At 40.1% G+C, this 267,952-nt stretch overlaps 1 protein-coding gene and 2 pseudogenes across 5 annotated transcripts; 2 read left to right on the forward strand and 1 right to left on the reverse strand.

Annotated features, from left to right (window-relative positions):
* Window positions 1-51,494: 51,494 nt before the first annotated feature.
* Window positions 51,495-52,498, forward strand: LOC138839751 (DNA-directed RNA polymerases I, II, and III subunit RPABC1 pseudogene; annotated as a pseudogene).
* A 39,903-nt stretch (window positions 52,499-92,401) lies between these two features.
* On the forward strand, window positions 92,402-214,198 carry Thoc2 (THO complex subunit 2). Of its 5 annotated transcripts, none has more exons than XM_070039779.1 (40): window positions 92,408-92,502; window positions 110,144-110,202; window positions 115,768-115,859; window positions 119,819-119,870; window positions 125,212-125,282; window positions 126,325-126,446; window positions 126,856-126,989; window positions 136,097-136,263; window positions 144,777-144,869; window positions 146,277-146,432; window positions 148,333-148,505; window positions 150,125-150,320; window positions 152,916-152,957; window positions 153,329-153,459; window positions 153,560-153,661; window positions 162,456-162,540; window positions 163,585-163,678; window positions 164,288-164,368; window positions 166,707-166,803; window positions 169,996-170,113; window positions 171,182-171,361; window positions 175,014-175,178; window positions 177,643-177,714; window positions 178,884-179,159; window positions 180,968-181,109; window positions 181,817-181,974; window positions 183,141-183,269; window positions 184,334-184,465; window positions 184,550-184,734; window positions 185,221-185,399; window positions 185,627-185,729; window positions 186,576-187,006; window positions 187,608-187,666; window positions 189,159-189,194; window positions 198,971-199,108; window positions 199,447-199,516; window positions 199,599-199,756; window positions 203,239-203,315; window positions 204,043-204,088; window positions 211,221-214,198. In XM_070039779.1, exons 1-39 carry the CDS (start codon window positions 92,432-92,434, stop codon window positions 204,068-204,070), a joined length of 4,854 nt encoding a protein of 1,617 aa, XP_069895880.1. In that variant the 5' UTR covers window positions 92,408-92,431; the 3' UTR covers window positions 204,071-204,088; window positions 211,221-214,198. The 5 variants fall into 5 exon arrangements, with proteins under 5 accessions (XP_069895883.1, XP_069895880.1, XP_069895882.1 ...); XM_070039781.1 differs by having other exon boundaries at window positions 203,239-203,314; window positions 204,048-204,088; XM_070039780.1 differs by having other exon boundaries at window positions 186,579-187,006.
* Window positions 211,423-218,012, reverse strand: LOC138839753 (nucleophosmin pseudogene; annotated as a pseudogene).
* Between the last annotated feature and the right edge of the window lie 49,940 nt (window positions 218,013-267,952).

Below are 267,952 nucleotides of genomic sequence, written 5' to 3' on the forward strand. Positions count from 1 at the left end.
ACCTCCTTCAAGGATGCGCTGTCCCTTCCTCAGGTCTGCAGAGTGCTTCTGACCTCACCCCTTTATGAACACTTCCTCAGGCCCTAGAGATCTGGGCTCTCCAAGATAACCTGAAAACCCCGGTACTCTACACACCTTGCAGTGGGCCAAGCCTCTGCTCAGATGCCCCATCACCAAGAAGGAAAGCCGGTTGATCTCTCCTGCAACACCTCTATCTGCCTCTGTGCCACAAGGAAGCCAGGTGTTCCTACACCCCAATCTCTCCCTATGTAGATTTTAGGTTCTAAGAGACAGGAACCTCTTCTTCTTCACCCTTAGGTTCTCAGGATATACAAAGTTTTGGGCTCTGAACCCTGGCAGTCCAGTCCTAGACATGTGTCTCTGGAAGGGCCAGTAGCAGAGGCCACACCACCTGCAAGGCACGAGACCCTAATCCCCAGCCACAGGCTGGACACGTGCTGGTCTACACGTGATCAGCTGAGCACCAGCTGTGGCTCAAGGCAAGAGAGCCTGTCAAATGAGGCCTGCTCTGAGCAAGTGGCAGCCAGGGCCACCTCTAGTCACCCCAGAAGGGCTCAGGAAATATGTGTTGGCTCAGCTCAGCTGCGCGGCTGCACACTTTTTCATCACGAGAGGCTTGTGAAGGGCCCTTCAAGTCCTGCCTGCCATTGCCGAGGTTAATTGCGCAGGCAGGAAGAGGAGAGCGAGGTGGGCTCTGGGTCCTGGACAGGAGCACGTGGAGGCGGCAGCACTACTGGCACGCATGGCGCTCCAATGTCAGGCCAAGGGGTGGCTCTCACATCCAGGGCAGCCAGGCCCCTGCTGCATGTGGACCCGGAGCCCTCTCCACAAGGGCTGGGGATACCTACTTCGATGTGCACTTGGGTGAGGGGCGATGCCATGTGATCAGTTCCCCCTCCAGCTTTCTTGGGCTGCTGGGTTTTTCAGAGGGCCAGAATTTCCATCTAAAAGTCAGGGTGGTCCCACATGCATGGGGACCGTTGGCCCCTGGAGGTGACATTGGAACAGTGTCAGTCCCAAGCAGGACTTCCTCCCTTCTGTCCTGCTGTAGATCAGAGGCAACTCAGGGGTCAGGAGGCCTTCGTGTGAGTTGTAGCCCACCAGGATGTGTCCAGGGGGACAATAGGCCTTACACTGGTGTGAGATGTGGCTGCCTGGAGGTAGCAGGCATTGGGCCTTCACTAAAAGGGGCTTCCTGTCAGCTCCAGTCTGGTTGGGATGCTGAGCAGGTATACTATGTGGGTTAATTTCGGTATCAAACCCCTGGAATTAGGCTTTGAGGAATGACTAAGTTTTCTATTTTTTATTTTTATTTTGCCAGTCCTGGGACTTGAACTCAGGGCCTGGGCACTGTCCCTGAGCTTCTTTTGCTCAAGGCTAGCACTCTACCACTTGAGCCACAGCACCACTTCCAGCTTTATATGGTTTGTATGGTACTGAGGAATCAAACCCAGAACTTCATGCATGCTAGGCAAGCATTCTACCTCTAAGCCACATTCCAAGCCTTCTCACCTTTCTGTTTTAAAGTGCAGTCTAGCACCTGGGCCACACCTCCAGTACCATACAAACTCCTTTTTTTTTGGGGGGGGGGTCCGGTCATGGGGCCTGAACTCTGGGCCTGGGCGCTGTCCCTCAGCTCTTCAGCTCAAGACTAGCACTCTACCACTTGAGCCACAGTGCCACTTCCGGCTTTTTTCTTTTTGCTTATGTGGTGCTGAGGAATCAAACCCAGGGCCTCAGGCATGCAAGGCAAGCACTCTACCACTGAGCCATCTTCCCAGCCCCACAAACTCCTTTCTTATTGGCTTTGAGCTGGATTTGGACAGTGGCACTGCCATAAGGTTAAAGAGAAGTCAGAGTATTTCTCCCTTTTTTCCCAGCCTTACTTGTGGAAGGGGCATGTCTCCTTAATTGCCACATTGGTTCCTAAGTATCTTTCTTCTACAACCCCAACTCCACCAAGTTTTACCAGTACTTTCCTCCCCTTCAGGAGCAATGGTAATGACTTCCTTCCTTTTGTTTCTAATTCCTAAGGACTTTACCATCCCTTGCTTCGCTTCTTCCTCATTCCCTTCATTCTCATTCTCACTTCAGATTGAGCCTTTGTTTGCCATCTAGTTCCCACCAGGCTTCTACATCATACACAAAGGTTCTGTACACCTGGTACCAAAACATTGCAGTAGGTGTTTCCACATCACTAAGTAAGCCCTGGCCTTGAGTCCTGGAAAAATAGGCAAATACAAATCTGAAGTAAAGGGGCTGGCTTAGTGGTAGAGAGATTGCCTAGCATGCATGAAGTCCGGGGTTCGATTCCTCAGTACCACATAAACAGAAAAAGCTGGAAGTGGCACCATAGCTCAAGGGGTAGAGCACTTGCCTTGAGCACAAAGAAGCTCAAGGACAGTGCCCAGGCCCTGAGTTCAAACAACAGGACTGGCAAAAAACAAAAACAAAAACAAAAAACACCAAAACCCCAAGAAGTAAAGAGGTGGGAAACAAGGATTTCTTCTCTGAAGGCTCTGGGGTATTTTGCTAAGTGTGCCACACCCTAAACAAATAGGATGATACAGGATCCTTAGCGGATTTTGTTGTTGTTTGTTTGTTTTTGTTTTTGGTCGAGGGGCCTGAACTCTGGGCCAGGGCGTTGTCCATCAGCAATTTAGCTGAAGGCTAACAACCTACCACTTGAGCCACAGCACCATTTCTGGCTTTTTTCTGCTTATGTGGTACTGAGGAATTGAACCCAGGGCTCCATGTATGCGAGGCAAGCACTCTACCACTGAGCCAACTTCCCAGCCCGATCCCTAGTGTTTTATGCCTAACTGGTTCACTGGCTTGTCTCTGGGAAGTTCAGGCCCTCTGAAATGCAGATTTCTTTCTTTTCTTTTTTTTTTTTTTGCCAGTCATGGGGCCTGAACTCTGGGCCTGGGCACTGTCCCTCAGCTCTTCAGCTCAAGGCTAGCGCTCTACCACTTGAGCCACAGTGCCACTTCTGGCTTTTTCTGCTTATGTGGTGCTGAGGAATCGAACCCAGGGCCTCACGCATGCAAGGCAAGCACACTACCACTGAGCTACCTTCCCAGCCCTGAAATGCAGATTTCTTGAAGGTGAGAAATCTTATCAGAACCAGATAGAGTGACAAATCAAGATGAGATTTTATTTAGTAGGCTCAGGGAATCCTGGGTACTGCTTTTGAACCTGACATTCACACTGCATTGTTCCCAAACCAGCTGTATAATATTCTCCATAACCTCTGAAAATGACAGTAATCATCTAAGAAGATGACTGCTCTGAATGTACTGGTTTGTGTTCATTGTTCCCATGGCTGAAATTCAACCATGTCTAGGCATGTCCTAGGACTTCAAGGGTCAGGCAACTAAAAGATATGTATTTGCATCAGTATCAAATTGCACAGGGCACCTGATTTTTTTTGTTGCCAGTCCTGGGGCTTGAACTCAGGCCCTGAGCAGTGACCCTGACTTTTTTACTCAAGGCTAGCTAGCACTCTACCTACTTGAGCCACAGTACCACTTATGGCTTTTTCTTTCTTTCTTTTTTTTTTTTTTTTGGGTCCGGTTGTGGGGCCTGAACTCTGGGCCTGGGCGCTGTCCCTCAGTTATTCAGCTCAAGGCTAGCACTCTACCACTTGAGCCACAGCGCCACTTCCGGCTTTTTTCTTATGTGGTGCTGAGGAATTGAACCCAGGGCCTCAGGCATGCAAGGCAAGCACTCTACCACTAAGCCAACTTCCCAGCCCCACTTCTGGCTTTTTCTGTGTATGTGGTACTGAGGAATTGAACCCAGGGCTTCATGAATGCTAGGCAAGCACTCTAGTACTGAGCTATATTCCCAGCCCAGGGCACCTGTTTAAAGGAGGTTTGAATGGACACCTGGAAGAGATGAAAAAGAGAGTATGGTACCTTATTTTTCATGAGTACTGATTTCTCTGCCAAGCCTCAGAAATACATGGTTGAGCTTTATTGAGAGACGGATGGCAAAAGCTGTTGGATTTGGTTCCCAGGAAAAGTGTGGGAGCAGAGCATGCCCTGACACCTCAAAATATGCAATGTCAGCACTATAAAATGAGTATACTCTAGGCATAGACATTTGTGAAGGCAAAAAAAAGTATTCAATCTTTTTTTTTTTTCACTTTTTTTTTTTTTTGGTCCGGTTATGGGTCCTGAACTCTGGGCCTGGGCTCTGTCCCTCAGCTCTTCAGCTCAAGGCTAGCGCTCTACCACTTGAGCCACAGCGCCACTTCTGGCTTTTTTCTTTTAGCTTATGTGGTGCTGAGGAATCGAACCCAGGGCCTCATGCATGCAAGGCAAGTGCTCTACCACTGAGCCACCTTCCCAGCCCCAGTATTCAATCTTATAAAGGAAAAGGATGTTTTCCCCATGCCGGAGTAGAGCGTTATCTAAAGGCTTGTGTAAAATTGGTCTAATTCTTGAGGGAAATATATTTTATTTGATTTATCATCTACTATTGAATAGGACCAAGTGAGTATGAACTTTCATGATACCATGTTGACGTTTTTGTTGGGTGCAAATATTTCTGTTCGGACAAAAGCATGTAACAAGTTGTGTTTATTAATCTTCAGAAATTCTTTATTTCATTATCTATACACATTGCATTTTTTTTTTTGAGGTCGTAGGGCTTGAACTCTGAGCATGGGAACTGTCCTTTAGCTCTTCATCTCATGGCAAGCACTCTACCATTTGAGCTACAACACCACTTCCAGTTTTCTGGTGGTTAATTGGAGATAAGAGTTTCAGACTTTCCTGCCAGGGCTGGCTTTGAACGGGGATCCTCAGATCTCAGTATCCTGAGCTAGGATTGTAAGCCTGAGCTCATATTGCATTTTTAGAATATTTTTTTCCTAGTCCTAGAGTTTGAACTCAGGGCCTGGGCTCTGTCTGTGAGCCACTCTATGCTTAAGGCCAGCTCTCTACTACTTGAGCCACAGCACCACTTCTGGCCTTTTCTGTTTATGTGGTACTGAGGAATCAAACTCAGGACTTCATACATGCTAGGCAAGCACTCTGCCACTAAGCCACATTCCCAGCCCTAGAATACTCTTGTATAAGAGAGAGAGACAGAGAGACAGAGACAGAGATGGAGACAGAGTCAGAAGAGTCAGACAGACAGAAGGAGAGAGAGAAGGAGGAAGGGAGGCACTGTACTAGAAATGAAATGGTTGTAACCTGATGATTAAGGCAAATAATGCAATCAGGATATTAAAAAAAAATACCTTCAAGGGGCTCTTACGGCCCATAGGAGGATAAAGTTCACACTTTTAGCTCCTAAGGCAATTTAGACTTGTTCTCAACTCACTTTTTATCTACCACATCTCCAGGCCCTCCCTAACATCCTTTCTCTGAGTTACATTGCAATCCACACAGGGCTCTTTCATGCTTCCCTATCCTTGCACACACTCCTCCCTTTGTCCCAAATGACTTCATTTCTCTTCTCTGTCATCCCAGACTCCTCTAAGCAAAGTTCACTAGGGTCTCTTTAAAATATGTTTCCAAGATGCCTTGCTCATCTTAGGCTTGAGTTTAACACACTTTGAAATACCCCTATTACATAGTGATAAGCAAAATAAGCAAAATGAAAAGGAGTATATGTAGTAACTTCCTTTTTGTTCAAGAATGAAGGAAATATAAGGAATCAGTCATGTTTGCTTATCTTCAGAAAAGAAACACTGGGCAAATAAATTGGAAAACAACAAAATTGACCACTACAGAAGGCTGGAGAAAGGACATGATGAGTGACACTTCTGAGTGCTAGTACCTGATTTTGACTTTTTTGTGGTGCTAAGGATGGAACCCAGGACTTTGAACATGACAGGCAAGCATTCTACTACTAAGCTACATCCCCAATCTCTGGGGAAAAGAAATAAAAGGGAAGGGAGAGAAGGGAAGGGAAAGGGGAAGGGTGGAGGGGTAGGGAAAGGGAAAGGGAGGGGAAGGTGAATGGAAAAATTTAAAAAGAATTGAGGGGCCACCTTAAGGGAGCCTACAATTGGTTGATCAACAAAATAATTGTGCCAGGTGACAGTGGCTCACACTTTTAACCCTATCTATTCAGGAAGTTGATATCTGAAGATGGCAGTTCAAAGCTACTTTGGACAGGAAAGTTTCTAAGACTATTAACTCCAATAAAATGACAAAAAAAAACAGAAATGGAGTTGTGTCTCAAGTGGTAGAGCACTAGCCTTGAGTAAAAGAAGCTCAGGGACAGTGCTCAGGCTGTGCCCAGGACTGGCACAAAAGAAATAATTGGCTAGGAATTGGCTTAGTGGTAGAGTGCTTGCCTAGCATGCATGAAGCCCTGGGTTCAATTTCTCAGTACCACATGAACAGAAAAAGCCAGAATTGGTGCTGTGGCTTAAGGACTAGAGTGCTAGCCTTGAGCAAAAGAAGCTCAGGGACAGTGCTCAGGCCCTGAGTTCAAGCCCCAGGACTGGCACAATAGAAATAATTGGCTAGGTATGTGGCTTGGTGGTAGGGTGCTTGTCTAGCATGCGTGAAGCCCTGGGTTCAATTCCTCAGTACCACATGAACAGAAAAAGCCAGAATTGGTGCTGTGGTTCAAGTACTAGAGTGGTAGCCTTGAGAAAAAGAAACTCAGGGACAGTGCCCAGGCCCTGAGTTCAAGCCCCAGGACTGGCAAAAAAGCAAGAATTGCACTGATAAATACAAAATAATGAAAAATAGAAGTTCATAAGTATATACTGACAATTAGTCAATAGGCGTGGAGGAAGGATTCTTTAAGAAGAAGTATCAGATGACTGATGTAGAAAAGCATGGGGCTGGGAAGGTGGCTCAGTGGTAGAGTGCTTGCCTTGCATGCCTGAGGCCCTGGGTTTGATCCCTCAGCACCACATAAGAAAAAAGAAAAAAGCTGAAAGTGGCGCTGTGGTTCAAGTGGTAGAGCGCTAGCCTTGAGCTGAAGAGCTGAGGGACAGTGCCCAGGCCCAGAGTTCAGGCCCCACAACCAGACCCCCCCCCCCAAAAAAAAGAAAAGCATATGTAGAAAAACTGCCTGAATGAAGATTAGAGTACATAAGAATTATCAAAGGATACTAAATCCATAATGAAATGGGGGTTTTTGTTTGTTTTTTGGGTCCGGTCACTGGGCCTGGGCGCTGTCCCTCAGCTCTTCAGCTCAAGGCTAGCGCTCTACCACTTGAGCCACAGCGCCACTTCCGGCTTTTTTCTTTTTGCTTATGTGGTGCTGAGGAATCGAACCCAGGGCCTCAGGCATGCAAGGCAAGTGCTATACCACTGAGCCACCTTCCCAGCCCCCACAATGAAGTTTTTTAAATGAGGAGATGAATATTTGCATTGTTTCAAGTTGTCTCATCTGTGGGCTTATTACTTTTTTCTCCCAGTCCTAGGGCTTGAACTTAGGGCCTGGACAGCCCTAGGCTTCTTTTGCTCAAGGCTAGTACTCTACCATTTGAGCCACAGTACTACTTCTGATTTTTTCTGTTTGTGTGGTACTGAGAAATAGAACCCAAAGCCTCATGCATGTGTGGCAAGCACTCTACACTGAGCCACCTTCCCAGCGACCCCACCCCCACCCCGGCTTATTACTTTCAAGGGAGAGAAGAATAGTAATTTGACCAGGTGATCAATGTTAACATTGTTAATGAAGGACAGATGAATATCATGCCTCCAGCTACATGCTGGTGGCTTACGCCTGCAATATTAGCCACGATCTGAGGATCAGGGCTCCAAGCAGCCAGACTAAGAAAGTCTGTGAGACTCTTCTCTCCAATTAACTACCAAAAAAAGCTAGAAGTGGTAGAGCACTAACCTTGAGCACAAAAGCTCAGAGACAGAGCACAGGCTCTGAATTCAGGCCCCAGGACCAACACACATACAAAAGTAAAACATACATCTAAAAGTGATTCAAAGCTGGAGGTATAACTTGGTGGTACCACACTTACCTAGTATGTGAAAGGCCCTTGGTTCAATCACCAGCAACACACACACACACACACACACACACACACACACACTCACACAGATTAAAATGATAAATTTCATGCTGTACATATTTTATTTTAAAGAATACATAACCTAATCTGGTGCTAGTAGCTCACGCCTGTTATCCTAGCTACTCAGGAGGCTGAGATCTGAGGATTGCAGTTCAAAGCCAGCCCAGGCAGTAAAGTCCGTGAGACTCTTATCTCCAGTTAACCACCAGAAAACCGGATGTGTTGCTGTGACTCAAGTGGTAAAGCACTAGCCTTGAACTGAAGAGCTGAGGGATAGAGCCTAGGCCCAGAGCTCTAGTCCCACCAATGAAAAAGAAAAAAATAAAAAAGAATATATAACCTCTAAAGAGACAAATGCCACTTGTTACACAAAAGTGTAAGCTTTTCTTTCTTTTCTTTTTCTTTTTTTGGGGGGGTCAATTAAGGGGCGCTGTCCCTCAGCTTTTCAGTTCAAGGCAAGCGCTTTACCACTTGAGCCACAGTGCCACTTCCAGTTTTCTGAGTAGTTTATTGGGGTTAGAGTCTCATGGACTTTCCTGACTGGGCTGGATTTGAACCTTGATCCTCAGATCTCAGCCTCCTGAGTAGCTAGGATTACAGGCATTAGCCACCAGGGCCTGGATAAGTATCTTTTCTAATCATTTAAAATACTATTTATTGAAATGAACTCCAGGAAATGAAAACAGTTTTTTGTTGTTGTTAAAAAATAATACACAACAATCTACTAGTGAAGAAATCTTAGACAAACACACTATGAGAAAAACTCAGACAAGATCTTTCTATATAATGCAGGCTTGCCTGGAATTTATAATCTTCCTGTCTCAGCATTTTGTGCTCTGATTATAGGCCTGTTCCTCTAAGATCAAGAGAGATTTTTTTTGGGGGGGGGTCCAGTCGTGGGGCCTGAACTCTGGGCCTGGGCGCTGTCCCTCAGCTCTTCAGCTCAAGGCTAGTGCTCTACCAGTTGAGCCACAGCGCCATTTCCGGCTTTTTCCTTTTTGCTTATGTGGTGCTGAGGAATCCAACCCAGGGCCTCAGGCATGCAAGGCAAGCGCCCTACCACTGAGCCACCTTCCCAGCCTCGAGAGATTTTTAGGGAAAGTGTTGTTGGTTTTTTTTGTTTTGTTTTGTTTTTACAAGTCCTGGGGCTTGACCTCTGGGCCTAGGTGCAGTCCCTGAGCTCCTTTTGCTCAAGGCTAGCCTTCTGGTACCAGAGTCACAACTTCACTTCCGGCTTTTTCTGTGATAAATTGGAGATAAGAGCTCAGGGGACTTCCTTGCCTAGAGTGGCTTCAAATGCAATCCTCAGATCTCAGCTTCTTGAGTAGCTAGGATTACCGGTTTGAGCCACAGGCACCCTGCTGAGCAGAAAGTGTCTTTGCAAATGTATCACAGATGATAAAGGAAATCTATAGAAACATTCCAGATTAAAGGAGGATTCATTGAGTTCTAGCTCACTGCTAGAACGTGTGATTAGTAAGCACAAGGCCCTAGGTCCAACACCCAGCACTAAAAACTAAATAGAGGTGCTGGGAATGTGGCTTAGTGGTATAGTGCTTGCCTAGTAGGCATGAAGCCCTGGGTTCCATTCCTCAGTACCACATACACAGAAAAAGCCAGAAGTGGTGCTGTGGCTCAAGTGATAGAATGCTAGCCTCTAGCAAAAGAAGCCCAGGGACAGTACCCAGGCCCTGAGTTCAAGCCCTGGGACTAGCAAAAACAAACAAAAGACCCCCAAAAATACATAAATAAAGGCAGCTCAGTTAGAGTTTGGGCCATAACCCCAGTTATTGAAGTTTGAAAATATCAAATCCCCGAAGTCTAAAAACTTGAAAAATCAAAATTCCCAAAATATTGTTCTAGGAAAGAAATTCCAGGCATAGCATTTGAAACAATGCATCACTACATACTCTAACATGGCCTAGAACTCAAGATCCTTTTAGTCGGCCACCATACGCTAGGTAGTAAAATCTATTTTTTTTTTTGTTGGTACAGGGGATTGAATCTAAGTACCCACAAACACTAAGCAAGCACTCTACCACTGAGTTACAACTTCAGCCCAGAAAAATACTTTAATACACATTTATGTTTGTATTTAATTTTACAGAATCGGGGATATAACCCACAGACTAGACAAGTGCTCTACCATTACACTATACTCCCCAGCCCTATTTTAAAAAGGGCTTTATTGGAGTTGGGAAGGTGGCTCAGTGGTAGAGTGCTTACCTTGCATGCATGAGGCCCTGGGTTCGATTCCTCAGCACCATACAAGCAGAAAAAGCCGAGGTAGCACTGTGGCTCAAGTGGTAAAGCACTATCCTTGAGCTGAAGAGCTGAGGGACAGTGCCCAGACTCAGAGTTCAGGCCCCACAACTGAAAATAAATAAATAAATAAATGAATGAACGAATGGGATTTATATAAAGATGTGACAAGCTGGGCGTCTGTAATCCTATCTACTCAGGAGGCTGAGTTCTGAGGATTGAGGGCCAAAGCCAGCCTAGGCAGGAAAGTGCCTGAGACTCTTTTTTTTGTTTGTTTTTGGGTCCGGTCATGGGGCCTGAACTCTGGGCCTGGGCGCTGTCCCTCAGCTCTTCAGTTCAAGGCTAGCACTCTACCACTTGTGTCACAGCACCACTTCCAGCTTTTTTCTTTTTGCTTACGTGGTGCTGAGGAATTGAACCCAGAGCCTCAGACGCAAGGCAAGCGCTCTACCACTAATCCACCTTCCAAGCCCCGTGCCTGAGACTCTTATCTCTAATAAACCACCAGAAAACCGTAAGTGGCACTGAGGCTCAAGTGGTAGGGCACGTGCCCTGAGCTGAAGAGCTCAGGGACAGAGCCCAGGCAGAAAGTTCAAGACCCATCACTGACAAAAAAAATGTGACAGATGAATGAACATTTAATGGAACATTTTACACAACAAAATAAACAATAATATATGTAGTTTTAAAAGTACAAACACTGATGTTCCAGTTACATTCACATGGATTTAGTAAGAATAATAATAATAAGCAGAGGGTCTGGCACAGGTAGTGCATGCCTGTATTCCTAGCTACTCAAGAGGCTCAGAGGGCTAGGAATGGGACTTAGTGGTAGAGTGCTTACCTTGCAGGCATAGGTTCCATTCCTCAGTACCACATAAACAGAAAAAGCTGGAAGTGGTGCTGTGGATTAAGTGGTACAGCACTAGTCTTGAGCATACAGAGGCTCAGAGCAGAGCCCAGGCCCTGATTTCAAGCCCCAGGACTGGCAAAAATAGAGTCTCAGAGCTGGTTTGAAGAATTTGGTTTGAAGCCATCCCAGGCAAGCGGAGCTGTGGCTAAAGTGGTAGAATACTAGCCTTAAGCAAAACAAAAAAAACCTCAGGGATAGAGCTCAGGCTCAGAGTTCAAGTCACAGGAGCAACGCGCATACGCACACATGCACACACAAATAATAATCATAAGCAGAAATCTTTATAAAGAAATAAGTAGGGCTGGGAACATGGCTTAGTGTTAGAGTGCTTGCCTACCATTCATGAAGCCCTGGGTTTGATTCCTCAGAACCACATACACAGAAGTGGTGCTGTGGCTCAAGTGGTAGTGCTAGTCTTGAGCAAAAGAAGCTAAGAGAGGGCTGGGAAGGTGGCTCAGTGGTAGAGTGCTTGTCTTGCATGCATGGGGTCCTGGGTTCGATTCCTTAGCACCATATAAACAGAAAAAGTTGGAAGTGGCACTGTGGCTCTAGTGGTAGAGTGCTAGCCTTGAGCTGAAGAGCTGAGGGACAGCGCCCAGGCCCAGAGTTCAAGCCCCACAATCGACCAATGGAAGGAAGGAAGGAAGGGAAGGAAGGAAGGAAGGAAGGAAGGAAGGAAGAAGGGAGAGAGGGTGGGAGGAAGGAAGAAAGAAAGAGAGGAGAGGGAGGGAGGGAAGGAGGGAGGGAGGGATGTTGGAAGGGAGGAAGGAAAGGAAGGAAGGAAAGAAGAAAGAAAAAGAAAGGAAAAAAGAAATTAAAAATAGTGAAATGCCTAAATGCACATCACTACAAAAGTAATCATGTCCCCTGAGCTGTGTAAATGAAGTCATTGGAAATACTGTGACAGACAATGTAATCTTTTTTTTTATTTTAATTTTTTTTGTTCCGGTCGTGGGCCTGAACTCTGGGCCTAGGGCGCTGTCTTTCAGCTCTTCAGCTCAAGGATAGTGCTCTACCACTTGAGCCACAGTGCCACCTCCAGCTTTTTTCTTTTTGCTTATGTGGTGCTGAGGAATCGAACCCAGGGCCTCAGGCATGCAAGGCAAGCGCTATACCACTGAGCCACTTTCCCAGCCCGACAATGTAATCCTTTAGACAGACGGATCCAAAACTACAGTGACTTACAACTGCATATGCAGTGTGGTACATTTGCAACCAGCAAGCCTGGAGTTCTGTTGTCCAAGGAAGTAGAAGATTGTCACCGGTCTCAAAGAGACCAATTTGTCTTCCATATTTCTTTCATACCTCTTGCTGATTGGATGGTTCACCCTCACTGAGAGCAGATCTTTCCCACCTAGTCCTCTTAGACTCTCACCCTAATATCCCCCTGGAAACAAATACTCCACAGATACATCCCAGTAACATTTTACCGGTTTCTAGCAAATCTATTCCCTCTTAAAATGAGCCCTCATACCACCAAAAATGTATGAATCCTTCTACAGAATATGGCTTTCTACCCCTCTTCAATTTCCTTGTCTTTTTCTTGGCCAATCCTGGTACTTGAACTCCGGACCTGGGCACTGTCCCTGAGCTTCTTTTCCTCAAGGCTAGTGTTATGCTCGTTCCGGAGACCTCAAAGACCACCAGAGACCAAAGTTGATGTAATAGCAAAAGAGTCATTTATTGCAAGCTCCAGCCTGGACTCACAACCTTCACCGACGATGCAGCGGCTCAGAGTTGAGAGGCCTGACCTTCAATCTATCAGGGTTTTTTATGGTGATTACAACAAGGGTAAGGGGTTTAGCAAGCAACACTTGTAACAATCTTATTGGCTCTGGGCCCGGGCCTAGCTGCAACCTATTGTTTTAGGAACAGTTGGGACTTTGGGAACTTTCTACCTGACTTACCCCGGGGTAGAACATTCTGTGGTTTTTCCAGGAACTCACACACAGGGTCACTCTCCGGTCATGCCCACAGAATGGTGCCTAAATTTTAAGATGGAGTCCATTTGGCTCTTCAGCTAGCACTCTACCACTTGAGAGCCACATTGCCACTTCCAGTTGTTTTGGTTTATGTGGTACTGATGAATCGAACCCAGGGCTTCATGCATGCCAGGCAAGCACTCTATCACTAACACAAAGCAACATTCACAGCCCTTCCTTGGTTTTTTTTTTTTTTTGTCTTTTTAATAGAAATCCTACTTTTCAAAATTTCTATATTTGAGAGTTTTAGATCTTGGGGGATTTTTTTTTTGTAAATAGAAAAAAATGTTATTTATTGAATGAATCCCTATGTCACCAGCCTCCTATTCCACCAGTGCGCCCTGACTCATTTAGTTGGACATCCTACTATTGTGCTTGGCCTGTGACTCTTTATACCTGTTTGCCCTTCTGCAGAGACCCCCATCTCACCCTTCTGGGATCTACCATGACAAGGCAGGCTGTTTGGGGGATTTTTTTTTAATCTTTTGGGCCTTTATCATGCAGGATTATGACATTTGGAATTATGTTTTTCAGGATTTTGATTGGTCCTGCCTAAAGAGACCTCACTAAATAAAATGCCTCACCAGAGACTGGAACCTGTAACTGATATGGAAAAGGCTCTAAAAGGCATTATTACATCAAATACAAAAACTGAGTATAGAACGGAGGATTGGATTAGATGAAAGTATTGTAACCATGTAAATTTCTTAAGTTGATAATTATCATTACCATACTTTGTAAGAAATATGTTGGGGGCTTGGAAGGTGGCTCAATCGTAGAGTGCTTGTCTTACATGCATGAAGCCCTGGGTTTGATTCCTCCGCACCACAGACGCAGAAAAACCCGGAAGTGGCTCAAGTGGTAGAGCACTAGCCTTGAGCTGAAGAGCTGAGGACAGTGCTCAGGCCCGGAGTTCAGGCCCCACGACCGAGTAAAAATAAAAATAAATAAATAAATAAATATGTTGGGGAGTGTTTTAGGAGGAAAGACTGTGATATAGAATACACACAGAATTTAGGGGATGATGGACGGACATAATATGAATAGCTGGATGAATGGATAATAGATGACAGTTGCTATACAGCTAAGTAGGTAGAGAAGTAAGGTAGGTAGATAGATACATGGACTAAAAAAATCAAACAAATGATAAAGCAAAGGGATAAAGATTTACAGTAAGTGTATGCAGGGTCTTACTTTTTTTGTCAGTCATGGGGCTTGAACTAAGGACCTGGGCACTGTCCCCCACTCTTCAGCTCTAGGTGAGCACTCTACCACTTGAGCCACAGCGCCACTTCCGATTTTCTGGTGGTCCATTGGAGATAAGAGTCTCATGGACTTCCTGCCCAGGCTGGCTTTGAACCATGATCCTCAGATCTCAGCCTCCTGAGTAGCTAGGATTACAGGCGTGAGCCACCGGCACCCAGCTGGTCTTTTCTTATGTGCCACATTTTTGTAAGTTTTAATGTTATTTCCAACTAAAAAAAAGCAAAACAATGTCTTCATTAAAGTATTTATCATATTTTGATTATGATTCCACCCATCTGTCAGCAATTCCAGTCAGACTATTTACTGCCACCATTATCAAGGCCAGGGCATGGGTAGGGCCCACAGGAGAGGTATGTTAAGAATGTTTGCTATTGGGCCAGAAGCTTAGGAAAATTCATCACTCTTGGAGGTTACTTCAGAGATTTATTTCCTGAGCCAGGTGTTAGATAAGGGCACCAAATTAAGGAACCTCTCTGCTGCTGCTCCAACTAAAGCTGTTTTGGTGTTACAGCTTCTTCCCTTCAGGGCTTCATTTGATATTACAGGCACACCCCTGCAAAGCTTGTCTTGTGGATTCCTCACCTCTGAGTATGTTAAGCCTTTCCTCAAGTCCAATCAATTTTTGCTTGCTGTGTTGAAATTTACCATCTCCTGTTATCTCTGTAATTGAGCAGACACCCTGAAATACCTGACAACACTCCCACAGAGCATTTACAAAACCATGATTGTAAGCCACAAAAAGGTTACAGGATCATCTCAGGAAGATAACCAAATTAAGTGTCTGTCTCTAATGAAGAATGACTCATCAGTAATACATGACAGTTAATTGTTGTTACTACTGCTTTAACTTTTTCCCATTTAATCATTATGATTAAATGGCATATATATATATATATATATACATGTAAAATTACATACTCACATATATGTATATATATTTGAATTTGGGGAACTAGCTGGTAGAACATTTTCCTACTATGCTTAAGACCCTGTATTCAGTCTCCAGTACTATAGAAAATAAATAAAATGTTGAGCATCTATTGTTAGAGATACTCCGCTGGTTTCTAAGAATAAATACACCAGTAAATAAAGCAGGTAAATCTCATAGTTGGTTATGGTGGTACAAACCTGTAATTCCAGCTACTCTGGAGGTGGAGATCAAGAGTATCAAGATTTGAGCCCAGCACTGTGGCTCTCGCCTATAATCCTAGCTACTCAGGAGGCTGAGATCTAAGGATCCAGATTTAAAGCCAGCTTGGGCAGGAAAAGTCATGAGACCTTTTTGTTTTGGTTGGTCAGGAGGCCTGAGCGCTGTCCCTCAGCTCTACAGCTCAAGGCTAGCACTCTACCACATAAGCCACAGTGCCACTTCCGTTTTTTTTTTCTTTTTTGCTTATGTGGTGCTGAGGAATCAAACCCAGGTCCTCATGCATGCAAGGCAAGCACTCTACCACTGAGCCACCTTCCCAGCCCCACTACCCCATCTTTGTTAAAGATAACAGAATTAAATTATTAGGAATTTTCTTAGCAAATAGACATAGGAACATTGTATCCATTAATACCCAGCACAAACAGCAAATTCAATTGTTTTGAAAGAAACATTTAAAACAACTCTTTACAATGTTTGGATATGATTTAGAGAAGGGCTCTGGTCTTTTTGTAGGGCCTGGAGCTAAGAAAGTAGGAGGCTGTCTTGTGTATACATTTTTATAATTTGGGAGGGGAAGAGACATAACAAAATGCTTAAATAAGAATACAGGTTGACCCACTGTAACAATGAGATGTACAAGACACTGTGTTGAAAATGAACTTTACAGCTTTGGGGGGAGGGAGGAGTTGGGGAGGTGGGGAGGGAAGGGATGGTAGGGGAAAAACAAAGGAGGAAGTAACAATGCTCGACAGGAAATGTACTCATTACCCTACTAACAACTCTGTACAGTATTTTTACAATAAAAATATATATGGAAAAAAGAAAGTAGGGGGCTGTAAAAGCCTCTCAACCTAAATCAGCAAAGAAAGAAGTAATTCCTTTTCTTTCTTTCTTTCTTTCTTTTTTCTTTTCTTTTGCAAGTTTGAACTCAGGGCCTGGGTGCTGTCCCTGAGCCTCTGTGCTCAAGGTATGGAGCTCTACCATTTGAGCCACAGCAGCACTTCTGGCTTTTTCTGAGTAGTTTACTGGGGATAAGAGTCCCATTAGGGCTGGGAAGGTGGCTCAGTGGTAGAGTACTTGCCTCGTATGTATGAGGCCCTGGGTTCGATTCCTTAGCACCATATAAACAGAAAAAGCCAGAAGTGGCGCTGTGCCTCAAGTGGTAGAGTGCTAACCTTGAGCTGAAGAGCTGAGGGACAGCGCCCAGGCCCAGAGTTCAAGCCCCATGACTGGCAAAAAAAAAAAAAAAGAGTCCCACTGATTTTCCTGCCAGGCTGGCTTGGAACTGCAATCCTTAGTTCTCAGCTTCCTGAGTAGCTAGCATTATAGGCATGAGCTGCTAGGCCCTGGCCCCTGGCTCTTTTTGTTCTCTCTCTTCCCCTCTGCTCCCCTCCCCTCCCCTCCCCTTTCCATTTGTGTGTGTGTGTGTGTGTATGTGTGTGCGCGCGCGCGTGCACTACACTAGGCCCTGAACTCAGAGCCTGGGTTCTGTCCCTGAGCTTTTTTGCTCAATGCTAGTGCTCTACCACTTGAGCCAAAGTTCCACTGTGGCCTTTTGGTGGTTAATTGGAGATAAGAGTCTCACAGACTTCCTGCCTAAGCTAGCTTGAAACAATGATCCTCAGATCTTGGCCTAAGAAACTAGGATTACAGGTATGAACCACCAACACCCAGTCATAGGAAGTAGTTTCTGGTACCTGGGCTGGGGGACAGCAAGTACCCCAGAACCTGGGCTGCCTGACAGGAGGAGCTGGGACTTTCAGATAAGGAAAACTGCTAGCCACTGACCTTTCAGGGAAAAAAGGCACACGCATGTGCGCGCACACACACACGCACACTCCAGCTGCATGTTGCTAGCTTACAGCTATAATCCTAGCTACTCAGGAGGCTGAGATCTGAGAAGGATCACAGTTCTCACAGTTCAAAGCTAGCCTGGGCAGGGCAGGAAAGTCCATGAGAATCTTATCTCCAGTTAACCTCCAGAAATAGGAAAGTGAAGCTGTGGCTCAAAGTAATAGAGATTTGAGGAAATGACTTGAGGAAATGAGCTCAGGGACAGCACCCAGGCCCAACAAAAACAAGAAAAATAAAAAAATCCACCACACTCTGACTTCATTCTCTCCCACGCCCATAAACATAGTCTGTTTTATCCATGGTCAAGTCAGACTGAGAATCTGAGGCTGTGGAGCTCTCGGAAGTGGCATTTGCCTCCCCTGAGTACAGAGCACCCTGGATCTAGAAGGCAAATAAATAAAAGATATGAATTGCAAGCTGAATGAACACCTGTAATCCTAGCTACTCTTATCCCCTGACTTCAAGCCCCAGGACTGGCACACACACAAAAATATATCCTAGGCCAGGCGCCGGTGGTTCACGCCTGTAATCCTAGCTACTCAGGAGGCTGAGATCTGAGGATCATGGTTCAAAGCCAGCCCGGGCAGGAAAGTCCATGAGACTCTTATCTCCAATAAACCACCAGAAGTGGCACTATGGCTCAAGCGGTAGAGCTCTGGCCTTGAGCTGAAGAGAGCAGGGACAGTGCCCAGGCCCAGAGTTCAAGCCCCACAACCGACCAAAAAAAAAATATACACACACACAAATATATATATATATATATATATATATCTTAGACTGTTAATCTTTCTTCTTCACTTTTTTTGGCCAGTCCCAGGGCTTGAACTCAGGGCCTGGGCACTGTCCTTCAGCACTTTAGCTCAAGGAAAATGCTGTACCACTTGAGCCACAGTGCCAATTCTGGTTTTCTGGTGCTTAATTGGAGATAAGAGTCTCACGAGGGCTGGGAAGGTGGCTCAGTGGTAGAGCGCTTGCCTTGCATGCATGAGGCCCTGGGTTCGATTCCTCAGCACCACATAAGCAAAAAGAAAAAAGCCAGAAGTGGCACTGTGGCTCAAGTGGTAGAGTGCTAGCCTTGAGCTGAAGAGCTGAGGGAAAGCGCCCAGGCCCAGAGTTCAGGCCCCATGACCGGAAAAAAAAAAAAAAAGAGTCTCACGAGCCGGACGCTGATGGCTCATGCCTGTAATCCTAGCTACTCAGGAGGCTGAGATCTGAGGATCATGGTTCAAAGCCAGCCCCGGCAAGAAAGTCCGTGAAACTCTTATCTCCAATAAACCACTAGAAAACCAGAAGTGGCGCTGTAGTTCAAGTGGTAGAACGCTCACCTTTAGCTGAAGAGCTGAGGGACAGTGCTCAGGCCCAGAGTTCAAGCCCCACGACCAACAACAACAACAAAAAGTCTCATGGATGTTCTTGTGTGCACTGGCTTTGAACATCGATCTTGAGATCTCAGCCTCCTTAGTAACTAGGATTACAGGTGTGAGCCACCATCGCCCAGCCTCCTTAAGCTTCTTTTGCTCAAGGCTAGCACTCTACCATTTGAGACATAGCACTACTTCTGGCTCTTTTTGTTTATGTGGTACTGAGGGATCGAACCTAGGGCTTCATTCATGCGAGGGAAGCATTCTACCACTAAGCTATATTCTCAGTCTGTAACCTTTCTTCTTTTTCCACATTGGATAAGCTCTTGAACTTTTAACTCAATAGTGGATTTTCTCAATAGTTTCTGCCCTTGTCATCCCATAACTCCTTAACTAATTTCTATGTAAAACCAAAGATCATCCTTGGAAGCTAATGCTTGTCATTGCTTTTTACTTGTGATCTCTGCCTTCCTTGTTCATCTCCTTGACTAAGATAATTTCCTCTGCTCTGGGTAACCACACCCAGTTCAGTACATACCTGGAACATGTTATGAACAAAGGACCTAATAACAAATGACCCTGCTATATCTATATTTGCTTTGGTTCTGTGAATGACAATTGAATGTCATAGAGTGAGGTGGGAAGCAGTTATTTGTGGCAGATTAGACTAATGGCTCACACTTTTTTTTGTGGGTCATGGGGCTTGAACTTTGGGCCTGGGCACTGTCCCTCAGCTTTCAGCTCAAGACTAGTGCTCTACTACTTGAGCCACAGAACCACTTCAGGTTTTCTGAGTGGATTATTGGAGATAAGAGCTCCTGGCCTTTCCTGCCCAGGCTGGCTTTTAACTGGGATCTTCAGATTTTAGCCTCCAGGATTACAGATGTGAGCCACCTTGTCTAGCATACTTCCTGTTTTTGAGTGCTTAATTAGAGATAAGACTCTCGTGGGGAATTTTCTGCTCAGATTGGCTTTGAACCCGATTCTCAGATCTCAGCTTCCTGAGTAGTTAGGATTACAGGTGTGAGCCACCGGCCCTTGGCTTTAATGGCTCCCTTTTTGTTTGCTTCCAGTCTCTTCTCTTGTCTGGCATTCACACTCATGAATAGATTGAGATCATCAAGAATAAAGACACTGGACTTCAAACAACCAGGTTCAAAGTACAGCTCATCAGAAGAAGGATGACAATGATTGGAGAGACTAGGTGAACTTGAAAATCTAGTATTTCTTAACCTTGCTAGATGTTGAAACTTTAAAATGAAAAGGTAGGCTAGTTGAACTAGTTCTGTCATGCATGGGAAAGACAAATTGCAGTTTCAGAATAATGGTTACCTCTGGAGGGAAGAAAAGTGTTCTAAAATCAAGAACAGAGGGAGCTGCAACTGAAGCTACATTTTCTTTCTTTTTTTTTTTATCAGTCCTGGGGCTTGTACTCAGGACCTGAGCACTGTCCCTGAGCAGCTTTTTTGCTCAAGGCTAGCACTCTACCACTTGAGCGACAACACCACTTCCAGTTTTTCCTGTTGATGTGGTAGTGAGGAATACAACCTAGGTCTTCATGCATGCTAGGCAAGCACTCTACCACTAAGCCATATTCACAGCCTGTTTTTTTTTTAACTTCCTTCCTTCCTTCCTTCCTTCCTTTTCTTTCTTTTCTTTTCTTTTCCTTCCTTCCTTCCTTTCTTCCTCCCTTGCTCCCTCCCTCCCTTCCTCCTTTCTTTCTCTTTCTTTCTTTCTTTCTTTCTTTCTTTCTTTCTTTCTTTCTTTCTTTCTTCCTTCCTTCCTTCCTTCCTTCCTTCCTTCCTTTCTTTCTTTCTTCCTGCCACTTGAGCCACAGTACCATCTCTGGTTTTTGTGTTTTTTTTGAGTGGTTAATTGGAGATAAGAGTCTCAAAGCCAGCTGGCTGGCTTTGAACCAGATCCTCAGATTTTAGTCTCCTGAGTAGCTAGGATTACAGGCACGAGCCACCAGTGCCTGTGCTCTTTTTTGTGTGCTGGTACTGGGGCTTGAATTCAGGTCCCAGATGCTGTCTCTTAGTTTTTCCTGCTCAAGGCTGGAAAATGCTCTACTTTTGGCATTTTGATGATTAATTAGAGATAGGCATCTCATTTTCCTGCTCAAGCTGGCTTTGAACTACAATTCTCAGATATTTGCCTCCTGAGTATCTAAGATTACAGGTGTGAGCCACCATGCCTGGCTCTTCACTGACTGTTATTTCACCTCTCTGGAACTTAATTTCCTCTTGTGGAAAATGTGATGACAATATCAGCCTGTATCACAGGTATTTTAACACAGAGATTGGCAAACCTTTTCCTACAAAAGATCACATTTGGCCTGGTGCTGGTAGCTCACACCTGTAAACCCTAGCTACTCAGGAGGCTGAGATCTGAGGATTGCAGTTCAAAGCCAGCCTGGGGAAGAAAAGTCCCCATGAGACTCATCTCCAATTGACTTCTCAAAAACCAAAAGTGATGCTATGGCTCATGTGGTAGAGGGCTACCCTTAAGCACAAAGAGGCTGTTCTGGCTTGTTTCTTTAGATTTTTAAATTTCTTTTGGGCTTTCTTCCCTCACCATTCAATCTTTCTGTATTCAACATAGAGTTGTTGAGTAGATGTTTGTGATAAGAAATGTGCACAGGGGCTGGGAATGTGGCTTAGTGGTAGAGTGCTTGCCTAGCATGCATGAAGTCCTGGGTTCGATTCTTCAGTACAACATACACACAAAAAAGCTGGAAATGGTGCTGTGGCTCAAATGGTAGAATGCTAGCCTTGAGCACAGAGAGGCTCAGGGACAGAGCCCAGGCCCTGAATCCTGAGTTCAAGCCCCAAGACCAGTAAGAAAGGAAGAAAGGAAAGAAAGAAAGAAAGAAAAAAAGAAAGAAAGAAAAAAAGAAAATAAAAAAAAATAACGAAAACACGCTGCAAACTCAAAGATTTTACTGTGTCAAACATTTTTTCCAGTATTTCAAACTCTTGGATGTTTTGCTTATATTTTAGGATAGTAGAGGCCTAGATTACTTGGAGCAGGCTTCTTATGAAAACACATGTTGTATATCCTTTCAAAACCGAGAAAATTTGAGTTGGACATGGTGGCATTTGCCTATAATCGTAGCCACTTGGGAGGCAGAATCAGGAGGATGGCTTGAATCCAAGACTTGAAGGCCAGCCTGGGCTGAAAGCCCTCATCACTAATAAATAAACAAACTAACTAACTAACTAACTAACTAACTAAAAAATAGATTTTTTTTCCCTAACACAGCTAGGGACCCCATGTTTACCACTGCTACCCAGCTTAAGCAGAGACCCTCCAGCTGTGTTACCCCAAGAGCTTCTTGTCAAGCTATTGTCTTCAATTACAACTTGACAACATTTTCTAACCTTGTTGAGGAAACCTTGGGAACCTCTAACTAGGGCACTAAAACTGTCCAGAATTCTGGATGAACAATCCCTACGAATTCACAATCATCCAATTAGGGGCCAGACATTCACCACTGCCTAACCTCTGTCTAGAAAGGACAAGATCAGGGCTGGGAATGTGGCTTAGTGGTAGAGTGCTTGCCTAGCATGTATGAAGCCCTGGGTTCGATTCCTCAATACCATATAAACAGAAAAGGCCAGAAGTGGTGCTGTAGCTCAAGTGGTAACAGTGCCCAGTCAGCATCATGAGACATTACAGTGAAAGACATGATCTACATATACACATACAGAAAGTACTTCCTAAACCAGCTCATGGTGAGACTAGGACTGCTGAGTAAAACTCTTTTCTATCAAAGTAGTTTGTTTCCTTTCTGTTAATCTTGTGATAACTTTTTCTAAAAAATTACTGCTTTGGCCAGGTGGGTTGGTCCCTGTTGATTACATTTTAGTTACATACATCCTTTTCCTACTGCATATCTGTTAGAAGCTCCTTGATTTACACCTTGTTAATTAACCCACATCCTTTTGCAGATTGTGAACCTGAGCTCAGCCAATGTGAGCAGAGGGGTGGGGCCTGCTGTGTTAGGGTTAAAAAGGGAGCTGCCTGACTGCTCTGTGTGCTTGCTTGCCAGATTTTTGGCTGATGGTATGCCCTTCTGCAGAACTAAACTTTGTCTTATCAAGTTCCTTTTCAGTTGGTGTGCTGATTAGTATGTGACACCTCAACATCCTGGGTCATTTCTATCAGAACTTAGGGTCAGGCCTCAGCTGGGCATGTTGAAACACCTGTGCTGGCATAGCTTTTCATGCCTGCACTGCAGTGGCAAACTGTTCTGAGACTGAGATGTATATAACACCTTCTTCAACACACCATGACCCTAGCTTGACATAGACCTAACCAGAAACCCATCCCTTACTCAGTTCCCTGTTTATAACTATACCAAGATTGGGATAACACCCACACTCCATATCAGGACCACCAAGTTCTCAGCTGAGTCTCAAGCTCCTATGGGAACACCTGCCGAGTATTATCCCCAAACTAGAGCTGACAGGAAGCCACTTTTAGTGAGGGCCCAATGCCTGCCACCTTCAGGTAGCCCCATCTCACACCAATGTATTGTTCCCCTGGACACATCCTGATGAGATACAACTCACACGAAGGCGTCCTGACTCCTGAGCTGGCTCTGCTCTATAGCAGGACAGAAGGGAGGAAGTCCTGTTTGGGATTGACACTGTTCCAATGTCACCTCCAGGGGCCAACCATCCCCATGCACATGGGACCACCCTGACTTTTAGATGGAAATTCTGGCCCTCTGAAAAACCCAGCAGCCCAAGAAAGCTGGAGGGGGAACTGATCACATGGCATCGCCCCTCACCCAAGTGCACATCGAAGTAGGTATCCCCAGCCCTTGTGGAGAGGGCTCTGGGTCCACATGCAGCAGGGGCCTGGCTGCCCTGGATGTGAGAGCCACCCCTTGGCCTGACATTGGAGCGCCATGCGTGCCAGTAGTGCTGCCGCCTCCACGTGCTCCTGTCCAGGACCCAGAGCCCACCTCGCTCTCCTCTTCCTGCCTGCGCAATTAACCTCGGCAACGGCAGGCAGGACTTGAAGGGCCCTTCACAAGCCTCTCGTGATGAAAAAGTGTGCAGCCGCGCAGCTGAGCTGAGCCAACACATATTTCCTGAGCCCTTCTGGGGTGACTAGAGGTGGCCCTGGCTGCCACTTGCTCAGAGCAGGCCTCATTTGACAGGCTCTCTTGCCTTGAGCCACAGCTGGTACTCAGCTGATCACGTGTAGACCAGCACGTGTCCAGCCTGTGGCTGGGGATTAGGGTCTCGTGCCTTGCAGGTGGTGTGGCTTCTGCTACTGGCCCTTCCAGAGACACACGTCTAAGACTGGACTGCCTTTCATCACTATGTTCCAGGATGTGTGTAAGTGTGTCTATATAAGCTTCTCCCCAAAGTTAGAGTTGTTAAGGTAGATGTGGTGCATGCCTGTAATCTCAACACATGGGAGCCTTTGGTAGAAGGATGATTGGTAGGAGGACAGCAAATTCAAGTCTAAGTTATACTACAAAATGATTTCTCACAGGGCACAGGTGGCTCACGTGTGCACTCCTAGCTACTCAGGAAGCTGAGATCTGAGGATTACAGTTTGAAGCCAGCCTGGGCTGGCAAGTGCATGAGACCCTTATCCCCAATTAACCACCAGATAATCAGAAGTGGATCTGTTAAAAGTGGTAGCATGTTAGCCTTTTTTTTGGGGGGGGGGTCTGGTCATGGGCCTGAACTCTGGGCCTGGGCGCTGTCCCTCAGCTCTTCAGCTCAAGGCTAGTGCTCTACCATTTGAGCCACAGCGCCACTTCAGGCTTTTTTCTTTTTGCTTATGTGGTACTGAGGAATTGAACCCAGGGCCTCAGGCATGCAAGGCAAGTGCTCTACCACTGAGCCACCTTCCCAGCCCAGCATGCTAGCCTTGACCAAAAAAGTTCAGGAACATCGCCCAGGCCCTGAGTTCAAGCCCCACAACTGACATAAAAGGGGGGAGAGACATTACTATAGGACATAATCCCCTTTCAGTGTACAGAAACTACATGCAAACTATAACCCTGTGTATCATTTATCACAAAACAAAGGTTTGGAACAGGATGTATATGACTATCACCACTTAGTCTACCAAAGATGACTGATGGATTTAGGCTGTAACCCATCTTATTGCATCTCTTATTTTAGTGTGAACTATCCATACCATATTTTAGTCAACCATAGCAAGATACAATTCTGGGTTTCTCTATTGAACTATGAAAATACTAGCTTCACAATATGAGAATGAACTGTCCAGTGAAGCCTTTATTATACCAGTATTTGTGGAGTGAACATAGGTTTTGTTTTTCAAGTATTATCTTCTGCCTTGCCCAATCTTGACATGTTTCTATTTCATAGTATCTTACATCTTTTTGTATTACTATAGTAAAATGCCTGAGTCAGGCAACTTTTTTTTTTTGGTCGGTCGTGGGGCTTGAATTCAGGACCTGGGCACTGTCCCTCGGCTCTTCAGCTCAAGGCTAGCACTCTACCACTTGAGCTACAGCGCCACTTCCGGTTTTCTGATGGTTTATTGGAGATAAAAGTCCCAGGGTCTTTCCTGCCTGGGCTGGCTTTGAACTGCAATCCTCAGATCTCAACCTCCTGAGTAGCTAGGATTACAGGCATGAGCCATCGGTGCCCAGCCCATAGCTTTATTTTATTTTATTTTTCATCGGTTGTGGGGCTTTAAATCAGACCCAGGGCCTTGTCCCTGAGCCTCTCTGTGCTCAAGGCTAGTGCTCTACCACTTGTGCCACAGTACCACTTCCGGTTTTTGACTGGTTAATTGTAGATAAATGTCGCATGGGGACTTTTCTGCCCCAGCTGGCTTTGAACTGTGATCCTCAGATCTCAGCCTCCTGAGTAGCTAGGATTAATGGCTTGAGCCACTGGCGCTCAGATAGCTCTTAGTTTTTGTTTTTGTTGTTGTTGTTGGCTGTGAAGCTTGAACTCTGGGCCTGGGCACTGTCCATCAGCTCTTCAGTTCAAGGTTAGCGCTCTACCACTTGAGCCACAGCACCACTTCTGATTTTTTGGTGCTTAATTGGAGATAAGAGTCTCACACTTTCCTGCCTGGGCTGGCTTTGAACTACCATTCTCAGATCTCACCCTCCTGAGTAGCTAGGATTACAGACATGAGCCCTGTAATCCTATCCTAACCCAGCTAGTTCATAATTTTAAAAGTCCAACAACTTGGCACGAACATCTATGAAACTCCAGCAAGGACCATCTGGTTACATCACTGCATGGCAGGTGGTATCATAGAATAAGTGCAGTCCAGATGCACAAATCACATCATGAGGCAAGAAGCCAGAGAGAGAGCTGAGAAACTCAGTCATTTTTTAATAACCTAATCTCATAAGCACTAAAGTACTTCTGTACGCCAGCATTCATCTCTTTTGAGAGTGCTGCCTCCATTACCTAAGTACCACCTCTTAAAGGTTCTACTACCTCTCATTCCTGGGGTACTGGCACTGGAGATGTGTCTTGAGTAGAAGAGGACTTGGCTATCAAGGGCAAGGCCCTGAGTTCAGACTCCAGTATCTCCAAAAAATTCTGCCACACTGGGGACCAAGATTATAGCAATGAACATTTAAAGGATACACTCAAATTATATGAGTTATATAGTCTATGACATTCCTATTTCAGAGTTGGGGATATCTGTATGTTCATAATTTGTATGCATACTGTATTTATTTTGAATGAATATAGACTCAGGACCAGGCATATTTGTCTAGACAGACATGGGTATATTCTTGGAGCAGACTGTCTCATATTTGCTGAGCAATGGGAATCACTAACCCAGATGCTTGCAGGTCAATGAATGAATATATAGGCTTGATTTTTACACATTTAACTCGACACAAATATTAATAATTTCTAGAAAGAAATAAGCTTTCTCATTTTTCTTTTTTCCTTTTTTGCCAGTCCTGGGGCTTGAACTCTGGGCCTGGGTGATTTCCCTGAGCTCCTTTTGCTAAAGGCTAGCACTCTACCACTTTAACCACAGTGCCACTTCCAGCTTTTTCTGTTTATGTGTTACTGAGGAATCAAACTCGGGGCTTCATGTATTCCCAGCCTGTTTTTTGTTGTTGTTTTTGTTGTTGTCGTTGTTTGCCAGTCCTGGGGATGGAACTCAGGGCTGGGCACTTTCCCTGAGCTTCTGTTTTTGCTCAAGCCTAGCACTCTACCACGTGACCCAGCATCACTTCTGGCCTATTTTGTTTATGTGGTATTGAGGAATCAAACCCAGGGCTTCATGCATACAGGCAAGCACTCTACCACTAAGCCACATTCCCAGCCTTCATTTTATTTCAAACACCACTCATAGATTCAGAAAAATGTTTCCTAATGAAAGAAAAAAGAGCCATAAGCAAAATTACAAAAGGTAGCTAATCCCAGAGCTTTGTTGTGACTGCAAGGGAGTAAAGGCAGATGCAACTCTAATATAGCTGGATAGAACTATACAACTAGTAGGTGATATGGGAGTGAAAAACTGAGAGTGAGGGAAGCATTGACATTGTCCAAGAAGAAATGTACTCAGCCAGACGCCAGTGGCTGCTCGCACCTGTAATCCTAGCTACTCAGGAATCTGAGATCTGAGGTTTGACGAAGCCAGCTAAGGCAGAAAAGTCTGTGAGACTCTTAACTCCAAAAAACTACTCTGAAAAAGCTGAAAGTGGTGCTGTGGTGCAAGTGGTAGAGTCCTTACTTTGAGCAAAAGAAGCTCAGGGACAGTGCCCAGGCCCTGAGTTCAAGCTCTAGCATTGGCAAAAAAAAAAAAAAAAAGAAAAGAAAAAGAAACGTACTCTTTACCTGCCTTATGTAACTCTAACCCCTCTGTACATAACTTTTTTTGTTGTTGTTGTTGGTCATGGGGCTTGAACTCTGGATCTGGGCACTGTCCCTCAGCTCTCCAGCTTAAGGCTAGCACTTTACCTCTTGAGACACAGTGCTACTTCCGGTTTTTCTGGTGGTTTAAGTCCATGAGATAAGAATCTCATGGACTTTCCTGCCCAGGCTGGTTTTGAAGTATGGTGCTCAGATATCAGCCTCCTGAGTAGCTAGGATTATAGGAGTGAGCCACTGCCACCTGGTTTGAACAATTCTTGAACTGAGTAGGATTCAGGTTTGATGTGATGGATTATAATATTAATATGAACTGAATATTTTATTTTATTTTTATTTTTATTTTTTTTTTGTCGGTCGTGGGGCTTGAACTCTGGGCCTGGGCGCTGTCCCTCAGCTCTTCAACTCAAGGCAAGCGCTCTACCACTTGAGCTACAGCGCCACTTCTGGTTTTCTGGTGGTTTATTGGAGATAGGAGTCTCACGGTCTCTCCTGCCTGGGCTGGCTTTGAACCGCAATCCTCAGATCTCAGCCTCCTGAGTAGCTAGGATTACAGGTGTGAGCCACCAGCGCCCAGCTCTGAATATTTTATTTTTATTTTTGGTGCTGGTCCTGAGGGCTTGAACTCAGGGTTTGGGAGCTGTCCCTGAGATAGTTTGCTTAAGGCTAGTGCTCTACCACTCGAGCCACAGCTCTACTTCTGGCTTTTTTGTTTTTTTAATTGGAGATACGAATCATATGGACTTACCTTCTTGGGTTGGCTTTGAATCACAGTCCTCAGATCTCAGCCTACTGAATAGCTAGGATTACAGATAAGAGCCACCAGACTCAGAAAGCTGAGTCTTTAATAGAAATCAATCAAGAAAAAAGGATTTTTCAAAAAACTTGATGAAATGTCACTTTACAATATCGCTGCAAAATTCTAGAAAGGTATTGAACATAAAGAATGTAGTAACACGTAAGCTATGGCTAAATGGGATTCATTCAATTAATCTGAGCCCCAGTATATTACTATTTCTGCTATTTATCTCTATTTTTGGTAACAAAGACTAAACCCAGGGCCTTAGTTTAAAATATAAACTCTGTGACTGTACCACACTCCATTCCCTATAATACTAATAAAATTAACAGATGAAAGGTAGAGAATCATGTGATCTTCTTAATAGATGCCTAATAAAGGCATCTGGAAGAATTCGATATTTACTATTTACTTTATAATATTTACTATTTTTTAAAGTCTTAGGAAAACAGGGCCAGAAAGGCATCACCTTAACATGATAAGAATAAATAGGCCTCAAACAAAAACCTAGCATCATCTTTTGTACTGTTGTTTTTTCTGATCTATTTCTTGTGTGCTCTTATATGGCTTGAGCAGCAAGCAATTGAATAAAACACTAAAGCAAGGTGTTATTATTTAGAAGTGTTTTTTTTAATTTAACAATCTACTTCCATAGAGAAAAGCATTTCAATGTCTGTCTTTGACCCAAGGCAGGGATGGTGCCCTAGGAGACAAATATATTGTGCAAATCTGTGTAAATAAATCTGCTCTGCTAGCCCTTTGGCAAACTGAAGAGGAGCTGGTGTCCCTGAGTAGAACTGGGACAGCTTGCCCAGCAGGAAGGTAAAGGATTTTTGTGTGGGCTGAGAATATGAGTGTTGCCATCAGATTACAAAACAGAATCAAGAGGTGTTATGTAATGAATAGCCTGAGCTGAGGAAGAAATGGAAAGACACAGAGATAAACCCAGCGAAGCAGAGACAGACAGGTCTAACATGAAGCCTGATACATAAAATATTTCAAAGACATCACAAGGGTCAGAGCACAAGAAGGCAAAACTAACAAGGCTAGGTGAAGTGATCTACCTTACACAGTTAAGTCTTAACTCTCATTCCACACTTTACCTAGCTTTCTACAATTTGACGAAGGCAAAACTAACAAGGCTAGGTGAAGTGATCTACCTTACACAGTTAAGTCTTAACTCTCATTCCACACTTTACCTAGCTTTCTACAATTTGACTTACCAGTGTTTTGTTTAAAGAGAGAGAGAGATTGTGACTTTTTTTGTGGTGCTGAGGATAAAACTCAGGACCCTTAGCCAAGCACTGGTAGCTAACACCTATACTCCTAGCTACTCAGGAGGCTGAGATCTGAGGATTGCAGTTCAAAGCCAGCCTGGGGAAAAGTCATGACATTATTATTTCCAATTAACCACTCAAAAACTGGAAATGGAGCTGTGGCTCAAAATTGTAGAGCGCTAGCCTTGAGCAAAAGAGCTCAGAGTCAGCGCCCAGGCCCTGAGTTCAAACCCCATAACTGCAAAACAAAAAACAAAACAAACAACAAAAAAAACAGGGCCCTGTACGTGTGATCTAGGACTGATGCCTGATCTATGCCCCAACTTCACCCTGTTGTTTTATTTGCTAGTTTAAATGCTGCCCTTTGACCTATGCTGCAATCACTGAGCTTATTCTACATGGTTTCTTTGATCCTGTTTTCACCTGTAGTTAGGGTTTATGTTTCCTACATTCTTCAACTCTTACATTTATTTTTTCTTTTAAAATAAATACATTATTGTATTTAGATCTACAGTAAAATATATTCACAATTTTTAGATAGCTATTATTTCACCAGGGTTTCCAGTCATCTCTTTGCTGTATGAAAATGGAACTCCAGTAGTATCTTCCTAAAAAGTTATTAAATAAGGAACAGCCAGTTTCTCCTGAGTGGTCATTTTTTCTTTGTTAAATAAACTTTTCAAAACTGTGAAAAGGGCTGGGAAGGTGGCTCAGTGGTAGAGCGCTTGCCTTGCATGCCTGAAGCCATGGGTTCGATTCCTCAGCACCACATAAGCAAAAAGAAAAAAGCCGGAAGTGGTGCTGTGGCTCAAGTGGTAGAGCGCTAGCCTTGAGCTGAAGAGCAGACAGTGCCCAGGCCCAGAGTTCAGGCCCGACAACCAGACCACCCCCCCAAAAAAAAGAAAGTGTTAGGGCTGGGAAGGTGGCTCAGTGGTAGAGTGTTTGTCTTGCATGCATGAGGCCCTGGGTTTGATTCCCCAGCACCACATAAGCAAAAAGAAAAAAAAGCCGGAAGTGGCGCTGTGGCTCAAGTGGTAGAGCACTCACCTTGAGCTGAAGAGCTGAGGGACAGTGCCCAGGTCCAGAGTTCAGGCCCCACAACCGGACCCAAAAAACAAAACAAAAACAAAAAAAAACTGTGAAAAAAAAGAGATATTAAATGAAAAATTTCCTAGGTCTTGAAAGAATAAAATGGAAGTTCTGAGCTCACTTTTTCTTGGTAGTTCAGTTTCTTTAAAATGTTTCTCTACTGTTAACTTACTTTCTGTAATTCTACCAAGTAATTTGATGCCATATATTTCTCTTTCTGTGGATCATTTAGGATTTTTTGTGGGGTACATATCCAATTATTTTTTCTTTTTTGAGATACAGCCTCAAACTGCTTAGGCAGGCCTCAAACATGTCATCCTCCTACTTCAGTCTCCATAGTAGTTGGAATATTATCATCAGTGTCTGAGTAAGCATGTCTCTGAGCCGACTTGTTAACGTGTTATTGAATCCAGTACATTACTCACCACTCATAAAGGCTAATGCCTTGTGAACAAATTTGAGGAAGCAAGGAAAACAAATCATTTCGAAAACTAGCAAATAAAAAAAGATGCAACACCTTGACAATAAAATTAAATCTAAGTTTTTTTAAAAACTCTAAAAAAAGATACAAGGTACAGCCAGGCACTGAAGTCTCATACCTATATTTCTAGCTATCCAGGAGACTGAGATCTGAGGACTGTGGTTCAAAGCTGACCTGGGCAGAAATGTTTGTAAGACTCTTATCTCGGGCTGGGAAGGTGGCTCAGTGGTAGAGCGCTTGCTTGCCTTGCATGCTCGAGGCCCTGGGTTCGATTCCTTAGCACCACATAAGCAAAAAGAAAAAAAGCCGGAATTGGTGCTGTGGCTCAAGTGGTAGAGCACTAGCCTTGAGCTGAAGAGCTGAGGGACAGCGCCCAGGCCCAGAGTTCAGGCCCCACGACTGGACCCAAAAAAAAAAAACTCTTATCTCCAGTTGATCACCAAAAATCTGGAAGTGGCACTGGGAGTCAAAATGGTAGATTACTAGCCTTGAACAAAAAGAACTCAGAAGAGTGCCCAGGCCCTGAGTTCAAACCTCAGGACTAGTGCACACACATTCACACACACACACACACACACACACACACACACACACACACACACACACACACACACACACACACACACAGAGACATATTAATGATTCCTAAAGCCAACTAAAAGCAAGTAACTCTAGAGAGCTCTTTACATTTTCCTCAGTTGCAAATATTCTCAAGTACATCATGGGATCTTTATGTACAATTAGGTGTCCTTTTATTTCCAAAAAAGTTTTGCTTCAATTGTAACGTTCAACATTATATTTCACTATTTGATTTAAAAAATTTCAGATGTACTGTAACTACTATATAGTAGTATCAATTATTATACTATATCATCTATCAGTTTCTTCTCTGTCCCTATATCTTGTTTTGGTTTTTCATTCCCACACTGTGTGTGTATGTGTGTCGCTGGTGACTGATCCTATAGCCGTAGGTTTGCTAAACAAGTGGTTTTTACCAGTGTGCCCTTTTATTTATTTATTTGCTGTCATGGGGCTTGAACTCAGGGCCTAGGCACTCTCCCCGAGCTTCTTTTGTTCAAGGCTAGCGCTCTACTACTTAAGCCACAGCACCACTTTCAGCCTTTTCTGTTTAAGTGGTTCGGATGAATCGAAGCCAGAGCTTCATGCATGCTAAGCAAGCACTCTACCACTGAGTCATATTCCCAGCACCCTTTCTAAATTTTTATTCTGAGACAAGTTCTTACTAAGTTGTTAATGCTGGCCTCAGACTTGTGAGCCTCCTGCCTCCGCTTCCCTGAGAAGTTGGTAGTGCTGGTGTGCAACCTTATATCTGGTTTCTTTTTTTTTGTCGGTTGTGGGGCTTGAACTCTGGGCCTGGGCACTGTCCCTCAGCTCTTCAGCTCAAGGCGAGTGCTCTACCACTTGAACTACAGCGCCACTTCCGGTTTTCTGGTAGTTTATTGGAGATAGGAGTCTCATGGTCTCTCCTGCCCAGGCTGGCTTTGAACCGCGATCCTCAGATCTCAGCCTCCTGAGTAGCTAGGATTACAGGTGTGAGCCACCAGCGCCCGGCTATATCTGGTTTCTTATACTGTTTTCAATCACATCAATCTTATCCCCGTTAGGTATCTTGTAATTAGTCTTCTAAGATGACCTTATCTTTTTTATTTCCATTTCTTTCCTGGGCTCAGTCAGCACTCACTTCACATTTTCCTGTTTATTTCTACTGTGAATTTTTGGATTCATGGTCTGCTTTATCCTTTCATACATGTAACTCATTTAATTCTACTTAGAGCTTTGTGTTTTTCTCTGCTACTTGTGGTTCATTTTATTGGAGGGTGATTTTTCTCATGAACTGTATCTTTCCTCGTATCTTATAACAGATGTTGGGGTGTTTTTCTTTTTACTATTATGAAGCATACTGAATTTTCCTAGTTAACACAGGAATAGTTGGTGCTATGGAAGAAAGGGGTTTGGATGCGTTATTTGGTTTACTGATTGAAGAGCACCCTCTTCTGTTGATACAATAAAGTACAATTTCTTTAGTAAATGGTGCTTTGGAGAAGGAGGTGTCATATGATCTTCTGATTCTGTCATTTTCCTCTAGGGGATTATATCTTCGTATCTTCTTGACTTCATGAGAAGTCAAGGTTATTGCCTTTTTCCAAATGTTGGTGGCTCATGTCTATAATCCTAGCAACTCATGAGGCTGAGATCTGAGGATCACAGTTCAAAGCCAGCACAGGAAAGTCTCTAAGACTTTTATCTCAAATTAATGATCCACTAGCCAGAAACAGAGACGCAGCTCAATTAGTAGAGTGCCCCCCTTGAGCAAAAAAGCTCAAGGACACTGCCCAAGCCTTTAGTTCAAACTCCAGGTCTGGTTAGCCCCTTCAACTGTATTCTTAGTGTTATAATAATCCCCAAGAGTGAAAAAATCTCCTCCTCCTCCTCCTCCTCCTCCTCCTCCTCCTCCTCCTCCTCCTCCTCCTCCTCCTCCTCCTCCTCCTCCTCCTCCTCCTCCTCCTCCTCCCTCGTTCTAATTCTGTAAATTTTTTTTGCCAGTAGTGGGATTTGAACTCAGGGCCTGGGCACTGTCCCTGAGCTGCTTTTACTCAAGGCTAGTGCTCTACCACTTGAGCCACTTCTGGCTTTTTATGTTTTCGTGGTACTGAGGAATGGAACCCAGGGCTTCACGCATGCTAGACAAGCTTTCTACGCCTAAGCCACCACATTCCCAGCCACAAGAGTGAAAATTCTCCTGGCGCTAGTGACTCTAGTTTATAATCATAGCTACTCAAAAGGCTGGAATCTGAGGATCATGGTTCAAAGCCAACCTGGGTAGGAATGCCCATGAAATTCTTATCTCCAATTAACCACCAGAAAACCTGAAGTAGAGCTGTGGCTCAAAGTGAAAAAGCACTAGCCTTGAGCAAAAGGTCAGGGACAGTGGCCAAGCCCAGAGTTAAAGCCTAATGACCACAAAAAAAGGAGTAAAAATCCTAGGAGGTATTATCATGATTTGCCTGTAGCCTGAAGAAGTCCCTTACCTGACAGTAATAGAGGTTGATATTGAGTGGAATACATTGTAAACATGTGTGAGAATGTACTAATGAAATCCTCCCTTAGGTAACTAATGAAAGTTAATAATTATGAAAAAGAAGTCTCTTATCTTCCTCACTCTTCCTGCCTAATATTTCATAGAAGTGGAATTATATATAGTCTTTTGTGACTGTCTTCTCTCACTTAGCATAATTTCTGCAAGGTTTAACCATGGTGCAGTACATATCAACATTTTACTTATTTAAGGCTGAATAAAATTCCAGTAGGAATATATCACATTTTCCTTATGCTTTCATCAGCTGATAGAAATGTGAGTTGTTTCTACTTTGTGTCTATCATAGGGGGGGTTCTTTCGGTGCAAGAGACTGAACCCAAAGCCTTGTGTGTATGAACTGTACCACTGAGCTACACCTGCGGCCTCATTTTTAGATTCTGACTAATGCTGCTGTGAACATTTTAATTTCAGGTTTTTGTGTAAATATGCTTTTTCATTTTTCCTAGCTATAAAGCTGAGAGCGAGACTGCTGAGTCATATGAGAACTCTATGTTTAGTGTTTTGAGCACTGGTCCAACTGTTTTTCAGAGTAATTGTACCATTTTACTTTCCTGACATAAATGAATAAGGATAACTGCTTCTTCTCATGGTCAACAACATTTACTACTTATTGTAATTTTTTAAAATAAAATACTTATCGTAGGGGTGTGCAATGGTATTTCATTATGGCTTTCATTTCTCAGTTGCTTAACAATTAGTGATGTTGAACCTCTTCATATCCTTATTGGCCATTTGTACTTTTTATTTTTGCCAGTCCTGGGGCTTGAACTCGGGGTCTGGGCACCCAGAGCTTCTTTTACTCAAGGCTAGCACTCTACCACTTGAGCTGCAGCACCATGTCTGGCTTTTTCTGTGTATGTGGTACTGAGTAATGGAACCCAGGGCTTCATGCATGCTAGGCAAGCATTCTACCACTAAACTACTTTCCCAGCCCTCTAGGTTGTTCTTTTTTTTTTTTTGGTCCAGTTGTGGGGCCTGAACTCTGGGCCTGGATGCTGTCCCTCAGCTCTACAGCTCAAGGCTAGCACTCTACCACATAAGCCACAGCGCCACTTCTGTTTTTTTTTTCTTTTTTGCTTATGTGGTGCTGAGGAATGGAACCCAGGGCCTCATGTATGCAAGGCAAACTCTCTCCCACTGAGACACCTTCCCAGCCCTCTAGATTGTTCTTACAACTAGATTATAAACATTGAGTTCTCAATAGTTTACTTCAGATTCCAAAAAGGGGTTTTTTTTTGCCAGTCCTGGGGCTTGTACTCAGGGCCTAGGCTGTCCCTGAGCTGCTTTTGCTCAAGGTTAGTGCTCTACCACTTGAGTCACAGCACCATTCTGGCTTTTTCTGTTTATGTGGTACTGAGGAATTGAACCCAGGACTTCATGCATGCTAGGCAAGCACTCTACAGCACTAAGCCACATTCCCAGCCCCCCAGAAGAGGTTTTGTCATAAATCTTGGTCATCTGCAAGAGTAAGGTTGGCAAAAAGATCTCTTGCCACTAAAAATTATTCACAAGTATGTGTACATGCTCAAGATAAAAACTGTCTGCATGTAAGAAGAGAGGGAGTCCAACCAGCTGTGATAAAGAAATGTAAACCAAGAGGAAAGTTAGTAAAAAAAAAAAAAAGTCCTTGGAAAAGGAAGTTGGGAAAACACCTTTGGATAAGAAAACCCAGGCACCAGTGGCTCACGCCTGTAATCCTAAATTCTCAGGGGACTGAGATCTGGGCATCACAGTTCAAAGCAAGCCCACGCAGGAAAGTCTGTGAGACTCTTATCTCTAATAAACCACCAGAAAACTGGAAGTGGAGCTGTGGCTTAAGAGGTAGAGCAGTAGCCTTGAGCTGAGTTATAGCACCCAGTCCCAGAGTTCAAGCCCCATGACTGACAAAAAAAGAAAAGAAGGAAGGAAGCGAATGAAGAGAAATGAAGGAATGAAGAGAAAGAAAGGAAGGAAGGAAGGAAAGAAGAAAGAAAGAAAGAAAGAAAGAAAGAAAGAAAGAAAGAAAGAAAGAAAGAAAGAAAGAAAGAACTTGGAAAGTAAGAATTGTCTTAAGAGTTTGTTCCAAAATAGAAAAGGTAAGAAATTAAGACAAACTCCAGAAGGTTCGAGTACATGGCAGATGGTATGAGTATGTCATAAATTCTTATAAGATAAACCTTATTAAAATTGGTATGTAATTAAGTTAGCTGTAATTTAAATACTGATGCAAAATCAGCATGTCATTCTTTTTTTTTTTTTTGTTGGTTGTGGGGCCTGAACTCTAGGCCTGGGCGCTGTCCCTCAGCTCTTCAGCTCAAGTCTAGCGCTCTACCACTTGAGCCACAGCACCATTTCTGACTTTTTCTGCTTATGTGGTGCTGAGGAATCAAACCCAGGGCTTCATGCATGGAAGGCAAGTGCTCTACCACTGAGCCACCTTCCCAGCCCCAGCATGTCATTCTTTATTTCCATCTAAAGTCAAGTGTCTTTAACCAGTCTGTGTATAAATTTGTAAGCAACTGAGCAGGAGATCTGACAATCGGATGCAATCTCGCCCAGATCCTGCCTGGACCATCCTGACTACCTCCACCATGGTAGACTGGACTCCCGCCTGACTCCATCACATGCAGCTGATTCTTGGTGAAAGAACTGCTTTAGATTTACAAAAACTAAGACTCTTGTGGGACACTCTGCAAACCATACCCATCCTGACCTGAAAACGCTGGCTATGATGTTGTGCTATTGAACCAGGTGTAGGCCAGGAGAGCCTCTTGTGAACTTTGGTTATCAGGTTTTCCAGGCAGCCAAGCTTTACTGTATCTATGCTAAAAGTCTCATCCCATCTGTTGAGTTTTGTCATTGCAGAGTTCTGGCAGGTATTTGTTGGTCAATTCTGGACAGAGTACAGGTAAGCTCTACTTGTTCCCATTGATCTCCTGTTGCTTTAATTGGAAATAATAAAAGGGTTTTTGTGAAGATTGCCATTAAAAACAAGCCTAGGCAGAAAAATCCCTCTGAAATTCCATCTCCCAACTAACCAGCAAAGACCCACGTGGGAAACATGGCTCAAGAATTAACCAGCCAAATACTAAAAGTGGCACTGTAACTCAAAGTGGTAGGGTGCTAGCCTCAAACAGAAGTGCTTAGGCACAGGCCTTGAGTTCAAAGTCCATGCCAACTGCGATGAGTTAGCCCAGCAATGAGCAAACCCCAGTGTTGGATCTTCGTCCGTCCCACAAAAGACAGACGGGGTCCGAGTAAAGGTAAGTGCGGCGCTCGCCCGTTCCCTAGCCTCCCTCAGCCCAGGAGACAATCAGATCCAGCAGGGAGCCAAATCCAGCAGGTAGAAAAACTCATTTATTAACAGAGAGCAGCCCCTTTTAAAGACAAAAAGGATGGGTGGTATGGTAAGGGAGGAAGAGGAACCAATCACTGTCAAGGTCACACCCTATCATTCACCTGAGCCTTCACGGGCTGGTTAGGTACTGATCAGAAGATCAATTGGGGTCTGCCCGCTCAACCCCCTCCCAGCGCCATCTTTGCTGCCCATGTGCTCCAGATTCCCCCCTTTTTTTGTTTTAATGGCAGACCCACCTAGCACAGTAATAAACATCAGTCCCACCACAGTTAGAAATGTCCGAAGCAGTTCAATTAATTCCTGGGCACCTGGTGTCTTTTAAGTAAGCCAGTTCCTTGTACGTGCCTTTAAGCTAGCACAGGAGTCAAGATGACCTTTGAGCTTTACTGTCAGCTTCCAATTGCTCCCAACATCATCCCCCCCCTCCCGTATTTGCTTAAAGAAGCGAACCCGCCTGTCTTAGGTTGGGTGGATCGCCTTGTCTGCCTTACCCGTCATCGGGAACGTCTTCAGAGTGAAGCTGAAGGCCCTGTCTTAGGTTGGTCAGACTGACACCCCCTCTTACCCGTCTCTGGCTGCGATTCCTCTGGGGGGGGGGAATTCACTTATTTGGAGCTTGATAACTGGCTGGCTAAGCTCATAATGCAAGGAAGGCATAGAAAAACCATCAGCAAAAGCATTCCCAGGCCAGGAAATGTCACCACTAGTCCTTTAACCTTAGTGAAGGATGGGATAGCAGTCTTTGCCACTTTAGAGTCCAGAGGTGGGGATTGTTCTAATCCAGCTATTTGCCTGTGGGGTTGGACAAGAACTAAGCTGGAAGCATAACAAAAGGTGGTTGTTTAACAATAAGTATGGATTCAATAATGCTGCTATACAAGCAATTAGTAAAAGAACAATTAGAGCAGGTAATATTAAAATAATTAGCTCCTACAAAAATATTAAACAGTCCATAGGGTAGTGGTCAAAATGAAGGTCAGGCCACCAGGTCGAAGGGACAGCTTCTCTTGTGGTGCTCCTGACGATTTCTGCATTGCCAGCGTTGATCCATAGGGCCGTTCACAGGATTGGGAGAGTCAGGACAGCCAACAGCTGGAGTATCACCATCTGCAATTGTTAGAGAACACAAGAGTTTCTCAAGGGCTGGTTGCCCTTGGGGATGGTTAATAATTGTCTTTCTGGCTTTTGTCTTTAAAACTCTTAGCCTCGGCCATGGCCTTTTTTCTTTCCTTGTTGGTTAGTTTATTCTTGGGCATCCTCCTGTATAGAGCAAATGGTAAAAACTTAAGATTCCTGGCAGGGATCCAAATGGGAGCGGACTCCCCTATGGGGAAAACGCATCCAAATCCCCTGATCATAGTAACTAGGGGGTCAGGTCCTCTCCATTGTTGTGTCAGGGGGTCCTTCCACCTGACTTTCACTTGGGGCTTAGGGTTTAGTTGTCCCCAGTGCTTCTGAAATCTGGATTCAGTTGCCCCTTTTGACAAATTTAAAAACAAAGCTATCTGTAACTGTGTATGGGAGCTAACTCCCCCTTTTTTAATAATTGCTCTTTAAGACATTGATGATTTCTTTTTATAATTGCTTGGCCTTGGAGATTATAGGGAATTTCTGTAGTATGATTAATATGCCATTTGTCAAAAAACTCTGACATTGCTTTGCTAACAAAACAGGGTCCATTATCGGTTTTAACTTGTGCTGGTAGACCCAAGGTGGCAAAGCATTGAAGAAAATGTGCTTGTGAATGTTTAGTTCTTTCTCCTGTATGTGCTGTGGCCCAGCATGCTCCTGAGTAGGTATCTGTAGAGACAAAGTTATATTTAAACTTACCAAAGGCCAGGAAATGAGTGACATCCGTTTGCCAGAGGACATTAGGTTTAAGGCCTCTGGGATTTACCCCCAGGGGTTGTAACGGGGTACTTTTAAGAAAGGCTGGCATGTTTTACAGGTATGTACTATCCTTTTAAGGTCCTTTACAGGAATCTGAGGAAATCTATGCTGAAGACCTCTCCAATTAATATGGGTTAAATCATGCAAACAGGTAGCCTCTTGTAATGTTAATGCTTGTGGGCCAGTAGCTAACTGGTCCACCCACTTATTGCCTAGGGAAAAAAAACTCAGGAAGTTTTGAATGCCCTCTCAAATGTTGAATATGAATAGGGGCTCCCCGCCCTTCTAATAGGCCCTTAAGGGTAACCATAAGAGGGGAAATAGGGTTTTCATCCAGCTTAATATGTGCCTGGGGAATATGAGGGAGCAAATTAATCATATATAGGCTATCAGAATACAAATTAAAGGGTTTTTGAATGTCCTGAAGAGCCATAATTACAGCCAGCATTTCCTTTATATTGTGCTGACCCTTGACAAGGTTGAAATCTTTGTTGGCTCGGGGTCTTTTGTTGCTCCTCAAAGGCTGCATATGCAGAGCCCGCTTTACCTCCATCAGTAAAAACATGAAGGGCGCCAGGAATAGGCGTAGGAGAAAATAGAGATGGTATTTTGAGGGGAAGTCGCCATAACATGACAGTCCATTTGGATGGCCCATAATGGCAGTCAGTTTGGCCTAGAAATCCCTCCAAGGAGAGAGCAAGACGAGCATTGGCTTGAGTGAGCCACTCAACGTCTGCCATCCGAAAAGGAAAAACAATGGACAATGGAGTAAGGGTCGAGGTCATAATGCCTTTGGGCTTGCGTCCTTCCCTTCACAATAGCATCTGCAAGTTGGTCTGCTTGAGTACACCCGAGGCCTGCTCCCCAGGGGAGTGTGAACCCACTCTAATGGCTCCCCACTTTGAGTTAAAACTGCAGATATTAATGCGACCCCTGCAAACAACCAAAGGGAAATGGGCTTACTAATAGAATACCTCTTTAGAGAAACTTTATCCAGGGCTTTTTGGAACTGAAAAATATTGCCCTATGGCTGTCTGTAATTGTAATAACTTCTTGCGGGGTCCTGTCTTTTAGCAGGGCAAATAAGGGCACAAGACTATCTTTAGGGACAGAAACCCATGGCAACAGCCAATTGATTTCCCCTAAAAGACTCTGAAGTTGGGTTAAGGTTAGAGTGACCGGAATATCCAGCAAAGGCTTAAGGGGCTGGCCTGAGTCAAGGTAAGGTGGGTCCCGAGCACCTTAAAAGGAGCTACCTTTTGAATTTTATTAAGGGCTATGGTAACCCCCCCCCTTTTTAATATGTCCAGAACCTGGGCCAGAAGGCCCTCCAGGCAGCTTGGGTCTCGGTGCCCCAGAATTATATCGTCCATGTAGGCATAGGCAAGGGAGGTATCTGAACCCAGCACAGGCCCTAAAAGTGTAGCCAAGTATTGTTGGCAGAAGGCCGGGCTATTGGCCATACCCTGTGGCAGCACTGTCCATTCAAACCTCTGATCAGGCTGGGAAAAATTAAGAGAAGGTATAGAGAAAGCAAACTTCTCGCAGTCATCTGGATGCAGAGGGATAGAATATCAATCACAACCAAGGTATATTCTGAAGGTATAGCAGGAGTCCAGGGCATGCCTCTTAGGGGCATTCCTACTAGCTCCATCCTTTCATTTACCTTCCGTAGATCTTGGAGCATCCGCCAAGCCCCGGAGGCTTTTTGAATAACATACGAGTGTGTTCCAAGGACTTATAGAAGGGCGGATATGCCCGAGGCTTATCTGTTGCTCCACCAGAAGGTGGAGGGCTTCAAGTTTAGCTTTGGTCAATGGCCACTGCTCCACCCAGATTGGGCTTCCTGGCTTCCACCTAATGGGAGGTCTTTGGGGGGCAGTGGCCTTTAGGATTGGGGATGCACCCGAGCGGGTCCCCTATGTTCTCTGTAATTATGAAAGTTAAAAAAATCCCCTTCCTTAACTCTCTCTAGATCCTGTTTAAGCCTTTGTGCTTCTTCCCCATCCAGGATATCATCATAGGATGCTTGATGGTCTGTAGTGACCAAGGCATCCATTTGTCTTAGCATATCTTGCCCTAGTAAATTGGCAGTGAGGTTCTTTGCCACTAAAGGGCGTATCTTTCCCTGTTCTCCATCTGGGCTAGTCCATGTCATAAGGGCAACCGTTTCTTTGGTCTGGGAGTTGCCCCCTACCCCCAATATCGGGGGCCCAGGTGCAAGCTTCCAGTCCAAGGGCACTTCCTCCTCCCTGAGTATGGTTCCGTCTGCCCCAGTGTCAATTAAGCAGTGAAACCTTTTTGCCTATGAGAATACTCACTTTAGGGCGGAGTCCCTCTACCAGGGGGATGGTCCAATGGGCCTGGGCTGCCCTGCCACGAGGCTGCCTGGGCCTCACAGCAGAGGGAGTTCCTCCTTGAATTAACGGGGCTAGAGGATGCCCCTCCCCAAGTTTAAAGACTTCCCCTCTAAATCAAACTTGTATCCCTCCATGCCCCTGGGGCAGGATGTAGGGGGCGGTTTGCCCTCAGGCCGGTTGGCGGGTGATTGTTGTAAACAGTCCCTCTTAAAGTGCCCCTCCTGCCTGCATTTAAAACAAGTCCCTCTTCCCAATAGTCTTGGGGATCCTTGGCCCTGGGCTTCCAGTGCCTGAGTAATAGCCTCAGTCATTGTAGATACCTGAGCCTGTAAAGCTAAAGCTAGTGATTGGGACTGGCGCTGTTGCATTCCCACATCCTGTGAGGCCACCACCCATCTGCTCTGGGAACTCTCTCTCAATCCCGCGCAGGCCATGCGGTGGTCTGCATTCATCCCTTCCCAGACCAGCAGCTTTACAAACTGATCTCGGAGGTTCCCTGCCGGTAGCTTGCGGTGAATGCTCTGTTGGACTCGGTCTATGAAATCAGGTAGAGATTCACCCGGTTTTTGTCTCACTCCTGCTATGGGGGACTCAGTAGGCCCTTCATCCAGTTTGTACCACGGGGCAAGTCCTGCCTGCCACATCTGGTCACGGTACGGGCCAGGTATTGCGGCCTGTTGGACGCCGGTGGAGTACCCTTCCCCCGTCCCTGCTAGCATGGCATAGGTTAATAGGTATCGCTGGTTGAGCCTGCCTGTTACTCTCTGCTCGCACCCTGCATTCCTCCTTAAAGAAAGCACACCATTTAATAAACTGAGAACTAGTAAGAACGGCTTTGGCCACATCCATCTAGTCCTTAGGAACACACGGGTGATAGGCAATGTCTTGTAATAGGGTCTGGGCCCAGGGAGAGTTTGGGCCATCCTCCGCCACTGCCTTGTGGAGCTCTAAGATCCTTAGCTTCCCATGGATACCATTCCAGGGGCATGTTAGCCCCTGATGCCACATTGACCGGATATGCTTGGGGAAGCGAATCCTGTGGCCGAGAGTCTGAGCTCTTGGGTGGCCCTTCCTTTCCAGGGCTCTTTGGTGGCCCTTCCTTTCCAGAGGAGGTCTCTGAGTAGGTTACTTTCCCGGCCCTCGGCCCCTCCAATGAAGGTTGGTAGGGGTCTGGGTCTTGCAAGTCCCTCTTGCAGGTCTCGTAGGGCGCCGTACCTCCCCTCCAATCGGGGGAATAGGGAGGGGGCCTAGGACCGTCAGTATCAGCTGGGTCAGAGGGGGTAATTTTTACCCCCATTTTGACTTCTACTGTGCACGTCTCAGTGCGTTCTCCATCTGATTTGACCCTTTCTTTTTCCTTCTCATTTCCCAAGTCCTCCTGTATTCCTTTTAGGCCTAATGTTGCCTCTTCCTCCTCCTTCTGTGATATAGCATTACCCATATTTAGGTTTTCACTTACCCCAAGAGACCGCTTAGCCTCGACCGGTATCTTTTCCTTTCGTGCCCCACGTTGGGCGCCAGATGTTGGGTCTTCGTCCATCCCACGAAAGACGGACAGGGTCCGAGGAAAGGTAAGCGCGGCGCTAGCCCGTTCCCCAGCCTCCCTCAGCCCAGGAGACAATCGGACCCAGCAGGGAGCCAAATCCAGCAGGTAGAAAAACTCATTTATTAACAGAGAGCAGCCCCTTTTAAAGACAAAAAGGATGGGTGGTATGGTAAGGGAGGAAGAGGAACCAATCACTGTCAAGGTCACACCCTATCATTCACCTGAGCCTTCACGGGCTGGTTAGGTACTGATCAGAAGATCAACTGGGGTCTGCCCACTCAACCCCCTCCCAGCGCCATCTTTGCTGCCCATGTGCTCCACACCCCAGGAAGAGACTAGTCCTGACAACAAGGAACTGTGGGCAGGAGTAAGAGGAGATGATGTCATAGCAGCCACTTTGTGCCTGCCTTTTCAAATTTAACCAGAGCTCAGAAGTCGATGGAAATAAGTTAAGAAGTTTGTCTATCTAATGTCCATACCTGTCTGCCATTTAATATTGGACAGAAATTTACATTCTTGATATTGCTACCTATTTGTATTTATGGTGAGTCGTAGACTCAGGGTTATTCACCTTGGCAGCATCCTGGGTCTCCCATACATACCCTGTAATACAGACATCTACCAAGGCCTCCTGACCAGTCTATCATGCTCTCCCTATCTAGTCATCAGGAGTCCGAAGTAGCAAAGGACATTTTCCACTAACTGCAAGACTACCTGGTACGCAGGAGATAAGAATTAGCCAATCTAGCCAAGTCATCCAATTTTTAATTTTCTGCCCCAAATCCTTCCTTTTGCTGTTTGTGTGTTCCTTAATATTTTTATTACTGCCCAGCCCCTGCCACATGAGATTTCTTCTAGACTTCATTCAAGGACTCACATTTACCACCAAGGGACAGGCTGCTGCTTGCTGCCTTCTCCCAGAGGGGACCACATCTCCTCATCTCCACCTTTACCCCTAATGTCAATGCCCTTTGCCAGCAGAAAGCTGTGTCCTCTTCCATATCAAAGGGCTGGAGATGTTAGATCCACCTGGGAAGGGCCCTGTGCGAGTCCCTGTCTGTTGGTCCAAGGCTGCCCCCCTACAGGATTCATCTTGGCACATAGAGTGCTGCCAGCCTAACCAGCTTTCTGACTCCTGCATCTACCAGACTGGACAATCCAACTTGGAGCCATCCAGTCACCCTCACATCACAGAAATGCCAGGCACTAAGAATACCAAGGGTAGAAACAACATCATCAGCCATCCTATCCACCCCAAACAAGTAATATCTAACCCATTTCCTCTTGGGATGGGTTTAGGAACAGCAGCCCTGCCAGACTGGCCCCTGTCAGATATTGGTAACATAAATATCAATATGGAGAATCCTTCTCCTTAGAGTCCTTGCAGGACCACATGCATTATTACATCTGATTTCACCTGTCCCAAACTTTTGTCTGATGCAGAACTGGAGATGGGACATGTGCTCAGGCCTTGCCTGGTTCTGGTGTGCAAACCTGCGGCAGATATAAATACCATCTATGCTGGCTCCTATAATTGGGGAAAGCCTTCACATGAAGGACTAGCTTTTGCTTTTGATATGCACCCCTGGGGTTATAATGTCAGAAAATAACACTTGTGCCCAGGTTCAGAATTGCATCTGTGACTGTATAGAACTAAAGAGGGGCAACTCTTAATTATATCCCTGCTAATCTGCTTCATAATTCCCAAAGCTGCCTTAGCCAGCTAGCTGTTGTACCACCCCACAAGGAGCTCTTCCAGCCTCAACAACAAGAGGTCTAGTGCTGAATGAAAACTGTACATTGCCTTCACTTTTTCCTTGCTTGGGATACCAAGGCTGCTGGTAGGAGCCTGTAAGTGTGTCATATATTTGGCATTTATAGTGGCAAAAAGTATTAACTACACTGCCATGCCACCTCCTGCAGAGTCTGCGTGAGAGATCGCATTGGACAAAGAGCTTCAAGGAAGCATGCCTGCAGGAAGGGGGTGTTGGTTCAAGGCTTCCCATACACTTGACTGCACCTTTATAGCCTTTACCTTTATTCTTACTATATTCTTCTTGGCTGTACATTCGTTGCCTTTATTCTCGTTTTGGCTATTTTTCTATTGATCCGCGAACAGAGCATGTTGTTTCTTTCCAGTCCAATAGAGATGGCTTCTCTGAATAATAAAGACTAGGACCAAAGATTAAATGTGGGCAATGCCCCAATCGATCTATCATCTGATGTGACGCTGCCTCCAGAAACTCCTACTTCACAAGCAGTTTTGCAGCTCATACATAGTAAATATAGAAACTTAAAATTTCCAGATATATTACAACAAGCAGAATTAATGAATTAAACTAAGCTAGAAGGAGTTATCCCAGAAGCTCAGAGAGTTCTAGAAAAAGGGACCCCTGATAATAAAAAAAAGATTCCCCCAACAGTTATGACTAAGTTTAGTCCAGCTTACGTTATAGGGAATAGATGGTGGCTTCCCACAAAATATAAAGTTAGTGACATCACATTTCCTGAGCCGACCGATGAACCATTGCCTTATACAGGAGTTTATAAAGATGAAAATAGATGGATTAATGTAAAAGGAGAAAGGGTATTTTGGAACTCATTAGATTTTATGAAAAGATTAGGTAGATCTAGACCATTATGGTGTTTATTATTAAAACAACAATAAGATAGTTTAAAATAATAATTAGAAATTTATGTGAACAAATATTGGGATTAAAATGATAGAAAATGGAGAATGCCTGACAACCTGGAAGTGGTTTTTAGGATGGTTTCAAAGGGACTTGAAAATATATGGAAAAAATAAAAAGAGTACAATATAAGTACAGCCATCTTAGGTTTGTTAATTATTAAACATAAAAAGGCTGAATAGAGGGGCTGGGAAGGTGGCTCAGTGGTAGAGTGCTTGCCTTGCATGCCTGAGGCTCTGGGTTTGATTCCTCAGCACCACATAAGAAAAAAGAAAAAAGCCAGAAGTGGCACTGTGGCTCAAGAGGTAGAGCACTACCCTTGAGCTGTAGAGCTGAGGGACAGCGCCCAGGCCCAGAGTTCAGGCCCCATGACCAATCCAAAAAAAAAAAAAAAAAAAGGCTGAATAGATGACGCATTTTTTTTGGTTTTTTGGGTTTTTTGGGTCCAGTTGTGGGGCCTGAACTCTGGGCCTGGGCACTGTCCCTCAGCTCTTCAGCTCAAGGCTAGCGCTCTACCACTTGAGTCACAGCACCACTTCTGGCTTTTTTCTTTTTGCTTATGTGGTACTGAGGAATCGAACCCAGGGCCTCATGCATGCAAGGCAAGCACTCTACCACTGAGCCACCTTCCCAGCCCCTGAATAGATGACGCATTGTATTAAACAATATGCACCACTTAGCTCAAACAGTTGGTGGGATAGTCATCAATTTTCATGTAATCCATCAATGCTTTGCTTTTCTTAAAAATTGATTACGTGCTTAATTAAACAATCTGTGTCACAATCACACCCTGTATAAAAATATTAATTCTCCTCAATAAAGATACACTCAGATGCAACTCTTTTGAGTCTGTGTCTGTTTGTCACTTCACTGACTCCTTGCCCACCTATCCTGAGATCCCTGTCCCATAGGTCCCAGTGCTCCGGCCGAGCTTGTCCATCGCACTACACCTCCTCTGCCATTGCACTGCTATCCTTTTTTTGGGGCGGGGGGCCTGGGCGCTGTCCCTCAGCTCTTCAGCTCAAGGCTAGCATGCTACCACTTGAGCCACAGCGCCACTTCCAGCTTTTTTTTCTTTTTGCTTATGTGGTGCTAAGGAATCAAACCCAGAGCCTCAGGCATGCAAGGCAAACGCTCTACCACTAAGCTACCTCCCCAGCCCCTGCACTCCTATCCTTGACAATCACACTACCTTGGTTACTCTTACTCCATCATCAAGTGAGCAAGGAGATTAAAACATGTGCTGCTGTGACCTAACTGATAGCAGCTATGCCATCAAGGAACCAGTCAAACATCTCAGAAAACTTGAGAAAAATATCCAACAGAATGAAGGGGGATGGGACCTATTCCAGTGGCTTACTCCCTGGCTCATGCCTATCTTGGGTCCCTTAATTGCAATTTTTGTCTCATACTAATTGTGCCTGGCCATTCAGGTGCATGAAGAACATCCTTATGGATGTATGAGAGTTTTCACCAACCAGTCAATCAACCAGATGCTCCTAGGAGGGTACCCAGTGGAGTGTCCCAGGTTGACCACTTTGCCCCTTTCTCAGCAGGAAGCAGCTCCAGAAGAAATGACCTTGGCCCTGCTCCCAACTAAGTGCCACTCTCATCCAATTACTAAACCAAAGAGTGGGGAATGTTAGCCCAGAAGCCTCCTCCCTCACAGCTTAACATGCTCTTTCCCTAGGCAATACTAGGCCCATGTAGTAAAGGCAGCGAATGACTAGCCCCTACCACCTTTCCCTGAGAGATCACCCCTTTGGGATAGCTATATCCATATATGGCAGCGATATTGCCCAAATCCCAGAGGTATGAAAGGTCACCTGAGACAATACCCAGCACTTCTCACTTCCTCTCACCTGGTGAGAAGGGATCTTGCTGGTCCCTTTACTGTCAATAAACCTTTCCTTTGTTCTTTGTACCTCAATGTCCATGTGGTTTTCTGGCAGTGTCTAATTTACTCTAACACTCCAATTAACCACCAGAAAACTGGAAGTGGCACTGTGGTTCAAAGTGGTAGAGCCTTGAAAAAAAAGAGCCCAGGTCCCTAGTTCAAGCCCTAAATCGGACCAAAAAAATTATATTTGCACTAAAAACATGTCCCAAAGAAATCTTAATCTTAGTATACTTGGATATCCAAAGTCTAATGGATCATATACTAAAATTTACATGTGAAAAATTAAAAAGAAAATTTACACTAATCTTTTAAAAGATCTTTCATATTACATGCCATTTCTTTATTGAAAACCTCCCAGTGGCTTTTAAGCCTACTCAGAATAAAATTCAAAATCTCTTCCATGATCCACACTGACTTATATAACCAGGCTCCTAATTACCATTCAGATCTTATCAAACACACATAAGTCACATTGTACCTCAAATGAATCAATCTTGTGTGAGCCTTAGGGCTTTGTACCTACTTAGTAGAATGCTTTATCCTGATAAACGCATGGCTGCTCCATTCACCTCATTTAAGGCTCTGCTCTAGTTTTATCTATCAGAACAGCCTTCTCTGACTGTCCAATAAAAATACCATTTTTGCCCCTTTTTTAATGCTGATTCTGGAGCTTGATCCTCTTGCTCCCTGCTTAAACATATTAACACTCTACAACTTGAGCCACACCACCAGTACAGCTTTTTTTGCTATTTAATTGACCACATTTTTACCTTTTACTCTTCATGCTCTTATCTAGTTTATTTCTTTATTCATTGTGCCAGTCCTGAGGCTTGAACTCAGGGCTTAGGTGTTTTCCCTGAGCTTCTTTATGCTCAAGGCTAGTGCTCTACCAGCTCTACCACTTGAGCAGCACTTAAGGCTTTTTCTCAGTTGTTTATTGGAAATAAGAGTCTCTGAGGGCCGGGTGCCAGTGGCTCATGCCTGTAATCCTAGCTACTCAGGAGGCTGCAAATTGAGGATCACAATTCAAAGCCAGCCCATCCAGGAAAATCCGTGAGATACTTATCTCTGATAAACCACTAAGAAAACCGGAAGTAGCTCAGTGGCTTAAATGGGAGAGCACTAGGCTTGAGCTGAAGAGCTGAGGGATTGTGTTTAGTCCTAGAGTTCAAGCCCCATGACTGACAAAAAAAGGGGAAAAAAATGAGTCTCTGGAGGAGGGACTGGGAATGTGTCTTAGTGGTAGAGTGCTTGCCTAGCATTCATGAAGCCTTGGGTTTGATTCCGCATACACAAAAGAAACCAGAAGTAGCACTGTGGCTCAAGTGGTAAAGTGCCAGCCTTGAGCAAAAGAAGCTCAGGGACAGTGCCCATGCCCTGAATTCAAGCCCCAGAACTGGCAAAAAAAAAAAAAAAGATTTAATCAATGAATGTCAAGTATGAGCACAAAAAGACACATCACAGTAAAAATGCTAAACATAAAAGGCAAAAGGATAATCCCTTTTTTGTGCCTACTGGTTCTGGTGCTTGAATTCAAGTCCTAGATGGTGTGCAGTTTTTGTGCCTCAGGGCTAATGCTCTGCCACTTGAGCCACAGACCCACTTCCAGCTTTTTCGTGGTTAATTGGAGATAACAGTCTCCAGGCTGGCTTCAAACTATGATACTCAGACCTCAGCCTCCTGTGTAGCTAGGATTACAGGTGCTCAAGGAGACAATCTTGAAAATAGAAGGAAAAATGGATTTGTTTACTACCAGAAATTCAATAAGGCTTTTCACTAGAAATAATAAAGTCCAGAAAGTAGTGAAACTGTCACTGAATGCAGGTGAAGTTTTGTGAAATTTCTTTTTAAAAGTCGGAACTTTACTTAGGATCCTTGACTTCAATCACTTAAAAATTTCTGGACAAGTCAGTTGGTTAAGAAAACCTGGCAGAGCTGTTTCCTGAGATCCCAACTCCAGGTGCGGTCCTGGTGCATCAGCACTTTTCGCTCAATAAAATCTTTTACATTTTCTCTGCAAAAAAAAAAAAGAAAAAGAAAAAGAAAACCTGGCAGAGCTTTATTGAGTAAGTAAAGTGGCAAGCAGACAGAAAAGCAGGTAAACAGGCAAGTAGAAAGGAGAAGGCACACTATAACAAAGTATGTTCTCTCAAAGGGAGGGAGAGAGACACAACTCCTATGGTAAATGCAGGGGGTCTGACTTCAAAGTTATGCAAAGATGAGTGTTTTATCCTTACTGTACTTATTCCTGGGGTTAACTTTTTTTGAGTTCATGGATGTTTGGGGCATTTCTTCCAGGTAAGAATGCCATAAAACAGATCCTTATCATTGAGATAAGGAAGGCAGCCTGTTGTCTGCCCTTCCCATAGGAGGTTGCTCATGTTTTAGGGCAGCATTTTTTTCAGGAAGGCATGCATCCTGCCAAACAAATGTTAATTTTGGGGGTTAGCAATGCCTCTCTCAGGAAGGAATGTATCCTGTTGCTTTTCTTTAAAACATAGACAGTGCTTCTATGTTTTTAAATACCATATTTCTGAGTTGCCTTCACCAAGCCTCATTTTCCCCTAAATGACTTTGTTCTCTTAATATTAAGGGATGTGCCTCCTCCTTTGTTTCCCCTTCCCATCCCCACCCCCCCTCCCGCCAAAGTTGTAAAGTTCGTTGTTTCGACATAACATCTTGTACATCTCATTATTGCAATGGGTCCACCTGTATCCCTATTTAAGCAATTTGTTTTTTTTCCTTCCCCTCCACAAAGTATACCAACATCAGATACAGTGAAAACAGGGGTTATACTGTGGGGGAGGGACATACAAAGCAACAAAGAAATCATCTTATAAATATGTTAGAAACAATCTCAAGAAAGAAAAACCATTTGAATCTTTATCTTGGGGTTCAAAAGACTCCATATAGAGCTCCCCTGTGACCCAGCAATCCCACTTTTGGGCATTTGCCCAAATGATCACAAACAAGACCATAATAAAGCTACCAGCACAACTATGTTTATTGCAGCATTATTTACCATAGCTAAGATATGGAACCAACCCAGATGCCCCTCAGTTGATGAATGGATCAAGAAAATGGAATTCTATGCCTCCATCAGAAAGAATGGCATTGCCCCATTTGTTAGGAAATGGAAAGACTTGGGAAAAATTATATTAAGTGAAGTAAGCCAGGCCCAAAGAAACCTAGGTCCCATGGTTTCCCTTATTTGCAATAACTAATATATGTCTGAGACAAGCAGAAACAGATTAGTTGATGTCAACCAAGATTCTTATGTCCAGTAAAACAATCTTTAAACTACGAAGACTTTAAAAAATAAACTAGGGGCTAAACATGGCAGCAACATGGACGACGAGGAGGAAACCTATCGGCTGTGGAAGATCCGCAAGACTATCATGCAGCTGTGCCACGATCGAGGCTACCTATGACCCAGGATGAACTGGTCCAGACACTGGAGGAGTTCAAAGCCCAGTTTGGGGACAAACCAAGCGAAGGGCGGCCACGGTGCACTGACCTTACTGTGATGGTAGCCCACAATGATGACCCTACTGACCAGATGTTTTTCTTCTTCCCAGAGGAGCCCAAGGTCGGGATCAAGACCATCAAGGTGTACTGCCAGCGCATGCAGGAGAACATCACACGGGTGCTCATCGAGGTGCAGCAGGGGATGACGCCCTCTGCCAAGCAGTCTCTGGTGGACATGGCTCCTAAGTACATCCTGGAGCAGTTCTTACAGCAGGAGCTTCTCACCAACATCACGGAGCATGAGCTGGCCCCGGAGCACGTGGTCATGACCATGTAGGAGGTGACAGAACTTCTGGCTCGATATAAACTTAGAGAAAACCAGCTGCCCAGGATCCAGGCTGGGGACCCTGTGGCCCACTACTTTGGGATAAAGCAAGGGCAGGTGGTGAGCTCGCAGGTACGTCACTTACCGCCTGGTGCAGTAGTGGCGCCCCATCAGCCTCCAAAATGGATGGGACAGATGGATGTGAGCTCTGCCTCCTCCAAGATGGATGCCCCCACCTGCTCTGGAGGGATCTGCCTGTACCTCCCTCCCATCGTGGCTACCACCTCCTTTTACGTGTCCTACGGTGAGGGTGTCTGTGGCCCACTGGGGCCAGGGGCCAGCTGGTGTTCAATAATAGCTCCAGGACCATGTACAGGCCAGCGCTGGCTCCACAGGCTGAACCCACAGGGAAGCTCCCTGACCCGGGTGGCCTTGGATCATAGTGAATCAGCCTCCATGTGTGCCTGGGCTGGGGTATACACCTCCCTTGGAGTTCAACCACCAGAGAATGTTTCATGTTTGAAAAATGAAAACTATTTTGTGTAAATAAAAGTTTGAAAAGCAAAAAAACAAAACAAAACTAGGAAGTGGTGTTGTGGCTCAAAGTGGTAAAGTGCTAGCCTTGAACAAAAGAGCTCAAGGATGTGCCCAAGCCCTGAGTTCAAGCCCCACGACTGACAAAAAAAAAAAAAAAAGGCTTGTTAGCCAGGTGCTTGGTGGCTCACACCTGTAATATTAATTACTCAGGAGGCTGAGATCTAAGTATCATGGTTCAAAGCCAGCCTGGGCAGGAAAGTCCCTGAGACTTTTTTTTTTTGCCAGTCCTGGGGCTTGAATTCAGGGCCTGGGCACTGTCACTGAGCTTCTTTTGCTCAAGGCTAGCACTCTACCACTTGAGCCACAGTGCCACTTCTGGCTTTTTCTGTTTATGTGGTACTGAGGAATTGAACCTAGGGTTTCATGCATGCTAGGCAAGCACTCTACCACTAAGCCACATTCCCAGACCCCCCCCCCCCCCCGTCCTATTTTTTTTTGGCTAGTCCTGGGACTTGAACTCAAGGCTGGGCACTGTCCCTGAGCTTTTTTTGCTCAAGGCTAGCACTCTACCACTTGAGCCACAGTGCCACTTCTGGCTTTTTTGGTGTGTGTGTGTGTGTGTGTGTGTGTGTGTGTGTGTGTGTGTGTTTTGTTCTTTGGGTTATTTTTGGTTGGTCATGGGGCTTGAACTCTGGGCCTGGGCACTGTCCCTCAGCATTTCAGCTCAAAGCAAGTGCTCTACCACTTGAGCCACAGCGCCACTTCCAGTTTTCTTTTTTTGGGGGGTCTGGTTGTGGGGCCTGAACTCTGGGCCTCTTCAGCTCAAGGCTAGTGCTCTACCACTTGAGCCAGAGCACTACTTCCGGCTTTTTTCTTTTTGTTTATGTGGTGCTGAGGAATCCAACCCAAGGCCTCAGGCATATAAGGCAAGCGCTCTACCACTGAGCCACCTTCTCAGCCCCGCAACACCCCCCCCCCGAGATTCTTATCTCCAATAAACCACTGGGAAATGAGAAGTGGAACTGTAGCTTTAAGTGGTAGAGCACTAGCCTTTGAGCAAAACGAGCTCAGAGACAGGGCCTAGGGTAGGCCCTGAGTTCAACCTCACAACTGACTTTAAAAAATTGTGGCATGTTCACAAATAAAATTAAATTAAATTAAAAAAAATTGTGGCAAATTGGGCTGGGAAGGTGGCTCAGTGGTAGAGCACTTGCCTTGCATGCATGAGGCCCTGGGTTCAATTCCTCAGCACCACATAAGCAAAAAGAAAAAAGCCAGAAGTGGCACTGTGGCTCATGTGGTAGAGAGCTAACCTTGAGCTGAAGAGCTGAGGGACAGTGCCCAGGCCCAGAGTTCAGGCCCCATGACTGGACCCCCCCCAAAAAAAATGTCGCAAGTATTAGTCTTACCAGATGGTTTTAATTGTGACATTTCCATACCTACATTATACTCCATCACACTCACCCTCATCCCTTCTTCTCACTTTTTAAAACCATTTCAACAATTTTCATTGCTCTATTTTTGTACACAAATTTTTCTTTTTTAACTGAACTTTTAAAATTTTTTTAAAAAAATTGCACTTCAGCTGTGCACTGGTGGCTCACACCTGTAATCCTAGCTACTCAGGAGGCTGAGTTCTGAGGATCCCAGTTTAAAGCTAGCCAGGGCAGGAAAGTCTATGAGACTCTTATCTCCAATAAACCACCAGAAAACCGGAAGTGGTGCTGTGACTCAAGTAATAGAGCACTCGCCTTGAGCTGGAGAGCTGAGGGACAGTGCCCAGGCCCAGAATTCAAGCCCCATGACCAAAAAAAAAAGTACTTTATAAAATACAGGTCATGATTGTATCAGAGATCAGATCCTAGTAGATTAAGTGATGAAATGATGATGACTTGGTTTGACAGATACCATTTTTTTGATATCGTGAAAATAGAGAGTGATGGTATCATTTCTGCCTTATTGTAATCTTTTTTTGCTGTTTGATGAATGGTGGGTTAGACACACAAGTGTAAATGTTAGCTGCATGGCTTGGTGATTAAGATGGAGACTCTGGGTCAGGCTGTATTTCACTATTGCAATGTATGTGGGAGCTTAGTAGCTCACTTTCTGGATTTCGTCCCAGTCCTCAGCACTCATTTTGTGAATGTTTATGTGCTCATTTCTGGCTCTTTCTTCAAGTACTTACTTGCCTGGCCCTCGTCTTTCAGTTTGCCCCCATTGCCTCAAGGAATTCAGCTTAGTCATTAGGATGTTGATCATTTCAAAAGAATCAGAAAATTATTAATGTAATGCTGCTTCTATTTTCTTGTCCTCTTCAAAATCCTCTATGTTGCAATATTTCTATATATACAAAGTAAGAAGAAAGAATATATATTATCTTCCAATTTGGGGAAGATGGCAGTTTGGATGAATATCTTTGACACACTCTTTATTCTAGATTTTGTTTTGAGGGGAACACAGCAGCTAGGATAGGTAAGGCAATGGAGCTTGGAAGTGGCATTTAATGTATTTCTCTTAAGATCTTATACTTGAGGATGGAATCCAGATCTGAACGCTGTCCAGCTATCATTGCACATGGCAGTGATGCCAGCACATGACAATTCCTTCTTAGTGCCAATTAAGACTCGAGGGACTGTATTAAAGGGCAGGGCATATCTCTTGAAATTTGGGACAAAGGTGGTGATTCTGTTGTTCTCAGAGTTAGTTCTCTTTTGTGGAGCTCTTTCTGTGGAGCTTGGGACCACCCCCGCCATCATATTTCCTGAGGTGCTAGAGAGTTTGTCTGATTCAATAACTACTACAGGACTTGAGGAAAACTATTTTGCTGGTCTGTGTTGTTTTCTGCCACTATGATTGGGAGAGATTAACACCTAAGATCTGGGAAGATTGGGGCAAAGAAGCTTCCTCCTTGTGCTTCAGCAAAGGTATAATGACTTTTCATGTACTTTGCTTTTGACACATGAAACAAAAACTATGGTCTGGAAATGTGGCTCAATGGTGGAGCACTTGCCTCCACATGTATGAGGCCCTAAGATCGATTCTCAACACCACATGCACAAAAAAAGCCAGAAGTGTCCCTGTGGCTCAAGTGGTACAGTTCTAGCCTTGAGCAAGACAGCTCAGGGACAGTGCCTAGGCCCTGAGTTCAAGCTTCAGACCTGGGGGGAAAAAAACTAGTCTTTCAGGGCTGGGAAGGTGGCTCAGTGGTAGAATTCTTGCCTTGCATGCATGAGGTCCTGGGTTTGATTACTCAGCACCCACATAAGCAGAAAAAGCCAGAAGTGGCACTGTGGCTGAAGTTGTGGAGCGCTAGCCTTGAGCTGAAGAGCTGAGGGACAGTGTCCACAACTGGCCAAAAAAACAAAACAAAACAAAACAAAACAAACTAGTTTTTAACTATTTACTGGTTTAGCACTGCTCTAGAGACCCGAAGCATCTCATCTATCTGTTGCAAAGTCAAAATCATGAGCAGGCAAAGAAAATGATGTATTTGTGGAAATTTACTAACTAGAAAAAGGAAGACTAGTTGGGGACTGGTGGCTAATGCTTGTAATCCTGAGGATGCCAAGATCTGAGGATCACAGTTCAAAGCCAGCAACATGGGAAGGAAAGTATGTGTGTCTCTTATCTCCAATTAACCACCAGAAAATTGGAAGTGGTACTGTGGCTCAAAATACTAGAGCTCTAGCCTTGAGCAAAGAGAGTTTAAGGACAGACCCAAGCCCCAAGTTCAAGCTCCATGACTGGCAAAAAAATGGAAGGGTAACTTATACAACTTGAAAGTTAGCTTCCACTGATGTGTGTAGCTACAAGACAAATCCAAGAGAATTCTTAAATTATTAAAACAAGTGAATATTTTGCAAAATGTTTACAACAGAGCCTGCCACATACTATGTATTTTACACATTTGTCAAATAACATATAACAAAAAATGATAGTTCTCCAGGCTATACTATTAGAGCAAAAAAACATTGTAGTACTAGAAAATATGGTTTAGAATTTAAAAATTGAATACAATGATAAACTGAAAAGAGATATGATCACTAGCCGAGGACCAAATCAATAATCTGAAAGATCAAATGGAAAAGCTATCTTCCAATATACCTTTGAAAATATAAAGAGAAATAATGAGAGTTGAGAGACTTAGAGAACAAGTCAGAATAACAAAGTGAACATAAAAAATAAATTTTTCCTTGGCCAGGAACCTGTAGTTCAAGCCTGTAACCCTAGCTACTCAAAGAGATAGCTGAGGATGGTGGAGGTAGGAAGCCAGCCTAGGCAGAAAGTCCCAGTGAGACTCTTATCTCCAATTAACCACTCAAAAACAGGAAAGAGAACTGTGGCTCAAAGTAGCTGTATGCTAGGCTTGTGCACAAAGAGGCTCAAGGACAGCACTCAGGCCCTGAGTTCAAGCCCAACAACAGAGAAAGAAAGAAAGACAAAAGAAAGAAAGAAAGAAAGAGCCGGGCGCTGGTGGCTCACGCCTGTAATCCTAGCTACTCAGGAGGCTGAGATCTGAGGATCGCGGTTCAAAGCCAGCCCGGGCAGGAGAGACCGTGAGACTCCTATCTCCAATAAACCACCAGAAAACCGGAAGTGGCGCTGTAGCTCAAGTGGTAGAGCGCTCGCCTTGAGCTGAAGAGCTGAGGGACAGCGCCCAGGCCCAGAGTTCAAGCCCCACGGCCGACAAAAAAAAAAAAAAAAAAAAAAAAAGAAAGAAAGAAAGAAAGAAAGAAAATTTGCCTAAATTGAAGAATATAGGATTGAAACTTGAATGTGCTCACTGAAACCTAGGCATGGTGATACAAAATTGTAATCGCAACAACGTCAGATTCAGGGCTAGGAGGATAAAGATTCAAGTCTCACAAGGGCAAAGTTAATTGAAAATTTTATCAAAAAACAAAAGCACTTGAAACATGGGTCAAATGTCCTGAGTTCAATCCCTAGAAGTAAAACACCAATCAAAAATTCATCAAGCCTCATGAATGATAATTGAAAATGATACACACTAAAACCTATTGTGAGATTGTTGACTTGGAAGGAAAAAGAAGTTTCTTTTTGTAATCTTTGTTTTTTATTGTTTCATGCTTACATCCACTAATTTTTTAATTTTGTTATCACAACATTTTTGGCTTTTTTTTGGTTGGTTGTAGGACTTGAACTCTGGGCCTGGACACTGTCCCTGAACTCTTCAGCTCAAGGTGAGCACTCTACCACCTGAGCCACAGTTCCACTTCTGGTTTTCTGGAGGTTAATTGAAGATCAGAGTTTCAGTGGATATTCATGCTTGGGCTGGTTTTTTTTTTTTTTTTTGTCGGTTGTGGGGCTTGAACTCGGGGCCTGGGCACTGTCCCTGAGCTCTTCAGCTCAAGGTGAGTGCTCTATCACTTGAGCCACAGTGCCACTTCTGCTTTTCTGAGTGGTTTATTGGAGATAAGAGTCTCAGCCTTTCCTGCCAGGGCTGGCTTTTAACTGGGATCTTCAGATTTCAGCCTCCTGGGTAGCTAGGATTACAGGCGTGAGCCACTGGGGCCCAGCAGTACTTATTTTTGTTAGTCCTAAGACTTGAACTCAGGGCCTGGGGGTTTTCCCTGAGCTCTTTTGCTCAAGTGTTCTACACCTTGAATCACAGCTCCACGCCGAAAGAAAAGTTCTTAAAGGCTTACAGAAAAAAAAGCTTACAGGGTGGGAGTGTGGCTTAGTGGTAGAGTGCTTGCCTAGCATGCATGAAGTCCTGGGTCCTAGTTCTCACTACCACATAAACTGAAAAAGCCAGACGTGGCACTGTGACTCAAGTGGTATAGTGCTAGCTTTGAGCAAAGAGAAGCTCAGAGACAGTGCCCAGGCCTTGAGTTCAAGTCCCAGGACTGTCAGAAAAAAAAAGTTCTTAAAGGCTTACAAAAAAATAGCTTACAGGGCTGGGAGTGTGGCTTAGTGGTAGAGTGCTTGCCTAGCATTCATGAAGCCCTGGGTTCAATTCCTCATACACAGAAAAAGCTGGAAGTGGCACTGTGGCTCAAGTGGTAGAGTGCTAGACTTAAGCAAAAAGAAACTCCGGGGCAGGGCTGGGAAGTTGGCTCAGTGGTAGAGCACTTGCCTTGCATGCCTGAGGCCCTGGGTTCGATTCCTCAGCACCATATAAGAAAAAAGCCGGAAGTGGCGCTGTGGCTCAAGTGGGAGAGCGCTAGCCTTGAGCTGAAGAGCTGAGGGACAGCGCCCAGGCCCAGAGTTCAGGTCCCACGACAGGATCCAAAAAAAAAAAAAAGAAAAGAAAAGAAAAGAAAGAAACTCCAGGGCAGTGCCTATGCCCTAAGTTCAAGTCCCAGGACTGGCAAAAAAAAAAAAAAAAAAGCTTACAAACAAGGTGTCCACCAGTGGCTCATACCTATAATCCTAGTTACTCAGGAGACTGAGATCTGAGGATTGAGATTTAAAGCCAACCCAGGCAGGAAAATCCATGAGACACTTATCTACAATTAACTACTCAAAAAGCTGGAAGTAGAGCTGTGGCTCAAGTGGTGGAGCAATAGTGTTGAACAAAAGAGCTGAGGGACAGCCCTGAGTTCAAGCCCCAGCACCAGCACGTGCATGCACGCACATCCACACACAAATAGAAACAATACATTCTATCTTCTAGCTGGCTTTGGTCTGTAGGAGGCACTGTAGAAGGTTGGAGGCAGACAACAGAAAAAAAGGGAAGCTATTTCTCTATCTTCCTCTCTGCCTCAATATCATGAGGTAATGGTTGCAGTAACCTTGTTTCCTTCCTTCGATCTTCCAGTTTAGGTAGAGTAGTAGCTTCCAGCTAATCATCCATTGTGTAATTGATTCCTTTGATATTATAGTCTAATTTATTATGCTTTTTGTTTTTAAATACAATTTACGTGTTATGAAGGTGTTTTACCAAGAGGTTACCATTTCATAAGTCAAGTAATGAGCACAAGTCTTTTTTGGACAATGTCATCTCTTCCTTCACTCTCCCTTTCTTCATCTCTTCCTTCTGTTTCCCTCTCCCATCCCTGACCAACAAGTTGCATAGTTCATTTTCCACATAGTATATACTGACTACCATGGCTGAATTTGTTCAACCTTTCTCCCTCCATTTCTGTGCCCTTTGTCTATTTTTTGGTTGGTTGTGGGGCCTGAACTCTGGGCCTGGGTGCTGTCCTTCAGCTTTTCAACTCAAGGCTCGCACTCTACTACTTGAGCCACAGAGCCACTTCTAGCTTTTTCTGCTTATGTGGTGCTGAGGACTCAAACCCAGGGCCTCATGCATGCAAGGCAAGCACTCTACCACTGAGCCACCTTCCCAGCCCCCTGACCCCTCCCCCCTTTTTTTGGAAATAAAGTCTCCCTGAAATCCATGCTGAGGTGGCACTTTGAATCATCCTGTCTCTGAAGTGCTGAGATTATAGTTATTTGCCCCCATACTTGGCCAATTCACTCTGTTTTAAATACACAGAATAGTTTTTACCTTCTGATCACACTGTGACTGAAAACATACGAAGGAAAACAAATTGGGATTCGACTTTTCACCCACAACACGAAAGCTCCAGAACGGTGGGAGAAAATAACTAAAATCCCATACCTAGTAATAGAAAGCTGCTTCTATAGTGAATCCCAATGATTCCCACCTCCTGGTGTTAAATCTGTCCCCTTCTGTGTATGTGCTGATACTAATGACATGAACTGTGGGAAAAGTGATAGGATGCCACTTTCATAATTAGATTATGGAAGATGATTGCTTCTGTGTCTTGCTCACATTTTCTCTGTATCTGGCCCTTTCTGTGTGATTAGTCTGTTATAGGGTATAACCTGGCAAGGAACCAAATCCTGCCAGCAACAACGTAAGTGAGGTTGGAAGTAAAGTACATCTTGTCCCAGCTGAACCTTGATATGAGGCCGAAGTCCCAGCTAACATTGTGGTTGCAGCTTGAGAAAGTTCCTGAGTGGGGACTTTGGTTGAAATATTAAGAGATTTTAGAAGAACAGAGTTACACTAGTCCATATTTCTGAAATATTGAAGCTATGAGATGATATTCATGTTGCTTAAGTGGAATTCAAGATCAAAACCTCCAATAAGATAAAAAGGAGGGGACATTAATGGTTAAACCCTTGATGAAGAGATGAATTATACATGTTTGTGTACTAAATTATTAGTGTTGCTTAATATTTAAAATAAAACTCTCAGAAATGCAAAAGATTTTCAGTAAGATCACTACCACAGTTGGAGATTATAGCACACCTCTTTCAGAATGCACGTGATAAATTGACAAAAAATAAGTTAGCAAACATTTTTTGAATACAATAACCAACTATTTTCAATGTATAACCCTACATATACATATATAAACATATTTCAAATATAAATAATTTCCTGATGTTCATCAGTTATATTCTTCATGGAGGAAAACTTCATAAATTGAAAGATGGAGATTTTTTTTTTCTTGGGTCCGGTTGTGGGGCCATAACTCTGGGCCTGGGCACTGTCCCTCAGCTCTTCAGCTCAAGGCACAGAGCCACTTCTGGCTTTTTTCTTTTTGCTTATGTGGTGCTGAGGAATCGAACCCAGGGCCTCATGCATGCAAGGCAAGTACTCTACCACTGAGCCACCTTCCCAGCCCGAAAGATGGAGATTTTTTTAGGTGATTCTTTCTCAGTATAATAAAGCAAAATTAGTGGTTAAATTCTAACTGCCTTATACAACATTTGAAGCTGAGAAAAAAAAGTTAATTTAAATAAATAAAAACTAGCTTTAGATAAGAAATCTACTCATTACCTTGCCCATGTAATTGTAACCCCTCTGTACGGTATTTTCACACACACACACACACACACACACACACACACACACACACACACACACACACACACATAAAACAGCTTTACAGACTTATGTTCTACTATTTTTTTTCCCTGAGACTTTAGCAATTGGCATCAGGTGTTGAAAGCTATGCTATTCGTGGATGGGAAGTACTGTCACCAAAAGGCAATTCAATAAAAATGACCTGTTTCATAATGATAACAATGATATTATTTGCAACTATGAAAATGAATTAAGTAGGGCTGGGAATGTGGCTTAGTGGTAGAGTGCTTGCCTAGCACTCATGAAGCCCTGGGTTCGATTCCTCAGTACCACATAAACAGAAAAAATCAGAAGTAGCACTGTGGCTCAAGTGCCTTGAGTAAAAGAAGCTCAGGAACAGTCCCCAGGCCCTGAGTTCAAGCCCCAGGACTGTCAAAAATTCAAGAAAAATTAGAAATAATAAAAGTTAGTCAAATATCTTTATAAAAGTATGGCAAGGGGGCTGGAAATGTGGCTTAGTGGTAGAGTACTTGCCTAGCACGCATGAAGCCCTGGGTTCAATTACTCCATACCACATAAACAGAAAAAGTTGGAAGTGGAACTCTGTCTCCAGTGTTAGAGTGCTAGCCTTGAGCAAAAGAAGCTCAGGAACAGTACACAGACCCTGAGTTCAATCCCTAAAACTGGTTAAAAAAAAAAAAAAAAAAAAAAAAGTATGTTATATGTGCAGGATTTAGTTTCATTCAGTAATAAAGAACTAGGTGCCAGTGGCTCACATCTCTAATCCTAGCTACTCAGAAGACTGAAATCTAATTATCGTGGTTAAAAGCCAGCATGGTCAAGAAAGTCAGTGACACTCCAATTAACCACCAAAAAGCCAGAAGTGGAGCTGTAACTGAAGCTCAAAGACAGCATCTAGGCCCTGAGTTCAAGCCCCAGGCCAGTATTTTAAGAAGAAAGAAAGAAATTACATCATTTGCAGAAAAATGGATGGAATTGGATATTATCATGTAATCTGAAATGTCAGACCACAGAAATATTAATTATTTTCTTTTCTACCGCTTGAGCCACAGTTCCACTTCCTGTTTTCTAGTGGTTTATTGGAGATAAGAGTCTCACGGACTTTCCTTGCCCTGGCTGGCTTTGAACCGTGATCCTCAGATCTCAGCCTCCTGAGTAGCTAGGATTACAGGCGTAAGCCACAGGCGCCCGGCTTGACTATTTTCTTTCTTGCATAAACCAGACTTTTTTTTTTTTTTTGGTCGGTCATGGGGCCTGAACTCTGGGCCTGGGCACTGTCCCTAAGCTCTTCAGTTCAAGGCCAGCTATCTATCACTTGAGCCACAGTGCCATTTCCAGTTTTCTGGTTGTTAACTAGAGATAAGAGTCTCCAATTAACCACCAGAAAATTGGAAGTGGCACTGTGACTCAAAGTGGTAAAGCAGGGGCTGGGAAGGTGGCTTAGTGGTAGAGTGCTTGCCTTGCATGCCTGAGGCCCTGGGTTCCATTCCTCAGCACCACATAAGCAAAAAGAAAAAAGCCAGATGTGGCGCTATAGCTCAAGTGGTAGAGTGCTAGCCTTGAGCTGAAGAGCTGAGGGACAGCGCCCAGGCCCAGAGTTCAGGCCCCAGGACCGAACCCCCCCCCCAAAAAAAGTGGTAAAGCACCCACCTTCAGCTGAACAGCTTAGGGACAGTGCCCAGGCCCAGAGTTCAAGCCCCATGACCACCACCATCACCACCACCACCAAAACACACACACACACACACACACACACACACACACACACACACGACTTACATCAGTGAAAAACTGTGGTGGGGAGTTTTGTGGGGCTGCAGACCTTATAATCTTGGCTAACCCACTAGGGAATTCTGGAGTAAGGATTGCCCATCAAAAGAGCCTTACAGGGGGCTGGGAAGATGGCTCAGTGGTAGAGTGCTTGCCTTGCATGCATGAGGCCCTGGGTTCAATTCCTCAGCACCACGTAAGCAGAAAAAGCTGGAAGTAGCTTTGTGGCTCAAGTGATAGAGTGCTAGCCTTGAGCTAAAGAGCTGAGGGACAGCACCCAGGCCCAGAGTTCAGATCCCACGACCGACCAAAAAAAAAAAAAAGAGTCTTATAGGACTGGGAATGTGGCTTAGTGGTAAAGTGAGTTAAGATTTTAAAAGAACTAATCTTTGGAATCCAAGAGGACATTTTATTAGCTTGAAATTTCTTTTTTTGGGTGTGTGGTTTTTGTTTTTTTTTGTCGGTCGTGGGGCCTGAACTCTGCCTGGGCCCTGTCCCTCAGCTCTTCAGCTCAAGGCTAGCCCTCTACCACTTGAGCCACAGCGCCACTTCCGGCTTTTTTCTTTTTGCTTATGTAGTGCTGAGGAATCGAACTCAGGGCCTCAGGCATGCAAGGCAAGCGTTCTACCACTGAGCCACCTTCCCAGCCCTAGCTTGAAATTTCTATGTCTCCTTCCCAAATCAGAAACATTATTGGGTTTCTGTTTGTTTTTGGTGCTGGTCCTGGGGCTTGAACTCATGGCCTGGGCACATGGCAAAAATGCATTTTTGTTGCTTAATTGGAGATAATTCTCACAGACTTTCCTGCCCAGTCTGTCTTCAAACTTGGATCCTCAGATCTTAGCCTCCTTAGTTAGCTAGGATTACAGGTGTGAGCCAGAAACAGTATTTTGGGAAATTGTAGTCTGGCCTGGGCCCATGGACAGAGGAGGAGGATACATCCTTTATACTGAGTGGGTCCCTGAGGACTGAAAACTTCAGTGGGCTAGAAGTGCTCCTGCTATGTACACATTGGACCTTCCTGTCAGGTTCAACAATGGCTTGACTGGGTATTAATGAAACAGGAAAAGCTTGTATCCTTCTACTACTCTGGGGTTCTGTGACAGTATTTAATAACATTCAGTGGGATATATCTTGCATATATCATGGTTTTTCCTGAAAATAATTGCAGAAATATTTGTGGTTCATGTGCTCCCCTGGGCTTTGTCTAGATTAGATTCTAATCACTAGATTTATACATCTGGTGTGGAGATCCAGCAGAATAATTCTTCCACCTTAGGACCTCAGTGAGTGAAGAAAACATGATGTTCCAGATAGTAACAATTATTCTGCACTTCAAGTGCAGTTCTTCTGATGGGAAATGTACTGCAACTGTAAATATACAGATTTCAAAGATTTAGAATGCAAAAAATATTTAATAGAGCTGGTGAAGGAAGAGCATGGTGCAAATGGTAAGAGTGCTTGAATAATGAGCTTGATATCCTGAGTTCAAACTCCAGTGTTTTCAAAACAAAAGGAAAAAGGCAATAATTTTGCATTTAATATTTACAAAATGCCTATAATTTTATATGGAGTAATTAATATATTTGGGGTAATATGCATTTGTTGCTTGGGGTTGAATCCAGGCTGACCCAGCTAAGGGGATATATTGCAATGAAGTTACACGTCAGGGCTGTAGCCAGTGGAGGCTGATATTCAAGGACTAGTGGTCAAAGCCAGAGGGGCAGATAGGACTGATTTTAAACCCAGTCGCTGGTGGTAGGAGTGGGGAGAAGTAATTTACATTTATGGCTCCCATATTTCTATTTGATGGTGCTGCACGCGCCCCTCAGTTTTGTTCTGTGGCTAGCCTTCCAAACAATACAGGAGTAAACTCCTCCTTATGGCTGGCATGACGTCAACCGTATGAGAGCAAACGTTTAATCCAGACTGTCCGAGTCTCTCAAAACCCTTAGATCGAAAGGAGGTCACGGAGAATTATCCCACTTCTATTCACTCAGGAAAGTGTCCATTGACGAAGGCACACGATAGAAAGGCTGTACACATACCAATAAAGGACCTACAGTCATGGAGACGCCATGACGGGCATGGGGCATAATGGCTCTAGCTTTTAGCCACTCTTTGTTATATGGATCTTGTGAAAGTCATCCTTCTGGTTGAGCAGCATCTGAGGATTCTGTGTCACTGGTACCACCTGATCGCTTGGTCGGGTCCGACAACTGCAGAAAGGAGACAAACCACGTGGCCAGTGCGGCGGCTGAGAGGAGGGGCATCACCGCAGCGAGCCAGAGCCTAAGGCGGGGGGGGGGGGGGGGGGAGGGGGGAGGGGCCGTGGGGAGGGAAGGGGGAGAGACAGCAACAAAGGAGGAGGAGACGGCTTCCGGGTAGGTGATGCCGGAAGATGGGGCCCGCTACAGCTTTAAAGCCCGGAAAACCTTAGTTCCGCCATCGAATTTAGTAGCCTGGCTTTGCTGCTGCCCCTCCCCCTTCGCTCTCAGTGACCCTCAAATCTGGGAATCCATGCCGGCTCTGCTCCAGCCTGGGCTAAACTTCCCTCTCCTCCAAGCTCGTGTGTTTTGTTTTGTTTAACATGGAGTCTCTCCTAGCGCTGAGACAAAAACACAGGAACAGTGCTCAGACCCTGAGTTCAACCCCAGGACCAACATTAAAAAAAAAAAGGGAGGAGGATCTCTCTAGCCAAGTGCCCCAGGCTCACGCTTGTAATCGTATCTATTCAAGAGGCTAGGATCTGGTCATCACGGTTCAAAGCCAGTCCTGGCAGGAAAATCTATGAGTCTTATTTCCAACTAAGCACCAAAGAAGCCAGAAGTAGCTGTTGCTCAATAAACGTAGGGTGCTAATCTTTTTTTCTTTTTTTGTCGGTCACCGGGCTTGAACTCTGGGTCAGGGCACTGCCCCTGAGCTCTTCAGCTCAAGGCAAGCGCTCTACCACTTTACAACAACTCCACTTCTGGTGCCTTTTTTTTTTTTTTTGGTAATTTATTGTCGATAAGAGGTTCATGAACTTTTCTGCCCGAGGAGGCTTTGAACCGCAATCCTCAGATCTCAGCCTCCTGCATAGCTAGAATTACAGGCCTGAGCCACCAGTGCCCTGCTAGAATGGGAATCATGAGCAAAGAAAGCTGAAGGACAGTGCCCAGGACCCAAGTTCAAGCCCATGGCCACCCCGAAAAGAAAACACATATTTGAATTAATAATCCTTCATATTGGAGTCTAATCTTATTCAAATGGAAGTACTAGTTTACAAACTGATGTGTTCAAGAATTTATTTTATTTTTTGCCTCTCCTGGGGCTTGAGCTCAGGACCTGGGCACTGTCCCTGAGCTGATTTTTGCTCAAGGTGAGCACTCTACCACTTGAGCTACAGGGCCATTTCTGGATTTTCTGTTTATCAGGTGCTGAGGAATCGAATCCAGGGCCTCATGCATGCAAGGCAAGCACTCTACCATTGAGCCATCTTCCCAGCCAAGATTCTTTTTTTTTTTTTTGCCAGCCCTGGGGCTTGAACTCAGGGCCTAGGCACTGTCCCTGCACTTCTTTTGCTCAAAGCTAGAAGAATTTTTTTTGTAGAATTGTTTGTAGAGGTGAAAACTATCTGAATTTTTAGGAACAAGAGAATGATATATCTGGGCTGGGGATGTGGCTCTGAGTTCAAGCCCCAAGACTGGCATAAAAGAAAGAAAGAAAGAAACATGAAAGAAAAAGACATGAAGCCAGTGTCAAATGCAATAGTACACAATTGATTGTTATGTTCAGCTGAGATTCAGTCCTACTTGACTTTTAGACAATGATGAGATACACCTGTCTCAATATTCTAATGGATTTGCCATGACTTTGCTATCTCAGTCAGGATACAATATTGCTTCTTATTTTAGCTAAATTCAAGGAATTTCAGAAGATTTCACTTAGTCACTTCTATCATACTGAGTTCTCCATTGGTGAAGGAACAATTTGAAGGTTGTTCAGCTACTCAGTATGTCCATTGTACACTCAAGCCAGAGAAACGACTACAGAGTAAATCTGTGGATCAACTGGAGGCATAGTAACACAAGGAACCAGCACTCTAATTCTTACTCAACACCTCTCACTTTAGCAAAGTCCTGTGATAGTGCTTTGGCTTTCCTGATATCAGCCTCCCAAAATATGGCTACTCATCTTTCCCCCAATATATAGTCACACTGATAAAAGGTCTTTGTTCTCTTGAGGAAGAATTGTTGGAATGATAACTTTATATGTTTGCTGAGACATTTCAGGGTCTTTTGTTGAGGGGACCTGGTTTTCTCTTTACCCAATTAGCTCTGGATCTCACACTTTGGTCAGCTACGAGACCAGAGACACAGAAAGAGCATTTTTAAAAAATTTTTTCCAACAGAGCTTAGTCTACCTCTCACCTATTCATGTCTTTATTTTTTCTTGTCAGTTTTGTGGAGTGCCTGAGATTTAATCCAAGACCCTGCACATGCCAGGCATTCAGTGTACCATTGAACTACAGCCCCCAGCCCAGAGTTTTTTAGTTTTATAAGCTATATCTTTGCTTCTGCTGTGAGCTAAGTTGTGTCTCTACTCCTCTTCATTCATATATCTAATTCCCAATAGTTCAGAATGTGACCCTATTTAGACATAGAGTCTTTAAGAGATAAGGTAAAATGATGTCAAATAATTTGGTCCTAATCCAGCATAACTGGTACAGAAAGAGGAGACTAGGGCACAGATAACACATAAATAAAGAGGCAACTATGGGAAAACTCAGCAAAGAGGAGGCCAAGGGGAGAGGCACAAGAAGAAATTGTTCCTACTGATATCTTGACCTAGGACTTCTAGTCCTAGAGCTGAGAAAATAAATATCTATTAAACTATTTTGTTATGGAAGCCTAGTAAATTAATGCAGCATCTGTTTTATATCTTGTCCTATCTTGTCATAGTTTGTTAGCAGTCTCTAAAGACTTCTATAGGTCAAAGTTCCATCTTTGCCATTCCAGACTTTCTGGCCATTATAATTCTTCTACTTGCCTTGACTCTGACAGCTAACTGCTGCTACTACCTGTCATCTGCTACTTTAGCATCCTATCACCCACATTAACACTAAGGAATCTAATTACATAGATGTATCTTCTATTATGAACCCTATGTCATAGTGACAGCCACCACAGGAATCTTTAACATTACTGGTAATACATTCCTTATTACCTAAACAAATGTCCTCTGAACACTTCTAGAGGACATCCTCAACTGCTATGCCCTCTGCTTTCACAGAAGTAAGCCATATCTAAGTTGCTACCATTTTAGAGCCTTTTGACATTTTTCTCTGATGAAGTAGTTCCAAACAAGTTCACTTCATTTACTCTATAGGCATGATTGGTTTCAAGTTTCATGGAGCTTTTACAGCACTATACCAGGCCTGGCTCCAGGTGTCTTTGCCAGAATGTTAGATCCTAAGTGATGAGGGAATGTTCCATTATCTCTGAACATTCTCATATCTAGCTTTACATTATTCTCTGGTGTGGTACCTAAAGATCCCATTACCAGTTTATTCTCCTCAGGCCTGCAGAAATAGTTTCACCAAATGCTACAACTGGTGAATAGTCTCTTTTTTCTGATAGTAGACATGGTATTTCCCTTCCTAAGTAGGATAAGTAATCTTGACTGTCACCCCAAGAATTGCCAGGGAGGCCCCTGGGTGTGTCTGTGAGGGTGTTGTCAGAGTGGGCTAACTAAGGTGGGGAAGCCCCACCCTGAATGTGGGAACACTAGCCCACAAGCTGGAGACCTAGATAGAAGAAAGGGAGGTAGGGAGGATACTTTCAAGGGAAGGACACAAAAGTGTAACTTCTCTGAACATTTAAAATACTATCTATTGAGATGAACTTGATGAAATGGAAACATTGTTGTTTTTGTTGTTATTGTAAAAAGTGGCTTGGGAGAAAGTTAATAGCATAGACAGATGCCAAAAGAACTGCTATGCCCTTCCTTGCCCTCCCTGCTGTGATGGACTGAAGCATCTAAAAACATGAGCTAAAATAAGTATCTCCCCCTTTTAAATGAGCTCTCAAGTATGTGTCACAGCAATGGAAAGGTTAACCAACACACACACAAAAATGGTACCATAGAAATGAAGTTGTTAAGCCAGGAACCTATGATTCAACCCTGTGATCTTAGCTACTCAGGAGGCTGAGATCTGAGGTTTGTGATTCAAAGCCATCCTGGGCAAGAAAGTTGGCAAGTCTCTTACCTCCACTAAACTACCAAAAGAGACCAAAGTGAAGCTGTGGCTCAAGTGGCAGAGTGTTAGCCTTAAGGGCAAAAATTCACAGACAGGGCTGGGAAGGTGGCTCAGTGGTAGAGCGCTTGCCTTGCATGCATGAGGCCCTGAGTTCGATTCCTCAGCACCACATAAGCAAAAAAGAAAAAAGCCAGAAATGGTGCTGTGGCTCAAGTGGTAGAGCACTAGCCTTGAGCTGAAGAGCTGAGGTACAGTGCCCAGGCCCAGAGTTCAGACCCCATGTCCGGACCCCAAAAAAAAAAATTCACAGACAATGTCCAGGACCTAGATAGAGTTCAAGCTTCAGGACCAGAAAAGAGAAAAAGGTAGGGTTTTTTCCTGTAATGAGACCTGATAATGTGGTTCATAAGAATTTGGAAAGCAAGGCAATGGTGGCTCACACCTATAATTCTAGCTACTTATGAGGGTGAGATCTGAGAAGCTTGAGGAAAGTCCACAGACTCTTATCTCCAATAAATTACCAAAAAAAAAAAAAAAAAAAAAAAAAAAGCCAGAAGAGGAGCTGTGGTAAAGTGGTAGAGCACTTACTTGCCTTGAGCTGAAGAGCTCAGGGGCAGTGCCCTGACCCAGAGTTCAAACCCCATGACCAACAAAAAATAAAGAAAAAAGAATTTGGAAAAGTTTAGATATACAGGTCAGAAAAGGCATAGAGTGCCTTACTGGCAGCTGGTGGTAGTACAGAAGACCAAAATGCAAATAGACATGCACACACAATACTTTGGCATAGACATGGATAGTGTGTGTGTGTGTGTGTGTGTGTGTGTGTGTGTCTGTGTGTCTGTGTGTCTGTGTGTCTGTGTTTATGTGTCTGTCTGTCTGTCTGTTTGGTCCTGGGGCTTGAACTCAGAGCCTGGGAACTGTCCCTCAGCTTTTTTGCTCCCAGGCACTGGACTGATAGGTTCAGCCACCTATCAGCCAAGTGCCCGCCCCTGTCTCCAGGGATCCAGGTATGCCCATCACCTGAAGGGGTTAGGGAAGCCTTACCTTCCAGCACCATGACAGCAAGATGACATCTGCATTTCTCCAAAACAGAGTCCTCCTAGCTCACCCCATTGAGCCAGGCATCTACATTTCAAAGGATGGCTTGTCTCCCCTGCAGGCCTCCAAGCTGTGTGGACAGCCCCCTCATCTCCTTCCTAGGCACCAGGATGACTGCGAGTAGTACCCTACTTCAATTATTACTTGAGCCACACCTCCCCTTCCAACTTCTTGGTGGTTAATTGGATGAAGAGTCCCAAGGACTTCTCTGCACAAGCTGGCTTCAAACAATGGTCTTCAAATCTCATCAAACAATGGCCTTCAAATCTCAACTTCCTGAGTAGTTAGGATTACAGGTGTGAGCCACTGGCATTTGGATGGTATAAATGTTTTAAATCATTTGAAACACTTTGTTTTTTATTTATTTTCATTTTTTTCTATTTTATGAACTTTATTTGTAACAAACACATAAAAAAAAATGTTAAAAAGAATCAAGGTTTGAAATAAGAGGTCAGTCTTTACACAGTGAAACACTTCGTTTTGAGCAGGGAGCTCTGGGGCTCTCCCTACATGTACAAGGAAGTATTCCCCATGTTTAGCCATATAGACACTCAGAGGCCACTACAGCCATGGTCCAAGGAGGGCTGGCTACTGTGAACTGAGTGGCAGGCCTTGGAGTCATCCATGAGATGCTGGTTTGGATGTGTTCACCGTGGAAATGTATTGGGTCACAAGAAGTCTCTACCCAGATTTCAAAGGAAGGTCTGAGAGACTAGGCAATATGTGACAGGTCAGGCTCACTGACTATGTGGATGAAGCTATAACAGTGAAGCCTAAGCCGGGTGCGGTGGCTCATACCTATAATCCTAGCTACTCAGGAGGCTGAGATCTGAGGATCCTGGTTCAAACCAGCCCTGGCAGGAAAGTCTGGGAGACTTTTACCTCCAATAAACCACCAGAAAGTGTGGCTATGTCTCAAGTGGTAGAGTACTAGCTGAAATGCTGAGGGACAGCACCCAGTCCAGAGTTCAAGCCCCACAACCCACACACACACAAAAAGTGAAGCCTAAGTTGGAATAGATACTGAAGAAAGTTTAGGGTACAAGGAACTTGGAGCATCTGAGGAAAATCCAAGGCAGTGAATAGAGGAACCCCCAAGGGAAGGGAGAAGCAGTGAACTGTAAACAACAAGACCATAGAGCAGGGCTGCCTAAGTCTTCTGGCATGTTACTGGTTGTGCAGACTGGGGAGGTCTCAGAGGCAGAGAGATAAGACCTCTTCTCATTGTTTCCAGGTCCCTTCCTTCTTTCTTTCCTTTCTTTCTTGGCCATAGGGGTTGAACTCCAGACTTGGGTGCTATCCCTGAGCTTTTCTCTCCAAGGCTAGTGCTCTACCACTTTGAGCCACAGTTCTAGTGGCCACTTCTAGTTTTCTGGTGGTTAATTGTAGATAAGGGTCTCATGGGGACTTTCCTGAGTGGGTTGGATTTGAACCCAGATTCTCAGATCTCAGGATCCTGAGTAGCTAGGATTGCAGGCATGAGCCACCAGTGCCTGGCTTGTTTCCAGTTCTTATTTGGTGGAGGAGGTATTGGGATTTGAACTCAGGAACTAATTTGAATTCAAGGCCTCATTTTTTTTTCTGGGCAGGTCCTCTACCACTTGAGCCATACCCCTAGCCCTAATTTTTTACTTTAGCTATGCTTTGGATAACATCTTATATTTCTGCCTGAGGCCAGCCTAGAACAGTGATCATCCTACCTATGCCTCCCATGTAGCTGAGATCTCAGGAATGTAGCACCATTTTCTGTTTGTTGGTTGAAATGTGGTCTCATTAACTTTAGGATTGCCCTCAAACTATGATCCTCCTGATCACCAACCACCTCCTGAGTACCTTTGATTACAGTATGAGTCACCATATCTGGCCCTGCTTCCAAGTTCTTGTCACTGTCAGAGAGAGAAGTCAGAGATGAGACAAAGTAAAGAATTGAAAGAACATTGCATTATAGAATAAAAATACACACTCAAGGGGTGAGTTAAGGTTTCTCAAGAGTTACACTTTATAGTTTTTCTTTGGTGGGCTTTATACTAAATCTGGGGAATGTTGTACTATGTTACATAGGTTGTACCTCATCCCAAACCCAGCACTTTTGATGCAACAGAATGACAGATATACCCTCACTCTACTTACAATTGCTAATGAAGTCCTTGTTTGTTTTTTTTTGTTTTGTTTTGTGAGTTGTGGGGCTTGAACTTGAGGCCTGGGCACTGTCCCTGAGCCTCATTGTGCTCAAGGTGGGTGCTCTACCACTTGAGCCACAGCACCACTTCTGGTTTTTGAGTTATTAATTGGAAATAAGAGTCTCACAGGGACTTTTCTGCTTGGGCTAGCTTTGAACATTGGTACTCAGATCTCAGCCTCCTGACTTGCTATAGGATTATAGGTATGAGACACCAGCACGTGGCTTGAGGTTCTTGTTTTCAGACCTTCTTCAAGTGATCCAATTTCCAAATTATATCATGAAAATTTGCTTTAAAGGACCGTTTCTGTTATCAGCTGGCTTACTTTGAATAAAACAGACCCAGGGATGAGTATTAGAGAATACACGGTTAATCTAGGAGGTAATTCTAGGTATTAGTAATGTAAGGAAATGAGAAAAGGAAGAAGAGGAAAACAATAAAAAGTCTGTTAATGAGCTGGTTAATGCTTTGGGCAACTGGGACTCAATTATGTTGGGATCCCAGGAGGAGTAAGTAGAATATGGCCTCCGATTTTTCCAGCTAAGGAACAAGAAAGCTGAAATAATACATTTTCCTTCCATTCATATTGCTATGTTTTGAATGTGAAGTGCCTCCACAGGCTTAAATTTTCAATACTTGGTTCCCAGCTAGTGGCACTATTTTGGAGTTTCTGGAAACTTTCGGTGGTGAGGGCCAGTTGAAGTAAATGAATCACTCGAGGTATGCTCTTGGAAGCTTTGTCTTCTTGGAGGCCTTTTCCTCTTCTTTTCTCTCTTATTGCTGGCCACCATGAGGTACTTTACTTTTTCCCACCTTCCCTGCTATAAAGCTTTTCCACACCATGGCCCAGCCAACCAACCACAGACTGAAATCTCTGAAACAAGGAGCCAAAAATGCATCTTTCCTTTAAGTTGACCTGTCAGGTATTTTACCACAGTAACAAAACATCAGACTAACAACACATATTTATCATGGATTGAGAGTTGTTCCTTTATTTTGCCAGTCCTGTGGCTTGAACTCAGGGCCTGAGCACTGTCCCTGAGCTTCTCTGTGCTCAAGGCTAGCACGCTACAACTTGAGCCACGGTGCCACTTCTAACCTTTTCTCTTTATGTGGTACTGAACAAATGTCAGCAATCCTTAACTCCCAGCCTTCTACTTCTCATATAACCTCATATTTTTTGTCTGTTACCTACAAACAAAGGCATCTGTTGGATACATTCATGCTCATGCACATATACATAAGTACATATGTCCATATACATAATTACTTAGATAATTAAACAGAATATAACACTAGACTATTCAGGAGGAGAGGCGAAATAAAAAAGAAAGAGGGGAGCTGGGAAGGTGGCTCAGTGGTAGAGCACTTGCCTTGCATGCCTGAGGCCCTGGGTTCAATTCCTTAGCATCATATAAGCAAAAAGAAAAAAGCCGGAAGTGGCGCTGTGGCTCAAGTGGTAGAGCACTAGCCTTGAGCTGAAGAGCTGAGGGACAGCACCCAGGCCCAGAGTTCAGGCCCCAAGACCGGACCCAAAAAAAAAAATTAAAAAAATAAATATCAGGGTGCTGCTGGCTCGTGCCTGTAATCCTAGCTACTCAGAAGGCTGAGATCTGAGAATTGAGGTTCAAAGCCAGCCAGTGCAGGAAAGTTCCCGTGACAGAAGTGGCACTGAGGCTCAAAGTTGTAGAGGGCTAGCCTTGAGCACAAAAGAGCTCAGGGATAGTTCCCAGGCCAAGTTCAAGCTTCACTACTGACAAATAAATAAATAAAAATTAAAATAATAAAATAACACACAACATCTCTTTGATAAGAAGGCAAAAGTACAAATTTGACCTACCTATGAAAAGTCTATGCAAAGCTGGCAAGTTTTTTTGTTTAGTTTTTTTTTTTTTTTTTTTTTTTTTGTCAGTCGTGGGGCTTGAACTCTGGACCTGGGCACTCTCCCTGTGCACTTCAGCTCAAGGCAAGAGCTCTACCACTTGAGCCACAGAGCCACTTCCGAAAAGTATATGCATATGTGATGGATTTTTTTCTTTTTTCTTTTTCTCTTCCTTCTCTTCCTCTTCTTCCCCTCCCCACTCCTCTTCCCCTTCCTCCTTCATCATTTGGTGGTGTTAGGGATCAGACTCAGGGCTTCATTTATATTAGGCAAATGTTCTACCACTGAGGATGTGTATGTGTACCCATTTGTGCTTGCTCATATAGCTCATATAGCATTTTTGGAGTCGTAGAAACTGTTCATCTACAAGAAATGGGTTAAGAGAAATCTCGGGGCTGGGAAGGTGGCTCAGTGGTAGAATGCTTGCCTTGCATGCATGAGGCCCTGGGTTCGATTCCTCAGCACCACATAAGCAGAAAAAGCCGGAAGTGGTGCTGTGGTTCAAATGCTAGAGTGCTAGCCTTGAACTGAAGAGCTGAGGGACTATGTCCAGGCCCAGCGTTCAGGCTAAAGACCAGTAAAAAAAAAAAAAAAAAAAAAAAAAGAAAGAAAGAAAAAGAAAGAAAGAAATCTCTTTATACAATGAGATAACACAGAGACTATAAACAATGAGATAGATCTTAAATGTAGTAACATGAAGTAATATTTATGATTCATCAGTAAGGGAAAATGCAGTTTGCAGAAGGACATGTTTCATATGACCCAGTTTATGTGTTAGAAAATAAATTGAAGCTTAGTGTCCTAGGGACGGTAGAACACAAGGAATTGAATTATTTGTTCGATAGTTCCAGAACATATTTCTCTCTCATGGTCTTTTATATATACATATATATATATATAATATATATATAATATATAATATAATATATATAATATATATAATATATATATTAAAGATATTTTCTTATACACTAATATATTAGTATGAATTATTATAATCAGTAACTATACCTTCAATCTGGCTATCCTTTCTAAAATAACATATGCTTTATTCCTCTTATCATCTTCCACTTTATCCTTATGACATTACATGTTTGTTGTATCTATTCTTTCAAATATTCTTTCATCCCATGAAACCACAAATCTAGGTGGTTATAATCTGGCCTGTTAAAATGTCTTTGTTTAGGAACCACTTTTAATATTTAGGGCAGTATGGTCTCTAGGCCAACATAGAACCTGTTAGAAATGCCAATTATAAAGCTCCACTCCAGGACTGAATCAGAAACCCTGGGAGCAGGTTCAGCAGTCTGTGTTTTAACAAGACCTCTGGGGAATTGTGGTGCATGCCCAAATCTGAGAACCACTGAGTTTAAGGTAGGAATGGAGACCATCTGTGGAACCAGCAGCACTTTTCCATGGCTTATTTAGCTATGTTAAATGCTGAGTGCTAAAGAAGTCAACAGCAGATACCAATGCCAAGTCCTTAATAAAATATCAGTGACATACTCTATATCTAGTCAGGCTACTTTGTGCCAAGCTAATGGCATTGACCCTGTCTACCTTGGAGGAGATAGTAGCTTGTCCTGGATGGAATCAGTACATAATTTTGGATTTGGGTTTGCCTTGCCTGTTTATACTGCTTCTGTCCAATTCTACTTCTTTTCTGTCACATGTTTCACTCTCTAGTAAACCCTTTTCACCCTCAGATCCAGCTTCTTATTCCCCAAAGAGCACAATCTGCAACAACTGCTTTGTTAGGGGGATGTGCTGAACGATGTTTTCTCAAATTAATACCCATGGTGATTTGAAATGGAATGCAATTGGATGGCAAAGCTTTGGGAAATCATAGGGCAAAAGCATTTAGTCCCTATGGTGACAACAATGATGACTGCAAAAGATATGGCTAGGCCTAACTGTTTCTGATAACTTAGGAAATTCACACAGAAAAGAGGACATATTAAGAGTCTTGAATGCACAGCACAGATCACAGTCCAAAAGCAAAGGGCACTGATGCCAGTATTAATGCAGTCTTGGGCTACGAATGTGGCTTAGTGGTAGAGTGCTTGCCTAGCATGCATGAAGCCAAGGATTCAATTCCTCAGTACCATATATAGAAAAATCTCGAAGTGTCACTGTGGCTCAAGTAGTAGAGTGCTAGCTTTGAGCAAAAGAAGCTCAGGGACAGCACCCAGACCCTGAGTTCAAGCCTGAGGACTGGCAAAAAAAAAAAAAAAAAAAAAAAAAGAAAAAAGAAAAAAAAAGCGGTCTCTATTTTCCTGGAGCTACCGAGAATTAACACCTGGAGATCACACTCAGGGACTGATTATAGATGTTACAGAGGTATACTATCAATTAAAAGAATAACCTTGCCAAGACTCTTAGGCCAAGTTAAGGGCACTCCTGGGGAAAGAATAGGACCCTATGACATTAGGTAGAAATATTTTTGGCATAAATAGATGAAGCTGAAAACATTTTAGTCCCCAAACCTCCTCATGTAAATGTCTTCCACTGCATAAAACCCTTTTAGTGACATCTCCTAAGTGCTTGCCTCACAATACTGATGCTCTTTAGAACCAGCCAACACCTCATTGTCTTTACTCTCATAAGAATTATTAGCTCTCCATATAGCTCAGGTGCATAAATGCCCAAGGGAAAGGGGAACTTGAAGTGGATTTATTATGTACTATCTGTTTTGTCCCCCTTCTTTCAATTCTACTTAGAAGGATTGTGTAGTGACATGACCCACTGCCTTGCTTTGTCAAGGTTTGGGTCTTTTTTTCCCCCCTCTTCCACCTCCTCCTCCTCCTCCTCTTCTTCATCTTCTTCTTTTTGCCAGTCCTGGGGCTTGAATTCAGGGCCTGGGCCCTGTCCCTGAGCTTCTTTTTTCTTTATTTTTTTCTGGTCCTGGGGCTTGAACTCAGGGTGTGGGTTCTGTCCCTGAGCCTCCTTGTGCTCAAGGCTAGTGCTCTACCACTTGAGCCACAGTTCCACTTCCTGCTTTTTTTTTTTTTTTTGTCGGTCGTGGGGCTTGAACTCTGGGCCTGGGAGCTGTCCCTCAGCTCTTCAGCTCAAGGCCAGCGCTCTACCACTTGAGCTACAGCGCCACTTCCGGTTTTCTGGTGGTTTATTGGAGATAGGAGTCTCACGGTCTCTCCTGCCCGGGCTGGCTTTGAACCGCGATACTCAGATCTCAGCCTCCTGAGTAGCTAGGATTACAGGCGTGAGCCACCAGCGCCCGGCTCTGCTTTTTATTTTTATGTGATACTGAGAAGTTGAACTCAGGAATTCATGCATTCTAGGTAAACACTCTACCACTAAGCCACATTCCCAGCCCAGTTTTTGTGTTGTTGTTTTTGGTGGTGGTGGTCATGGGGCTTGAAGTCTGGGCCTGGGCCCTGTCCTTCAACTCCTCCTGCGTAGGATTACAGGCATGAGTCACAAGTGCCTGGCTTCAGTTTTGGTATTTTTAACTTTAAACTCAGTATACTCATAGGAAAATTGAGTTGTCTACTTACTAAGAGGGTCTGGCTGTCAGGCACCAGTGGCTCACCCCTGTAGTCCTAGTTACTCAGGAGGCTGAGATCTGAGGATCACAGTTCAAAGCCAGCCCAGGCAGGAAAGTCTGTGAGACTCTTATCTCCAATTAACCACCAGAAAACCGAAAGTGGTGCTGTGGCTCAAGTGGTAGAGTGCTCACATTGAGCTGAAGAGTTCAGGGACAGTACCCAGGCCCAGAATTCAAACCTCAGGACCAACAAGAAAAAAAAAGAAAAAGGAGGGTACTGCTTTCACTAAGAAAAATACATTTTTAAAGAACTGGGAATATAGCATAATTATAGAGTTCTTGTCCAGAATGCTTAAGGCCCTGGGTTACTACTACAAAAATACAACCAACCTATTGAGATGAACTCCAGGGCATGGAAACAAGAGGTTTTTTTTTTTTTCTTTATTGCTGTTTTTGTTTTTTTGTCTTGTTTGTTCAGTTCTGTCTTTGGAAGGGTAAGGGAAAGCACAGAAATGGAGAGACAAAGAGTAACAAATGCAGCAGTGGTACTCACTAGACACTATGTTGAAAATGAACTGTATAACTTGTGGGTGAGGATGGGAGAGAAAAACTAGGAGACAGCTAGGGAAGGGGTGACATTATCTAAAAAGGATGTCCTCCTAAGCTGGGTGCTGGTGGTTCATGCCTGCAATTCTAGCTACTCAGAAGGCAGAGATCTGAGGATGGTTTTTTGAACCACCCTGGACAGAAAAGTATGAGAGATTCTTATCTCCAGTTAATCACCAGAAAACCAGAAAAGTGGTGCTGTGGCTCAAATAGTAGAGTGCTAGCCTTGAGTAAAAAAGGGGAGGGACAGTCCCCATGTCCTGAGTTCAAGCTCTATGACCAACAAAGAACAAAGAAACAAAAAAAAATGAATATACTCTTAGGCTAGGAATGTGGTTTTGCTGTAGAGTGTTTGCCTAGCATGCATGAAGCCCTGGGTTCAATTCCTCAGTACCACATCAACAGAAAACGCTGGAAGTGGTGATGTGACTCAAGAGGTAGAGTGCTATCCTTGAGCATAAAGAAGCTCAGGGACAGTGCCCAGGCCCTGAGTTCAAGCCCCAGGACTGGCCAAAAAAATACACACACACACACACACACTCTCTCTCTCTCTCTCTCTCTCTCTCTCTCTCTCTCTCTCTCTCTCTCTCTCTCTCTCTCTCTCTCTCTCTCTCTCTCTCTCTCTCTCTCTCTCTCTCTCTCTCTCTCTCTCTCTCTCTCCTTACCTAACTTATGTAACTCTGTACATCACCTTTATAATAACAACAAGAAAAAAATTTTTAATTAAAAATACAACCAACCAACTTAAAAAAAATCTTGGTGAGTGGTCTGGGAAGGTGGCTCAGTGGTAGAGCACTTGCCTTGCATGCCTAAGGCCCTGGGTTCCATTCCTCAGCACCACATAAGCAAAAAGAAAAAAGCCAGAAGTGGCGTGTGGCTCAAGTGGTACAGTGTTAGCCTTGAGCTGAAGAGCTGAGGGACAGCGCCCAGGCCCAGAGTTCAGGCCCCACGACCAGATCAAAAAAAAAAAATCTTGGTGGGAGTAAAAGTATTTTTATTTATATATATTTATTCATCTATTTATAATCAGTGTTATATTCAGACACATACAAATATATATTCATATAATTATAATCAACATTATATCACCAGTTTCCCCAATAATGTTTTTCACTAATGTTTTGTGTAAAATACTCTTAATACTAAAAATGTTAAATGCCCTTGTAGTTTGAAAATAATCATATTATAATGATTATAATCATATTATAATCATAATAATCTTATATATTATATAATATACTACATAGAATATATTATAAAGAGTATAACATGTATTATTATTATTATTATTATTATTATTTAGCTACAAGGGTTTGAACTCAGGGCTTTATGCTTGTTAGGCAAGTGTTCTACCTTCAGTCCTGGCTTTAGCATTTTTTAGATAGAATCTTTTACTTTGTGCTTGAGATGGCCTGGTACTGTAATCCTCCTACTTCAACCTCCTGTGTAGCTAAGGTAAGATCACAGGTGTATACTAATTTGATTGTTTAGATAGGGTCTTGGTAACTTTTTTTTTGACTGGGATTTCTTCCTGTGGTTCTCATCTCTGCCTCTGAAGGAGCTGGGATTATAGGCATGAGCCATTGCACCTAGCATGTATCAATATTATTTAAAAGCTCTGTGAATATCATTTGTGGGACTGAGATGAAAGTGGGAGTTGCGAGTTGGGAAGGTGGCTCAGTGGTAGAGCGCTTGCCTTGCATGCATGAGGCCCTGGGTTCGATTCCTCAGCACCACATAAGCAGAAAAAAAAGGTGGAAGTGGTGCTGTGGCTCAAGTGGTAGAGCGCCAGTCTTGAGCTGAAGAGCTGAGGGACAGCGCCCACGACAGGACCAAAAAAAAGAAAAGAAAAGAAAAAAGTGTGAGTTGCTTAAGTGGAAATAGGCTCTGGGTTTCAACAGGAACAATGGCATTCTGAAAGGGACTCTCCAGGTGACTGCACTTAACTACCAGATCTAAAGTGGGTGAATTAACATAATAAAGCATTTGGGATGATGGTAATCAAAGTGTTTTCAGTTTCATAGATTGCGCTGGGGTATTATTTGTTGAATTCTCCAAAAATGAAATAGATATCATATAGAAGCAGAAAAATTCTAGGTTCAGGAAGCAGAAACTTGGCAGACTTACCAGACCCACTAAGACAGTTCATAGATCTGCAGTTCCTCCACTAAGAGGGAGACTAGATATATCTCAAAGAGAGTCTAACTGCAGGGTCTGGGAATGTAGGTTAGTGGTAGGGTGCTTGCCTAGCATGTATGAAGCCTTGGGTTAGATTCCTCAGTACCACATAAACAAAAAAGCCAGAAGCGGTGCTGTGCTGTGGCTCAAGTGGTAAAGTGATAGCCTTGAGCGAAAGAAGCTCAAGGACAGTGCCCAGGCCCTGAGTTCAAGCCCCAGGTGAAGGGAAAATATACCTAGAGCCTTTTGAGAGTTATCAGATCCTGGCTCTGAATTAATGTTAATACTCTGACACCCAATATACCACAATGATTTGTCAACAGAATAGGGACTTATGCAGTAAGGTTATACGTAAAATCATGCTCCAAATCCATTCCACTTGCAACTTCCAACTTGACAGAATCACCACACAGTATTATTTCCCACAGATCCATGGAGGAAGGGGCCTTATAGGAAGGAATAACTCCTAAAACAATAAACTAAAGTAATACAGAATACCTAGAACAATGAGGATTAAAACAAACATGAAGAACTTAAAAAAGTGAAGCGGAGCGCTGGTCGCTCACACCTGTAATCCTAGGTACTCAGGAGATCTGAGGATCGTGGTAAAAAGCCAGTTGGGGTAGGAAAGTCCATGAGACACTTATCTCCAATTAACCATCAGAACACTGGTAGTGGTGCTGTGGCTCAATGGTAGAGCACTAGCCTTGAACTGAAGAGCTGAGAGACAGCGCCCAGGCCCAGAGTTCAAGCCCCAGGACAGACAAAAAAAAGTGAAATGGAGCTGGGAATGTGGCTTAGAGGTAGAGGGCTTGTCTAGTGTGAATGAAGCCCTGGGTTCAATTCCTCAGTACCACATAAACAAAAAAAGCTGAAAGTGTTGCTGTGGCTCAAGTGGTAGAGTGCTAGCCTTGAGCAAAAGAAGCAGGGAATGTACATAGGCCCTGAGTTCAAGGCCCAAGACTAGCAAAAAAAAAAAAAGTGAAATGACTTCACCATACATCCTTCTTTATCTTGTGTGTTAAGTCAATGGGAAAGGTCACGTGGATTTTGGAGGATTGTGGTCTTATTAATTAATGTGGCTTAGTGGTAGAGTGCTTGTCTAGCATGTAGGAAGCCCTGGGTTCAATTACTCAGTACAAAAAAAAAAAGCTGGAAGTGGTGCTGTGGCTCAAGTGGTAGGCGGCTAGCCTTGAGCACAAAGAGGCTCAGGGACAATGCTCAGGCCCTGAGATCAAGCCCCAAGACTAGCAAAAAGAGAGAGAGAGAGAGAGAGAGAGAGAGAGAGAGAGAGAGAGAGAGAGAGAGAGAGAGAGAGAGAGAGAGAGAGAGAGAGAGAGAGAGAGAGAGAGAGAGAGAGAGAGAGAGAGAGAGAGAGAGAGAGGAGGGGGGGGGCTGGGAAGGTGGCTCAGTGGTAGAGCACTTGCCTTGCATGCCTGAGGCCCTGGGTAGGATTCCTCAGCACCACATAAGCAGGGGAAAAAAAGCCAGAAGTGGAGCTGTGGCTCAAGTGGTAGAGTGCTAGCCTTGAGCTGAAGAGCTGAGGGACAGTGCCCAGACACAGAGTTCAGGCCCCATGACTGGACCCAAAAAAAAATTTTAAAGAAAACAAAAAGAGAGAGAGAAAAATTCCTGAGACAGTTTTGTCAGTTTGAGGGAGCACCTGTTTAGCATGCCAGAGACTCTGGGTCCAATTGTCCTTACTGTTTTACCTCTGGCTCTCTTATATTCTGCTGATTTTTTTAGGGGGGGGGGGTTGTCGTGGGGATTGAACTCAGGCCCTGAGTGCCATTTCTGTGCTTTTTCGCTCAAGGTGAGCACTCTACCACTTTGAGCCCCAGTACCACTTCTGGTTTTCTGGTGGTTAATTGGAGATAAGAGAATCACAGACTTTCCTGCCCAGGCTGGCTTTGACCATGATCCTCAAATCTTAGCCTCCTGAGTAGCTAGGATTACGGCCATGAATAACTGGAGACTGGCTTATTTTTTTTTTTTTGTTTTTTTTTGCCAGACTTGGGACTTGAACTCAGGGCATGGGTGTTATGAAAATGAAGGAGAATAGAAAAGCAATAGGCCGGACTCAATCTTCAACATGTGAGGACTGTTTATTGCTAGCAATGTGAACAGACCTTTCCATGATTTGAAGGTTGTACAAGGGACTGGATTTTGGGGCCGGGTTTATATGGGTCTTAACAAGGAAACAAAGGAGTAAAAATCAGCCTGTAATTACTGGGGGACTAGGACCAGGTACTTTCTCTTAGGTCCAGAGTGGAATGTCCCTCCTGGAGGGAGGGGGACTTCCAACCAGGCCTAGGTTGGAATAACTCAAGCCTGTTCGTGTGTACCTGTTTGCTTGCTTTCTTTCCTTTTCCTTCCTTCCTTCCTTCCTTCCTTTCTCTTTCTTTCTTTTCTTTCTTCCTTCCTTCCTTCCTTCCTTCCTTCCTTTCTTTCTTTCTTTCTTTCTTTCTTCCTTTCTTTCTTTCTTTCTTTCTTTCTTTTTTCTTTCCCTTCCTTCTTTCCGTTAGTCCATTGCGGGGCTTGAACTCTTGGGCCTGGGCACTGTCCCTCAGCTCTTCAGCTCAAGGCGAGTGCTCTACCACTTGAGCCTCAGTGCCACTTCCAGTTTTCTGGTGGTTAATTGGAGATAAGAGTCTCATGGATATTCCTGTCTGGGCTGGCTTTGAACCATAATCCTCAGATCTCAGCCTTCTGAGTACCCAGGATTACAATACAAGCATGAGTCAATGGCGGTGCTCAGCACCCTGTTGTCTTCCTTGACCTGAGGAATAAGGCAGGAGTCAATCCTTCACTGGGCATTGTCCCTGAGCTTCTTTTGCTCAGGGCTGATGCTCCATCACTTAAGCCACAGCACCACTTCTGGCTTTTTCTGTTTATGTGGTACTAAGGAATTGAACCCAGGGCTTCCTGCATGCTACCACTGGGCCACATTCCAAGCCCATTTTTTTGTTTTGGTTGTGGGGCTTGAACTTTGGGCCTGAGTGCTGTACCTCAGCTGTTCAGCTCAAGGCCAGCACTCTACCACTTGAGCTACAGCGCCACTTCCGGTTTTCTAGTGGTTTATTGGAGATAAGAGTTTCTCAGAATTTCTTGCCCGGGCTGGCTTTGAACCGTGATCCTCAGATCTCAGCCTCCTGAGTAGCTAGGATTACAGGCGTGAGCCACTGGCTCAAGCCCATTTTTTTTTTCCAGCCCGGGGCAGGAAAGACCATGAGACTCCTATCTCCAATAAACCACCAGAAAACCGGAAGTGGCGCTGTAGCTCAAGTGGTAGAGCGCTCGTCTTGAGCTGAAGAGCTTGAGGGACAGCGCCCAGGCCCAGAGTTCAAGCCCCATGACCGACAAAAAAAAAAATCAAAATAACTAGAGCAAAGCCTATTTTTTTTAAGCCATGCCTATTCCAGGAGAAAAATTGTTGTCTTTTAATCTGTTTATACTTAAGTCTGGCCCATTGCATTGATGACATTTTAATGATTCTGATGATTATGAAAAATTGAGCATCATAGATCTATTATAGCTAAAGGATTGGAGAAAAACCTCATGAAAGTTCAGGTTCTTCTTAAATGGATGAACCATCTAGGGGTCTGTGGTGTAGAGAATGTCAACATATCTCCTTTAAAGAGTGAACTGGGCACTGGTGGCTCATGCCTATAATCCTGGTCACTCAGAGTGTCAAGATTTGAGGATCACAGGTTGTTTTTTTTTTTTTTTTTTCACCAGTCCAGGACCTGGGCACTGTCCTTGAGCTTCTTTTGCTCAAGGCAAGCACTCTACTGCTTGAACCACAGTACCACTTCTGGCTTTTTCTATTTATGTGGTACTGAGGAATCAAACCCATGCTTGCTAGGCAAGCACTCTACCACTAAGCCACATTCCCAGCTGAGGATCACAGTTTAAGCTAGACTGGGCCAGAAAGTCCATGAGCCTCTTATCTCCAATTGACCACCAATCTTTACCCTCCCCCTCCCTCCCCCTCCCCTGCCAGCAAAAAAAGCCCATCACCACCAACAAAACCCAAAAAAAACTGGAAGTAAAGCTAAGGCTCAAATGGGAGAGCACTAGTCTACAGCAAATAAACCTTGGGGCCAGGCAGTGGTGGCTCACACTTGTAATCCTAGCTACTCAGGAGGCTGAGACCTGAGGATTGTGGTTCAAAGACAGCCTGGGCAGGAAAGTGTGTGAGACTTTTTTTGTCCATTATGGGGCCTGAACTCTGGGCATGGGCGCTGTCCCTCAGCTCTTCAGCTCAAGGCTAATGCCCTACCACTTGAGCCACAGCGCCACTTCTGGATTTTTTCTGCTTATGTGGTGCTGAGGAATTGAACCCAGGGCCTCATGCATGCAAGGCAAGCACTCTACCACTGAGCCACCTTCCCAGTCCCATGAGACTCTTATCTCTAATAAACTGTTCAGAAAAGTCTGAAATGTGCTGTGGCTCAAGTGGTAGAGTGCTAGCCAAAATGAAGCTAAGGGATAGTGCCCAGGCATTGAGTTCAAGTCTCACAACATGCGTGCACACACGCTCACACTCACACACACACATACACAAAGTGCTGGTCACCAGTTTCTCATGCCTGTAATCCCTGGTACACAGGTGGCTGAGACCTGAGGATCATCATGGTTCAAAGACAGCCCAGGCAGGAAAGTTTGTTGAGATTGTAATATCTAACCACCAAAAAGTCAGAATTGGAACTGTGGCTCAAGTGTTAGAGTGCTATCCTTGAGAGAAAAAAAAGTGAAGTTGCTTTTCTTGCATTATCTACCACAAAGACACCCATCTTCGGTGGGCCTCTTTGGATTTAGGAGACAATATATACCATATTTGGGTAGACTGCTCTGACCTATTTACTTAGTAACCTGTAAAGCTGCCAGTTTTGAGTGGAATCTAGACAAATAGCTAGGCAGTAAATATGGACTTCAGTGCATGCTGTCCTGTTACTTGGGCTTTATGACTCAGCATACTTGTTTTGGAAGAGGCTGTGGCAGAGTCATTCTGCAAAGCTTAACAGAAACCATACAGCTCTGACTCTTAAGGAATTGAAGGAAGTCCATTCTATCCTTGCTGAACAATTATTCTCCTTTGAACGGCAGCACCTGCTTTGCTCCTAGACCTAGGAGTTGATCAATTCAATACTCAGAAACTACAAAAATAAAGGGAAGCTGGGCGCTGGTGGCTCACGCCTGTAATCCTAGCTACTCAGGAGGCTGAGATCTGAGGATCTCGGTTCAAAGCCAGCCCGGGCAGGAGAGACCGTGAGACTCCTATCTCCAATAAACCACCAGAAAACCGGAAGTGGCGCTGTAGCTCAAGTGGTAGAGCGCTGGCCTTGAGCTGAAGAGCTGAGGGACAGCGCCCAGGCCCAGAGTTCAAGCCCCAGGGCCGACAAAAAAAAAATAAATAAAAAAAAAATAAAGGGAATTTATTTGGATTCTTTTTCTTTTTTTGGTCAGTTGTGGGGCTTGAACTCTGGGCATGGACGCATGTCCCTGCACTCTTCAGCTCCAGGAGAGTACTCTACCACTTGAGCCACAGCACCATTTCCGGTTTTCTAGTGGTTTATTGGAGATAAGAATCTCACAGACTTTCCTGCCAGGGCTGGCTTTGAACCGCGATTCACAGATCTCAGCCTACTTAGTAGCTAGGATTATAGGCGTGAGCCACTGGCGCTCGGCTATTTGAGTTCTTAGGCATTGCAATTCAGAGGACAGGTTCTGGTAGCTCTTGCTCTGAAGAAGGTAGGACAGGTGAAAAACGTGTACTTTGAAAAGGAACTGGAGCTTTGTGACTGATAAAAGGAAAAGAATGTATAAACAGAACAACAGATAACCTCTTGATAGACATCTTGAGCTTCTTGGATCAACATAATTGTCCAAACCTTAAAATCATTCCAGATATCAGAGGTCAAATTGTGGTTGTGACTGAAGTTCACTTTCCCAGCAGCAAGTAAAATGAAGTTTCCATAATTGACTTACAACTCCATTGGTTTCATTGAGACCCTCCCCAGTGCTGAGGGCCATAATGACTGAATTTCTCACCATGAGAAGATATGACCTGATCTGCCAAATGTAAACTGGATATTAGCAGATAGAACCCATCACCAAATGATCATATGTAGCAGCAATCTATTGTTAAATAGACAATGCAGAGCTGGGAAGGTGACTTAGCGGTAGAGTGCTTGCCTAGCATGTATGAAGTCCTGGGTTCCATTCCTCAGTGCCACATAAACAGAAAAAGCCAGAAGGGGCACTGTGGCTCAAATGGTAGAGTGCTAGCCTTGAGCAAAAGCCCAGGGACAGTGCCCAGGCTATGAGTTCAAGCCCTAGCACTGGAAAAAAATATGTTCTCTTTACTTGGCTTTTGTAACTGTAAACCCTGTGACCTTCTGTACATCACCATTATAATAACAACAGAAAATAAAAAATAACTTTAGCCTAAAACACAAAAGTTATCAGGAAGCTTATTTCAACTTTGCTTTATTGTGGATCTTAGAAAAAGTCTTGCATCATTCTTTAATGTTTCTAATTTGTCTTGTTTTATATTCTTGCTCTTTTACTGGATCATCTGTTTTCAATGAAATAGTACCAAGACTGACCTTACAATGACCTTAAATCAGTGTGTCACTTCATGTACAAAATTGTCACCATTGAAACTATTCAATTCTCAGCTTTCAGTACAGATCTCAGTCCCTGACAAGTAACACTGATACTCATGAGCTAGTAAAATCACCAGGGAACATTACGCTTATCTACTGGCAAAATACTAGACATAGAAAACAAAGAACAGGCAAGCCAATAACAAGGATGCAAAAGACATGATAATTTTGTAACTTACTTTTGTTGGTCTTGGACTTGAGCTCAGGGTCTGGGCACTGACTCTGAGATTCTGAGCTTAAAGCTAGCATTCTACCAGTTTAAGCCACAGCCCCACTTCTGTCTTTGTTTTTGTTTTTGGTGGTTAATTGGAGATAAGTGTCTCACAGACTTTTCTGCCCTGGCTGGTTTTGAACCATGGTCTTCAGATGTCAGCATCCTGGTAGCTAGGATTGCAGGTATGAGCCACCAGTGCCTTGCTGATAGTTTTGCAATTTTTTTCGGGGTGGGGTGGGGGTAGGTCGTGGGGCTTGAACTCTGGGCATGGGTGCTGTTCCTCAGCTCTTCAGCTCAAGGAGAGCACTCTACCAAATTGAGCCACAGTGCCACTTCCGGCTTTCTGAGTGGTTTATTGGAGACGAGTCTCTCTGAATTCCTGCGTGGGATGGTTTTGAACCTTGATCCTCAGATCTCAGTCTCCTGAGTAGCTAGGATTACAGGAATGAACCACCAGCACCTGGCTAGTTTTGCAATCTTATCGAGCCAAAAGCCAAGTAGCTCTGAGTAATTCCCAAAGGAACCATCATAGCATGTAAAAATAGTCCTGCAAGCTCTGTGAAAAGGGAAAACCAAGGTCCCAAATGACATCACTGTATGCCATTCGTATCATACTTGTAGCACACTGAATATGCATACTGCATACAACTCAGTGTTTGAAAAGAGAAATCTCTGGGTTGTTTGGCAATGTGAGCCACCATACAACAGAATATAGTAGCACACTGCCTCTAAACAGGGCCTAGTTTTGCCCTCCAGGAGATATTTAATAATGCCTGAAGACACTGTTAGTTGTAATAACTTGTATATTTGTATATGTTGAGGAGTTGCTATTGATTTCTAGTGGTTGAGGCTAGGAATGTTACTGAATATCCTACAATGCAGAAGATTCCCTCTCAAACATCTACACAGAGAATTATTCTTGCCTACAATATAGAAAGAGATCAAGTTAGAGGAATCCTTGCGGTAGGTTTTACACAGCAATATACATAAAAAGCAAGTTATGGTTTATATGGTTTATATAAATAGTAAGTTAGGGGCTGGGATGTAGCTTAGTGCCAAAGTACTTGCCTATCAAGTGAAAAGTCCTGGATTCAATCCTTAGTACCAAAAAAGAAAACACAACAAAAGAGACAAAATCTGGGCAGGAAAGTCCATGAGACCCTTACCGCCTATAAACTACTCAAAAAAGCTAGAAGTAGTGCTGGGGCTCAAGTGGTAGAGTGCTCACTGAGCAAAAGAAGCGGGGGAAAGCACTCAGGCCCCGAGTTCAAGCACCAGGACTAGTAATAATAATAACAATAATAATAATATTTCAAGTAAAGACTTATTTGTTATGCAAAAGAAACAAATTTGAGGGGATGGGAAGTTAGCTCAGTGGTAGAGTGCTTGCCTTGCATGCATGAGGCCCTGGGTTTGATTCCTCAGCACCACATACACAGAAAAAGCTGAAAGTAGAGCTGTGGTTCAAGTGGTAGAGTGCTAGACTTGAGCTGAAGAGCTGAGGGACAGCGCCTGGGCTCACAGTTCAGGCCTCATGACTGACAAAAAATAATAGTAACAACAACAAATAGCAAGTTAGAGGTTTTTTTGTATTATAGAAACTACCCTGCAATATTTATTTCAATTTTTCCACGAAGCATGATGGGACAAGAAGGCTCACAATGATATTTTTTTAGTTTGTATATGTTTAAATTTGTCCATAATAATGAATTATGAAAGGATCAGAGAACATTTTTTTTTGTTGTTGGTGGTCGTGGGGCTTGAACTCCAGGCCTGGATGCTGTCCTTGAACTCTTCAGCTCAAGGCGAGCACTCTACCACTTACGCCATGGCACCACTTCTAGTTTTCTTGTACTTAATTGGAGATAAGAGTCTCATAGAGGGCTGGGAAGATGGTTCAGTGGTGGAGAACTTGCCTTGCATGCATGAGGCCCTGGGTTCGATTCCTCAGCACCACATAAGAAGAAAAAGCTGGAAGTGGGGCTGAGGCTCAAGTGGTAGAGCGCTAGTCTACAGCTGAAGAGCTGAGGGACAGCGCCCATGCCCAGAGTTCAGGCCCCACGACCAACAAACAAACAAACAAAAGATATTAGATATAGCTGGTGGGAAACAATAATAAATAATTACTTATTTACTATTGGATCAACCTTTCTCTGCTGGTAGTTGGGCCTAACCTCAAGGCCCGTGTTCTGGCCTTTACTTTTTCCACTCTACCACTTGAGCCACATCTCCATTTCCTCTGAATCTACTTATTCTGATTAGTTAGGATTATAGGCATGAACCAGCGGTGCCTGGAAATATTTCTTTAATTTTGTTTTCTTGTTTTTTGTTTTGGTCCATCATGGGGCTTGAACTCTGGGCTTGGGCGCTGTCTGTCCATGTGCTCTTCAGCTCAAGGGTAGCATTCTACTGCTTGAGCCACAGTGCCACTTCCGGTGTTCTAGTAGTTTTTTGGAGATAAGAGTTTCACGGATTTTCCTGTCCAGGTCGTCTTTGAACCGAGCCACTGGTGCCAGCTTTGTTTAATTTTGCATTAGCTTACATTAGTTATATGGAATGGGATTTTATGGTTATACTTCTTCACATTTCACTGATACAGCATTGTTACTTTACAGATATTGAAGTTTAGTCAAGTGTGGTAGTAATTTTCTTTATAGTAAAAGCAAAACAATCTGGTTGGGATCAGTTATGTTCTTGTCTCCTAGAAGAAGTAATATTTGTGGTGCATGACTCTGACAAGTTTGAAGAGTGAAAGCCAGATTTTTCTTTTTTATTGGTTGTGGGGTTTTAACTCTGGGCCTGGGTGCTGTCCCTCAGATCTTCAGCTCAAGACTAGTGCTCTCCCACTTGAGTCACAGCACCACTTCCAGCTTTTTCTGCTTATGTGGTGCTGAGGAATTGAACCCAGGGCCTCAAGCATGCAAGGCAAGCACTGTACCACCGAGCCACCTTCCCAAGCCCCAGAAACTTTTTAGATGGCTCCTAAGCATGGATTTGTTCAAAGTTCTTTCAGGGTTGAATTCAGGTTATACAAATTTTGCAGTGATTTGTAAGTAAAAAAAAAAAAAAAAAGCCTGGCATCAGGGTGGCTCACAGCAGGGTGGCTAACACCTGTAATCCTATAGTATAAGAAAGAAAAGAAAAGGAAAAAATAAAAAAGAAGTCTGGCGCCATTGTGGCTCACACCTGTAATCCTAACTAATCAGGAGGCTGAGATCTGAGTCTCTTGGTTCAAAGCCAGCCCAGGCAGGAAAGTCTGATTAAACATATATACAATTATAACAGTGATGTTTAGAGGGGTTACAACTAGCTAAATCAGGTGAAGAACATGAGACTCTTATTTTCAATTAACCACCAGAAAACCAGAAGAGGAGCTCTGGCTCAAGGTGGTCCAGCACAGTTTTGAATATGTTTTTTTTTGGGGGGGGTTCCGGTCATGGGACCTGAACTCTGGGCCTGGGCACTGTACCTCAGCTCTTCAGCTCAAGGCTAGTGTTCTACCACTGGAGCCACAGCACCACTTCCGGCTTTTTGCTTTTTGCTTATGTGGTGCTGGGGAATCGAACCCAGGGCCTCAGGCATGCAAGGCAAGCCCTCTACCACTGAGCCACCTTCCCAGCCCCGGTGGAGCACAGTTTTGAGGGAAAAAAAAAATCTCAAGGTTGCAGTACCCAGGCCATGAGTTCGAGGTATGAAACGAAAACAATACAAAACAAAGCTAATTTTTTATTATTATTTTTCCTAACATCCCATCAGGAGACACATGAAGTTCTTTTGCATTTCTGGAGGCATTTATTTTAATTTTTGGAGTACTTGGGAGTATTAAAATCAGGGCATGCCGCATACCAGTCATGCGGTTTACCTGCAGAGAACTTAACTTCCTGTTTTGTATTAGTTTCTCCTGAAAAAATACTTTAGGATCCAAAAGTAACATTGTTTCTTTATGCTTTGCTGAGCCTTCTACTTTGGCTGGTCCTGTCAGTACTCAGAGATAAAGTTTTTCAAGACTACATTGTCTGACATAAGTTAAATAGTAAGTTTCTCCATTTGTGTCAGGGTCATTACTGAGATATTTTTGTTGTTGTTGTTGATGATGATCCTGGGGCTTGAACTCTGGGCCTGGGCACTGTCCCTCAGCTCTTCAGCTCAAGGATAGCACTCTACCACTTGAGCCACAGCGCCACTTACAGTTTTATGGTAGTTAAGTTGGAGATAAGAATCTCACGGACTTTCCTGCCTGGGGCTGGCTTTGAACCGTGATCTTTAGATCTCAGCCTCCTGAACAGCTACGTATTACAAGTGTGAGACACCAGCGCCTGGCTCTGAGATACTTTTTAATCTCATTTTTGTATATTTGCTACAGACCCTGTGCAGCTTGAGGACAGGTGTCAGAGGATACTGTTTCTTCAGTCGAAGTGGTTACTGACCATTTCAGTGCTAGAAAAATACAAAGTTGAACGAGTGCTTTAGGGTAGATACTGTGGAAGAAAAGGGTAGCTGAGTCAGTGAGTCTGCCATTTATTTGTCCTGTTCTAACGAGAAACAAGGGCGAGGACCAGGGAGGGCGCGGCCAGCTTAGTCACGCCGAGAAACGGGCCACAGATGTTGCGTAGGCGGCCCAGCCTTGGCCTTCGGTCGGGTGATGCGGAAGGTGGGGCGGGAAACTGAAAAGAGAACTCCCAGCTCCCGGCATTCCCCGTGGGCGGTGCTCCCCTTTGACCCTGCGCTCGCGTGCTACACATCCGGGCTTCTGTTACTAGTGAGGGGAAGATGGCGGACGCAACCGTGGTGCTTCCCGCAGAGTGGATAAAGAACTGGGAGAAAACAGGGAGATGCGAATTGTGAGTGTCGCTGCCACAGGCAGCTCAACGGCCTGGCCGGGTCAAGGCGTCGGCAGTACCCTTAAATGTGGTGGTAGGTTGGGAGTGAGGAAGGGGACAATGTACCCCCTCCCCCACTGGGGCGGCGGTTGTTGGGTTGGCTAGGAGTTTCGAACTCCAGAAGGAGAGGTGTTGGTAACTGTCGCCGTTCTCCTTTTTCCCTTCCGGTGTTGTTAAATCCCCTGCTTGCACCCAGTGGCTCAGCTCCGTTGATCTCAGCCGATTTGTCGTTTTGCCCCTGTGGGTCTCCGCGCTCCCGATCGCTGCTGTGGTGTCTTTTTGTCCCCGTCTGCCTGAGCTCACTTGGCTCCTTTCTTTATGGACCTGAGCCGGAGCGATTCGGACTTCCCATTTCTTTCGGTGCCATTTCTTCACTCTGCACCCATTCGACTCCTCAGTTTGAAGCCTGGCATCCTCCTTTTGCCCGAAGTCTGAGGAGGGCGAACTGTCCTGGACACTCTCCCCCCTCTGCGCTGCCCAGAAGCCTGGGGTGTCGTGAAGAGCCCCGTTTGGCATCTCTCGTCCTCCCGGGGAGAGAGATCTTGGACTGTCCTGGCCTTGCGCAGCGCCGCGGGCCGTGGGGAAGTGTGGCTGGGATGCCATTCTCCCCGAAGACCTACAGCACTTCTTTGCTCCGTCTTTTCACCTTTAGAGCGATTTCGGGTTGGATTCAACTTTCACTGCAAATGCTTCCTATACCCCACTATGTCCTGCTACTGTAACTAATTGTGGCTACTCTCCAAGCTTGACTACCTACAATAACACGTTTCCCTTGGTCCTAAAACTTAATTTTTGCCCCCTCCCGGTAATACAGAAAACGGTAATTTGCCATACTTGTGGTTTCCTCGCCTAAAATAGCGCTCCACCCCCCCTTCCGGGAGTGGGGGGAGGAATTGTTTAAGCAGCAAAGTCAACCACATATTTAAAAACGAATAATGTTCTAATTTCATTTTCTTAAATCGCCTTGGAAGATTAAAGCTCAATCCGGTGTGAGATTAAAATTTGTTAGTGATTTGGGTCGTCTGCCTGCACCCCACCCCAGTAGCTAGTTTATTGTGGCTAATGGGAAGACTTGAATCCTTGGAACTTTGTTATTTGGAGCGCCGTGCCGTGTTGTGCCGCGAACGCGTTGCCCGATCTTGTTCTTGTAACATTGCCAGCCTATAAGGCATACTCTTCCCCCGCAGCCTCCCTTCCCCCTCGCACTGTTGTATGAAACTTAACATTACGAGCTTGAGATTGAATTGCCTGAATAAGTGGCCGTCTTATCCACTTAACTAGCTGAGTGACCTTGGGTAAGTTCCTTAACCACTTTGTTTCCCCTTGAATAAATTGGAAATAATAAGTACTCTACTCAAAGGATTGTTGTGAAGACTAAATAATGCCTGTAAAGCACTTGGCTCATACTAAGTGCCCAAGTGATAGCTATTAAAAGTACTATTATTTCAGCCTTTCGATATTTAAACTTTTCTGGACAACTCTTAAACAGTTGAGTTTACCAATTAGTTGTTCTCATTCCTTCATGTGTATATACCCATACCCAAATAAGAGGCACTTGAAGGAACGGGATGATGTCTCATATTTCTTTTTATTTGACATCTCTTTCAACATACTTATTGGTTTAATACCATATGCATTTGATAAACATTCATTTTTGTAATTGCTAGGAACATTTTCCAGATTATTGTCTGTGTTAGTTAACAAGTAACTAGTAAGTTACAAATATCCTATTAGGCCCCTTATTTTGTAGAGAAGGTGGGATAGCCCAACAAAACCATCTTCATATGTCTGTAGGGTAATTTCCCCAAATGAATAAGCCACTTTATTGTTTATGCCTTTAAAACCATTTATTTAGAGGCTGTCACATTTGTACATTGCATAGCTTCCCCTTAGTTTATTTTTTTGTGGTAGTGGTACCCGACATAGGTTCTTACCAGTGTGCTACATCCATATATCCACAGTCCCTCACTTACTGTTTTTGACAGATTTACTGTTATTCTATCTTAGAATGACTGGTGAAATTCTCTGCTTGGCTTCTGAACAGCAGTGAGAAAAAAAAACTGATATATTTGGTCAAAATACCAGGTTAAACCAGAATTTTGTGTTCACTTTATGTATATATGAATTCACTTTGTATATTTATGTGATCCACAGTACATGTTACATTTCCTGTGTTAAAATTGTGGCTTAAAAAACTGTCAGCAGATTTATATGTATTGATTGTATTTATGGCTTGTGGAATGTGGTTTGAATTATAGTAGATCCAAATCAATATACTCAGTTTTATAATTATGTTATTTTTAACGTTCTTTTCATGACTCTAAATATTTCTTTGAGATAAAGTTTCATTGCATAGCCCAGATTGGACTTGAATCTGAGGGAATACAGGGATTACAGATGTGATCACCATGCTCAGCATAGATCTTAAAGTTATAGAAAAAATGAACTTTTTAAAGCACATCACAGTTGGGTACTTGGCTTTCATTTATATGACTTCTTTGATATATGAAACTATTGTTCCATATAGCTTAAGTTGGGAGTTTTTATATCTTATAAAGATGCTACAATTTTCCTTTTGTTACAGGGGAAATGATATTGGAATTACAAAAACAGAGGCTTATGCCTGTAATCCTAGCCACTCAGAAGTCTGAGACCTAAGGATCAGGGTTTGAAACCAGCCCGAGAATGAAAGTCTATGAGACTCTTGTCTCCAATTAACCACCAAAAAAGTGGAAGTGGCGCTGTGTCTCAAAGTAGCACTAGCAAAAAAAAAAAAAAAAAGTTTAGAGGCAGTGCCTAGGACCCTGAGTTCAAGCCCCACAATGGACAAAAAAAAGTGAAGGTAGAGTGAATCTATAGATTTCACTTTTAGAGCATGACCTATATGTAGAATTCTTATCAGGTAGATTTTTTTTTTTAGTTATTGACTTTTTTTCTGTCATCTTTATTGATCAGTTAAAAAAATCTAGTCCATTACATTCAACAAACATTTACATTTTTTCCCTGTAGAGCTTAGTACAAATATAACATACTCATCCGGGTGCACATGGGCTCACACCTGTAATCCTAGGTACTCAGGAGGCTGAGATCTGAGGATCTCGGTTCAAAGCCAGCCAGGGCAGGAAAGTCCGTGAGACTCTTATCTCCAGTAAACCACCAGAAAACCAGAAGTGGTGCTGTAGCTCAAGTGGTAGAGTGCTAGCCTTGAGCTGAAGAGCCAAGGGACAGCGCTCAGGCCCAGAGTTCAAGCCCTACTACTGACCCCCCCCCAAAAAATATATATATATATATAACATTCTCATTAGAAATTACTGGGGTTTGAGGTTCATTTATTCCCACACCCAAACTTGGAGTCTGTTCCTTGTTTGTTTTTGATCGTTGTGGGGTTTGAAGTCGGGGCTTCATGTTTACTAGACAGGTGTTCTACCATGGAGCCACAGCTCCAGCTCTTTTCTTTCCCCCAGTTATTTTTCTTTTCCTTTTTTTTCAGGTCATGGGGCCTGAACTCTGGGCCTGGGCGCTGCCTCTCAGCTCTTCAGCTCAAGGCTAGTGCTCTACCACTTGAGCCACAGGGCCACTTCCGGCTTTTTTTTCTTTTTTTTTGCTTATGTGGTGGTGAGGAATCGAACCCAGGGCCTCAGGCATGCAAGGCAAGCGCTCTACCACTGAGGCACCTTCCCGGCCCTCTTTTTTTTTTTTTTTTTGGTCAGTCATGGGTCTTATACTCTGAGCTGTTTAGCTCAAAGCTAGTGCTCTACCACTTGAGCCACAGTACCATTTCCTAATTTTTCTTTTCCAGTAGAGGGTATCTTTTTGTCCAGGCTGGCCTGGAACTATGACTCTACTGACCTTGGCTTTCTGAGTAGCTATGATTACAGAGCACTATACCTCTTCCCCTTCCCTTTCCCCTCCTCTCCCCCCCCTCCTTTCTCTTTCTCTTTCTCTTTCTTTCTCTTCCTCTTTCTCTTTCCCTCCCTCCCTCCCTTCTTTTCTTTTCCTTTCGTTTCTTACTTTGTTTTTTTTTTTTTTCCAGTCCAGGGGCTTAAACCCAGGGCCTTGAACTCAGAGCCTAGGCACTGTCCCTGAGCTTCTTTTGCCCAAGTCTAGCACTCTACCATTTGAGCCAGAGCATCACTTTGGCTTTTTCTGTTTATGTGGTACTGAGGAATGGAACCCCAGGGCTTCTTGCATGCTAGGCAAATGCACTCTATACCACTAAGGCACACATTCCCAGCCTGTGCGCCCCCCCCCCCCCCATTTTCTTCCTTTCTAGATTCATTCTCCACTGAAGCCAGTGAAAGGTCCTTATAAAGTCTGTGTCAACTAGGAAATACAGTGATAATTGCTTGCCCTGGTAACTGTGAGGCAGTGTAACTGAGAACTTTTAAAGTGTTAAGAGCACTTTACAATATGACACGTGGAGTAAGATGTGGTTTTCATCTCTAAATCTTTAAATGTACATAGATTCGTGAGCACAATGTTGGGATTGTCTGTAACTCTTTGCCAATCATGAGTGATAATGGACTTTAATGCATAAGTTCTGTCTTTTAGCTTTTAGTCATTTTTATGGGGGTGGTGGTGGTGGTGAATTTTCTCCTTCCCTTGGGCTGCCAGATGGCAGCATTTGAAAATGGCTAGGCAAGGTGCATCCAGCTCTGAAAGGTTCCTCAGGCTAGCACCACAAAAGGGTCTGGACTTGGGTACACCTTAGACTAAGCTTACCTTTGGCATGAGTTTTAGTAGCTTTTTTGTTTTTGCCAGTCCTGGGGATTGAACTCAGGGCCTGGACACTGTCCCTGAGGTTCTTTTTTTTGGGGGGGGGTCCGGTTGTGGGGCCTGAACTATGGGCCTGGATGCTGGCCCTCAGCTCTTTAGCTCAAGGCTAGCGCTCTACCACTTGAGCCACAGTGCCACTTCCGGCTTTTTTCTTTTTGCTTATGTGGTGCTGAGGAATTGAACCCAGGGCCTCAGGCATGCAAGGCAAGCGCTCTACGACTGAGCCACCTTCCCAGCCCCTCCCTGAGGTTCTTTTACTCAAGGCTCTACCACTTGAGCCATAACACCAATTCTTCCTTTTTTTGTGTATGTTGCATTGAGGAATTGAACCCAAGGCTTCATGTATGCTAGGCAAGCACTCTATCACTAAGCCACATTTCCAGCCCTTTTTATTTTTTTGTTGGACATGGGGCTTGAATTCTGGGCCTGGGCACTGTCCTGAGCTCTTCAGCTCAAGGCTAGCACTCTACCACTTGAGTCACAGCACCACTTCCAGTTTTCTGGTGATTAATTGGAGATAAGAGTCTCATGGTCTTTCCTTGCCCCGGCTGGCTTTGAACTGTGATCCTCAGATCTCAGCCTCCTTGAGTAGCTAGGATTACAGACCGGTGCCCAGCTCATTTTTTGAGACAGGATCTTACTTTGTAGCTCAAGCTAGCCTTTTGAAGTCTGTCATTCTATAGCCTCATACTAGTGCTGTAAACATACCCTACCCTACAGGGCTAATTTTTCCTGTTTAATGAGATATATTAGCAGATGAGTTTTAACTTGGCTTTAACTAGTCTGAAAACCATCTTTGAAAAATGTGTGATTGTTGGGCGTAGGTGGTTCAAGCCTGTAATCCTATAATCTTAGCTTCTCTGGAGGCTGAGGTGGGGAGATTACAGTTTGAACCCACCCTAGAAGGAAATGTCCTTGTGACTCTTCAATTAACCACCACCCTCCGCCCTTAAAAAAAACCTGGAAGTAGAGATGTAGCTCAAGAGGTAGAGCATGCTAGACTTCAGCAAAAATGCTCAGGGATAGAACTTACGCCCTGAGTTCAAGCCCCAGGACGGGCACCAAAAAATGTGTGATCTATTTCATGAGACCTCTACCACTTGAGCCACAGGGCCACTTCCAACTTTTTCTGCTTATGTGTTGCTGAGGAATCGAACCCAGGGCCTCATACATGCAAGGCAAGCACTCTACCACTGAGCCACCTTCCCAGTCCTCAAGGACAAATTCTTAATTGTGCCCTACTAAAAGTAATTATTATTAGTTTTTGGGTCCGGTCGTGGGGCCTGAACTCTGGGCCTGGGCGCTGTCCCTCAGCTCTTCGGCTCAAGGCTAGCGCTCTACCACTTGAGCCACAGTGCCACTTCTGGCTTTTTCTTTTTGCTTATGTGGTGCTGAGGAATTGAACCCAGGGCCTCATGCATGCAAGGCAAGCGCTCTACCACTGAGCCACCTTCCCAGCCCTAAAAGTAATTATTATACAGGTAAATCTTTTTTTTTTTTTTTTTTTGCCAGTCCTGGGGTTTTAACTCAGGGTCTGGGCACTGTTACTGAGCTGCTTCTGCTCAAGGCTAGCACTCTTATCACTTAAGCCATAGCGCCACTTTTAGCTCTTTGTGTATATGTGGCATTGATTTGAACCCAGGGCTTCTTCCATGCTAGGAAAGCACTCTACCACTAAACCACATACCCAGCCCCTCTTCTCTCTCTCTCTCCCTCTCTCTCTCTCTTGCTGGACAAGTACTCTTACCACTTCAATCTAAGCTCCTGACCAAAGAACAATTTTTTTTTGCTAGTCCTGGGGCTTGAACTCAGGGCCTGGGCATTGTCCCTGAGCTAATTTTGCCCAAGGCTAGCACTCTACCACTTGACCCATAATGCCCCTTCCAGATTTTTCTGTTTATGTGGTAATGAGGAAACAAACTCAGGGCTTCATGCATGCTAGGCAAGCACTCTACCACTAAGTCACCTTCCCAGCCCAAAGAACAAACTTTGTTAAGTAATTAAGTAGAAAAGTAAAATACTTTTCCTCTCAGAATAGTCCATCTGTCACATACTTGTGCCCTATTATGTTTCCAGATATACAAGTTATATTTTCAGTGAAAAAATTACAGAACTCCTAAATGTTTGTTTTTACAAAAAGTGTCAGAAAGGAAAAGGAGTACTCCCAGAATGTACTGTTGTTTTTTCAAGTAATACTTGGAACTAGTGTTATACCGATTTCACATCTAAAAACAAAGGATTTAAGATTCTACATATGTACAAGATAGGGACTTTATTACTTTATTTTCAGTTTTTGTGATTTCATGTTATCATAGAATTTGCCTATGATTAAGCTAATAAATTTGCATATACTAGTAGCACCAGTGGAGAATTCTATTCTATTTTTTAGTGGAAATCATTAACAGTGAGCTCAACATTTAAAAAAAAATGCAACTCTAATCGATGATTTGTATTTGTGTTCTTAACTTGAAGATGTTAGCTTCAGGTCATTACTTGGTCTAATTTTGAAGTATTTTAATTTGTCAAATGTATTTTGTTCAAAGAATTTCTTTTTCTTTAAAATAATTACCCAGTAAGAAAATTTTGTTAGGTCTTTATTAAGTGTTGTTAGTTACAATAAAGTTTAAAAATTTAATTGCCGGTTGTTTTGGATGCCATTTTTTTATACTAAATGATATTTGACATTTCCAAACTAAATAAATTTGGATGTTAAGTAAATACTGAATTTCTTTTTTTTTTTTTTTTGTCTGTCATGGGGCTTGAACACTGGGCCTAGGCTCTATCCCTCAGCTCTTCAGCTCAAGGCGAACGCTCTACTGCATGAGCCACCCCACCACTTCCAGTTTTCTAGTGATTTATATTAGAGATAAGAGTCTCATTCCTGCCTGGGCTGGCTTTGAACCATGATCCTCAGATTTTAGCCTCCTGAGTAGCTAGGATTACAGGCGTGAGCCACCAGCACCCTGCTAATACTGAATTTCTTGGAAGGCAGTAGGGGAGATAAAATCATTCTAAGAAATTTTAGTCTTGGTGGCTCTTTTTCCCTTTTCAAATTTTCTCTGAATTCAGCCAAAATTTTTATCTGAAATCTTGATGTCTTTGTTAGCTTTCACTTGGCATTGAATTTCTTCTTTCAGTCTGTGTCTGAATTTAGTATAAGCCTTGGGAGGGGAAATGCATTCAGAAAACATTGAAGCAATATTAGATTAACTTACTAGTTTCCTTTTTAAAATTATTTATAATATTTACATGAGTGCTATAAAATATGTAGGATTTTGTGGTGGTTCCGGGGCTGAAACTCAGTGCTTCTTGCTTGTTGGGCAGGTAGTTTCCCACTTAAGCCACACCTCCATCCCATTTGAGCTTCTTTTCCTACTATAGTGGCAGAAACATAGGCTAATTTCCTCCTGCAGAGACAAGAACTTCTGCTAATTTGTCCTTATATATTTCCTGTTTACTTCATAAATACATGTTTCCACAATATATTTTGTCCCAATAGTAATTATTTTGGATATATATGTTCTAACAATGATAATAAAGGTAAGTGTTTTGCTTAATCAGATTTAACCTTTTTCTGATTGTCCTGTTTTTAAGAATTAAGAGGAAAACAGAACATCATCAGTCTTTATACAGGAAATGGACTTTGAGATGTGAGCATAATGAAGTAAGTAGTTCAGGCTTTTGTTGTGTTTTCTTTTTTACTGAAAAATGGGGAGCAAGTCAGGTGAAAAATAAAATATATTAAGAAGCATTCACAAGGACACAGTTCAAAGGGTGGAGCTCTTGCCTAGCTGGTATGAGGCCCTGAAGTCAAACCCAGTATTGTGTCCTCTAATAAAAGATAAAAAAAGGAAGATATTCCCACAAAATACTGATGTCTTTGGGAAAATGTAGGGCCTTTTTCATTTATGTTTTCTAGAACTTAAACATAAAGTAGATTTCTCTCCTGTTCTCAGAGAGACGAGACAGAATTTCTATACTAGATTCAACTTAACAGTGACATTTGAGGAACAGATTCTTTGTGTGTTAGTTCCGAGGCTTGAACTCAGGGCTTGGGTGCTATCCCTGAGCTTGTTTTGCTAAAGGCAAGTCTACCACTTGAGCCACAAGTCTAATTTTGGCTTCTTTTTGGTATTTAGTGGAGGCAAGAGTCTCACAAACTTTTCTGGCCTTCCACAGATCTTAGTCTACCTAGTAGCTTTCAGGCCTAAGCTACCCAGGCCTGAGCAATATTTGTTATTTTTGAGGAAGGGTGTCACAATGTTGCCAAGACTAGCTTTAAACTCTTCCGCTGAATTGGTCTCAATTGTTCCCTTCCAAGGAGTAGTTTCTTGACAGTTTATTACAACATTAGCTAGAAACCAGATCAGTGAACTTCATGAATTGAAATCTTTTCACTTCCATTGGGATTGCATAGTGGGTTTTTTTTTTTTTAAAAATCAGTCATGGGGCTTGAATTCTGGGCCTGATCGTTGTCCCTGAGCTCTTCAGCTCAACATGAGTGCTCTACCACTTGAGCCACAGCTCCACTTCTGGTTTTCTGTTGGTTAATTGAAGATAAGAGGCTCACAGACTTTACTGCCTGGGCTGGCTTTGAACCATGATCCTCAGATCTCAGCCTCCTGAGTAGCTAGGATTACATGTGTGAGCTACCAGTGCCCGGCTAGTTTGCATAGTTTTGTATGCATGTGTTATTTTTCAACATTATATATTTGTCAGTTCAAAAATTCTCTTTAGCTGGATTATTATGTAGCTCTTCCAAATATTGTTTCATTGTATATTGTTGAAAACATTCTTTAGTACTGTTGGTGGACTAACCAGGAATATTTTTATGAATTGGGAAGTAGACATTCTGTCTCTTTTTCCTTTTTTTTTATGCCAGTCCTGGGACTTGAACTCAGGGCCTGGGCACTGTCTCTGAGCTTATTTTGCTAAAGGCTAGCACTTTATCACTTGAGCCACTTCTGGCTTTTTCTGTTTATGTGGTACTGGGAAATGGAATCTAGGGCTTCATACATGCTAGGCAAGCACTGTACCCCTAAGCCACATTCCCAGACCACGAGTATGCTTCTTTTAGGACAGTGTCATCCTATCCTTTGCTCTGGGTTAATTTTTTAGAATGAGGCTCACCAAAGAGCCAAGTCTGAATAATCATATTTTGTTAGTCATATTTCATGTACAAATGGTATGTGTGTTTTTTTTTTTACCATAAAAACAGGATTGCTCTGGTCGTAATTCAGTTTTATAAGTACTTTTCCTATAGACAATCATGGTATTTTGATGTGTTGCAGAAATTCTTTATACAAACTTATTATTTTATCACAGACTGTTAAAAGATACTTTTTTTTGTGCCAGACCTGGGACTTGAATTCATGGTTTCTACACTGTCCCTGAGCTTTTTTGCTCCTGGCTAATGTTCTACCATTTGAGCCACTGCTCCACTTCTGGCCTTTTGGTGGTTAATTGGAGATAAGAATTTCGAAGACTTTGTTCCCCTGGCTGACTTTGAACCATGATCCTCAGATCTCAACCTTCTGAGTAAATAGGATTACAGGCATGAACCACTAGTGCCCTTTAAAAGATACATTCTTAAAATGATACAGCTGGGTACAGTGGCACACACCTCTAATCATAAGAGAAGACAAAAGAATTGCTGTTGTGCTAGTCTGGGCTACCTGTCAAAGAAAAAGACAAAGAAAAAATATTCTTATGTCTTAGATTTTCTTTTTCTGGGAGGAGTGCTAGAGATTTGAACCCAGGGCCTAGTACATAGTAGGGAAACGATTTAACTATTGGGTTATACCCCAGCCAGAACTCTTTAAGTTTTGAATAATGTTACTATTTATTTAGACAGAAAGTCTGGTTATAGCAAGTTCAGTGGAAAAGATGACCAAAATTTTAGGGTTGGTTAGTTTTTCATGTCATGTGTATCAGGCATCCAAGTCAGAAAATCCACTTGGTTGTAAATATGAATTTTTTGGAGGAGATAAAGCTAAAGGTAGAAGCAGTGAAGAATTAATGCTTTGGGGGGCTGGGAGGCTTAGTGGTAGTGTGCTTGCCTAGCTTGCATGAAGCCCTGGGTTCCATTCCTCAGTACCACATAAACAGAAAAAGCTGGAAGGGGCGCTGTGGCTCAAGTGGTAGAGTGCTAGCCTTGAGCAAAATAAGTTCAGGAACAGTGCTCAGGCCCTGAGTTCAAGCCCCAGGACTGGCACCAAAAAATGCCTTAGCTGGGTGCAGATGGCTCATGCCTGCAATCCTAGCTACTCAGGAGGCTGAGATCTGAGGATCACGGTTCAAAGCCAGCCTGGGCAGGAAAATCTGTGAGACTCATCTCTAATTAACCACCAGAAAACAGAAAACTAGAAGTGGCGCAGTGCCTCAAGTGGTAGAGCCCTAGCCTTGAGCTGAAGAGCTCAGAGAGTGCCCAGGCCCACAGTTCAAGCCCTATGACCCCCCCCCCCCCAAATGCCTTAAAAGTGGATTAGATCACTCAGATGCATGAGTGAGTGCATGAATATGAGAGGGGGCGGGGGACAGAGACAGACAGGCAGATGGAGGGAGAGAGGGAGTGCTGGCAGGCAAGCACTAGCAAGCATCAAGCAATCTAGCATAAGGGTGATTTCCCTGAATAGTGAAGGAGGCTGGGGAGAGGAGAGGGGGAGAGCAACCTACTCCATACTCATTCTATACTTGCTTTGCTCCTGCTTCTTGGATCAAACGAAGGCTTCATGCGTGCCAAGCACACACCCTATCACTGAGCTATATACCCCCTAGCCAAAAACAGTGAGATCTACCTTAATAGTTTTTCAGTGGACAGTTTGTTAAATATAAGCACGGTGTTATCTATCAGATATGTCATTTAAATATTCTGTTACTGAAGTTATATAAACTTTTTTTTTGGGTCTGGTCATGGGACCTGAACTCTGGGCCTGGGCGCTGTCCCTCAGCTCTTCAGCTCAAGGCTAGCGCTCTACCACTTGAGCCAAAGCGCCACTTCTGGCTTTTTTTCTTTTTTGCTTATGTGGTGCTGAGGAATCAAACCCAGGGCCTCGTGCATGCAAGGCAAGCGCTCTACCACTGAGCCACCTTCCCAGCCCAGTTATATAAACTTTTAAGCAACAACTACTGTTATTCACTCTCCCCAGCCTGTTAACTTTTGCTTCTTTGAGTTTGACTATGGATAGTTTATAGGTGGAACCTTGTCGTGTTTATTTTCCAGTGAATTATTACCTGTCAAATACTGTCTTCAGTATTCATCCATGTCATACACTATGACAGAATTTCCTTTTGGTGGCTGTATTAATAATTAATCACATGTATATACACCACATTTTCTTTAACCACTTTTCTCAGTGCAGTTTCCACCTCTTAGTTACTGTGAATAATGTTTCATTGAACATGAAGGTACAGATAATCCTTGAGATCCTGATTTCAGTTCTTTTGAGTAAATACTCAGATGGGGAATTAGGCAATTAGAGAGAAATCTTTTATTATTATTATTATTATTATTATTATTATTATTATTATTATTATTATTATTATTATTATTTTGGCCAGTCCTGGGGCTTGAATTCAGGGCCTAGACACTGTTCTTGAGCCTTTCTGTGCTCAAGGCTAGCACTCTACCACTTGAGCCATAGTGCCACTTGTGGCTTTTTCTGTTTATGTGGTTCTGAGGAATAGAACCCAGGGCTTCATGTATGCTAGGCAAGCACTCTACCACTAAGCCACATTCCCAGCCCCGGGAAATTCTTAAAATTTTTTTTTTGAGGAAGCTTCATATTGTTTTCCTTCGTGGTGGCATCATTCCCCCCTTTCCAATAGTGCATGAGTTCCAGTTTCTCCATATTCTTCCTAACAACTATTATTACATTTTTGGGAAATAATGGTCATTCTAGTAGGTGAGAAGTGGTTTTACTCTTTTTTTTTTTTTGCCTGTCCTGGGACTTGAACTCAGGGCCTTGGCTCTGTCCCTGAGCCTCTATGTGCTCAAGGCTAGAACTCTACCACTTGAGCCACAGCACCACTTCCAGCCTTTTCTGTGTATGTGGCACTGAGTAATCAAACCCAGGGCTTCATGCATGCTAGGCAAGCAATCTACCACTTAGCCACATACCAAGCCCTGAGATGTGTTTTTAATTTGCATTTCCTATGGTTAGTGATGCTGAACACCTTTTCATATAGCTGTTGGCTATGTGTATCATTTTTGGTTTTTTTTTGGGGTCCGGTTGTGGGGCCTGAACTCTGGGCCTGGGCGCTGTCCTTCAGCTCTTCAGCTCAAGGCTAGTGTTCTACCACTTGAGCCACAGCGCCACTTCCGGCTTTTTTTTTTCTTTTTCTTTTTTTTGCTTATGTGGTGCTGAGGAATTGAACCCAGGGCCTCAGGAATGCAAGGCAAGTGCTCTACCACTGAGCCACCTTCCCAGCCCCTCCTTATATATTTTGGATATTAACTCCACATCAGATACAGGCTGAGCATCCCTAATCCTAGATTCAAAATGATCCATAGTCTGGTACTTACTGAGCACTAACATGATGCTACAAGTATAAAATTCCCTAATTCCTTAAATGACAGGTTGGAATCAAAACATGGGTATGCAACACAGTTCATGTAGTGGTAGTGTCTTAAAGAGGGAAAGACCTTTTTTTTTTTTTTTAGTTCCAGTCATGGGGCCTGAACTCTGGGCCTGGGCGCTGTCCCTCAGCTCTTCAGCTCAAGGATAGCGCTCTACCTCTTGAGCCACAGCACCACTTCCAGCTTTTTTTCTTTTTGCTTATGTGGTGCTGAGGAATCGAACCCAGGGTCTCATGCTTGCAAGGCAAGCACTCTACCACTGAGCCACCTTCCCAGCCTGGGAAAGACCTTCTTAATCCCCCTTTATTTGGCTGTAGAAATGTATTTTTTGCACATGACATGTCCAAATTCCTCTATGCAAAGATGCCTAGAGAAAGTAATAAAATGCACCTGTATTGTGTCTTACACAATTTGAAAACATTGTATAAAACTATCTGTAAGACTATTATGTATAAAATATATAGGAAACATGAATTTTCTGGTTAGATTTGGCTCCTGTCCTCTGAGATATCTCATTATACAAATATATACAAATATCCCGAGATTTGGAAAATATCCAAAATCTGGAAGTATTTGTTCCAAGCCTTTCACATAAAGGGTTCTCGTGTGTGTGTGTGTGTGTGTGTGTGTGTGTGTGTGTGTGTGTGTGTGTGTGTGTGTGTGTGTGTGTGTGTGTGTGTGTGTGTGTGTGTGTGTGTGTGTGTGTGTGTGTGTGTGTGTGTGTGTGTGTGTGTGTGGTGTGTGTGTGTGTATTTTATCTTTTTCTCCCATTCTGTTCGTTGCCCTGTGTGTGTGTTTGTGTGTGTGTGTGTGTGTGTATTTTATCTTTTTCTCCCATTCTGTTCGTTGCCCTGTCATTTTTTTGTCCTACACAGAGACTTTGTAGTTGCACTTGTCTTTTTTGTTGTCTGTCCTATCATTGTTAAAACCAATGTCATAAAGCTTTCCCCCTCGAGGTTTTTTTTAAAGTTTCATTTTTTTGTTTGTATGCTTTGTATATTTGTGGTACCAGGGATTCAACTCATGGCCTTATATTTGTGAGGTAACTTCCGTGCCACTTGAGGCCTAGTTTGTTTGCTTTTACTGTAGTTTCTTTTTCAGATAGTGTCTGTCTCACACTATCTTTGGCTAACCTGTTTTTGTTTGGTTTTGTTTGGTTTGGTCAGTCGTGGGGGTTTGAACTCTGGGCTTGGGCCCCGTCCCTATGCTCTTCAGCTCAAGGTGAGCTCTCTACTGCTTGAGCCACAGCGCCACTTCTGGTTTTCTAGTGGCTTATTGGAGATAAGAGTCTCAGGACTTTCCTGCCCGGGCTGGCTTTGAACTGAGATCCTCAGATCTCAGCCTCCTGAGTAGCTAGGATTACAGATGTGAGCTACCAGCGCCCGCTCCTGGTCTGGTTTTGAACATAGATCCATCTGTCTCTGCCTCCTGAATAGCTTGGATTACAAGTATGTGCCACTTTGCCTGGCTGTGGTTGTAGATTATAATAAGTTTGCTGGTTTATTCTTTATTTTCAGGTATTATAATCTCAGCCTCTCCCTAATGTTCATATGCTTATAGCATGGATTCTCTGAAGCAGGAGCATGCTGCCCTTTTTTTTTCTTTTTTCTTTTGTGTATGTGTGCTAGTCTTAGGGCTTAAAATCAGGACTTTATGGCTTCACTTTTTATTCAAGGCTGATACTCATTTAAGCCATACCTCCACTTAAAGTTTTTTCCTGGTTAATCAGAAAGTCTCAAGGACTTTTTGCCTGGGCTGGCATTGAACTGTAATCCTCAGATCTCCTGAATAGCTAGTATGACAATTGTGATCCACCATTGCCTAGCCCCACCCAGCTGCGTTTGTTCCCAGTGGCCTCAGGCATCTTGAGTGTGCCAAATCTTGTCAGCACTCTGAGTCAGTCTAATCAAAAGCTATATCCTTCATTGTTTTAAGCATATTCATGCAAATATCTGTACAGTACAAAAAGGTTTTATCATGAACACAATATGATCTCTCAGATCTCCAGTGAGTCTTAGGATCAGGGTTTTGTTGAAACTCACACTCAGAATGGCTGCTACTTTATTGAATTGAGGAAATTCCTTGTCTCAAGTGTTTTTAATAAAAAATGATGAATGGGGGCTGGGAATGTGGCTTAGTGGTAGAGTGCTTGCCTTGCATGCATGAAGCCTTGGGTTTGATTCCTCAGTACCACATACACAGAAAAAATTAGAAGTGGCACTACAGCTCAAGTGGTATAGTGCTTGCCTTGAGCAAAAGAAGCCCAAGGACAGTGCCCAGGCCCAGAGTTCAAGCCACAGGACTGGCAAAAAAAATATGAATGAACTGGGCACCAGTGGTTCAGGCATTTCCATAACCTCGGTGATGGTTATTAATGTCTTCTCTAGCCAGGTGCTGGTGGCTCACACTTATAAATCCTAGCTACTCAGGAGGCTGAGAACTGAGGATTGTGGTTCACGGCCAGCCCAGGCAGGAAAGTCTAGGAGACACATCTCCAGTTAGCCACCAGAAAACCTGAAGTGAAGCTGTGGCTCAAAGTGGTAAAGCACTAGCCTTGAGCAAAAGGGACAGCACCTAGGCCCTAGGTTCAAGCCCCTTGCTTCCACCCTCCAAAAAGAATTCTCTCTACTTTCTATTTTGAAATGGTTGTCAGCCATAATTCTCAGGCAATGCTATATAGAACATTAGAAATTATTCCTCCTATCCAGCTATCCTCACTCTACTCTCCTAGGATTTAGTAACTGTTATTCGATACCAATGAGGTCAAGTTTTTAGCTTTCCTATGTGAGTGAAAATGTGGGATGTTTCTTCCTCAGCCTGACTTATTTCACTAAACATAATGTCCTCCAGTTCCAGCTATCTGTGTTGCTGTGAATGACAGCATTTAATTTTATTGCCTAAATAATATTGCAGTGTGTACCGAGTCTTCATTTTCTTTTGTATTGGTTTGTTTTTATAGTGCTGGACATTGAACACAAAGACTCTGGGTAAATTATTCTGAACCAAGTCCCATTCTCTACCTCATGTTTTGGAGGTACATGGGGTACCAAGGACCTTATATTTGCTAGCCAGGAACTATGTCATTTGAGCCATGTCTCTGTCCCTTTTTTGTGTTGGCCCTGGGGCTTGAACTTAGGGCCTGGGCACTGTCCCTGAGCATTTGTGCTCAAGGTTCTTTGAGATACAGTGCCATTTTTGGGTATTTATTTTTGTCAGTTGTGGGGCTTGAACACAGGACCTGGGTACTGTCCCTGAGCTCTTTCACTTAAAGCCAGAGTTCTGCCACTTTGAACCCCAGTACCATTTCTGGTTTCTTTTGAGTAGCTAATTGGAGATGAGTCCCATGGGTACTTTTCTGCCCAGGCTGGCTTCGAACTGCCATCCTCATAGCTAAGATGACAGGTGACTTCTACTATACCCAGCATATTTGTTGATATTTGATCTCACTTTTTGCCTGCCTGTGCTGGCCTTTCAATATTTTTTTGATCTCCCAGATAGTTGGTTGGGATTATAGGTGTGAGCCATTGTGTTTCCCATATTTTCTTTATCCAGTCATCCATGGATGGGTTCCTAGGTTGATTCCATCTTGGCTTTTGTGAAAAGTGCTGCAATGAACAGGAAAATGCAATATCACTTTGATATACTTATTTTATTTCCCTTGGGGTGGTGCATTCTTTCATCAGGAACAGAAGGTACATGTTGGTAGTTTGCTTTTATGGCACAATCAGCTATTGACAGATGGCTGGATTTTTATTAGAGATCGTCAAATGGTGATGTTCTAATTGTATCATTCCCTCCTGATTAGCATATATTGTTCAAAATAAGGGATTTAGTTATGATGCTCTTATATATACATTCAATGTTCTTTGATCATACATACCCTGATCACCCTCACTTGGCTCTCGTTGGTTTCCCATTCTTCCTTTTCTACTTTTATGTTTTTAAAAAAGTCTAGATTCTCCATGTATCTCATTCCCTCTTTATTGGCTAACATAGTTAAAATATATAGATTTTGTTATCTAGTGTTCATATTAATGAATTTAATTTTCAGAATAATGAATTGATTCATTATAGTGTCCTCTGGTTCTGAATGGTTATGGTTTAAGGGTTGGTTTTGTCCTTATGAACTAATGTATTTAAATGTGTATGCTATGTTTCCATTAATTTTAAAGTTGATAAAACTTATTCTATTACAATTATCTTTTAGGATTGGAAATGGACAGATTATTTTTTTCTGTTTTCTTTTAGCTTGCATTTATGCCGGCTTCTCAGTGAAAATAAAAGCCATGACAGTTCTACTTACAGAGGTATGATATTTAAAAGTATTCATAGCTACTTCTGGCTTGACTAAACATAATAATTCTTTATTCATTAAGTATGGGAACCAAAGGTAGGAGTTCACATTATATACAGCATGTATATAAATGGATTAGAGTTGAAATTAAAATTATCAAAAGACTATGTATCTTGTATATATACTGATGTTATTTGACCTGTATTTTAGTCATATGCTGTTTCCAGACTTTTGTATATTCAAGTTTTGTATGTTCAAGTTCAGTTGTAGCAGTACCAAGCATAAAATGAAAGAGAAAGCCAGCATGGAAAGAAAGAGTTTTGGTCTCATTTGTATCAGAAAATTTCCACAGACTGAGTTTGGTGTTTTTACTAAAGCTAGTTATGTTCAGGTGGTGTCTGGGGATCTTGTTAAAGGCAGTTGTCATAGAAAACATTAAGAGCAAAGGAGTTGTTTACAGCATAGCACAAAATGGATTTGGTAAGTTAAATGCTATATAATTAAACAGGGTATTTGTTTTAGATTTAAAAGATTTTGCTGTTTAATATTTATTAATTGAAAGTTAGGCATATGGATTTGGCAGAAGAGGGGCAAAATATAAGCACTTGTGTATAGCAAGTTTAAAATACTTTCTTTTTTGTTGGTTCTGGGGCTTGAATTCTGGGCCTGGCACTGTCCTTGAGCTTTTTTTCTCTAAGGCTAGTCCTCTGCAGCTTGAGTTATAGCTCCACTTTTGGCTTTTTGTTGGGTTATTCAAGATAAGAATTTGAAAGAATTCTACTTGGGCTAGCTTCAAACCTTGATCCTCAGATTTCAGCCTACTGAGTAGCTAGATTATAGGCGTGAGCCACTAGCACTGGCTTTAAAGTATTTTTTTTTTTTTTTTGGGTCCGGTCGTGAGGCCTGAACTCTGGGCCTGGGTGCTGTCCTTCAGCTCTTCAGCTCAAGGCTAGCGCTCTACCTCTTGAGCCACAACACCACCACTTCCAGCTTTTTTTTTTTCTTATATGGTGCTGAAGAATCGAACCCAGGGCCTCATGCATGCAAGGCAAGCGCTCTACCACTGAGCCACCTTCCCAGCCCCTAAAGTATTTTCATATATACCCTTAAATATTTTTTTATTGTTATTGTAAAGGTGATGTACAGAGGGGTTACAGTTACCTAAGTCAGGAAAAGAGTACTTTTTTTTGGACAAATGTCATCCCTTCCCTTGCTATCTCCCAGGTTTTCCTTTTATCCCCACTCACAAGTTGTTTTTTTTTTTTTGGTCCGGTCCTGGGGCCTGAACTCTGGGCCTGGGCGCTGTCTCTTCAGCTCAAGGCTAGCGCTTTACCACTTGAGCCTCAGCGCCACTTCCGGCTTTTTTTTTCTGCTCATGTGGTGGTGAGGAATCGAACCCAGGGCCTCATGCATGCAAGGCAAGCGCTCTACCACTGAGCCAACTTCCCAGCCCACTCACAAGTTGTATAGTAAATTTTCAACATAATGTCTAGTGAGAACTGCTGCTGCATTTCATATGTACCTTTTAGTGAGGACAAAACCCATGTTTTTTCTAGTCAGTATTTTATTTGAACCTAGAAATAAATACATATAATTGATTAGTTATTTAGATTATACCTTTCTGACTGGAAGATTAAGAACAGAATGTTTTTCTGTTTTTCTATAAAACAGTTTATTTTATTCTATCATTAAATATTGCCTTGATGGGAGGAAGATACTTTTTATAGAACATTTGGTTGTAGGAAATAATTTTTAGATATTTGATTGAATACGATCCTTTTTTAAGTTGATCATGGCGCTTGAGTACAAAGGCCTGAGCACTGTCTCTGAGCTTTTATTGCTGAAGGCTAACACTCTTATTACTTTGAGCCACAGCTCTACTTCCGCTTTTCTGGTGGTTAAGTAGAGATAGTCTTACAACAGACTTTTCTGCCTCAGCTGTGATCCTCAGAGTAGCTAGGATCACAGGCATGAGTTACCATTGCCCAGCTAAAGTCCTTTTTTGGCCAGTCCTGGGGCTTTAACTCAGGGCCTGGGCATTGTCCCTGAGCTTCTTTTGCTCTACCACTTGAACCACAGTGCCACTTTTGGCTTTTTCTGTTTTTGTGGTACTGAGGAATTGAACCCAGGGCTTCATGTATGCTAGGGAAGCACTCTACCACTAAGCCACATTCCTAGCCATAAGGTCCTTTTTTTAAAAAAGACTTAATGTCCCTTGCATGTGACCCTTCAAATTATTAACATTTATTTTATTTTCAAGATTGTACAGTTTGGTGGAGGATATGATATAGCTCAATGGTAGAAAATTTAGCTATGAACTGTTAGGCTCAAGCCTTAGCACTGCAAACAAAAATACTGTATAATCACTCATAAAAAATTGTGATTTACCACTTGAACATGCCTCAAGTTCCAGCTTTTTGCTAGTTAACGTGTCTCAGATTTGTCTCAGTCCTCACATCTCAGTCTCCTTAGCCACCAGTGTCTGGACCTAGGTGCTGTCCTTCAGCTCTTTAGCTCAAGGCTAGCGTTCTACCACTTGAGCCCCAGTGCCACTTCCTGTTTTCTGGTGGTTAATTAGAGATAAGAGTCACATGGACTTTCCTGCCGAGCTGGCTTTAAACTGTGGTCCTCAGATCTCAGCCTCCTGAGTAGCTAGTATTACATGTGTGAGCCACCAGCACCCGGCTCCAGTGTCTGTTTTATAGTAACTTTTTAAAAGGCTTAGAACAAATGTCTTGTAAAAAAAAATCCTGAATAAGATTTTATTTTTTAAGCAATAAATGAACCTGGAATCCCTCAAAGTTTAAAGGCTATAGTGAGGGGTTGGGAAAGTGACTTAGTGGTAGAGTGCTTGCCCAGCATGCCTGAAGCCCTGGGTTTGATTCCTCAGTACCATATATACAGAAAAAGCTCGAAGTGGTGCTGTGGCTCAAGTGGTAGAGTGCTAGCCTTGAGCAAAAGAAGCTCAGGGACAGTGCCTAGTCCCAGAGTTCAAGCCCCAGGATTGGCAAAAAAAGAAGGCTATAATGAATCTATTACATAATAAGAACTTGTTTGGAGAACATGTTCAAGAAACACATGTGCCACTGGGCTCCTGTAGCTACTCAAGAGGCTGAGATCTGAGGATTGCTGTTCAAAGCCAGCCCATGCAGGAAAGTCTGAGACTCTTATCTCCAATAAATTACCAAAAAAAAAAAAAAAGCCAGAAGTGGAGTTGTGGCTCAAGTTGTAGAGTAACAAGCCTTTAGCAAAATAAGCTCAGGGACAGTGCCCAGCCCTGAGTTCAAGCCCCAGGACTGGAAAAAAAAGGAAACACATGTGCCGTTTAAAAGGTCTTGAAAGATTTTTCACCATGAACTGTGGACTGTTATCATTCCCAAACACTTTACCCACTAACACTAACATATCTGACTGTATATTACCATGATAACTATAGAGATTGATGTATGTTGATATGGTGTAAGTAAAAAAATATGACAGTATAAAATAATCCTTCATGAAACAATTAGCAATGAATGTGGTAGTGTATACCTATAATTCCAGAACTGGGGAGTTGGAGTCAACAGGATTGAGACTTGAAGGCCAGCCTGGATTATATAATGAGAGTCTGTATGAAATAACAAAAACAAGCCTGGTGCCAGTGGCTCACACCTGTATTCCTAATTGTTGCACAAAGCCCGCCCAGCCTAGGCAGGAAAAAGTCTGTGAGACTTATCTTCAATTAACCACCAGAGAACCAGAAGTGGGGCTGTGGCTCAAAGTGGTAGAGCGCTAACTAGCCTTAAGCTGAACAGCTCAGGGACAGTGACCATGCCCAGATATCAAGCCTCACAACTGCCGCCCCCCCCCCCCCCCAATAAAAAACACCAAAAAACAGAAACTACCCATTTGGATACTAAACGTAACTACCCATTTGGATACTAAACATATTTTCTTTTTTTTTTTTTTTTTAATTGTGAAAATACCGTACAGAGGGGTTACAATTACATGGGCAAGGTAATGAGTACATTTCTTATCAAGCATTGTTGCTTCCTCCTTTGTTTCCCATTCCCATCCTTTCCCATCTCCCACCCCCCTAAATGTATTTTCTTTTTCATCCCCATGCTTCAAATTATTTTAAAACTTTTTTCATTTAAACCTTAGTCTTTTTCGATTAAAATCCTACATGGATATAAGAGAATGGCTTAAGTATATAATACAGTGTTACTGCTCATTAGCTTTAACTTGGATTGTAGATCTTTGTTTTGGTTCACATATAAAACTACAAGTATTTATGATTGTGGTCTCATTGAATTGTCAATATTCCCTTTTTAAAAAATCTGAGTGGTTTTTCAACACACACACACTATGATTGTGGTCTCATTGAATTGTCAATATTCCCTTTTTTAAAAAATCTGAGTGGTTTTTCAACACACACACTCTCTCTCTCTCTCTCTCTCTCTCTCTCTCTCTCTCTCTCTCTCTCTCTCTCCCTCTCTCTCTCTTTCTCTTTCTCTTTCTCCAGTAGTCCAGTTATGGTGTGAAGGCCCAGTTTGGTCCATGAAGAAAACTGACTTAATGCTATTTATTTATTTTTGTGTGTGTGGGTCCTAGGGCTTGAACTCAGGGCTGGGCTGCTGTCCTTGAGCGTTGTTGCTCAAAGCTAGCACTTTACCACTTGAGCCACAGCTCCACTTCTGGACTTTTTGGTGCTTAATTGCAGACTACAGTCTCATAGACTTTCTTTCCTGGCCTGACTTTGAACCGTGATCCTCAAATCTCAGCCTCCTGAGTAGCTAGGATTACAGGAATGAGCCACCTGATCCCACTTGAATGCTATTTCTTCCTCAGAAGCTCCTTTGGAATTGAAGTATGGGCAGTTGTTTGTCCTGATCTTTCTTTCTATCTTTCCATTGAATTAATTCAATTTTAGGAAGGCAATTTGCCTTGTATACAGCATGTGTTTTAGAAGGTACCCCTGCCTCTTACCCATATAACAACATTGTGATTATGACTGTTAAATATAGTGACATTAGACAGAACCAAGATCTGGTCTGTTCAGTTTTTAAACCTCACAGAGTACTTTTAGGAATTTCTAGAAGCCATTTTAGTGATTATACATTTTTTTTTGTTGGTTGTGGGGTTTGAACTCTGGGACTAGGTTTGTTCCTGAGTGTTTCAGCTCTAGGCTAGTGTTCTACTACTTGAGCCACAGCTCCACTTCTGGCCTTTTTGGTGCTTAATTGCAGACAACAGTCTCATGGACTTTCTTTCCTGGCCTGACTTCGAACCGTGATCCTCAGCTCTCAGCCTTCTGAGTAGCTAGGATTACAGGTGTGAGCCACTGGCACAGGGCTACTTTTTTGTGTCTTTGAGAAAGGGTCTTCCTCTGTGGCCTAGGGTGGCCTCCAGTTTGATCCCTTCCTACCTCAGCATCCTAGTTTTTGGATTAACAGGGATGTGAATGAGGTTTTCTGTTTTTATTTCTGATGTTTATAAAAATTCTGAGAAATAGGAAAGATAGAGATCATTTTCCAGAAATCACTGTCTTTTGTGTTTAAGAGACTGTCCTGAAACTGTTTTTTTTTATATTCGACAGATTTTCAGCAAGCCTTGTATGAGTTATCATATCATGTCATTAAAGGAAATTTAAAGCATGAACAAGCATCTAATGTTCTTACTGATATTAGTGTAAGTATAAACAAATTTATTTAAAACTTAATTTTTTGTCTCTTTGATACAAAGATCCTTGATGTGTAAATTAATGTTTTATTTTATTCAAAATTATTGTAGTGTTTAACATAAAGTTGGTAAGTCATTTTTTTCTAGACATGTATAGATACTTATCAGGTTGTGAGTAAAGCAGAAATGATAAATAAGCAAGTTGAGGAGAGGAAAAAAAGTTCACTTTAATGAAGTAAGGCATTCTTAATTAAAAACGCTCTTCTAAAGCTGAGCACTGGTGGCTCAGGCCTGCAATCCTTGCTACTCAGGAGGCTGAGATCTGTCTGAGGAATAGTGGTTCAAAGCCAGCCCAGGCAGAAAAGTTCATGAGACTCTTATCTCCAATAAACTATTCAGAAAAAGCTAGAAGTGGCACTGTGGCTCAAGTGGTAGAGCACTAACCTTGAATACAAAGAGGCTCAGGGACAGCACCCAGGCCTTGAGTTCAAGCCCCAGGTCCGGCAGAAAAAAAAAAGCTTCTTTAAAAATAGTTAAGATATTTTTCTTCAAATATAATATGATGAAGCTTTTTAAATAATTATGATTACAATTCAGGATTTTTATAATTGATACATAAGTTGTATTGTGCTCACATTGATCTAAAATTTTTCCTAATTTTTTGTCTGCTTACTCTGTTTTAGAAACCATTAAATTTTTAAACCTGTAGGTGGTTAATATTGCAGCATTTAATTTAGATTCAAATTTAGATCAGATTAAATACTTTTTGTGGTGGTTGGTATTTGGGCTGTTAAATTGTAAGAGTGTATATTATAAACCAGAAGTTAAAGCATGGGGTTTTACAAGTGGTGTGCTATTCTAGTATTATTCTTAGGTTGTTTTATTTGTCTACTTGAGAACATTTTTTTATAATAACAAGTATTGAGTTGGGATCTGTAGGTTCTTGATCTCTATATGAATTTCCCTTGTGTGCTTTAAATTTCTCTGTCCTTTTCCTTTTTTAGGGGTAGGATATTTCCTTTATATGATTGTTAAAAATACATTGCTATTTCAATATATTTTAAGTACTTCTACTTAAGGAAATTCTAGGTTTAGCTGTTATGACTCCTCTACTCCTAATTGAGGTATGTTTGAGTGGTAGATCTTCTGCTGATAAAATAGCAGCATTGTTAATGGTGAAGTGATTTATTTCTTAAGAATCTTAGATTTCGGGGCTGGGAAGGTGGCTCAGTGGTAGAGCACTTGCCTTGCATGCATGAGGCCCTGAGTTTGATTCCTTAGCACCACATAAGCAAAAAGAAAAAAGCCGGAAAGTGGCACTGGGAAAGCACCCAGGCCCAGAGTTCAGGCCCCACGACCGGACCCCCCCAAAAAACAAAAAGAATCTTAGATTTCATGTTTATCAACTCTTGTATTGCTTTATTTCTCCTTCCCCCTCCTCCTCTTTCTTTTCTTCTCTGCCAGTCTAGGGCTTTGGACTTTTTGACACAAGGCTAGCATGCTACCACTTTAGCCATAGCTCAACTTTGGCTTTTTAGTAGTTAACTGGAGATGAGTGCCACAGACTTTACTGCCTGGGCTGCTTTCAAACTGTGACTCTCAGATATTAGCCTCCAGAGTAGCTAGGATTATAGGCCTGAGCCCCTCTGGTGCCTGTCTTATTTTTTTCTTTTCTTTTTTTTGCGGGGGAGGGGGGGCAAGTCGTGGGGACTGAACTCTGGGCCTGGGTGCTGTCCCTCAGTTCTTCAGCTCAAGGCTAGCACTCTACCACTTGAGCCACAGTGCCACTTCCGGCTTTTTTCTTTTTGCATATGTGGTGCTGAGGAATCGAACTCAGGACCTCAGACATGCAAGGCAAGCACTCTACCACTGAGCCACTTTCCCAGCTCCTTACTTTTTTTTCTTAAAAGCCAAAAAGGATGGAATGAATGTATGTGTGTGTATGTATGTGTATGTATGTGTATGTGTATGTGTGTGTGTATGTGTATGTGTGTAGCTGTACAAAGGGATTTCAATCACTTTGTCAGTTTGTGGGTACAATGTATATTGATCAGAATCTTCTCTTCCATCATTTCCCCCCATCTCTCCCAAACCCTCTTATCTGTTCAGTATTTCTGGTCTTCCAAGTGTAGCCTGAGTACTTGGATTTAAGTAAATACATCCAAAGGTGGTTTTTTCTTTTTTTTTTTTCCTTTTTCTTTTCGTCAATCGAGGGGCCTGAACTCTAGGTCTGGGCGCTGTCCCTCAGCTCTTCAGCCCAAGGTTAGCGCTCTACCACTTGAGTCACAGTGCCACTTCTGGCTTTTTCTGCTTATGTTGTGCTGAGGAATTGAAACCAGGGCCTCATGCATGCAAGGCAAGCACTCTACCACTTAGCCACATTCTCAGGCCCCATCCAAAGTTCTTACTCTTGAGAAACTTAAGGCTAAAATCTGATTGATCACAAAGGTGAACTGGGTATCATAGTAATTTGTAGTGGATTTATGAACTCTAATTTTAAATGTTTTTCTATTTAATGAAAATAGGTAGTTCAAATGAGCTTTATACAGTTTAGCAGATTTTCTTTTTTTTGAGCAAATTTTCTTTGTCCTAGCTTTCTCATAATAATACACTCTGTAATATGTTAGTCACAGAAGTGTATTTTATATGTATCATTTTTTAGAATTTTTTATAGTCTCTGAAAATCTATGAATTTTAGGGTTGCTATAGTTTTACCAAACTAAAATGACATTAATTGAATTATGATCCTTTTTTTTTTTTTTGGGTCCGATTGTGGGGCCTGAACTCTGGGCCTGGGCGCTGTCCCTCAGCTCTTCAGCTCAAGGCTAGCACTCTACCACTTGAGCCACAGCGCCACTTTTGGCTTTTTTTTTCTTTTTGCTTATATGGTGCTGAGGAATCGAACCCAGGGCCTCAGGCATGCATGGCAAGCGCTCTACCACTGAGCCACCTTCCCAGTCCTATGATCCTTATTAATAGAAAATGGTTCTAAAATTGAGCATCAGAGTGGGAAGTTAGAAGATAAACATAGAATAATTCTGATGTTCTCATCCAGAAACAGGATTTGGGCTACATTCCTCCAAAGGCTATAAACTAGAGTGAATAGGGAAAATATAGATTTTGGTAATTTTTATTTTCAGAGAATCTTGCATTGTAGAACAAATAGCTGTTATATATTTTTTAGATTTTTGGTCTTCGGATGCCATTATGATTTTTATGTAGCTCAAGTGTTGACTTAGCTTTTGAATACTTGAATAAAATGTATCATTTTAATGGCTATATTGGTGGGTCACACCTATAATCCTAGCTATTGAAGCCAGCCCAGTCAGGAATGTCTGGGAGAGTTTTTTTTTTTTTCTTTTTGGTTGGTCATGGGGCTTGAACTCTGGGCCTGGATGTTGTCCCTGAGCTCTTCAGCTCAAGGTGAACACTCTACCACTTGAGCCACAGCACCACTTCCAGCTTTTTCTGTTTATGTGGTGCTGAGGAATTGAACCCAAGTCCTCATGTATGCAAGGCAAGCACTCTACCACTGAGCCACCTTCCTAGCCCTCTGGGAGACTTATCTCCAGTAAACCACCCAAAATCAGAAGCTATCAACTAGTTGTACACTAACCTTGAGCAAAAAAGCTCAGGGACAGTAAGTATCCAGGCCCTGAATTCAAGCCCCAGGACTGGCACAAAAAGAAAAACAAACAAATGTAACATTTTTGACAGTCTGAGTTTAGGTAGTTGTGAGGTATTCTGAATTCCAGTGTTTTGCTTGGTGCTTTCATGAGATTCTTTTATCAATTATTTTATGGCAAACTTTATTTTGATCATTCTAAATCATTTTATCTTTTATATTAAACATAATTTGAAGATGTTGCGGTTTTTGTTAGCTTATAAGCATGAAGTATGTTATTGTGAAGTTATAATGCTTAATGTGTGCTATTATTAACTATAAATAAATATATCTTTAAAATTAGGAATTTCGCGAGGATATGCCCTCCATTCTTGCTGATGTATTCTGCATATTAGGTAGGTAACTTTATTTCACCTGTAATATACTGCTTTTTAAAAATTAACAGTAATGTTTTATTTCAGGCTGGAGGCATGGCTCAAGGTAGAGTGCTTACTTGACCCGGAATTCAAATTTAAGTACTACAAATTTTTTTTTTAAATAAATATTTTATGAGTATGCATTTGTTTCTGTAAATCTAGAGAAATCTTTTACTTTGTAATCATTTTTAAAATTGTTTTTAGATATAATGCAAATTTTTGAGCGTTTAGCAGTATTTATATAAATTTGAGCGAAATTAACTCATTGTGAGCAAAAATAGCCAAGTTCTCTGACATTAACTATGAATTTACTAACCAAATAATGCCATTCAATTCAGTTTCCAAAGAGTGATATCAGAGTTTCATACTTATGTCACTCTGATTTTGCTGTTGTGCTTGTTTGATTCTTCTTAATTTTAGAAAGACCAAGAAGAGCCAAAGTAACAAAGTATTTGAGTTTGCCTGGGTGCTGGTGGCTCATTCTTCTAATCCTAAATGCTTAGTAGGCTGAGATCAAAGCTAGTTCAAAGCTAGCGTAGGCAGGAAAGTCCATGAGACTTTTATCTCCAGTTAACTACTAAAAAGCCAAAGTGGAGTAGTAGCTCAAGATGTAGAGCACCGACCTTGAGCAAAAAAATAAAAAATCATCAGACAAAGCGCCCAGAGTATTGGCACCAAAAAAAATATACTTGTGTTTTGAGAATTAGAAACTAGCTTTGGGGATAATGTCTTTTCTATTTGTCCAGAATAAATAAGAACTCGTGTACAATAAAAATATTTCTGTGACTTCATGGGAAGCATGGATTAAAAAATAATGTCTGTAATAATTTCTTTAATTTTAGATCGTGATTAAGAGAACGTTGTTTATAGTTTTCCCATTGGTTTTGTGCTTTCTGTAATTTTTTTCTTTCTATAATACTGAGTCTAGGAGAAATCATTACTTGGCATTATAATACTTAAAGTAAGATATTCTCTGTTTGTCAAGCTAAAATGAATTATTTTAGTTCATCATTCTTAATTCCTAGAATTAGATAAATACTTAGATGTTACTGAGATTGCAAAATTTGATCTAAACACATATAAATGTCAGTGTGTGATCCTTCATAAGGTTTCAGATTTCAGAATACTGATGATGTTGAGAGCAGTTCAAAATATATGTGAACTGTGAGTGCTAGATGTGAAGTACAGGTTCTTGATGAACTATCCATATGTCCTTGATATTCATTGGCATAATTATTAGTAGTGCCCTGTTTCTTCTTCTTTTTTTGTTGGTCCTGGGGCTTGAACTCTCGACCTGGAACTGTCTCTGAGCTTCTTTTGCTCAAGATGAGCTCTCTACCACAGCGCCACTTCCGGCATTTTTTGAGTAGTTTATTGGAGATAAGAGTCTCACAGACTTTCCTCCCTGGGCTTCCTGCCTGCAGGAACTGCAGTCCTCAGATCTCAGTCCCCTAAGTAGCTAGGATTACAGGTATGAGCCACCGGTGCCCGGCTGTAGTAGTGCCCTTTTTTATTCTTGAATCTGTTCTCCTTTGGATGATAAATTATATGTTTATGCTATCAAATTGATTGTTTTATGCTAAACAAAACACCTTTTAAACTTAATTTTTGAAGCTAGCACTAAAGATAGGTTATTTTACAATGAAATATAATGAAACAAGTTTCAGTTAAAAATTTTTGTGCAATACATTTTTAAGACTGAGACTGATTTTATTTAGCTAAGATTCATGAAAGCTGTTATTCCTTAGTAGTTTAGAATTACATTTGATTTTGTGAAAAGCCCTCAATTTTATTAATCCTTAATAGTTTTAGAATTATCTTTGACTAGTCATCAGTTGTTAATCTATTTGTTCTAGTAATTTTTTTATCCACTTATTTGTTAGGATGTAGTTTCCTTTCATAGTTATGTACTCATATGAATTAATGTTATACATCTTTACTTTTTACTAGTAACATGAATTCTTGAATGTGATACTTGGTTATTCTTTGGAAATTTAGTCGATCTAGTCAATTTTTGCTCCATCATGCTGTTTTTCTATTATGTTGTTAAAAGAGAAATTAGTGCTATATCTCCAAGTTAACATAACTTAAAAAAAGGACTTCTGAAAAAAAGAACAAAAACTGGAAAAAGGGGGAAAAAGACATGTAGTGTGAGGGAGAATGAGTATTTTAACTTGAAAAGGGAATTCTGAAGAGTTGATGTTCATAGGACCTCTGAGGTGGTGTTATGTATTTGATACTGATGACAAGTGTTGAAAAAATTGGGATTTTTCACTAAAATAATTGGAACTTAAAACTTAGTACGGTAAAGGAGTCAGGGATAAGTGAGTTTTATCTGAATGGTCTTATGAACTAGAACAGAAAGCACAAAGAAAATAGGGAAAGCACAATGAAGATAACAAAGTACTATATTGCTGTTTGGGAAAGCTCAGCTAAGAAATTTATGGAAGGCCTATTATGCATTTGCTCACATGGTGAGAAGCTAAGATAATACCTGATTTAGGTCAGGTGGCTAATAAGAGATCAGAGGATGAATCTTCTCTTAGGTATTCTAATCTTAGGGACCTTGAGTGTGGATCTTAGGAACTTTTGGGCCCTGGAGGATGAATAGGTATTGGTTAAGTGAATAAGCCCATTTTGGTCTCAACTTCTTAATGTTAGTGTCCTTGAATTTATAGGCAGAGGGCCTAGAAGACCAGATAATATCATAACAACTGGGAGTTTCTGGAAAGACTTGATAAGATACCCATGAATTAAAAATCATAATGAGAAATTGAGATTGTACTGCAATTTATATCCTATAAATTATACTCTAAAATTTTCCTCCCTCTTTTTTTTGGGGGTCTTTGAATCCAGGGTCTCAAACATGCTAGGCAGGGACTGATTGGGAAGGTGGCTCAGTGGTAGAGTGCTTGCCTTGCATGCATGAGGCCCTGGGTTCGATTCCTCAGCACCACATAAGCGGAAAAACCCAGAAGTGGTGCTAATGGCAGAGCACTAGCCTTGAGCTAAAGAGCTGAGGGACAGTGCCCAGGCCCAGAATTCAGGCCCCACAACCAACAAAAACAAAATAAAAACAAGGGGCTTTGAAGGTGGCTCAGTGGCAGAGTGCTTGCCTTGTATGTATGAGGCCCTGGGTTCGATTCCTCAGCACCACATAAGCAGAAAAACCCAGAAGTGGTGCTAATGGCATAGCACTAGCCTTGAGCTAAAGAGCTGAGGGACAGTGCCTAGGCCCAGAGTTCAGGCCCTATGATTGACAAAAAAACCAAAACAAACAAAAAACATGCTAGGCACTCAGCTACATGTCTTCCTCCTAAAATTTCCTTTACATACTTGTGCTAACTTTGGACTTAGCTACTGGGGTCAGATATGGGAAATGACAGTTGTCCAAGAAGGAAAGGTGGGGAAGGACTAGGAAATGTTTTTTGTCTTTTTATTTTATTTATTTATTTTTCTTTTGGGGGGGGGGAAATCCGGTTGTGGGGCTTGAACTCTGAGCCTGGGTGCTGTCCCTCAGCTCTTCAGCTCAAGGCTAGCGCTCTACCACTTGAGTCACAGCGCCACTTCCAGCTTTTTTTTTTGCTTCTGTGGTGCTAAGGCATTGATCCCAGGGCCTCATGCATGCAAGGCAAGTGCTCTACCACTGAGCCACCTTCTCAGCCCCTTTTGTCTTTTTAAACATTGCTTTTGTTGGGTTGGGATGTAGCTCCATGGCAAAGCGCTTGTCTAGCAACATCCTGGATTCGAGCCCCATTACCAAAGAAGAAAAGACAAAAAAAATACAGTTAAAAATGCTTTTGTTAAAGAGTTGCACAAAAAGGATACAATACCATAAGTCAGGTATTAAGTACTGTTCTTCTGGGACAATATCATCCCTTCCTTTGCTTTCCCACATTTTCCCCTTCCTTGTCCTTGCTCACAGGTTGGATAGTTCATTTTGCATAGTGTATATTGGATACAGTGTCTGCATTTGTTTACTCTTACTTCCCACATTCCTGTGTCCCCCTTAACCCTCCTAAAAGACAACATCAATAAAAATACCACCACCACCAAGAAAAATATGTTTCCTGGAATTTATTTTGGTAACTAATACTTCAGATGTCCAGAGGAGTTACAGATATTTAGAAGAGTTACATCTTTGGGTTCCTTGCCTAAGTGCCAAAGTGTATCCTATCCCCCTTTAGTCTGATTATTTGTGTGTAACTGCATAAAGCCCAGTATGAGATATCATGTCCAGTTGTATTTTAAAGTTAGTTTCCACATATGAGAGAAAACATGCACTGTGTCACTCTGAGCTTGGCTTACCTCACTTAAATGTTATTTGTTCTAGGTCTATCCATTTCCCTGTGAATGAGATAATATTCTTTTTGATGGTTGAGTAAAATTCTATTGTGAGGAAAATGTTTGAAGATAAATGTTTTGTTTGATGATAAATCTCCTCTTTTCATTTTATTGTTGTCAGTAGAAAGTAAATTGAAGCAAAGTGGTCGTAGGATGTCCATTATTTTGGAACCATTTAGAGGCCATTTTTCTTCACTAAATGTATGCCTTTTTATAGCTTGCTCCTGTGCTACCAGCTTGCTTTTTGTTGTTGTTGGTTGTGGGGCCCAAACTCTGGGTCTGAGCGCTATCCCTGAGCTCTTCAGCTCAAGGCTAGCGCTCTACCACTTGAGCCACAGTGCTATGCCTTGGTTTTTCTGAGTAGTTTGTTGGAAGTAAGAGTCTCAGGGACTTTTCTGCTGGGTCTAGCATTGAACCAAGATCTTTATATCTCAGCCTCTAGAGTAGATAGGATTACAGGCATGAGCCCTGCTCTTAAAATTAGTTTTTATTTTAACAGCTGTGGGGCTTGAACTCTGTGCCTGGGCACTGTCCCTGAGCTCTTCAGCTCAAGGATAGTGCTCTACCACTTGAGCCACAGCACCACTTCCAGCCTTTTCTGTTTATATGGTACTGAGGAATTGAACCCAGGGCTTCATGTATGCAAGGAAAGCATTCTACCACTAAGCCACATTTCCAGCCCTTAAAATTAGTTTTTGTTGGTCATGGGGCTTGAACTCTGCGTTTGGGTGCTGTCCCTGAGCTCTTCAGCTCAAGCCTAGCACTCTTATCACTTGCACCACAGTGCCACTTCCAGTTTTCTGAGTGGTTTATTGGAGATAAGAGTCTCAGGGACTTTCCTGCCCATGCTGGCTGAACCATGATCCTCATATCTCAGCCTCCTGAGTAGCTAGGATTACAGGCCTGAGCCACTGGCTCCTGGCTTTTTCTATTAGAGTCTAGATAAATCATAATTTTCTCTTTTTTTTCATTGTAGATATTGAGACAAATTGCTTAGAAGAAAAAAGCAAGAGAGACTATTTTACACAATTGGTATTAGCATGTTTGGTAAGTTTTAAAAACATTTTCCCTTTCTAAAATTTGAAGTTATAATTACATGCTAATGGAGGATATTGACATTCACTTGATGTTATTATAAGATGAGATTTGGATTTTGAAACAATGTTTTGTAAAATTAGTCATATTTCTATGAAATAAACAAGTTACCAAATTACTTAAGTGCGCTCTCTCTCTCTACACGCACACACACACACACACACACACACACACACACACACACACACACACACACACACACACACACACACACACACACACACACACACACACACACACACACACCTTTTAGTGCTATTATTAAGTTCCTAATAAATAACTAAAGGAAGTAAACATAGCTGTGGATAGCTTTTCACCTTATTTTTTTCCACAAGCCATTTTATTAAGTAGGAGGAAAGGAGTTAGTTTAAAAATAATAAATTAGAAAAACGAGGGAGGGACTAACAATGTTGGACAAAATATGTACTCATTACCTTATGTATATAACTGTAACACCTCTGTACATTACCTTGAAAATAAAATTAAATTAAAAAAATAAGCTACTGAATTTGTCATAGTCATTGATTCAGAAACCATTTCATGTTAATAAATTTAGAACAAAGAGAAAATACCAATACTCAGTCTTGGAAGAATGCTCTTGTCTTTACTATATTAGAGTTTGACTTATACACAAAACTATAGAAGGCTGAAAAGTGAACATAGAAATGAATATAAGTGAAAATTCTATTGAGACATACTAAATTTAATGAGAATTTCACCTGTAGTTCTTGTCATTTGTAAGTGGTAATCACCATACATGTAATATTAAGTGAAGTTCCTGAAAGAGCTGTATATTATATAGTTTAGTATTTTGTTAAATTGAAATTCTATGTTTTTAAGAATCATAAACATATATGTAAACATGTATATATATATATATATATATATATATATATATATATATATATAAACATGAGATACGATTTTTGGAAAAATTCTTTTGAATGTATACTTTCAATGCTAAAGGAGAAATGACTTAAATCTTTTTTATTAGTATTTAGTTTCAGACACAGTTCTAAAGGAACGTTTGGATCCAGATACATTGGAATCATTGGGGCTTATCAAACAATCACAGCAATTCAATCAAAAATCAGTTAAAATCAAGACAAAGCTCTTGTAAGTATAGGTGGCTTATGTTGTAAATCAAGTAGCCAAATGTTTTCTCATTTTGAAGAGTAGCCATTTCTAAAGACATTTTGAAGATTTTTTTTGTTTGCAGTTAGCAAAGGTTTTGTGTGTTTTTCTGCTTTTATTGAAATGGCAGTTGAGTTTTAACAGTAAAATAATTTTCAAGTATGTTTATATATAAGGGTTCATAATCAATGATAGAAATAGTGTGTTATTCCTTGGCATTTTTTTCTCATACTGGTTTTCCTTCTTTAATTACATTGGGTTTGAAAAGATAATGCAAGGAGGTAAACTTTTAGGATTGTTTAAAACTTTTCAATGAGAAAAGTACACTGATCTTACAAGCTTGTTCACTGAAATTAATCTTATTCCCTTAATGGTATTTATCTGATTTCAGCTATAAACAGCAAAAATTCAATTTATTAAGAGAAGAGAATGAAGGTTATGCTAAGCTGATTGCTGAATTGGGACAAGATTTATCTGGAAATGTTACTAGTGATTTAATCTTAGAAAATATCAAGTCTTTAATTGGTAAGATATAACATATATCTGTTTAAGATGTGTTACTAAGTAAACTTTTTAACTTACAGAATATCCATAAACACAAATTGAGTACATTGGACACATATAGTTTTCAGTTATGAAATAAGCATGTGTCTACCTTGTATTTTAGTATGTTATCAGTGACATTTGTGTGTTTATATCACGTCCTGTTCTGTAATATTTCTGTCTTTTTAAGCATTTTTCATCATTTTATAGTGGATAGAAAAATAAAAGTGAAAACTAATGAATGAATTGAACTTTTGAAACCTAGTGATGTTCTTTTGCACATTTTTGAGGTGGGGGGTGGGGCGTGGCATTACTGAAGTTTAAACTCAGGACTTGCTGCTTGTTATTCAGGTACTCTACTGCTCATCTATGTCTCTATCCCTGAACTTGGATTTAAAAATTCCTTTACAAGGGATTTTGATACATAGATTATATTATTTTAATTTTTATTACTTTATCTTTACAATTGCCTCTTAAAGTAAATGTAACACAATGCTGCAAAAAGTATAACAGGAAAATGTTTAGAAGTTGCATTTCTGTAGCATTCTTTTTTTTTTTTTTTGGTCGGTTGTGGGGCTTGAACTCTGGGCCTGGGCGCTGTCCCTCAGCTCTTCAGCTCAAGGCGAGTGTTCTACCACTTGAGCTACAGCACCACTTCCGGTTTTCTAGTGGCTTATTGGAGATAAGAGTCTCATGGATTTTACTGCCGGGGCTGGTCTTGAACCACAATCCTCAGATCTCAGCCTCCTGAGTAGCTAGGATTACAGGCATGAGCCACCGGTGCCTGGCATGCATTTTTTTTTTTTTAAAGGAAATTTCATTGAGCATTTGGAGGAACTAGTTACAGAATAATAGAGTAAAGCTGGTGCTGGTGGTTCATGCCTGTAATTCTAGTTATTTAAGAGGTTGAGATTTAGGATTATGGTTCAAAGCCAGTCTGGACAGGAAAGTTTGAGACTCTTTATCTCTAATTATGCACCAAGAAGCTAAAAGTGGAGCTTTGGCTCAAGTGGTAAGAGTGCCAACCTTGAGCAAAAAAGCTAAAAGACAGTGCCCAGGCTTTGGATTCAAGCCCTAGCACTGACATACACAAAAATAGAGTAATCTTGTTTTTCCAAAGGTGGAAGGAATCTCAGATTTTGTTGGTTAGTATTTTTCTAATGTAAGGTAAACTTTACAGTACTGTGGTCTTAAGTTTTGAGACCTATGAGAGAACTCTTTATTTTCTTCCTTAGTGATTCCCTCTTAGGAGATCCTTGTCCTTATCGTCTCCCTTTCTTCCCTTTGTCTTTGTGGCAAAGTAAGAGCTGGTGGCCTAATCTTTATTTCCTTCCCTCTAATGCTTCACATAGGCACCCAAATAAAAACAGTATTTATTAGTCTTCCTTGTTCTTTGGTTCGACTTTTAGTAACTACAAGCATAAAAGGTAAGCTAACTTCTCAATTTACATTTACCCTTTTCTTTGAAGTAACTCTAATTCTGGCAGCCGAGAAATAAGCCTGTATGGCTGCAGAACTCTTGATAACCTTAATGGTATTGAAGCATTAAACAAAATCCTCCTGTAGGGGTTCCTTTCTTTTCAGTATATGCCTGTACATTTTACCTGCAGTAATTTTTTAAAGTAGCTCAAGAAGGCTGACAAAACTGGTTTGCTATAGTTTTGTATTCCAGTATTTAGTAAGATAATATGAAAATCCTTTAGTATGTACAGTCTTTCATTCATCTGCTTTTAGTTTATTTCCTTTTTGGTTTAGTAGTATGTACAGTCCCTTCATTTGCTTTTAGTTTATTTCCTTTTTTGTTTATATCTCTGTCTTTTTTGTTCTTATTAGTTTATTTATGTTATTTTGGGAATATTTTAGAGAAATTTCCTTGAAGGTATGCTTTTACTTAACTAACATACACGACTTTTCTTTAGCTTTTTTCCTATATAGAACAAGTAAGTTAGTATCTCTGACAAACAATGTGAAAATCTCCGCTGCAAGCTCATGGCATTTCCATGAGTGTAGACCATTCCTAACCTATTAGGCATGCTATGAAGCATGGTAGAGCAGATGGATTTAAACATTACCTTCTGTATCCTTCTCATGCTCCTTCTATCAGAACTCTCTATTGTTCCCTGGTTATTTTTCTTAGCACTTTATAGTATTTAATGTACAGTTGGCCTTCTGTGTGTCCATGGAATGTATTTGTGGGGGAGGGAGAAAAATAATTTTTTTTTTTGGGTCCGGTCGTGGGGCCTGAACTTTGGGCCTGGGTGCTATGCGTCAGCTCTTCAGCTCAAGGCTAGTGCTTTACTACTTGAGCCATAGCGCCACTTCCGGCTTTTTTTTCTTTTTGCTTATGTGGTGTTGAGGAATCGAACCCAGGGCCTCAGGCATGCAAGGCAAGCACTCTACCACTGAGCCACCTTCCCAGCCCCAAGAAAAATAATTTATTCACAGGCTTTTTTTGCCCCTTGTCAATAGTCCCTAATCAAAGTAACAGCAATTCATGTGGTACGTATAGTATATTATGTGTTATAAGTAATCTAGAGATAGTTTAAAGTATACAAGAAGATGTATGTAGTCTATGTGAAAATGATCATCTGTGGGTTTTGGTATCCTCAAGGGTGTCTTGGAATCATCTCTCTTGCATACTGAGTAATGGTATATTTTAAGCCCCCTTCTACATGAATGTAAGCTCTTTGAGAACAGTTGCTTCTGTTTGCATTGTTTATTATCTTGTCCTCAGTGTCTGGTATGAGGTGCTAAATAAATACTAGGTGAAAATGAATAATAAATTTGCCCATTTTTTACAGAGTTCTCTCAGGCTTAGTGTTTGTTTCTTTCTTGTTAGATGACTTTTCTCTTTCCCCAGTGGTGTGAGAAAAAGAACTTTTAATTGATGGAAAAATTGAGATCAGGACTTTTAATTCAATGAGTATTCCTTGAATGTTACAATTCATTAAATTCTCTCTCAAAAGAAACTTCATCTTGGACTAGTCTGTATTGTCCAGAACAATTCAGACACAGCATCCTCTTGCTGCTTTTTTTTTTTTTTTTTTGTCAGTTGTGGGGCTTGAACTCTGGGCCTGGGCACTGTCCATGAGCTCTTCAGCTCAAGGCTAGTGCTCTTATCACTTGAGCCACAGTGCCACTTCTGGTTTTCTGGTGGTTTATTGGAGATAAGAGTCTCATGGACTTTCCTGCCTGGGCTGGCTTTGAACTGTGATCATCAGATCTCAGCCTCCTGAGTAGCTAGGATTATAGGCATGAGCCACTGGCATCCGGCTTTGCTGGTTATTTTAGAGATGAATATCAAAGACTTTTTTCCCCAGGCTGATTTTGGATCTCAATCTACTGATTACCTAGGATTACAGACCTTTAACTGAAGTTTTTCTTCACTGAAATTTGTTTACAATATGTTAGTTAGAAATAAGTTTTTAACCCTCTATTATGAGAATGAAGCAAGTGGTTGTTAGGGGTTTGTTATTTATTTTCCCACTTATTCCCTTCTAGTATGGTTATCTATTTGTCCAAAGGCTTAAGCGTATCATGGGTATGTGCTTTTTTGTGTGTATGTGTTTCATTTTGTAACATAACTGGTGTTAGAGGTAGTAAGCTAGACTTGGCTAGTGATCACTTTCAAGATCACATGTCTTATTCATGCTTTGGGTGGACAAAAGCTTTTTTAAGATGCTTGAACACAAGAGTGTTTATGCTCTGTCACAGTTGTCATTAGAATTTTTTTGAGTATTCAGACTTACTGATTATAACTAGAGTCTCACTGTATGAAGTAGCATAGCTGACTTAAAACTTTATGGTCCGTGTTTATTTACTGTCTATTTAAAGCTTAGTTTTAAAAATAATTTTGCAAACTTTCAATTTGATTTCGTTCTTATAGATATAATTTATTGGGCAAATTATGTTATATAAGGTAATTGTAGTAGAAGAATCAAAAGCCTGTTTTTCTTTTTTGAATGACCTAAAGGTGATAATCTGTTATAAATAAAAGTGCACACCTTTTCTAGATCACTACCTTAATTAGAAATTACAGATCACATGCAGAATAGCATTGCTGAATTACTACTATTAAACATAATGTCAGTGATTATATTTCTGCATTTTTAAAATGTGAACTTCAAAGTAATCTGAATGAAATACTTGAAAAATTGCATCCATTGTTGCCTTTTTATTCTTATTTACAGATTTTGTATATATCATCTAATGAATATGCCAGCCTATTTTTCAGAATTAATATTCAGTGACTTTATTGTCCTCTATAATAGAATAGTATTGTTCATTTTCACTCAGTGATTTTTTTTCTTCAAACATTTTTTTTTATTTTTTTATTTATTTTTTATTGTGAAAATACTGTACAGAGGGCAATTACATGGGCAAGATAATCAGTACATTTCTTTTTTTATTTTTTTATTGTGAAAAAACTGTACAGAGGGGTTCAAACATTTCTTTATATATATACTTATATATATTTATTGTAAAGATACTGTAGAGAGGGGTTACAGTTGCATGAGTAAGGTAATAATTACATTTCCTATCGAGCATTGTTACCCCCTCTTCAATATTTCATTGAGATTAAGTGACTACATAAATTTTACAATACTTTAGCATAGTTATGCTTAGCTAAAGACACAGATGCCTTTTAATCTGTGATAGTCATCATTATCTTAATCTACTTAGCTTATGAGCTCTATGACCTTTAACAATGAAACTATTTCTTAAAAATCAGGTGGTATGTACATTTCTTTCCTTTTGCTTAGTATCAGCTGTTCCATTTCTCTTTCATTCCCTCCCTCCCACCACTGCCTTGAGTTGTCCAGTGCAACTGATGGGCCTCTCTGCTGTATTTTTTACCTGTTTTCTACTGATCCTCTGCTCTGCTCCCACCTTCCCTCAGATGTGCATGTGTATATACCATATATGTCACCTAGTGATTTCTTTTAAAAATTTCTATTTTTTTTTTTTTTTGGGGTCTGGTCGTGGGGCCTGAACTCTGGGCTTGGGTGCTGTCCCTCAGGTCTTCAGCTCAAGACTAGCGCTCTACCACTTGAGCCACAGCACCACTTCCGGCTTTTTTCTTATGTGGTGCTGAGGAATTGAACCCAGGGCCTCAGGCATGCACGGCAAGTGCTCTACCACTGAGCCAACTTCCCAGCCCCTAAAAATTTCTATTTTTGTATGTGTGTGTTTGTGTGTGTTTTGGTTACTGTGGTTGAGCCTTGACCTCTTGCTTATTTCTTGTTTAAATTTTTTGCTTCAGAGTATTGATCTATTTTGCCATTTTGCTGGTTAATTGGAAATAAGAATCTTAGGGACTTTTCTGCCTGGACTGTCTTTGACCTGTGATCCTGAGATCTCAGCTGCTTGAGTAGCTTGGATTAAATACATGAGCCAACAGTACCCAACTTAGCAATATATTCGTATATTAAATGTAGAAGTGAAAAGATTGCAAAATTTTGCTGGACTGGACTTTTACAGAATTGTCTATTACAGAATTAGTATTTTTCAGTTTTACTAAGGCATAATTGATGTTTTATAACTGTACCTGAATGTATTTTTTTTTGTCAGTCATGGAGCTTAATCTCTGGGCCTGGGTGCTGTCCCTAAGCTCTTCAGCTCAAGGCGAGCGCTCTACCACTTGAGCCACAGTACCCACTTCCGTTTTTTTCTGTGTATGTGGTGCTGAGGAATCGAACCCAGGGCCTCATGCATGCGAGGCAAACACTCTACCACTGACCCACCTTCCCAGCCCTGCATGTATCTATCTATTCAAACACACCTCTCAAACAAGATGATGGTCTTTCTTATCAGTCAGCTCCAAGATTTCTCTTACTTGTTTGTGTTATCTTCCTCTCTATTTCTTTTCTCCTGAGGCCAGATCTGTTTTCTGACACTGTAGACTAGTTTGGTTTTTTCCCTGGAATTTTCTGTAAATGTAATCATACAGTGTATAGTATTTTTATTTAGCTTATTTCATTTTGACATTGTTATTTTACTATAATTATTTTGTGATTTTTTTTATAGGTTGTTGTCTGTATGAGTAGTTCTAAAAATTTTTTTTTTTTTGGGTTGTTGTTGGTCATGGGGTCTGTACTCTGGGCCTGTGTCCCCCAGCTCTTCAGCTGTAGACCAGCGCTCTACCACTTGAGCCTCAGCCCCACTTCTGGCTTTTTCTGATTATTTGGTGCTGAGGAATCGAACCCAGGGCCTCATGTATGCAAGGCAAGCACTCTACCACTGAGCAACCTTCCCAGTGCCTTATTTGTATTTTTTTGGTTAGTCATGGGGATTGAACTCTGGGCTTAGGCGCTGTCCCTGCGCTCTTCAGCTCAAGGTGAGCGCTCTACGGCTTGAGCCACAACACCACTTCCTGGTTTTCTAGTGGTTTATTGGAGATAAGAGTCTCATGGACTTTACTACTCGGGCTGGCTTTGAACCATGATCCTCAGATCTCAGCCTCCTGAGTAGCTAGGATTACAGATGTGAACCGCCAGCGCCCAGACAGTTCTTCACTTTTTATTTCTGAATACCTAACCTTTCTGCTTCCTTCCCTTCCTCTTTTGGGTAATGCCTAGGTATGTAATGACTAAAATATATGTTTTTTGCTTTTAATGAAGCTATCATTTTTAAAGAAGCTATCATTTTTAGCTAGATAGTTTTTTTTTTTTCCAGTCCTAGGGCCTGAACTCAGGGTTTGGACATTGTCCCTGAGCTTCTTTTATTCAAGGATAGCACTCTACCACTTGACATAGCAACACTTCCAGCCTTTTCTGTTTATGTGCTACTGAGGAATGGAACCCAGAGATTCATGCATGCTAAACAAGCACTCTACCACTAAGCCATATTCCCAGCCCCCAGGTAGTTTATATTTCCAGCAGCATTTAAGGATTCTTCTAGTTGTTGTTTGGAGTCAGTTTTATGTTTGGGAGTATAGCAGAAGGCAAAATATTTAGGTTTTTCTCCCAGAACTTTATGATGTATCTTTTTTAGAGAATTTATGAAAATTTGAAGCCCTTTTTTGGTAAGATATCACAGCTTTTGTCCTTTTTTCCTTAGTCTGACAAATGGAAGAAAATGTATCATTAGCATCACGTAAAAAATGGGAATAATACTTGTATTTGAAGTATTTAATTTTCCAATTGCTAAAACTTGAAATTGAGTGAAGTTGATAGATACAGCTCTTGAAAGTCTTACAAAAGTGTTCGAGTGGGAATAAGTTACCAAGTTATAAATTTTCTTTGAAACATCTCCTAAGCCATTCATAAGGTACAAGTGTTTAAATTTCACACATGTTCCTCAGTCAAATACTATTGTATTTTTTCTAGCATTAAAAATAGATGTTTGCTAGGCGCCAATGGCTCACACCTGTAATGCTATCTACTCAAGCGGCTGTTGAGAGGATCATGGTTCAAAGCCAACCCCGGGTTGGAAAGTTTGTGAGACTTTTTATCTTCAATTAATCACAGAAAAAGCCAGAAATAGTGCTGTGACTCAAGTGGTCGAGTCTAGCTTTGGTCACAAAGAGAATCAGGGATTGCGCCTAGGCCCTGAGTTCAAGTCCCAGGATTTTGCAAAAAACAAAACAAAAACAAAAGATGTTTATATTCTGTTTCAGTGAAATGATTAGTTTGTACTTAGGTGTTATAAATAAAAATACAAACCTTTTTCTACATTACTACTTTAATTAGGAATTACAGAGCATAGTATATGGGTTACTTAAAATTCCATTCCATTTGATACATAGCACATTGGAACAGATATAAACTTAAGGAAACAGATATGTCATGCACATTGTGGGTCATAAGAATATATGTATATATTTTGGTGCAGGTACTGGGGCTTGAACTGAGAGCCTGGGCACTGTGCCTTAGATTTTTTTTGCATAAGGCTCTACCACTTGAACTATATTTCTGCTTCTAGCTTTTTGCTGGTTAATTGGAGATAAGAGCTTCATGGACTTGCCTGATGGGCTGGCTTTGAACCATGATTCTTATATCTCAACCTACTGAGTAGCTGTGATTACAGGTGGGAGCCATTGGTACCTGGCTCATGAACATGTTTTGAGAGAAATAGGGTATAGAATTGCCTCTATGAATTAAATTATTTTTCTTTTTTTTTTCGTACAAATGGTGTCTATACATTGTGTCTGTACACAATGTCATCATGGTAACAGCAGAAGCAAAATGCATATAGAGTTACTGATATATTAAGAGTAGAATGACAGCTGGGCCCCAGTGGCTCACGCCTGTAATACTAGCTACTCAGGAGGCTGAGATCTGAGGATCTCAGTTCAAAACCAGTGCGGCAGGAGAGGCCCTGAAACTCTTATCTCCAATAAACCACCAGAAAACCAGAAGTGGTGCTGTAGCTCAAGTGGTAGAATGCTAGCCCTGAGTTGAAGAGCTCAGGCCCAGAGTTCAAGCCCTATGATTGACAAAATAAGAAAAAGAATAGAATGACAGCTTGAAGTTTTACCAGGTCCATGTCTGATTGGCCCTTTTTAGTTCACCATAGGAGATTAACATGGATAACAGTGCACAGTGTTTCTTTCCCTTCCTTTACCTTCTCTACCTATAATGCCTATATTTTGCAACTGTGTTTTATATGTAAGATAAATTAAACTATTGATTCTAAGAATGACGGTGGTCCAGTTTCATGAACCTAAACTTTTGTTGATTAACATTCCAAACCCTTCTGCCTAAAACAAATATGTAAATCCCTTTATTTGTCTAACTTATCAAATGCATTGTTTGATTTTCATGGTTTGCTAAGAATTAATAGTGTTGATCTCTTTCATTTGCCTGAGTGATCAAGAACTGATGAGGCAGTGCTACAATATAGAAGAAAATTACTTAAGTCATGTTATAGGTGTTGGATTTCAACCTTTTGCTTGCCATAAACCTATTTTGTGATCTTAGTCAAGTTACATTTTCATCTGTAGAATGTGTTGTCTGAAGAAGAGGAAGCCAACTTAAAAAAAATTTACTAAGTTAAATCCCTGTTATTTTGGTTATTGCTAAAAGTTAATGGCCTTACTAGAAATGACATAACAACTTTTGAACATGTGTATATTTCATCTGTTACAGGATGCTTCAATCTGGATCCCAACAGAGTACTGGATGTCATTTTAGAAGTATTTGAATGCAGGCCAGAACACGATGACTTCTTTATATCTTTATTAGAATCTTACATGAGTATGTGTGAACCGCAAACACTGTGTCATATTCTTGGGTTCAAATTCAAGTTTTATCAGGTAAAAATATATGTATAGGTTCACTTCATAATTTTATGTGTATAATTTAGTTTGAGTTTTGTTTACAAGTGAGTGGTTTCAGGTCAGACATTCTAGCAGAGAAGATAGGTTAATGGAGAGCTAACAATATGTTGTGATAAGTACTATATGGATAGCTTGAATAATGTGAAAGCATAATTAAATTTGCCTCAGAAGATACAGGAGCAGGGAAAATCATTGTTTTTTTAGCCTGTCCCTTGAACATTTTTTGGTGGTACTGGCATTTGAACTCAAGTCCTTCTGCTTTCTAGGCAGGAGTTCTACCACTTAAACCATACCTCCCCTCACACCTTCTTTGGCTTTAGTTATTTTTCATATAGGGTCTTACACTTTTGCTCAGGGTGACTTCACACTTCAGTCCTCTTCCCTAGAGGTTCCTTTGTAGGTGGTATCATTGATGGGTGCTGTTATTTCTGACTAGCTGATTAAGATGACATCTTGTTAAGCTTTTTCCTGGGCTATCCTCCAGTTGCAAGCATCTTGATCTCTGCCTCCCAAGTAGCTGAGATTACAGGCTTGAGCCACACTAATCCTGGCGTTGTTGAGAGTTTTCTATATAGGAATATAGGAATAATGAACTGTGAGAATGAAGCCTACAAGTCGTTAATATAGACAGAAACAGAGATTCAAATGTTCCTTTAGATTTTAAGAGGTACCACGATTGCCTTGAGCTTAAGAACATAAAATAAACTTGAATTCCAAGGATAGACAAAATTTAATTTGTCCCATGATGAATTAGAATTTAGGTTAGGGCTGGTAGATTTCAGAGCATATCACAGTGAATATGATGACTTACTGTATAACATCAAGTTAATGGAATGCTATTTTTTAAATTTAACATCTTAAAAAATAAAAATCTTTATGTAAAAATATTCTTCATAATGTAATAATCTTGTGAGCTGAATTAAAGTATACATGGACAGTTTGACAATATTTGAATAATCCTTTTTTGTAGATTATGGGAATTTTCTTATATAAGAAATATCCCAAAATACTTGATTTATGTCCAAGGCGTGGTGGCACACCACGGGAGGCGGAAATCAGGAGGATTGAAGTTCCTGGGCAAGAAGTTATCGACACTCCACTCAACAAATAAGCTGGGCATGGTGGCACATGCCTGTAATTCAGCTATGAGAGAAGCATAGGTGGGAGAATAGCAGTCCGAGGCCGGCCCCAGGCAAAAAAGTGAGACTTTATCCAAAAAATAAAGCATAAAAAGGTCTGGGGATGTGGCTCAAGTGATAAGAGCACTGCCTACAAGGAATGAGGTTCTGAATGCAGATGTCAGTACCAAACAAAAAAATTTCAAAACAACAAAAGCCCATTACACAAACAAATGCACAAACAGCTTGATTTAGAAATAACCTGTCACTGGAAGGAGTAGTTCTTATAATACTTCCTTGTTTCTATTGTCAGAGGGGGTCTTTAAATTGTGAGAATCTGTAGTGTTAAGGGCCTCTTTGAGTGGAAGAAGCATTGTCAGAGATTTTTAGATTGTTTGTGGTCTTGGAAGGAAAGTTACGAATATTAAGAACTGTATATGGGATGTAACCTAAGGGATATAACTTTATGTCTATGCTCCTATGCATGTATGGTCAACTTTTTTATTGGTCCCTTGCCTAATTCCATCCTCATTTTCCATTACTGCCTGAAAATATTTGTCCCCCTCATTGTACTCCTCATTTTCATCAATTTGTAATTGTTTGGCTCAACAGGCTGCCTTTTTTCTTCACTTAATGCTATTCCTTTAGGCAGAATTGACTCTTCTTGATTTAAGAATGATTTTGTTTTAGTATCAGCCTGTGATCAGCTGTTGGGAATGTTTTAAACATGACAAATTTTGAGCCTAAGGCAGGTCCATCTCTATTCCTCTGAAAGAGATCACTACAATAGACAATTTATGGAGAACATTAGTACAGCATGACAGACAACAGGAAGAGAAGTACTAGAAAGTGTTAGTATACTAAAAGACAAGCTTGGTTGAAGTTACCTTGTCACAAGAAAGAAGGATAAGATGATCATTCTCACCTATGTCATAAACCCTTGATTTCTGGATTTAAAATGAAGTAATAGGAGTAATTCTGTATAATATTTAGGCTCTATTAAACTCCAAATTAATTTATTTAAGTTATATTGCTTGAATACCTCTTATGTGTAACTGTTCTAGGTGGTGGAGTGACATACATAATATAAACCAATGCCTTCTTGCCTTGGTTCATAACTGACCCTCTACTCTACCACTTGAACACACTTAAGATTAATTGGAGATGAAATTTCTAGGATTTGTCTGCCTGGGCGAGCTCTGAACCACAATCTAAAGAATTCAGCATCCTGTATAGCTAGAATTATAGGTATGAGCCACTAATACCCAGCTTCCTGTTTACATTCTAAATAAGTGAAATATTACCATAGAAAGTGATCACCAACATGGGAAAATGTGCAGCACGATAAGGAGAATGAGTCCTGGACTTACAGATTGCAGTTTTAAATAAAATAATTAAAAAGCTATGATTTAAGCAAAGATCTGAAGAATGTGGGAATGTAAACTGTGCAGATGTCTATTGAACAGCCTTAGACAAAACGAATAGCTAGTACTATGGTCGTAAATTGTGATCATGCTTTGGATATATTGGAGAATAGTACAAAGACCAATGTGGCTACATCAGAGATGATGGCGGTTGGATCACAAGAGTTAGTGCAGGGTTTTTAACTTTGATGTTATATGAAACCCATGGAGTGTTTCTGGTAGGAGATGGATGTTATCTTAGCTTGTCCTTATGTTTCTCTCATAGGTTTTTATTTTATTATAAGCATTTGCAGACATATAGAAAAGACTAAGTGATATATTTGACTATAACTTCATAACCTAGAATTAAGTTTACTAATACATAGTCATTTTTTATAATATTAATTTATATTACATTTATTGTGACAGTTTCTCCTTAATATTGAAGTTGATACTGTTTAGAAGAGGGTGCTAGGTGCTGGTGGCTCAGGCCTGTAACTCAGAAGGTTGAGATCTGAGGATCAAGGTTTAAAGCCAGCCCAGATATATCACAGCAAACAAGCTGGATCTTGTCTGATCTTAGGGGAAAAAAAAACAATGAAAAAAAATTAGGGAAATTTCTGGCTGGTGGGCCATGCCTGCAAAACATTTGGTATATGATGGGACAGACATGTGTGCTTCTTCTTGGATGACCAAAGCTGTTTCTATTGATAATTTTCTATGAATTTCATTTTTTCTTTTTTTCTTTTGGTTGGTCATGGGACCTGAACTCTGGGCCTGGGCACAGTCCCTCAGCTCTTCAGCTCAAGGCTAGCGCTCTACCACTCGAGCCACAGCGCCACTTCAGGCTTTTTTTTTTTTTCTGTTTATGTGGTGCTGAGGAATTGAACCCAGGGCCTCATGTATGCAAGGCAAGCACTCTACCACTGAGCCACCTTCCCAGCCCCTTTCTATGAATTTCAAATCATACTGTGAATATCCAACAGGTCATTGGCAGAGAAAAAGGTTTCCTTCCTACTTCGCTTTAAAGTAAGGACATTATTTTATATAACCATGCTGTCAATTCATACTAAACTAAGTTACTCTCATATAAGAAAACTAGACCATGTTTAGATTTTATAATATTTTACAGTATTAGTTCACAGCTGCTCTGTTCAAATGATGACTCTAGTTGGGCACAGGTGCCTCATACCTTGTAATCCTAGCTACTCAGAAGGTTGAGATCTGAGGATCTTGGTTTGAATCCAGCCTGGACAAAAAAGTCTGAGAGTCTTGTCCCCAATTAGCCACCAAAAGGCCAAAGTGGATCTGTGGCTCAAGTAGTAGAGTATTAGCATTGAGCCCACAATTTCAGGAACATTCCAGGAAACACTCCCCCGCTTCCCTCTCTTTCCCCCTCTTTCTCTCCCTTCTCTCACACACACACATGCATGCATGCACGCACACACGATGATCCAAAATGACAGATAGCATAGGATATTTCAGTCTTTTTAAATTCACAATAGCCCTGCATCCAATTATTGATTTTTTTTAATTTTAATTTTATTTTCTAATAAGTTTTTTATTGTGAAAATACTGTACCAGAGGGGTTACAGTTACATGAGCAAGGTAATGAGTACATTTCTTATCAAGCATTGTTGCCTCCTCCTTTGTCAATTATTGATCTTGATTTGTTGATGAAACCATTTTCTAGAGGATAGTATCTTTTGGATTATCTAATTACTTTTTCATAGTTGGTTTAATTAAGTATTTTACAAATTATGTGTATTTCATATTGTATAATATTTAATGTTTATATTTAAATGGTTCAGTAAGTTAATGATAGTCTGATTCTTCATTATGTTATGTTCAATCTCATCAGTAGCAAGGTATCTGTATGTTGATACTTTGACACAATATGAATGTCTGCTTTATCATCCACCTTGCGTTGAATAATTTAGAATCTATAGATTAACCCTTAAGGGTTTTAAATTGTTGACATAATCAATTTTATCATGCCCTCTATATCTACTAGCTATATTTATTTAACAAAGAAGAATTGTCCATTGTCAGCTAAAGTCATTTGGTTTCCCTGAAATGCAGTGCTTACTAGAAAGTCAGGATAAGTGCTTTAATTTTCTTCATTTAATGACCAGGTATTAGAATGAAATGGTTTTGTAGAAGCAACCTTTAATCCCAACTTGAGTAGTGAGAGGGAGGAGTGGGACAGATGAGGAAGGCAGGAGAATAAGAATGAGAATGAACGAGAATGCAAGTTTGTTGAGCACCTGTATATATTTGTGTTTACTTAAGTTTTCAAAGGATCTATCTGATTATGGTAGCAGTGTATGCTGATGATATTACGAATACTTTTTTTTGGGGGGGGGGTCTGGTCGTGGGGCCTGAACTCTGGGCCTGGGCGCTGTCTCTCAGCTCTTCAGCTCAAGGCTAGCACTCTACCACTTGAGCCACAGTGCCACTTCGGGCTTTTTTCTTTTTGCTTATGTGGTGCTGAGGAATGGAACCCAGGGCCTCATGCATGCAAGGCAAGCAGTCTACCACTGAGCCACCTTCCCAGCCTGTATGAATACATTTTGAAGGTATTCCCAGTATTTGCTTGTGGGTCAAATAGAGAATATGAGAAAGTTGAGTTAAGGAATATTTTGAAGGTTTTTGGATTGATAACTAAAATGATGGTGTTATTATCAACTGAGATGGGAAGACTTTCAGGTGCAGTAGATTCTAATGTTAGAGGCAGCAATCTATAATTCAGTTGTGATTATGTTATGTTTGATATATCTGTTAGGTATCCAAGTATAAATAACTGATATATGAGTCTGGTAACTAGATCTGAGTAAATAGCTGGATGTATGAATCTGGTGTTTTAGAACAAACATCTAGACTACAAATAGAAATGTATCTTATCAAAAGCATATAAATACTACTGAAAGTTGTGATGCAGAAGAAACTACCATAGATTTGTAATAGGGAGATTAAGAGAACCAGTGATGGTTCTCTGAGATACATCAGTATTAACAGGGTAGTGCAGAAGAAGCAGAACCAGGAAGAAAGAAAAGAACTGGATGTGGTAGCTGTGCCATTAGTCCTAGCACTGCTGGGCCAGGAGAATCATGAGTTTGAGGCCAGTGAAACCTTGTCTCAGAAAATAGGGGACAAAAAGGTGGTGAAGGAACAACATGTAAAGTAAGAATCAAGCAGAATGTGGCATTTTGGAAGCTAAATGGAGGAAGAAAAGATCAACTTCATCAGATGTTTTGATATTATTTATTTTTGTGCCAGTGTTAGGGATTTATCTCAGAGATTTGCATTCACATTCAGCTTTTTTGCTCATAGCTGGACTTGTACTGCTTGAGCCATGCCTCCAGTCCAGCATTATATAAGTTAATGAGATATATACCCTCCGAGTTTTTCTGTCTGTGCTAGCTTCAAACTGAGATCCTTAGATCTCAGTTCCCTTGGTACCTAGTATATACAAGAACTGCTTGTGCTCTGCTTGACCTATCATTTAAGTCTGAAACTTGATGAATGCAGTTATGTTAAAAGAAGACCAAAACTGATTGTTTTAGTAAAATTTATTATATTTAACAGAATAGAAATAGTGGAATTGAAGTCAGGGAGAATCAACAACTCTGTTGCAGACAAATGGGTTGGTAAATGGTAGGTGAAGTGAACTCCAGGAAGTAAGTCCTTTTTGTAATACTGGGAGAGAGAACAGATTTGTACGCTGCTGGGAATGATTGAGTAGAAAGAGTGAAACTGGTTATAGTAGGAGAGAAAGGAAAGAATTAGAAAATAGCATGGGATTCAGTGCTATAATAGATGGACTGACTCTAGGAGCAGAGACTTCAACTGTAATAGCTATGAAGGTAGCATATGTAGGTCCAGTTAAGTATGGTTGTTAAGTATGATTGTGGGAGCTTGGAGAAGCTCAGCAATCACTATTTTTTTTCACAGAATTTCAAATTGAAATTATCATCTGAGAAAAGAGGGGATGAGACATTTAAGAAAGTGTTGACTATAGTGGAAGAGACGACTAGAATATTACAGTTGTACACTTGTGGTTGCTTTTGGTAATAGTAAGGTTTCGGATATAGAGCGAATGACTAGGATAGTGTCAAGGAGAAGATTTTTGAAAGAAAGGAGTTCGAGGAACTGAAAGGCCTGTATGTGTATGAAGATCTCCAAAATTTAAGAAAGGTATATGTTGGGCATGGTGCTATGTACCAGCTTCTTGAGAGGTAGTTGTATTTAGGAGGTGAATACTAGCCTATAAAACATAGATAGGAAAACCCTATTTCAGAGAGAGGGGTGGGGGGAAGAAAGAAGAGGGGGTGGGAAGAGAGAGCAGAGAGAGTGTAGGGTCCAAAGGAGGTTGATAGTGAGTCTGAAGTTCATTGCAAGTCAGAAATGAAAGGCAAGCCAGGCAGCGGTGGCTCACGCCTGTAATTCTAGTTACTCAGGAGGCTGAGATCTGACAATTGCAGTTCAAAGCCAGCCTGGTCAAGAAGGTCTGTGAGACTTTTATCTCCAGTTAACAACAGAAAGCCAGAATTGGATCTGTGGCACAAAGTGGTAGAGCACTAGATTTGAGTAGAAAAGCTCGAACAGTGCCCAGGTCCTGATTTCAAGTGCCATGACTGACAAAAAAAGTGAATAAATGCCCCCTTCAAAATAGTCTAGTTTGTAGAGCTTCCTATTTTTGTTGATAATCCCCATCCCAGTTGTGGAAAGAGCTTTTAAGACAGGTTTTATTTTTAGTGTTGAGCAAAATAACAGTGTTTGAGTTTTGTTTGCATTTGACCACTTAGATATTTCTGATTTTTTTTCTCATGGACTCCAAACAGTTTAAAACTTAGCTTTAATGTTGATAGCATTCAAAGATCCTTGTTTTTCTGTAAGGCCCTCGTGGCTAGACTAGAATTTGCCTCAATATTCTGTAGTTTAAAATATTGATTTAACCAGAAGCTGGTAGCTCATGCCTGTAATTTTAGCTTCTCAGGCTGAGATATGACGATCACTGTTCAAAGCCAGTCTAGGCAAGAAAGTCTATGAGGCACTTATTTCAGATAAACTACCACAAAGTTGGAAGTAGAGCTATGGTCCAAGTGGTGCAGCACTATCCTTGAGCAAAAGGCTCAAGGACAGTGCCCAGGCCTGAGTTCAGGGCAAAATTTTTTTAAAATACAGAAGAAAGAAAATGTCTGGAGCTGGGAATGTGGCTTAGTAGTAGAGTGCTTGGCTAGCATACCTGAAGTCCTGGGTTCGATTCCTCAGTACCACGTACACAGAAAAAGCCAGAAGTGGTGCTGTGGCTCAAGTGGTAGAATGCTAGCCTTGAGCAAAAGAATCTCAGGGACAGTGCCTAGGCCCTGAGTGCAAGCCCCAGGACTGGCAAAAAAATGTCTATTTAGCCATCTGAATGTGTATAGACACTTATTTAAAAGGGGAAGTTAGTGTACATGTAGATATATGTAGCATGAAATCCAAGAAATAAAGGTATAAGGAAAAAGTACAAAGCAAAGTCATAGTTTTTGTACTTCCACATTTATCCTTTCACTTCTATTTGCATGTTCCCTGAGAACTACTTGAAAAAACGAGTGAAGAAATTACACATATACAAATATAGAAAAACATGAATATTGAAATTAACTCCAATATTAATGTGCTTTTAAAAGTTGTCTCTAACACTAACCCTCTATACATTTCTTTTATAACAATAAAAAATAAGTTTTTTAAAGGTATCTTTCCAGAATTGATTTCTTTGTGATCATCAGATTTTTCAATGTTGAAAGGAATGCTGACATAACCATTTTTATCCTGAATTCAGATGTTTAATAGATTTAATTTTGATAAGAACATTTAACTATATGCTTGAGTTATTAGATATAATTGTTCTTTATTATTGGAGGCAAGGATATGATTTAAATTGTTGTTACTCTAAGTAGAAATTATTATTTTGTTTTTTAAGGAACCAAGTGGTGAGACTCCATCATCTTTATACAGAGTTGCAGCTGTACTTCTACAATTTAATCTTATTGATTTAGATGATCTTTACGTACATGTAAGTCAATTCAACTGGGCTGCAAAGAATATTTGGTTGTCCATACCAGGGGAGGGAAGAGGAGTAGGTAACAATATAGTATTCCATGATTGATTCCAGGTGATCAGTTCTTAGTTTATGAAGACATAATTGCACTATTAATTCCTGTTTACTTTGTAAAGTGAGTTAATTCCTTGGCCAGTTGTAGATTTAACGGTGAATTAAAAAGTTCGAGTTGCTTTAATCAGCAGCACGGCATGTCTTAATGGAGACAATCCAAATTTAACATTGTTGTTTTAGGCGTGTGTGCGCGCGCGCGCACGTGTGTGTGTGTGTGTTCCTGGGCACTGTCTTTTTGTGTGGGGCTGTGTGTGTGTGTTCCTGGGCACTGTCTTTTTGTGTGGGGCTGTGTGTGTATGTGTGTTCCTGGGCACTGTCTTTTTGTGTGGGGCTGTGTGTGTGTGTGTGTGTTCCTGGGCACTGTCTTTTAGTGTGGGGCTGTGTGTGTGTGTGTGTGTGTGTTCCTGGGCACTGTCTTTTTGTGTGGGGCTTAAAGTCAGGGCCTGAGTGCTGTCGTGTGTGTGTGTGTGTGTGTGTGTGTGTGTGTGTGTGTGTGTGTGTGTGTGTGTGTGTGTGTGTGTGTGTGTGTGTGTGTGTGTGTGTGTGTGTGTGTGTGTGTGTGTGTGTGTGTGTGTGTGTGTGTGTGTGGTCAGGGCCTGAGTTCTGTCGTGTGTGTGTGTGGGGGGGGGTCCTGGGCACTGTCTTTTTGTGTGGGGCTTAAAGTCAGGGCCTGAGTGCTGTCCCTGTCGCGCGCGCGCGCGTGTGTGTGTGTGTGTGTGTGTGTGTGTGTGTGTGTGTGTGTGTGTGTGTGTGTGTGTGTGTGTGTGTGTGTGTGTGTGTGATTGAGCACAGGGCCTTGCAACTAACTAGGCATGTAGTCTACCTCTGAGTGACATTTCCAGTGTTTTCAGTAGAACATGTAAATATTTTCTTGGGTAAATTTATGAATTCAGTGGTATACATTATTGTTATATTATTTCAGGATCTTTAACATAAAGAGCATACAACATTTTGCTACCTGATTTAAAAATATTTCCAAAGTCTTAAATACTACCAACAGTTGTGACATTTATTTATTTATTCATTTATTTATTTATTTACTTATTTTAAATTTTTATTTTTTGTGAACATACTGTACAGAGGGGTTACAATTACATGGGCAAGATAATGAGTACATTTCTTATCAAGCATTGCAGTCTCCTTTGTTTACCCTTCACATCCCTTCCCAGCCTCCCCCCCGGTGACATTTATTTAGAAGAAAAATCATAGTCACAAATGGACTAGACTTATATCAGTTGAAAATAGCTTTTGATTTTTGAATAAGAAAGTTTATTAGCTGCTAATAAAAGTTTAATTAATCTCTTTTAGCTTCTTCCAGCTGATAGTTGCATTATGGATGAACATAAACGAGAAATTGTGGAAGCTAAGCAAATTGTTAGAAAACTTAACATGGTTGTATTGTCTTCTGAAAAAATGGATGAGAGAGAAAAAGAAAAGGAGAAAGATGACGACAAAGTAGAGAAGGTACATCATTCCTATAAAATTAACATTATAATTGTGAAATTTAACTTCTAGTAGTCACCTTACAGAAACATAGTTGTAAAATTTTGATTGTTTTAATGATCACAAACAAGGGTAGATACTAAAGCTACCAGCACAACTATGTTTATTGCAGCATTATTTACCATAGCTAAGATATGGAACCAACCCAGATGCCCCTCAGTAGATGAATGGATCAAGAAAACGAGACACACACACACACACACACACACACACACACACACACACAATGAATGGATCAAGAAAACGAGAGAGAGAGAGAGAGAGAGAGAGAGAGAGAGAGACAGACAGACAGAGAGACAGAGAGACAGAGAGAGACAGAGAGAGACAGACACACACACACACACACAGAGACAGAGAGACACACACACACACACACACACACACACACTGGATTCTATGCCTCCATCAGAAAGAATGGATCAAGAAAATCACACACACACATACACACACACACACACACACACACACATACACAGCGGATTCTATGCCTCCATCAGAAAGAATGACATCACCCCATTTGTTAGGAAATGGAAAGACTTGGAAAAAATTATATTAAGTGATGTAAGCCAGGCCCAAAGAAACATAGGTCCCATGGTTTCTCTTTATTTGCAATAACTAGTATATGTCTAGGTCAATCAGAAAAGGTAAAAAGCTATGTATATATGTATATATGTATGAAATGAACCCCAAGATGGGCATAAGTGGCATTTTCTTTCTTGCTATTATTTTTAATGTACTTATTATGTACTGTGTGATTTTTTTTTTGTTTCTTTTGTATGTTCTTTCCCCATGGTATAATCCCTGCTTTCACTGTATTTGATGTCTGTGCCCTGCATCTTGTATACACACTTCTATAATTTGGGGAGGCGAAGGGAAAAAACAAAATGCTTAAATAAGGATACATGTTGACCCATTGTAACAATGAGATGTACAAGACACTATCTTGAAAACTTTACAACTTGTGGTGGGGAGGGAGGGAAGATTTGGGGAGGTGGAGAGAGAAGGGATGGTAGGGGAAAAACAAAGGAGGAGGTAACAATGCTCAATAGGAAATGTACTCATTACCTTACTCATGTAACTGTAACCCCTCTGTACACTATTTTTACAATAAAAGTGTATTTAATTTTTTTTGATTGTTTTAAAACCTGGTTTTGGAAATACTCATTTTACAAAAGTGACCTGTTTTTTTTCTTTTGAGTGCCACCTTCTTGAAAGAAACAATATTTTTGTGTATGTTTCACAATGTTTATAAGAAAAAATTGTAGTATTTATCGATTGTATTTTTTGGGGGGGAGGGGTCCGGTCTGGGACTGGGCGCTGTTCCTCAGCTCTTCAGCTCAAGGCTAGCCCTCTACCACTTCATCCACAGTGCCACTTCCGGCTTTTTTCTTTTTGCTTATGTGGTGCTGAGGAATCGAACCCAGGGCTTCAGGCATGCAAGGCAAGCCTCTACCACTGAGCCATCTTCCCAGTCCCTTGATTGTATTTTTGTTCTGTGTATTAATCTTCCTCAAATTCCAAAGGGATTTGTAAACATTAATGGATTTACGGAGGTGAATTGATTTTAGTTCCCTTTGATACAGTATAACATTAAGCATTAAGTAACTATTAAGTAACTTTAATACACTAAGTAATTTTATTCATAAACTCTACTGCCTTTGTATGCTAAATGAAAACACAGATCCATTGTTTTTCTTCAGGAGCTAAAATGATAAAGGCTTTCTAGTTTCCCAGGAATGAGAAATATTCTTGTTGTATATAGCTGAACAATAGTTCAGCTCAGTCTTTTAAGAGAAAAAGTATTTATTGTTCTTGATGTTTATATCCTAATTATTTTTGTTTTTACTTTGTTTATTTTTAGCCACCTGACAACCAAAAACTTGGTTTACTAGAAGCCTTGTTAATGATTGGTGACTGGCAGCATGCACAGAATATTATGGATCAGTTGCCTCCGTACTATGCAGCTTCACATAAACAAATAGCTCTGGCTATTTGCAAGCTCATTCACATAACTGTTGAGCCTCTCTATAGAAGGTATGTTACTGTGTATGGCACTAATGATTGAGGTAGGAATGGTTTAGGATGACTAAAAAAAAAAAATCTGTATTTACCTTGTTTTCTCAAACAAAGCACATTTTACACATTTTTTCTCAAGATAACTTTATAAGGTATATTAGTTTTATGTATATTAATTAGTGAGTTCTAATGTCTAGTTGTTTAAAAGTGTGTTGCAGTATAGTATGAAACTATAGGTTTAATGAAGATGCATTCCACTCAAACTGACAAGTTGAATTAAAATCCCTTTGGACAACTACTTAAAGATAATAAAAAAAAAGTAAAACAAAACTGTAGTTCTGGGAACTTGATACTTCAAGATATACTCACTTTAATTCAATCTCTTATTTATTATGTAGTATCCCATTTGTTATTAATTAGTGAGACACCAATTAGTAAACCTCCCTAACCCTAACCCTAAAGTATACAGTTATTATCATTAACCTATGGGGTATAAGGTTACTATTATAATAAACATAGATTGAAGGAGTATGACAGCAGGTAAATCTGACCAAGGTACTTTGTATTTGTATACCGCATGTCAAAAAGAAACACCCTGATAGTGATGTTAATGTCAATAAAATTTTGGGAAAATAAAATTAAAATTGAAAAAAAAGCAACTACAGGTTTGACTTGTTGGTTGTATTTTCTACATTGAGAGTTAAAATTCTATTCTTCTTTTTTTTTTTTTTTTTAATTTGCCTCTTTTTTCGGAAGGTAGAGAATTTTGCCTAATGGAATATTCATTCCTCTGTCCTAGGTTGAGTGACTGGTTGAGGACATTGCTACTATGCATACCTTCTAACCTGACATACATGCTGTTGTTAAAGTAATTACCAGTATAGCCTGTCTCATTATCTGTCCCTACTGTGTCAAGTAGTCCTCTGGCTCTCAGCCTACTTGCAGTATACTTAGGAGTAGTATTGGCAGCAGTTCTGTCTTCAGTTTCACAGATCATAGCCTGCCTTGTGACTTGTGCATAGCGACTGGCAGCTGCATTCAGTGCCACTTGGGCTGTAGACTGCGAAGGCTTCTTTTCAGAGAATGATGCCCGTGATTTCATAGCCTGTCACCTGCTCAGCAGGTGAGAACTCTGGCCATGTGGTACTTTTTAGTATGACACCTTTGATTGTTCAGCTTACTTTTCCTACTACCATTTCCTACATACTCAGTGTAGGTAGGAAACCCAGATAGAGTAATAAATGTTTTTTATTCACTTAAGTCAGTGTTGTTACAGCCATATTCTTATGTCTCATCTTCCAATATACCTGAGGCCCATTCCTTATTCCCCATTCCCAGATCCAAATTCTTGAAACTAGCTATATGATATAATTAAATGCTGAGATTTACATTTCCCTGGTTTCCTTTTCTTGTTAATTTGAAGCATTGTTCTTTGAGCTCTGATTTTATTCTGTATTAAATATTGTTTTTGTTTTTCCATTAGTTGGGAGTTGGAGTTATTTGATATAATAAGGAATGATTAAAATACAGAAGGCAAATGTGAACAAGAAAATATTTATTTACTGATTTGTGTTAACTTGAAGGATACAATATAGTATGTGTGTATATATGTTTATAAATTTGAATTCTTTTTATAGAGTTGGTGTTCCTAAAGGTGCTAAAGGCTCACCTGTTGATGCTTTGCAAAATAAGAGAGCACCAAAGCAAGCAGAGAGCTATGAAGATTTGAGGAGAGATGTATTCAATATGTTCTGTTACCTTGGTCCTCACCTTTCTCATGATCCCATTTTATTTGCAAAAGTGGTGCGCATAGGCAAGTCATTTATGAAGGAGGTTAGTAAGATGTTTCTTCATGGAAAAAAGTAAATTTTGAAATGAAAAGACTGAGAGTATATTTGTACTTAGTAGTATTTTTAGGAACAAGTAAAAAAGTGAGCCCAAATTAACAAAGGCTATGTTGAGTAAGGTTTGTGGGAAGTTCATTGTGTGTGTGTGTGTGTGTGTGTGTGTGTGTGTGTGTGTGTGTGTGTGTGTGTGTGTGTGTGTGTGTGTGTGTGTGTGTGTGTGTGTGTGTGTGTGTGTGTGTGTGTGTGTGGACGCGTGCGAGCGCTTTTATGTACATGTCCCTCTTATTTTTTTTGTTCCTTGTTCTAATCAGCCTTTGGTAGGAAGATTTCTTACTGCCCTTCTAAATGCCTTTGTCTTCTTTCTCATTTCATTTTCAAATTTTCCTGCTTTATAATTTTAGAGACAAAAGGATACTAAAAACTCATAAGGACAGCTTAGAAACAGATTTTATTTCAATGAGAAGATATATTTGTATGTGCAGCTTTATTAGTTTTCTTGTATCATAGTATTCTAGGGAAGGAATAGCTTACGTGCTTTAAACTCTTTACATATTAAACTAAAAAACTCTAGTTTTTTCAATTATGGAATACCTTAATATATATTCTGATATATGACACCAGAATTATAAATTCATTATGACCAGACAAAATGGAACAATTCTTTAGCTGTGTTTCTGTCAGTCTATTCTTCTGTACATAATTCCTTATTTATTGATAGAATGCATATTGACTTGTTGTCTGAAAGGAAACTATATCTTCCCTCCCTCCCTCTCTCCCTCCTTCTCTAATTCCTTCCTCTTCCTCCTTCCTTTCATCCCTCCCTTCCTCCCTCCTTCCCTCTCTCCTTCATTCCATCCATTCATTCATCTATCCTTGTTTTAGGGCTTGAACTGAGAGCCTAGGTACTGTTAACACTCTACCACTTAGAGCTATAGCTCCATTTCTGATTTTTAAGTGATTATTGGAAATAAGAATCTCACAGCCTTTCCTTCCCAGGTTGGCTTTCAACTGTTATCCTCAGATCTCAGCCTCCTCAGTAGCTAGGATTACAGGCATGAGCCACCAGTGCCTGCCTCCATGCCCTTTCAATTTTCAGTTAGAAAAAGAAAATATAGGGTTGGGAAGGTAGCTCAGTGGTAGAGCACTTGCCTTGCATGCATGAGGCCCTGGGTTCAATTCCTCAGCACCACATAAGCAAAAAAAGAAAAAAGCCGGAAGTGGCGTTGTGGCTCAAGTGGTAGAGTGCTAGCCTTGAGCTGAAGAGCTGAGGGACAGCGCCCAGGCCCAGAGTTCAGGCCCCACGACCGGACCCTCCCCCCCCAAAAAAGAAAATATATGCATTTTTCTTTTTATATGCATTTTTTCATAGAGATAATAAGATGTTTCCTAAATTAGTGTTACGTCAAAATGTAGCAAGGGAGTTAGCCTTCCCTGTTATGGTACCATGCATTACAATACTGAAGCCTGAAAGTACATACATACTGAAAATACCCTATATGATTATCTATCAAGAAAGTAAGATACTTATTAGCTTCATATTAACTTTTGCCCTTCTTCAACTTGATATTGAAATATATCCCTTCCATAAGTCTTGTTTTTAGGTGCCAATGCTTTAGTCATTCTTTGGCCTGTCCACATTATTCTAACACTCAACCCATGTGTATGTGTGTGGGGGTGTATGCACGTGTGTGTTTGTGTTTGCATAAAACTTTATATATGTAACAATTTATTATCACTCTATTTTATTTTAAATGACTAGACATTGCCAAGCACATCACTTTAAGGGCCCATCTGCAAATCGCTGGTATAATATACACCCATTTTTTCCAGTCCCATTTAAGCAATTGTTTGGTCTTTGTCAGAAATGCTGTTAATATTTTGGGTTTATTTTTTTAGGAATTATTTTGGTAGTGAATTAAAACATTTAAAAATTGTTCAATATTTTTGTTGTATTAATGTTTAATTTTACTTATTCTGTAGAGGAAATCTGGCTGAAAAAATGCAAATGCCTTATAACTAAATGATTGTGCTAGATGCAGGTTTTTTTTTTTTTTTTTTTGCCAGTCCTGAGGATTGAACTCAGGGCTTGGGCACTGTCCCTGAGCTTCCTTTTGCTCAAGGCTAGCACTCTACCACTTGAGCTACAGTGCCACTTCCGGCCTTTTCTGTTTATGTGGTGCTGAGGAATCAAACTCAGGGCTTCATGAATGCTAGGCAAGCACTCTACCACTAAGCCACATTCCCAGCCCTGGACATGGTTTTATAATATTTAATAATAAAAACGTACATCATATTTAGGATGCTTTGATTTAAATGATCTTGAAAATGAGAAATGAATTGGATTGTAAAAGTAGTACTTAATGTTCATGGATGTGAAGAATGGTTTAGAGTTTAGAATTGTTCATGAAATTTTAAAATGTTAATTGCTATTAGGTTATATTTAAAATCTGCATGTGTGTTTCATGTAAAAAACAATAAAAGTTAAATAATTAAATATAAAAGTTAATTTTTTCTAATCAAGACACTAAATTGATGGCATAATTTCAAACTTTGTGCATTCAATTAATTTTTGAAATTTCAGTTTCAGTCTGAAGGAACCAAACAAGAAGATAAAGACAAAACGGTAAGAGACTGGTAAAAAATCTAATAATGTGTCAAATATTTGTCTAGAAGTGCAGCATACTCCAAATTTTAGTATGAGGAAGACTTAATCATTTGTTTAAATAATGAATTTATATTTTAAATGCTAAATATAGCTTTTATAGCTTTTAGTAACTCACACTGTTGTTTTTTAAGATTAATATTGTATGTTGAAGATTAACATGCTGAGAAAGTATCAACAATACCCTTCCTTTCCTCATCCCATGCTATCTTGGGTGTAGGAAAATGTAGGAAACTGTTATGAGATCTAGAAATGGTCATTTCTCTTAAGATTATCATAATTTTGAAGGTAATGTGGATCTCTTATTGAAATAATTTTTTTCTCCTTCTCAGGAAGTTATCCTTAGCTGTTTGCTTAGTATTACTGATCAGGTACTACTTCCATCTCTTTCTTTGATGGACTGCAATGCTTGTATGTCTGAGGAACTGTGGGGAATGTTTAAAACATTTCCCTATCAACATAGGTAAATAATTGTTTCATATTTTTAACAACAGGAATTCTAGTGTATTAGACTTTAGTACTTGACTTTTCCTAATTCTTCGTTTCATCATTTTTTTTTAAAGATACCGTCTGTATGGCCAGTGGAAGAATGAAACCTATAATGGTCATCCACTTTTAGTAAAAGTTAAAGCTCAAACAATAGACAGAGCCAAATATATCATGAAGTAAGTTTAAATTAATTTTTCTTCATATTCTTTTTTTTTTTTTAATTTCATTTTATTTTATTTGAGAACATACTGTACAGAGGGGTTACAATTACATGGGCAGGATAATGCATACATTTCTTACCAAGCATTGCAACCTCCTCCTTTGTTTACCCTTCACCTCCCTTCCCAGCCTCCCCCCTCCCCCCCACCCACTCATACCCCCCTCCCCCCCCCACCGACATTGTAAAGCTGGTTTTGACAACATTTTGTACTTCTCATTGTTGCAACAGGTCCACCTGAATCCTTAAACGACTTGTTTGTCCCCATCTCCTCCACATGTTATACTGACATCAAATATAGTGAAAGTGGGGGTTACACTGTGGGGGAGGGACATACAAAGCAACAAAGAAATAATCTTATAAATGTGTTAGAAACACATGCATGAAAGAAACGAAAACATTAAAATACATATTTAAGGGTTCGTTTTCCTAACATCACATTATCTGACCTTTTCCGCTTGACTCATACCTGTACTAGATATTGCAAATAAGGGAAACCATGGGACCTATGTTTCTTTGGGCCTGGCTTACTTCACTTAATATAATTTTTTCCAAGCCTTTCCATTTCCTAAGAAATGGGGAAATGTCATTCTTTCTGATGGAGGCATAGAATTCCATTGTGTATATATACCACATTCTCTTGATCCATTCATCTACTGAGGGGCATCTGGGTTGGTTCCATATCTTAGCTATGGTAAATAATGCTGCAATAAACACAGTTGTGCTAGTAGCTTTAGTGTGGTCTTGTTGGATTGCTGGATCATAGGGGAGATCTATGTGAAATCTTTTGAGGAACCTCCATACTGCTTTCCAAAGTGGTTGAACAAGTTTACATTCCCACCAACAATGAAGTAAGGTTCCTTTCTGTCCATATCCCCTCCAGCATCTGTTGTTGTTAGAGTTCTTGATTTTTGCTGTTCTAACTGGAGTGAGGTGATATCTCAATGTTGTTTTGATTTGCATTTCTTTTATGGCTAGGGATGTTGAACATTTCTTCATGTGTCTATTGGCCATCCTTCTTTCTTCTTCAGAGAAGCTTCTCTTTAAGTCTTTCGCCTACTTATTTATTGGGCAGTTGTTTCTTTGAGGATTTGTTGTTGGGTGGTTTAATTTTTTGAGTTCCAAGTATATTTTAGATATGAGACCCTTGTCTGTTGTATGGCTAGTAAAGATCTTCTCCCAATCGGTGGGCTTTCTATTGATCTTGCTAGCTATGTCATTTGCCCTGCAGAAGCTCTGCAACCTTATGCAATCCCATTTGTCCAACCTTTCTTTGATTTGTTGTGTTTCCGGGTCTCTATTCAGAAAATTTCGGCCTGAGCCAAGGAGACCTAGGGTTTCTCCTATTCCATCCTGTAATGTTTTCAGAGTGTCTGCTTTGAGTTCAAGGTCTTTGATCCATTTGGAGTTGATTCTGGTGCAGGGTGATATATAAGGATCTAGCTTTAGTTTTCTACATGTAGTTAACCAATTTTGCCAGCACCATTTACTGAAGAGGCTGTTTTTCTTCCATTCTATTGTTTTAGCTTCCTTATCGAAGATTAGATGGCTATAGGTCTGTAGGTTCATTTCTGGGTTTTCAATTCTATTCCATTGGTCCTGAGGTCTGTTCTTGTGCCAATACCAAGCTGTTTTGATTACTATGGCTTTATAGTAGAGTTTGAAATTTGGTATTGATATTCCTCCAAGAGTGTTCTTTCCGTTGAGGAGCGTTTTTGCTATTTGGGGTCTTTTATTGTTCCATATGAATTTTTGGATTGCCTCTTCTATTTCCTTGAAGAATGAGGGTGGAATTTTGATAGGTATCGCGTTGAATTTGTAGATAGCCTTGGGAAGTATTGCCATTTTCACGATGTTAATCTTTCCAATCCAGGAGCATGGGAGGTTTTGCCATTTTTTAAGTTCTGTGTTGATTTCCTTTTTTCAAGATTTTATAATTTTCATCGTAGAGGTCCTTCACTTCTTTAGTTAAGTTAATTCCTAGGTATTTTATTTTTTGTGGGGCTATTACAAATGGAGTTGCTTTCCTAATTTCAGCCGCACTTTTCTCATTGTTGGCATACAGAAAAGCCATTGATTTTTGGGGGTTAATTTTATAACCTGCTACTTTGCCAAAGTTTTGAATCAGCTTGAGTAATTTGGGAGTGGAGTCTATGGGATTCTTTAAATACAAGATCATGTCATCTGCAAAGAGGGAGAGTTTTATTTCTTCTTTCCCTATTTGGATCCCCTTTATGTCTGCATCTTGTCTTATTGCTGTAGCTAGGCATTCTAATACTAGATTGAAGAGAAGTGTAGAGGGTGGGCATCCTTGTCTTGTTCCTGAGTTAAGAGGAAATGGCTTTAGTTTTTCACCGTTGAGTATAATGCTGGCTGTGGGTTTGTCATATACAGCCTTTATTGTATTGAGGAATGTTCCATGGATTCCTAATTTTTCCAAAACCTTCATCATAAAGGGGTGTTGGATCTTGTCGAATGCTTTTTCTTCGTCTATTGAGATAACCATGTGGTTCTTGTTCTTGCTCCTGTTGATGTGATGAATAATATTAATTGATTTGCATATATTGAACCAGCTTTGCATCCCTGAAATGAATCCTGTTTGATCATGGTGTATGATTTTTTGGATGAATTGTTGAAGTCGGTTGGCCAAAATTTTGTTGAGAAGTTTTGCATCAATGTTCATCAAAGAAATGGGTCTATAGTTCTCTTTCTTTGATGAGTCCCTGCCTGGTTTTGGGATGAGGGTTATGGTGGCTTCATAGTATGTGTTCGGTAGTGAGCTTTCTCTTTCAATTTCATTGAAGAGTTGGAGGAGTATTGGTGTGAGCTCTGCTTTGAAGGCCTTGTAAAATTCCGCTGTAAAACCATCTGGTCCTGGACTTTTCTTAGCTGGGAGGTCTCTTACTGCTGTTTCTATTTCAATGCTTGATATGGGCCTGTTAAGATAGTTTAACTCATCTTGGTTTAGTTTTGGCATGTCAATATTTGCTAGGAAGAGGTCCATTTCTGCCAAGTTGTCAAACTTATTAGCATAAAGTTTTGAGAAGTATTCCCTTATAATGATCTGAATCTTGGTTGTTTCCGTGGTGATGTTTCCATTCTCATCTCTGAGTTTATTAATTTGGGTGTGTTCTCTTCTTTTTCTGGTAAGATTTCCTAAGGGTCTGTCAATTTTGTTAAGTGTTTCAAAGAACCAACTCTTTGTTTTGTTGATTCTTTCTATAGTTTTATTGGATTCTAATTCATTTAATTCTGATTTAATTTTGATTATTTGTTTCCGTCTACTGGATTGGGGTTTATCTTGCTGCTCTTTTTCAAGGAGGTTTAGATGTGTCATTAAATTGTTAGTTTCAGATCTCTCCAATTTGTTGATGTAGGAGCTCAGAGCTATAAACTTGCCTCTGAGTACTGCCTTTGCTGTGCCCCAGAGGAGCTGGTAATTTGTGTGTTCATTTTTGTTGAATAGCATGAACATTTGAATTTCCTTTCTAATCTCTTCTATGACCCACTCATGATTCAGCAGTGTGTTGTTCAGCCTCCATGTGATACCGGACTTTCTTTGGTGGCTTTTGGTGTTGAGTTCTAATTTTATTCCCTTGTGGTCAGAGAGAATGCAAGGTATAACTTCAGTGTTTCTGAATTTAGACAAGTTTGCTTTGTGGCCTAAAATGTGGTCTATTTTAGAAAACGTTCCATGTGCTGCTGAAAAGAACGTGTATTCTGATGCTGCTGGGTGAAATGTTCGGTAAATGTCTGTTAAGTCTAGTTGATCTATGCAGCTGTTTAGATCTGCGGTTTCTCTGTTGAGTTTTTGCCGAGTTGATCTATCTAGTGGGGAGAGTGGTGTGTTAAAATCCCCAACAATTAATGTCTTTGGATCTATATGGGATTTGAGGGAAAGTAGTGTTTCTTTGATAAATTTGGGTCCTCCATTGTTTGGCGAATAGATATTTAGAATTGTAATATCCTCCTGAAGGAGAGATCCTTTAATTAGTATGTAGCGACCTTCTTTATCTCTTCTCACGAATTTTAGTTTGAAGTCTATTTTATCTGATATTAGGATTGCCACTCCCGCCTGTTTATGAGGGCCGTTTGCTTGGTAGATTTTGTTCCAGCCTTTAACTTTGAAAATGTGTTTGTTTTTACGGGTAAGATGTGACTCCTGCAGGCAGCAGATAGAAGGGTCTTGTTTTTTAATCCAACTAGACAGTCTATGTCGCTTAATTGGAGAGTTCAGTCCGTTAACATTAAGAGATAGGACTGAGAGGTATTTGGGAGTTCCTGCCATGTTATCCACCTTCTTGGGGGCTGCGAAAACTGGGTTCTTCCTATGGTTCTTGGATTCTCAGTTTGGGTGCAGTTTGTTGGCCTTTATTGTGGTCTTGTTGGTTTTCTATGTGTAGGACATCTTTAAGAATCTTTTGTAGGGCTGGTTTGGTGGAGATGTATTGTTTCAATTTTTCTTTGCTGTGGAAGGTTTTTATTTGGCCTTCAGTTATGAAGGAGAGTTTAGCTGGGTACAGTATTCTTGGTTGATAGTTGTTTGTTTTTAGGGCATGGCATACATCATTCCAGGCTCTTCTTGCTTTGATTGTCTCTGCTGAGAAATCTGAGGTGATTCTAATTGGTTTCCCTTTATAGGTGATTACCCTTTTCTCCCTGACAGCTTTAAGGATCTTTTCCTTGTTCTGAGTGGATCCTGTGTGGATTATAATGTGACGGTGGGATGTCCTATTCTGGTCTGGTCTATTTGGGGTTCTAAAGGCTTCTTGTATCTGAATAGGCCTATCTTTTTGCATGTTTGGGAAGTTCTCTGCTAGTATCCTGTTAAACAAATTTCCTAGACCATTAACTTCTGTTTCTAGGTGCTCCTCTACACCCATTATCCTTAGATTAGGCCTTCTGATGGTGTCTTCCAGGTGTTGGATAGATCTATCATATTTCTTGGACTTGTCTTAGATGGTTGTATGTTCTTTCTCTATAATATCTAGGCTGTCTTCAATCCCTGAGATTCGATCTTCTGCATGGTCTAACCTGCTGTCAAGACTCTCTACTTTGTTTTTTATCTCTTTTCCTTCTAATTGGTCAGCTTTGATGGCTTCAAGTTCTTTGTTGAAGCTCTGTTTTAGGTCTTGTATGAATCTCTTTACTTCCTTAATTTGGTGTTCAGTGTTTGTCCTCAAATCACTTAGTTGATTGGATATGGTTTCTTTGGACTCCCATTCCTTCTGTTGGGTTCCATTCAGCTTTCCCTTTGTGGTCTCCCTGACTTCCTTCAGCTCTTTGTTAATGGATTCTATGGATGCCTTTAGTGATCTTTGTGTATTCTCTACCTGGTCTCTCAATTCCTGTATTATTCTTTGATTAGCTTCCTCGCGTTCGTGGGATTCCTGCAGTTCTCTTTGAGTGTTCTCAGCCTGCTCACGCCATTCCTCCCTTTCTCTTTGAGTATTCTCAAGTTGTTCATGCAAATCCTGTATTAGTTTTTGAGTAGCTTCCTCACGCTTATATATTCCTGTATAAACTTCTGGGATGCCTCCTCTCTCTCCCTATCACGCTCATACAGAGTCCTTTGTACATTGTCATTTTTCTTCATATTCTAAGTTACATCTGGCTCTAATTTATTTTACAGTTTTAAGGAAGCTCATAATTATTTGCTGAAGGTAAAGCTGATTCTATGTTGCATGTAAAATGGCTATCAATTTTTGTTCTAACACATTTTGACTTGTAAGATAGTGTATAAAAGCTAATAAACATCCTGTTAAATGCATCACATTATAGGATACTGTAGGATACTATATCCTGTTGCTATTCTTTAACTTGCATAATACAATTACTTTGCATAATGCAGTCAAAGTTTTAGACATTTCCTTCCCAGAAAGTTACCATAATAGAATTGTGAAGAACTTCTACTGGGAACCAGATTTTGAGAAATCTCTACATTTTATTGGTTTGCTTTAACATTTGTAACATTGCAATATAAAAATGATATTGGTTCTATTTCCTGGTAAACTATTTGAAGTTGAAATGTAAAAATTGGGTTTTTTTTTTGGGTCCGGTCATGGGGCCTGAACTCTGGGCCTGGGCGCTGTTCCTCAGCTCTTCAGCTCAAGGCTAACGCTCTTCCACTTGAGCCACAGTGCCACTTCCGGCTTTTTTCTTTATGTGGTGCTGAGGAATCGAACCCAGGGCCTCAGGCATGCAAGGCAAGCGCTCTACCACTGAGCCACCTTCCCAGCCCCGAAATGTAAAAATTGTGTATCCAGTTTAGTATCATTTTAGAGACTAAAGATACTTGTTATATTTCACGTTTTTAATGAGACTATCATCAATTGTCGTTTCTTTGATAAAATTCATGTATATTCTTATAAATCATGCAATCTCTAGTGTTGCTAGATTTAATAGTATGCAATGATATCGTCTTTGCCTGGTGATATTGTCTCTGGTTACAGTCTTCTGGGAAAGTAGGCATGTGTATTATCACAATCTTGTTTAATAATTGATGTTATAATGAGGTATAAACTACTATAGAAAGATAAGAGAATTATCTAATCTAGTTATTACAGGAAAAAGTTATTATAAAGTATTATTGCAGGAGAAAATATCAGTTCTGGTTTGCCTGAATGAGTTATTGAATTCTCAGATGTAGTTTCTAGCTTAACAACAGGCATCATCCATGGAGCCAGTACTACGTATGATAGGTACTAAATGAAGTAATTTACTAGAGAATTTAATATTAAGTATTATTAAATTAATGAAATCCTTCTCATCTGTTTTCTCTACAACCGTATTTCTTTTATCTGGCGTATTATATATACTGCTTTGTATTATTCCTTTATTTCAAAGACCTTTGATGACTTGACCGTTGCTGGGCGTGTTCTAGGGGTTTGGTACATGCCTATACTCCCAGCACTCTAGAGTCTGAGACAGGAGGATAGAGAGGTCAAGGCCAGCCTGGGTTACACAGTAAGACCCTGTTTCAACATGAAACATAACAAAACAAGGTAGCTCATGCTGACCACCTTAGTACCTCAACAGGCTAAGATCTAATGATCCTACTTTAAAGTTAGCCTAGGCAGTCTCCTGAGAACCTAAGATTACAGGCATGAGCCACTAGTACCTGGCTACGAGAACCTTTTTAGAACAATTTTATCAAGTTCATTATTTTGAAAATCATTCCATTCTTTAAATTAGAATTTGAACTCATGTGCTGTGAATGTGGCATAGTGGTAGAGTGCTTGCCTAGAGTGCATGAAGTGCTGGGTTCAATTATTCAATACCACATAAACAGAAAAAGCCAGAAGTGGCACTGTGGCTCAAGTGGTAGAATGCTATCTTTGTGAGCTAAAGAAGCTCCTGGACAGTGTCCAGGCCCTGAGTTCAATCTCCAGGACTGACAAATAAATAAACAAAAATTATAATTTGAATTCATAATTTATTTCGTTGTATTTTCATTTTAGAAAAAATAATTTCTTTCACTTGTATATTTAATTTTTTTTTGTGGGGAGGGCTTGACCTTGGGGCCTGGGTACTGTCCTTGAGCTCTTTCTACTCAAGGCTAGTGCTCTACCACTTTGAGCCACAGAGCCACTTCCTCACTTGTATATTTGTAGCCTTTTCATGGTTCAAGTTTCTGGATTCATTTTGTAATAATCTCAAAAATGTTGTTTCTGTGTAATGATTGGTTTGAGCTCTAAGAATTTCTTTCTTTCTTTCTTTTTTTTTTTGTGCCAGTACTTGGGCTTGAACTCAGGGCCTTGCACTTTCTACCTAGTTTCTTTGGTCAAGGCTGGTGCTGTACCACTTGAGTAACACCTCTGGGGACTTTTCTGCTTGGGCTTGCTTTGAACTGTAATCCTCAGTTCTCAGCCTCCTGAATAGCTAGAATTGTAGATGTGAGTACTGGTACCCTACTTTGAGCTGTAAGAATTTTTTTGATTTAAAATTTTAAGTTTTTGTAAAGAAAACAACAACAAAACAATGAACAGAGGAACAAATAAACAGGAAGAAAATTAGTAAAAAATTGTTAACCTTTAATATGGAAAGCAGAGAACTTTTTTTTTGGGGGGGGGGGTTCGGTCGTGGGGCCTGATCTCTGGGCCTGGGTGCTGTCTCTCAGCTCTTCAGCTCAAGGCTAGCACTCTACCACTTGAGCCACAGCGCCACTTCTGGCTTTTTTTTTTCTTTTTGCTTATGTGGTGCTGGGGAATTGAACCCAGGGCCTCAGGCATGCAAGGCAGGAGCTCTACCGCTGAGCCACCTTCCCAGCCCCGATTTTTACTGCTTTATATACTATTACTATAAAGTGGAATTATAACCAGGCATTGGTGCCTCATGCTGGTAATTCTTTCTACATAGGAAGCTGTGATCTGAGGATATGGTTTGAAGCCAACTTTGGCAGGAAAGTTCTTGAGACTTTTATCTTCAGTTAACCACAAAAAGCTGGAAGTGGAGCTGTGGCTCAAGTGGTAGAGCACTAGCCTTGAGTGCAAAAGCTCAGGGACAGTGCCCAAGCCCAGAGTTCAAGCCCCAGTCAAAAATAAAGGTGAAATCATATGTTATAAATATTAAGCATGTAGTATAAACTCTGAGTAAGCCTAGCCAAAATAACCCCCCTTTTGCAGTAGTGTAGTTATTCAGTTGGATCCACTTTGTATAGTTGGAAAGGAATTATCCCATGGTGTGATTAAACTTGTATGCATAATGAGTAATATTTTAAAAGATAATTCTGCCACTTTTGTCTTCCCTTGTAGGCGTCTGACCAAGGAAAACGTGAAACCTTCAGGAAGGCAAATTGGGAAGTTAAGCCACAGCAATCCAACCATTTTATTTGATTATGTATGTTTTGAAATGAATATTACTTTATGGGATTTTTCTTTTTTAAAAAAAGTCAGAATATATGGAAATAAAATAATATAGTTTTAAAATGGAATGATGTACTTGAAAAATGTTTTAATAATATTTTTATTGAGATTGATTACACAGATTTCACAATATTATGGATAGTGTTACTTAAAGTCACATACACGTTTTAATCTTCACAAGGCAAATTGTCATCATGTTTTATAAAGTTTGTGAATTCTATAGTAAAATTGTTTTAAGGAAAAATGAGCAAATGTCAGGTTATGCTAAAAATAAAACAGTTCATAATATATTAACATTGGCTCCTTACTAGTAACTCATTAGCAGTGCTACTGTTATAGTCAGTCTAATGTTACTTTGTTGAACATGATTTGATTTCTGGGAGCATATCTTTGTCTTTTTTTGGAGGGAAGAAAAGAGGTGGTGTGCAGAAAGGGAAGGAGGAAGGGTGAGCAAATGGAAGGTATTATTGTATTTTTAGAAACATTTGAATAGCATTTTATTGTGTGGATTCAGTTTAACACTGGTGTTTTGTAATTCTGAAATACATTTAACATAAGATTAACTTTTATCTCCTCCAAATCTAAGTTTAGTTTCCTCTAAAATCATTTCTTTTTGGGGTCTGGTCGTGGGGCCTGAACTCTGGGCCTGGGCGCTATCCCTCAGCTCTTCAGCTCAAGGCTAGCACTCTATCACTTGAGCCACAGCGCCACTTCCAACTTTTTTTTTCTGCTTATGTGGTGCTGAGGAATCAAACCCAGGGCCTCCTGCATGCAAGGCAAGCGTTACCACTGAGCCGCCTTCCCAGCCCCAAAACCATTTCTTAATTGGAAAATATAGTCTAAAGTATTCTCTAAGGAAATGATTGAATAGTAATTTTATATACATATGAAATGATAGGTAGCCACTTTTATTATAAACACTTGCATTTTTCTTTTGAAAAATTGTAGCCACAATTTAGATGACATAAATCCTGTTTTATTTAGTTAATACCATCTGTTCTTTGTTGATTTCTTTCAGATCTTGTCACAAATACAGAAGTATGATAACTTAATAACACCTGTGGTTGATTCATTAAAATATCTTACTTCATTGAATTACGATGTCTTGGCCTGTATCCTTTCATGTGAAGAAATACATTAATTTCATAGATTTTTTTCTTGAGGGGTTCTAGGGTTTGAATTAAGGGTCTTGGGTTTGATCGGCAGGCACTCTACCACTTGAAACATGCCCTCGAGAGACCAGATTTTTTATTTTCAGTACCAGCATTACAGCTTGACTCAAGGGGCCTGGGCATTGTCTCTTTAACATTTTACTCTCAAGGTTGGTGCTTTACCATTGTGCCCATAGTTCTATTTCCAGTTCTTTGGAGGTTAATTGGGAATAAGAGTTTAACTACTTAGGAGGCTGAGATCTGAGGATTGTGGTTTGAAGCCAACATGGGCAGAAAAAGCCCATGCAACTCATCTCCATTAAACTACTCAAAAAAGCCAGAGGCGGCACTGTGCTCAAGTGGTAGAGCACTAGCCTTGAGCACAAAGAAGTATCCTTGCTAAAAGATGTAAATGAGATTAAAGGTGAAGAGTTGATGCTACAATGTAATGTATGTGTCAATACTTTGCAGTAATTTATTGTAAACAATTATTTTCCCAAGATACAGCAATTTTTCTATATTTATGGTTCTCGGAGATGTCGTTATAATTTTTTTCTTAACTTATGAAAGATTGTATCATAGAAGCTTTAGCTAATCCAGAAAAGGAGAGAATGAAGCATGATGACACAACCATCTCAAGCTGGCTTCAGAGTAAGTTATTTTACAAAGGGTGGACTTTTTATTGTTGTTAACTGCATGCTTTGACTTCTGTTACCTAAGCTTAGTTAAAGTAGAATATCTAACCATTCAGTTTGTTCTGTGAAGGGACCAAGTCCTAGTTAAGTAAGATTTATTAGTAAATTCATATTAATTTTATATAGTTAAATTATATTAATTTTCCTTATTCAAGAGAGAATTATTACTCTTGATAAAACTTGGGGAAGCAACTTTTATTGGGGTGTTGGAAAAATACCCTTCTCTTTCCTCCCCCTTCTCTTTATTTTCTCCTTCTCTTCCTTATTCTTTTTTAAAAGTAGGGAACAGAGTTTATTAATGAAGTGAAAGGAAAATCCACTAAGGGGAATGAGCTGCAGGACTCAATAACCAGTTCCTTTTTGTTGTTTTTCATAGCCCAGGTTGGCCTCAGATTCATAATCTTCCTGTCTTCACCTCCGAAGTCCTTTTAATATTAAGGAAACTAATCTTTCCCTTTCTTTTCTGAGGTTCTTTTTTTTTTTTTTTTTTGGTCTGGTCATGGGGCCTGAACTCTGGGCCTGGGCGCTGTCCCTCAGTTCTTCCGCTCAAGGCTAGCGCTCTACCACTTGAGCCACAGCGCCACTTCCGGCTTTTTTCTTTTTGCTTATGTGGTGCTGAGGAATCAAACCCAGGGCCTCAGGCATGCAAGGCAAGCGCTCTACCACTGAGCCACCTTCCCAGCCCACGGCTTTTTTCTTTTTGCTTATGTGGTGCTGAGGAATCGAACCCAGGGCCTCTGGCATGCAAGGCAAGCACTCTACCACTGAGCCACCTTCCCAGCCCTTTCCTGAGGTTCTTAACATTGTAAAAGCACAAAGACTTAATGAGATATAGTCATATCTTCTTGTTTTTTGTAACTTTGATTACTAGCAACTTTTTCATATCTGCAATGTACAGTGGGTCCCCATTGTCCTGTAAACCTGAAAATACTTAATCACAGAAGTTATTTTAGAATCAAATCCCTATTATTCTAATCTTATTTTTAACCTTCTTTCTGTTAATTTTGTTAATATTGGACTTTTTGTACTTTCTATGGACCTTTGCAATTGTTATTTTCTTGATTTACTGTGTGTGTGTGTGTGTGTGTGTGTGTGTGTGTGTGCGCGCTCGCATGCGCGCGTGCGTGTGTATTTTTCGATCTCGGGTCCTGTGTACTATCCCTTTTAGGTGTTTTTGCTCAAGGGTGGTACTATAGCTCTTGAGTCACAGCTCCACTTTTGACTTTTTGCTAGTAATTGGAAATAAGAATTTCATAAGCTTTCCTGCCCAGGCTGCCTTCAGATTGCAGTCCTCAGATGTCAGACTCCTGAAGAGCTAGGATTACAATGGCAGCACAATGACCTGGCCCCTTATATATTCTCATGCCAACTTGATTTCTTCATTTTGTATTTTGCTTATTCATTAGATTTTAACTTAAGGGGTAATTTTCTTTGGAAAGTTTTCCCTGCTGTTGCTCTAATTTACAGAGCATTGGTAGGTGCTGCTCTTTTGTATTGCCATGGAACTTGGTATTCATGGCAATCATTTCAGTTTATATTTTTTTCCCTTACTGGACTATAGTATAGGACCTTGACCTGTGTTTTGGTAGATAACATATAGTTACTTAGCAAATTGTTGAATTAGCTACAGACTACTTGAATCTGTTATCTTGATTGGAGTTTGCTTTCTACTCAAGATAAGAACTGTTTGCTACAGTTAGTTTTTTTAAAATTTGTTTTCTAACAATAATTTACCTTTTTCCTTAAACCCTATAAGTAGTAGGCATTTGACTTAAACTCCTATTCTTTTTTCAAAACTCTTTTAAAGATAGGAGCTTACTCTTCTATGTTGACACCAAACTCACTGTCCCTATATATCACCCTTCTGAGTGCTGTCTTTATAGACATGTACCATTACCCCAGTTTGACTTAAACTTTGAGGTTTGGACATTTTGCTGTTAAATATTCGTTTTCTCAGTGTTATGCAGCATTTTGTAGTGTTCTAATAGGCTGTATAGGTTTGAGCCACTGCCACAAGGTAGTTACATGATGGAACTGTTCATTATTTGTCTCTAAGAGATTAGCAACTTAAAATGACCTAACCAGAGGATGAATCAATATAAAGTTCTTGATACAGTGTCTATCATATGTATACTGATAATACTAGCCATTATTATAAAATTCCAGAGCATCAGCAACAATATTCCTGCCTTAATTTTATCTTAGAATTTAAGTATTGAAGAAATGACACATCCTTTTTGTTTTTTGAAGTATTTTTTATTCTTCTTATGATTACCTCTTTTTACTTCATATAGGTCTGGCTAGTTTCTGTGGTGCAGTTTTTCGTAAATATCCAATTGATCTTGCTGGTCTTCTTCAATATGTGGCCAATCAACTAAAAGCAGGCAAAAGGTAATCAATTAATTATATATAAATGAAATTTAATAAAGCACTTCTGGTAGTTTGGAAATACTGAAATTACTATTATCTTCAAAGATTTGGAGGCTCAAGTAGAATTGTTGCCTACGTATTTGTATAGTATTCCATTGGATTGTTTTGAAGACGGTCTCACTGCGTAACCCAAGTTAGTATTCAACTGAGTATCCTCTTTTCTCAGCCTCTTGAGTACTTGATTACAGGTATAGAATTATTTAATTAAGAGCAGTTAGAACATAATACATAAAAGTTACCGTTTTCATAAATGTGATATTTGGTTTTGTCTGTAACTCATTAAAAAGACACTTTCACCTGTTAGGCTTTTGAATAAATGGTTAATGTATGGTATATTTTAAATCCAGTTATAACAAAATATACTGTACTTTTGCTTATTATTGAATAGTAATTGATCTTTAGGCCATATTGAACTTATGATTGGGAACATGTTTTTTAAGGGAGTTTATAGTATTTGTAAACACTTAATTTTTGAATGTGAAATTGAGAGAGATATAAAAGCATATGCTTTATGAATGTTTTTTGTATGACTACTTTATTTTATTTTGGGCCTAGTGTTTGAATTAGTATGTATAATAATCCTAATCACTTCTAGATTGGGAAAATCAGAGAATTGGAAACAGTTTTCTGAAACTTTCTGACAGTGCAAAGGAAGATTAAAAGCAATCTGATATTCTAAACAAGTATTAAAGCAATTGTTGACAGATTCTTCTTTGGGGTTCTTGGAAAAAATATACAGACTCAGAATTGTGTTTGCATATCATTCTTGATATGCTTACTTCTCAGATAAACTCCTGTACATTTTACTCTTTTCTCTGTACAAGTATGAGGGCACATGTTTTAATCTGTAACTCAATTTTCTGTATTGATCTAATTGAAGCATAGTTTAAGTAAAAAGTATTTCATTGGTACTTATATTCTAATTTGCACAAGGGCCATCTTGGTTTGAAAAACTATAAAGGTAAAGCCAGTTGAAAACAATTGTGATAAGGATATAAGAAAACTTTTTAAAACTTTTTTTGGTACCAGTCTTGGGGCTTGAAACCTGGGCATTTTCCTTGAGCTTTTTGGTTCAAGGCTTGTGCTCTACCACTTTGAGTCACAGCACCATTTTCAACTTTTTAGTAGTTAATTGGAGATAAGTGACTTTCCTGCTTGGTCTGGCATTGAATTAGATCTTAGCCCCCTGAGTAGTTAGGATTTACAGGCATGAGCCACTGACACCTGTCTGTTTTGAATATTTTATTTTTATTTATTTATTTATTTTTTGGGGGGGTTCCGGTCGTGGGGCCTGAACTCTGGGCCTGGGTGCTGTCCCTCAGCTCTTCAGCTCAAGGCTCTACCACTTGAGCCACAGCGCCACTTCCGGCTTTTTTCTTTTTGCTTATGTGGTGCTGAGGAATCAAACCCAGGGCCTCATGCATGTGAGGCAAGTGCTGTACCACTGAGCCACCTTCCCAGCCCTTGTTTTGAAAATTTTAGAAGTCACAAGATGTTATTTCCATTGATTTTTCATTTTGGGCTTTTTTTTGCTCAAGGCTAGTGCTTTACCACTTTTAGCCACAGTGCCATTTCTAGCTTTAGATAAGGGATCTCATTGCCTGGATTGGCAGATCTCATCCTCCTGAATAAATCAGGATTACAGACATGAGTCAGTGAGAATTGATACTTGCTAAGCCAGGTATTGCTCTGCATAACTATAATCTCAGGATTTAGGAGGCTACCATAGGAATATCACAAGTTTGAGGTTAGCTATGTAGCAAGACTGTTATTGAAATATGTTGACACATTTCTAATGTGCTTAGGGTTGGCTAAATAAGTACTATCTTGGGCTTAGATGTCAAAATTTGGAGCTTCCCTTTCCCTTGCATTTTCCTTTCCTTTTATCTATGTGGTTGTGACTATTCTACAGCTTTAATTTTAGTAATAGGATTGTTTACAGAGATGGCTCTTTGCTATTAGAAATATATTTGCTGTTTGAGGAAAATGACAATGTGAAGAACATTATGGTTTTATAAAAATGCAGTATAAATTATAGATTAAACCTTAATTACTAAAATTGATAAGGGTGCTGTGCTTGTATGACATAATAGCTCTATTCTTAGGATTTTTTTTTTTTTTTTTGCTGGTCCTGGGGCTTGGACTCAGGCCTAAGGTGGTATGTACAGTCCTTGAGCTTTTTCACTCAAGGCTATCACTGAACCACTTGAGCCACAGCACCACTTCTGGCTTTTGGGTGATTTATTGGGGATAAGAGTCTCTTGAATAAGCTGGCTTTGAACTATGATCCTCAGATCTCAGCCTCCTGAGCAGCTAGGATTATAGGCCTGTATCACCAGTGCCTTGCTTTGGGATTCATTTTTAGGAATTCCAGAAAGTAGAGGCCATGATTTAAATAATTTACCCCCAAATACTTAAAAAGGTTGTTTGTATGCATGTTAGTTTCTTGCTGTGTGATAAATTTCTTAGGAAAAAACTTAAAAAGAGGAAAAGAATATTGTGATTTAGGGTTTCAGAGGTTTCAGTTCATAGTTGGCTAGCTGCATTGTTTCAGAGCTCATAGTGAAGTAGAACATGGTGGAAGGAAGCAGGAGTGAGCAAGGAAGGGACCAGTGGCAAGATACAGATTGCAGGACCATGAAGCCTTTTACCCACTTCCTGTAGCTAGAACTCATTACTGAAAGTTTCCAGAACTTTGTGGTACCACCAAACCTTCAACATATGACCTTGTTGGAGACATTTCATATTCAAACTATAACTCTGTGTCTATGTGTGTTGAAGGGAGGAATATGGAATGAGGGGGGCGAAATTACAAAGTAAGTAAATTAAAACAAGTAATAAAAATGTTAAAATAGGTAAAGTTGAGGTTTAGCATATATACTGTATTTTTGTGTTTGTTAGCTAGTAAGTAGTAAGTGAATGTAAATACAAGCATGGAATAGTAGTAAATGAAAGTAAATAATAAGCATGAGTGCTTTTTAGGATACTCTTAAGGTAGTCCTGGGAATGCAATTTTTTTCTTAAAAATCACATTAGCCCTCTCCCCTATAATTATATTTAAAGAATGAAGGTGTTTCAATATATTATAATGTATGGTTATTTTTCTATTTTAAGCTTTAACTACAGATTATTTCTAATTATTTTTTCTAATAGTTTTGATCTGCTTATACTGAAAGAAGTGGTACAGAAAATGGCAGGAATTGAAATTACAGAAGAAATGACAATGGAGCAACTAGAGGCCATGACTGGTGGGGAGCAGCTCAAAGCTGAGGTCAGATTGCTTTTTTTTTTGTTGTTTCTTGAGTTTTTAGATTTAAGATGTGCACTGGTTCCTCATTTTCCATGGCTTTACTTTTCAGAAATTCCAGTTACTCATGATCAACCATGTTTCCAAAATCTTAAATGAGTAAATGCAGAAGTAGACCATAACTTTTATTTGAGGTCCATTCTGTACAGCATGATGAGATCTTATGTCTTCCTACTTAACTCTTGCTTAGAATATGAGTCATCATTTTGACCAACATATCTATCCTATATGATATCTGCTATTTTGGTTATCAGATTGATGTATTTGGTTAGCAAACTATATTTTGGTATACTTATATTCAAATAACTTGTACAGTAAGTCAGTAGCCTTATGATGGTGCATCACAGTGCCTATGTCCTTCATGGTGTGTTATCTGAAATCATCCTAGGAAAAGTGAGGACAAGATAGTAAGGTATTTTGAGAGAGGTTGTGCTAAAAATTAATGGTAGATCTTCTGTGGTATTTAGTATCCTATGTTGTTTCTTTTTATTTTTGTTGTTCGTGGGTCTTGAACTTTGGGCTTGGGTGCCATCCCTTAGCTCTTTAGCTCAAGGCGAGAGCTCTACCACTGAGCCATAGTGCCACTTCTGGTTTTTTGGTTGTTAATTGGAAATAAGAGTCTCATGGACGTTCCTGCCGGGGCTGGCTTTGAATCCCCATCCTCAGATCTCAGCCTCCTGAGTAGCTAGAATTACACGTGTGAGCCACTGGCTCTCAGCTTGGTATTTGCTATTCTTAGTGATATAAATTTTAATATACTTTATTAAAGCTCATCTACATTGAAAACAATCCTTTTAAGAGACTATAAGTTAGCAGATGGAAATTATCCAGAAACTTAAACATTTAGGCCAGAGTATACTCAATAATACTGTTATTAAAATAAGTAATTGAAGGAGAAGAAATGTAGAATAGAGCAATTTTTATTTTAAGGTCACAACTCAGCTTTTTTTTTTTTTTTTACAATGTCCTCTTTAAGTCAGATAACATGGCTGCATACTATAAACCAGTAAAATTTTGTCTTCTCTTATGCAGGGTGGTTATTTTGGCCAGATCAGAAACACTAAAAAATCTTCTCAGAGATTAAAAGATGCCCTATTAGATCATGATCTTGCTCTTCCTCTTTGTTTGCTTATGGCTCAGCAAAGGAATGGGGTAATCTTTCAAGAGGGTGGAGAGAAACATTTGAAACTTGTTGGAAAACTATATGACCAGGTAAGTTAAAGTAGACTTTCTATTGATGTAGTTTTTAATCCTGATAAAAGGAAATGGAAAATGTGATATAATTTGAAGAAATACCACTTTTGCATACTATATGAGCATGGAACAGCTCTAATGTCAAAGACTGCCACCTTTTTCTGCATAAATTACAGTATTTAAAAATTGTTGGAGTGTTTTTGTACATAATCAAATTCCTTCAAATTCAGCTTGTTTATTTTCTTTTGTTCCTGATCTCCAGAAGTCTGTAATTTCTTTTTTAATAGGTTTTTATTGTAAAAATACTGTACAGAAAGATTACAGTTACATGAGTAAGATAATAAGTACATTTTCTATCAAGCATCATTATCCCCTCCTTTGTTTTTCCCCTACGATCCCTTTCCTCCCCAGCTCCCCAAATCCTCTCTCCCCCACCCCAAGTTGTAAAGTTCCCTTTTAACATAATGTCCTGTACATCTTATTGTTACAATGAGTCAACCTGTATCCTTATTTCAGCATTTTGTTATTTCCCTTTACCTCCCCAAATTAGAAAAATGTATATACAAGATGCAGGTCACTGATGTCAAATACAATGAAAACGGGTTATACCATGGGGGAAGAACATAAAAGAGAAACAAAAAAATCACAGTAAATTTTAAATACATTAAAAACAATAGCAAGAAAGAAAAAACACTTGTGTCCCTATCTTGGGGTTCATTTCTCTTAACATCATCTTATATGGTTATATGTACATAGCTTATTTTTTTTCAGATTTTTTATTGTGATTAAGTGGTTACATAATGTCCCAATTTTCACAGTATTGTGGGATAGTGAAGCTTAGTTAAAGTCACAAACACATTCTAACTTTCTTAGGACAAATTGTCTATCATGGTCTATAACATTTATGAGTTCTATGAGCTTTGCAATACAGTTATTTCTTCCACATTGGGTGATATGTACATTTCTTTTGTTTTACATAGCATCAGCTGGTCCCTCTTTCCTACTTGTTCCTTCCCTCCATCGCTGCCATTGAGTTGCTTAGTTCATTTTGGTCAATGTCCAGTGCAGTTGAAGAAATCTGTGTAATTTCAATCACAGTAGAGTAGCTGCTATTTTTTTCTTTATAATATGTGGCCACATCACAGATTTCAGTTCTCTGTCTTTCTCTCTCTCTCTGTCTCTCTCTCTGTGTACACACACATACACACCACACACACACACACTCTCTCTCTACATATATATATGTATATGTATATATTTATTTAGCCTGTCCTGGGGCTTGAACTCAGGATTTGGACACTGTCCCTGAGCTTCTTTTGCTCAAGCTTAGCACTCTACAGCTTGAGCCACAGCACCATTTCTGGCTTTTTCTGTTTATGTGGTATTGAGGAATTGAAGCCAGGGCTTCATGCATGCACTAGGCAAGCACTCTACCACTAAGCCACATTCTCAGCCCTCTTAATATTTATGAATATAGCCAGGCACTGGTGGCTCATACTGTAACCTTAGCAACTCAGAAGGCTGAGATCTGAGATGGGGATTCAAAGCCAGCCCAGACAGGAAAGTCCAAAAAAACACCAGGAAATGGAAAGTGATGCTGTGGCCCAAGTGGTAGAATGTTAGCCTTGAGCTGAAGAGCTGAAGGCCAACATCCAGGCCCAGAGTTCAAGCCCCACACCCAGCCCCCCCCCCCCCAAATATAATGTATTTGTGAATGTATTTTAAATTTTAATTTTCAAATCATAAATGACTTGATTTCTTTTTGTTTATTTTTTTTTCTTTCTACCATGATGCTTGAACTCAGGGCCTAGTCATTGTACCAGAGATCTTTTGCTTAGGGCAGAGCTCTACTACTTTTTTTTTTTTTTGCTGTTATCACTTTATTTGGAGTTATTAAAAAGGCTGCCAAGTTTTATTTCAGATTTCCTAGACAAAATTTCATTGTGGATAACACTGTGAATGAAAGAAAAAAAAAGCAAAACAGAAGTTATGTGTTATTACATACAAAGAAACCAAATACATAGCTACCAATGGGTTTAGCATATTTTGAGCCTTTAAAAACTCCTCAGTGGGCAAGCTCTACTACTTTGAACCATACTATACCCCTAGCTTTTTGGAGGTTATTAGAGATAAGAGTCTCAGGGACATTCTGGCTGGGCTGTCTTTGAACCACAATCCTCAGATCTCAGCCTCCTGGTTACTAGGATTACAGGCATGAGCCACACGTGCCCGGCTTGAATTCTTATTTATGCATATTTTTATATGTGATTTTAGGTAAATTTGTTCTAAAAGTGTTGAACAATATCTTGGAACCTAAGAGAATGAATTGGCTATTAAAGCATTGTATTAGTCAACCTATCAGGGCCTGTGTGTGTGTCTGTGTGGTGTCCTTGTCGTTGTTCCTATCCCTGTCTCTGTCTCTCCTGGTGCTTGAATTCAGTTCCTGGATGCTTCTCTGAGCTCTTTTGCTTTTTTTTTTTTTTTTTTTTTTGCTCAAGGCTAGTGCTCCACCACTGGATCCACAGCTCTACTTCTAGCCTTTTTTTGTGGCAGTTAATTGGAGATAAGAATCTCACAGACTTTTCTGCCCCAGCTGGCTTTGAGTCTTGTTCCTCAGATCTCAGCCTCCTGAGTAGCTAGGATTACAGGCATGAGCCCCTTTTTTATGATTATGTAATTATATTTGTGGTTTATCCTTCTAGATGCAAACTTTGGATTCCTTTTCTCCTCTTCATTTTTGAGACAGGGTCTCAAGAAAGCCTATGTAACACATGCTGAACCTGAATTTATGATTCTTTTGCCTCTGGCTTCCTAGTGTCGGTATTCGTTACCATGTATAGCTTTTGTTCATGTTCCCCCTCCTCGTTTTCTTGTTTAGTGTACAACATTAGACTTGTTTTACATTTTTTGGGGGGGTCTGGTTGTGGGGCCTGAACTCTGGGCCTGGGCGCTGTCCCTCAACTCTTCAGCTTAAGGCTAGCACTCTACTACTTGAGCCACATCGCCACTTCCAGCTTTTTTTTTTCTGCTTGTGTGGTGCTGAGGAATCAAACACGGCCTCAGGCATGCAAGGCAAGCGCTCTACCACTGAGCCACCTTCCCAGATCTTGTTTTACATTTTTAAAACTGTTAATTTCCTACCTAATAAATGTACATATTATGGGATATATTGTGATAATTCAGCATAGTATGCATATAATGTGTAACAATCAAATTTGCAAAAAGCATTTCCATCTCAATCATTTGTCATTTGTCTTGAGAAACTGAGTTTTTCTAGTTTTTGTAAAAAATACATAGAACATTGTTACTATAGTAGTTAACCATTATATGCTATGCAAAACTAGAGCTTATCCCTCCTATTTAACTGTATTTTGTTACTCATGTTCCATCATCTGCCCCACTTCTAGTAACTATTTACTATTCTACTTTCTATTTCTGCAAAGTCAAATATTTTAGCTTCCATATGAGTGGGAAGATGTGGTGAATGTCTTTTATGCCTTGCTTATTTTAATTATCACAATGTTCTCCAGTTTTGTGCTTGTTGTAAAAATGCAATTTGGATTATTATTTAAAATGTTACTTAATAACATCTTAATCATTTTTGCAGTATGTTTGTTAGAGTTGTACAATAGTAACTTATATGTATTTTTCTCTTATTTTTAAAATATAGTGTCATGATACCCTGGTACAGTTTGGTGGGTTTTTAGCATCAAATCTAAGCACAGAAGATTATATAAAGCGAGTGCCTTCAATTGATGTGCTCTGTAATGAATTTCATACACCCCATGATGCAGCATTTTTTCTGTCTAGGCCAATGTATGCACACCATATTTCGGTAAGTACAGTATCTTTGTTACAATTCAAGAATGCTTTCAAAAATGTTTCATTTGTTAATACATTTTCCTTTGGTAAAGATATAGATTGTCTTTTGGAGAGTTATTATTTTGTGTATATTCACTCTGAACAATATATAATGAAGATTTTTCCTTTTAAAAATAGATCTTACCAGTTCTGTAACTTTATTCTTATTGTCCTATCAATTAATATTTATCAAAATGTAGTTCTCAAATGTTGGTATGGATGAGAATCACTTAAGAAGCATCTTAAAAATTCAGTATTATCCTCTTGTTAAAAATTCTACTTCAGTAACTTAAGAAGAGTACCTTGGGACTTCTGGGCATTTTGGTTTTTGTTTTGGTTTTGTTTGTTAACAAGCACTAGATGATTTTGATGCCTGTGATTAAGGGTATGTCATTCAGGAAAGCTTTCTTGACGAGTGTCCTCTTTGTCTTAAGAATATTCCTCTCAGGTGGTTGACTACTGTTATTCATAATGCCTAGAAAGAATGTTTTAGCAACTCCTCCTCCCCTTAAAAAGTCTTGCTTTCTCTGTTGTTTTATCTTCTAGTAAGAGTATGTTTGTATTTGTTGCTTCTATCCACCTAAATAAAACCATTAAAAAAGTCTGCCCCAAAATGAACTTTTCAGTAGTGCCTATTGAAACTCAGGTAACCATATAGGAGAGGAGATAAACCGTGACTATTCATGAAACATACTTTGCCTATCCTCTTGAGGCAATGGTCAGTTCATTGAGGCCCAGCATGTTTTTCATTTTTCTTTTGTTTTGGATTCTGCCCCTTTGATTAATTTTTTTAAAAAAATTGTTTTAAAGTCTATAACTATACAGGGCTTTCACTTCAGATTTTTGAGAAAGTTTTGATCCTTTCCTTTCTTTGTTCCCAGTAAGGACATGGATTATATAGAGAGATTTGCAAAAAAGGTACTGAGAAGTTTGAGGTTCAGTTGAACATATTATCAACCATCAACAGTTGGTATTTACATACCAACAACTACAGTTTCCATTTCCTTCTACAATTAACTAATGTTAATTGATTTGATTACTTATGCTATATACTCTCAGGGGAAATGAATGTGATAAAAGAATAAGCCTTGTGTTTGCCTTTAGAATGTCAGTGTAGAGACTATATGCTATCTTTGTGTATTTATGTCATGGATTACTGACATACTCCAAGGTAGATGAGTCTCAGTTTATAGAAAGAAGGAAGACCTAATTGCTTCATCTCAGGATTCCCCCTTGCCCTGTACTATGCTGGAAAGTGTACATAGAAATCAACAGTAGTGAACTCTAGCAAATAAAATAGAGAAGGTCATTTGTGTCAATAACCACCTTTATTTCTAGTCTTTGTAAAATAGTATTTCTTTGTTTTTTAAGAGATACAAATCTAATGAAAGAAGTGACATTTCATTCTTAAAAGTTGAAGAAGGAAACACAGAAGTAATATAGAGGTAGTTATATAGCCTAGGTAGGGTTAAGTGTTTTATGCAAAGGCTCTTCTGGAAAGGGAATTCCCAGCAACCATGCACTGGATGAGCATTCAACCTGAGCTGATTTTGCTTCTTAGGTAAAATCTTCTCTTGAAGAGCCTTTGATGAGAAAGTAAAGTGTATGAGTACTAGAGGACGACTAGGTTCCTTCAATAACAAGCCACTTTGGGACTGATTCAACCAAAGACTTCTCAGACTTTGGGGCCAGCAATACCTTTTTGAACAGCAATCAGAAATACAGCACAAAGTTAATATTAGCTCTGTTCAGTAATGTCTTGTTCACCCAGGTAGCTGTTTGTGAGTCTCCCTTTGAGTTAATATGTGAACTTGAAGAACTAGGTAAATCAGCATTAGAGTAATAGTATAAGAAATCTGTCACGTCTGATTAAGCCTGATTCTCTAACTAGATTGGCGCTCAGACTCTGGCCTAGCAGAAGGCACTGATTCAGAACCACGGAAGTTGGGAGGATGGAGCTATCGTAGAATCCTTTCATATTTATAACTTAATTTTCACTTTTAATCATTGATACTTACCCTAAGAAATGAGCTTGAAAAATAAGCTTTCTATCTTCCAGTTGATATTCTAGATTTTTTCCAAAATTAGGTAACTAAACTGTTTTATGCAGATCGGTAGTTTCATAGTTATTTTGTTAGCTTAGCAGATGTAATTCTGCTTTCGTTCATAATAATTACCTTTGGTAAGATCTTTCTAAAGTTAAAATAGTGTTATTATTCAGTTGCTATTCTCTCAGGTCTTGGATGTAATGAACTCACTTTCTCATAACTAATGTTTTTTGTTGAATTGTCACCTCGGTAATTTCAGTAGTTATCAGCATGCTCTCTAACATGGGGATAACTGGAAATAAATTCTTCCCGTCCTATAACAATTTTAAGACTCTCTCAGGTCCTGCTTGAGATACCCTCTGTAATAAAGAGGACTTATTATGCTTTCAGTCCAGTGAGCCGGGGAGAAATGCGGCACTCAGAAAGGAAGGCAGCTGGACTGTAAGGAGCAGAGATTCTTATGTGAGTGCAGAACTGGAGCAGAACCTTTGACCTCTGACCATCAGTTTTGGGTGATATGTTTAACATAAATGGAATATTTAAGTGATTTTCTAACATAAAGTATCAGCGAGTTTTAGAATTTGTCTTAGATTTACCTTAACGATAATGCCTAACTCAAGTAAAATCTTCTCTGTGAGAGCTACTTTATCTTAAAGAGACTAAAGAACATGAGAAAATAGCAACAATTGTACAATGTATTTATTTTATACAACTTGACATAAGCTCTATGAACTAATATATAGTCAATCTCAATGTACTAACAGTTTTTTTATAAAAATAATTTACACTATGGCTTTCCTCTAATTGTGTCCCAAAATAAGATAAACCAGCCATACCAAAGACGCTATACAGTCAGTTCTCATACATATAAATTTCAATATACAATAGCTACTTAAAGAAAATTTTATTCGGTTTAAGAGTAATCCGCTAATCCTACTTTGCCTGGGAGTTTTCTAGTTTTAGCTCTGAAGTCTTGCTTCTAAGGAAAGCCCTGGCAGATCTGGACATTTGGTCACTGATAAATTAGTTTTATGGTGACTTTCTTGTAGCCCTTCTTAAGTGTTGAGCCAGCTTCTTAATTGACAAATTATAACTGCTAGTAGGGTCTCGTTAGTGTTTGCTATTTACATTGTGTACATCTTAATAATGTTAAAACCTTCTACTAGGTTCTTTTGAATATTTCAAAAGCAGGACTAGAGGTACTACATGTTCAATTCTTGTGATCAGTAAGAGGGAATAGAATGAAGGAAATTAGACAAGGGCACACATGCCCCTGTTTGCTTATTCAATAAATTAGTGCTGATAAAAATCAAAATAACTCCTAGACAGGGCATGAAACTAAAGACTGCAACAGTTATCTCAGGGTATCTTAATTCAGGGTCTGATGCTTGGTAGGGAAATACTCTACTATTTGTGTTATGACTTTAGCCCTTTTTACTTGATTTCAAGTTAAGAGTTTCACTAACTTTCCCCAGGCTATTCTCTGCCTCTCAAGTAGCTGGGATCATAGTTAATATCACCACACTGGGATGGGAATATAGGTTTTTATATTTTGAAAGTCAAAGCTATAAATTGTGTTGCCTGTGTGTATGTATGTATGTATGTATGTTTTTACTTTTTTTAATCTCCAGTCAAAGTATGATGAACTTAAAAAATCAGAAAAGGGAAATAAACAGCAACATAAAGTTCATAAGTACATTTCATCATGTGAGATGGTGATGGCTCCTGTCCATGAAGCAGTGGTCTCCATACATGTTGCCAAAGTCTGGGATGACATCAGCCCTCAGTTCTATGCCACATTCTGGTCATTGACGATGTATGATCTTGCGGTTCCACATTCCAGCTATGAACGTGAAGTCAATAAACTTAAAGTCCAGATGAAAGCAATTGATGACAATCAGGAAATGGTAGGTTTTCATCCTGACAGAGCATGTATAATAAGTATTATATTCAGTGTTATACATATTTTGAAATTGCTTTAAGATTTTATTTTTTTGGGTCTGGTCATGGGGCCTGAACTCTGGGCCTGGGCGCTGTCTCTCAGCTCTTCAGCTCAAGGCTAGCGCTCTACCATTTGAACCACAGTGCCAATTCCGGCTTTTTTCTTTTTGCTTATGTGGTGCTGAGGAATTGAACCCAGGGCCTCATGCATGCAAGGCAAGCGCTCTACCACTGAGCCACCTTCCCAGCCCTAATTTAAGATTTTTGATGCTGTGATCTAGGGGCTATATAATATTTTAGGTGGCTTTAATAGTACCTTCTCAATGAGGATGGTGAGTGCATGGAATTACTTGAGTTTACCTTTCCAATGAAGACTACTGATACTTAAGTGATCTGTGTGATTCAATTGTAAGAGCAGTAGGAATTTCCATAAAAGGGAACATTTTAGAAAACTTTCTTTAGCCAGGCACTGTTGGATTACACTTGTAATCCTCGCTACTCAGGAGGTTGAGATCTGAGGATTGCAATTCAAAGCCAGGCTGGACAAGAAAGTCTGTGAGGCTCTTATTTCCAATTACTTACCAGAAAACCAGAAATGGAGCTGTGGCTAAAAGTGATAGAGATCTAGCCTTACGCAAAAAAGCTCAGGGGTAGTGCCTAGGCCCTGAGATCAAGTCCCACCACCGACAAAAACAAAACAAAACAAAAACACTTTCAAGGAAAACTGTGAGTAGAGTGGCAGGTTTTGTTTTTGTTTTTGTTTTTTTTTTTGCTGGTCATGTGGCCTGGACTCAGGGCCTGGGTGCTGTCCCTCAGCTCTTCAGCTCCAGGCTAGCACTCAACCACTTGAGGCACAGCGCCACTTCCGGCTTTTTTTTCTTTTTGCTTATGTGGTACTGAGGAATCGAACCCAGGGCCTCAGGCATGCAAGGCAAGCACTCTACCACTGAGCTACCTTCCCAGCCCCGAGTGGCAGGTTTTGAAGGTAAAGTAGGTTTCAAAATATGGAGAAAAAGTTGAAGCCAGTTTAGAGTTCCAGCAAAGCCAGAAACTGGTGTGATGTTTAAAAAGACTACTTTTACTTTGCTGAATGGGCTTAGTAGTAAATTTGATTGTTAGGATGATATCAGATTATATTCTGCACTGAATTTGCAAATTTTTTCTTTGTGCTGGCTGGTATAAGGATTTAAACACAGGGCTTTACATTATTTCTTGGCTTTTTTTGCTCAAGATGCTCTACCACTCGAGCCACACCTCCAATCCTAGGACACTGAATGTCAGGTAGAAAAGTTGACCTGATAATATTGAGGTGTCAGACATCTGAACAGGAAAGTAATGATAGTAAAAAATGACACTTTTAAAAAGATTGTTTATGATATTAATGTGAAAGATGCTTTTGATAAGCTACAGACCAGCTAGGTGGCTTTGTGGCCATTCATTGTGAGGTACTGAGAGAATAAATTATGGTGGAGGTAGTAGGAACACATAAGACAACAGGTAGGATATAGGAATGAAGGAGAAGGAAGAATCAAAGGTGACTTCATGTATGTTTCAGGTGTATATTACCAATGTTATAAAGATTGCCTAGGAATGTAGCCTGTTTTGAGGATGTTTGAAGGTTGTGTAACCCTCTTTTTGATACGTTGAAGATAGGCATGTTATTCATTTTGAAATAAGTTATATAGTATCAGTATTTATCTCTTTAAAAATTATTTTAATTATCAGTAGAGACATGTGCATATTGTTAGAAGCTAACTTAACTGTATTTTTATAGCCTCCAAATAAAAAGAAAAAAGAGAAGGAACGTTGTACTGCCCTTCAAGATAAGCTTCTTGAAGAAGAAAAGAAACAAATGGAACATGTGCAGAGAGTTTTACAGAGACTGAAATTGGAAAAGGACAATTGGCTCTTAGCAAGTAAGTTAATGGCATTGTTACATATTTATTTATTTATTTGGTGCAGGTCCTGGGGCTTGAACTCAGGGCCTGGGTGCTGACCCTGAGCTTCTTTTGTTCAAAGTTAGAGCTCTACCACCTGTTTTGGTCGTTTAGTGGTAAGAGTCTCATACTTTCCTACCTGGGCTGGCTTTGAACCTCAATTCCCAGATCTCAGCCTCCTGAGTAGCTAGAATTATACATATGAGCCACATATGCCTGATGAAACTGTTACATTCTTCTGTTATTAGATTGCAAAAATAAACCTTTATAACTTTGAAGGTGTTGAATTCTCTTAGGTTTCTATTTCAGTTCTGTTTACTATGCAGTTCTTTTTTTTTATTGGTTTAACATTTATACAGAATCCTGTTCTTAGTTATTTATTAATATAGAATCAACTTCACATGTTTACTGAAGGAACTGATGATTTGTTTTTTTGGTGAAATTAACTTCTTTCTATAATAGTGGCAGCTTATCATTCAACTTTTCTGTATAAAATCATACTTCTGGGGGAAATTGTAGATAGGAAATACAGTTTTATCCCAAGCATGACCTTTTGGTTACAAACTACAAATAGCTTGTGGTTTTATAGCATTCTTACACTACAGTTAGTATGTTGTTATGTTTAGTGGCCTTGAGGCCTTGAGGAAGAAGTTTTACCACTTAATATATTCTTCCTTTATTTTTAGAATCTACCAAAAATGAGACCATCACAAAATTTCTACAGCTGTGTATATTTCCTCGATGTATTTTTTCAGCAATTGATGCTGTTTACTGTGCTCGTTTTGTTGAATTGGTACATGAACAGAAAACTCCAAATTTTTCCACACTTCTTTGCTATGATCGAGTAAGTTCTTTTTATTGCAACCTTTCACAAAAAGTCTCACACAAAGAAAACTGAACATTATAATTAAAGAGGTATTGTGTGGGTGGTTTAAAGCATGAATTTAAGAGCCAAATTCCTGAAAGTAGAATCTTAGCTTTGCTACTCTTTAGCTATTTTGGTCTTTGGCAAGTTATTTAACCTCGCTGTGCCTCAGTTTTCTTATCTGCAAAATGAGACCTGCTTTGCTTTGTTAGATTGTTGGGAGGATTAACTGAATCACTATATAGTAAAGGATATTTGAATAGTGTCTGATAATGTAACAGGCACTAAAGGTTCAGCTATTAACTAGCATTTGAGTTTACCTGTTGTGTCATCATAGCTAGGACCTTATTTATAACCATTAGTCTTTAAAATGAGATGAAACACTATGCCTCCCCTCTCTTCCTCCTTGCAAAACCCCCCCCCCAAAACACAACCAAAACTTGACACCTTCACACATACATAAAAACAGGAAAGCTTTTTTTTTTTGTGTGTGTGTCCATTGTAGGGCTTGAACTCTGGGCCTGGGCTCTGTCCCTCAGCTCTTCTGCTCAAGGCAAGTGTTCTGCCACTTGAGCCACAGGCTACTTCCGGTTTTCTGGTGGTTTATTGGAGATTAAAGTTTCACAGGCTTTTCCTGCCTGGGCTGGCTTTGAACCGCCATCCCCAGATCTCAGCCTCCTGATTAGCTAGGATTACAGGCATATGCCATCAGCGCCCCGACAGGAAAGCTTTTGAATGTGGTCATATTCACAAATTTTTGCATCTGGTTTTTAAAAAAATGCCTATTTTGCGCTTTAGAAGTATTATGTGTATTATCTCACCTGTTTATTTCTAATGCCAGCTTTGCCTTTGCTTACTCTCCACTCAATCCTATTCATGCATGGCTTACTGTTTCAGATGTTCTTATGTCATAATAGTAGTGATGGCTTTTTCTTCTGTCATATTATCAATAAGCTCCCTTTAAAAGTTCTGTTTTTGCTTGCTTAATGAATGTTATTTTTCCACAAGTCTCTTCAAAAGCTGGAAAATATGAATATAAAAGGAGAAAATTAATTTAAATTTCCTTGTTTATCATTATTTGTCATAATCTTGCAATGTGTTCAGCTGGTTTTGATCTTGACTCTTTTCAAATTCTCTTTCTCTAGGTTTTCTCTGACATAATTTACACAGTTGCCAGCTGTACTGAAAATGAAGCTAGTCGATATGGGAGATTTCTTTGTTGTATGTTAGAGACTGTGACCAGGTGGCATAGTGATCGAGCCACATATGAAAAGGTATATGATTGACTAAATACCTTTATATTTTACCTATATATTGCTTCCTGTAATCTCTAGATGGCTCGTGTGTGTATACGTGCCCAGGTGTGTGTGTGTGTGTGTACACTGGTCCTTGGCCTTGAACTTAGTGCCTGGTTGCTGTCCCTGAGCTTTTTTGCTTAAGACTAGTACTCTACAGCTCCACTTCTGGCTTTTTGGTGGTTAATTGTAGGTAAGAATCTCTAGGCTTTTCTGCCAGGACTAACTTTGAACTATGATCCTCAGATCTTAGCTCCCTGAATAGTTAGCATTACAGACATTAGCCACTGGTGCTTGACTTGGTGGGTTTGTTTGTTTCTTTCTTTTTTATGTTTTTTTTAAAAATTATTATGGGGCTTGAATTTGGTGCTGTCCCTGAGCTTTTCTCAAGACTGGTGCTCTACTACTTTGAACCACAGCTCCACTTTTAGTTTTCTAGTGGTAAAATGGAGATAATAGTTTCATGGACTTTACTGCCCAGGCTGGCATTGAATCATGATCCTCAGATCTCAGCCTTCTGAGTAACTAGGCCTGAACCACCAATTCCTAGTAGATCATTTTAAAAAGGGAAGCTGAATTTAATATTAATTTGTAAAATGATGGTTAAAAGTACAATTGGAACATTATTTAAAAAAGGTAACTTGGGGCTGGGAAGGTGGCTCAGTGGTAGAATACTTGCCTTGCATGCATGAGGCCCAGGGTTCGATTCCTCAGCACCACATAAGCAGAAAAAAAAAGCCTGAAGTGGCACTGTGGCTCAAGTAGTAGAGTGCTAGCCTTGAGCTGAAGAACTGAGGGGCAGCGCTCAGGCCCAGAGTTCAGGTCCCACGACTGACAGAAAAAAAATTTTTTTTAATGGTAACTTTAATTCTATTTCAAATTGACATTTTTAGTACCATTAAGTAAGATGAAACTAATTGAGAAGGCTACCTATCCAAATACACATATTTTTATGTGGAATTATTAATCTAGTCTACTTAAGTTTCAGCTTTGGGTATTTTGTAGAGCATAACATGATTTTTAAAAGTGACAACCTTTCTTAGGAATGTGGAAACTATCCAGGATTTCTTACTATATTACGGGCGACTGGATTTGATGGTGGAAATAAAGCTGATCAATTAGATTATGAAAATTTTCGACATGTTGTTCATAAGTGGCATTATAAGCTAACCAAGGTAAAAAATACATTTTTTGTGAGTAATAATTTTCTTATCCTCCTTGTATTTTTATAATAATGCCTCATACAATGTTTGTTGTAGGCATCGGTGCATTGCCTTGAAACAGGCGAATATACTCATATCAGGAATATCTTGATTGTGCTAACAAAAATACTTCCTTGGTACCCAAAAGTTTTGAATCTGGGTCAGGCTTTGGAAAGAAGAGTACATAAAATCTGCCAAGAAGAAAAAGAGAAGAGGCCAGATCTATATGCATTGGCAATGGGGTAACAAAATTATACTTTAAATGTGATTTGTGGGATTAGATTACAAAGGATTCTGAGGACCTTATGTTTCACAGTGTTGAAGTTTATTTTCTTCCTTGTACTTCAGGAGATTATGAGAGATTATTTTCCCACAGGCTGGTGAGAGTTGTCACTTCTGATGATCAACTTCCGGTCTATACTAGATGACAGTGTCAAAAGACACATGTAATATGTCTCAAATGGGAGGAAATGTAATTTTTAGCATTATACTTGGATTTTGAGATCTTCAAGAGCAAAAAGTTGAAAGTCATCTTAGTTTAAAAATTAGTTTGAAATTTTTATGTAAGAAATTAGTATTCTTTATAAAGATCCTCACTGAACATTAATATTTTTTGTTTCTGAAGTAATTAATAGAATGAGTAACTTGCTAATTTTATTCTTTTGAATCCCATGTTTGTACTGTTTGATTTGTGTTTTGTATATTTAAACACTTTGTGCGACTTTCAGCTACTCTGGGCAGTTGAAAAGTAAAAAGTCATACATGATACCTGAAAATGAGTTTCATCACAAAGACCCTCCTCCGAGGAATGCTGTTGCCAGTGTACAAAATGGCCCTAGTGGTGGGCCTTCTTCATCATCCCTAGGAAGTGCATCTAAATCGGATGAAAGCAGTACTGAGGAGACTGGTATGCTTATTTGTAGATACTTGTAAATAATACATTGGAATATTTTGTATCACATCATGAATGCAATGCTGGCCTCTATTAATTTTTTTACTCCCTAGGTAGGAACATGTAACTGTTCAGTAATTAAATTGATGATTCTTTCTAATTATCCTTTAATCATTTTGCTGTGAAATTGTAGTTTATTTATATTTGGGGTCTTATTAAAGAAAGCCTTACTTTTATTTCAGATAAATCAAGGGAGAGATCTCAGTGTGGTGTGAAAGCTATTAATAAAGCTTCTAGTGCCACACCAAAAGGGAATTCAAGCAATGGAAATAGTGGCTCTAACAGGTAAGAGAATACTGTACCATATGTGTCCTAAATTCTTATCTGATGGGCATCACTAACCATAAATAGAAGGGAGGTGGTAGTTGATCAGTATTAAAATCATGTTTCTTAGGCTTTAAAATTTTGTGTGTATCCCTGTGTGGATATGTACTTGTTAGCATCCTAATTTCATTTCACATAATTATGTTCTGTTTAATAGTCTTGTTTTCCTTTGGTGGATGTTCAAAGGTATGTAGGTGGTTAAGGTAAAAAAAAATATTATACAGTGAGTGAATGGTGTAGGCAGTTTAAACTAGGGTAGAGAGCAGAATTTTTTTTTTTATTAATTCTCTCAAGCTGAGGAACCTATTTCCTGATAGTAGCATCCTTAGTTGGTTTGTGGGATAGATTTTTGATTGTTAATTTGTTATCCACAAAGGATATGATGGTATGTAAGAAGAACCTAATAGTTTTTTTTTTGGGTCCGGTTGTGGGGCCTGAACTCTGGGCCTGGGCACTGTCTCTCAGCTCTTCAGCTCAAGGCTAGCGCTCTACCACTTGAGCCACAGCGCCACTTCCAGCATTTTTTCTTTTTGCTTATGTGGTGCTGGGGAATCAAACTCAGGGCCTCATGCATGCAAGGCAAGCGCTCTACCTTTCCAGCCCCCTAACAGTTATTTTAATATTAATCATTTTCTTAATCTGCTACTCATGAGTTCTTATTTATTGATAAGGAAATATTTCTGTTTTACTTACTTTTGATACTATCATTTGCTTTTTTATCATTAAGAAACTTTAAAATTTTTGTCATGGAATATATTTTATGGTTATTTGAATAAATGATAAAAATCTAATGTTTATATTCTTAAGCAGCAAAGCTGTTAAAGAAAATGACAAAGAAAAAGGGAAAGAGAAAGAAAAAGAAAAAAAAGAAAAGACTCCAGCTACTACTCCAGAGGCCAGGGTACTTGGTAAAGATGGTAAAGAAAAACCAAAAGAAGAGCGGCCCAATAAAGATGAAAAAGCAAGAGAGACCAAGGAAAGAACACCTAAGTCTGACAAAGACAAAGAAAAATTCAAGAAGGAAGAAAAATCTAAAGAAGAGAAATTCAAGACAACTATCCCCAGCACAGAATCAAAATCTACTCAAGAAAGGGAACGAGAGAAGGAGCCATCCAGAGAAAGAGATGTAACAAAGGAAATGAAATCAAAGGAAAATGTTAAAGGAGGAGAAAAAACACCAGTTTCTGGGTCCTTGAAGTCGCCTGTTCCCCGATCAGATAATGCAGAGCCTGAAAGGGGTAAGTGTGTTTTTTCTTGTTCATTTACCCTCTGTTATATTCTTTTCTCCTCACTTTGAGAAGTTTTCTAGAGATTTTGCTAGGGAAATGAATACTTGTTCTTAAAAAATTGCTCATTTTAAGCTGGGTGCCAGTGGCTGACACTTATAATCCTAGCTACTCAGGAGGCTGAGATCTGAAGACCTTATTTCAAAGTCAGCCAGGGGAGGAAAGTCCATGAGACTCTTATTTCCAGCTAACTACCAAAAAGCCACAAGTGGAGGTTTGTGATTCGAGTGGTAAGAGTGCCAGCCTTGAGGAAAAAAAACCTAAGGGACAGAGCCTAGGCCCTGAGTTCAAGCCCAAGGACCAACACCAAAAAATTGAAAAAAAAAAAAGTTGTACAGGTGCGGGGGGAGGATGGGAAGGGACGGGAAGGGGAAACAAAGGAGAAGGCTACAATGCTTGATAAGAAATGTACTCATTATCTTGCCCAGGTAATTGTAACCCCTCCACTGTACAGTATTTTCACAATAAAAAAAAAGAGAAAAAGAAGTTGTACATTTTGAAAGTGTTCAGAAAGACTGAAAATATATATTATTGTTTCTTTTTGTCTGAACAGAACAGAAACGCCGCAAAATTGATACCCATCCTTCTCCATCACATTCCTCCACAGTAAAGGTTAGTATAGCCTGAAGAAGGCAGCATCTTTATTAGGCTCTCGTGTTTGGAATACCAGTGTCCTGACTTCCTTCAAGTCTTGTGCCAAGTATTCACTGAAGCCACTGAAAATTTTATATATCATTAGAAATGAATGTTTTTCTGTATTGGTGGACTGATATTTTTCCCATTGAGTATTTTTATTATAAAAATGTTAAAACTTCAAGGACCTAGCACTAATTTTCTAATGTATCAAAGTGCAAGAGAAATTTTACCCAGAAGTGCCTCACTGCTTTACGCAGTTTTTTTGGAGTGCAATGGTAGCAACAGCAAAAGAATATTTTCAGCAGAACGAAGCTATTTTTCGGCATAAATATCGAAGAATGTGTATTACTGAAGACTTCCTGGATGATTACAGGATTACACAAGATACCTCTGAATTCATCAAGCTTCTTGATGAGCATCATACCGATGTGCCTTCTAAGAAGGAGTCTTGAAAGGAGTTCCATTTTAAAGTCTCCTTGGTGATCAGTTCTCCTGTAGTTGTGTATATTCAGTGAGCATGCAGCTTCAGTTGTTTCTTCCCTTGGAGGTTTGTTTATACCCATTGGGTTCCCACCAAGTTGAACCTTGCGTTACGATAAAAGCAGATGTGGCATCCAATCCTACCACCCAGCAAAGAGAAACCGCAGGCATTCAACTGCAGCACAAAATCGTGGGTGTAGCCTTCTTGAAGACTCAGGGTAGCCATTCCTTGCTCCATATTTAATTTTAATTCTAAAGTCATCTAATTTCATGGAATCTTTGAATTTGCAGTACGTTGAACTTTTGAAACTGTAAGTTACTAATTCTTCATCAAGAACACTGTGGTGGAATACCATAGTTGATTTGTTTTTCTTCTTTTCTCTTTTCATTTTGATTTTTTTTTTCTTGTTGGAGGTACGAAATTCACCAATCATAGGAACTTTACAAGAAAATTATTTCTCTTTTATACAGTATATGTTTTGTTTTCTTATAATACAATGCCACTGAGTTATATTTAGAATGAAAATACATGTTTATTTTAGAGTTAAAAGTAAAGTAAAATTTAAAACCTTCCAATTAAACGATAAGTGTGATAACATAACAGTATTGTTCTTCAGCTGTGACCTCCACTATTTAAATCTTTTTGTGGAGAAAAATATTTTGCTTTCTTAAGCTTTTAAAATTACATTAAGCATGAAATATGAAAAATGTGGCATTGACCTTTATTTTTAACTTTCGGTCAGAAAGTGTAAAATTTTTCTTTCATACATAGAGTACATCTAATTTACTTTTTTTTAAACCATTACTATTCCATTACATAATTTTGTTTTTGTTTTATTGTTGGTGTCCATATTACTAATGATATTATGGAATTTATCTTCACAAGGAATAGCCGGTTTATTTCCAGGTCACAACTGTACTTCCCAAAGTTCCTCTGGGTTCTGAGAACTATGCCAGCTCACCTGTCATCTCCATTCATTTTCTACAGGACAGTCTCATCGAACTCAAGGAGTCTTCATCAAAGGTTTGAGTCTTTTAAAAATGCCTAAGTAAACAAACAACCCCTCCTTTTGTTTTGTAGATGACCCTTCCCTAGTAAATTCAGTAAGCTAGGATTACTTGGAAAGAAGTATTGTGATTAGAATAACCTTCATAAGTTCCTATTGCAAACTAAAAGAACAGATGGCAGTGATCTCTTTTAGAGAGATTGTTATAAAATACATGTGATGTGGCAACATTTCTATAATCTATATTTGTTGAGTGTATAACACATTCTCCTTTGTGCTTCAGAATCTGGTATTAAGCTTAAGATTTGGGGCAGAAGAAGTTACTGGTTTGTTCAGGTGGAGTAAGCTGCTTTAATTTTACAAACAAACCTGGCAAATTTGCTTTGTGAAATTAAGGAAGGACTATTTTCTGGCTGTTCTTAGATATCCCAAAGGACCAAGAAAGTTATTTGCTGCATTCACATAACTTTTAGAAATGAAGTACTATTGTAGTCTACAAAATTCTTTATATCTCCTTCTGCTGAGTTTTCTTTTTGGTAGTTGTAGCATAATTTCAGCAAGTATAGTAAATGTAATTATGCCTCTTGAAGGGAGCAATCAAATTGGTAGTTGTGTTTATAGTTTAATATTAATTTTGACCTGTTTTCCTTTACTGGTTATTCAACTAAAAATAGTATGCAGTTTATGTATCTAATTACAAAGTTCATTTTAGTATTATAGTTAAAATGCTGTTGTTAGTTTTATTTTGTTTTTATTATAAAATTTGTGCTCTCCTTTGACTTCGTACATTGTCTCCTATTTTTCTCTAAGTATGATTCTTTATTGATGGACCAAATGGAATTTTGAAACAGCCACTCAGTGTTACTGCTTTTAGATCTATAACTTTCTAGGGAAGTGTCTGTGATTTTGGGCAAATCAGCACTGATTTTTTTTAGATATAATGCAAGTTTTATTGGGGAACATGATTAAAGTGGGGGTGAATGATATAGCTCAGTGGATGGAGTAAGCACTGATTTTTAACAGTTTAGATTAGCCAATGTGCCTGTGCCCTAAAACTATAGCACTGTTTTTTGAGTATGTATTAATTAAAGAGTGTCAGCCATATTATGTGTGCTTTGTTTTAGAGTAAAATATTTTATTGGCTACATGAAATATTGTAGTGTAGTTGGTCTTCATAACCATTTGGAATTGTATTTGTTAGTCATAACCATTAATGGCTTATATGGGCTATTTTATTCATGGACTAAAAGTCTTAATTTGTGAGTATTTCTGAAACACACTTTAAGTAGCTTAAAACAGGCTACTAAAATTAACTGTATTTTCTTAAATTTGATGATGATTACATTTCTTCACTTTTTATAAGTCTTCTGAATAGGAACATTGTATGAGATAATGTATATTCATCTTATGTCATGTTCATAACAGATGTAAAGTTAAATAGGGCAGATGGTAGTGTGTTTTTGATAAATGAAAGATAAAAAGTTCTTCAGCCTTTCCTGATTGCATATAACTTGTTAATACCACATGTAAAGGAAAGTTTAGGTTCATCAGGTATTAGCAACAGTAGAAGAAAGGGTTCCTAGCTCTGATGATGGGTTTATCTCCTTCCTTCCCTCCTCTCCTCTCCTCTCTTCTCTCTCCCTTCTTCTTTCTTCTCTGGACCTGGATACTGTCCTTGAACCTCTTTGTGCTCAAGGCTAGTGCTCTACCACTGAGCCACAGCTCCACTTCTGGTTTTTGAGTGGTTAATTTGAGATAAAAATGCTGTGGGGACTTTTCTGTCCCAGCTGGATTTGGACTATGATCCTCAGCTCTTAGCCTCCTGAGTAGCTAGAATTATAGGTTGAGCCACTCCCAGCTGTTCTTGAGCTTCTGTGTTCAAGGCTAGCACTCTAACACTTGAGCCACCGGTCCACTTCTGGCTTTTTGTGGTTAATTGGAAATGAGAGTATCCTAATCCTCAGATCTCAGCCTTCTTGAGTAGCTAGGATTATGCTGTGAGTCCAGTGTCTGGATTATCTTTTATTTATTTATTTATTCAGACCCTGAGTCCTGTCCCTGAACTATTTTGCTCAAGGCTAATGTTTTACCACTTTGAGCCACAGCGCCACTTCTGGTTTTCAGGTGGTTAATTGAAGGTAAAAGTCTCATAGACTTTTTGGTCCAGGCTGGCTTTTAACTGCAAATTCTCAGATATTAGCTTCCATAGTAGCTAGGATAACACCTGTGAGTCACCAGCACCCAACTTTTTTTTTTTTTTTTTTTGTCAGTCATGGGGCTTGAACTCTGGGCCTGGGCACTGTCCCTCAGCTTTTCAGCTCAAGGTGAGCGCTCTACCACTTGAGCTACAGTGCCACTTCCGGTTTTCTGGTGGTTTATTAGATATAGGAGTCTCACAGTCTTTCCTGCCCAGACTGGCTTTGAACTGAGATCCTCAGATCTCAGCCTTCTGAGTAGCTAGGATTACAGGCGTGAGCCACCAGCACCCAGCGCCAACTTTTTTAAAAAATAGTAATTCATGTCAATTTCTCCACCTAAAAAATTATTTCTGTTCATTTAAAATTCAATACATTTATTTCACATGTAACCAGAAAATTTTGAAAAAGGCATATAAATATGCTACTAAAATTATGTGACTCATACCACTTTTTTTGGGGGGGGGGTCTGGTCGTGGGGCCTGAACTCTGGGCCTGGGCGCTGTCCCTCAGATCTTCAGCTGAAGGCTAGTGCTCTACCACTTGAGCCAGAGTGCCACTTCCGGCTTTTTTCTTTTTGCTTATATGGTGCTGAGGAATCGAATCCAGGGCCTCATGCATGCAAGGCAAGCGCTCTACCACTGAGCCACCTTCCCAGCTCCTCATACCACTTTTCATATTAGTGAACTACATTTATTGTAGTGCTTGGCAATAAGATTAGATATTCAGTAACCATTTGAAATGAATCCTTAAGTTTTTGCACTCTGGTAAACCATCCAGAATACTGATTGGTATAGTACCTGATGTTGCATTTTTACATTTCTAGGAAATTTACTAGATTTGAATACATTGAAATAAAATTTTTTATCAGAATTTAGTCTCTAAAATTGATTACCTATAATCTCAATGTTTCTGAGTTAGCTGTTATCTTCTAGACTCACAGCAGAACATTTTACCTGCCAAGGGCCATTTGGATATTTATGTACAGGCCATACAAAATTATCAGTACAGGTACATAGCATGGGCAGCTGAGTAGAAGCATATGAGAAGCATATTTGTCTATCTCATCATCTACTGAATAATTTTTCAGGCCTTATACAGCCTCTGAGCCAGATAGTTCCCCACCACTGTTAGAGCTGTCTGTTTTTCACGCTATCTTGTTAATTATGCATATAAAATTGTTTTCTTGCTTTAGTGTGACCTTTTAGTTACGCTTTATATTACTATACTTTTTTTTACTTGCTAGTTTCAGTTTTAGTCCATAGGAAAAATTATATAGATTTTTCTTTTTGAAAATATTTTTAGTACCTTTAAGTAATTGTATGAAGGACTTGCTAGTCTACAAAGCAGTTTATGTATACAATGTATCTTGATCTGTGTCATCTCCTTCAACACTCCCCCCCTCAATCCCCCTCCCTTATTTTTCTTAATTTGTGGTGTATACAATGAATTTCTGAATGTATTCTTTTTTCTTTCCCCTTTCCTTCATCTACCCCTCTCCCCTTGCTTTCTCCCTTTTGCAATTACTCATTTCCTGGTGCTTTTTTTCCCTTGGGCTTTGATTTAGTCTTTGTAAAGAGTTATACTATTTGAGCTCTCCATAGAGTCTATTATACTTCAAATTAATTCATTTATAACACTTGCATACCACCTAGTGTTTTTACTTATAGATTTTTTTATAGGCACATTCTAGCTACCAAAAATGAGGGAAACCATACAACCTTTTTTTTCCCCGAATCTGCCTTACTTCACTTAATATAATTTTTTCCAAGTCTTTCCATTTCCTTATGAATGGTGTAATGTTACTCTTTCTAATGGATAAGTAAATTCATAACCACATACATAACCACACATACATAACATACACACACACATACATAACCACATTTTCTTAATCTATTTGTAAACCCTCAAAGAAACAACAATCCAATTAATAAATGGACTAATGAATTACAGAGAGACTTCCCAGAAGAAGAAGTAAAAATGGCCAATAGACACATGAAGAAATATTCAGCATCCATAGCCTTAAAGGAAATGTAAATCAAAACAACACTGAGATTTCATCTCACCCCAGTTAGAGTGGCCATTATCAAAAAACTAACAATAACACATGCTGGTGGGGATGTGGCCAAAAGGGAACTCTATTACACTGTTGGTGGGAATGTAAGCTTGTTCAACCACTCTGGGAAGCAATATTGGAAAGTCCTCAAAAAAATAAACATAGAACAACCCCATGTCCCAGCAATTCTACTCCTGGGCATTTATCCAATAGAACACAAACAGGGCTACAGTAAAGCCACTAGCAAAAACATGTTCCTTGCAGCACTATTTGCCATAGTGAAAATATGGAGGAACCAGCCTGGACTTTGCTTTCTTTTTTCCTTTTTTTTCTTTTTGTTTTTTTCCCCGGTCATTCGTGGGGCTTGAAGTCTGGGCCTGGGCGCTGTTCCTGAGCTCTTCAGCTCAAGGCAAGTGCTCTACCACTTGAGCCACAGCGTCATATTCTGGACTTTGCATTTTGCAGGTACTGGGATTTGAATTTAGTGCTCCCCCTCTTCACCCTTCCCTCCTTTTGTTATTAAGGTGAAAGATTTTAATCTGTATCACAGTTCTTTTCAGAATCTTTTTTTTTTTTTTTTTTTTTGGTACCAGTCCTAGAGCTTGTTTTCTCAGGTCAGGGCCTGAGCGCTGTCCCTGAGCTTCTTTGCTCAAGGCTAGCACTGTACCACTTGAGCCACAGCTCCACTTCTAGATTTTTGGTGATAGTCTCCTGGGCAGAAGCCCAGGTTGGCTTTGAACCATGATCCTCAGATCTCAGCCTCCTGCGTAGCTAGGTTTACAGGCTTGAGCCACCACTTTCTGACAAGCTTTTAAAAGTACAATCTTATTGTTATCATGAAGGTGTTGTACAGAGGGGTTACCATTTTATTTTATTTATTTTTTGTTTATATGGTACCAAGGGATTGAACCTAAGGCCTCATGCATGCTAGACAAACACGCTACCACTAAGCCACATTCTCAGGATTACTGTTTTATACGTCAGGTAATGAATGCATTTCTTTCTGGACATTGTCACCCCTTCTGTCACTTGCCCCCCTTCCTCTCCAATCCCTGCCCCACAAGTTGCATAGTTAATTTTCCATAATTTCTGCTGAATACCATGACTATGTTTGTTCACTTTTCCACTATTTTGTTTCCCCTTTTTCCCCCCAACAGAAAAAAGAACAAACAAAACAAAAAGCAAAAACATCACCATTACCACCAACAAAAACCCCTGTTTACATTTCCTGGAATTTGTTTTGATAAATAGTATTTTAAATGTTTAGAGGCTTTATGTCTTTGGGTTCTTCCTCGAGGAATATCTTACTGAATGCCTAGAGTCCTGTATAATTATTGTGCCCCAGTCTTGCTTCTGCATCTGAGAGAAAACATGTTTAGAGCCTCTGTCTTGACTGGCTATCAGTGTACCACTTAGGCTACCTCTCCAGCCTGGCCTTTTTCTTTGGGTATGTAATCTCTCAGACTGTCTTTGAACCACAATCCTCTATTCAGAGGTGTCTGGGGTCTAGGCTTTTAACAAGCACTCCCCACACCCTTCTCACCTGCTTCTCAAACACTCCCTACTTAATGTGTGGTGTCTTCCATTTCCTAAAATGCATTCTTGTTCTGGTGCCATGGTTCCCAGATCACAGACTTTTTTTGTGTGTGCTGTGGTTTGCTGGTTCTGTCCATGTTTATTATACTTAGGTCTGTAATGTGATTTTGGAGATTGAGTTGTGCTTAGTATCAGGGCTATGCTGGACCTTATGTGTCTATCTTTTGTTTTATGAGGGTTTCTACAATGTGGTTAATGTAGTTCAATCAGTTACTACCACAGGGATGTTGTTGCCAGTCCTTAGATCTTTGTCATCTTCACATCTGTTGTACTGGCAGCTCTGATGTCCCCTACAGTACTGCAGGGTTGGTGTGAGAATAACTAGTTGTTTAATAATGTTTTAGGAAAGATGCTAAGTGATACTAACTCAGCTGCAAGTTTATGTACCTCATTCTATATACTAGGATTTGAGCTTGCAGGTGAGATTAAAGGGAGAAAAATCTTAAGTTAATATTAAAAAAAATTAGCCCACTTTCCATCTCAACTTTCAACTGTTGTATTTCCACTTTTGGTTAGTTGTGTTAGGAGATACAGCAATCCTAGTACTTACATGTGATGAAAAGTGTGTTTAAAATATGCTCTGTTATGTGAGCCTAAAATTTTATTGTCTTTAAGTAGTTGTCCAAAGGAGTTGCTTTCAATAAAGCAGTTTATGAATACAATGCATCTTTTTCTTTTCTTTTCTTTCTTTTTTTTTGGGGTTGGTTGGTTGTGGGGCTTGAACTTGGGACCTGGGCGCTGTCCCTGAGCTCTTTTGTTCAAGACTAGTGCTCTACCATTTTGAGTCACAGCTTCACTTCCAGTTTTTGAGTGGTTAATTAGAGATGAAAGGCACACAGGAACTTTGGGGACTTTTCTTCCCCAGACTGGCTTCCATCTGCCATCCTCAGATCTCAGATCTCAGCCTCCTGAGTAGCTAGGATTACAGGCGTGAGCCATGGGCACCCAGCCTACAATCCATCTTGATCAATGTCACCCCTTCCATCATTCTCTTCCATCACTCCCAACCTCCCCCATGCCTCAAATTTCTTAATTTTGTAGTATATACAAAATCCAACAATGCTACATTGGACAACTCACTAACTTTATTTGGCAAATGAGAGGATAGGGGAAGTATATAAAAGCAGAAAGGTATTCTGGCTTAATATACTGTAACCTATTTTGGACAAAAGTAAATGACATGAAATTAATAGGGAATACTTATCACAAAAAGATAAATACATAGTACAAGAGTTCATTGGAATGTGAATTGCAGAGTGAGGGATGGTTTAAGAATTGATGGCTATTGACCTGTCTTTGAAGAGTTAAGTAGGTTTTTAAGAGATTAAAAGTATGTACCATTCTAATAAATAGACTGCTGGAAAGGATTGGAATTAGAGAACAGTGACAGGAAGAAAATGCAAGTCAGTTATTTTGGTTGTTGAATGGTAGTATAGAATTCTGAAATGATTTTGGAGAATTTGGGATGCCTAAAGTAGGAATAAGCAATTCATTCAACAGATGGAGAGAAACTTTTATGGACAAAGGTATTGGAAGGGTAGAAAGAAGAAATTTTGTTGTTGTTGATGATCGTGGGGCTTAAACACTGAGCCTGGGCACTCTCCCTGAGCTCCTTTCATTCAAGGCTAGCACTCTGGAGCCACAGCACCCATTCTAGCATTTTCTGTGATTAATTGGAGATAAGAATCTCACAGACTTTCCTGCCTAGGCTGGCTTTAAGCCACAATCTGCAGATCTCAGCCTCCTGAGTAGCTAAGATTACTGGTGTGACCCACTAGGGCCTGGTTGAATTGGGTATATTTCTAAACAAACAAACAAAAGAAGATTGTGTATCATTTGAGCCATTGGACTTTTTGTGTCAAGAATGGAATACGTCAATATTTGTGTCATAATCAAGTCCTTGAAAAATTCTTAATTCAAGTAGGCACACAAGAAAATGTCATCAGCATGTGTGTGGATGTTTGTATGCACAAAACACCCCAACTTTTGTATGTTTTTGCTTTTAGTGGGTAAAAAGAAACTACTTTCTTTAAAGAATTCTTTTTTTTTGAGGGGGGGGGGTCCCGGTCGTGGGCCTGAACTCTGGGCCTGGGCGCTGTCCCTCAGCTCTTCAGCTCAAGGCTAGCGCTCTACCACTTGAGCCACAGCGCCACTTCTGGCTTTTTTCTTTTTGCTTATGTGGTGCTGAGGAATCAAACCCAGGGCCTCATGCATGCAAGGCAAGCACTCTACCACTGAGCCACCTTCCTAACCCCTAAAGAATTCTTTTGAGAATTGCAATAATATTTTATTGATTTTATGTTTTTAGTATCCTGAATAATACTACCATAAGAGATGATAGAGTCTAAAAATCTTTTACGTGTCATTAAAAGTGTCATACCAAGCAAGAGTATATTTTAGAGAAATACTTTGATATTTATTCTCTTGCTCTTTGATAGTAGTAAACATTTTGTCTATTTCAGTTGATCATTTTTTAAACACTTTTGCATTGCTATGACATTTCTGAGCCAATTGAATAGAAAATGTCTACTGATAATTCTCAAACTGATGGGTCTTTTTATTCTTTTTAATATCAAAGTATTATTTCATGTCAAAACATTTTTTATTCATTTGATTCTATTCATTTTTAACGTATATCTAGAATTATAAATTAATATAAACTCCATATTCTGTTGCCTAAAACTTTGTTATCAAATTAAGTATAAACTTATAGTATACTTATAAATGCCATAAAATCAAGTATTGGATTATTTATTGACCACTTCCTTTTTTTTTTTTTTTTTTTTTTTTTGGTTGGTCATGGAGCCTGAACTCTGGGGCTGGGAGCTGTCCCTCAGCTCTTCAGTTCAAGGCTAGTGCTCTACCACTGGAGCCATAGCGCCACTTCTGGCTTTTTTTGTTTATGTGGTGCTGAGGAATCGAACCCAGGGCCTCATGCATGCAAGACAAGCACTCTACCACTGAGCCATCTTCCCAGCCCCTTGACCACTTCCTAAATAACTTTTTATGGTTGATTTCCATATTATCTATCAGTTATTTAGCCTTAGGATGTCCCCAATAATTGCCTTAAAAATTTTTTTACTGCCTGTGGACCTTTTGACAAGTGAAAGGGTAGAAGTAGTAGTGTAATCACCTTCTCCTGACAGAATACAGTTGTTTTTTTTTAATCTATTTAGAGCCAGTAAGAGAATTCACAATCAGTTCTATTTGATAGAATTGGAGTATTTTTGAGGGCTAGGAATGTGGCTTAGTGGTAGAGTTCCTAGAATGCATGAAGCCCCCAGTTCGATTCCTTAGCACCACATAAACAGAAAAAGCTGGAAATGACGCTATGGCTCAAGTGGTAGAGTGCTATCCTTGAGCAAAAGAAGCTCATGGACAGTGTCCAGAGGCCTGAGTTCAAGCATCAGGACTGGCAAAGAAAAATTTTTGGAAGAAGAGGATATGTATCAATGTTTATATTTGGAAAAAATAATTTGGAATGATCATTGCTTGGGGTTTTTACTGAGACAGAAAGGACGTATTAGTAAAATCAGAGCTAGATTTTGTTTGTATACCTTTTCCCACTGTTATTGACTACCTAGGAATGGATAGTAAAATTTTATGTGTTTTTTTACTTTGGAGAAAGTCCAGTCATAAATTTTTACTTACGTTTTTGTAACGGTGGTCATATGTCTTTGTAATGGAGTGATAAGATGAACTCTAGCTTGTGAATTTACTGAGGAGTTTCAGTTGAGGCAGTAATGAACTGATTGAGTTTGAATAGAAATTAAATGAGGCCATGAATATTTATGTAATTGGTATCATGCTCTTTTGTTTTGCCTCTCATACAGAGAGCTGACCAGTTCTGACTTCATATTTGTCTTTCAATTAATAAACAAAACCACAAGATGCCAATACTGGAAAACTAATAATCTTTAGTAATATTGCCTTAATTTAACAGCTCTACATTAATCATACTCCTCCACCAATGTCCAAGAGTAAGGAGAGAGAAATGGACAAGAAAGAGTTGGACAAGTCAAGGGAAAGATCCAGAGAAAGAGAGAAAAAAGATGAAAAGGACAGGAAAGAGCGGAAAAGGGTTTGTAATTTTCTTAAATTAGTTTGGAAAGCTCATTATAATGTATAGTAGTGTGCTTATTGCTTTTTAAAAATTACTACTTTATTCTGTAGCATTCTGTGTCGTTTTAACTGGTATTTTCACACTAAAGTGTGTTTGCATCTTCTACAGTAATAAGGATCTTCAGCTTAGTATTCTCTACCAGCTCTGCTTATCTGTCATGCCATTTTACCAAGTATGTGAAACTACTGCAAATATTCTCCAATTCTAGTTAGCTGTGCCTTTCTTGTGTAAGAATAATTCTTTATAACAAAAAACGTAAACTTGTGATCAATGTAGTTCACAATTCTTGGTTCTAGGATCACTCAAACAATGACCGTGAAGTACCACCGGACTTAACCAAGAGGCGGAAAGAGGAAAATGGAACAAGTAGGTGGACTTACTGATACCTTGGAAGCAATCGTCAAAGTGAATTTGAAAAGGCTTTCATGATCCTCTTTTGTAATTTTAGTGGGGGTTTCAAAACACAAAAGTGAAAGTCCATGTGAGTCTCCTTATCCAAATGAGAAAGACAAGGAAAAAAATAAGTCAAAATCTTCAGGCAAAGAAAAAAGTGGTGACTCATTTAAATCTGAGAAGATGGATAAACTATCCTCCGGTGGCAAAAAGGTAAATTATGAGCACAAACAGTCTATCTTTTCTTTAAAAAAAATTGACTCTTCTTGGAAAAACAAGAAGAATTGTACCTATTACCTGTACAGAATTGTAACCCCTCTGTATAACACAACAGTAACAATAAAACGATATTAAAAAAAGACAACTCTTTAAAAACTTCGCATATATTTTTTGTCCTAGTCAAGTAGCCTTTTTAAAAAAATTATTAGGACATAGGAAGAGGATATACTGGGGGAGGGCAAGTTGTTTGGGAAATTTGAACCAGATCAATTCTAAATTATTAAGAAGCTAGAGTTACTATACCTCTGAGTTTCTTTTTCCTCTATATTTCATTCCTATCCACTTTAGTTCTTTGTGATTTAACCTTTCTTTGTATTTTGCTTTTTTGTCCATTTAAAATTATTTGCATTTAGTTTCTTTATTTTTGAAGTTAAAATGAGATTAGGCATTAAAATATTGAAATATATTTTCTCTATCAGTGTCAAAAGTCTTCATTAAATATGATATGAAATATTTTATCTGAATAAGCTCATTTGTTGGAAACTTGGCATCTGCTTTTAAAATGAAGTGTAAGATACATTTTCTATATATTAACGAATGACATACAAATTAAATCTATGTATGTTCCATAAAGTAATAAGCTACTGCTAAAGTATAAAATGTTTACAAAGCAGTATTTTATGAATTCAAAAGATATGTAGCATATATGTAGTTCATAAAAGCAGTTTTAGAAAATTTAAAGATGCGTGATTTAATTCTATATGAGAAAGATAGGCTGCTGCTTCTCAGTGTTTTTTTTGTTGTTTTTGCTTTTTGGTAAATGTGTGTGCCGTTCCTACTGCTTGAACTCAAGACCTGGGCACTGTCTTTGAGCTTCTTTTGCTCAAGAGTAGTGCAACAACGCTTGATCCACAGCTCCACTTCCAGCTTTTTGATAGAGTTTATTGGAGATAAAGACGCTCATGGATTTTCCTGCTAGGGCTGGCTTGGAGATCCTCAGATCTCAGCCTCCTGAGTAGCTAGGATTATTATAGGCATGAGCTATTGGTGCCTGGCCCTCATTTCTAATTAGAGCAAAATTCGTATATTAAATTAACTGCGTAACATACAATTTAGCTGGGCACCAGTGCCTCACACTTGTAATCCTAGCTACTCAGGAAGCTGAGATCTGAGGATGGAGATTCTGAGCCAGCCTGGGCAGGACCCTTATCTCCAATTAGCCACCAAAAAGCTGGAAGTGAAGCTATGGCTCAAATGGTAGAGTGCTAGCAAAGTAGCTCAGGGAAATTATACAACTCAGCAGTATTTAATATATTTATAACATTGTGTGCAGTTTTATATGTCCAAAACATTTTAGTTGTCCCAAAGGAAAAGCCTATACTTATGATAACTGTCAATCCACACATCTCTTTCCACCAGCCCTGGACAACTGCTGATCTGCTTTTTGTCTCTATGGATTTACTTATTTTTTAAAAAATAATTTCATATAAATGTAATTTTACAATAATAGTGCCTTTTGCATTTGTTGTTTTTCACTTAGAAGAATGTTTTTGAGGTTCTTTTATGTTGTAATATCTTATTACTACACTTTTTATTATTACGTAAATGTAACACTTTGACCATTTATCAGGTGCTAGATTTTTAGGTTGTTTCCACCCTTTTGGCTATTGTGAATAGTGCTGCTATGAAATATTTGAATCTCTTTGTTAATTCCACCCAAGAAAGGAACTTCTGGGTTATATAATTTTATGTTTAGCTTCTTGAGGAATTGCCAAACTATTTTTCCATGGAAGCTGAGCTGTACAATTTATATTCCTCCTTCCCTCCCTCTCTCCCTCCCTCTCTCTCTCTCTCCCTCCCCCCTCCCTCCCTCCCTCCCTCCCTCCCTTCCTTCCTTCCTTCCTTCCTTCCTTCCTTCCTTCCTTCCTTCCTTCCTTCCTTCCTTCCTTCCTTCCTTCCTTCCTTCCTTCCTTCCTTCCTTCTCTTCCTCTCTCCCTTTCTCCTTCCTTCTCTTCCTCTCTCCCTTTCTCTCTCCCCCCTCTCTCCCTCTCCCTCTTTCTTTCTTTCTCTCTCTCTCTCTCTCTCTCTTTCTTTCTTTCTTTCTTTCTTTCTTTCTTTCTTTCTTTCTTTCTTTCTTTCTTTCTTTCTTTCTTTCTTTCTTTCTTTCTTTTGTCTCTCTGTCTGTCTCTGTCTCTGTCTGTCTGTCTGTCTGTCTGTCTGTCTGTCTGTCTGTCTGTCTCTCTCGTGTTCCTTGGGCTTAAAGTCATGGGCTGGGTGCTGTCACACAGCTCTTTTGTTTAAGGCTGGTGCTCTACCACAGTGCCACTTCTGGTTTATTTCTGGTAGTTAATTAAGCCTAAGAGTCTCATGGATGTTCCTGCCCTGCTGGCTTCAAAATGCCATCCTTAGACCTCAGCCATCTGAGTAACTAGAATTACAAGTGTGATTCACTGATGCCTAGCTCATAATTTTTCCTTTCCCTTCCCCTTTCCCTTTTCCTTTCCCTTCCCCTTTCCGTTTCCGTTTCCCTTTCCCTTTCCTTTCCCCTTTCCTCTTTCCTCTTTCCCCTTTCCCCTTTCTCCTTTCTCCTTTCTCCTTTCTCCTTTCTCCTCCTTTCTCCTCCTTTCTCTCCTCTCTTCTCCTCTCTCTTCTCCTCTCCTCTCCTCTTTTCTTCTTTTCTTTTCTGGTTGGTCATGGGGTTTGTACTCTGGGCCTGGGCGCTGCCCTTGAGCTCTTCAGCTTGAGCCACAGTGCTCACAGTTCTGGTGGTTAATTGGAGATAAGAGTCTCATGGACTTTTCTGCCTTGGCTGGCTTTGCATCTTGATCCTCAGATCTCAGCCTCGTGAATAGCTAGGATTACAGGCGTGAGCCACCAGCACCTGGCTATAATTTATATTTCTATCAACAGTTTATGAAGGTGTAAAATTTGTGTCTTCGTTAAGATATATAAATAGTATCTAGCTATATCTGAATACTAGACTCACATATGATATATATTTATTTGTCTTGTGTCATTTCTGGGGCTGGGATTCAGGAACTCTTTTCTTGCACAGAATTTTTCCCTTACAGCTGGAACTTTGCCATGTAAGTGATGCCTCCAGTCCAGCTTTCTTGCTGTTTTATTGGAGATAAGAGTCAGTCCATCAGACTTTTCTGTCTGGGGCTGTCTGTGAATTGTGATCTTCAAATCTGAGTTTGGCACGAGACAATGGTATCCAGCTATAATTTTCAAATATTTTCTCCCATTCCATAGGCTGCCTTTTCACTTTCTTGATAGCAACTTTTAACACAGGGACATTTTCCTTTTGACAGAGTCCACTGAATCTTTTTTTTTTTTTTTTTGTATGTACTTTTGGTGTCACATTAAGTTTTTTTTGAAAAAAGCTATGGCTGGTGGGTGGTGGAATGTTGAGCTGATAATTTTTTTTTAATATTTGGTTTTCAGTGTCCCAACTAATCCACCATTCCTTATAGGAGTCCAGGCATGATAAAGAAAAGATAGAAAAGAAAGAAAAACGGGACAGTTCAGGAGGAAAGGAAGAGAAGAAACAATATCCTTTTCATCTTAATATTAATTTCAATCAGTCTGAAGGAATGTTTGCAATATGAAGGAACCTTTATAATATGTGATATAAAATACTTAGGAGCTTTTTAGCTTTAAAATTGTGTTTCCGGATCATTCTTTCAATATATGAAATCTAAAAAATGAGAAACTTGCTTTCTAGTTATGTATTTATGTATGTGCTTATGTATTTAATTTATTTTTGTGCCACTCCTGGGGCTTGAACTCAGGGGCCTGAGCATTGTCCCTGAGCTTTTTTTTTGCACAAGGCTGGTATTCTACCACTTGAGGCTCAGCTCTACTTCCTACTTTTGGTGTTTAATTGGAGCTAAGCATCTCATGGATTTGCCTGGCCAGACTGGCTTTGAACCATGATCCTCAGTTCTCAGCCTCTGGAGTAGCTACCAGCTACCAGTACATGGCATTATTTTCTTTTTAACTTACATAGTGACTGAGATATCTTAAGCCACAAAAGAATTTATAGTTCCCAAGCCTATATTGTCTACAAGAGGAAGAAAAGGAACATTGAGTCTCTTGGGCTGTGATAAGGTAAGTAAAAGGGTAAAAAATGATTTGATAGACCAGCAAAGACTGATGGAATTTGCGGCTCTCAGGCAAGTCAGGGCCAATTAGGACTGCAAAACAGAAGACTATACTAAAAGCAGGACAGTATTCTTTCCTGTCCTAAAGTTGTTTTCCCTTAATTTGTCATCTACTCATAAGTCCTCGGACAAGCACAGATAATGAAGACTTTCAATCAAGGTGAGTCTTCTCTCACCTTTTCATTAAAAAATACAAAGTGAGGTCTGATAATGATGAAACATAAAATTCAATCTGTTAATGTTGAAAAAAATTTCCAAGTTTCAGCTACTTGAATTTTTTACTATGTTTGTATAAAATGTATATTTAAGCTGTTTCACTTTAAGGATATTGACTGAAATAAGGACATCTGGCTTTCACTTCACTATTCATCTCTCCACCTTTTCTGAATAATTAATTACAGCTTAAAAGTACCTGTAGTTCTGTAAGTTTTGGTGGTGTCTGCAATCACAAACTATATCTAAGAGGTTAAGTTGAAGAAGCTTACAGAGGTTGTAGACAACAAATTTAGCCTTTAGCGTTCTCTGTTCTTTTTGCCTTTCCATGCAGGTATGTTATCTAAGTACTTTTGTGTATGTTTCTGGACTTTTTTTTCCCCTTTTGCTATTGCCCCTGTTTTGCAAAGCCAGAAAGAAAGGCTATGCTTTTAGTACTAGAATTTAAATATGCAACTTAGTTTTCAAGATAGTATAGTCCTGTCTCATGACATATGTGTTATAGCCATCTTAAATAATTCCCATGTCCATTTTAGTGGAAAGGGTATTTAGATCCAAAGATAGCTTTTGAACACTTAAGGTCAATGACTGAATAGTCTTGTTTGATTTGTGATTTTGGATTTTTTTTTTTCTCCAGAGTTTTATTGAGGTATAATCGATAACTGAGAATGTTATATTTGAATAGTTTCTGTTGGTGATGCTTTAAGTTGCTTTAAGAAAGTTGGGATGATTTGCCCTGTATGTTATTGGTTCTATTTGAAGTTTTTGACTCTGCCTTTTTTTTTTTTGTCTGAGACCTGGACTCCAACTCAATATCTGACACTTTAGCTCATTGGCTTACACTCTGCCACCTGAGCCAAACCTCCAATCCCTTGATTCTGATTTTTTTGGCCAGTGCTAGGGCTAGAACTCAGGGTCTGTGTGCTGTCTCTGAGCTTCTTTGTGCTCAAGGTTAGTGCTCTACCACTTGATCCATGATGCCACTTCTGTGACTGTGCCTTTTTGTGTGTGACTCTGCTTTTTTTTTTTTGACTCTGCTTTTTATAGCTCATTTTCTTCTGTTTTTATTGTCACTTCTTAATGATATTAAGTGTGCACTTAATATTATTAGCTGCTCCTAATCTTTTAAGAAACTATATACTTAAGGCTATTAATAATTAAAAAAAATTTTTTTTGGGTTCGGTCGTGGGGCCTGAACTCTGGGCCTGAGCACTGTCCCTCAGCTCTTCAGCTCAAGGCTAGGGCTCTACCACTTCAGCCACAGCCCCACTTCCAGCTTTTTTCTTTTTGCTTATGTGGTGCTGAGGAATCGAACCCAGGGCCTCAGGCATGCAAGGCAAGTGCTCTACCACTGAACCAACTTCCCAGTCCCTACTATTAATAATTTTTTAAAGTAAAAGAAATTCCTGAAAGCAAGAGAAGTTTGTAAGGAGATTCTAAGGAGCAAAATAAACATGACAGAATGTTGAGGTTGCCAGTTAGGTGAGGTATGCCTTTTCTGCTTTGTTGTTCTGGACTTATCTAAGTTGTAGAGTGGGATAAAAACCATTTAGAATATAACCTTTTTTTTTTTTTAGTTAGGAAGATTATTAAAAAATCTTCAGTTCTAGTTCTCCACCTATTGTTTTTCTATGGTGGACTCATTCGCTATTCATTTTTAAATTCCTCATTTTACTTCCACGTATTGTCTATTACAAAAAAAAATCTCAGATTTTTATTAGGAATGGCCCACCATAGTTAATATTCTCTTTCACTGTGATTTTTATATATCTGTCTTTACTTAGTACCTCAGTTCATTTTTTTAAGTTGGTTATGGGGCTTGAGCTCAGGGCCTGGGCTGTCCATGAGCTTTTCTAACACTTTATCTTTGTACCACAGCTCTGTTTCCATTTTTCTGGTGTTTAATTGTAGATAAAAGCCTTACAGACTTTCCTGCCTTGTCTGGTTTTGAACCACCATCCTCAGATCTCAGCCTCCTGAGTAGCTAGGATTACATGTATGAGCCACTGGTGCCAAACTTTATGTGAAAATTTTGCTACATTTTTGAATTTATGCTCCTCTCCGTAAGCCTGAATAGTAATCTCTCTCTCTTTTTTTTTCTCCAAGTATCAAAGAACTGGCCAGAGCTGTTTGTTTGGCTGGTGGTCTTGCAGTAAAACTTTTAAATTCACTTATCTTGTTCCTTCCAAGATGGCCCTTTTGAAGATATGTTTAGCTTAATTTTTACCTTAATTTGATTTAATGCTTAGTTAGTGACAACTATGTGCTATATTTTTAGGCAGATTATTTTGTGAAGCTTTAGTTGACCTTTTTCCTGGCTGTCTTCTGTTTATTTTCTAGCTGCCTCTTTGTATTTAAATTTATTCTGGAGTTGTTTTTGTCTTTGTACTTTTCTTTCTTTCAGAGTGCTCACTTTTTCTGATTGGTATTAACTATCTATAGACTGCTTCTAAATGTGCTGCCCATGCTTCCCCTTTTAGCTTATTTTCTATTCTATAGAAAGGAGAATTGCTAACATAAGTTATATTTACCATGATTAAAAAAGAATGTCATAAACTGGGCAATAGTGACTCGTGCCTATAATATTAGCTACTCAGGAGGCTGAGATCTGAGGATCATGCTTTGAAACCAGCCTGGGCAGGAAAGTCATGAGGCTTTTAGCTCCAAATAACTACCAAAGAGCTACTAGCCTTGAGCAAAAAAGTTCAGGCCCTCCCAGTACTGGCACACAAACATAAAAAAGATCATCATAAATTTTTATAATTTTATGTTTGATTTTTAGAATAGTGGTTTTGGGGAGACTATATATAAACAAATGGCACTTACATATATCCTGATTTTACAATCATTGAAAGGGTCACAATAGGGCTGGAGGCATGACTAACTGGCAAGTGCAGAGCTCTGAGTTCAACCCCTAGTAAGCACCAAAATAATGAAAAAGATCACCCTAGAATTAAGAAAATTCTGTTTATAAATATGACTCAGATCAAAGTCCTTTAAAGTCTGTGTTCTTGTTCTGTCTCCTGTTTTTAGTTGCACATTGTTTCTGCTTGTTTTCTGCATATTGTTACCTGTGGAGTCTATGTAAATTATCTTTCCTTTTCTTGAACATTATTAGCTTTTATTTTATTTAATCTTTAAAATGTCCTGCTCATTCCAATTTTTATCTAAGAACCATCCATCCTTTGCTTCCTCAATTTTTATTTTCTATTTCCATCTCTAACCTCAAGATACAAACTCTTATCCTTTAAACTAAGGTTGTAAATTCTCATTCCTTGGGTAAAACTGTAATTCGTTATGTGTACATTCTTGGATGATAAAAAGTGTTCATTTAAAAAAATTGATTGCCTCTAACAGAAGAATTGATAAATCCAGTTCTCTTGAAGAACTGGAACATCTGGCAACATTATGTCTTGATTTCTGTATAGTAACAGTCAAACCTGCCTGTGTTGTTCCTCTAGAACAAGGGCCATCCCTACCCACAAAAGTATTTACCTCTGGGGGCTGGGAAGGCTCAGTGGTAGAGCGCTTGCCTTGCATGCCTGAGGCCCTGGGGTCGATTCCTCAGCACCACATAAGCAAAAAGAAAAAAGCCGGAAGTGGCGCTGTGGCTCAAGAGGTAGAGCGCTAGCCTTGAGCTGAAGAGCTGAGGGACAGCACTCAGGCCTAGAGTTCAGGCCCCACCACCGGACTCCCCCCCTCCCTCCCCCCCCCCCCCGAAAAAAAGTATTTACCTCTGTCAGTCTCTACTTAATTACTTCATTTGTTTCTCTTACACTCTTAGTTCCTGTAGTCAATTGATTTTGTTATTCTAAAACAAAATTGTTTTGCCTCCCTTCAGCCCATAATGAGAAATTGACCTTCATTTCATATTCCTGGTATTACAAAACCATTTCCACTCTGAGACATATTTTTGATGGGATAGAATGTTTGACTGAATGTATTCCTCATTAGCTAGTCTTTTTTTTGGGGTGGGGGGTCAGGTGTGGGGCCTGACCTTAGGGCTTAGGTGCTGTCCCTGAACCATTTTGTTCAAGAGTAGCTCTCTACCACTTTGAGCCACTCACTAGTTCTACTTTTCTGGTGAACTGGAGATGAGTTTCAGGGACTTTTCCTGCCTGGGCTAACATTGAATCGCGATCCTCAGATCTCAGCCTCTTGAGTAGCTAGGATTATAGCCATGAGCCGCCAGCACCCAAAGTAGCTATTGTTAGGAGATTAAAAGGGTAGACAAACTATTTTAATAGATTTTTTATTATAAAAATAGTGTACAGAGGGGTTACAGTTACATGAATAAGGTAATGAGTGCATTTCCTATTGAGCATTGTTACCCCCACCTTTGTTTTTCCTCTACCATCCCTTCCCTCCCCACTTCCCCAACTCTTCCCTCCCTCCCCCCCCCCACCAGTTGTAAAGTTCGTTTTCAACATGTCTTGTACATCTCATTGTTACAATGGGTCAACCTGTATCCCTATTTAAGCATTTTGTTTTTTCTCGTTCTCTCCCCAAATTAGAAAAGTGTATATATATAAGATGCAGGACACTGGAATCAAATCAGTGAAAACGGGTTATATCATGGGGGAAGAACAAACAAAAGGAACAAAAAAAAAATCTCACAGTACATTATAAGTACGTTAAAAAGAATAGCAAGATAAAAAACAATAGCAGGAAAGAAAAAAAATCACCTGTGTCCCTGTCTTGGGGTTCATTTTGCTTAATATCATCTTATATGGTCATATGTACATAGGTTTTGAACTTTTCTGCTTATCCTAGACATATACTAGTTATTGCAAATAAGGGAAACCATGGGACCTATGTTTCTTTAGACAAACTATTTTTGTCTTTACCATCTTTTGTACTCATTGCAATTATAGGATATAAGATTCTATACTCTGATAGCAATAAACATCTCCTTGGTGGGGGCAGGAGGAATTTCCTGTTAACTTTTCTCTTCAAGGTAGACCAGAACATTTACTTAGATAGTTTTACTTTATTTTATTTTACTTTATTTTTATTTTTGTTGTTGTTGGTTGTAGGGCTTGAACTTGGCCTGGGTTACTGTCCTGGAGCTCTTCAGCTCAAGGTGAGCACTGTACCACTTGGACCACAGTGCCGCTTTCGGTTTTCTGGTGGTTATTTGGAGATAAAAGTCTCACCGTTTTTTCTTGTCCAGGCTGTCTTCGAACCGAGATCCTCAGATCTCAGCCTCCTAAGTAGCTAACTAGGATTATAGGTGTGAGCCACCAGTGCCTGGTTTATTTCTTTAAAATCTAAATATAGGTATGAGCTGTTAGGAAAACTTCCTATACTACATTTGCCCTTTAGTGTGACTCTTCTATACACCTGTTTACTCTGAAAGACATCCTTGAATACAATTTGGATTCATCAAAACAGTGTCTCAGTTTTAACTGTAACATTTTATCCATTTGGAACATTGTTACATTTTTATCTACTGTAGAGTGTCTCAGAAACTGTATAATATAAGAGATTACTAGGTTGTGATATAAGAGCACATGAAGGCGATTACTAGGTTGCAGTATAAGAGCACATGAAGGTATGACTCCTTTCTTCTCTACACAAGTTCATTTGACTTTTTAAACGTTATTTTCATCCATACATACACTTATCGTTCTACTTGATGTGAATCTGTGTGTGAGAGAGGCACAGGAAACAATCCTGGTGGATTATGAAGTCAGATAACTTCAAAAAGTAGTGAAGTGCAGGGTGCACAATTTTGAGATGTCTCCTTGAAGCCATTTAACCATGAGTTAGCTGTTATTTTGGCAGGCTTCTATTGTATAATTCTTTTTTTGGGGGGGAGAGGTGGGGGTCGGTCATGGGGCCTGAACTCTGGGCCTGAGTGCTGTACCTCAGCTCTTCAGCTCAAGGCTAGCGCTCTACCACTTGAGCCACAGCGCCACTTGCAGCTTTTTTCTTTTTGCTTATGTGGTGCTGAGGAATTGAACCCAGGGCCTCATGCATGCAAGGCAAGCGCTCTACCACTGAGCCACCTTCCCAGCCCCGAGATTTCATAATTCTTAATTTTTTGTTGATAAAGTTACTTTTATAAGAAATTATAAACTACTGAAACGTATTTTGACTTTTTGGGGTGAATTTGATGATGCATTTTAAAGTGCTATTTAAAAGTCATCCTTCTGATAAGAAAGCTGAGTTATTTGACTTTTCTCTGCTTTAATCACCACAGTAACTACCTTCAGACCATCTTATTACTCAGAGTTGCTTCTTGGTGTCATACCCCTCTAGAATGCAGGGCATTTGGTATTGATTGTATTCTGATGACGTGACAAAGAGGATGATATGATGAAAAGTAGGAAAATGACAGGTTTACTAATGACTGCAGGACCTATTTCTGGCAAAATGAAAAACTAAGCACATCCAGATGATTATCAGTATAAAATTGTGTTTACAAATACAGTAGCCTTGTTTGAATGTATGCTGTGAATGAAACATTACCCCTATAATTCATAGCATCAACAGTATAGAGGTTGCGTACGTGCTTTGCGTGCATACATTCATGCGTGCATGGCGTCCATTTACGTGCTTGGCATGTGTGTGTGCGTGCGTGCGTGCGTGGTGGTGGTGGTGGTGGTGGTGGTGGTGGCGGCGGCGGCAGAGGAGAACCGCAGTAAACAGAGCGGTAGTAGAAGATAATTTCGGGAAGCATCATTCCTAAATAGAAAAAAAATAAATCTCTGTGACTTTTACAGCCAGAACTTGAAATATCTTGAAATTTCCAGTGGCTAATATAAGTGAAAGAAAACAGTGTAGAAAAATATTGCAGGTAATGTATGAACCGGGTGTCAATGAGAATAAGACTATTATTCGGTTGAAGTTAGAATCCCGAAGGCTGAATTATAGCACTGGTTCATCACAGTGTGACTTCGTTTTTAATGGCAGCCAGTCCTTTGTGAAGTTGATTGGACCAGCCAGGGGGAGGTTTCCAATGTTGTAATCCCAAGATTTCAGCATTATTTTGTAATACTCTGGACACTGTTGAGAGACTGACACTTAGTATCTTCTTTCCATTTGCTCTTGTACCTGCTGATTTGTCATTCCAGGGTATGGACAGGACCCCTAAACTGAAGGTCTCCCAGAGGAGGATGCTAAAGCTCCATGCGCCACTCAGAACGGTATCTTCCCTAACTAAGAGCTTCTGGTGCTGTCCATTTAATGGGAATCTGCTTTAAGTCAGAAGAAGAATATATACCACCATCCTCTTGATGAGACATTCCAAAGTCACTGATTTTCAGAACATTATTTTCACCTCCAGGCATTTTCTTGCAGCAAGGCCCCTGTGCATACAATTTTTACTCGAGATACGCCATCCAGAAGCAGCATCTATTGAAAAATTCACTGAAGTTAGTTCATCCTTCTTAGAAAGGAGAGGAAATCAACTCCTGGAACTAGTTCCTTAATGATGTAGATAGGCTGTCTTTGTAATCATGTGGTTTGAGGATTTTGGCTTCTTTAAAGTTTTTTAATTTCTGTTGTTCCTGAGAAAGATCTTCTTTATATATTTTAACAGTAACAGCAATTTTATCTTTGCTTTTGCCGTTAAATATCTTGTCAAAGTTTACCTTGCCCAGTAACTCACTTCATATGACATCTTCATGGTTGAGAACCCATATCTAATTCTTCTGAGTTATAGTCATATGGATACCATGATGATCTTTATTAGAACATTGGCTTTTTAATTGAAAAAATTGATCTAAACTATCCATCTTAAACTGCCTAATTGAGGAGTCTTTATATTTCCTATGTTGTGCATTCACCCCATTGTGTAATGTCAGAGCATGTCATCTTCAAAAGAAGCCTCAAATGTGTTAATCACTTTTTTAATTTAATTTTTTTACTTTAATTACTTTACAGGTAGGTTCTTGAATTTTTGTTCCAGGCCAACCTCAGACCGTGATCCTCCTACCTATGGCCTCCCACATAGCTGGGAAGATAGGCATGTACCACTATGCCTGGCATATTGGTTGAGATGAGGTCTTGCTAACTTTTTGCTTGGGCTGGACTTGAACTGCGATCCTCTCAATCTCTGCCTCCTAAGTAGCTGGGATTACTGGCATGAGCCTCTTAAACCCAGCAGCAGTCATTTTTAATACTCCCCTTCCCTCTGCCTCTGGAACTACTAATGTACCTTCTGTCTATGATTTTGGATATTTCATATAAATGGAATCATGTAATATTGTGGCCTTTTGTGTCTAGATTCTTTTGCTTGGCATCATGTTTTCAAGATTCATCCATGTTATAGCATGTATCAATGCTCCATTCCTTTTTAATGCTAAATATTTCACTGAATGAATGTGTATCATATTTTGTTTATTCATTATTTGATGGACAGGAACAATAAGTTTTTAAGTATTAAAATTGTAAGTTTAACATCAGTGTATCTGCAATTATAATCGATAATGTCAAGGTTATACAAGATGTGAACAGAATGATGTGTAGAAATGATGTAAATTATTTGTCAGCATTTCATGCAAGTGTGATTATTTTCTAAGGCCTCTTCTCACTCTGATATTATGAAATATATGAATGTAGTATTTTCATCAATAAAATTTGATGCATTAAGCATTAGTTTAAAATTTGAGTGAGCAATGTTAGGCAGAAGAATAATTTGCTACATATTGTAATCATGTTTTGAATTTATTTCATTATGCAGTATTTGAAAAATGTCAATACATAAAAGAAAGGAAATGAGTATAATTGAGTCAATATATTTTTAAAGCAATTTTTATAATTTAGCAGACATTGCATCTTAATATAAGTCACTATTAAAATCGTGTCCTTGCAAAGAATGTGATGTCATTTTTTTTTTTCTTTTTCTTTTTTCTTTTGGGTTGATCATCTAAAATAGGTTCCTTTTCTTTACTACATGTTCTATGTTCTTTTTATTTTTGATAAGCTATTGTTTGTCTTGCAAATGTTTTACTTGACTATTTTCTTTTTCTCTATATCTGCATCTTTTCTCTTACATACAATTTTAAATGTTTAGTTGTTTTTAAAAGTCATGGTATGTCTTTTTTCATGGTTTGTAACAATGGACAATGAAAAGACACCAATATTCCTTCCTTTTTTCTCAGAACTTAATTCAAGCTTTTGTTGTTGATAGAATTCACTTTCCTTTCTCAACTTTTTCTTCCTTCCTCTTTCCTTTCCCCCTTTTTTCCACTTTACTGTTTCTACTCTTTTTCTGCCCATTGTCTCCTTTCTTCCTTTTTTCTCCTCCTCTCTACCCATCTTTCCTCCCTCCCTTCCTTCGTCCTTCCTAATCTGTCATTTTAATCACTTTATTTTTTTCAGGTGAGATTGGAATGAAATTACTCAGCTGTGAGCAGAAATTTATTTCCTGAGTAGATTGCCAAGATTTATGAAGAGGGCCATTTGTACCTTTTAAAATTACTCAGTTATCTGCTTCCTTGCTCTATGTGGAAAACCTACAATTGTTGAGTTATTCATTACTGTATTTTGACTTCTCACTTAGTTTCTACATGATTATTTTCAGTAATGGCTGAAAGTGTTCATTGTTCCATATTTTAGCACAATGTGCTAAAACTTCTCAAATAGCAAATAAGGTTACATGTATACAGGATTTCACTTTTCATTAAATATTGCCTAGTTTTAGTCTCTACCTATCCACCCCCAATCTGAAATGCTTCCTTTTTACTGTTTGAAATGGAAAATAAACAATTATTGAACCATTTTCAATTTACCTCATTTTAAAAATGAAGTTTTAATTTATTTGGCCGGTTTTTCATATGAGTCACTAAAAATAAAGTGGGAGCTGTCTTGTGCAATGCCTAAGAATTATTCTGTATGGTACACATACATTAAAACCTTTTAAACAAAATGATACCAGCACTCACTTGTCCCTTGACATTTTTTTGTTGTAATTAGAGACAAATTTGGGGGGGTGGGAAGTGAAATTTTTCTTGTGCTTTAATCTACAGCTGTAGAAGCTTTGTACTGCTTTAGTCTGGAAAAGTCTCAAAATAAATTTTTAAGGGATAATTTTTTAAGCTACTGAATTCTACCCATGTAACATTTTTCTAAATAAACAATAGTTTTCTCAAATGATTGTATATTATTGTGTATACTTTTGCTTATTTAGAATAACTTGGCAAAGATAATTCAATAAACTTTGTAGCCCTTCTCTATGGGCTACACAATTGTCAAAATATCCTATCATCTAATAATGTGATATACATCTTTGTTTATGTAGTGAGCTTTAAAAGCATGCCTACATTTAATGTCCAGTTTCTTGTAAACCATGATAACTATATAAGATAAATTTCAAATATATTTCAAGGAGTAAGAAGTGCTGAACCCATCTGGAATGACAAATGGGTATAAATCTTGTCACATTCAAGTAATTGTAATCACAGAAAATGATGACGGTTAAGCACTTGTTATGTGGCTAGCCTAAGACCAAAAATTGAAAGTGATTTTTGCATTTGGGAAAATAACTGATTCACATTGCTATCATATGTTTAAAACATTATGTAAGAATTTTCCAGTGATGTTGCATTCACATTTGAAGGCTGGTGGTAGTAAGCATCAATACCTCTTGTCATTGGTGAGACAAGGTCGTTTCAGTCTCCTAAATGCTGAGATAACAAGGTGTGCATCAGTATACATAGCTATCTCTACCTGTTTCCCATTTACTGAATAGAGATAATCTTTGATTGTGGCTTTGCTATAAATGGTTTCATTTTGTAATTATGCATAAATAATGTTAGTAGTATGGAATACATGCTTTTGCATTGTGATAAAGTGTACTCTGGTTTAAGTGCAAAAGGAATAAGAACCAGATATTGTTCCCATGGGGCTCCACTCTAATTTGGAAATTATAGACCTAATGAATACTATCATACATTTAAGGTAAAACACCAGTTAGTAACTATTTGAGGCTTTGTAGCTTGTGTGTTCTTCTTGGAACTTCTCAACTCTGCCATTGTATCATGGAAGCCAGTTTAAATTATAAAAAATGACCATGGCTCAATTCAGGAAAATTTTATTTGCCAAAATGTAGAATTCTGAAGTTTTTCCTGATAACCTCTTCTTTCTATGGAAAGTAAAGTCTCCTTCATGATTTTTTTAAAAATTGCATGCGCCTCTTAGGTACTAGAGATAGAACCAGGAGCAAAACATGCCCTGTCTCTCAGGGGTTGTTCATTCCCATTAATAAAAATAATGAATGTATAGTGTTAGGTAGAAGGAACTATAATGAGGAAAAATGAATGGTGGGGAAGGCAAGACTTAATACATTATATACAGAGTAGTTACAGAGAAGATGAACAAATCAGAACATTTGTGGTGGCCAGCACAAGGTGGACATTCCCAATAATATAAGCATGAGAGATCTCTGTCATTCAACCCATCTTTGAAAGCTTTACATGGAAATCATGTAATATGCAGAATCAGTCCTAGAGTGTGGCATTTAGGCTTGCTATTTTCTAAAAAGGAAATTTTGACCTTACTCATTAATGGCCTCGAGGGATATTCATGTCCTCCTGACTTGTTTGCAAGTTTGTGATAGTGTGCCCTAGTCTAACAGTGGTTTTCATCTAACTCTAAAGATAAAGATGTAAGTATTTTTCCTTTTTCTCCCTGGGTCTTTTTTTTTTTTTTTGCCAGTGCTGGGACTTAAATTCAGAGCTTGGGCAGTGTCCTGGAGCTTCTTTTGCTCAAGTCTAGTAGTCTACCACTTGAACCACAGCACTAGTTCTGCCTTTTTCTGTTTATGTGGAATGGAAACCAGGGCTTCATGCATGCTAGGCAAGCACTCTACCACTAAGCCACATTCCCAGCTCCCTGGGTCTTGTCTTAAAGAATTTGTTATCTTTATAACCTTAAATCTGTCTGGGGCTTGTGAAGATTTGGAAGACAGCTGATGTTCTAATTTTGGTTTAATGATAATAACTATCTTACCATAGCCATGGGTATTAGCTGATGGCTGATACCTCAGTTCATGCTACTGAAGGATTGTCCATGTGAAATGTGATGTAGGCACAGATTTTTGATGATTTGATTAGGTTGAATAAAAATTTTTTTTGAGAATTTGGAACAAAGTATATAAACTGGTACTTAAAATGACCCTATATTTTTCTCAATGTACTTTTAACAGGTCTCAAAATTCTGTGACAGATTTTTTGCTTTTTTCCTTTAGAAGGTACTGTTTTTTTTAAAAGTAGTAACTTAGCTGGGTGCCGGTGGCTCACACCTGTAATCCTTGCTACTCAGGAGGTTGAGATCTGAGGATTGTGGTTCAAAGCCAGCCCTGGCATGAAAGTAGTCCATGAAACTCTCATTTCCAATAAACGACCAAAAAGCAAGAAGTGACACTGGTTCAAGTGGTAGAACGTTCACCTTGAGCTGAAGAGCTGAGGGACAGCACCCAGGCCGAGTTCAAGCTCCATGACTCACACACACACCCTTAAAACTTTCAAACAGCTGGGAGTTAGTGGCTCTGCCTGTAACTCTAGATACTTAGGATATTGAGATATGGTTCAAAGCTAACCTGGTGAGACTCTTACCTCCAATTAACCACCAGAAAACGAAGTGGATTGGTGGTAGGGTGCTAGCCTTGAGCAAAAAAGCTCAGGGACAGTGCCCCAGTCCTTGAGTTCAAGCACACACGGGCCCCTTAAATGTTTTCCTTCTCTTCAGATCACAGACACACACACACACACACACACACACACACACACACACACACACACACACACACACACGCCCCTTAAATGTTTTCCTTTTATTCAGATCACAGAAACTCAGACAGTGCCCACAACACCACACACACACACACACACACACACACACACACACACACACACACACACACACACACAATCAGATCACAGAAACTCAGACAGTGCCCACAACACACACACACACACACACACACACACACACACACACACACACACACACACACACACACACACACACACACACACACACACACACACACACACACACACACGGGCCCCTTAAATGTTTTCCTTTTCTTCAGATCACAGAGACTCAGACAGTGCCCAGGCCCTGAGTTCAAACTCCAGGACTGGTTAAAAAAAAACCCAAAACCAAACGACAAGATAGGCATTTTGGACAATACATTCTTGGCAGAGGAGCCTGGACAACATTTATCAAACACAGTAGGGAAAGTTCTCATTTTGCATTTTAAAAGGACAGCCAGATATGAACTCACTAAAGTAGGTCCTTTTGGTATTTTAGGAATTTTTTTCCCCTGGTTTTTGAAGGATTCTTGACCTTTTGATTTTGGTTTTGCTGTTTTCCAGTCCTTTCCATTCTGTTTTAATTTTTATACATTTTTGGCTAGAGTATCTCATATAGATTTCTTCACTGAAACTGTTTCTTCCCTTTGTCAGCAAAAATTATCATCATCAGCAGCAGCAGCAGGTTTTACTTTTTCTGTGGAACCACTTCCAGGGGCAGATTGCCTTCCAAACACACTTAAGAGTTTTATATCCCCCTCTTCATCTTCTGACTCTGCATCTTCTGCAGTTCCTAAGTGCTGTTCATTAATGTGCACAGGTCCTCAACCACACTGCAGCCTTATGACCACAGATGGTGTAATTTCAAAGCCCCAAATGGAAACTGTTGGCTGTACAGATGTTTTCAAAGTTGCCAGTGTAACTTCAGTTGGATGTTCCTCAATTTTCATTGCCTCTGCTTTGAATTCATCCTTTACACCAGCCCCTAAACTATTCTTAGTGATAACTGGTGCCCGTTTTCATCATTACCCACCTTAAAGTGATCTTTGTCAGCCTTTAGATCCCAATGAAAATGGAGTTATGGGGCCTCAGGGTGCTCATGTCCATAGTCTTCCACTGGGCAGTGGCACATGCTCAAGTGTGAGGTGGCGGCTAGAGAAATTCAGCTCTGTGGCTGAGAACAAGTGCAGGACTGGATCATGCCAATGGTCCAGCAACCTTCTTGTCCACTGCTTTGTCTATAAAGAATAGCAAAATGACCCCAAGAAGGATGGTTAGAGAGGCTCTTAATACAAATGGGCTTGCCTAGAACTATGTCAACAATGGCACCATCACTAGATTTCAGGAATTTGGGCTCATCTTTCAGCTTCTGAGCAGAATGACAATCTTGTCAGCTCAGTGTTCTTGCAAGCAATGTGAGCTGTTTGTAAAAGAGGCCTCTCCAGCACTGATTTGGCCTGGGTGGTTCAGAATAGCTATCTGAGCAGTGAAGCCCACTACTTCCTTCAGAGGACCATTCTGACTTTCACTAGTAATGTTGTCATGACAAATGTCCTTGGCACATACTTGATGTTGAAGTTTATACTGTCACCATGAAGGTGTTCACTCCAAGCTTCATGACAAATTTCCATTCTCAAGCCTCCAAGTTGGAGAACAGCATTTTCCACTTGGTCCATGGGGACAGTAGATACCACCAATTTTGTGGACATCCTGGAAGGTCAGACACAATGTCTTGTCAATTTGATGGTTTCGTGGTAGGATGCAATCCAATACTTCAAGAAGTGTGCTTTGCTGGCACTGCCTTTTTTTTACAGATGACTTTGCATCCCTTGAATAAGATACATTAACACTTGGCTCCAGTGTACTATCACCATTCCAACCAGAAATTGGCACAAATACTCCTATGCTAATTGGCACAATTTTCGCAGCGTGCTTGCTAGGCCAGTGCTCTTATCATTTAAGTTACACCTCTAGGGTTGTGTGTGTGTGTGTGTGTGTGTGTGTGTGTGTGTGTGTGTGTGTGTGTGTGTGTGTAATTTAAGGGATTTCCTGGTCAGAATATTTTCTTTTTTTTGGGGGGGGGGGTCCAGTCGTGGAGCCTAAACTCTGGGCCTGGGCGCTGTCCCTCAGCTCTTCAGCTCAAGGCTAGCGCTCTACCACTTGAGCCACAGCGCCACTTCCAGCTTTTTTCTTTTTGCTTATGTGGTGCTGAGGAATCGACCCCAGGGCCTCAGGCATGCAAGGCAAGCGCTCTACCACTGAGCCACCTTCCCAGCCCCCAGAATATTTTCTTTTCTTTTTTTTTCCAGAATATTTTCTTGTAAGAAAATTTTCTTCATTTTTCTAGGTAGTATTGGTTTACTTTATGGAAACATATATGTTCCAAAAAAGCTCTCTGGGATATGCTTGTATTTCTCCTCTGTGTGTACTCTAATACACATACAATATCAAGTACTTTTCTCATTGACTCAATTTCATTTTAGAAAGATTCTAAAGCTAATCTATTTGGGTAATTTAAAAAATTGTTACCTTTTGTTATTTTAAAGGTGATGTACAGAAGGGTTACAGTACACAAATCAGGCAATGAGTACATTTCTTTTTTTTTTTCCTCACTCCCAATTTTTCCCTCTCATCCCCACCTGCTAGTTGTATAGTTCATTTTCAACATAGTGTCTAGTAAGTAACACTGCTGCATTTTCTCACCTTTTGCCCTTCCAGTTCTGTTCCCCACCTTATCCTCCCAAAGACAGATAAGCAAACAAGACAAAAGAAAAGAAAACAAAACAAAGCAACAAAGAAAAAAAAACTTCTAGTTTCTCTTTCCTGGAGTTCATTTTAATAAATATTTTGCCATGTAATTGTAACCCCTCTGTACAGTATTTTCACAATAAAAAAATAAAAATTTAAAAAAATAAATATTTTGTATGATCAGATGCACATACGCATTGTGCCATCTGATCCTGTCCTAAGAGTGTACATTTTGTTCTCATTGTGTATGAATGCCAAGAACCCTCTTTAATTTGTCATGTCCCCATGTATTTAGGTCTAGCTTCTGCATATGAGAGAAACATGAGCCATTTGTCTCTCTGAGCCTGGATTACCTCACTTAACATGACTTGTTCTAGGTCCATCCATATCCCTATAAATGACAAAGTATTCTTTCTAATGATGTCTGACATTTCAGTGTACAGGTACCACATTTTTTTTGGATCCACTCATCTGCTGTAGGGCATCTGGGCTGTTTCCCCAACTTGACTATTGTGAATAGTACAGCAATGAACATGAATATGTAAGTGTCTTTATGGTATCCTGGCTTGTCATGTTCTGGATAGATGCCCAGGAGGGATACGCCTGGGTTGTAGGGAGGGTCTATGTTTAGTATTTTGAGGGTTCTCCAGGCTGCTGTCCAGAATGGTTGTACTAGTTTACATTCCCAGCAACAGTGCAATAAGGTTCCTTTTCCTCCATGTCTGTCCCCACCAACATTTGTTGTTTGAATTCACAATGTTGTCCAATCTAACTGGGGTGAGATGGCATCTCAGGTTTGGTTTGATTCGTAATTCCTGTATGGCCAGGGATATGGAGCATTTCCTTATGTATTTCTTTGCCATTCTTCCCTCTTCTTCAGAGAAGTTTCTTTGTAGGTCCTTCACCCACTTGGTGAATGGTTTATTAGCTTTGGCAGTGGTTAGTTGAATATTAGGCCTTTGTTAGCTTTATATTTTAGTAACTTTGTCCTTTGCTGTGCAGAAACCTTTTATTTTGATGAAATTCCATTTTTCAAGTCTCTTTTCCATCTGCTGTGCCCCTGGAACTCTTTTCAAAAAGTTTCTGCCTATGCCTATAAGTTCTTAGTGTTTTTCCTACTCCTTACAGTAATTTCAGTTTCAGGTCTGGCATTGAGGTCTCCACTTTCAATTGATATTAATGCATGGTGACAAATTGGGATCCACTTTATATTTCTGCATATGGATACCCTGTTTTCCCAACACCAATTGTTGAAGAGGTGATCTTTTTTCCACTGTAAATCTTTGGCTCCCTTATCAAATATCAGATAACTGTGAGTATATGGTTTATATTTCTGGGACTTCTAGTCTGTTCCATTGATCCTCAGGTCTATTTTTGTACCAATACCAAGCTGTTTTTGTTATAACTACCTCTGTAGTAGAGCTCGAGATTTGGCATTGTGATATCACCAGCATTGCTTTTATTGCCTAGAATTGCTTTGGCTATTCAAGGTCTTTTGTTGTGCCATATGAATTTTTTCTCTATTTCAGTTAAGAACATCAGGATTTTGATGGGGATTGTGTTAAATTTGTAGATCATTTTTGACAATATGGCCATTTTTACAATATTAATTCTACCTATCTGTGAACATGGAAGGTCTTTTCATTTCCTGATGTCATCTTTGCTTTCTTCAAATGTTTTTGCTATAAAGGTCTTTTGCCGGGCTGGGAAGTTGGCTCAGTGGTAGAGCGCTTGCCTTGCATGCATGAGGCCCTGGGTTTGATTCCTCAGCACCACATAAGCAAAAAAGAAAAAACCCGGAAGTGGTGCTGTGACTCAAGTGGTAGAGCGCTAGCCTTGAGCTGAAGAGCTGAGGGACACGCCCAGGCCCAGAGTTCAGGCCCCACGACCGGACCCCTCTCCCCCCCCCCAAAAAAAAAGGTCTTTTGCCTCCTTGGTTAGGTTAATTTTTTATATTTTTTTAGGCAATTGCAAATGGAGTTGTTTTCCTGATTTCCCTCATTGCTTGTACATTGTTGTAAATTTCTTTAAAAAATTTTTTTAAATATCTTTTTTTTTTCTTTTTTTGGGTTCGGTCGTGGGGCCTGAACTCTGGGCCTGGGCGCTGTCCCTCAGTTCTTCAGCTCAAGGCTAGTGCTCTACCACTTGAGCCACAGCACCACTTCCAGCTTTTTTTCTTTTTGCTTATGTGGTGCTGAGGAATCGAACCCAGGGTCTCAGGCATGCAAGGCAAGCGCTCTACCACTGAGTCAACTTCCCAGCCCCTGTTATAAATTTCTTGTTCTGAAAAGCTACTGATTTTTTTAAATTCATTGTAAGGGTGTGATGTACAGAGGGATTAGTTACATAAGTAAGGTAATGAGTGCATATCTTGTTGAACACTGTTACCCCCTCCCTCTAGGTTACTGATTTTCATGGGTTAATTTTGTATCCTGCTCCTTTGCCAAAGTTACCCATCAGCTTTAGGAGCTTGGGAACGGAGTCTTTTGGGTCCTTTTGATTTAATATAATGTTATCTGCAAATAGAGATATTTTAACTTCTTTCCCTGTGTGAATTTATTTTATGTCTTTTTCTTGCCTTATTGCTGTGGCTAGGCATTCTAGAACTATAATGAAGAAGACTGGAGAGAGTGGACAGCTTTGCCTTGTTACTGATTTTAGAGGAAATGGTTTCAGTTTTTCACAAGTCAGGATGATGTTGGCTATTGGTCTGTCATATATAGCTTTTATAATTTTGAGGTATGTTCTTTCTATTCTTAGCTTCTCCAGAGCTTTTAACATGAATACATGTTGGATTTTTTGAAGGCTTTTTCTATATCTATTGAGATGATCATGGGGTTCTAATCTTTGGTTCTGTTAATGTGATGTATTAAGTTTATTGATTTATATATGGTAAACCAGCCTTATATATCTGAGATAAAATCCACTTGGTCATAATTGTAAATTTTTTGATTAGTTGCTAAATTCTATTGGCAAGTATTTATTGAAGACCTTTGCGTCTGTGTTCATCAGAAGGATTGGTGTATAGTTCCTCTTTGTTGTTGTTGTTGTTGTTGGATTCCCTACCTGGTTTTGGGATGAGTGTGATGTTGCTTCTTAAAATGAGTTTGGAATTGATTCTTCTGTTTCTATTTCACAGAAAAGTATAAAGAGTACTGGTATTAGTTCAACTTTAAACCATTTGGGTGATTAATAAGAAGCACTTCAACACAGGAGATCCTGTTGATTCAAATCACTGTAATTATTGCATGCAAACAGGCTGTAGGAAAATGAGTATACACTCCTGCGTTCTCAATTTCAATTTCATTTGTTGGCTTTCCCCAAAGTGAGAAGCAGTGATTCTCTTCTCTTTACTTTTTCCTCACAATTATGTCTATTGTGATAATTCTTTGTTCATTCTGGGGCCTAAATTGTCTTGATTGATTCATTTAGTTATTTCTCATCACCTTGGCAACAATTACAGAACACTCATTCTACAAAAATTGATTAATCATCTATGATATGTAAAGCACTGAACTTGGGAATCATGGAAAAGTACAGGGTGCTGTGGAAACAAAGGAGAAGTGAAAGGTTGATGAGAGAGATGTTTAGAAAACTATTTGGAGTAAAATGTTGGTGAAAGCACAAATCTCAGAAAAACTCCTTTGGTAGTACTTGTCAACATTTTATTTGGTTAATGAAAGAACTAGTAGATACATAAGAATTCTGTTTCTAAGAAAATTTTTGAAAAAAACAAGGACTCATAATCAGCTGGAGAAAAGTTGCCAAATGAAATATAATGAGTTACATTCAGTTGTGACTAATGTTTTATTGTAGTTTTGGGGTTGACTACAAGCTTTCTTCCCCCAAAGTAAGTCTAATCTTAGGAATTTCCAGCAAACTGACCTCTAACTTTGTAAGATGAAAACTTCTGGACTACAATTTGCTGTGGATAGTTAGTTCAAAGTTATAGACTTTAATATAGTCTAGTGACTGACATTTCAGCTTATTAGAAAATGAGATATACTGCAGTGGCATTTAAGTATTTTTCTTTCAAGTTTTGCAATGTTTTTCTATAATTTAGCCTTTTGGTTAACCTTGGACAATTTCTAAAGTATATCTATTTTTTCTTATCTAAAAAAAAGGATGTCTCACAGTCCAGACTGAGACTAAAAAGATGGAAAACAATGTAGCAAGCAAGTGAAAAACTGAAGCAAGCAGAAATAGCTATACTTACTGCTTGTATTTGATTGGCAGATACTCTACAACTTGAGCCATTATTCCCAGCCCAAAATATATATACAAAAGTAGTCTTCAAGCAAAATTTATCCAGAATATATGAAGGTCAATACATATTAATAAAGGGAACAGTTCATCAGTATGATATAGTAATAGTAAACTTATGTGCATGAGATGTTGGTGCAAGCAATTTCATAAACACTGCTGTACCAAAATACCTAAGATAGATCACAACATAACAATAGTGACTTTAATACTCTACTCTCACTGATAGATGACTCATCCAAAAACATTCAACAAATATGCCTCAGAGTTAAGCCACATTAATCATGAAATGAACTTAAACACCTACAAAGTATTCACCCAATAGCCACAGAAGTTTTTATTTGCAGTAGCTCATAGAACAGTCTAAAATAAAAATCACATTTTAGGCGTTAAAAAGGTTTTAACAACCTCAGACAAATCAAAATAATTTCTTTTTTAGAATGTACATATTCTGTTTAATTAGTATATATTTTTATTGTAAAGATACTGTACAGAGGGGTTACAGTTACATGAGTAAGGTAATGAGTACATTTCCTATTAAGCATTGTTAGCTCCTCCTTTGTTTTACCCCTCCCCTCCCCTCAAAATAATTTTTGAACTTAGCAGATCATAACAGAGTAAAATTAAAAAATACCTACAGAAAGATATGCAGATGAACAACTATGGAATGACACAAGGGGAGACATTTTTAAAATTGAAAAACCCCTAGAATCATATGAAAGTGAAAATGTAACTTACCAGAAGTTTTGGGACACAAGACAGTGATAAGAGGTAGCTTTATAGGTGTGAGTGACTACATTAAAATTTCAAAAAGATCTTAAATAACCTAATGATGCATTTCAGGGTCTTAGAAAAAGAAAAATGCCAAACCTTAAATGAAAAGTGGGAAGATGATGGTATTCAGGACAGAAATTAATGAAATGGAAATTAGTAGAGCAATACAAATAATCAATGAAACAATATATGGTATTTGAAAAGATTAACAAAATTGAGAAATTCTTGTAGACTAACCAAAAGAAAAGGAAAAACCAAATTAATAAATTAGACCCAAAAACATAAGAATTATAATGCTGAATGAAGAACTTAAGAAAGGCAATAGAAAAAGAAGATATTTCCCATTTTTATGGATCAGCAGAATTGATATTATGAAAATGGCTGTATTAACAATAGATCTACATATTCAATGCAATCCCCATAATATGTTTAATATCATTTTTCACATAAATAGAAAAGCAAATTCTAAAATTCTTAGGGAAGTAAAAAGACTTTGTATTACAGCTAAAGCAACTCTTAGCAGATGACAGCAATTATAGAGTTATCACAATACTTCACTTCAAATTATACTATACAGCCATAGTAACAAAAATGCCATGGTACCAGCATAGAAACCAGCATAGAATGGGATAGAATTGAAAGAGTTAGGGACTGGGAATATGGCTTAGTGGTAGAGTGCTTGCCTAGCATGCATGAAGCCCTGGGTTTGATTCCTCAGTACTACATAAACAGAAAAAGCCAGACATGGCACTGTGGCTCAAGTGTTAGAGTGCTAACCTTGAGCAGAAACTCAGGGACAGTGCCCAGGTCCTGATTCCAAGCCCCAGGGCTGGCAAAAAAAGACAAATCCACACAGTTACAACCATCTGATATTTTTTTGATTTTTAATTGTCAAGGTAATGTTCAGAGGAGTTACATAAATAAGACAATAAGTACATTTCTTGTCAAACATGTTACCCCTTCCATCATTTTTCTCTTACTTTACCCCTAACATCCACTCCCCAAGTTGCATAGATCGTTTCCCACATATTGTTTTAAGTATATTGCTGTTGCATTGGTTTTCCCCTTGTCCGTTGTCTCACCACTCTGTTGTTCTCCTTCCCTTCCCTAATTCAAATAAACATATGTACAATACTAGGGTACCAGAATCAAATACAGTGACAACAGGGGTTACACTATAGGGGAAAGAACATACAAAGGAAATAAAAAATCACATAGTACATTAGCAAAGAAAAACCTCTTGTGTCCATGACTTGGAGTTTATTTTGCTTAGCGTCATCTTATATGGTTATATGTACATAGCTATTGATCTATTCTACTCATCTGTTAAGATTATTCTAGATGTATACTAATTATTGAAAATAAGGGAAACCATGAGACTTTGGGCCTGGCTTACTTCACTTAGTATAATTTTTCCCAAGTCTTTCCTTTTCCTTACAAATGGGGCAGTGTCATTCTTTCTGATGGAAGCATAGAATATCACATCTTCTTGATACATTTAGCTACTGAGTGGCATCTGGGTTGGTTCCATATCTTAGCTCTGGTGAATAATGCTGTGATAAACATAGTTGTGCTGGTAGCTTTAGACCTTATTTGTGATCATTTTGGTAAATGCCCCGAAGTGGGACTGCTGGGTCACAGGGGAGCTCTATGTGTAGTCTTTTGAGGAACCTCAACCATCTGATTTTTGACCAAAGTGGCCAAAACATACACTGGAGAAAAGACAACCTGTTCAATGAATGGTATTGGAAAAATTGGATGTCCACAAGTAGAAGAGTGAAACTAGATCCCTATCTCTCAGTTTAAAAAAAAAATCAATTCTCATTATATCAATCGCTTTTTTTTTTTCAGTCATTGGGCTTGAACTCTGGGCCTGAGCACTGTCCCTCAGCTGTTCAGCTCAAGGCTAGCGCTCAACCACTTGAGCCACAGTGCCACTTCCAGTTTTCTCATGGTTTATTGAAGATAAGAGTTTCATGGACTGTCCTGCCCGGGCTGGCTTTGAACCGTGATCCTCAGATCTGTCTCCTGAGTAGCTATGATTACAGGTGTGAGCCACTGGCGCCGGGTTTCAATGACTTTTTAAGACAAACTATTGCTGGAAAACACTTCAAGAAGTATGCATAATAAGCAACAAGTCAAGGTGCTTGAACTCAGGACCTGTGTGTGGTTGCTGAGTTTTTGTGCTCAAAGCTAGCACTCTACCACTTGAGCCACACCTCCATTTCTGTTTTTTGGTAGTTAATTGGAGTTATATAAGAGTCTTACACACTTTCCTTGTGTGTGTGAACCATGGTCTTCAGATCTCAGCCTTTTGAGTATCTAGGCTTACAAGTGTTAGTCACCGGTGCCACACTTCAACAACTTTGTTAATAGGATCCCAAATAGCTTAGGAAATAAAAGTAAGAATTTAAAATGGGATTGCATCAAATTGACATTTTCTTCACAGTAGAAGAAACAATTCCCAGAATCAAGAAGACATCCTCTAGAATGATGGGAAAAAAGCTTTGCATTCTACTATCTAACAGAGAATACCCAGAATTTATATTGTTCCAAAAATTATGCACTCATAAAACCCAGTATGATTAATAAATGGACAAATAAGCAGACAAGTTCTCAGATACAGAAGTATAAGTGGTTAATACATACATGGAGAAAAGTTTAGTAAACTTAAAGGCAATAAAATGTAATCAAAATGACACAGATTCTATCTCAACTCATTCTGAATAGCAAATATGAAGGATACAAACATCTGCTAGCAAGGATGTGTAGAACAAGGAACATTCATACACTATTGGTAAAAATATAGTGTAACTGCTATGAAAATTAATGTGAAAGTTTTTTTTTAAAAAAATTGGAACTACAACCACGATATAATCAATCCTGTTATGCCACTTCTGAGATATCTAATGTATGCAAGTTAGCATGCAACAGAGATACCTGTATATCCACTTAAATTGTAAACGTGATGTACAGAGGGGTTACAGTTACTTAAGTCAGGTAATGGGAACATTTCTTTTTGAACAGTGTCACCCCCTCGTTTATTTTCTCCCAGTTTTCCCCATCTCTCTCCCCCTAAAGTTGTATAATTAATTTCCAACATAGTGTCTAGTGAGTATGACTGCTGAATTGGTTCACCCTTTCTCCCACCATTGTACACACATGTTTATGGCACACTATGCACAACTGTTAAGACTCAGAGTCAGCCTAGGTGCTTATCAATTAATTAATGGATAAAGGGTTATTTTTATTTTTTATATATTTTTGCCAGTCCTGGGGCTTGAACTCAAGGCCTGGACACTGTCCTGAGCTTCTTTTGCTCAAGGCTATCACTGTACCACTTGAGCCCAGCACCACTTCTGGCCTTTTCTGTTTATGTGGTACTGAGGAATTGAACCCAGAGCTTCATGCATGCTAAACAAACACCCTACCACTAACCCACATTCCCAGCTCAAGAGTTATTATTATTATTATTTTTTGGGTCTGATTGTGGGGCCTGAACTCTGGGCTGGGCGCTGTCCCTCAGCTCTTCAGCTCAAGGCTAGCGCTCTACCACTTGAGCCACAGTACCACTTCTGGCTTTTTTCTTTTTGCTTATGTGGTGCTGAGGAATCGAACCCAGGACCTCTGGCATGCAAGGCAAGCGCTCTACCACGAAGCCACCTTCCCAGTCCCTCAAGGGTTATTTTTAAATGATAAAGAAAAACAGAGCTATGCCATTTGAAAAATAAAAAAGGGGCAGAACTAGAGATTATATATTTTCATGTTAAGGAAATAAATGAGATTCAAATATTCCATGCTTTCTTTCATATGAAGAATCTTGAACTAAAAGTTTACACAAATGTAAAATGGAAACTATTAGGGTGGAAGAACAGTGGGAGGGTAGAGGGAAAGTAAAGGAGAGGAGACACTGTGTGCTGGTGGCTCCTGCCTGTAACCCTAGCTACTCAGGAGGCTGAGATCTGAGGATCACAGTTCAAAGCCAGCCCCGGCAGGAAAGTCTGTGAGACTCTAATCTCCAATAAACCATCAGAAAACCAGAAGTGGTGCTGTGGCTCAAGTGCTAGAGTGATAGCCTTGAAATAAAGAGCTGAGGGACAGAGCTCAGGCCCAGAGTTCAAAACCCATGGCCAAAGATTTAAAAAAGGAGAGGAGATAAGGGGATGAATACGATGAATTACATTATATATATGTCTGTGTGTGTGTGTGTGTGTGTGTGTGTGTGTGTGTGTGTGTATTGTGTGTGTAATGAAACATTAAAATTGTACAAAATTGGGGAAAGGGGAAACAAAGTACTAGAGATGAATATGATCCAGTATACTATATAAACATGTATGGAAATATAATGAAAGCCCTTCATACAATTAATATATGGTAATAGAAAAATAGAAGGAAGCCCATTAGGGACATGGAAAGTCATTAGGGGAAGGGAGAATTTGGGATAAGGGAGGGTAATTTTGAGGTCATTACCAATGTAGGCTAAAATGTGTGTAAGTAATAGTAAAACATTTTATACAATTAATATATTCTGATACAAGTAAAAGAGAAGCATAAAACAAGTCAACAAACAGGCATAGTTGCATGTACCTTAGGCTAGTAAAGATTAAACAGGAAGATAGCTTAAGCTCAGGAGCTTGGGGCTAGGAAAATAGAGACCTGTCTCTAAAAAAGAATGAATCAATATTTAAGTGAAGAAATCCTACAATCATGGATTGGAGGACTCATTATTATTAATATGGTCATATTTTTCCAACTGCTTTATAGGTTCAACCAAATACTATAACACAACTAGCTTCTTTTAAAACAACAACAATGTAATGAGTTAATTCTTTTTTGTACATTTTTTATTGTAAAAATACTGTACAGAGGGGTTACGGTTACATGAGTAAGGTAATGAGTATTTTTCCTATTGAGCATTGTTACCTCCTCCTTTGTTTTTCCCCTACCATCCCTTCTCTCCCCACCTCCCCAACTCTTCCCTCCCTTCCCACCACAAGTTCAACATAGTGCCTTGTACATCTCATTGTTACAATGGGTCAACCTGTATCCCTGTTAAAACATTTTGTTTTTTCCCTTCCTCTTCCCAAATTAGAGAAGATACAGGGCACTGGAATCAATGAGTTAATTCTGAGAGTTGTATGGAAATTCAGGGGATCCAAGATACTCCAAAACAATACAGAACTCAGGGGAAAATGTCAGACTGCTGACAGTGGAAAGTTAGTGTCTCCTCCAACCAAAATGAAGTGTAAGGCATAAATTAATTTTTTTTGTCAGTTGTGGGGCTTCAACTTGGCCTGGGCACTGTTCCTCAGCTCTTCAGCTTAAGGCTAGTGTTCTACCAATTGAGTCCAGTGCCACTTCCAGCTTTCTGGTGGTTAAATGGAGATAAGAGTCTCACGGATTTTCCTGCCCAGGCTGAATTTGAATCGCAGTCCTTCAGGTCTCAGTCTCCCAAGTAGCTAGGATTACAAGTGTGAGCCACTAGCGCCCGGCTCATGAACTTAATTTAACTGAGGAGCCCAGGAAAAGTATAAATACACAGAATCTAGTAGAAATCAACGATTATAAAAATCCAGGATTATTAAGTCTCAAGCTTGTAAAATTGGAGAAAAAGCAAGCAAGCAAAACCCCTTTACTAAATGGATACTGGGCTTGGCAGGAGCCACGGCCTGGATTAGAGTTCTGGCAGCTGTACACTGGGGTTATCCTCCTTCCCTTGCCTCCTTTCCTCTTTCCCTTCATTGCTCCCTCTCTCCTTCCTTTCTTCCTTCTCCTCCCTCCCCCTTCCCTCCCTCCCTCCCTCCTTCTCTCCCTCCTTCTCTCCCTCCCTCCCTCCCTCCCTCCCTTCCTCTCTCTCTCTCTCTCTCTCTCTCTCTCTCTCCTCTCTCTCTCTCTCTCTCTCTCTCTCTCTCTCTCTCTCTCTCTCTCTCTCTCTCTCCTCTCTCTCTCTCTCTCTCTCTCTCTCTCTCTCTCTCTCTCTCTCTCTCTCTCTCTCTCTCTCTCTCTCTCTCTCTCTAGTCTTCTGTCTTTCTTTCCTTCTGATGGGAATCACAAATCCAAACACACCAGCAGAATGATACAAAACTGCAAGGCAGAAGTCTGAAGTTTGGAGGTTTAGAAAAAGCCAGAGCCATGCCAGCAGCACTGATGAAGGCCACCATTTTCTGAGGCATCTGACAAGCAGTAAAGAGAGGAACTTTAGGCCAGCCATCATAAGCCACTCCACACTGCAGAATAGCTGCCTCACCAAAGGACCAGTTTGGGTTAACTTCCATGTGGCTAAGTGCCACTCTTCCAAGCTCTACCCTTGAGGACAGGGAAAAGGGCTGCTGAATATTCTTTTTTTTTTTTTTGGTCGGTAGTGGGGCTTGAATTCTGGGCCTGGGTGCTGTCCCTCAACTCTTCAGCTCAAGACAAGTGCTCTACCACTTGAGCCACAGCGCCACTTCTGGTTTTCTAGTGGTTTATTGGAGATAAGAGTCTCACGGACTTTCCTGCCCAGGCTGGCTTTGAATTGTGATCCTCAGATCTCAGCCTCCTGAGTAGCTAGGATTTCAGGCATGAGCCACCGGCGCCCTGCTGGAATATTCTTATAACACACCTATACCTGGGTATGTGTGCACTGACTCAGCAGGGCTGAGTGATGATCACTGTTGAAGAGGTTATAATGTAAAGTAAATCATCCCAGAAGCCACATTTTAAAATATAGAATATTGGAGTCTTTATTATACAGTTATTAGGCTGCAGGCTGCCAGTTGTTACAAAGGCCTGCAGCACTCAAATACACATAACACAGCTAGGAAACATGCTAAAGAGGAAAGAAATAACAAAAACAATACCAACAAGTCTGTTCAGCTCCAATGGAGAGCTGAATTGGGACTCCATGATGACTGGAGACATGCCAGAAGACAGGACAGGATCACAGAGACACATGTGGCATGGAGTCCTGGCAGCTAGGCTGGTCCAGGCCTAAATAGGTCGGCTCAGGGGGCAGATCCTCAGGAAATTCCCAGTCCCAGGCACTGGACTGACAGATTCAGCCAAGTGCCTGCCCCTGCCTCCAGGGGTCTGGGCACACCCATTACCTGGGAGGCAAGTGATGGGGGAGGGGGCTCCTTCCCCCAGCATGAAGACAAGATGCCAGACCCTACAATCCACCAAGTGGCCAATATGGAGCTGGCCAGACCTGACCTCCTTACTTCAATAACCCCCCTTCCATAGGGTACAGCCCACACTGCCCAACCTAGTTGAAGTACGCAAGACCAGAAGGGAATTCCAGCCTGGGGCAGTGGACCACCTGCTCTTGAAGTAGGCCCTGAGAGGAGACTTGAGCTGGTACAGCTTCTTTTCAGGCTTTGCCTTTGTTTTAGGGATTTTAGAAAAAAAAAAACACCTTTAAACAAGGTTCAGTAGGCCTTGGCTCCAACCAGCCCAGTTCCTAGAATGGAAAGAATGCCTCTAGGTCCCCCTCCCCTTAACAACCTAACCCACCTTGATTGTTCAGTTAAGGACTGACCCATAAAACAGATAAATTGTAATCTGGCTCCCACTGATGACACTACGTGCTTACGGTTAAACTCTGCCTTTTGCACATGCTTACAGTAAACTCCGCCTATTGGCCACCTGTGTGTGGTCTGGTATGACGGTACAATCCTTTGTGTGTGTTATGATCCCATTGGTCACCTGAGCATGACCAGGCTCGACCTCATGGATTTTGCCTTTAAAAACCAAAGAATGGGGGCCCCTTGGGGTCACAGTATCAGCTCCCGAGCCTGTGCTGCGGCCCTGGCCGGTCAGTGTAGGAACCTTCTCAATAAAGTTGCTTCTTTGTTAACAACTTTATTGCGGTGGGCTCTGTCACTCTGGATGACTAGGTGGGCTTGCGTGCTGGAGTAGGGGTCTTCTCTGTGGGAAAGGGGAAGCAATTGAGGAGGCCTCCCCTGGTCTGGGGCTGATTGGAAACAAAACAGCACAAGTGGTTTCTTCTGTGCACAAACAGCAGCTTTACAGACTTCTCATACTTCACTTTATCCTGGTGCACTGCCAGGACATTCTCTAGTTCTCTGTCTCCCTGACTTCCCTCCTTCTCTCCCCTCCCTTCCTCCTTTCCCTTCTCCCCTGTCCCTGCTCTCCACTCTCTGTGTTGTCTCCAGACACAGTGCTTCCTTCCCATTAGAGAGATTTCAATTCACCCAAAACTGGTAATGGTATGGGACCTGAGAGTGGAAGTGCAGTTCATCTTGAAGAGAGATCGTATTGGGAAACAAACTATAACCTCAACAAAGACAGAATGTTCAAATATTCATTGGGAACTCTTTATTTTCTTTTTGGTCTCTGTGTGTGTGCATGTGTGCAGGATATCAACATTTTAGTTTGTTTTGGGATTGGGGGTTATTTCATTCTATTTTCATTTGAGTTGATTGCTTGATTCTTCTTCTTTCTTCTTCTTTCTCTTCCTACCTCTCTTTGTTTTGTTTTTTGTTTTTTGTTTTGGTCCGGTCGTGGGGCCTGGGCACTGTCCCTCAACTCTTCAGCTCAAGGCTAGTGCTGTACCACTTGAGCCACAGCACCACTTCCGGCTTTTTTCTTTTTGCTTATGTGGTGCTGAGGAATCGAACCCAGGGCCTCAGGCATGCAAGGCAAGCGCTCTACCACTGAGCCACCTTCCCAGCCCCACTTCTCTTGTTTCTGGTAACCAATTGTCCCTCATCTATTCTTTATCTTAGAGCCCTCACCTTTTCTACTACGACTTAATTTCTTGCATCACAACTTGTCACAACTGAATTCTATACCTACTTAGAGCAAATCCCATTTTGCATCTCACTATCTTCCTAATTATATGTCTTTTCTCTCATCCTACCCCTGCTGAATTGGTTAGTTCAAATCCCACAGCCCCCAAAACATATATTGAGACTGTGTATATAAAGCTATCTATGCTACCCTACTATATGAAATGATTTCATTATATCTTGATTGAGATAAGGTATTAAAGTTAAGATACAACCCCACACCAGGGATGAAAAGTGGCTCATCAAATCACCAAATTCTAATTGATTGAGAATGTAGAGAATGGCCCATCACAAAGATTTCAGGCATATAAAAGCCCATGCAAAAAAGGATTTTCAAATGAGTAAAGCCCAACACATATATGCAAGAAATAAGAAAATCATAAAAATATAGCACCCCCACAAAACATCAATTGTACAATAAAAGGACAGAATGATAGTGAAGTAGAAAAAATCTTGTGCACTAGGCTCAAAGGAATTTAGATGAAATTGTTCAATGAAGTGAAAGGACCTGTATAAGTAATTTCATGAACACAAAAAGGATACTACGACAGAAAGGATTTCAATGAGAACACAGCTAGAAAGCTAAATAAAATATAATTGAATGTAATTAAAGGGATACATGAGTTCAAAGAAAATGCACAACACAGTTAAAAGAGATCAAAGAAGGCACAGATAAACAAATTAATACAGCTGGGTGCTGGTGGCTCACGCCTGTAATCCTAGCTACTCAGGAGGCTGAGATCTGAGGATCGAGGTTCAAAGCCAGCCTGGGCAGGAAAGCCCATGAAACTCTTATCTCCAATTAACCATGAGAAGACTGGAAGTGGTGCTGTGGCTCAAGTGGTAGAGTGCTTGCCTTGAGCACAAAGAGGCTCAAGGATGGTACCCAGACCCTGAGTTCAAGGCCGAGGACTGGCAAAAAAAGACCTCAATTGCTGGGTGTTAGTGGAATACACCTGTAATCTTAGATAATCAGGAGGCTGAGATATGAAGATTATGTTTGTGAGACATTTTTTCTGTCGGTCATGGAGCTTGAACTCTGTGCCTGGGCACTGTCCCTCAGCTCTTCAGTGAGATTCAATCTCACTACAATCAGAATGTCTTTTATCAAGAATAACAGCAGTAACAATGCTGGTGAGGGTAAAATCAATGGCTTTTCTGTATGCCAACAATGAAAAAAGTGGGGCTGAAATTAGGAAAGCAACTCCATTTGTAATAGCCCCACAAAAATAAAATACCTAGGAATTAACTTAACCAAAGAAGTGAAGGACCTCTATGATGAAAACTTTAAAAACTTGAAAAAGGAAATCAAAACAGAACTTAGAAAATGGGAAAAACTCCCATGCTCCTGGATTGGAAAGATTAACATCGTGAAAATGGCAATACTTCCCAAGGCTATCTACAAATTCAATGCGATACCTACCAAAATTCCAACCTCATTCTTCAAGGAAATAGAAGAGGCAATCCAAAAATTCATATGGAACAATAAAAGACCCCGAATAGCAAAAACGCTCAACGGAAAGAACACTGCTGGAGGAATATCAATACCAAATTTCATACTCTACTATAAAGCCATAGTAATCAAAACAGCTTGGTATTGGCACAAGAACAGACCTCAGGACCAATGGAATAGAATTGAAAACCCAGAAATGAACCTACAGACCTATAGCCATCTAATCTTCCATAAGGGAGCTAAAACAATAGAATGGAAGAAAGACAGCCTTTTCAGTAAATGGTGCTGGCAAAATTGGTTAACTACTTGTAGAAAACTAAAGCTAGATCCTTATATATCACCCTGCACCAGAATCAACTCCAAATGGATCAAAGACCTCAAAGTCAAAGCAGACACTCTGAAAACATTACAGGAGAAACCCTAGGTCTCCTTGGCGCAGGCTGAAATTTTCTTAATAGAGACCCGGAAACACAACAAATCAAAGAAAGGTTGGACAAATGGGATTGCATGAAGTTGCAGAGCTTCTGCATGGCAAAGGACATAGCTAGCAAGATCAATAGAAAGCCCACGGATTAGGAGAAGATCTTCACTAGCCATACAACAGACAAGGGTCTCATATCTAAAATATACTTGGAACTCAAAAAATTCAATCCCCCAACAACAAATCCTCAAAGAAACAACTGCCCAATAAATAAGTGGGCTAAAGAGTTAAAGAGAAACTTCTCTGAAGAAGAAAGGATGGCCAATAGACACATGAAGAAATGCTCAACCTCCCTAGCCATAAAAGAAATGCAAATCAAAACAACATTGAGATACCACCTCACTCCAGTTAGAATGGCAAAAATCAAGAACTCTAACAACAACAGATGCTGGAGGGGATGTGGACAGAAGGGAACCTTACTGCATTGTTGGTGGGAATGTAATCTTGTTCAACCACTTTGGAAAGCAGTATGGAGGTTCCTCAAAAGACTTCACATAGAGCTTCTCCATGACCCAGCAATCCCACTTTTGGGCATTTACCCAAATGTTTACAAACAAGACCACACTAAAGCTACTAGCACAACTATGTTTATTGCAGCATTATTTACCATAACTAAGATATGGAACCAACCCAGATGCCCCTCAGTAGATGAATGGATCAAGAAAATGTGGTATATATACACAATGGAGTTCTATGTCTCCATCAGAAAGAATGGCATTGCCCCATTTGTTAGGAAATGGAAAAACTTGGAAAAAATTATATTAAGTGAAGTAAGCCAGGCCCAAAGAAACATAGGTCCCATGGTTTCCCTTATTTGCAATATCTAGTATATGTATGAGTCAAGCGGAAAAGGTCAGATAATGTGATGTTAGGAAAATGAACCCTTAGATATGTATTTGAATGTTTTTTTTCTTTCATGCATCTGTTTCTAATGCATTTATAAGATTATGTCTCTGTTGCTTTGTATGTCCCTCCCCCACAGTATAACCCCTGCTTTCACTATATTTGATGTCAGTATAACTTATGGAGGAGATGGGGAAAAACAAGTCATTTAAGGATACAGGTGGACCTGTTGCAACAATGAGAAGTACAAGTTGCCATGTCGAAAACGGGCTTACAACGTTGGTGCGGGGGGGGGGGGGGGAAGGATGGGGGGAGTGAGGGGGGAGGCTGGGAAGGGATGTGAAGGGTAAACAAAGGAGGAGGCTGCAATGCTTGATAAGAAATGTACACATTATCCTGCCCATGTAATTGTAACCCCTCTGTACAGTATGTTCACAATAAAATAAAATAAAATAATAATAAAACAAATGCTGGTGAGGGTGTGGGAAAAATACCCTGTTGGTGGGAATGTAAATTAGTGTAACCAGTATGGAAATCAGTATGGAGTGACTCAAAATACCAAACAGAGCTATCATATGATACAGTAATGCCAATCTTAGGTATTTATCCAAAAGATTGCAAGATACACCCATGTTCAACGCAGCACGATTCAGAGAAGCAAAGTTATAGAAATAGCCCAGATTCTCCACAATGAACAAATGGATCAAGAAAATGTGAATGGAGACAGAGGAGGAGCAAATTAAGTCATTATATTCAATGTACATTGTGTAAAAATTGAACTACATAATTTGAGGGTAGGGATGGGAGCAGAAAATTGGGAGAGAATGATGGAATGGATGACATTGAACAAGATGTATTGTACTTATAACCTGACTTACAGTTATAGGCACAACTAAATAATAATAATAATGAAAATGTGATACACATACAAAATGGAATTTTATTCCTAGACACATACACAATGGAACTTTTTTTTTTTTGCCAGTCCTTGGGCTTGAATTCTGGGCTTAAGCACTGTCTCTGAGCTTCTTTTTCCTCAAGGCTAGCACTCTACCACTTGAGCCACAGTGCCACTTCCAGGTTTTTCTGAGTAGTTTATTGGAGATAAGAGTTTCACAGACATTTTTGCCCATGCTGACTTTGAACCATAATCCTCAGATCTCAGTCTCCTGAGTAGCTAGGTTTATAGTTGTGAGCTACAAGTGCCTGACACAAAATGGTATTTTATTGAGCCTTCAGGAAGAATGAAATTATATCAATTGCAGGGTAATGAATAGATTTGGCAAAAAAAATCATATTGAGTGAAGTCAGTAAACCAGTACCAGAAAGACAAAGGGCACATGTTTCCTCTCAAGTGAATCTTAGACCCAATATACAACTTCTTATGTTAAACACTCTTGAAGTATTTTTCTTTTTTTAAAAAAAATATTTTTTTATTGTAAAGATACTATATAAAGGGTTTTCAGTTACATAAGTAAGGAAATGAATACACTTCCTATCAAGCATTGTTACTCCCTCCTTTTTTCCCCCTACTATCCCTTCCCTCCCACCTCCCTCAACTTCTCTCTCCCCTCCCCCCGAGCTATAAAGTTCATTTTCAACATTGTATCTTGTACATCTCATTGTGACAATGGGTCAACCTGTATTCTTTATTTTATTTTATTTTATTTTTTATGATTTTTTATTGTGAAAATACTGTACAGAGGTGTTACACTTACATGGGCAAGATAATGAATACATTTCTTATCAAGCATTGTAGCCTCCTCTTTTGCTTCCCATTCTTATCCCTTCCCATCTCCCCTCCCCCCATTTCCTCCTCCCCCTTCCAAAGTTGTAAAGTTCATTTTTGGACATAACGACTTGTATATTTCATTGGTGCAATGGGTCCAACCTGTATCCCTATTCAAACGATTTGTTTTTTCCCTTCCCCTCCACAAATTATAGCAACATCAAATACAGTGAAAGCAGGGGTTATATCGTGGGGGAGGGACACACAAAGCAACAAAGAAATCATCTTATAAATATGTTAGAAACAATCACATGAAAGAAAAAAACATTTGAATACTTATCTTGGGATTAATTTCCCTAACATCAACTTATCTGACCTTTTCTGCTTGACTCAGACATATACCAGTTATTGCAAATCAGGGAAACCATGGGGCCTATGTTTCTTTGGGCCTGGCTTACTTCACTTATTATAATTTTTTCCAAGTCTTTCCATTTCCTAACAAATGGGAATAGAATTCAATTGTATGTATATATACCACATTTTCTTGATCCATTGAAGTATTTTTCTTTTTGTTGGTCATGGGGCTCAAATTCTGGGTTTGGGCACTGTCTCTGAGCTCTTATGCTCAAGGCTAGCGCTCTACCACTTGAGCCACAGTACCACTTCCAGTTTTCTGGTGGTTAATTGGAAATAAGAGTCTCATGGATTTTCCTGCCTGGGCTGGCTTTGAACCGCAATCCTCAGATCTCAGCCTCCTAAGTAGCTAAGATTACAGGCCACCAGCTTCTGGCTTTCTTTCTTTTCTTTTCTTTTCTTTCTTTCTTTCTTTCTTTCTTTCTTTCTTTCTTTCTTTCTTTCTTTCTTTCTTTCTTTCTTTCTTTCTTCCTTCCTTCCTTTTTCTTTCTTTCTTTCTTTCTTTCTTTCTTTCTTTCTTTCTTTCTTTCTTTCTTTCTTTCTTTCTTCCTTTCTTTCTTTCATTTTTTGTCTCCTCCTCCTCCTCCTCCTCCTTCTCTTCCTCTCCCCTCCTCCCCCTCCTCTTTCTTCTTCATCTTTCTTTCTTTTTTTTTTTTTTGGTACTGGGGAAGAACCCAGGATGTTGCACTTGCTAGGCAAGTGGTTTGCCACTGAGCTACATCCTAGCTCTCTTGAAGTATTTTGAATAAAATCTTTGACATCACACACTTTTAACCATAAATGATTTACTATTTATCTCCAAAAGATGTAGATTTCTTAAAATGTAGCATTATAACCACTGTCACTTAAAATATCAACAATTTAATCAATTTTTTTTTATTGTCAGTCCTGGACCTTGAACTCAAGGCTTGGGCACTGTCCCTGAGCTTCATTTTCTCAAGGCTAGCACTCTACCACTTGAACCACTGCACCACTTCCTCCTTTTCTGGGTAGTTTATTGGAGATAAGAGTCTCATGGACTTTTCTGACCAGGCTGGCTTCAAACTGCAAACCTCAGATCTCAGCCTCCTGAGTAGCTAGGATTATAGGCATGAGCCACCTGTGCCTGGCAATTTTAATACATTTGTATGTCCAATATTCAAATTTATAATGATTTTTATAAATGCCATAATTTTATTTTTAATATCTTTATTGTAAAGGTGATGAATGAGGTGGGGGAGTTACAGTTACATAAGTAAGGTAATGAGTACAAGTTTTTTTAAACACTGTTACCCCCTTCCTAATTTTCTCCCATTTACCCCTTTCTACTTCCCTCCCCCACAAGTTGTACAGTTTATTTCCAACGTAGTGTTGAGTATCATTGTTGCATTAGTTCATCCTTTGTCCTGCTGTTCTGTGATTCACTTTCTCCTCCATAGATTGGATAAACGTATATATGAGACAAAGGGTAAAGAAAACTATGAAAAAATAGAAATAACTGCATATAGGACATAATAAGAACCTCTTGTTTCCAATTCTTGGCGTTATTGTTGATACATTTCATTATATATGGTCCTATGCATTTAGCAATTGAGCTATTGTGATTCCCTCTTAAGAATATCATAGGGGCTGGGAAGGTGGCTCAGTGGTGAGCGCTTGCCTTGCATGCATGAGGCCCTGGGTTTGATTCCTCAGCACCACATAAGCAAAAAGAAAAAAGCCGGAAGTGGCACTGTGGCTCAAGTGCTAGAGCTGAGGGACAGTACCCAAGCCCAGAGTTCAGCCCCCCCCCAAAAACAAAGAATATCATAGACATATTCTATTTATTGTAAGCGAGGGAGACCATGCAACCTACTTTTCTTTGGGTCTGGCTTAATATAAAATTTCCAGGACTTTCTATACATGCCATAATTTTATTTTTTTTAATTTAATTTAATTTTATTTGAGAGCATACTGTACAGAGGGGTTACAATTACATGGGCAGGATAATGCATACATTTCTTACCAAGCATTGCAGCCTCCTCCTTTGTTTACCCTTCACCTCCCTTCCCAGCCTCCCCCCTTCCCCCCCACCCAATCATACCCCCCTCCCCCCCCTACACCGACATTGGAAAGCTGGTTTTGACATGACATTTTGTACTTCTCATTGTTGCAACAGGTCCACCTGAATCCTTAAATGACTTGTTTGTCCCCATCTCCTCCACATGTTATACTGACATCAAATATAGTGAAAGCGGGGGTTACACTGTGGGGGAGGGACATACAAAGCAACAAAGAAATAATCTTATAAATGCGTTAGAAACACATCATGCCATAATTTTAAACAGCTTTGTTGAGATATAATGCACATTGCAAGCAATTAATTTCTTTAATGTATATAATTCATTGACTTTAAAAGTATTTCTATACTTGTGCAATCCTCACCATGAGCAATTTTAGAACATTTTCATCATCCTAAAATGAATTCACTTACCTATTTGTGGTCACCTTGAATTCCAGCCTCTTACCAGCCCTATAGAAACAATCTTTTTTGTTGTTGTTGATTACAGGGCTTGAACTCAGAGCCTGAGCACTATCACTGAAATATTCTTCTCAAGACTAGCACTCTACCTTTTGAGACATAGCTCTAATACCAGTTTCTAGTGGTTAATTGCAGATAAGAGTCTTACGTGGGCTTTTCTGCCTGGGCTGCCTTCGAACCACTATCCTCACATCTCAGACTCCTGGGTAGCTAGGATTACAGGAGTGAGCCACCAGTGCCATGCCACCAATCTATTTTCCATCTCTATGGATTTGTTTATTCTGGACATTTCATATTAATGAAATAATACAATATATGATATTTTGTATTGTGATTCTTTCACTTTAATGTACTGTTTTCAAGGTTCATCCATGTTGCAGTACATATCACTACTTTTCCTTTTTGTTGTGAAATAATTTTTCATTGTATGGCTATGCCACATTTTGTTTATCAATTTTGCATTGATGGACATTTGGCTATTCTCTTTCTCTCCCCGATACCCCCTTCTCTCTTCTCTCTACTTCCTTCCCTTCCTTTCCCTTCACTTCTTTTCCAATTTCTTTATTGCTTTTATTAAGGAATGGATTTTTTTTTAAATTGTATTTTATTTTATTTGAGAACATACTGTACAGAGGGGCTACAGTTACATGGGCAGGATAATGCATACATTTCTTACCAAGCATTGCAGCCTACTCCTAAGGAATGGATTTTGAGGGCCCTTACACTCTCCATTTTTGTCAATATCATCCTCCTTATATTTTCTTTTTAAAAATTATTTTCTTTAAATAGGTTACAGAGTAACTTCAATTTAAAAGGTCAATTTATGTGCAGGATGCATATTGATCAGAGGCACCCTTCCATCATTTTCCTCTATACCATCTTCCTGTGTCTCCTCTAGATGCCTAAGTTCAGTTCTCATGTATGTGTATTTAGTATTATGACTGTATTTATCCACCATTCTCTTCATTCATCTTCTCTCCCCCTTCTAGTCTCCATCTCCCCTCAAACAAGACACGTTCTGGTTTCGGGTATTAATGTTGGTGAATTGCCTGTTAACTTTTCCAAATGGTTATACCATAGAATCTCACTTTTACCTTTTTTTTCATTTCTGTTGCTATCTTAGGACCTAGGTATTGCCCTTTAGGTTTTTCACTCACAGCTGAGGCTCTGCCATTTGAGCTATGCACAGCTCCACTGCCCTTACTCTTATTCTCAAATAAAGTCAGATTTCTTCTTCCTCATATTCTTTTTTTTGGATCCAGTCGTGGGGCCTGAACTCTGGGCCTGAACGCTGTCCCTCAGCTCTTCAGCTCAAGGCTAGCGCTCTACCACTTGAGCCACAGCACCACTTCCGGCTTTTTTCTTTTTGCTTATGTGGTGCTGAGGAATCGAACCCAGGGCCTCATGCATGCAAGGCAAGCGCTCTACCACTGAGCCACCTTCCCAGCCCCTTCCTCATATTCTTTTTTAAAAAGTTTTATTGTAAAGGTGATGTGCAGAGGGATTAACTGTTACATAAGTCAGGTAATGAGTACATTTCCTTTTGAACAGTTCACCCCTTCCCCTCATTCTCTCCTAGTTTTTCCCCTACCGGGTTCCATCTCCCCCAAGTTGTACAGTTCATTTCCAACATAGTGTCTAGTGGGTTTCACTACTGTATTGGTTCACCCTTTGACCTGCCATTTCTGTGCTTTCCCTCCCTACATCAGATATCTATCTATCTATCTATCTATCTATCTATCTATCTATCTATCTATCTATCTATCTATCTATCTATCTATCTATCTATCTATCTATGTCTGTCTGTCTGTCTGTCTGTCTGTCTGTCTGTCTGTCTGTCTATGTATGTATGTATGTATGTATGTATGTATGTATGTATCTATCTATCTATCTATCTATCTATCTATCAAAAGGCACAGAAATAAAAAACAGTGACAGAAGGGTATAAACCAAAGAAAAAAGGAAAGAAGGAAAGAAAAGAAAAAAGAACCACAAATGGTAAGACAATAAAAAACCTGTTTCCATTCCTTGAAGTTCATTTTGATAAGCATATGTGATCATATGCACATAGCTATTGAATCCTTGCAATCCTCTTTTAAGAATATCTTCCTTTGTTCTCACTGTGTGAATGTTTAGAGTGCTGTTTAATTAACCATGTCCATGTGTAATTATTTCTCTTTTACTATCTATTAGTTTTACTTATAGGTTTATAGGCACATTCTAATTATTACAAATGAGGGAAACCATAGAGCCTATGTTTCTTTGGGTCTGGCTTATTTTATGTAGTATTACTTTTTAGAAGTCTTTCCATTTCCTTATGAATGGAGCAATGGCATTCTTTCTGATGGAAGCATACTGCATATATATAACACATTTTCCAATCCATTTGTTCACTGAGGGGCATCTGGGTTGATTCCATATCTTAGCTATGGTAAATAATGCTGCAATGAACATGATCGTGCTGTGGCTTTAGTGTGGCCTGGTTTGTGGTCAATTGAATAGATCCTCAGGAGTGGGATTGCTGGGTCATAGGAAGCTCTATGTTTAGTCTTTTGAGGAACCTCCATACTGCTTTCCAGAGTGGTTGAACAAGTTTACATTCCCACCAACAGTGTAGTAGCATTCCCTTTTGGCCATATCCCTGCCAGCATCTGTTATTGTTAGTTTTCTTGATAATGACTATTCTACCTGGGGTAAGGTGGAATCTCAATGTTGTTTTTTTTTTAATTTTAATTTTTTTTATTGTAAAAATACTGTACAGAGGGGTTACAATTACATGGGCAAGATAATGAGTACATTTCTTATCAAGCATTGTAGCCTCCTCCTTTGTTTCCCCTTCCCATCCTCCCCCCCCACCCAATCTTCCCCCCCCACCTCTCCACGCCCCCAGTCCCGCACCAAAGTTGTAAAGCTCATTTTTTGACATAACGACTTGTACATCTCATTGTTGCAATGGGTTCACCTGTGTCCCCACTTAAACGATTTGTTTTTCCCCTTCCCCTCCACAAATTATACCGACATCAAATACAGTGAAAGCAGGGGTTATCAATGTTGTTTTGATTTGCATCTCTTTTGTCATCAGAGATGTTGAACATTTCTTCATGTGCCTTTTGACCATTCTTATTTCTTCAAAGTCTCTAAGTATTTTGCCCATTTATTAATTGGATTGTTGTTTCTTTGGGAATTTGTTTTTGGGAGGTTTAATCTTTTGAGCTCTGACTATATTTTAGATATGAAGCCCTTGTCCAGTGTATAGCTAGGAGAGATCTTCTCCCATTCTGTGGGCTTTCTCATTATCTTGCTAGCTATGTCCTTTGCCATGCAGAAACACTTCATTTTGATACAATCCTATTTATCCAGCCTTTCTTTGATTTGTTGTGATTCTGGATCTTTACTTAGGAAGTTCCTACCTATGCCAAGGAGCCCTAGTGTTTCCTCTATCTCTTCCTGTAATATTTTCAGGGTATCTTGTCTTACATTGAAGTCTTTGATCCATTTGGAGTTGATTCTGGTGCAAGGTGATATATAAGGATCTAACTTCAGTTTTCTGTACATGAATAGCCAATTCTACCAGCACCATTTGTTAAAGAGACAGTCTTTCTTCCATCCTGTGTTTTTTCTCTGTTTCATTTTTTGTTGCTGACTTTTTCTTAGTGTCATAATATATTCTTTATACATCCTTAATCATATGTTAATATAATAAATACTATACTATAAATATATACTTTAATACATTTCTCTCCTATTTGTGTATCTTTTAAAATATAATTTTATTGTAATTATTAAAGTGTTGTACAGAAGGATTACCATTTCATAAATTATTCAATTAGAACATTTCTCTGCTTGGGCAATGTCACCCCCTTCCTTCACTTTTCCCCAGTTTCCCTCTCCTGTCCCTGCCCACAAGTTACATAGTTTATTTTCCACATGGTTTATACTGAACTATTTGTGGGTCTTGCTCGTCACTTTTTTTTTTTTTTTTGGTCCCGTTGTGGGGCCTGAACTCTGGGCCTGGGCGCTGTCCCTCAGCTCTTCAGCTCAAGGCTAGCACTCTACCACTTGAGCCACAGTGCCACTTCCAGCTTTTTTCTTTTTGCTTATGTGGTGCTGAAGAATAGAACCCAGGGCCTCATGCATGCAAGGCAAGCACTCTACCACTGAGCCACCTTCCCAGCCCCATTGCTCGTAACTTTTTAATGGAGACTTTTCTCATTTGAAAGCTTTAAATTTATAGTCCAACATTCTTCTATGCTTTTGTTTAACTCTTTTTACTTTCTGCTATCATTGTGATAATGAAGGATTCATTGTGATCACTCTGCATGGTTTTTTTTTTTTCTTCTACATTTGAGGTCAAATATTTTTAAATTTGATTGGCTTTAGGAAGAGTAGGAAGCTACCTGGAAAATGCAGCTAATTTGTGCTTTCATAAGTGGTTGCATATGTCAATATCCAAGAGGCAAAAATACACAGTAAGAAAATGTAGAGATTATAACCTTTCTCAGGTCAGTCTAATGAGATGGGATAAGGCCAAGGAATATTAATGGAGGTTAATTAGGCCATGTAGAAAGCACTCCAGAGAGCTAATGGGAAGATACATAATGCAAAGATTCAAAACAATGTTATACAAGGGAAAGAAAAGCATTGGTCCTTTGATTACCTGCAATAGAATGGCCTCATATAGTTGTTACAAATTCATATGTTTCAGGTCTTGTTGATAAAGATAAAGATCATGGTGAAGCCTCCAGCTCTGTACGTTTAATAGGCTCTCTATTTCTTGTGTATCCTGAAGTTTTAGCCGCGGTTGTGTTGGAAGTTGTGTAGGAAGAACTCTGGCTACAACTGGAGAATGTCTTCCTTAGAAGCTCTGTGTTAATAATGGTTTTCTGAATTTTGTTTTATTCTAATTGCACCAGTGGGTCTCATTATTCCTTAAAAGAAGCCAAAGGTTCAGACTTTCAAACAGTGAATGTCCACATTCAACTGATCTTTTAAAATGTTTTTGAAGGGGAATCATGGCTCTCAACCCAAACAAAATGTAGCCATTAAAAATTAATGTTTATAGCTGTTAATGTGATTCCTTAACATTTGTGCGTTTTGCAGAAAACATATCCTGTCATTTCAAGTTTTCAAAATAGAGTAAATTATGTTTAATTAATATTGACATCATGATCACATGCTTACTATGCTTATATAAATGAGGTTTTTGTGGCTTCTATATCAGTTGCATCTCATGTTTAAACAAAGACCTCACACTGCAGCAGAAGTATGCTGATTAGATGAATGGCATTAAGTACAAAAGTGTATTGTGTTTGGTGCATTTCAATTTTACAAAACAGACTCATAGTCTGATTATTCCAGTCTTTGATTGCTTTGCAATTCAGTTTTGATAAATGGTTTAATCATTTAATGAATTGCTATTGAGTCAACAAAACACCAAATTGAAAACCTTCTGGAAATCTGAAGATAAGTTGGATTGTCATCCTTTGTATTATTTGGTAGTGTATGTAAATTGTTGTATTTTTTTCTTTACTGTCCTTAATCACTTCCACTTGATTTGATAAGGCCTTTGCTGGTTTCCCGTAACATTTCCATTTTGACAGCTTGAAAATTACCAGAATTCCAGTGGAGAATAATGGATTTACAGTGTGTGTATAAATGTAACATCTCTATTATTTAGTAAATCTAACCAAATGAACAAATTAAATGCATTTCCCATTGTTTCCAAATTATCTGTCCAATAATACCCATGTCAACCCAGTGTTAGAATCCAGAAGAATATAGATTCTGAAAATTGAGGATTGTTAGAGCTAAAAGATCACAAACTGAAATGTCTGAAAGGACCAGTTAACATAAATGAGTGACAAAGAGCCAATTGAACTTAGAAATGGGCACAGTGATCGTAATTTTTCAAGTGGGGGAAAATTTTTTTATTTCATTTTCCATCCTCTGTGAGTAACTGCAAAAACTTGGGATACCTTCTTGCCCATAAGAGCTGATTGAAACATGGGCAGAAGTTTGTCCTTGAAGAATGTTGCCCATGAATATTCTGGCAATGCACTCATCTGATCAATCCTTAGGGTGAATCAATACAGGTATTTCCTCAGAAAGTTTGGTTCATGACAAAAGAAAAATTTCATTTGTTTATAATTTTTTTTGCCAGTCCTGGGGCTTGAACTGAGGGCCTGGGCTCTGTCCCTAAACCTCTCTATGCTCAAGGCTAGTGCTATACCACTTGAGCCACAATGCTACTTCTGGCTTTTCTGTTTATGTGGTACTGAGGAATTGAATCCAGTGCTTCATGCATGCAAGACAAGCACTCTACCACTAAGCCAAATTCCCAGCCCTTGTGTATAATTTTTTTAATTTTTATTTTTTTACTGTGAAAATACTGTACAGAGGGGTTACAATTACATGCGCAAGATAGTGAGTACATTTCTTATCAAGCATTGTAGCCTCCTCCTTTGTTTACCCTTCCCATCCCTTCCCATCCTCCCTCCCCCCCACAAGTTGTATAGTTCGTTTTCGACATGACAACTTGTACTTCTCATTGTTGCAACAGGTCCACCTGTATCCTTATTTAAACGACTTGTTTTTCCCCTTCCCCTCCACAAATTATACCGACATCAAATACAGTGAAAGCCGGGGTTATACTGTGGGGGAGGGACATACAAAGCAACAAAGAAATAATCTTATAATTGCATTAGCAACAATTGCATGAAAGAAAAAAAACATTTAAAATACATATCTTAGGGTTCATTTTCCTAACATCACCTTATCTGACCTTTTCTGCTTGACTCATACATATACTAGATATTGCAAATAAGGGAAATCATGGGACCTATGTTTCTTTGGGCCTGGCTTACTTCACTTAATATAATTTTTTGCAAGTCTTTCCATTTCCTAACAAATGGGGCAATGTCATTCTTTCTGATGGAGGCATAGAACTCCATTGTATATATATACACCACATTTTCTTGATCCATTCATCTACTGAGGGGCATCTGGGTTGGTTCTATATCTTAGCTATGGTAAATAATGCTGCAATAAACATAGTTGTGCTGGTAGCTTTAGTGTGGTCTTGTTTGTAAACATTTGGGTAAATGCCCAAAAATGGGATTGCTGGGTCATAGGGGAGCTCTATGTGGAGTCTTTTGAGGAACCTCCATACTGCTTTCCAAAGTGGTTGAACAAGTTTACACTCTCACCAACAATGAAGTAAGGTTCCCTTCTGTCCACATCCTCTCCAGTATCTGTTGTTATTAGAGTTCTTGATTTTTGCCATTCTACCTGGGGTGAAGTGGTATCACAATGTTGTTTTGATTTGCATTTCTTTTATGGCTAGGGAGGTTGAGCATTTCTTCATGTGTCAATTGGCCATCCTTCTTTCTTCTTCAGAGAAGTTTCTCTTTAAGTCTTTAGCCCACTTATTTATTGGGCAGTTGTTTCTTTGAGGATTTGTTGTTGGGGGATTGAATTTTTTGAGTTCCAAGTATATTTTAGATATGAGACCCTTGTCTGTTGTATGGCTAGTGAAGATCTTCTCCTAATCCGTGGGCTTTCTATTGATCTTGCTAGCTATGTCCTTTGCCATGCAGAAGCTCTGCAACTTCATGCAATCCCATTTGTCCAACCTTTCTTTGATTTGTTATGTTTCTGGGTCTCTATTAAGAAAATTTCGGACACATGAAGAAATGTTCAACATCCCTAGCCATAAAAGAAATGCAAATCAAAACAACATTGAGATACCACCTCACTCTAGTTAGAACGGCAAAAATCAAGAACTCTAACAACAACAGATGCTGGAGGGGATGTGGACAGAAAGGAACCTTACTTCATTGTTGGTGGGAATGTAAACTTGTTCAACCACTTTGGAAAGCAGTATGGAGGTTCCTCAAAAGTCTTCACATAGAACTCCCCTATGACCCAACAATCCCACTTTTGGGCATTTACCCAAATGTTTACAAACAAGACCACACTAAACCTACCAGCACAACTATGTTTGTTGCAGCATTATTTACCATAGCTAAGATATGGAACCAACCCAGATGCCCCTCAGTAGATGAATGGATCAAGAAAATGTGGTATATATACACAATGGAATTCTATGCCTCCATCAGAAAGAATGACATTGCCCCATTTGTTAGGAAATGGAAAGACTTGGAAAAAATTATATTAAGTGAAGTAAGCCAGGCCCAAAGAAACATAGGTCCCATGGTTTCCCTTATTTGCAATATCTAGTATATGTATGAGTCAAGCGGAAAAGGTCAGATAATGTGATGTCAGGAAAATGAACCCTTAGATGTGTATTTTAATGTTTTTTTTCTTTCATGCATGTGTTTCTAATGCATTTATAAGATTATCTCTTTGTTGCTTTGTATGTCCCTCCCCCACAGTATAACCCCTGCTTTCACTATATTTGATGTCAGTATAACTTGTGGAGGAGATGGGGAAAAACCAGTTGTTTAAGGATACAGGTAGACCTGTCGCAACAATGAGAAGTACAAGTTGTCATGTCCAAAACGAGCTTTACAACGTCGGTGGGGGGGGGCAAGGAGGGGGAAGGAGAAGGATTGGGATGGGGGGGAGGGGGGAGACTGGGAAGGGATGTGAAGGGTAAACAAAGGAGGAGGCTGCAGTGCTTGGTAAGAAATGTACGCATTATCCTGCCCATGTAATTGTAACTCCTCTGTACAGTATGTTCACAAATAAAATAAAATTAAATTTAAAAAAAAACATAAAAAAAAGAAAATTTCGGTCTGTGCCAAGGAGACCTAGGGTTTCTCCTATTCCATCCTGTAATGTTTTCAGAGTGTCAGATTTGACTTTGAGGTCTTTGATCCATTTGGAGTTGATTCTGGTGCAGGGTGATATATAAGGATCTAGCTTTAGTTTTCTACAAGTAGTTAACTAATTTTGCCAGCACCATTTACTGAAGAGGCTGTCTTTCTCCCATTCTATTGTTTTAGCTCCCTTATCAAAGATTAGAGGGCTATAGGTCTGTAGGTTCATTTCTGGGTTTTCAATTCTATTCCATTGGTCCTGAGGTCTGTTCTTGTGCCAGTACCAAGCTGTTTTGATTACTATGGCTTTATAGTAGAGTTTGAAATTTGGTATTGATATTCCTTCAGCAGTGTTCTTTCCGTTGAGGAGCGTTTTTGCTATTCGGGGTCTTTTATTGTTCCATATGAATTTTTGGATTGCCTCTTCTATTTCCTTGAAGAATGAGGTTGGAATTTTGGTAGGTATCGCATTGAATTTGTAGATAGCCTTGGGAAGTATTGCCATTTTCCTGATGTCAATCTTTCCAATCCAGGAGCATGGGAGTTTTTCCCATTTTCTAAGTTCTGTTTTGATTTCCTTTTTCAAGTTTTTAAAGTTTTCATCATAGAGGTCCTTCACTTCTTTGGTTAAGTTAATTCCTAGGTATTTTATTTTTTGTGGGGCTATTACAAATGGAGTTGCTTTCCTAATTTCAGCCCCACTTTTCTCATTGTTGGCATTCAGAAAAGCCATTGATTTTTGAGGGTTAATTTTATACCCTGCTACTTTGCCAAAGTTTTGAATCAGCTTGAGTAATTTGGGAGTGGAGTCTATGGGATTCTTTAAATACGAGATCATGTCATCTGCAAAGAGGGAGATTCTTTAAATACAAGATCATGTCATCTCCAAAGAGGGAGAGTTTTATTTCTTCTTTCCCTATTTGGATCCCCTTTATGTCTGCATATTACCTTATTGCTGTAGCTAGGCATTCTAATACTAAGTTGAAGAGAAGTGTAGAGAGTGGACATCCTTGTCTTGTTCCTGAGTTAAGAGGAAATGGCTTTAGTTTTTCACCATTGAGTATAATGCTGGCTGTAGGTTTGTCATATACAGCCTTTATTGTATTGAGGAATGTTCCATGGATTCCTAATTTTTCCAAAACCTTCATCATAAAGGGGTGTTGGATCTTGTCGAATGCTTTTTCTGCATCTATTGAGACAACCATGTGGTTCTTATCCTTGCTCCTGTTGATGTGATGAATAATATTAATTGATTTGCATATATTGAACCAGCTTTGCATCCCTGAAATGAATCCTGTTTGATCATGGTGTATCATTTTTTTGGATGAATTGTTGAAGTCGATTGGCCAAAATTTTGTTGAGAAGTTTTGCATCAATCTTCATCAAAGAAATGGGTCTATACCTTGTGTATAATTTTAACAATGATCTAAACTCAAGTTAAATGGATGTATTATATACAGAAACATATATATACAGAGCTGGGTTCATTGGAGATAATAGCACTAATTTCCAGAACTATGGTAAGGATTAAATGACATGGAGAGTGGTGCACATGCCTTGTAATCCCAGCACTTGGGAGACTGAGACAGGAGGATCATCACTTCAAGGACAGAGTGGGCTACATAGCAAATTCCAAGGCAGCTTGGGCAACATAGCAAGACACCATCTCCAACAAACAAAAAATTTAAAACAAATTAAGTGAGAATGTGTGCAATGCTTTAGATAAGCACTCAACACATAGTAGCACTTTTTAAAAAATATTTTTATTTTTACCGTTATTGTACAGTTGATATACAGAGGGGGTGCATTTACATGAATCAGGTAATGAGTATAATTGTTTTTGAATCATGTCTTCCCTTCCCCCACTCTCTCCCAGTTTTTTTGTTTTTAATATATATTTTGTAAAGATAACTGTACATGAGCAAGGTTATGAGTCCATTTCTTATCAAGCATTGTTACACCCTCCTTTTTCTCCTACCATCCCTTTCCTCCTCACCTCCCCAACTCCCCCCACAAAAAAGTTGTAAAGTTCTTTTCAACATACTGTCTTGTGCATCTCATTGTTATAATGTCTCTCCCAGTTTTTCCCTCCTGTCTCCACCCACATAGTAGCATTTCCTGGCTCCTTTCTTGGTTGACACTTGTTTACTTCCAAGGTTGAATTGTGTCCTTCCAAGTACTCCTTGCATTTAAAATGTGTGTTGAGAAATATGCTGTTATTCTAACAGGTTTCCCATTGTAGAAAACCTTTTCTCTTTTTGTTTCCAGTTTTCAATATTGTTATGTATTCTGTATATTTAGTGTTTTTACTATAATGTATCTAGGAAAGTTTCTTCTCTAAACTTTCTGTTTGGTGTTCTGTAAACCTCCAAGCAGGTGGCACCCTCTTTCTCAAGGTTAGGGTTTGTTTTTGTTTTTTATTTTTTATTTTTTGCCAGTCCTGGGGCTTGAACTAAGGGACTTGGCATTGTCCCTGAGCTGCTTTTGTTCAAGGCTAGCCCTCTACCACTTGAACCACACTACCACTTCTGTTTTTTTCTTTTTTTTTTGTGAAAAACTGTACAGAGGGGTTACAATTACATGGGCAAGATATTGAGTATATTTCTTATGAAGCATTGTAGCCTCCTCCTTTGTTTCCCCTTCCCATCCCTTCCAAGCCTCCCTCCCCACCCAATCCTCCCCCCACCACCTATAAACTGGCTTTTTCTCTTTATGTGGTACTGAAGAATTGAATGCAGGGCTTCATGCATGCTAGGCAAGTACTCTACCACTAAGCCACATTCCCAGTCCTAGGATTTATTTTATTGAATATGTCTGAATACTTTCAGTTTGTATCAATTTCCTTCTATACCCATGACTCATAGGGTTGATCTTGATGGAGTCTGAAAGGACTTGTAAATTATATTCCTATCTTTTAAGTCTTTTTTTCAATCTCTTTGACTGATATAATTCCTCTTCTTTATCTTCAGTTTCCAACTTGTTCCCTTTGATTAATGGAGTTCTTTATTTTGAGTTATTCAGCTCTTCATTTCCAGGATTTTAATTTGATTTTTTTTCAAGGTTTCATCTTTTTATTGAATTTCCCTCTCATATTTTACATTTTCTACTTTATTCCATTTATCTATTTGTTAATTCTCTAGCTGATTTGGTCCTCTCTGACTTCATTCAGCAGGATGTTATATCACGGCCGGGTTATGTGCCAGCAAACAAAGAGAGGCAGAAAACATTTGAGTCCCTCATTCCTCTTCTGACATACCTCTCATGATCAAAGAGCCTCTTTTTTTGGGGGGGGTCCGATCGTGGGGCCTGAACTCTGGGCCTGGGTGCTGTCCCTCAGCTCTTCAGCTCAAGGCTAGCACTCTACCACTTGAGCCACAGTACCACTTCCGGCTTTTTTCTTTATGCTTATGTGGTGCTGAGGAACCGAACCCAGGGCCTCATGCATGCAAAGCAAGCACTCTACCACTGAGCCACTTTCCCAGCCCGACCAAAGAGCATCTTATGCAGTCATACCTCTTAAACATCTCTCCACCTCCTAACACACCATTCTGGGGATTAAGTCTTTAACAAATAGGCCTTTAAGGGACACTACAGGTCCAAACTATATTATCCTGGATAGAGTAAGTGTAACAGATTTTTTTTTTTTTTGGTGGTCATAGGGCACTGTCCCTGAGAGTTTTTTGCTCAAGGCTAGCATTCTACCACTTTGAGCCACAGCTCCACTTCTGGTTTTCTGGTGGTTAATTGGAGATAAGAGTCTCAAGGATTTTCCTGCTTGGACTAGCTTTGAACCACGATCTTCAGATCTCAGCCTCCTGAGTAGCTAGGATTTTAGGCATGAGTCACTGGTGCCTGTCTCATATTGTTATTTTTTGTGCTTTTTGAGATAGTAACAATCAATGGAACATACAAATTTTATTTAGTTTGTAATCTTATGACTTTATATTTCTCTTTTTTTCCCTTTTTTATTGTAAAGATACTATACAGAGGGCTACAGTTATGTGAGTGAGGTAATGAGTACACTTCCTCTTACCCCCTCCATTGTTTTCCCCCTACCATCCCCTCCCTCCCTCCCTTCCCCGAGGTTCTTTTTTTTTTTTTTTTGATTGTGATTAAGTGATTACATAATTTCCAGAATTTCACAATATTGTGGAGTAATGATGCTCATTTAAAGTTACAAGTTCATTCTAACTTTCCTGGAGCAAATTGTCTATCACAGTCTGTAACATATAACGGTGTTCACATGTTATATACCATTATATTTCTCTTAATTAAAGTTTTAGGACATAATTATAGCTTTTGAGTAACTATTCTACTGGTGCTTTATGTTTCTCCCCCTTGTTATTGCTGTTATAAAGGTGATGTACAGCACATAGTACAGTTACTTAAGTCAGGTAAAGAGCATATTTCTTTTTGGACAATGTTACCCCTTCCCTTCCTCTCTCCTAGTTTTTCCCTCCCATCCCCCCCCCCATTGCCTAGTGAATACTGTTTTTCTTTTTTCTTTTTAGTATATGAATATAATAAAAGTTGGTCAATCCTATTTTTATTTTTTAAGTTGGTTCATAACAATTGTATATATTTCTGGAGCAATTAGTACAGTAACATGTATTATGCTTCCAGTGTCTGATTATGAAATCATGGCACCCAGCATTTTCCTCTCCTTATGTTTTTTTTTTTTTGTTTGTTTGTTTTTTACTTTGTAGATATTTTTTATATACCTTAGGGTTTCAGAACACACTATTAGTGTTTTTACGAAGAGGGGTAGACATTATTGTATTTGAATTTAGAATCACTATCTTTGGCAGAGTCATACTATAGCTTCTATATTTAAAGATTTAGAGCCCTTCTAAAGGTTTATAAATTAATCAAACTCCCAGCAATATATAGTTGACACAACATTAATATTTAGACTTGAATTTAGTAAAGAAATAGACAAATTTAGAGTAATTAGCAAGGTATATGACAGGATTTCAGCACTAGCAAAACGAGGAGCTATTACATCCAATATTAAAAATGGAAAGTAGAGCAAACTATGAATATAAGGATGGCTGCTATTTGGAAAAGTCTCTCAATAGAGCTGTGGCCTTCATTAGCTCCCCAAGGAATAGAGCTTGGGGAATACTTTTATTAACATCCTTAAAACAATTAGTGGTGCCTATTGGCCAAACTCAAGCAGAAGCCAGAAGGCAAGAAAGCTCACTGATTAGGCTATAATGATTAGTCTCTAAAAAAATCTCAAATAATGGACTACAGGAATATGTATAGCATAGGTATACTGGTAGCCACTGTATGACTGGATCTTATTGAAGCTACGCTAGAGGTACTCATTGTTCTTGCTTTTAATGCTGCATCTTTCCCTCTTTGGAGATTCTCACTTTTTTGAATCAATGACTACATATGTAAATATGTAATTATATTGGTATATATATCTACTGTGTTAGATGAGACACATACTCTCTTTTGTGAAATGTCCAACTGTTACAAGTGAAATTTGAGATAAATAGTAGAATACAATAAGAAACCTAGAAACAGTTACCATCACAAATAAAAGCTTAATAATTAAAGATGACAGTTAAATTCAACTGTTAAATTCAAGTTAATTACAAATTATTATTTCTGGTTAAAAATTGCAGCATCATTAACAGTCTAATAACCTGACCTCATACTCTCCAACCATATGAGGCTTCAATGAGTATCTCCTGACTAAACCCAAACAGAAACCAAGAAAAAAGAGAATAACCCCTGTTTTCACTGTATTTGATGTTGGTATAATTTGTGGAGGGGAAGATAAAAAACAAATTGTTTAAATAGGGATACAGGTGGACGCATTGCAACAATGAGATGTACAAGATGTTATGTCGAAAAACGAACTTTATCACTTTAGCACAAGGTGGTGGTGGTGGTGGGAGATGGGAAGGGATGGGAAGTGGAAACAAAGGAGGAGGCAACAATGCTTGATAAGAAATGCACTCATTCACTGTATTTGATGTCGGTATAATTTGTGGAGGGGAAGGGGAAAAACAAATCGTTTAAATAGGGATACAGGTGGACCCATTGCAACAATGAGTTGTACAAGTCGTTATGTCGAAAACGAACTTTACAACTTTGGTTGGGGGGGAGGGGGAAGCAGGGAGTATTGGGTGACGGGGCAGTGGGAGGATGGGAAGGGATGGGAAAGGGAAACAAAGGAGGAGGCTACAATGCTTGATAAGAAATGTACTCATTATCTTGCCCATGTAATTGTAACTCCTCTGTACAGTATTTTCACAATAAAAAATGTTTTTATTGATATTAAAAAAAGAAATGCACTCATTATCTTGCCTATGTAATTGTAACCCCCTGTACCATATTTTCACAATAAAACAAGGAAAACAGAGGAATAGTGCTAAAATAAATATACATTTTGAATAAAAAAGTAATTTCCAAATAATTGAATTTAAATAACAAAATAAGAAGCCCAGAGGAAAATATATGAATACAACTTAGAATGAAATGCCTTTCTTAATATGGCAGAAAAGTAATGGATAGTAGATAGATTTAAGTTTATAAAATCCATCTTTTACATGTCAAAGACATAGTAAGAGAATGTGCTGAGAAAATTTGTATTATATAAAAATGTTAAAACACAAAGAGTTTCTACAATGCAATTTTAAAAAGGTGAACATTCTAAATAATGAGCAAAAGACAAAGGAAGATAACTTACAAAGATCAAATAAAAATAGCCAATGCAAAAATTAAAGCAATTGGGGGTTCCGGGAAGATGGCGGAGGACAAGCTGGAATCTGAACAAGCTCTCGCATAGAAAGCAGTTTTAGAGTTCCAGTGAACAGTCCTAAGCCAGAGAATCACACCAAGTGTGCCATCACAGGACAGAGAGTTAGACAAGAGAAGCCAAGGCAAAAAGACACATCTGAGCGCCTGCCAGCAGCCGCGGCGGCGGCGGCAGGGTCGCAGGGTGACCACAGCCGGAGCCATACCTGAGCGCTCACACAGAGAGTCCGGGACGAAGGAGCCAGACACAGCGGGCGAGAGGATTCTACTCAACACCAGCAAGAACCGACAAGGAGCGGACATCTTCATCCTGCAGTTTGCAGACCAGAGACGACCCAGGATCCAAGACTAGGCGTGAGTATAAGCCCAACGTCCTCACTCCTTCTCAGGGAGCAGAGGAGGGAAGGCCACCCCTCCCCCCCCAGCACCAGTGATCTCCATCTTGGATACCGACAAAGCTCGGAGGAGCTGCCAGCTCCAACTCAGGCCTTGGAATAAAACGAGTCATTTAGCAGGTCACAAGAACTTAACGGCGAAGTGACCTGCCAGACTCAGCTCCATCCAGGGAAAAGTCACCCAGCTCAGGCACCAGCCATTGGAGTGCCTTGCCTCACTGGGTAACCAGAGCCAGAGGCTGCCCCTCCCTCTAGCAGCCACCACAATCAATTGAAAAACAGAAACCCTGAGAATGGCTCCAGGCTGGGCTCTGTGAGTTTTTCACAAAATAGCCCCAGGGAAAAGCTACTGTTTGTTGAAAGGCCTCAACTCTACCAGAACCTAGCCTCATCACCCCTCTTTTGTGATTCTCAAAGCACATCACCCTCCCATTAAACTAACCTGGGAGGGGGATCTCAAAATCTTCGGTAAAGCAGAGCATTTTTCTGCCTGTTCGAACAAACTGACTTAAGAAACCAATCAAGCCACAGGACCTCAAGCTGAACAGAGACTCCAACAAGAGGCTGGTTACAGACAAAAGGGAGATACAGGATTCTTCCCACCCCTCCCAAAAAAATAAAAAAAAAATCAAAGAACTTTTTTTTTTTCTTCTTCTTCTTTTCTTTTTTCTTTTCTTTTTTTTTTTTTTGGTACATTATATATATAAAAAAATTTTTTTTCCTTTACTAAAACTTTTATTAATCTTTAATTTTTGCCTTTTTTGAAAAAATAATTGTTTTCCAGTAACTTTTTTTTCCCTCTTATAATTTTTATTTTAGGAATACGTGAATGTGCGTTTTCCTTTCTTTTCTTGTCTTCTTTCTCTTTTTCTTTCTTTCTTAATTATCTTTTTGTTTTTTGTCTAGCTCTACTGAACTTCTGATCTTTTTTTTCTCCCTTTCTCATCCTTTTCACCTTTTCCTGTTTTGTTCTTCTGTATGTGACTTAACCCTTGTCCTGAACATCCTCAGATAAACCCATAGTTAACTACTAGACCCTATCCCGCATTGTGTACACACTTAATCCACAAATTTATTACTCAATCCAAAACCTCTGAGACTTAAATTCCTTAATAGCAGTACTACCTCTTTATACCTATATAATATTTTAAGCATTTTTAAAAGTTTTTCACATCTCCTCTATCTCCCTCCTGTTTTCTCAATATATTCACATTCCTCTCTAAATAGATGGTCTTTCAATCTCCATAACTATATTAATTTTTACGTTTCTACTTTTTTTCTGGTCTCTACTCATTTCCCTTTCCCTATCTTCTTTTTCTCTCTCTCTCTACTTGCATCCTACCCAACCTATTTCATGCATTGAGATTAGGACATAGTTAACTCTCCCTGTGCCTCCCCACACCAATCTATTCCTATTTTTTACCCACATCTCTCCCTAACCCTAAAAATTTCTGGTTTTCCAAATTCTTCTCTGCGGTTCAAAGCCCATTAACATATAGTTGTTTGATGTTGAATAGATGTATCTGTTGAACTAGATTGTATCTGTAGACTATTGACTGTATAAATGCAAACGTTGGTTGATGGTTGCCTTAAGATAGTGTTCTAGCACAAAACTGGTGCTATTTTCATCTCAAATGGGCAGAGTAAGCCGGAAAAACACAAGAAAAATGGCAAATTCGGGTATCTCAATTCCCAATCTTGATAATCAGGGGTCAGATCAGATAATGAACAATCCAGAGGAGAGTTCCCAAATAGCTCTACAAACACTGGTGGCAAACATGATAAATGAGAAGTTTGACAACTTACAAAGGACTCTGTATGAGCGTGATAGGGAGAGAGAGGAGGCATCCCAAAAGTTTATACAGGAATATCATAAGCGTGAGGAAGCTACTCAAAAACTGATACAGGATTTGCGTGAACAACTTGAGAATACTCAAAGAGAAAGGGAGGAATGGCGCGAGCAGGCTGAGAACACTCAAAGAGAACTGCAGGAATCCCACGAACGGGAGGAAGCTAATCAAAGAGTAATTCAGGAATTGAGAGACCAGGTAGAGAATACACAAAGATCACTAAAGGCATTCATGGAATCCATTAACAAAGAGCTGAAGGAAGTCAGGGAGACCACAAAGGGAATGCTGAATGGAACCCAACAGAAGGAATGGGAGTCCAAAGAAACCATAACCAATCAACTAAGTGATTTGAGAACAAACACTGAACACCAATTTAAGGAAGTAAAGAAATTCATACAAGACCTAAAACAGAGCTTCAACAAAGAACTTGAAGCCATCAAAGCTGACCAATTAGAAGGAAAAGAGATAAAAAACAAAGTAGAGAGTCTTGACAGCAGGTTAGACCATGCAGAAGATCGAATTTCAGGGATTGAAGACAGCCTAGATATTATAGAGAAAGAACATACAACCATCCAAGACAAGTCCAAGAAATATGATAGATCTATCCAACACCTGGAAGACACCATCAGAAGGCCTAATCTAAGGATAATGGGTGTAGAGGAGCACCTAGAAACAGAAGTTAATGGTCTAGGAAATTTGTTTAACAGGATCCTAGCAGAGAACTTCCCAAACATACAAAAAGATAGGCCTATTCAGATACAAGAAGCTTTTAGAACCCCAAATAGACCAGACCAGAATAGGACATCCCACCATCACATTATAATCCACACAGGATCCACTCAGACCAAGGAAAAGATCCTTAAAGCTGTCAAGGAGAAAAGGGTAATCACCTATAAAGGGAAACCAATTAGAATCACCTCAGATTTCTCAGCAGAGACAATCAAAGCAAGAAGAGCCTGGAATGATGTATGTCATGCCCTAAAAACAAACAACTATCAACCAAGAATACTGTACCCAGCTAAACTCTCCTTCATAACTGAAGGCCAAATAAAAACCTTCCATAGCAAAGAAAAATTGAAACAATACATCTCCACCAAACCAGCCCTACAAAAGATTCTTAAAGATGTCCTACACATAGAAAACCAACAAGACCGCAATAAAGGCCAAGAAACTGCACCTAAACTGAGAATCCAAGAACCATAGGAAGAACCCAGTTTTTGCAACCCCCAAGAAGGTGGATAACATGGCAGGAACTCCCAAGTACCTCTCAGTCCTATCTCTTAACGTTAACGGACTGAACTCTCCAATTAAGCGACATAGACTGTCTAGTTGGATTAAAAAACAAGACCCTTCTATCTGCTGCCTGCAGGAGACACATCTTGCCCGTAAAAACAAACACATTTTCAAAGTTAAAGGCTGGAACAAAATCTACCAAGCAAACGGCCCCCACAAACAGGCGGGAGTTGCAATCTTAATATCAGATAAAATAGACTTCAAATTAAAATTTGTGAGAAGAGATAAAGAAGGTCGCTACATATTAATTAAAGGATCTCTCCTTCAGGAGGATATTACAATTCTAAACATCTATTCGCCAAACAATGGAGGACCCAAATTTATCAAAGAAACACTACTTTCCCTCAAATCCCATATAGATCCAAAGACATTAATTGTTGGGGATTTTAACACACCACTCTCCCCAATAGATAGATCAACTCGGCAAAAACTCAACAGAGAAACCACAGACCTAAACAGCTGCATAGATCAACTAGACCTGACAGACATTTACCGAACATTTCACCCAGCAGCATCAGAATACACGTTTTTCTCAGCAGCACATGGAACGTTTTCCAAAATAGACCACATTTTAGGCCACAAAGCAAACTTGTCTAAATTCAGAAACATTGAAGTTATACCTTGCATCCTCTCTGACCACAAGGGAATAAAATTACAACTCAACACCAAAAGCCACCAAAGAAAGTCCGGTATCACATGGAGGCTGAACAACACACTGCTGAATCAAGAGTGGGTCATGGAAGAGATTAGAAAGGAAATTCAAATGTTCATGCTATTCAACAAAAATGAACACACAAATTACCAGCTCCTCTGGGACACAGCAAAGGCAGTACTCAGAGGCAAGTTTATAGCTCTGAGCTCCTACATCAACAAATTGGAGAGATCTGAAACTAGCAATTTAATGACACATCTAAACCTCCTTGAAAAAGAGCAGCAAGATAAACCCCAATCCAGAAGACAGAATCAAAATTAAATCAGAATTAAATGAATTAGAATCCAAAAAAACTATAGAAAGAATCAACAAAACAAAGAGTTGGTTCTTCGAAAAACTTAACAAAATTGACTACTCTTAGCAAATCTTATCAGAATAAACTCAGAGATGAGAATGGAAACATCACCACGGAAACAACCAAGATTCAGAACATTATAAGGGAATACTTCTCAAAACTTTATGCTAATAAGTTTGAGAACTTGACAGAAATGGACCTTTTCCTAGCAAATATTGACATGCCAAAACTAAACCAAGATGAGTTAAACCAGCTTAACAGGCCCATATCAAGCATTGAAATAGAAACAGCAATAAGAGACCTCCCAGCTAAGAAAAGTCCAGGACCAGATGGTTTTACAGCGGAATTTTACAAGGCCTTCAAAGCAGAGCTCACACCAATACTCCTCCAACTCTTCAATGAAATTGAAAGAGAAAGCTCACTACCGAACACATTCTAGGAAGCCATCATAACCCTCATCCCAAAACCAGGCAGGGACTCATCAAAGAAAGAGAACTATATACCCATTTCTTTGATGAACATTGATGCAAAACTTCTCAACAAAATCTTGGCCAATCGACCTCCACAATTCATCCAAAAAATCATACACCATGATCAAACAGGATTCATTTCAGGGATGCAAAGCTGGTTCAATATAAGCAAATCAATTAATATTATTCATCACATCAACAGGAGCAAGAATAAGAACCACATGGTTATCTCAATAGATGCAGAAAAAGCATTCGACAAGATCCAACACCCCTTCACGATGAAGGTTTTGGAAAAATTAGGAATCCATGGAACATTCCTCAATACAATAAAGGCTGTATATGACAAACCTATAGCCAGCATTATACTCAATGGTGAAATCTAAAGCCATTTCCTCTTAACTCAGGAACAAGACAAGGATGCCCACTCTCTCCACTTCTCTTCAATCTAGTATTAGAATGCCTAGCTACAGCAATAAGACAAGATGCAGACATAAAGGGGATCCAAATAGGGAAAGAAGAAATAAAACTCTCCCTCTTTGGAGATGACATGATCTTGTATTTAAAGAATCCCATAGACTCCACTCCCAAATTACTCAAGCTGATTCAAAACTTTGGTAAAGTAGCAGGTTATAAAATTAACCCCCAAAAATCAATGGCTTTTCTGTATGCCAACAATGAGAAAAGTGTGGCTGAAATTAGGAAAGCAACTCCATTTGTAATAGCCCCACAAAAAATAAAATACCTAGGAATTAACTTAACCAAAGAAGTGAAGGACCTCTATGATGAAAACTTTAAAATCTTGAAAAAGGAAATCAACACAGAACTTAAAAAATGGCAAAACCTCCCATGCTCCTGGATTGGCAAGATTAACATCGTGAAAATGGCAATACTTCCCAAGGCTATCTACAAATTCAATGCAATACCTATTAAAATTCCAACCTCATTCTTCAAGGAAATAGAAGAGGCAATCCAAAAATTCATATGGAACAATAAAAGACCCCGAATAGCAAAAACGCTCCTCAACGGAAAGAACACTGCTGGAGGAATATCAATACCAAATTTCAAACTCTACTATAAAGCCATAGTAATCAAAACAGCTTGGTATTGGCATAAGAACAGACCTCAGGACCAATGGAATAGAATTGAAATCCCAGAAACGAACCTACAGGCCTATAGCCATCTAATCTTCCATAAGGGAGCTAAAACAATAGAATGGAAGAAAGACAGCCTCTTCAGTAAATGGTGCTGGCAAAATTGGTTAACTACATGTAGAAAACTAAAGCTAGATCCTTATATATCACCCTGCACCAGAATCAACTCCAAATGGATCAAAGACCTTGAACTCAAAGCAGACACTCTGAAAACATTACAGGATGGAATAGGAGAAACCCTAGGTCTCCTTGGCTCAGGCCGAAATTTTCTGAATAGAGACCCGGCAACACAACAAATCAAAGAAAGGTTGGACAAATGGGATTGCATAAAGTTGCAGAGCTTCTGCAGGGCAAATGACATAGCTAGCAAGATCAATAGAAAGCCTACGGATTGGGAGAAGATCTTTACTAGCCATACAACAGACAAGGGTCTCATATCTAAAATATACTTGGAATTCAAAAAATTAAACCCCCCAACAACAAATCCGCAAAGAAACAACTGCCCAATAAATAAGTGGGCGAAAGACTTAAAGAGAAACTTCTCTGAAGAAGAAAGAAGGATGGCCAATAGACACATGAAGAAATGTTCAACATCCCTAGCCATAAAAGAAATGCAAATCAAAACAACATTGAGATATCACCTCACTCCAGTTAGAACGGCAAAAATCAAGAATTCTAACAACAACAGATGCTGGAGGGGATGTGGACAGAAAGGAACCTTACTTCATTGTTGGTGGGAATGTAAACTTGTTCAACCACTTTGGAAAGCAGTATGGAGGTTCCTCAAAAGACTTCACATAGAACTCCCCTATGACCCAGCAATCCCACTTTTGGGCATTTACCCAAATGTTTACAAACAAGACCACACTAAAGCTACCAGCACAACTATGTTTGTTGCAGCATTATTTACCATAGCTAAGATATGGAACCAACCCAGATGCCCCTCAGTAGATGAATGGATCAAGAGAATGTGGTATATATACACAATGGAATTCTATGCCTCCATCAGAAAGAATGACATTGCCCCATTTGTTAGGAAATGGAAAAACTTGGAAAAAATTTATATTAAGTGAAGTAAGCCAGGCCCAAAGAAACATAGGTCCCATGGTTTCCCTTATTTGCAATATCTAGTATATGCATGAGTCAAGCGGAAAAGGTCAGATAATGTGATGTCAGGAAAATGAACCCTTAGATATGTATTTTAATGTTTTTTTCTTTCATGCATGTGTTTCTAATGCATCTATAAGATTATCTCTTTGTTGCTTTGTATGTCCCTCCCCCATAGTATAACCCCTGCTTTCACTATATTCGATGTCAGTATAACTTGTGGAGGAGATGGGGAAAAACCAGTTGTTTAAGGATACAGGTGGATCTGTTGCAACAATGAGAAGTACAAGTTGTCATGTCCAAAATGAGCTTTACAAAGTCGGTGGGGGAGGGAAGGGGGGAAAGAGAAGGATGGGGTTAGGGGGGGAGGGGGGAGGCTGGGAAGTGATGTGAAGGGTAAACAAAGGAGGAGGCTGCAGTGCTTGGTAAGAAATGTACGCATTATCCTGCCCATGTAATTGTAACCCCTCTGTACAGTATGTTCACAAATAAAATAAAATTAAATTAAAAAAAAACAAAAAAACAAAAAACCCACACACAAGAAAAATTAAAGCAATTAAACTTCACTAATAATAAAAATGAAAATTGAACTATGCCATTCCATTTAAAATTTAGTATTTTTTGCATATTATTGATGAAGGATAACAATAAAATGCATAGAGTTGACCTGGGCAATAAACACTTGGTATAATTTTTTTAATGGAATATATATATATATATATATATATAATTGTGAGAATACCTTAGAGAGGAGTTACAATTACATGGGCAAGATAACATTTCTTTTTTTTGGGGGGGGGTCCAGTTGTGGGGCCTGAACTCTGGGCCTGGGCGCTGTCCCTCAGCTCTTCAGCTCAAGGCTAGCACTCTACCACTTGAGCCACAGCGCTACTTCCGGCTTTTTTCTTTTTGCTTATGTGGTGCTGAGGAATCAAACCCAGGGCCTCAGGCATGCAAGGCAAACACTCTACCACTGAGCCACCTTCCCAGCCCCAACGAGTACATTTCTTATCAAGAATTGTTGCCTCCTCTTTGTTTCCCATCCCTTCCCATACTCCTCCCCCACCCTGACCCAATTCTACCCCCACCCCCCCACCAAAGTTGCAAAGTTCGTTTTTCGACATAACGACTTGTACATCTCATTGTTGCAATGGGTCCATTTGTATCCCTAGTTAAACGATTTGTTTTTTCCCTTCCCCTGCACAAATTATACCAACATCAAATACAGTGAAAGCATGGGTTATACCGTGGGGGAGGGGCATACAAAGCAACAAACAAATCATCTTATAAATATGTTAGAAACAATTTCATGAAAGGAAAAGAAATAAAAAACATTTGAATACTTATCTTGGGGTTCATTCCCCTAACATCATCTTATCTGACCTTTTCTGTTGGTATAATTTTTCTATAGGGAAAATTTAAAATATATTTCAAAAGTCTTAAATGTGCCATAAAAAAATGGAGTCATTTCAGTTGTAGAAACTGAAAATAGAAACATACACATAAGTAAACAGAATACTATTTTATAATGTTTAAAATTTAGAAAGTGTATGAATGCCTTAACAATATGATTAATTATAATATATTCACAATTGAAACACAGTGAATTAATGTGGTAGGATACTATTTAGCCATTATAGGTCATGCTGTAGAGGAATAGCATGGAAATTGGTTTAATTTGTCACTTAAGTTCCAAAGGAAGGCAGTTTAGAATGCGTTGAGTAATGGCATTTTCTTATTCAGAGAAAGACAGGAAGCAAATAAATAAGCATGTTAATGCAAGCTATTTCTGTGTATTGAGGTTTTGTACTTTTTGCATTTTTATTCCCATTAAAATTATCTAGAAAAAATACATAACTATTAGAGTATAAATATTTTGATTTGTTCTTTTGTCTATAAGGACAGCTGAATGAGACTTGTCTGTGTTAGATAGTATCCTTAGGTTGGGGCCAGCCTGTAATTTATTAGTGATATGCTAAATTTCCATCAGAAATAGCAAGAGTGGATCAGATTGTGGTAGTTAAAATGAAAGAATTACTCCATTTTGCAACATAAAGATAAGTGCTTTCTCTGGCACTTATTTTCAGTCTCCAGCAGCCACTGAATGTCACTGTAGTTCCAAGGAAATGCAATGAAGTTAAGGCTTCTCTGGTCTCAGTAGTGATTACAGAGACAGGTCAGGAAAAAATAAATAACCCAACCAGCCAAGAATTCTCTAGATGTCTTCATAGTGACTGTAGCCTCCCATTTCCATGAACAATACATTTGGGCTGATAAATGAACAATGAGAATGAAGCGTTTGAGTCAACACTTCTCAACTACTTTTGAAGTCCTACACTGTAAGAACTAAAAACTCCAGATTATGATCTTAGTTCTGTTAAACTGTGCTCAGACTCTTTCAATGGATAAACAAAGAAACTGAACTCAGAGATGGAGGATAACCTCAGGAGGTAGGAAGGAGTTACCTAACGCATGGTCTAAGCACTTTCTCAGGGTACTAGCAAAGCAAAAACACCAACTAACTATGCCTTTTTTTTGGAGCAGAAGATAATAGGACTCATTTCCATACCACTAGAGTGCAGTACAAGGTCTGGCACACAGTAGCTACTTGGAACACTTTTTTGCTCACGGCTACCTCCCCAGTCGGACTTAAAGTTATTCCTTCTTTATGGTACCATAGTACTCGTGCTTATTCTATCCCAACATTATGTTACTAGGTTAACAATGATTCGTTTACATATTGGGTAGATAGATTCTTGAGACCAGACTCTGTCTTTTGACATTTACTGCTATCCACCCAAAAGGTCATAATAATCAAGAGATCATTTTTACCTTTGTGACAAAATGAATAGAATTACAATTTGGAGAAAACAGCATTGGGGAAAGAGCAGGAATTCATGGAATACAGGAGGGAGAGTTAGTGAAGCTAACGTGAGGTCCCAAAGAAAAATAGCCCTTTGGTTGTATGGTGGGAAGAACTAAAAATAGGAGAAATATAACAGGGAAGAGGATGATGAGTTGTGTCTGATGTAAATGTTTTCTCCACCTCCCCTGTGTAATCCAGTATTATCTTCAAAGCTTTGTCAGTAGATTTCATTTTAGGGGTGTGTGAAGAAGTCTCCAGTTTGGTGCTGCACATAGGGAATAACTAATCTATGGATTTCCATAATACAATGCCAACATCTTCCCAGGAAAGCTGTTTTTTTTATGTATTTACATAGACCAGTCCTAATTGGCTATCTTCATGTCCATAACCCCAGAGACTAAATGTGAAGGGCTAAAGTACTTGAAGCAGTGACCATTTGTTGCTTGTTTCAGGGCAGAGCAACACGTGGTGCTAAACCAACTGGTTGTGTGCCTTTATAAGGCCTGCAAATCCTTAACTCAGGCCTCTCCTCCTAGGCTCCTCTGTGTTAGAGTGTAGGACGAGGCCCGAGCTGCAGCCCATCTAAATAACCTTAAAACAGCTGTAAAGTCTGACTCTCGGTGGTCTTCTTGGTGGGGGTCCTGAGACCTGGGTATAACATACTAGTGGGGGCTTCCCCCAAAGACCCCCGAGACCTCAGACTCCAAAGGTAAAACAGCGCTGTCTTTGTTAATTTGTCTTGTCTTGTCGTTTGTCTGTTTTACTTTCGTTTTTCTTTGTGAGGACGGCCGCTCCGATTCGTAAAGGGTCGCGCTTGCCCGACAACCCTGGAGGAACTGGGAGACGTCACAGATCCTTTTGTGGGGCGGGGGAGAACCCCACCGTGTGGGGTAGGGGTCCTTGGAACCCCACCATGTGGGGCGGGGGTCCTTGGAACCCTGCCATGTGAATTGTGGGGCATGGGTCGGTTCGGTGTTGGGCCGGAACTGACCAAGAGGGCCTCCTAACCGAGGCCCAACTCGCCCACTGTGGGTGTGCTCCTTCTGCTGTGGGGTGTGGGTGTGGAACCCCGCCGTGACAGGAGTCAGCAGACCAATTTGGGAAATCTCCATTTCATAAGCTTTTTTTTTGTAACTGTCAGGCTTGCGTGTGTCTTGTTTGTACTGTTTATTGTTTTTTGGACTGAACGACTGACAGGACTGGAAACCATAGGCACCACTCCATCTAGCCCCCTAGACTTACAAAAAGAAACTGAGAAAGAGATACCCCCCCCCCGGTTTTTCAGGGAGCTAACTTGGAAGAAATAGTTTCCTCCCCTATACTCCCTTTCCAGGTTCCTTTTGCAGAACCTGAGAATGAT

This window comes from Dipodomys merriami, unplaced genomic scaffold, assembly GCF_024711535.1.
Source record: "Dipodomys merriami isolate MVZ:Mamm:240054 unplaced genomic scaffold, mDipMer1.0.p SCAF_3, whole genome shotgun sequence".
In the NCBI taxonomy this organism is placed as follows: Eukaryota; Metazoa; Chordata; class Mammalia; order Rodentia; family Heteromyidae; genus Dipodomys; species Dipodomys merriami.

Coding starts and splice junctions, on each gene's coding strand:
- Thoc2 (XM_070039779.1), top strand. CDS start 92,432: ATGGCGGACGCAACCGTGGTGCTTCCCGCAGAGTGGATAAAGAACTGG. Junction 163,679..164,287: donor GAATTACGATGTCTTGGCCT/GTATCCTTTCAT, acceptor AACTTATGAAAG/ATTGTATCATAGAAGCTTTA. Junction 184,466..184,549: donor GGCATTATAAGCTAACCAAG/GTAAAAAATACA, acceptor TGTTTGTTGTAG/GCATCGGTGCATTGCCTTGA.